Here is a 270,660-nt window from a genome sequence, read left to right on the forward strand (position 1 = left end):
ATACCTTATTTCATGCAGGCATATTGAAGGACAAAAGCTTATATTGTTCCCGCGGGAGTTGTGTATTGTGAAAAAAAGCTATAACTCTCTAGGGAGTTATAGCTTTTTTAAATTATTTATTTATTTATTTAAACCTTTGGGAAACAAACAGGCAAAAACAACACATATAGTAAATCAGATAGCACATTCACAAGCCACACAGTTTCCACTAATGAATAATAACAGTTATGTTGCTCAGAATCTAACGTTAAAACAATTCAAACTTAAACCTACTTTAACATTAATATAATTTTCTCAAACATGCAATGAAATATTAATGTTATGTTCCTTATAATAGGCTGCGAAGTATGACGTTTCAGGTGCGGCTAGGACAAAAGGTAGTTAATGGAATTTCATACAAATCTTGCAGGCCTAGGCCGGCAAAGTCCTCTTTTTTAATTTTCATTTCACAGATAATTGTGACACAGCATCGTGGCATTCATCCATTTAAAAAAAACTAGAGGCAGTATTGGCTTTATGGTTCGTAATGACACTCTGCCACTACGCCTATAAAAAAAAACAAAAAACAATGTTTGCTATAATTTGCAGTTTTATTTGTATAAAATCAACATGAACTTAATAAATAATACATTATTAACCAAATTTTATAATCTTAAATTATAAATTTAACTACACAAATAAAAACATTTATAATATTTCATCTAAACGTTAGCGGTAAAAAGGTCTACTCAAACACGCGTAGTTATTTTTTTTAAATTGTTATGGAGGTAGAGTCTGGCTAGCCAAAAATTGTTGACAGATATTTCGTTGTTGTATCACCAATTGTCTATGATTTTAAAAAAAGCTAAAAGTCAGTTGTCAATTTATGTCATTCATTCAAATTGTTTGCTGGATTTAAGGGGTCTATTTTAAATAATATTAATAATTTCTATACTGAGTGAGGTTCGCAAACTATTATTTAAACACGTAAATAATTACGACAATGTGCGAAGTCGACGTGTAGCGTTGTATAACGAAAAACTGCAATGTTTACAACTCCTAACCAAATGTAAACAAATTATGAGGTTGGTGCTCTATAAATATTTTGATACTTTAAATACTAGTTCTAACATTTGCCTATTAAGTACGTGAATTTATTAATGCCTGAATCTCAGAAACAGGACAAGTGTATAAAGAAACGGATAAACTAAAAGTTCTGAAATATATCTATAAAATCTAAATATTGGAACGTAAACATATGTGTTTGTCATTGATTGTACTTTAAATGGTGGTAGAAATTATGTGAGCTGGCTTTGAGAGCACGTAAACGTTTATTTAACTTATTTCCTTAGGTACCTTACTTGTCAAAATATTGTCTAGTATCAAACCTATAATTCCTACTACACAAAGTATGACCAGCCCGAGATTTTTTGAATTTCCCGCCAATAACTTAGGTAAAATTTCAGTAGCCAGACTCTAACGTTGAAAAAATTTCATTCTGTTTTATTGGATTTATGGTGCGTTGTTGATTTTTTTACTTTAATATGAGTTCCGACGAAATAATGAAATTAATATTAATTGTAATTGTGTGTTGGAATTGGCAGCGTAAGCAGAATTGATTTTAAATAACTTGCTGCCTCTGCCGCCAAGTCAAAGACGAAGTATGTATATTGTTGCTTATGGCAATTTTATTATTTGAGAAACTAAGAAAAATGGCTTACAGTTTATTAGAAACAGTTTTGTGGCATATTTTAAATAAATGTAACTACAAATTCGTCAACACTGTGGAAATTATACTTATTTACTCCATGCATAAAGCAACGATGTATGTAAAACATGATATCAACATGAAAGGCTATGTAAACTTATGTGACGAAAACGACAGTCAGACGGATACAAGGCGAAAAAATCAAAGATACATGAAAATATACGACTCGTGTAAAACATACGCGTGATAATGATATAGGTACGTGTTGGTTATATTTTGGGTGTAGATTACTTTTAGTTTTTTCTATAAATATAACTTGGGTTTCGTGGATTTTTTATTTTATTTATTTCATTGCATGTTCGAGAAAAGCACTATACATACCTCGGCGGGAAATGGGGTTGCCCGCGCTCAGACCTATCCGACCTCGCTTCGCTCGGCCGTCTATATTTCTTCGGCCGGCAACCCCTTTCGTCCCGGCCTCTGTAGTAATGTACTATTATTTACAACATGCATAACTCGAATACCTAACTTGAATTGATGTAATAACACACATTAAAACAACATGCGAACATTGGAAAGTATGATGTAATATAATTACTAATGGATATTATTTTTACCATTAACTGTACTTTTTATTGCAGAAACAAACTGTTGTAATGATAAATGAAATATATCAATATCAGAAAATTTTTCATTATAAGTTCTACACGCTCTAGCTAAAAAGCTATTTCTTGCATATGTAGTGCGCCCAAAGTCAATTGCAAAAATGTTTGTGGAGCGAGTTCGCCGATTAGGACAGCGAATCGAAATTTTAGATAAAAGATTAGGTGAATCAATAAGGCCATGTAAGATTTTGAACAAAAAAAATTGATCTCGAATTTCTCTACGTGTTTGAAGAGACTCTAAATTGTCAGTGCTAAAAGATTTAAATGTATATTTCATTGTTCTAATAAATTTGTTCTGAATTTTTTCAATTGTGTGGATGTGAACATTGAAATGAGGATTCCAGACTGTAGTCGCGTATTCTAAGTTTGACCTAACAAATGCGTTAAATAGAAGTTGCAGAGTCTTAGGGTTTGTAAAATCCTTGCTTTGGCGGAAAATGAATCCCATCATTCTGTATGCTTTCGCTGAAATTTTGTCAATATGTGAAATAAATTGTAGTTCACTGTCGAAATTTAAACCCAGATCCTTCACTTCAGAGACAACTCTTAACGTTTTGTTGTTTATATTATGTCACGAATTCATACGAAGTATGTGGGTTATAGGTAAAATACTTTTCTCAAAAATGGACGGCAAAGTCGACTTTGCCGTCTAAAAAATAGGTCGCGAAGCGCGTAGTTTATGGTCAGACCAAAATTAAAAAGTTAAAAACATTGCAGTCTCGATTTTGGGGCTGCATGTTGCATACAATAGTACATTGTAGGAGAGGACGGAAAACCGCCAAAAGATGGACGAGTGAGTTCGAATAATACGAGTCCATCTTTAGCGTTTCCGGCCGAGGCATTACATAGTGCTTTTCACGACTACTGCGAGGAAATAAGAAAACATTTGCATAACTATAAGTACTAGCCCGCGATTTCTCTGGTAGCAAATTACTAGCCACTGCCTGTACTGTCTCTTGAATTTCAGTAGGCGTCAGCGTAAGAATATCATTTTCTTCACTAGAAGAACTCATTTTTATAGCGAGCGCGTTTCTTATATTTTTTAGTCAAACACAATTTACACTATCCAATTCAGTAAGTATTTTCAGATCCCGCCTTTTTTACTTTTTTTACCACTTTTAAGAGGCGTTTTTCTGTTATTTGCTTCAAACCGACTCTAAAATTAGAAGCGATTTGCTAAAAAAAACACAAACAGCTATAAAAGTAAAAAACGCCTTAAGCGTGAACTGAATGGATAATTGTTAAAAAAAAATTAAGTGAATGGTTTTGACATTTCTTTTTTTTTAAACAAGAAATTGGTTCTATAAATAACCTAATTTTATTTTTGAAGGAAAAAGTTGCGCAAAAAAAGACCTTTTATTGTTTTTTATGTTTTAAATTATACTCATTGCTGTAGCGAACTGTCACCAATGACAGATGATGATAACAATGAAACATTGTAGTAGTGGTAGTTCAGGTGCTACAGCTATTGCCTACTTTCCAGCTTGGTTTTAGACCATCTATTGCCACATTTCCGAACAGTGGCGTGAAAATTCCATTATTTGTCGAGTTCCAAAATTTTTAAAAGTTGAAATGACCATATCAAATGAAGGCACAGGCCCATTAAACAGCCAAACAGATGATTAGTACCGCGACTATTTAGATGTCTCAAATAGGTTGGGGTATTTTTGGCAGAAAAATACACTTCTACTTTTTTATTAAAAAAAAGGCGGCAAGGGCTTTTTTCTGTCAAAATATATATGTAAGAACGTTGCTTTTGTAAAATATTTCTATGATATTTATATTTCTTGCACCATTTTTGAGAAAAGCACTATATATGACTCGGCTGGAAGGCTACTTGCTGGCTTCGGATTCAATTAAACGGACTCCCAACCCAAGTAGCACAGATTAGCTGTATAGCAGCCGCATAATGAAGTACGAATACGCTTGAAGCTGGAATATAAAAGCTGCATAAGAGCTGTATAAGCGTCTTTTCAGCTTTTATAACTCTTAAATGGGCACAAATTATGCAGCCTTAAGTTCACATAGCTGCTTAAGAGCATTGTAGCAGCAATTTAATGGAATTATAAGGGGTAACAGGAATTATAAAAGGTGTATATTGACTGAGTAAGAGACCACCAGTTACCCTTTATTCAGTTAATATGTCACATGTGCGCTCTAATACCGGGAAATATTGACGTTGGGCTGAATAAAAGATAATGGAACATACGTGGCGCATGATACAGCTTATCGCTGAACATGCTTACCGCTAAGCAGCTTTTATTACGCTGACTTTTAAGGGAGCACGAGTGAACTAATATGAAGCCAATAGACGTATAAGTGAAACACATGGGGCGCATAATACTGCTTATCACTGAACATGTTTCCCGCTAAAGCAGCTTTTATTTCGCTGACTTATTATAAGGGAGAACGAGTGAACTATTATGAAACCAATAGACGTATAATCGAACACATGTGGCGCATAATACGGCTTAGCGCTGAACATGTTTACCGCTAAGCAGCCTATTATACTACCATTGAGACTGTTGTGTATAGCGGTTGTTTAAACGTTAACGTTCACAAGATGCCTTATAACTGTTTAGAGGTTCACTAGAGTATCGAAAGAACGACTTGGACTTTATAGTGGTTCACTTAAGTATCTTTATCAGATATATAACAGTCGTATGCTGCATATTAGAATTTTAACGGTTCATGTTGCTTTTTAACATTGACCGCCATTTTATTGTATATAACCCACAAAATTGAAATTACTTTTCCAACTTTTAAGGGTAACAATAAGGTTTTGTGCATGAGTTCTTAACCTAAATCATTAGTTTAGTACTTCCTATAACGTATATTAACTTTTTATCTCATAATTCTGTCCAAACCACTGAAATAGTTTTTACACATAGCTTATTTATATCATTAATTTAAATAAATCCTGATTATTTTCGTGGCGCACTGAAATTTTCTTAGATAATGTATATATATAATGTCAATAAACTTGCATTCCCAAACATCTTTCTCGCATTAATATATAAAAGATCATGTATTTAACTAAACACTTTAACAAAATGACTTATGGTGTCGTTGCGCTAAACGTTTTTGCTTCAATATAAATATGTTCACCTCTGCGTTCGTCGTCACTAAACTAAATAATATCTGTTTTTAAGGCAGAGGTGTAAAAGTATATTAATAATTATACGTCTATTAGCTTCATAATAGTTCATTCGTGCTTCCTTAAAAAGTCAGCGTAATAAAAGCTGCTTAGTGGTAAACACGTTCAGCGATAAGCTGTATTATGCGCCACAGGTGTTCCATTATGCGTCTATTGGCTTCATATTAGTTCACTCGTGCTCCCTTAAAAGTCAGCGTAATAAAAGCTGCTTAGCGGTAAACATGTTATGCGACAAGCTGTATTATGTGCCACATGTGTTTCATTATACGTCTATTAGCATCATAATAGTTCACTTGTGCTCCCTTAATAAGTCAACGTAATAAAAGTCCACAATTACCGCCTTATACAGCACTTGGCGTAATTTTATCCACTAAACAGACCTTATAACGGTTAAAGCATTTGATAGCCCTTAAAGCTGTATAGGGTCATAGCAAATATACCTTTATATCACTCTTTGCGTATTAATGGTAGTTTTCAGAGCCGTAATGCAGCTTTTAATCAGCCCTAAGGTATATAAATATCACTGAGATCTATTATACAGCTGTAGGACCACGAGTGTGCTCTTATAAGTGTCTTAATACGCACAGAGCGTTGGACAGAACTAAAAGTGAGTAGTTATAGAGCTATCTGTGCTACTTGGGAAGGTCGTCCGTTTAAAACGAATCCTCAGCCTGCAAGTAGCTACTTCCGAGCCTCGACAATAATTTACTATTGTTTAAAGTCAAGGTACCTATATAGGAGTTTTACTTTTAAAATATTGATGTTTAAAATATAATATTTTTGTTTATGCTTGAAAATATTTAAATTGATTTACACATTGGACAACTACCCTTAACCACTCATAAGTCACTTTATGCTTCCTCCGGCTGTAGAATATTGCAGTACTATTTCATATTAAATCGTACTACGATGTTTTTGACGACAGCGTGCACGGTGTAACCGTTCCCTACTATCCCTTTGAATAATCCTTCGGTCCCCCTCATCTCGAACTGTCCAGAATGCATTTTAAAGCATAGTTTCCCCGCCAGCACCGAGAGCCCCGGCGGCTTCCAGATGGCGCCCGGCGGCGAGCGGCGCCGCTCCCACCCCGCGCCGCCCTCCCCCCCCGCCCCCGCCGGCTGGCCGCGCGCGCCCCGCGAGCCCGAGGAGGACGTGGCCGACATCGAGCGCCGCCTGCGCAACCTCCGCGGCTTCCACTTATAATGCGAGGACTAGTGCCGCCCCGACAGGTAGGCTGGACAGTGATGTAGCTTTAAGGTATACGGTGTACAGAATAGACGCTTCCTACAGACCCGAAGTTTGGCAGCGAATCATACTATCCCATCCTTAAAGGGGCCCACTGATTAACAGTCTGCCAAACGGTATCGGCCTGTCAGGTAGAACAAAATTTTGACAGTTCCGAACAACTGACAGGCGGATACCGTCCGGCGGATTGTTAATCAGTGGACCTCTTTCGGCCCGTGTACACCGGCTGCGTATCCGTGACGTGCGTATGCTGCGTTGTAATATACGGATCCTTATGAGAGACGGCACACCGCTTGCGTGACGTGTGCGGCTCCAACATTTTAGCGCACGCACACACAAGCCGGTGTGCCTTTCGGCTATTTATCGTTGTCAAAATTTAAGTCATTATCTTATCTATGGTCGTGCATGCAAAGGGACGTCAAGTGGTGCCAACCCTAATAATTGCTCGGAGCATTGCTAAGCCGAACGGAGCCGAGTTTGCACGAAGTAAGGAGTGTCTCCCCACTGCATCTAGTTTAAATATGTTAACATAGCTGTAAATTTGTATACATATTAATAATGTAAAGTGACATGTCCTGGTGACATTATAGGATACTCAATTTTAATGTATTGTTTTCTTTGTGTATTATTATAACTTTGAAACACATACATAGACTATTATAATAATAAACAAAGTAAAATCGACCTTATATCGTGTATAATAAGTTTGAAATTCATAAACCGTGCCGGTTAGCTATAAATATGCTATAGGTAAATATTATAGTAGCCGTTTGTGTGTCGAATATAATTTTTGGTTAAATATTGGGTAATACTATTATGTGTGTCTGTGAGATAACCTTTCCACCCGGCTTTCCTTGGTTGTTATGTTATATTACGATTACGATACTGTAGGTTTTTTAAATAGTTTTTTTAATGTCGAGCGATTTAAAAAAACTTCCTTTAATGTTGGTACAGACGTAGTGCATAATTGTTTTCCATCGTATTTCCTCGGAAACGTTCGTATTTGTCGTGCTACTTCAGTCAACTTCAGTACTTTTTGTACCGAGACTGACTGAAATAGCGAGACACGTTCGTACGTTTCCGTGAAAATACGATGGAAAGTAATTATGCTCTACATCTGTACCTCATAGTTGATATACTTACTTACTTACTTGGTTGGCGCGATGACCCAAAATGAGTCTTGGCCTCCAACACAAGAGCACGCCACTTTGATCGGTCAGGAGCGGTATCCCGCCAGCTTTCGCCGACTCCGAGCTCACGGAGATCTGCCTCCACTCTATCTGCCCAACGGTATTTAGGACGACCAACAGGACGGCGTCCATTTGGTCCACTAACACTCAAGGAGGAGAACAGCCTTTTAGTCACAGAACGTAAGGTGTTAAGGAAGATTCTGGGACCCGTTAAAAGAGACGATGGCAGTTGGACGATCCGAAAGAATGCCGAGATAGAACATCTGATAGCCGAGCCGAACATAATAGGTGAAACCAAAGCGCATCGTCTCCGCTGGCTTGGCCATCTCGAAAGGATGGGTGAAGATCGGGCAGCCAAAAAGGCCTACTTGGGTACTTGGGTCATAGTTGATATACTTATTTTTTATAGTTATGAGTTTAAAGGTCTTTTAACCTGATAAGAACCATATTTCGTTCATATTAATGTTTTTGTAGTTTAACAAATATGAATATGTTTCGCGAAATGATTAGACTATTTTAGTTATACATATATTTAGATTTTTTTTTATAAATCCGAGGGAAGCCTCTGGGAAAGGTAAAGTAATATTTGACTGATGAAGTAATAACTAAGGTTTTATAATCGAGATGTGATGTAATTAGGTTATTAATATAAAATAATAGTGTGATGTATAATTTAATATTGTATTTGTTCTTCCGAATACAGTTGAAGTTAATGTATTTAGTTTATCAATTTAGCCAAATAACAAGTTATATTAAATAAATATGTATGGCTGGTTGCGATGCCTAATATAATTGGCGAGATCAAAGCCACACGACTCCGCTGGCTTGGTCACCTGGAGATGATGGGGGAGGATCGTGCTGTGAGAAGAGCGTATGTGGGGCACCCGGGCGGAAAACGTCCGTCTGGGCGTCCCAGGTACCGCTGGAGTGACGAAGCCCAAAAAGACCTGTCCGCCCTCGGAATACCCAACTGGCGTGAAGTGGCGCAAAATAGGGCAGAATGGCGCTCTCTTGTGTCAGAGGCCAAGATCCTCTTCTCTAAGGGTCACTGAGCCAGTGATGTATGTATGTATGTATTAAATAAATATTTCGTTGGTTAAGAGTGTAAACCGGATAAATCCATTTTTAAAATAAATTTATTATAACTTTAATATCTTTCAAAGTAGGTACAAATTTTCAAAAATGGATTTAGCATGTTACACTCTTAGAAGACTCTTAGTTTCTTAGAGTTGGGTTGGAAGGTCAGATGGCAGTGGCTTCCGTAAAAACTAGTGCCTACGCCAATTCTCGGGATTAGTTGCCAAGCGGACCCCAGGCTCCCATGAGCCGTGGCACAATGCCGGGATAACGTGAGGAAGATGATAAGGGTTACGCTCTTATCTAACTATTTGAAAAATATATAACTGAAAAGGATGTTAAGTTTGCTTTACCAACCTTTTCAGCACATATTTTTACAAGCTTTTATTTAGTTTCACCTGACTGTTGTCTGTCTGTCTGTCTATGTGTAATCAAATCTTGCAAGTTAAATTTGATCCACTCCCCGATTTCCGATTGAGCTGAAATTTTGCATGCATGTATAAATCGGATGACAATGCAATATTATGTATGGTACCATCGAGCTGATCTGATGATGGAGACAGGAGGTGGCCATAGGAACCCTGTGATGAAACAATGTAACCTAATTGTCTTAGGTGTTTTTAGAATTGTCTCGATGAGTATTAGTTGTCTGTCGTAAGAAAAGTACAGTCAGCGATAAAAGCTTGTACCAAAAATGATTTTTTTGCCAAAAACTTAAATTCGATTTTGTCTTCAGCAGGTATAATAGGGATGTCGACTGTATTTGAAATACATTATTTCATTTACATTATTAATAACGAGAAAATTATTATAGTCTGTCTAAGCTATCTCTGCACGGACTTGAACGAAGTGAGGCAGTGTCGTATACACGTCACATTTTCATAGAAATTTGACATTAGTGATGACATGGCCAGCTTGTCATTACAATACCTCAACAAATTATACACCTAAACCTTCCTCAAGAATCAATCCGTGAAAATCCGTTCAGTAGTTTTTGAGTTTATCGCGAACATACATACACACAAACAGACAGACGCGGCAGGGGACTTTGTTTATAAGGTGTAGTGATATTAATCATTCATTCATTAATAAATTGTAAGTGGTTAGATTTGCCTTTTTGCTAGCTGGAGACAATTCAATTTTCGTTAACGTTTTCGCTTTACTTTGATATAACGATCTAGTTTTTTTTTTATAATATGTTTTTTTTTAATTGTATTTCTTTAAATAACTCTTTTGTTTAAATACCTCAATATTCCCATATCAATGTTGTCGGTTGTTATAAAATATTTAATTTTGAAGTTTCGATGTGAAGTACAGTAGAATCCGCTTATAATGACATCGAAGGGAAGTGACAAACACGTCATACTAAGCGGATGTCATATAAAACATACCTGTAAAACTTCTTATTTTTGTTATTTTCCAAATTAATCTCAAATTCCTTTATGAGAAACGAGTTTAATTAAACTTGTAACGAATATCAATTTGTCAAAACTAAAATACCTTACACGACACGAACGCACCAAACGTCCTCGAAGGGAAAGATGTTATGACGGCCACGAAAATCAGCGAATGTGTCAGTATAACCGGACATAATTTCATGGAAATAGGATTTTTAGGTCATAGTAAGCGGTTTGTCACTATAAGCGAAGTCATGTTATCCGAATTTGTTACAAAGAATTTTATATGAAAACCAAACTTCGCACAGTAATTACGTCATATTAAGCGGTTGGTCAGTATAAGCGGAGTCATAATAAACGGATTCTACTGTATGTAATGTAATGTATTGTATAGTAATACACCTAACTCTAGTTGTGCCTGTGCCTATATTAGCTTAGTTCTCGTAGTAGACATTTTTTTCAATTTGCACAGTTTTATGTTATATCTTCTCAAAATCATGTGCTTTTTCGATCCTAATGGGTTATTCCCACTAGTTACCACCAAGTTTTTACCAGTGGTAACTACTGGGAATTTTTCTCCCACCTTTTACGTCTGGTAAAGCTACTGGGAAAAATAATTCCTGGTAAAAGGTGGGAAAAAAATTCCCAATAGTTGCCACCGGTAACTACTTGGTGGTAATTAGTTGGAATAACCCTTTTCTAGTTATGCCAATGTAATGTAGGTCACAAGTTCTCGTTGTAAATGCACTAGGAATACTAGGGTGGCTAATGCGAGTAAAAAGGGATCTTAATAGGGCAATTATTGTAAAACTTATAAATACTGTAAAAAGGGTCCTTAAAGTCGTAAACGATGAAATCCTAAAAACGAATCAATGCTTAAAAGTAGCAAGCGCCTATGCGCTACAGTGACCGCTTACGCTTATAAAAAAATTACTCTTACGGTACTAAGGTCCCTTTATCCTGAGGACTACACGTAGGTATATTCGCATGTAACACTCAAAAATTATCACAACCATAAGGTGTATTCGGGTGATTTCGAAAAATGGACTCTAATATGATAGAGTTATGAGTGATTTTCGGAATTAGCCGAATACAACTTAGGTACACATAGAATTTGTATGAATGACCTATCAATATTATGTAAAAAGATGTAAATAATAACAGCGGCTGGTCCGTGCATGGAACTTTTGTAATCAACAATAAGCAAAAAATGAGAAAAAAAATCATTTAAACATTGTAAAGTACTTTAAGTAGGTTATCAAATTCAAATTATCGTTAGATAGGGAAAAAAAAGAAAATGTGAAAAAAAAACTTTTGTACCTCGTTGGTGTATGGAAATTTTTGAGTTTATTTTTTTTATTGTGACTTGGATTAACATGTGTTGTAATATTTTTTTTTTGTGAACGATGATTTTTCTACCATTTGTACATTACTTTCAAATTTTACCTAGTCTATGACGTAATTTGGGACCTAAAATGGGTCTAACTAAATGGGTTATTCCCACTAGTTACCACCAAGTTGTTACCAGTGGTAACTACTGGGAATTTTTTTTCCACCTTTTACAGTAGTTACCACCAACTACTGGGAATTATGTTTCCCATTTATGGTAAAAGGTGGGTGCATACATCTTACTCATAAATATGTCCCATAGTTCTTTATTAGCTGACATAAGAGCTATGGGACATATTTTTTGAGTATGAGTGCACCCATATGTGACGTCCAACGGGTAAAGGTACCTTATCGCGGTTGGCGCTTACGATATTTTAACGCCGCTCCAAAATTATTGCGGCGCTATGCGACGTAAGCGCCAGCCGCCATAAGGTACCTTTTGCCGAGGAAAGTCACATATTTACACTTGACTGTACTAGGATGACAGATGTAACCCGATGGTAGAAAAATCATTGTTAGTAGTCACGGAATAACATGTATAATGCTCTCGGACGACTGAAAGATCATAGAATAATTTTACTTACAGTAAAAAATTACAGAAATACAGTAATTATTCATTGTGAGTATTTCTTTGTTTCATTTTCTTATCCTCCTGGGTTACGGTGGTATTCCGTCTGCCCAATATCTTTGTCCAATGTGTATTGCGTCTCACAATTTTGCTTAATTAGAGAGTGAGACGCAATGACATTGGACAGGTTGAATACCACCCGTATTAAAATTAGGAATAAAGGGTTATTCCCACTAGTTGCCACTAGTTCCCACTAGTTTTTTTCAATTTGCACAGTTTTATGTTATATCTTCTCAGAATCATGTGCTTTTTCGATCCTAACGGGTTATTCCCACTAGTTACCACCAAGTTGTTACCAGTCGTAACTACTGGGATTTTTTTTCCCAGTAGTTACCAGTGGTAAAAGGTGGGAAAAAAAATCCCAGTAGTTACCACTGGTAATAACTTGGTGGTAACTAGTGGGAATAACCCGGAATAAGGTACTTTGATGGAATTGAGGGATAATGAAGGTGTAAATGAAACAAACATATTAACTTATTTTATCCGTAAAGGCCTATATTTATTTATTTATATCTGTTGACAATAATCCATGTGTGCCCGCGTTTCGTAAGTCAAAAAATTACAATGTACCAGGGGCTCATAAACAGTCTGGAGCACTGACGCCTTACAGGACGCGTACCGGGCTTGTGGTCGATTCGAAAACACTCTCCCTTTCACTCATTCAGTCACAGCTGCAGTCAGACAGGGATAGGCGATATTCCACCGCTTTTCGAGACAAGACCCACAGCGCGTTTCACATCTCTTGCCATAGATTCGAGCGCATCGGAAACATCTATTGAATGTTTTTCTTTTTAGATTTCTATTCTTAATCTATTGTGAACTGAAGGTAGTCATAAATTAAATATTACCCTGAATTGAAACTGTTATCCAGGAGATGTTTCCGTGCGATTTTAGCTATACTCCGTATCTTTAGGTATTTAAATAAAATTAAACAAAATATTACATGATCTAATATTGTAGGTTAAAGTCAGGTCGTTCAGTGACAGATCCAGGCGATTTTGTATTTGGTCGGTTAACCAATAATACTACTCGAAAATTTACAAATTGTTTGTTTACTTTTTTATTAAATACCTAAAGATACAGACTACTTATAGTGATATGTCAAAATTTATAACTTCTGAGCGTATACTGGGCATTACTGGGTCAAGCAGATCTTGCCAGTAGAAAAAGGCGGCAAATTTGAAAAATGTAGGCGCGAAAGGATATCGTCCCATAGAAAATTTGAATTTCGCGCCTTTTTCTACTGACAAGATTTGCTTGACCAGCTATAGTAAAGATGTAGTGCATAATTATTTTCCATCGTATTTTCACGGAAACGTACGAACGTGTCTTGCTATTTCAGTCAGTCTCGTAAAAAGTACTGACTTGAGGTTGACTGAAGTAGCATGACAAATACGAACGTTTCCGAGGAAATACGATGGAAAACAATTATGCACTATCTGTAGTAAGTTTTATAAATGTGGTCGGTAGCAACTCAATGCACTTAAAAACCAGTTTTTTTTTTAATTATTTGTTCTTACCCAACTAGTTAACTTTTAGAAAGTTTCTACTTTATTTGTTCTGTGTTACCATCTTGAAGTTAACCAATTGGACGCTGGTCACGTGATATCACGTCCTTGACGTTAAATGGTATAGAAATTAGACAAAGAGAAGTCTGCAGCCATTTTGATAAGCTACGCAGTGCAAGTGTTATTTATACGTCAAAATTTCATAGAAGTTTGACGTTTTTTAAAACAAAACTTGCACTACGTGTGTTATCGAAATTGTTGCATATTTATTTTGGTCAAACTCTATATAGATCAGTTTATATGTATATATATATAGTTTGTCGAGGGATTGTCTCAAAAGAAAAGGATGCGTATAGTTTTCCTGGTTCTTACCGACTGACAAATTGGTTTGACCAATTATAGTAGGGCGATCATTTTAAAAAGACACAAAATTATTAAATAAATTAAATTTGGCTACTTTCCTACTAGTCAAATCAGCTTCTTTTTTAGAACTGTCAAAACGATTTGCTAATATGGAATTTATATGAAAACGCGTGTAGTGACGTCGGTCAACTCACCTACTTTTTATATTTTAATATTTTTAATCCGATTTAATAAATAGACTTTATGGTTAAAAATTATTAATGTTTTCTAATAATTATCTGGTGTTTTATTTCGTGCACAGTGTGAAAAAAAATATTTTAAGTAGAGGAAAGTACCCAATTCAATAGATTCGATTTCTGGTCGTCAACAATATGTTTTTTAAGTGCTTCTAGTGACACCGGACCATCGTTAATAACAGCAAAGTTGGTAAATTTTGACATGTCGTGGCAACGTCGCTCGCAACCCCCTCTAGCTTGGTTGCCCTGGTCAGTGGTTGCCCTCGTGCGGGCGCGGCGGTTGCCCCGGTCAGTGGTTGCCGGGCGGCGTCTTGGCGGGCTCGTTGGGCGGCGGCGCGCTCCACTCGGCGTCGCCCTCGTACTGCGTGTTCTCGAGCCGCGTGATGAGGCGCTCGTCCTCGTCGCCGAACTCGCCGCCCATCAGCGACGGCTCGCCCACCACCATCACATCCTGGGAACATACGTTCACAATTAGAACACTATAAATAATGTATGTATAGCTGGTCAAGCAAATCTTGTCAATAAATAAGTTTTTGACAGAAATTTCATTTTTGGTACAAGCTTTTATCGCTGACAACAACTAATACTCATCGAGACAATCCAAAAACCCCTAACACAATTAGGTTGAGTTGTTTCATCACAGAGTTCCCACGGCCACCTCCTGTCTCCATCATCAGATCAGTTCGACAGTACCATATTATTGTATTGTCATCTGAACTACATACAGTCAACGGTAAAAATATGGGTGTACAAATCATCTCAAAAATATGTCCCATAATTCTTATGTCAGTGAATTAAGAACTATGGGACATATTTTTGAGTAAGTTGTCTACACCCATATTTTTACCGTTGACTGTACAGCTCCCAATTTTGAATGACGCTACGATCCTTGGAAGATGGTTAAATTAGTTACCTTAGATTCCACACTGTTAACTGTACATCAGTGGACCTTATGCCTTTTGTAATAAGGTATTTGTTGTTTTATAGGTTTTCAGGACAGCGGATTTAGAAAATCATGACTGTTTTGGAATCCAAGATGTCGACCGTGCACTTTGTAAAGTCATCATGGGTATCGATTTATAGGTTTCAGGGGGTGCAGAATTCGAAAATGATGACCATTTTGGAATCCAAAATGTCTGCCGCGCACTTCGACATAAAAGTCGTCATGGGTGTCGTTTTATGGGTTTCAGGGAGTGCAGAATTGGAAAATGATGACAGTTTTGGAATCCGAAATGTCTGCCGTGCACTCTGACAAGTGTGGACATTGTATAGTGAGTGTAGTGTGTGTGTATACACGCACCTGCGAGGCGAGGCTGAAGTTGGGTCCGGGGGAGCGCTTCTTGGCGGGCGCGGGGGGCGCGGCGTTGGCGCCCGCGCTGCCCTTGCGCTTGCGCCGCTTGCTCGCCGGCCGCGACGACTCTGCGGGGGGGAGAGAGACGGCATATTAGTTTTTATAACGTAACTTCGACACACTCATCGAGATTCGAACCCGGGACCCCCAGCTTCGTAGGTAGGGTCTACCGACTAGGCTAGTAGATCGTTCTATATACCAGGAGTACATGACTCACCGAGGACCATCCGCTGCCACTTCTGGAAGAGCGTGGTCTGAGGCAGTCCCGCGGCGACAGCGCGTGCTACATCACCAGGGGTGCATGACTCACCGGGGGGTGCGACCATCCGCTGCCTCTTCTGGAAGAGCGTGGTCTTGAGGCAGTCCCGCGGCGACAGCGCGTACTACATCACCAGGGGTGCATGACTCACCAGGGGGTGCGACCATCCGCTGCCACTTCTGGAAGAGCGTGGTCTTGAGGCAGTTCCGCGGCGACAGCGCGTACTACGACACCAGGGGTACATGACTCACCAGGGGGTGCGACCATCCGCTGCCACTTCTGGAAGAGCGTGGTCTTGAGGCAATCCCGCGGCGACAGCGCGTACGCCTTGTGCCGCGACATCAGCTCCTGCATCGGCTCCAATATCACGCATAACTGGAATCATAGACAATTTCATTAATTGACGGCACCATTTCATGTTTGTAGTTAGGGGATACGAAGCTAGATGGCGCTGAAAAATGCAGTTTGCCGCGAAACGTAGGACTGTGTGGTCTACTTTAATTTGCAAAGCTTAATAGTACCTATATAATGAACAGTTTTTATATTTATTTGTACCTCTTTGGTCGAAAGTAGTCGGTTGGGTTATAGATACTAACGTCTATATTGCCCCTCAAGTAGTTGAGGGTGTAGGTGATGCCCTAGTAATATTCTTTGGTCGAAGGTGGAGTGACAGGCGATGGAGACTACTGTCTATACTGACCCTCAAGTAGTTGAGCGTGGAGTTGGTGATGCCCTGGCGTGTGATGTTCTTGGAGAGCTGGTCTAGGGCGGCATGGTCCGGCGGATGGACGGCCTGCCGCGGGATGAGCTCCCGATGTGCCCGGACCGCCATGTGCCAGGACTTGATGCGCATTAGGTCGTCGAACGTGAACTCGAGGATCAGCCGCCCTTCTGTGCACACCTGGAAGTCACGGGTAAAATATTAATATCATGAAAGTAATAAAGCGTGACCATGTCAAAGGCCTCTTAAGAGTCGCTTAGTGTCTTGGAAGTATTTTATGGAGTACCGCAGGGTACAGTTCTAGGACAAACTAACCTTAGTGAACATGGGTTTGCCGTGGTGCGTGACCATCGTAAAGTGGTCACAGTCCAGCGTGATGCTGGTGTTGTCAAAGGCCTTTTAAGAGTCGCTTAATGTTTTGCTAGCACTTTATGGGGTACCGCAGGGTACAGTTCTAGGACCAACTAACCTTAGTGAACGTAGGTTTTCCATAAAGCGTAACCATATCAAAGGCCTTTTAAGAGTCGCTTAATGTTTTGAAAGCGTTTTATGGGGTACCACAGGGTACAGCTCTAGGCCCAACTAACCTTAGTGAACATGGGTTTGCCGTGGTGCGTGACCATCGTACAGTGGTCGCAGTCCAGCGTGATGCTGGTGTTGTCAAAGGCCTTTTAAGAGTCGCGGATTTTATGGAGTGCCGCAGGGTACAGTTCTAGGACCAACCAATCTTAGTGAACGTAGGTTTTCCATAAAGCGTGACCATATCAAAGGCCTTTTAAGAGTCGCTTAGTGTCTTGGAAGTATTTTATGGGGTACCGCAGGGTACAGCTCTAGGCCCAACTAACCTTAGTGAACATGGGTTTGCCGTGGTGCGTGACCATCGTACAGTGGTCGCAGTCCAGCGTGATGCTGGTGTTGTGGAAGGACTCCTTGGGTTGCCGCATCGTGTAGTACAACTCTGAGACTCCGCCCTCGTATATACTGCGGAAGTAGCGCGGTATCAGCGTCCTTCCTATTGCTGGAATTTGAGAAGGGAATGTATTAGTGATTGTTTTTGCTTTGAGAATGATATTTGATGTTAAGGTGCGGTGTGTTAGTTAGCAGAGCTTTTGCAACCTTAAAGATTTCTCTAGTAACTTAATCGATTCCAAACCAGATTAAACAATTTTACTCTAGAGAAAAAAAATCACGAAGATTAGGTTTAAAACACACCATCCATTTGTTACTATTTTTGCACAAACATGAAAATTATTTCTTAAAATGCATAGGTACTTAATCTTATTTTTCAGCGAACCCATCGATTACTTTTTTTTGTTAAAAATAACGATTCAATACGGTCGTCCGCTCAGTGCTCAGCGATCGGCGTTCGGAGAAGGACCTGGGCGCGTAGCCAGCGTGCCTATCGTTAACACTCCGTAGCGAACGAAACGCAACTGTCACTGTCGCACTAATACGGGAGAGTGAAAGAGAGATAACAACGTTACGCAGATTGGCAGTATTGGCACGATTGGGTATGCGCCAGTGAACGAATATACAAGGAAACATTCTGTCCGCTCAATTATGACCCAACGTAAACTACCCCGCGATAGGCGGTACTTACAAACTGCTCGATTGGCAACCTCAGTTCGACCGAGTTGACAGTCAGTGACAAATGGCTAAATTGGTTTATAAAAACAACGTTTTTTTATAACTAAAAATGGATTAATGTGTCTGGAAGTGGTGCAGAAGTTACTCTGCTCATACCAAGGCCACTGGAATCACTTTTCACATGTAAGTAAACAGATAAATCCACTAAAATTTGGAATAAATATGATGACATTTTTTCAATATTACCGTGCTAAGCTAAAACGTAACACCTGCATACTACTTTCATAATAACATACGACTTTTTAAATTACGAGGATAATAGGGATGATGTTATGCTAAATGAAGTAGACAATTTTATTAACTTAGTTTGATTTAGGTATCCTACATATTGTAATAAATTCCTTCTTACATATTTACTTATATCATTCTTTTTTCTTTCATGGGATGGAGGTATAAAAACTACCGAGTTATTTCAAATTACCTAATTATCAAATTTCGTATTATAAACTGAAATAATATATAGTAGTGTTTCTACTTGATAAAAACAAATTAAAATATTTCCTGGAAAATAATTTAATTTGTTCAAATACTTCATAGTAAATTTCGTATTGTTATTCTAGTATTTGTTATGTTACTTTCCATTTAGATTCCCTTAAGATCCTATTCGCAGAGAACTATGGACAAAAGCTGTCCAATTAGAAAGACATGAAATTGATTGGATGCCTGACACGATCTAGAATATGATCTATTTATTTCAAAGATGAAGATTTATTCCACTTGTCAGAAAAAGGGTTCACGACTTTACGCAGCTTAATAAAACTGCTTTACCGATTTGTACCCATGAGATAACCATACCCGGTCTCCTATATGTAAATATGTTTTTTCTGTCACTCTTTCAATGAATTAGTTTATCAAATACACACATTATGAATATGTTGATCATTTGAAGCCACCCTCTGCTGTCACGACTATATGCTACGACCAGGTACTCTCTCAAGCCATTTCCGTCAGCAGAAAAGAGCGCCAAATTTAGAAAATGTAAGCGCGCGACGGTTATGGTCCCATACAAAATTTTAATTTTGCGCCTTTTTCTACTGACAATCTTGCTTGACCGGTTATATATATATATAAAATATTTCCATTGGAACTGAAAGTGGGGATGAGCCTTTATCGTGTCTCCGCCTGTTCAAAATTTTTTGACCCGATTCGTGTACCCATGTAAATTTTGCAGGCTGAATAGCCTGTCCGATTTCTAAGATCAAGCTCGCCATACATTTACTATACTTGATCTTGATCTTAGAAAAACTGACAGACTATACCTGAACGTGACTTCGCTCTGCCATACAGATTGCTAATAAAACATAGATTTATAAGGCATAGATTCCTAGTTCGTACACCCCCAGTGAAGCCATTTCAAGTGCGACGTCACGTCACACTCGTATCATCGTATTCGAACGGCCCTCGCAGTACTCAAAGTCAAATCGGTTTGTGTACACCTCCCGTTTAAAAATCAAAAACTACAGGAAAGATGGTTGTTTGTACAGTGAATGGGTGTCACAACACATCATCATATAATAAAAACAAACCGCCTGATACTACATTTCACGCGTAAGTATCGAGATTAATGTGATACTTTTACATAATCGTAAATACAAAAATCCAAATTTTCGTCAGCCGCCATTTCTTCTAAATGTTGCCAGTTTAGTGAGTATTTTTTCCTCCAAATGGGACATGACGTTTACATTTTAAAATAAATACGCTCAATTAAATTTCTTTGTATAATTATAGAAAATTATAATTAAGTTAATTATTTAGGTAAGTATTTACTTTTTTCTTATTTTTATTTTGTGTCATGTTCGTTTCAGTTTTCTGACTGATCGGAATGACGCAATATGGAAACATTGGAAACGGACTAAACACAGTCGAATATGCTCTGTCCTATTTAAATTTATTCTTATTATTTTATGCACATTTGTTAAATAAATAAAAATAGTAAAAACTTATCAGCTATTTATTTAATCCTTATTTCACAAAGTACAGAAATGCAACAAATCCCAAAATAAACCAAAAGCTTTTGCTTCAAAATCGAATCTACACACTTCCAAATTATTAATAACCAAGTGTGGATGTTGTTAAAATTCCTCTACTTTGAGAGAAGTAAATGAATACTGGCAACATATTTTGTATATATGTGTGTGTTTGCTGAGCGTAAAACACGAGCGTTCCACGCACACATCCATCGTGTTTCGGCTTCACTTTTGGCAGGTTAGCCGTATAGGGACTATCTGTCTATGCGTTATTAGTTTAAGTAATAAAATATACCAAGCTGTAAAAAATACTTATAATAGCGGAATACATTTATACAACAATGAATATTTTACTTATGTTGAGTTAGTCTGTTATTTTTTTAAATTTTAACTAGTTATCTTTTAATTGCATTAAATTATTATACGTGAATTATTTGACTAGTTCTTCAATTTATTGCATAAACCTATTCCTGTCCAAGTCATATTCTAATCAAATATGAACCGCGGACTCTCAGCGGCCAGTACGTACAGCAAGAAGGTTATTAGCGGATTAATGTTGCTGATTGGTAGTTATTGACGTTATATGCATTTCATCTACACTTAGCTATGTACATTTGTGTAATAGAGATGACTATTATTCCGTTTACCAGCTTCGATTACAGGCTCTGTAAACGTATCGTCTTATTTAAATGTAGGCGTAATTGTGTATGTGTGCTAATTTGTGCCGAGAATTTGAATGGCAATGTTCCCAAAGGCGGTTTCCTTGTATATGCCTTCGCTGGTATGCGCACAGAAATCACTGCACCATAAGAGTCTTAGGCCTTTAGTTTATAACCTGAAAATAAATGAAGTCTATTTCTAAAAGCAGTGAGCACACTTACTGTATCTCTTAGGTCCATCTTCTAAACAGAAGGTTAGCGTTAGCGTCGCGTCGTCCTCGAAGAACTCCGTCGCGAACGCGTCCCACCAGAGGTTGTCTGAGTCCTGGAACGTAAGAGTTTCGCGTTACTTATGGGCTCCTGGTACTAAACACTACAATATGTCAAGTTTTTAAGCAAAAGATAATTTATCGCTAACTATACGGACGGAATTGCTTGTATCTTTATCTAATAACTTGTCAGAGCGTCCTTATGGCAGGGTAAAACATTAATTTCCCAATCAAACATTATTAATCCAGTAAATTTGTCGAATTTTGTAACCTGGCTCTTTTGCGTCAAATCCGGTAGTTCTGATTTTTTGCAGGCTTGTTTATGATGTTGGCCCAATGAATAATCCAAGTTTGTGACCTCGAGCGCCGAACGCAACTTTGTCAAAACGCGAATAAACCGCAATTTTTTTAGATTTGGGCGATTATAACCCTAAAGTACTAGTTTTTGGTAGTAACTTCCTAGGGCGTTTTTAAAGTAGACTAAATTTGCTACAATAAGACACTAGAATTGTCTCTGAACATCTAATATTTTCCGAGATAAAGCCTTTCAAAATTTTATAATTTTACATCATTTCTTAGCTATAATATAAGGGTTAGGTAGGTAATTTATATGGAATTCATCACCGCCACGTTCTACAAAATATTTATTTTCAATAAAAAAGTTTTTTTTTCAAAATAGGCACTCATACGTTTTTTTATGGAATATAAATATTTTGTAGAACGTGGCGGTGATGAATTCCATATAAATTACCTACCTAACCCTTATATTACAGCTAAGAACTGATGTAAAATTATAAAATTATGAAAGGCTTTATCTCGGAAAATATTAGATGTACAGAGACAATTCTAGTGTCTTATTGTAGTAAATTTAGTCTACTTTAAAAACGCCCTAGGAAGTTACTATCAAAAACTAGTACTTTAGGGTTATAATCACCCAAATCTAAAAAAAAATGCGGTTTAAACGATTTTTGACAAAGTTGCGTTCGGCGCTCGAGGTCACAAACTTGGATTATTCATTGGGCCAACATCATAAACAAGCCTGCAAAAAATCAGAACTACCGGATTTGACGCAAACGCAAAATGTATAATTTTACTGTATTATTATGGCAGGGTAAAACATTCATTTCCCAATCAAACATTATATGTAGTATAAATAAAATTGGCTGAGAAATGATTTTGCGATTTTTTTTCACCGAATTGGCAATCTCCGTACCTAATGTAACCTAAACCACAGAATAAATAATAGTACTACTTAGGTACAGAAGACTCACTCTCTAACAAAACGCGTCTGTTACGATCAGCACAGATATGGCCGCTAGATGGCGACAGCGCCACGCGCGGCTTATGGCTTTCCCCAAAATTGGGGTGGAACGGATGTACTTTTAGCTACAGCAAAGCGACGAAATCGCGGAGTGAGCCACGCGTGCCTAAACCTAACATAAAAAATACATAGTACCAATCGTGACTTAGGTACCTACATACAAGTTGCACTAGTTATCAAGATTGTAAATGTCCATAAAAACAGCATTCCTAGGAAATCGCAAATTTTATGCTTTTGTCGTGTAAAGTTTGTAAACTTGATGATTTTACCAATTAAGGCCCACTTGCACCATTCCGCTAACCCGGGATTAATCAGTTAAACCGTAGACCTAATGTCAAATTGTACTGGTAACCATGGTAATGCCAGCCTTAACCGATTAACCCCGGGTTAGTGGAATTGTGCAAGTGGGCCTAACTAGTTTAATTATTAAGTATTAAATTATCTTCTTTAATGAAACACGTTTATAAATATCAACTTCCCATTTTACTAAATGGTCTAGAAAATATTGAAAATACAAAACAGTCACAGCGAAATCGTTGAATTTCCAGAGTTAGACCAAGATAACTATGCAACGATTTTGACAGCAAAGACTGTGCAAGCGTTATTTGGATGGTGTTTAGCAAAAATGTGTCAACCCACATTAATTTTGCAATAAGATGTTAACTCATAAAAGTGACTCTTAAAGTTGAGATTTTATTGAAAAATTAATGGGGATTGAGACATTTTTGCTTAACACCATCCATTTACACGTCATATATTCATAGAAGTTTAAATAACACCTGCACAGTCTGGGCTAGCAAATCGCTGTAAACTTATTTTGGTCTTATAGTACCGTTTTTTAGTACCTAAAACAGTGACAGTGACCTTCAATTTCCATTTTTTAATTTCATAAAATAAATAAACATTATCGAAAAAGCTTGTTAAAACCATAGACTTAATAATATATAAAGACGGTGTCTCAGCGAGCTGTCACTGTTGCCACTTTTGTTTAGTGTACGATTAACAATGAGGCCCACGTTGCTGTAGCCATGTCGATAAAGTCATATCGATAAACTATCGATATTTCTTGCAATTTTAATTTTACTTCAAAGGCTTAACGATACCTAAAATGACCAAAAACGCTTTTATTCTTTATTGTGGTTATCAGATTACAATTTTATAGTCACGCCCCAGCAGGGAACCAAGGGAAAGTTCAGATATTTAATTAAAATACATAAATACCTCCTAAAATAGGTGTTCCGCAATAATTGAATTATACTATTATATTATAATATATTCATTATCCATTAGCATTTCAATTATGTTTATGTTTAACGAAGATATTGAAGCTTCAATTAATCGCTATTTCGTTCCGCTGTGTAGCGTTTATCGATATATAACATGATTAAAATCGACTTTTCACATCCCTAAAAGAGCACACATATACGCTTTTACGCACACATATACAGACTGGGCGCATCAAGAAAAGCAACACTTGATTTGAAGTCCACCTTGTCAACAGTATGGTTGTCCTTTTTTGATAAACGGCATTTTTAACGAGCGAGGAGAGAGAAATGATACTAGTTGCTGCGCCTTGAAAGAGAACAGAAAACTTTGGACCCTTGGTTAAAACTAACCAGATGTTTACGAACACAGATGGCGCTAATATCAAAGTTGTTTGTCCGCCGCTGCCGTAATAGATGTCGCTAGTAGTATCACAAAACTATTGCTTTTTAATATTGTTGTCTTTAAAAATAATATCTTCTAACTATTATCACTGATGTGGGTTTCACTTGTATGTTTATTTTTAATTTACTTATAGTGCTTTTTACCAATATTTCATCCATTTTCATTCCTCAAAAACAAATGTTTGTATAGTCAGAGGCTAGTAAATAGAGAAGACTGACAACTCACATATAACGCTGTTGTAGATGGCCCTAAACACTATTTTTATGGCTCCTCTACACGATGGGCCAACGCCGGCCACTACAAGGGACGCAACCATGCGGTAGAATGAGATAGTAATATCACTTGCTCCCTCTTACGCATAAATGCGTCCCTTGGAGTGGCCGGCGTTGGCCCATCGTGTAGAGGAGCCATTACATTTTAGGTGTAGCAAACAGTGTTGCCAACTTGGCATAATTGATGCCAGATCTGGCATATTTTCACTTGCTTTGGCACCAACATTTTCCATTTAGCATCTGGCATATTTTTTAGCATAATTTAGTCTAAGCCAAGTTTGCACCAACTTGGCAGCAACAATATGCGCCATCGCCTTATGTGGTTCATATTTTCATATGAATTTTGACTTTTTTGGACGGATGGACGTCGACGGACTATATAAAGTTGGTCAAGCAGATCTTGTCAGTAGAAAAAGGCGGCAAATTTGAAAAATGTATGTGTTTTAAGTATCTAATTTCAAGTTGACATTTTTTTAGCATATTTCAAAAAACTTTAGCATAATGTTGGCATAATCTAGACATTAGTCTAGAATTTTTTCAAAATCCGAGTTGGCAACACTGGTAGCAAAGAGAATAGAGTGTATAGAGAGTTATTGTCATAGTCAATTTTGTAGTCACAGTAAATTTTCTGCCATCTTTCGACAAAAGATAAAAACTGTTAGAACGCCATTTGACTTTGATCTTTATTCTTTCACTGATATGTATTAATTTGTTAAATATCAGAAAAAGGCGTTCAAACAGTCTTACCCTTCTGTCGAAAGATTACAGTAAATGTACTGAAGCTACATAATTTACCATGACAGTAACTCTCTATATGAAATTATCTTTGGGTGTAGTAATATTGTGCCAAAAGGACTAAGCGTAGCATGTCTACTATACAGATGGTCGGGATTTGGCGGGATTCTCCCGATTTTTAGCATGTGTTCTCGATTCCCGACAAAGTGTAAACTGTCCCGAAAAACAGCTTCACGTTATAAAACAATAATTTCAAGTTCCGAACTGTCGTCGAGCGAGCGAGCTGACGTAGTGCCAATAATGTAAAATAACGTTGTTTTTAATACAATTACTTTAATTTGAATGTATTTTTTTCCCGACTTAAGTCCCAAAATCCCGAAGAAATTATATTGTTTCCCGATAATAGCGCCTTTCGATCTGGCAACCCTAACTATGAACTCACCTCTGTCCTCTGTTGTAACCGCTTGTTGAGTTCGTAAACTCTGTAATCCGGTTGTCCGAAATATGGAGTGTGCCGCCTGAAAGCAAGAGAAAACACAGTTTAATACGTGCAGGTAAGAGAATATGGAATATTACGCGAAACGGCGAAACTCTGCATAGGGGGCGCTACTATCATAATCCATCACAATTTGGGAAACAAGAAAGTCGAAATTTCGTTAGAGTCTGACCAGCGAGTCGTGTCACGAAAAAAACGCGGGAATTTCAATAAAGATCGCACCTGGCAACAAAATTACTATGAAATTAAATGACAGCTTGAAACTGACAGCTTATTTGATAGGAAAAAAGTTGCCATATATAGTAGATTGTTAACCAAGGGTGGAAAGTGAACCATTTCACCCGAGATATTTTGGCGCTCGAACCAAGAGAGAGCGCCAATAGTTCGAGGGTGAGATGGTTACTTTTACCCGAGTTAAACACTACTTTTCATTTCGACTATGAGGAAAGTCAAACACGAGAAATGTAGTTTTATTATTGGTAAGTATAATTCTTTAGAACAAATTATTAACAGATATATAGGTAATCCACATAACTATAAGTCACTCGAATCACTTGAAAATGTAAACGGCGCCAATTTCAGTCATGCGGAAGCTGATATGAGACCTTATAATATAATATGGCATACATTGCTGTTAGCCGTTGCTCGAAGTAAAAATAAAAATAAAAATTACTTTCCACCCTAGGATGGGAAATGCAATTTTCCACCCGGTTATCAGCTTATGAAAGGTAAACTTTCCGAACAGGAGAGAAGAAAAAGAATTTTAAAAAATAGCTTGTGACACGACTGGCTGGTCAGACTCTATCTATTCTCTCTATCACTCTTGCATATTCGAGCAAGAGTTAGCTTGCTCTGACTATGGACAAGTATCAGTCTGATTTTAATGAAATCTTATTTTCATTAAAGACGTGTTCCACATTTTTAATCGTCAAGGAAGCCATAGCTTCAAGCCTGTGGTCTTCATTTGATTGTCGACTTGATTTGTTTTGGAAAAGGAAGACTTTATGAGTGAATTAAATGAAGTGCGACATAAAATAGTAGAAATTAAATAAAATGGAACTAAAAAACCCATACTAAATTGTTGCCAAGTTTAAGCATTTCACGTCAAAATTGTGACAGATATAGACGAGTCTATCGCGAATTTATTCAATTACCTTTATTTACCGACGTTCCGACACAAGTTACACTGGTCTTGGTCGCGGCTAACTGATGTCCCAGCAAAATGTCAAAACAGAGAGTTGTGCAACTACGCGACGAAAAGTGTATGAAAAAGTTTGGGCTAGACATCACATTTTAAACTTGTGAAACCTGTGTCGAAACGTCGGTAAATAAAGGTAAATCTGGGAGACCGAGCTTTGCTCGGAAAACAGAAAATCTCAAAAATGAGCGTTTTCCCAGAGATAAGACCTAGCTAGATCGAATCTGCAAAATATCAAACAAAAACAGCACAAATCGATTCAAAATGTACAAAGACTTGTCGGCGCGCTTAATAGAGGCTTCTGGTGACCAGAGGGCTGGCCACTATTTCGCCCAGCGTATTAGCATCGCTATACAGCGGGGAAATACGGCCAGCCTTCTGAGCACCTTGCCCGTTGACGGCGACCTGGGGCAAATTTTTTATCTATAGTTTTGTAAGTTTTATTATGTTTGTTTATTCCTTTACTTTTTAACAATAAAATAATTCAAAATGAATGTCATTAAATATTGATAATTCAAAATCATCATTTAAAAGTCAATTCTACCAGCAAACATAAGAAATAAACTCAAAATTTATTATACTATCTATCTATCTATATATGAAAATCGTACTTCAAGACGAAAAAAGTAAGACAATGTTGCCACTGCAATAATTTGTTTGTAAAATAGTAAAGTAAATTCCTTTTTATAAACAAACACGCTAAGATAATTTATTTATTGGTAATTTTACTCCTATACGATTTAAAAAAGTACTTTTATTTACTTATTTTTACATAAATACAAGACGCGCTAGTAAAGTGGCAACATTGTCTTACTTTTTTTGGTCTTAAATTACGATTTTCAGTATAGACTACGATTAAATAATAGGGTTAAATCTAATCTTAATCTTGATAATAGTTATCTCCAGTTGGTTTGTGTTTACATACATTTAAATCCATCGCTGCTAAATTGGGAACACCGGTTTTGAGAATAGTAGCCCAAGGCTAGGCTTTATCTAAATAAGCCCATGTATCTAGAAAACCAGTGTCTAGATTTCCAGGTTTCGGAACCGGTTTTTTTGTATAACCCGAAATAGCCCGATATTTTTGATTATTTTATGCTCTTTACGTAGGACCGAATCATGTATTTAGTTAACAGTCCCATTAAAAAATAAATAATAAACCAAAGAACGAAAAAGAACGTAATAATAGTAATAATACCGGTATTTTTTGTATGGCGGTTTCGAGCCTTGTAGATTTCATATACATAATTCCGGTTTTAAAGACGTCGGCTAAATAAAAAAACCAGACAAGTGCGAGCCGGACTCGCCCACCGAGGCTTCCGTACCATTACGCAATAAACGGCAAGAAAAACACGTTTGTTGTATGGGAGCCCCACTTAAATATTTATTTTAATTTGTTTTAAGTATTTGTTGTTATAGCGGCAACAGAAATATACATCATCTGTGAAAATTTCAACTGTCTACAGCAATGCTGCACAGCAACGCTGCAATAGTAACGCAGGTGCAGTCTGAATCCGAACGTCACCTTTAAGGTAATGCACTATTACCGTACGTAATCAGAGGGGCTACCGCGAACAACGTTCGACGTGTTGCCTCTCTGCCGCACATGTTAATTAGTACGTAAGTAGTGATGGGTAGGACATCAATTTAAAATGAGTTTGTATGAGTACCTCATTTTCAAAAATGAGGTGTTACAATGTCTTACTTCAAATGAGGTGAGGTACTGGCATATTTTCAGTATCGGCTATTATATTCTCTGAACTCCATCGGCAAATAAAAACTAGATACAATGGATTTATAGTCAAACGCAACTTGTCAGTCAGTAAGAACCAGGAAAGTTATACTCATCCTATTCTTTTGGGTGTATATAATGAATTTCTCTATGTTTGGTATGAGACAGTCCTGGGCCAAACCATATAATATAATTATACTTCTATTCTAACATCCTTTACACATAAAAATGTTTAATTTGAATGCAATTCTCGAGGTGAAGAAAAGAAGTTGAACAACAGAAGACAGATAAAGTTAAGAAATAAGAATCAAACGAAGGACCTAGCCCCCACATCCTACATAGAAACTTTGATGCTTTTATGAAACTGGTTCTAATTTAGCTGTAAATTATTTTTATTGTTTGTTCAATTTTAATCCTTGCCACTTGATATTATTTACAGTTTAATAATAATATATTTCAATTAGAATAGTAACCTTAAAACTGTACGACTGTTTTTTAACAAACTAAGGAGAACAAATTCCATAATTTCTTCTAATTAGATATCATTATATATAAAAATAACTAACTTACCACTTCAGGTGATTTAACAGCAAAGTGATAGTAAATAAAAGCACACTAACATTCGCGCCGCCGGTAACGCAGGCGGCAATATTTTTCACTACATTTTTGCATGCAAAAGACACCAAGGTAGAGCCACGGGTATATTTAAACGTGTAAACAATGTCCCTGTTTAGATATTTCGGTATATATATTAGTATTACCACTATAAGACAAAACTAAATTATCTGAACCTCACGATGAACTCGTTGCAAACTTTTGTTATTTGTTCCGTCACTGTCAGCTGTCAGAGGGCCTACCGCGAACCACGTTCGACGTATTGCCTCTCTGTCGCACTTGTAAATTCGTACGTAAGTGTGACATGGAGGCAACACGTCGAACGTGGTTCCCGGTAGGCCCTCAGCTCACAGCACATCAGCCGCCTATGATTTGCGTTTCGTTTCGCACTATTTCCTGTGAATTCAGTCTTACTTTTAACATGATGAGATTGTTGAGTGAAGAAATAGAATAATTAGGTCTATAAATAAACATGTCAATTAATAATCACTATATTTTTGAATTACAGGCAGGCCCTAACGCAAAAACGACAATCGAAATTGCTTTATCTGCCTCTATTATATTAATATATTAGCTCGATAGTGTGCGGAAGCGATATAGAGGCATATATGCCTCTCTATCGCTCTTGCATATTCGAGCTGTAGAATAGAGGTTAACGAAAAAAACGCGATAAACAGAAATTAAATTTTTTTTATCCCAAAATCTAGATTTTCGTTTATCGCGGTAGGCCCTCTGACATTAAAACGAAGCGGCAAATTTGAAAATAGTCAGCTCAAACAGAATTAATTTACACTTTTCGGCCTTTTTTTATGTCGGATAATGGTTTACAAAATGCAACATAAAATCTGTCAACCCATTTCCGTCAGTAGAATAAAGCGGCAAATTTAAAAAATGTAGGCGCGAACGGTTATCGTCCCATAGAAAATTTTAATTTCGCGCCTTTTTCTACGGATATTTTTTTTTGACCGGTCCTATCTAGGAATATATAAACTGAGAAATAAAGTACACACAAAAAATATTTATTCCAAAATTAAAACAAGTTTTTATTTAAAAATAAAAGTTGATTTACTTTTTTCCCGCTAAGTCGGTTCCGTCTTTCGGTCAGAATTTGCCCAGCCTTGGAAAAGACTCGTTCAGACGGAACCGACGTAGCGGGAATACAAAGCAATCTAGATGCCACTTGCCACAAACGTGGATATACATTTTTTTTTACTGACCACCACTTAAGTGGGTTGTGGGTTCTGGGAAGTGGCGGCTCCTCAAAATAATTATTGACTTCCCTTTGAACGCCTGTCATTGTATTGGTAGTTCTTGATATTTGGCATAATTTCAGATCGAAATTATGCCAAATATTGCAGCTTCTTTTTGCCGGAGGGCCTGAACATGGGTCGACATCTGAGGCTGCTGGCTGTTCCAGCTCCTGGACTTCCCCGACGGACGCAGCGGACGCGTTCAAGTGAGAGCACGCTCTTTCACACACAGCGTCTTTATGAAACCCATGTTTTTTCAATCTGGGGTCTAAGAGCGTGCTCTCGAGCATTACGCTATCAGCCTCCGTATATGAAAATCGGCTTTCCAGGTCATCGTGGAGGCTTTGGATTAAGCCACGAACAGCCATGGGTAAAGCCTCAATGGCCAAGTGCTCTATGCACTGGTCTTTGAGTTCGTTTGTTATAAATATTATCTAGAACAAAAAAGTACCTGAATTAGTTTGTTAAACGTAGTAAAAGTAGTAAACAGACTAGTATGTAACTATATATACTTTAATGACCGTTAAATCATATGTGTATTACCTCCGAAATTGTGACACTCCTCTCCGAACTCATCTCCTCCGTAACGGCCTTGAAGTATGCGAGGATTCCTGTTGCCCCTTTTAAGACTTCCAGGTCGTCACCCGTCAGACCATCCACGTCCGGGTAATGTATGTTGAGCGTCGTCTGCAGACTGTTTTTAATTGCTAAGACGCGCTCAAACATATCGAACGTGGAGTTCCACCGGGTGACGACATCTTGTTTAACTTTTAGTTGAGGCTCTCCCAAGTTTTGCTGCATAGTTCTTAGCCTTTCGCACGCCAAAGGGCTGCGTTTAAATAGCTCCACTATACGCTTCACCTTTTGGTGAGTGGGCTTTATATCGTCTATAGCTGTTTGTACAACAAGGTTGAGTGTGTGGGCAAAACATGAGACCTGTTTCCACTTGTTAAGCCTTATGGCAGCTTTGACGTTGTTGGCGTTATCAGTCGAAACGGAAACAATTTTATGCGAAATCTCCCAGTCATCGCAAATTTTTTTTAATTGTTGCGCCAAATTTTCAGCTGTGTGTCGGTCGGAATACTGGGCACATTCTAATGCGTATGCCTTTAAATCGGCTTCCTGGTTGATAAAATGTGCGGTTACACTTATGTAATTATCATTGGGATCTGAAGACCACCCATCTGTAGTCAATGCGACATGATCGGATTCAGCCAACTCAGCCTTGATTTTTTCTTTGGTTATATTATAATATTTCTCAACCAGTACATTCGACAGGGTCTTTCGCGACGGCAGTTGATAGTTAGGATTCAGTTCTCTGACAAAATCTTTAAATTCCGGGGACTCGACAAGAGAAAACGGCAGGTAATTTTTTGCAAATAATTTTACTAAGTGTTTATTTACTGTCTCAGTTTTCTTGCTTGTAAGGGGTTTCGGTAAGTAGTCGGTTATTTTTTGAGCTGGAAGGCGACTGTTGGTAGCTGGTACGTGGCTGTGCTGAGACTGCTGAGTATGCTGAAATATGGCGGATGAAGGACCTGGCGTTGGCTCAGTTGACTCAGGCTGGCTCGCTGACACGGCTGACGTGCTCACTGAGTTGCTTATAGGAGCTGAAAAGGGTGCAGCTGTAGAAGTGGAAGGCGGGTTTGTCGCGGTCTCGTTTCTCTCCGTGATTGCGGTGAATACCAGAGGGTGCTGACTTTTGGTATGCCGAATAAGGTTATATGGGCCACCGCCTTTGTACGAGATAATCTTGTTGCAAAAATTACATTTCGCTTTATTATTCTTCAAGTCCACAAAATACTGCCAAGCCAGAGATTTTCTTTCTCCGGAACCCGACATCGTGCTAAATAAACAAAACACAAACACCAACATGCTTAATTTTCACAAACCATGCTAAAACAGCTAAAAACGTTAATACTGCATGAATTAATAAAACATTACTTTAAAAACAAACCAAACCAAAATCCAAAACCAAAATCCAAAAACCAAACCAAAAAAGTAGACAAGATTATTTTATTTATAAATTTTTAATTGCCAATATGTTATTTTGTTAGTAGTATAGCAGTAAAATATGTGCATTGAATTGAGCAAGCGACTCATCTCATGATTGATCTCTACGTAGAAATATATACAAGATTTTTATTTATGAGAGAGTTTCTTCAAACGTTATCGTCATCAATTCAAATCAATCATAAGACTAGTCACTTACTCACTTATACTATAACGCCTAGAGTAAACATAACATAACTACAAGACTAGAGTAAATGGAATTATAGTTGTTACACTTGTTGCCCAACTCCAAGCCAAGTCATAAACCCAATTAAACCTAAAAAAAAACATTTTTCATTACTTACGTACACACTTGTAGTTTGTAAACTTTGTAATCAAACGGCTGAGTCACTAAAACTCTAATTTTCACCAAAGATATCCTTATATCCTTAATATCCACTTTCCAATATTTGCAAACTTTCAATTTGTCTGATATGTCAGGAAAGAAAAAAAACGGCTAAAACGAAATACAAATTTGGTTTTTATTTCGACGTTGTTTACGAAGAACGGTAACAAAATGTAAAAGTAACAAGTTCAAATCATTACGTAAAGTACATGTTTATTACACTTAAGTAAATTATACTTACTATTTAATGATTACACTAATGTAAATGATTACATTTTGTATACACCAGCACCACATTATGGACCGTATTATATTTCAATAATTTAAATAATATTTTGGTCAGTATTAAAGCATGCTTCGTAAATGCTTACATGCTCAGTCAGAGGCCTACCGCGAACCACGTTCGACTTGTTGCCGCCCTGTCACACTTACCTACGAATTTACAAGTGCGACAGAGAAGCAACAGCCATTCGGCCATTTTGACAAGTAAGTCAGGATCAAAAAGGCGTAAGATCTATGAAAGCTTGCAGCGCTTACGCTTGTTGTCTTTCGTGTTTAATTTTTAACGTATTTTCGTGGTGACGCGAGGCGATATTGAAGTACGGCGCGTGTCTGTCTCACTCCCTCTTTGGGTATTTCTAATTCATTGTTTCATTTTGAAAGCATTTTTGAGGTATTCATGTCACAAGGTCACAGAGAGGCAGTGGTACAGTTGAGTGGTACAAACTCAACGCATTTCTCGGTGGACCTTTTGTCGTTGCAATAAGGTTTGTAGTTCGGCAGTTGACAGTATGGACCATTACTCGTTTCTTCATTTGAGACATTTTGAGTTTTGAATGTCGTGCCATCTAGGAACTCTTTTGCAAGTTGTGAAGAGTGTATGAGTTTTTGAGGTTCGCGAGTGAATTTGAAAGGATAAGAGTTTTTTGAAATTTGAAGTGTGTGAATGATTAGTGTGGCAAGAGGTGTTTGTGATGCGCGCGAGTAAATGAGTAAAATGAATAGAGGAGTGAAGTAAGACATTTTTGCCGTATGAAGTACTGCGACAAATTAACAAAATGAGTGGTACAAATGAAGTGCCTCGCGAGTGAGCGACTCAACACTATACGTAAGTGTGACATGGAAGCATCACTTCGAACGTGCACGCAAAGGGACGTCAAGTGGTGCCAACCCGAATAATTGCTCGGAGCTGAGCCGAACGGAGCCGAGAATGCCCGAAAGGAGTGTCGCCCTATTACTAGCAGTAACGCTATAGTGCAGTCTCGATTAGAATGCGACCTTTAGCACATTCATTGCCACTAAGTGCTACGGGTTACGCTCGTAGCGTGTAGCCACGGTTTCGCCGTATGGAGCGTGTAGTCGCTACGAACAGTGTACCCGACAGTCGGGTTCTTGGCCCTGAATGTGTTAGGCTGTTGCTACGCCAATAAAGACAAGCGCCAAAACGAGGTTAAGTCAGCCGACTGAGTGACCTGCTTAATGCTGCCAAAGAGAATTTTAAATAGAGAGTTACTGTCATGGTAAATTATGCAGCTACAGTACATTTACTGTCATCTTTCGACAGACGATTAAAACTGTTAGAACGCCATTTGACTTTGATCATTATTCTTTCACTGATATGTGTTATGGCTCTTCTACACGATGGGCCAACGCCGGCCACTCCAAGGGACGCATTTATGCGTTAGAGGGAGCAAGTGATATTTCTATCTCATTCTACCGCATGGCTGCGTCCCTTGGAGTGGCCGGCGTTGGCCCATCGTGTAGAGGAGCCATTAACTTGTAAAAATATTAATATTAACGCCATCAGTGAAAGAATAAGGATCAAAGTCAAATGGCGTTCTAACAGTGTTATGTTTTGTCGAAAGATGGCAGTAAATTTACAGTGGCTACATAATTTACTTTGACAATCCGTCTATACACTCTATTCTCTTTTATACTGCCAAAGACTAGTAAATATTGAAGACTGACAATTCTATAGGTACAGTAATCGTATAGTATTGACACTTTTTTTGCTGATCATATTTGCCCGGTCCTAAAGAGATGATCTAAGTAAGGTGCTAGCTATTAAAAAAGACAAAACGATCGGTGGTTAGAAGGTTATCAATTAATTTCTGGGCACCCTGTATTATTATAGAGTGTATAGTATACTAATAGGAACGAGATGCATAGAAAGTAAACTACGCAGACGCTAGCTAATAAACTCGTGGTAAGGTTACAGTTGTATTCTGTTCTGACTGACGGAACAAAATAGGAAAAAAATGTTGAAAACACTACAATAGTAAATCTATAAAAACCAGGAAATGTAAATAGCGTACGCGGAAACTCGATAGAGTACCAGGAACACATAATTAGAAACGATATACTGCCCTATACGAACTTTAAGATACGTCAGCTAATAGATCTTGAAACGATATGGATTAGATGTGTCAGTGTGAAAAGTGACATTTTTCTTTGAAGAAACGTCACATTTGATACTGACATATCGTTAACCAGAGCAATGATTTAAAATCTACTTTTCTTGTTACATGCGACACGAAAATAGGCCCCTTGCATGAACTATAGGGGGCAGCATAGGAGCCGTCAGATTTTTGGCGCGAGGCTTATGCGTTTATGCTTGCGATGTAGCCCACAAGATGGCAGAACCTACTATCTTCTTTCTCCGGCCTTATCCCATGTTCAATTGGGGTCGGCTCTCCTAATCGCTTTTCGCCAGCCATTTCTGTTCTGGGTCGTCATTGGGTCTAATTCTAGAGCTTGGAGGTCACTATTTACCGTGTGAGTCGCATGGCAGAACCTACTATGAACAAGGAAACGTACCGACGAGAACGGTAGATGGTAGCACTTGCTTTGGCAATGTACATTGTGCACATATGTTTCCGATTCAGGCCACAAGATGGCAGATCCTCCAACGCGCACGGTCCCTATGACTCTTGTTGCTACGTTCGCTTCGATAGAAAGTCAAATGCAAGTAATGTTCATTTTTAGGGTTCCGTACCTCAAAAGGAAAAAACGGAACCCTTATAGAATCACTCGTGCGTCTGTCTGTCTGTCTGTCTGTCCGTCCGTCTGTCACAGCCTATTTTCTCCGAAACTACTGGACCAATTAAGTTGAAATTTGGTACACATATGTAAGATTGTGACCCAAAGACGAACATGTAACGTAAACAAATGAATTTTAAACATTGGTTCCACTTTTGGGGGGTAAATGAGAAAATTAAAAAAAAAAGTGTTTCAAACTATATCGTGTTATAAACTGAAATAAATGTCATATACTAAGAAAAAGTGACCAAGGCCTCCAGTGCCTGTATTTCCTGGAAATAATTTAATTTGTTCAAATACTTCATAGTAGCCTCATAGTAGTAGTAGTAGTAGTAAGGGGGAGGCCTATGTTCAGCAGTGGACGTCTTATGGCTGAGATGATGATGATGATGATGATGATGACTTCATAGTATATCGTGTTACATATCAAAAGAAAGAGCTCAATGTGAGAATATCAAATATATTTTTTTATAATTTTAGAATAAACAGTTTAGAAGTAATTCAAGAAAATAGGCAAAAAATTACCATTCCCCCCCCCCCCCCCTTTATCTCCGAAACTACTGGGTCTAAAATTTTGAAAAAAATACATAAAATAGGTCTTTATCTATAGATGACAGGAAAACCTATTAGAAATATGTAGTCAAGCGTGAGTCGGACTAATTACTTATTCTTTGATCAGACCCCTACGGGTTTTTAATGGCGTGGCGATTCACTCGCGTTTCACATATAAAAAATACATTGTTAAAAATTGAGTAATATACGGAACCCTTGGAACGCGAGTCCGACTCGCACTTGGCCGGCTTTTTAAGTAGATGGACATTTGACTTATCCCTATTTTATATCCAAATTATCCAATTGATTGAATTGACATTTTAGTACAACACCTAACAGCTAAGCTAAAACACCCGTCACATTTAAGTAGGTACTTAAAAATAGGATAATGAAATAAAATATTAAAAGTTATATAAATAGAGTTAAATAAATGGATGAGGATAGCATTTTGGTCATTCCGGATCTTAGACAATGGGGTTGGCAACTGTCAAAGGTTTGCATAGATGGCGCCGCCATAGCTTGCCCCTTTTTCTATGAGATTTGGCTTAAAGGGCTGGCATCCAGGGTATAAAAAAAAACAAAAATTTGATTTAATTCTAAGGGTTGACGGGGCAAGCTATGATGGCGCCATCTGCTAAAAACTTCCACCGGCCAACCCCATTCCGAGTTCAACTTATAATAGTGATGTGAACGTATTAGAATTACCGGTTATTTTAAAAATGTTTTTTTAATCAATGAAGTTGAATTAAATTTAGTGCCTTTGTATTGTAGTACCTCTGTATATTTAATTATGTAAATAAATGGTTTAAAAAAATATAAAGTACTTCTGGTAATATAATTATGTTTAGTAGGTACTACCGCGGCGTCACGATACGATTTCACCGAACTCACCATAACCAGCCACACTTTTCCAAAAGATGCTGAAATGGTATAAAATGGTGTCTATTTACCTAAAACTAAGTAGTTGGCGTTGGTTATGTCAACTATTTGGTATAGAAATATTTGAAACGGGTCACTCAGGCAATGGAAACATGCCGAGCGACGTTCGACCTAAATTATGTGAGTGACCTGTTTAAAATGTTCAGGAGTTTTTATATCACAGATACAAAAAAAACCGGACAAGTGCGAGTCGGACTCGCCCACTGAGGGTTCCGTTTTAGTATTTGTTGTCATAGCGGCAACAGAAATACATCATATCTATCATGGATCATGAGATACAGCCTGGCGACATACAGAATTACAGACAGACAGACGGACGAACTGCGAAGTCTTAGTAATAGGGTCCCGTTTTTACCCTTTAGGTACGGAACCCTAAAAATAACAGTTCGATTGCTCGAATTTGTACGACTTTTAAAAATGGCACAAAATTAGGATTGAGTAGTAACTGACCAAAAGAACTATCACTTTGGTATCTGGGATCTAAAACTAGGTACCTATTAATTAAGTAATTACTGCCCGCGGCTTCGTCTGCGTAGAATTAGTACCCACTACCTACTTTATTGTACCTATTGGCACCGCCACACTATGTCACTATAAAACTTTTATTCTATTAAAGGATATGCGAAGAACCGTGAGCTAGTTGTCTATACGTACCTATTATGTATGCATGTATACGTTATGACTTATGTCAGTCGCAATCTGTCATTCGCGTTGATTGTCGTATGGAAAAACGCCTGCGCCTAAATATTAATAAATCGTTACAAATAGTGTTCAAAACTAGTGTTTTCTTTTATGCCCTAATATATTCATAAGAATTGGAGGTTTCTGGTGACACCTCAACTCTATCACTATAAATAAATTGCACGAGTGACCTTGTACAGCGGCCATCATATATATGTGAGCGGCCAAGGTGCTCACAAATATCTGAACACGCCTCTATTGTCAAGGCGTTAGAGTGCTTGCTCAGATATTGTGAACACCTTGGCCGCTCCGATATATCTGATTCTTAACGCTTCACTTTGAATTTAGAACTATAGAGACGGAACTGTTTTTTAAATACCGGTTTTTCGTTTTTTTTCTAATTTTTTTTCTAATTGGAAGTTTCTGATGACACCTCAACTCTGTCCCTATAAATAAATTGCACGAGTGACCTTGTAGACCAGCGGTGGAACAAAAATGGGTTTTGATAACATTAAAGTTTTTTCTTTTTTGATATGTTATTGTAAGCATGTTAAATAACATTCATGTAAAAAGTTAGAAAATTCTAGGTGGAGCGTTCGGCCATATTTAAATATTTCAATTTTTGCTAAATAACTATGTAAATATAAAATTAAAGTTACAAAAAACTTTAACATATTCAATAACACTTTAATTTATTCACAATATTCGGTTTTTAGAAATCTGGAACAGCTGCTTTCTGGTGAACGTAAAAACACGAATTATTATGTAAATACAGAATTAGAGTAGCTGATATTGCAAAATTACGATATTACCTATCAACTTAGTATACATGTAAAAAGTTAGAAATGTAGACAATGTGCTTGTCTAGATATTGATTTCTGGTTAAGCAGTATAGCCAATATTGAATTAAAGTTTGTAGAGTTAATACTACACGGTCATAATAAAGATCTTACTTCTCACACAAAAGATTAGAAATATAAAATCACGGCGACACTAAATACTGATACGTAAGTATGCATTCCGAGCTTATATTAAGTTACATTTCAAACGCGCGGCGTTTTCGCGCGCCGCGCTGTGCGCCGGGGCAGGAGGCAGCGATCGACGGTCGCGGGCTAGCGGTTAGCGCGGTGACCTTAAAAATACGCAAAGCGTTTATAAAATTATTATCAATGGTAAACAGTTATTTTACACAGTACACTAATGGAAACTTACCTTTCCTTATTTATTTCTATATGTACTAGGGATTGCCCGCGGTTTCGTTTACGTAGAATTCGTTATCGTGTTAAGTATAGAAATAATAGATACATTTGAAAATTATTTTAGGTGCATTGTCATACAGATAACTACCCTTGTTAAAGTATTCTTCAAATTCAATACACAGGTGTCATTTCAATATAATTTTGCGTAATTTGGCGCTTTTAGGTTATAAATGACTAGCGACATATATTTTTAAGAGCGATCATCTCCGATAATATTTACTTTATCATAAAATCAATTTCAAACTAACGATATTTATCATTTTAAAGTCAATATTACCAACCAACTGATCCAATTTACCTACGGAAACAACTCAAAATTTGCATCAAATTAAATGCCACTTTTCTTATCCGTTTGGAACAATCAAGAGGGCCTTTACGAGCTGATGTGATGAAAATTTTATTTAACCTTCGTCCCTCGAAACCTTCACTACGCTCAAGGTTCAATTTTACGAACCACTCGCTACGCTCGTGCTTCAATTTTAGAATGTTTGAATTTGTGAATGAACTTCCTGCCTCGCACAGCCAAACTGTGGAATGAACTGTCCGATACGACCTTCAAACCTTAAAAGACCCCCATCTTAAACGCGCGTCGGCAACGCGCTTGCAACCTTGCAATGATTAAATGAAATGAAATGAAATGAAATGAAACCCTTCTGGTGTTGCGGGTGTCCATGGGCGGCGGTAATCGCTAACCACCAGGTGATCCGTCTGCTCGTTTGCCTTCTATTTAATCAAAAAAAATGTTTCGCTTGTTTGGGTATCAATATTAGCACGAGCGGTTAATCAACAACTTTTCCCCTTGTAAAACAAATAAGGTAGGTGAAGTGCAGGCATATGAGGCCCCGCGGGTAACAAGGCCCAGCATTCAAAAATAACAGTTGCTCCCTATTATTCCCAATTATTCTGAATTTGTACTTGTTGCTAAGAAGGCCCACTGTCAGTGCAGGTAAAAAGGTCCAGTCCCGGGCCTTATTGAACGTATGAGATGAAATATTAGATTAAAATATTTTAAGATAATTTTGAATATTTTTAATCTCTTATTAATAAGGTCGATTTGAAGAAACTTCTATAAAATTATGACTTATAAATAACACTTGCACTGCGTGGGCTGTCAAAATTGCTGCAGACTTTTCTTGGTCTAACTCTAATAATTTATCACTTGCTTTATTGACCTAAAGACGTTTATAGAATCAAAAAGTCTAATAACATTGAGGCACTTATACTTTTTAAAGGCAGTAACTATTTACAAGTGACTTTTTTTGTTAATACATAGGTAGGTATTTACGATAGAAGTGCGAAAAATAGATATTTTGCAACGAGTGACAAATTTTAACACACGGCCAAAGGGAGTGTTTTAATGTGCTTATTATAGCACCGGTGTCGTAATGTAGCACCAGATGTACTGTCAAAATTATGTTAAAAGATAATACTTATTTGTTACGAATAAATATTTATACTGTAAAAAATTATCCCACCAAACACATTTTCATGTAAATTGTTGCTAAGACGAAACCATAAGACTCGCACTGTCAAAAAGTTGTCAGATCTCTTGTCGAGCCAAGCTTCAAACTCTACAAGCCCTAACTTCACTAACTCTACACCTTAGTCAAAATATGTGGCTTGGCTGTTTCGCTACCGCCACATGGGCATAAGGTGAAAAATTTATTAAATTCATTATTTTTAGGGTTCCGTACCTCAAAAGGAAAAATACTGAACCCTTATAGGATCACTCGTGTGTCTGGCTGTCCGTCTGTCACAGCCTATTTGCTCCGTAACTACTGCACCAATAAGTTGAAATTTGGTATACACATGTAAGTCTATAACCCAAGCACATACATGTAAAGTAAATAATAGAAATTCAAATAAAGGGGTCACTTTTGAGATGAATGATAAATAGAAGAAAAAAACACTATATCTTGATATATATCAAATTAAGGGGCTCATTGTGAGAACCTCAGATATTTTTTTTAATAATTTTAAAATAAATAGTTTAGAAGTTATTTAAGAAAATACGCAAAAAATGACCATTCCCCCCCCTTATCTCCGAAACTACTGGGTCTAAAATTATGAAAAAAATACACATATTAGCTCTTTTCCCATAGATGCCAGAAAAACCTATTAGAAATGTGCAGTCAAGCGTGAGTCGGACTTAAGTACCTAGTTTTCCGATCCCTACGGGTTTTTTAAAGACATTTTACTCACTTTTCTCTAAAAAAAATATATATATTGTTAAAATTGTGTAATGTACGGAACCCTTGGAACGCGAGTCCGACTCGCATTTGGGCGGTTTTTGTATTATACTTACAATAGTTCTTGTAGAAACGAAACGACCAAGCCACATACTTTTGGTGTAGAGCTAGTAAAGTTAGAGGGCTTGTAGAGTTAGAAGCTTGGCAAGAGATCTGATAACTTTTTGACAGTGGTTTCGTTTGGGCAACATTTTACATCAAAAAGTTTTTAGTGGGATTTCACTTCTTTTTGTAAGATGCTTGTGACAATCTTCCATGCCCTAATTTAAAGGGTTGGGGGTGATTTACTATTAAAAATCCTGAAATAAGTATCTGGGGGCATCTGTTACACAATGTACTTCTTACTGATTCCCTATATAAACCCTTCACCCCATAAGGGTAAACTTTGGGGTTGAAATCTGCCTTCACCCCGTAAGGGTAAACTTTGAGGTTGAAATCTATTCTATATCCTTCCCCATAACAATACCTATCTACATACCAAATTTCAACTAAATCGGTTCAGCGATTATTGATTCCCCATACAAAATTAAACCCCCTCTTCATCCCCTTAGGGATAAAAAATTAATTTCAAGTTTTTGAATTTATTTGTTGTTTGTGTACTAAAACTATCTTACATACCAAATTTCAGCTTCTTAGAGGACTTCAGGAAGTACCCGGTATTGATGATCATCAAGTGAGTGAGTCAGTGACGAAATCGAAGTTTTTAGATATGAATAAAATCTAAAGTATAAGAGCTATGCAATTGATATGCTTAATAAGTCCGAGAACTTTGTTTATCTGGTATAATCCAACCCCAAGTTATGAGGGTTCCAAAACACGACGAAGCGCTTCGAGAAAAGGTAGATAGTGCCCTTATGCTTTGCTCGTCTTGGCAGGGGCACTGCCGTGCCCCCAGATGTTAAAAGATGATACTACTGTAACTAATAAAGATTTATGTTTAGTTACCTACTATTTTCGCGTAAACTAGACAATTTTTATATCTTTAGTTATTAAGGCCCAAAATAATTATTTTCACTTATTATAAATAAATCCTCCTGTTATGAAGTATCAAATATTGTTATTTGTATATGTATAACTCTTAAGTTAAAAACAATAAAATCTGTTATTACCTACTGTCGAAATGATTATTTTTTGCGGGATTAAGTAATACACTGCTAGTGTTCAATAAGGCCCATAATAGGACTTTTAAGGTATATTTTCCAAGAGTATCGTAATATTTTTATAACTATTTTGGTATAATGAAGAAACTTAAATAAATGAGAAACCTATTTGAGTGAGTTTTTCATACTTCATATCCTGTTTATTAAAAAAAACCATTTTAATTTAATGTGGGCTCTATCTATATAGGCATATACGGCCCACACGGAATGTACAATAAGGTAAGTGGCCTCACTTACCTTATTGTATATTCAGGATGTATACCGTGTAATATTGAGCAGTTGGTTTATAATATACATATTATGATATTGACCTTGAATAGGACAGGACATGGCAATAGGAACCAGAAATAGGTATAGTTGGTCAAACCATTTGTCAGTAAATAAAAACAAAAAACATTATTCATCCTTTTCTTTTGGGTGCTAGTACTAGTGTAAGTCAAAGATAGTATGATGATTCTCTCTGTCTATGTTTGAAATGAGACATTCCTTTGACAAACTATGTATAGTAAAAAATTGTTGTGAATATCTTGTACATTTTTATTACAATATTAGTCAAGATAATGAAATATAGCTGGTCAAGCAAATCTTGTCACAAAAAAAAGGCGCGAAACACAAATTTTCTATGGGACGATATCCCTTCGCGCCTACATTTTTCAAATTTGCCGCCTCTTTCTACTGCCAAGATCTGATTGACCAGCTGTAGGTATTTTTACGTAATAAGATATTTTAATTTCACGTAATGTCCGCATCTAATTTATATATGTGCACGGTAAACAAACAAATCAATGATAAGAAAAGACAGACAGTGTTACTGAGCGGGAGGTGGGGCGAGGGGCGAAGTATAGGTAGGCTATGATAGGCTCTCGAGCGCCGCGCCGGCGACTGACGGACCAGCGCGGCGTATGTATGAATTTCGCGCCTTTTTAACTAGATTTTACTATTACAATGCAAGCTACACGCAGAAATTTCTTACTTTCCATAATATGGCTGCGTATATTATTTTATAGTAATAGACTTATTTTTACAGACTCTAATTCAATATTGGATCTTATAGGACAAAAAACGCATATTAATTCTAGAGCATACATCTTATTCTTCTAGCTTTTTAGCGTGCCTATTAACTTAAAAAATGAGATATGTTGTTGTGCATTTATTAAACTTTAATTCAATATCGACAAAATAATAAGCTAATTTGTAGTTTGACAAAGAAGCACATTAAAAAAATTTCTAATAATTTTACATTATAAAGCGTCATACATATTATAAACAATGGAACTTAAACATTGCACTTTAATTCAATATTAAAAAATCATTACTAAAAATATATAAATACCTAATTTATATCTAACGCTCGTTCTAACTTTTCATCATATATTGCAAATATGCTTAAAAATATGTCCCATATCAGATAAGTATCACTTTTTCAACTTTAGAATTATCAAAACTTATAGTGCAAAAATCCGGTCCCACTATTGAGCTATTGTAGGATGTTTACCTGTAGTAAGGGTCCGGCACGGGATGGTATATCGGCGGCGCATACTCGTGGTACTGCAGCGGGTGCGGCGAGAGGTGGTGGTACTCGCGGTACTCGCCCTCGCCGCCGAGCGAGCCCAGCGCCACCGGCATGTAGGCCACTTTGTCAACTTGTCGCCATCTTTCTTAACGCTTCACTTTGAATTTAGAACTATAGAGACGGAACTGTTTTTTAAATACCGGTTTTTCGGTTTTTTATTCTAATTTAATTTGATTAAAATAAATAAATAAATTTGTAAATAAATAATCTTCCTTAATAAATAACTTTGGGCACTTTGGTTTGTTAATCACAAATTCACTCGGTTTCACGTCATGTCACAATCTGCAAAACAGGTGGAATTACGCCCGACGCGTACTGGCGACTGATAAAAAGCATTTCGAATTTTTCGCGCCGGGAAGTGCCAGTGTAGCGTGGAGAACGTCACAAGTTCCTTATGTACTTAGCCGTGATACACGATTGTGGTCTGTAGCGCGCGGGAATAAAGGCGATAAGCTTGTAGATGCTAGTCGCGAGCGGCGGCGGGCTGGCAACGTCGCTCGTCAGCTGGCCGCACTAGAAACGAGGAGCGTTCGGAAAGGTCAACATCGGTTACTATTTTTTTTATTACACGAGCTATTTTTGTGAAATTGTTTGTTTTTACTATCACCCACATATGGATACATATTCTAAATACACATCCATTAAGCATGTCTTTAGGCACGAAACAGCCAATTAAAAAATATAAAATTTAAATTTCTAACTAAAGTAAAAGTATGTAATTAATTTCCGTAAAACTTTAAAATTATAATCTATCATTAGCGAGACCCGTTAAGTGAGCTGTCATCACGCGCCGTTCGAAAAGTAATTATCGCAATATGCATAATGTATTATTCAAAAAATAATAAAAAGGCTATTGTTTTCACCGCGGCAAGGCCTCCGAACGCACGCGACGTTGCCGCTCCGGGCGTTCGCGCCATACTTTTTACTGTTTCTTAGCACATAGAACGCTCATTACGCTGGCACGCACACACTGGCAACGACGCTGATATTGTTATATCCGTTGTACATACACTCTACATAGTGCAAGATGTACATACATTCCGCGAGCTACGACCGTAGATTATGTAGGTAAGCTACGACGCCACGCGGTATACAAATCAAACAGTACGTCTATAAATAACAGAGACGTGTCCATGAAAATTTCTTGCCTCAATTTGTCTGCAATGATTTTCAGTTCTAATATTTCATTCATTTATCTTAGACGATAGATGACAAGCTGTCTGACTACGTCATAATGACGTGCGAATGTGAGCGCGTCAACGCGACGATCAATTAAGTAAAAAAAGGAATTTGTTGAGCGGCAATTATTTCGTTATATTATCTTGTTAGTATTGTAGGCAATTAACTATAACAAGCGGTAATTATGAATTAAGTTGCACAAAGCTGACGATATAATTAGTGATTTCAAAAACCGGTAATTTTAGTCACGAAAAAATTCATTATTGCATTTTAAATTGAATGAAAATTTATAAAATAAAAAGTTAACAATGAACGAGAATAAACAAGGACAGATTGAGATAAGACTATTGACATAAAGTCCGACGGCCCTGAGTTACGCGAAGCACGAACACAAGTAAATAAACCGCACTATTGTTGTTACTATCATTGTCGAAACTATCCCACAGTTCACGGGCCGAGCGCTATCACAGATACATTGATAACCGGACGATAAAACACTACGGACACCACCCAAATAAATGATAAGGCAGTAAAACTATTTTAGACAAAACACTCGCGCAAAAAATCTGCGAGAAACCGCGGACGTGTTAACGTTCCGTCAGTCAGCGCGGAATGTGTGTCACGCCGGCGTGTCAATGACTCGCGGCAGCACGTAAACAGCCGCACGTGCGTCACCGGGCCCGTACCGGAGTCCGGGCCTCCGGCGCCGGACCTGGAACTTGTGTACATAACGTCCGCTGCACCGCACGCCCGCCGCGGAATAACCACGTAAAAATATCGGTTATACCGCGAATCGATTGGAAAAAATCACGCGTCCGCTCACGCCTATCGACAGCTCGATCATCGACCGAATTTTGAAACTGCAGTGTAAATAGTTTGAAAAGAGAACGCTAGAGTTACCGGCGCGGCGGCGCGTATACTGCGCCTATGTAATTCAATACATAAGAGAAGTGTGCCGCGCTGTGACGGACAAGTGACGAACTGTCAGCCGATCGGCGCGCCTCGGGCGCGCTCGGGCGCGCTCGCCGCGGCAAGTTCGGATATGTTACCCGATTAGATTATGTCATGATTTATAGAAAACCGGTTGTTGTCGCAGGTCAATCACTTCACAAGCCACAATAGACGAAAATCTAGTTTGACGGGCAAAGTGGCTTCTGAGTCTGTTGTTGGCCATTAGAGCGTAATAAATCTAAGCTTGTTAAATTGCTAATATTTTAAGCGAGCTGCACTAATAACTTACGCTACTAAATACAATAAATTAAAAATGTTATCTCACAGCGGTTGTTATTTATGTTTTTACAAGTATGTGTATGATTTCTGCTAATATATGGTTGCCTTTCCAGATGCGGAGATGAGAGACATGAGGGAATCAACTAATAGCATTGGTTATAATCCAGCGAAATGGAGAAGAGATGGGGATTACCATCAATGGTTGCTTTCCTTCCTCACGACTCTTCTTATATCTTCTCCTCAGCGGAAAACCGGCCAAAATGCCAGCATCTAAAACGCCCTATTTTATTTAAAAAAAACTTCGTAAGACTTCATTTTTTTAGAAAGAACATATCCCATCAGAACGCTCCTAACGATTGTCAAAGAGAAAGTAAGTGAAAGGAAGCTGTCTTCTGGCACTCGTTTGACGGTTCGACTGCGCGGGACACGCGCTATTTATTTATATACCGAGCGGCTAATGCACCTGTCTGATTAGAAACAAATCATTAGCCGTTGGCAACTAGCGCCAGACCAAAGTAACTCTGCAACGATGTATGACAGCACAGACTGCAAGTTTTATTTATACGGATTCATAACTTCATAGAAGTTTGACGTTTAACACTTGCATAATCTGGGCTATAAAAATCGCTGCTGACTTAAAGCATCTTCTATTATATTCTACTTATCTTGGTCTAACTCTAATAAGGATAATTTAATAAAGGGCGAATCTTAATACCGACACTTTTCACGTCTCTGGCGTTACCAAATATGTCTCTGGAGTTACCAAGAACTCGCATTTCCTATTTAATATTTGTCAAAATTTTAGCTCTATCAGAAAGCGAATGGCTTGCTTTAACGTATAACATAAAATGATATAAAACTAAGTTTTAAATGGCGTGGACGAATTAGTGTCGGTCACACTAAAAGATGATTCGCCCAGAAGACAGAAGTTTAAGTTAAGATGTTCTGTGGACCCTTTTAAAAACCGGTAAAATTACGGCACATCACTAGCAAATGTCATAAATTTCAACTAGGTACTTTTTAGGTACAGAAGTTTAAGTTAAGAAGAGTGTAAGTATGTATGTATGTTAAGAAGGGTGTAGAAGGCAAACTTAACAAATATCTTCATGAAGATGACGCATGTTGTTTGCTGTATCATCATCATTATCAGTAGCCTAAATACGTCCCACCGCTAAGTACAGCCTCTAAACGGGAACAAGCTTATAGCACCTGTCGGAAATAAGCCCAGTACCATCACCCACACTGTTAACTGTCCATCGGTGGACCTTATGCCTTTTGTAACAAGGTCCACCGATGTACATTTAGGAGTGTTGCTGTTTGTACGGATTTGGAGACTTAACACTAAGCTTAACTCAGAACTGACTTTGATAGCACAAAGTGTAAGACAGTCATTATAAACATCAAATGTTTAAAGAAGTTTCATGTATATGATGACACTTCCACACTTTTTGCAAAATCTGCGCAGGTAAACTCTATGAATATATTTGTCAGAGACACGGCCGATTTTCTGACAGCTGGATCAAATCATTCAGGTATAGTTAGGGTTCCGTACCCAAAGGGTAAAACGGGACCCTATTACTAAGACTTCGCTGTCCGTCCGTCCGTCCGTCCGTCTGTCACCAGGCTGTATCTCACGAACCATGATAGCTAGACAGTTGAAATTTTCACAGATGATGTATTTCTGTTGCCGCTATAACAACAAATACTAAAAACAGAATAAAATAAAGATTTAAATGGGGCTCCCATACAACAAACGTGATTTTTGACCAAAGTTAAGCAACGTCGGGAGGGGTCAGTACTTGGATGGGTGACCGTTTTTTTTTGCTTTTTTTTGTTTTTGTTTTTTTGCATTATGGTACGGAACCCTTCGTGCGCGAGTCCGACTCGCACTTGCCCGGTTTTTTCAAAACAGTTTTTTATGATCTCATACGAAGATACGAATACAAGCACTAAATTATTTTCATATAGAACTAGTTTTTTGGTTTACGTAAATTAAAAAAGCCTATAAAATATTGTTGTCACTAAAAAAACCATGATTTCCATGAAAAAACGCGTATAAATCGCTAATGACTGGTATTCTACACGTATCACTTAATTGCCCAAAACAATTAACAATCAGTAACCTTTGACGTTATTAATAACCAACCACAACATGGTTAGCCACAAACATGTAAGTTACTAAGTTATAATATAAATGTGTTTTCAGTGTTGCCAACTCGGATTTTGAAAAAATGCTAGACTAATGTCTAGATTATGCCAAAATTATGCCAAAGATTTTTTGAAACACCTATGCTAAAAAAATGCTAAAATATCACTTGAAATTAGACACTTAAAACACATACTTTTTTCAAATTTACCGCCTTTTTCTACTGAGAAGATCTGCTTGACCAACTTTATATAGTCCGTTGACGTCCATCCGTCCACAAAAGTCAAAATTCATATGAAAATATGAACCACATAAGGCGATGGCGCATATTGTTGCTGCCAAGTTGGCGCAAACTTGGCTTAGACTAAATTATGCTAAAAAATATGCTAATTGGAAAATTTTGGTGCCAAAGCGAGTGAAAATATGCCAGATCTGGCATCATTTTTGCCAAGTTGGCAACACTGTGTGTTTTACAGCTAGCCGCCATTGCATTATCGTAAACTTAGGTACATAGCGGTGTTTACCGTTAAGCAACCGTAGTATGGGCTATTGCTTTCGTACTGACGGTCGGAATGAGGCCTAATTTTTCAGCACGATAGAATATGCCAGATAAATAATCTTAATACAGTTAGACCGAGCTAAGTTGGCAGCGATTTTGACTGTGCAAGTGTTATTTATACGTAATATTTTTTAAGTTTGAGGTTTAAAATAAACAAAAATACTTGCACAGTCTGGGTTATCAAAATAGCTGCTAACTTAGCTTGGTGTAACTCTAACAAAACTTCCGTGAGAGACAGAAACGAGGAATCGTGCGATAACGAGGAGCTTCCCCGTTATGGAGCTAAACATGACGAGCAATCTTAAAGTACGCTAGTGACCTAAGGATAAAACTATATTTTTTTTTGTAAATTATTGTCAGTAGAAAAGGGCGCGAAAATTAAAATATGTATGGGAGTATGGGACATTTTTTCAAACTTGTTGTTTTATTTTACTGATAAATAAATTAGAAGGGCAAACTTGACTGCGTAAGATGCGCCTTCAAAATAAAGTAGATTAATAAACTAAATAAATTAGTACTTTTTCTTAATGACAGACGCCTTAACCTTAAAGTACCCAAGAAAAAATAAAAAATAAAATCAATAATGTTCTGTAATGATCATTTCAATAAAGAAACAAAATTCAAAACTTCGTTTATTCAATAAACGCTTGTAAACATCGAAATGTAAAAAAAAAATCTACGGACCCTTTTAAAAACCGGTAAAATGATGTCACATCACTAGCAAATGTCATAAATTTCAATTAGGTACTTTTTATTTTTTAATAATTAAATAAACCATTTTAGGAGCAACAAAAAAAATATTAATTACAATAATAAAAGAAAAGAAACCTACTACTCCTACAAGAAATACCAATTTCAAATTTAAATATCTTAAAATTTAAGTAATGCCAAAGTAACAAGACTCCAATGCAAGGACTCAAAAATCGAATTTCTATTTTCAAATATTCAAATAAGAACTGATCATCTCATCGAGAGGGAGCAAGCGAGAGGTCGTTAATTCAATTCATTAGAGCGACGAGGACGGCGCTACCGGCGTGTGACAAGGACGGCGCTATCGAGATGCACTTTGTGTGAATGAGTGAAAGGTACCGGCGTGTGAGGGTGACGGCGTGAGGCGCGTGCCGGTAGTCGGACAAAGACGGAGTAAGTCTGTTGACGTAGTAGTAGATGAGATAAGGGGCTATCAGTTGGAGGAGTGTTTGGATCGGTTTAGTACTTGAATGAGGTTTAGGTAATTTTATTATCTAAGATTTAAGTACATGCCTAAAGGGACCTAATGCTCCACGTGCATAAGGACCCTTCTCTAATGGAAAGCCACATATGATTTTGTTTTGTTAGTAGAGCGAAGTTTTTATATGGCACATGTTTCTTGTATGGGAAAATCTAGTTTTTTTTTCTAATACATATTTAATTGGAGATTTTTCTATGAAAATCGGTTTACATGTAGTACTAATGAATCATATTTTCGGCAAAATACTATTAACATTTTTAAATACCTAGTGATTTCAACCATCGGTTCGAATTTTCATATTTTAAAAAACTAAGTAGGTATTTTGGTAAAGATAAATGCAGCTTATATTAGAAAAAAAAAACAAGAGTATTTCAGTGCACCGCCGTGCAGCAAATTTCACTATTGCACGATTTAGGGTGGTGCCTGGAGGGCCCAATCGATTATTTTACATCGTGTACAATTTGTTCGTATTTTTCAAATACATATGTAATTGGCAAAACTGATAGAATCTGTGCGGAAAGAGGAGAGTAGAAGAGTCTAGATAGAGTATAAGGTAAGGGAACCAATACATGACCCTTCTCTTTCCACACAGACTGCGTGAAAATCTTCTTTTCTCACTACAATCACAAATATTTGTTCCTAAGTTATGGATGTTTTCTATGTATACAGGGTGGCCAGTAATTAATGGACAACCTTCTAACCATCGACAGGGCACCTTAGGCTGGTCCAGAAAATGCACTTATAAGGTCTAGTAAAAGTTTCGTGGTTTTCGAGATAATCGCACTTTTATGTCTTTTTTACTAGTTAGCACCATGCTTTACTTTAATCACCATCTAGGCCATATCTTTGTTTGTAGAAATGTAAATAGCATGTGTAATAGCATACCATTTTAGAATCAGTATTAGATAAACTATTTTTAAGAAAGTTGGCCACTCTGTTCTCCATACTTTTTTTTTTTCATCACAAGCGACCAGACTTCTTGAAAATGTTAGAGTACAAAAAACAATGTTTGCTATAAAAATATTCTCAAATAGGCCTACTAACCGATAGGCAATACAGTTTTTCCATAGCCAAGGTGTATTTTTAGAAGACCTTAATCCAAAAAATTACATTGTACTCTAACATTTTCAAGAAGTCTGGCCGATACCGTCCTGTTAATCAGTGGACCTCTTTATTGAGCTTACTGTAGGACTAGGTCGATCTGTGTAAAATTGTCCTATAATATTTATTTAATCATCACTCGCATATTCAAGTAACTCGCCCATCTCAGCTGATCCAAACGAGGCACACCCACACACAGTCGCCGAGTTGACTCACGCACACAGACGCATTTTATTATTATTACGGCGCGGGATAGCGGCAGAGTGCCGTAGCTGAACATTCCATTCCGAGTGATTATTAATTTAATTTAATTTAGCTTTATTTGCTACCAGTTTTTAATATTCTAGGCTAGCAGAGTACGACTGTAGAGTGTAGATGACCTTCCAACTCAGAGCGCAATCTAGCGACTTTAAAGGTATTAGTCTGGTTTCTTTACAATGTTTGCGTTCATAGAAGACCAAATGTCTAGTTTGTAAACCGTACATTTTAAACTTAAAAAAAACTGAAACCCTGAGATTTTATTTTTAATTGAAAGTGACTACACCACACTATACAGATTCTGAAGTGGAGATACGCTGATTTGTAGAAAAGGTGTGAAATGTAAGAAAAAACCGGAAAAGTGCGAGTCGGACTCGCCCACCGAGCTTTCCGTACTTTTTAGTATTTGTTGTTATAGCGGCAACAGAAATACATCATCTGTGAAAATTTCAACTGTTTAGCTATCACGGTTTTTGAGATACAGCCTGGTGACAGACGGACGGACAGCGGAGTCTTAGTAATAGGGTCCCGTTTTACCCTTTGGGTACGGAACCCTAAAAATTGTGCTCCCGATTTAAATGCCAAACGATGGTATAGATAGGTCTATAGGTGCCATGTTTTGTGATAGGCAACAGAATGATCAAACCTCAACTTTTGACAGAGCTACTTACGGGGGATATATTACGGGCGATGTGTACAGTCGAAGTCAAAAATATGTTTACATATTTGCATCTTACTCCTTTGTAATAAGGCGAAAAATGTAAACATATCTTTGACGTCGACCGTACAAGCAGTGGGGCGACACTCCTCCTTTCGGCCATTCTCGGCTCCGTTCGGCTCAGCATTGCTCCGATTAGGGTTGGCACAACTTGACGTCCCTTTGCGTTCACAACCACAGATAAGATAATGACTTGAATTTAGACAACCCTAAATAGCCGAAAGGGATAGTGCCATACATTACAAAGGAACAGCATGTCGCTGTCAAACTTCGGTTTTGTATAAAGTTTTGTCGAAGTTTTGACGACCGGTCTGGCCTAGTGGGTAGTGACCCTGCCTGCGCAGCCGATGGTCCTGGGTTCGAATCCCAGTAAGGGTATTTATTTGTATGATGATACAGATATTTCTTCCTGAGTCATGGGTGTTTTCTATGTATTTAAGTATTTGTATATTATATATATCGTTGTCTGAGTACCCACAACACAAGCCTTCTTGAGCTTACTGTGGGACTTAGTCAATCTGTGTAAGAATGTCCTATAATAATAATATTAATTAATTAATATAAAGTGTGTTTTCTGTACCTATATAGCGCCAGGGTGCGCTTTCCTGCTCAATCTTCTACACTGCTCGGTTTGTCGGTCTTCGGTCGGTTTGTCTTTTCTGTACGGTAGTACTATTATTTATTCTGTGGTACAAGTAGGTGCTTTGCATGATGGGGGGTGAATGCCATAATCGCACCGCTTGGCAGGCGGGTTGGCGATCGCAGTCGAGTACACCGAATTTGAGGAAGGCGCGTGATCGAATCAGAAATGAGGAGATCCGTAGGCGAACTAAAGTCACCGACATAGCCCACCGGATTAGCAGGCTGAAGTGGCAATGGGCAGGCCACATTGCGCGCAGAGAAGATGGCCGATGGGGTCGAAAAGTGCTCGAGTGGAGACCACGGACTAGCAAGCGCAGCGTAGGACGTCCACCCACAAGATGGACGGACGACCTTGTTAAAACCGCCGGAAGACGCTGGATGCGGGTGGCTTCCAACCGGTACGAATGGAGGTCCAAGGGGGAGGCCTATGTTCAGCAGTGGACGTCTTGTGGCTGAGATGATGATGATGATGACAAGTAGGTAAATTATACAACTGTTCAATTCGAGGCACGAAAGTTTTCTTAGACTCTACACCTTTAATGTTAATAACTCTTTGAGCTGTATTACTAGACAGGTTGTCTGCTATGCTAGTAAAAATATGCGACCGTATTTGGCGTTGAACATGAATGCATATGGAAACTGAGTTGCACCATACACATCAATTAAGGTATAGAATGGCGCGACTGGCTATCAACGCGTAAAGTATTTTCATTTATATGTATTTATACATATTAGACTAGTGTTTATATATTCATAATGTACAAACCCTACCAAATCCTACACCGGAACATGCGACACAACTGAAAACCGCCGTGTCGCCGAAAAATTTTTTTAGCTCGTAAGATTTTACTATTGTATGTATGTTAGTTTGTACGGTATGTATCTATAGGCCTTAGTTGCCTGATAATAAATGATATTTGATTTGATTTGATTGATATATTTTGTACTTGTATTGCACTAGTAATCCATTAATTACGTCACACGTTTAGGGGGAGGGAGGGGATCAAGAAAATACACATATTGTGACATGGGGGAGGGGGGAGACACAAACTTTGTGACGTCACCTTAACTTCATCAGTAACCGAAAATTTATTTAAATTATTTTATTTGCTATACATTTAAATAACAAGTTTTTAAAACGATAATCGTTTTTATTCGTTTAATTTTCTTTCCTAAGCAGTTTTGGGTTATAAAATTACTAATATTTATATCGTCAAAAATATTTTGATAAAATACTTAGGTATTTACTTAATTCGATTTGGCAATTTCGTAGAAAAAATGTGACGTCACACTAGGGGGGAGGGGTTTGCCAAATGTGACCAAGTGTGACAAGGAGGGGGGGAGGGGTCAAAAAACCTAGAAAATCGTGTGACGTAATTAATGGATGACCCCTAGTAATTATTATACATATTAACTGTAATGATATGTAATAGATACATATAATGTGGTGACATGTAAAATACTTATATTTTATCAATAAAAGTTTGATTGATTGATTGATAATGTCGTTTATACTTCTCGTGAAATTTTCATTTACAATCTGGTCAACCATATCCGTCACTAGACAAGGTGCGTAATTCAAAATGTATAGGTTATAAAAATGTACATGTTGTCACTACACCTTATAAAAATAAAACAAAGTCTCTTGCTGCGTCTGTTTGTATGTTTGTTCTCGATAAACTCAAAAACTACTGAACGGATTTTCATGCGGTTTCCACCTAATATCAATAGAGTGGTTCTTGAGGAAGGTTTAGGTGTATAATTTGTTACCCCGTGAGTGAATAAAGTTACCGTATTAAAATTTAAATACAACTACTAAATTCATAAATGTCCTAAGTTACTTGTAATTATAGTATGTTTCAAACTTGGGTACAATGACATATGTCATCTACATATAAATTATAACCTTAAGGGCCACCCCACATTTAGCGTCTTTCGAGCGTCGGCGTCTGGTCAACGCTATGGAAAATGACGTCGCTGCGCAGCTGTGTCGACGTTGCGTCGAGCAGCGGCCATAGAGTTATAGACGCCGACGCTCGAAAGACGCTAAATGTGGGGTGGCCCTTAAACGCAAAATCTAACAAAATTGTTTTCTGTCGACATCTGTCATCGTAACCAAGCTGGTTAAGAAAAACTATAACAAAATGAATAATTATTCTAAAATAATATTTCAATAAAAAAAATGAGAAAATTCAGCTGCGGCCGTCTGCCGTGGCGCCAGCATTTTGAACTCACGCACACAAAGGCAGTTTACGTGCTGTGTGCGGAGACAATAAACGCGCGCCTGTGTGCGTGCGTATAGTGGGATCGAGAGGTTATGATGCTTTTCGACAGGTACTGACGAGTACTTGCGGTTCTAATTTTTACAAACAATCACATAAATTAAATAGGCTTTCTCTTCTAAAAATAAAGTCTTCTAAATATCTCTTCTATTTAGACATAAAATCTAAAATAACTTTGGTAATCATTAGCGCGCCATTTTTCTCATACATTTTTTAGCTGTTTTATTTCGTCTTAGTGACTTTTATGGAATTATTTCTTGTTAAGTACCTAAATCAAAACTAACAATTGGACAATAAATGATAACACGAAGTTATTTATATGTGACATGCATATTGCATATACAGATATGTTGTAAGTCGACGTTTCTTATGGCAGTCTTTCTCGCATTGGCATAAGGTTCATTTTCACCTGAAGGTTTATTTTTAGGGCTCCGTACCTCAAAAGGAAAAAACGGAACCCTTATAGGATCACTCGTGCGTCTGTCTGTCTGTTCGTCTGTCACAGCCTATTTTCTCGGAAACTACTGGACCAATTAAGTTGAAATTTGGTATTACACATGTGTAAATTAGTGATCCAAAGATGGAAGATGTTTTTTTTTATAATTTTAAAATACATAGGTTCGAATTATTTAAGAAAATAGCCATAAAATGACCATTCCCCTTTATCTCCGAAACTATACTGGGTCTGTGTCTAAAATTTTGAAAAAAAATCTTTACCTATAGATGACAGGAAAACCTATTAGAAATGTGCAGTCAAGCGTGAGTCGGACTAATGTACAGAACCCTAGAAACGCGAGTCCGACTCGCACTTGGCCGGTTTCTTTCACTTCACGAGACTATTCTTATACCCTTACAACCTTTGTTAGTTTTTGTCTCTTTCTAACAATCAGAAATGTCAAAATGACGGACAAACTATTATCATGTTATCAACCGTTTGTTAGATTGGACAAACGTTTATGGATAACGCAATTAAAATTACTGTAACCCTATCACTGCGATTGCCACTGTATGTACCTATGCTAAAGAATAAAAAAAAAATAGTATGCGATAATTTTACCCAAATTAACCTAGTCCCAAAGTAAGCTAAAAAAAGGACGATATATGTAGGTATTTAACTCAGGACATAAAAGTTATAACTCAGGAACCAAATATTAGTGCTCACCATACAAATAAATGCCTTTACCGGGTTTTGAACTCAGGATTTCTATCTTCGTAGGAAGAGCCTAGCATTATACATACATCATAGGTGCTTTGGTGTAATACAATTTTTAACTTATGTGTAAAATGTAAATAAAATAAAAACTACCGGTTGAACCAGTTCTATATCGATGACTGTTTATCATACGGGGACGGTATATACAGGATGGCAATATTATTAAAAAAAATATTTCAAATTATAGTTTTCTAATATACTCGGTCAAGCAAATCTTGTCAGTAGCAAAAGGCGGCAAATTTGAATAATCGCGGGTCAGTAACAGTTTTCGAATAATTCCAAAATCGCGTGACATCTGTGTTTTATTTGTGAAATGCGGATCGTGAATGACAGCCATCTTGTTTGTTTACATTCTGAATCTATGCTATTTCAAGAGAAATTTCTGCTGTCACCATTAAATACCAATACATTAAATAAGATTGTGCATGAACTTAAGTTTGCAAGGTGCCCGTTGATCGTAAATATTTGTAAAATTTGAGGGTATGTTAATTACATGTTTTGGTTCGATATACATTGCTGCTTTTCTTAACGCAATACTGCTCTTTGAGTGTTTCCCTACTTCGCTTTGCTGTACATTGCTACTGACATACTTTGCTTGACTATATTATCAACAATAAGTCGCAGTGAAATAAATGTCAACGTATTTTTAGGCCATCCTGTACAAACAGCAACACTAACTGTCCATCGGTGGACCTTATGCCTTTTGTAATAAGGTTTAAGAACTGTCAGTCAACAGTGTGAGAGATGGTACGATCTAGTTTTATGCTTTTGGGCTGGGCGGTGCAGTGAGTATCTTAGGTAACTATACTCGCATACCACCCACGAAGTTATTACAGTACCTCGCCCATGGGCCAATAAAAAGGCCTTCTATTCTACAGGATAAAAAATAAGTGCATTCCCGTTGCCAGGGAGGTTTTGGGATTATACTGAGCAACTTTTACTATGGGACCATCCCCGAAATCGAACAAAAAAAATTTACCCTCCCATAGAAAATAGACCAGCCAAAATGTATGTAACAGCCAAATTTTTTTTCGCGATTTCGAGTTTAGTCAAAATTGCTCAGTATTATCCCAAAACCTCCATGGCTTTTATATACCTTTTATAAACATTCTTATAAAAGTTCCGTTTATCTAAAAAAAAAAGATTTTCTATAAGGCTACATTTGCTTAATCTGTCAGCTGTTCTATAAGCCCTTTAAGTCTTGGCGTTGGTTTGGAAGGGACACCCCGTATATCCAAATATACAGACAAACATAACAAACATTTGAACAACATAAGACGTCACGTTAAAGTTAAGCCCAGCCATTACGGAGGCGCAGACGTTTTGATTGATTAGGGAAAATAGGTCATAGTCCACAGAGGGGTCTACCACGACGTCCGACGTGTCGCCTCCCTGTCACACTTACGTACGAATTCACAAGTGCGACAGAGCGGCAACACGTCGAACGTGGTTCGCGGTAGGCCCTTAGCGCGGCGCCCGCTGTGTGTACCTTTAGTAATTGATGTCTGTTTTATACTCTTAAGCTGATCCCGAGTGTTGGTAGGAACTCGAGTCTTTTGAGTCTAAAGAACAACTCGACTCGTTTCTACGAGGCTCAGTGCTTAAAAAACTTACAAGTCTTTTAAGTCCTAAGTCGTGTCATATATTGAGACTCAAAAATATTAAGTTACGACAAGTGGCGGGGAAGAGGGGAGGCCTTTGCCCAGCAGTAGGATACACTAATAGGCTAAAAAAAAAAGATTAAGTTGGTTCTGAATAGAGACTCCATTCAGAACCAACTTTATAGGGTTTACCAAGTTTTACAGTACATGTGGTGCTCCATTACGACCCCCCTATGCTATAATAAGCACATTAGGTAACTATCTACGTCGAAAATTTTTAGGACCATATGTATCTACTGTAAAACTTTGTAGGATACATGTGCGTATAGGTAATTTCGCACTTGTCTCGTAAAATAACTGTTATCTATACAGGATGTTTCTGACCATGGGGCTTTAAATCCAGGGCTCGATTCTACTTGCTAAACTGAGCTACTTTTATTATGGCACCAACCCCGAAATTCTATGGAAAAGCCAAAAAAAATTCCCCGATTTTAGGGTTGGTCCCATAGTAAAAGTAGCTCAGTTTACCGAGTAAAATCATGCCAATAGGCGTTATTGTATGATTTGTGTATATTACACATCCACTTTACATGAAGTAACTCAGCTGTAAGATTGGCCATCGCAATTCAGCGTGGGAATGCCGCCTGCGGGATGAGCACCTTGCCTTGCCTAAAGGGGCCCACTGATTAACAGTCCGCCAGACGGTATCGGCCTGTCAGTTGTTCGGAACTGCCAAAATTTTGTTCTAACTGACAGGCCGATACCGTCCGGCGGACTGTTAATCAGTGGGCCCCTTAAGGTGCGCGAGGCTTTCAGCGGTAGTCTCCACGCTAGCCATTAAATCTTAAGTACCTAATGTACATATATAATTAATATACAATTTATTAACAATATGAAATAGGTGCTTCAGGTTTGTAACACATATTATTTAGGTAGCGGGGTTGAGCCTCTGCCTCCCTGATCTGTGTAAGATTGTCCCCAAAATATTAATAATTTTTCATCACACTCGCTCAGTAAATGTGGAATTCCACGCAGGTTTAGCGGGAGTTATAGAAAGAGCGTTCTCCCTAGGAAGTTATGAAGTTTCTAGTGCCATAATTAACAGTTTTTTGGTCTTTATACTTAATTTTTGTATCGCAAGTGTGATGAAAAACATTGTTTGTAACTCGGGGCGTAATAATATTGCAAACTCGAGTCTATAAATCGCTCCGGCAAGCCGTCGCGATTTAACTTACTCTCGTTTGCAATATTCAACTTACGCCCCATGTTGCATAATGTACTATAATACACCTTGCTAAATCAGTGGTAAGCACGGCAATAAGACCGTTGTTTTTTATCGGACACAGGTTAACAAAGCTCACGTGTCCGCCCCACGCCGGCGCGTCACGTTTTCCGTTACGAGTTAAAAAACGTTACAAGTGATCGATTTTAAGCAACGCTTTAAAATCTTGCTCGTTGAAGTTTTTTTTACTCGGTGGCTAACATTCATAAGGCCCGCGTGATGGTAAGCGATTATCGTAGCCTAAGAATGTGTACAACGTAACGTATGTAAGGGCAGGCGTGACTCACTCCGCGATTTCGTCGCTTTGCTACAGGTAGCTAAAAGTACATCCGTTCGACCCCAATTTAGGGGTTTGCCATAAGCCGCGTGTGGCGCTGTCGCCACCTAGCGGCCATACCTATCTGTGCTGATCGTGACAGACGCGTTTTGTTAGAGAGTGAGTCTTCTGTACTATTATTTATTCTGTGGTAAGGGTATAATATAGTGCGCGTTGCTGACGTCCGTGAGAGGAATGACTTGTCATTAAATAAATCAAATACACTCGTAACTCAATAAAATTAATTACACAAAATAGTTCTTTACCTGTAGATGACAGGATGACAGTCAAGCGTGAGTAAGTTAAGTAAGTTAGTTTTTGATCCGACCCCCACGGGCTTTTTAAAGACATTCGGCCCAATTCGAACTTGAAGATACGTCAGTTAATAGATCTAGAAAAGATATGGATTAGATATCTCAGTGTCAAAAGTGACGTTTTTGTTTGAAGAAATGTCAGTTTTGACACTGACATAATCCATATCTTTTCTAGATATATTAACTGACGTATCTTAACGTTCGAATAGGGCCGATTGGCAATATCGAGACAGTTATTGACATCGACTCCGACTCGCACTTGACCGGTTTTTGAATTCATCGCTTTGATTACGATTACTTAAAATTTCTGAAACATCGTGGTTCGTTCGTTCGAAATATTAACTCAATAAATAAAGGATGTATGTATTTTTACATTTATAAATCACTATTTGCTATAGGTATATAATAACATTAATAACTCCTAACGCCATCTGTCTATTAAAAGTTAAATCTAACATGATTTCAAATTTCACATACCCGAAAACTTGAAATAAGGGCACTCAAAATACATCTCTATTTACTTTACCTTAGAGCTCAATTTAAACTGCAATTCATACAGTAAAGGGTTCAGTAATTTTGTAGGTAGCTATCTATATACACATTAAGTATCAATATATTTCGAGCAGAGTACCTAAGCTTACTCAAACACAGACAGTTTGTACGGTGTAATAGCATTTGACAATTACCTGTACGTGCGAGTGTGTGTGTCTGTGTGTGTGTTCTCGGTTACGTTCAAAATAATATTTTTTATCGGCAAAATGTACTCTCGTCCTTCTCTAGAAGTATTTGGTTAAATTTAGAATCAAATATCTTGAGCTTTGTGTTTTAATATGAGTAAGTTAGTGCCACTTGCACCATACTGTTAACCTGGGGTTAACCGGTTAAACCGTTAACGCGGTGTCAAATTGCACTGGTAACCATGGCAACTCCAGGTTTCACCGGTTAACCCCGGGTTAGTGGAATGGTGCAAATGGCGCTTAAAAATAATATAAATGGTTAACCCATTTTTTTTTCGAAAATGTATTCGTATACCTACAATAATAATATTTAAATAGGTACAGCCAGCATTAAATAAATAGCGACGCTAAAGTAACCAAATACATAAATAAGTATGTGTACAGATATTTTTGGCTACTTTGGCCGTCACTATCTATTTGATGCTGACTGTACTTGGGTAAAGTCAGACCAAGCTAACTCGGCAGCGATTCTGATAGCACAGGCTGTGCAAGTGTTATCTTAAAAATCATAATTTAATTGAAGTTTGACGTTTGAAATAACACTTGCACATTGCACAGTCTGTGCTATCAAAATCGCTGCAGAGTTAGCTTGGTCCGACTCTAAGCGTTTAATTCTAAAGCAGGCCACTGACGAGCCTTCCAAATGGATGCCGTTACAATGGATTCATCCAAATGGACGGCATCCTAATATTAAACGTTATACGTTTTTGACATTCACGGACCGATTTTGGATTGCAGCCACGCTATTCGGACTGTTGGAAGGCTCGTCAGTGGCCACCTTAAGAGTCAAAAAGTTTCATCAAAAATTTGAGACGAAATTCAGATGTTCGTTGTTCATTGGTTTTTAATAATAATAATTAATAATTAATATCTGCATCTAATTAAATAATATCTTAGTACTCTTCGTATGACTAAGTATATCTACCTTAAACTATGTATAATTTTATTATAGTCGTGTACAATGCGCGCAGCGACATAGACGCATGTGTAATTAAATTATAATTTAATTGCGAAATTAGCGCGGCTCGGCCGCCGCTGGTAGATCGACGCGATGAGTGGCTCCGAACAGAATCAACCCATCGTGAATGAGTTCCTCGCCTTTCTGCAGCTAAAAAATAAGCTGGTGCAGGAAGGAGCGATGGATGCGGTGACTGCTGTCCAGATGAATTCACGTGCGTCGAGTTTCACCGTGGAAGACATCTATGAAGCGAAGAAAGTGCTGTGCCAGTCCCTCGGCATCGTCGGCACCTATGTACCTCACCGGAGAGGAGATGAAGCCGGGAAGAAGTCCCTTGAGGATATAATGAAAATCCTAAGGGAAAACGACGATCGAATTCCGGAGTTTGTGGCGACGGATGCCCCAATCCTGCCGTCGTGTGCCCCGGACAATATCGACGTTCGTCTCTTGTTTAAGGAAATCGCGGCCCTTAATACAAGATTAGGCGAAGTTATTATGAAGTTTGAAGCTAGCCTAGTCACTATCGCCGAGTTACGCGACGAAATCACATGTTTGCGGAATGCTCCAACTCGGTCGGCGGTTTCAAATTTCAAGAGCGATTATCGACCTGACACTGGAGTCGAGTCGGTTAGTTTACGTGTTGCTGACACTGTAAAATGTGCCGCACGCGCCGCTGCATCGCCCGCGCACCCCCCGCGCGCGCGACCGCCTCCTGTCCCCTCGAAGTCACGTCAGCGTGCATATGCTGACGTCGCCGGTCAGCCTGTCGCAGCTAACCGGGTCAATGCGCCTTCTAAGGCGTGTGAATCACGGGCTCCCCTTTTGGAAAAGTCCTCCCGCACCAATGTGGAGAAGGAGGGATTCACACTGGTGGAAAGGAAGAGCAAGGCGCGCAGGGCGCCCCGTAAGACTCTGTGTGGCAGTGCGGAACCGGTTAATTCTGGTTTACGAATTGCGACCCCGAGTAAGGCGCTCTACGTGTCTCGCCTGCATTACTCCGCCGGGGCCGACGAGGTGGTGGAGTACGTCCGCCGGAAGACTGGCTACACGCTGAGGGTGCACCAGCTACAGTCGCGTCACTATGTGCACTTCAGTTCATTTGTGGTGCGCGTACCGCGGCCGCTGCAGGACACCATCGCAAGCGCAGACTTCTGGCCGAAGGGTGTGGTGTTTCGGCGGTACCGGGGCAACCTGCCGAATCCTACACCAAGTCAAACGACGCAACGGAGCCACGCTGTTACGTCGTCGCCCAAATCTAATGTTTAATTTGTCTTTGGTTTTTATTTGTAGTTTCTTTGTACTTATTGTATTTTATTTTGTAGTTTCACAGTGCCTTGGTTTTACTGTAATGCTGTGTTACTTATTTGACTAATAAATAAATAAATAAATTATTTTATGTCTAAAAACAGTTTTCAAAGGCGAAACTAAAATTTATTTTAGCGCCCTCTATGACTGGGCGGAGACAACTCGATGTCAACAAAAAGTTACCACAGTATTTTGGGGTTGCGATTGCAGATTTTATAGTCTCCCCATTAATAATCGTCCGTCCCGCTCGCTCTCGCGTCGAACCGTCGCGCCGTCCCTGTCTCCATGCAAATGAAAAATCAATGGACACTCAGTCGCACAAGTGAGTTTAATAAAATATAATTTTGAGTAATTGTTTTGATGATGAATTTTGTTAAAGAAATGTTATATTTAATTTGTTTTGTGTATGTATTTAAGTTTCGCAAAACTTATTTACATTAAGTGTTTTTGTTTACATACATTATTCAATATAAATATAAAAATTTGCATAATAATAATTCGACAGTAACTGGCCACTGGCCAATAACTAGCCACCATACACTAAAATGAATTCTGTTTATAGGTGAATAGAATTCATTTTTAGTTTAGGGTGGCCAGTTACTGGCGAATTACCCTATAGTTCGTTTTTTTTTAGCATTAGAAATAAGGTAAACAATCTTGATGTGTCTTTTAATTGAAAAACACATTTTAAAAATAAGTTACGCAAATATGTAACAATTATGAATCTAACCGATCATTTATATTCTTCTCTTTCATAAGTAATAGTTATTGACTTTTAAAAAGCGTTTTTCAATTAAAAGACATGTCAAGATCGCTTACCTTCTTGCAAGTTCTTTATAATGCTAAAAAATACGAACTATAGTTTGACAAATTGACACCCAGAAGGGCTAAGATGGCCGGCTCTTTATCATTTGTCACCATCCATGTCACGTTCTAACAAGTATATAAGTGCGAAAGTGACGCATAACATGACAGGTGATAAAAACACGCCCATGATACCGCTGCAGGCCATAATTATTCGACAAATGACAATTTATCACTGATATTGACATGATTCAATCGCAATATTGTGGTGTATTTAATCTTAAGGAAAACAATAATACCTGATTGTGAACCTTGTTGGAACGATATAAGGACTATGGGGCTGTCCATAAATTACGTCATCGATTTTTGTCGATTTTTGACCCCCCCGCCCCTAAAATCATCCAAAAATCATGCTTCGAATGACCCCGTTTCCTCCTACGTCATACCATCTTCCGATGTCCAAACCCCCCCCCCCCCTAATTTGAAATGACGTTATTTATGAATAGCCCCTATTATTGTTCAGCAAAAGTGTATTATTGTTAGTACGCGAACTGGCACTACACAAAATACTACTTGACCTACATTTTAAGCAAAATTCGCGTAAAACCTCCAAATGACCTGTTAATTTTGATTATACAACGACTATAATGACATTAATGACACGTAGAACGGCACTCGTGACATTTGACCTACATTTTAAGCTAAATTTGCACAAAAAGTTTGTGCTGGGCTAGCACGCTCGCGGGATGCATATTTTCCACACCAACTGGTAAAAGGCTCTCTTGATTGTTAATAGTAGAACTGATAGCAAAGTTGCATTTTAGTCACATGTGAGGTAAAGTAATGAAATGCAGATTTTGAGTTGTTTCTTTATGTTTGCTTTTAGAATAAATATTTAATAACATCCATTTGGATTTGATTTTGTTTGATATCTTGTAAAATAAATAACTATTTTTCTGTCAACGTTGGTTTTTGCTGACCTTACTTCCGACAACTTTGTTTCTGGACAGTAAGTTGCGAGCACCCTAGTTTTTTTATACCAAGTAGGTGGCAAATAAGAGCACGGTCCACCTGATACATCTGGACCTTCGTTCAAATTCGTCTCCGCTCGGCTCAGCATTGCTCCGGCCAATTAGGATTGGCACCACTTGAACACTTGACGTCCCTTTGAGTGCAAGACCTCAGATAAAAAATGCCTTGAATTTTGACAACCCTAAATAGCCGAAAGGGATAGTGCCATTCGTTAGAAAAGGGCAGAATGATTCGTCCCTGAATCGCGGTCAAACTTCGGTTTTGTAGGAAGTTTCCTTTCTGTACTATTATTTATTTGTGTCTGTGTTTGTTGTGTCTGGCCGATGGGGTCGAAAAGTGCTCGAGCGGAGACCACGGACTAGCAAGCGCAGCGTAGGACAAGATGGACGGACGACCTTGTTAAGGCCGCCGGAAGACGCTGGATGCGGGTCGCTTCCAACCGGCACGTATGGAGATCCAAGGGGGAGGCCTATGTTCACTGTTCAGCAGTGGACGTCTTATGGCTAATTATTTTTTTTATTTTTTTATTTATTTATTGGAGAAACAACAGAAGTATGCGACAGGATAATAGGTTACATTGATAGGTACATATATTATTGAAATGAATACTTACTTCCTTAAACGCTCTCACTAAAACATACTTAAAATATACTTAAAATACTTAAAATATACTTAAAATACTTAAAATATATTTAAAATGATGATGATGATGATTTATTCTGTGCTACGTAAGAAATAGAACTGCACATTTAAAGTTAATGCATTTATTTAATGACAATAAACACAATGGGAAGTTATCGAATGGGTCATAAAGTAAATTTATTTCATTTACTAGCGAAGCGTAAGGAAATAGGAATCTTGATAATATTTATTCTAAAGGCTCCTCTACACGATGGGCCAACGCCGGCCACTCCAATGGACGCATTTATGCGTTAGAGGGAGCAAGTGAGATTGCTATCTCATTCTACCGCATGGCTGCGTCCCTTAGAGTGGCCGGCGTTGGCCCATCGTGGAGAGGAGCCATGAAGGTGGCCACTGACGAGCCTTCCAACAGTCCAAATAGCGTGGCTGCAATCGAAAATCGGTCCGTGAATGTCGAAAACGTACAATGTTTAATATTAGGATGCCGTCCATTTGGATGAATCCATGGACTCCATGGTAACGGCATCCATTTGGAAGGCTCGTCAGTGGTCTGTTTAATGTAGTTAAATTACGTAACATACATTAAACTATTTAATTTATTACGTAAATTAAGTTTTTTTACACCATTTTTTCATTGCAAATGGCATGCAAAATTAGCTTAGTTTGACTCTATGGCTTTTCGGTCAGTAATATGGATCTCATGGTCTGATATAAGCAAATTTTATTTTATTTTATTGTTTATTTTATTATTTTATTTTTTACAGTTAGAGTTAGAGAGAGACCAAGCTAAGTTGGCAGCGATTTTGATAAAAGTTGTGCAAGTGTTAGTTTTAACGTCAAACTTCTATGAAACTATTTATTTTATTCATTAAGATCTCTAAATAAGTTTTTGTGATTCCGGGAATTGGTTCCATAGTAAAAGTTACTCACTATCCTAAACCTCCCTGGCAACGGGAATGAACTTATGTTTTGGCCACCCTGTATATCCTTAAACCTCACATCAGAGTGTAAGCCGAAAACGTAATACTTCTGGCGCCATTCATTTATTACGTAAGACAATTTTTGCTACTTTTTGAACCCCTCCCACCCCTTTGTAAGAAAACATAAGATATGTCCGAACCCCCCCCCCCCTAAATCGTCTTACGTAATAAATGAACGGCGCCTCTACCCTCTACAATTATATCGTTGTTATACAGTCAAGGGGTGAGCCACGTGCCGCCCTCCTAGCATGGCGCGACCACAGTCATTTACTTGCGGTAAGCTCAGGCCTACTGTCCACGAGGCGTAGCTGCATAGACGCTGCACGCATCGCCGTGCAGCATTCATGCAGCCCGGCGTACTGACACTGTCCACGAAGCGTAGCGTAAGCGTATCGTAGCCTGCATTTTCTTTCATTCGTGATGATGTCGTCCAGTGATGAAGAAGTTATTTTGGCCTTTTATTATCTTCGAAGTCGGCGACGACGCCGTTTATATTGGATACATCCATATATAGAAAAAACATACATTGTATACTGTTCGTAGCTGCAAGAGAACTATCAGCAAATGACAACGTATTTCATTCATTTTATAGAATGAGTAAAAGGACATTTCCACTATTTGCACAAACTTTGCAGCCGTTACCGCCATTTTTTCTCACAAATACTCAACGTGCTGTCCGTGCGATGCAGCCCGGCGTATAACACGCAGTACGCCTGGCGGCATGAAGCTTGCATGCAGCGTCGCTGACGCGACGTTGCCGCTCCATGGACAGAGTTGTGCGGTTTTGTATGTAGGCTGCAAGCAAGCGTACACCAAGCGTACAATGACGAATACGCGTCTATGCAGCTACGCTTCCGTGGACAGTAGGCCTCACTGGTTAAGTCACGATTTTTGGTAGTTTCTGACCCCCTCCCACCCCCATCCAAGAAAAAAAAGATATGCCCCCCTCACTCCCTCTTAATCGTCTTACGTAATAAATGAATGGCGCCTCTACCCTCTATAGTTCGTTTTTTTTAGCATAAGAAAGAACTTGCAAGAAGGTAAGCGATCTTGAAATGCCTTTTAATTGAAAAACGCTTTTTAAAAATCAAAAACCATTACTTTACTTATGAAAGCAGAAGAATATAAATGATCGTATTAGCTTCATAATTGTTACATATTTGCCATACCTTATTTTTTTAAATGTGTTTTTCAATTAAAAAACACAAGATTGTTTACCTTATTTCTAATGCTAAAAAAAACGAAGTTTACAATTATATCGTTGTTATGCAGTCAAGGGGTGAGCCGCGTGCCGCCCTCCTAGCATGGCGCGACCGCAGTCATTTACTTGCGGTAAGCTCACTGGTTTAAAGGTTTTCGTTTATACATTATTAGTGCTGACAGCCTGGTGTTTTAAAAAATGTACTGTAGGAAACTTAAAAAAATATACAAAAAAACACTTTGGTTTTGAAATTGTCCATTTCCAAAATGAAAGTTCCTTTTGTTTTCGTGTTATGTTTTTTTTCCGAAAATTCCGAGCTTATGGAAACTTTCCACGAGTAGCACTTCTAAAAAAATGTTTTCAAAGTTTAAACCGTGTTAGAGTCTATACATTTTCAAAAAATATTGAAGTATTTACGGGCGTTATTAAAAAGAGCTTGATTTTATTTTTTATGGGTTTAACAAAAAAATAAAAGAAACTTTCATTTTGGGAATGGAATATTACAAATTAAAATAATTTTTCAAGAAAAGAGTCCTACAATTTTTTGTAGCTAGTAAAACACTTTTTCTCAAAAATGGACGGCAAAGTCGTCTTTGCCGTCTAAAAAATAGGTCGCGAAGCGCGTAGTTTATGGTCAGTCAAAAATTAAAAAGTTAAAAACATTGCAGTCTCGATTTTAGGACTGCAATGTTGGATACAAATTCCATTATTTGTCGAGTTCCAAACTTTTTAAAAGTTGAAATGGCCATATCAAATGAAGGCACAGGTCCATCAAACAGCCAAACAGATGATTAGTACCGCGACTATTTAGTTGTCTCAAATAGGTTGGCGTATTTTCGGCAGAAAAATACACTTCTATTTTTTTATTAAAAAAATAAAAAGGCGGCAAGGGCGTTTTTCTGTGAAAATATATACGTAAGAACGTTGCTTTTGTAAAATATTTCTATGATATTTATATTTCTTGCACCATTTTTGAGAAAAGCACTATATATGACTCGGCTGGAAGGCTACTTGCTGGCTTCGGATTCAATTAAACGGACTCCCAAGGTCGTCCGTTTAAAACGAATCCTCAGCCTGCAAGTAGCTACTTCCGAGCCTCGACAATAATGTACTATAGTCATACACTTTATAAATGACCTATAACATAATTTCCCCTAAACTAATAGTTTATAGATATAGTGTTTTCGTAATGCATGAAATGTAAATTTTAACTAATTACGATAAAAAATGTCGACATTAGACTACAGTTGTAGTGCATAATTATTTTCCATCGTATTTTCACGGAAACGTACGAACGCGTCTTTGCTATTTCAGGTCTCCGTACAAAAAGTACAGGGGACCGATTTTTGAATTTCGACCGCTCGATTTCGTGTATTTCGTTCAATAATATCTCCAGTACCCGCCATTTAAATTCTATTAAAAGAATTGATAACGAGTGGTCAATACCACTCGATTCCCAATTTATATCGCTCGTATTTCAAAAACAAGACCGAAGTGATCCCATAAGTGTTCCGTAAACAAAGTTTTGTACGGAACACTAAAAATTAGCATTTCGCTATTTTCCACCGATTATCGAGTGACGGAATCGAACGCTCGAAATTCAAAAATCGGCCCCCAGGTGTTGATTGAAGTGGTATGACAAATACGAACGTTTCCGAGAAAATACGATGGAAAATAATTACTTATGCACTAACATCTGCATTGTCAGCCAGATATATGTATGTATAACGTCTTGCTATTTCATTCAGTCTCCGTACAAAAAGTACAGATGTTGATTGAAGTGGTATGACAAATACGAACGTTTCCGAGAAAATACGATGGAAAACAATTATGTACTACATATGTCTGATATTCATATAGGCCAGCGGTCGGCAACCTTTTAGCAACCAAGGGCCACATAGCAGTTAACGAAGTGGACCGCGGGCCGCACTTTGTTAATATTTATGACTTTATCAGACATTATCATTTGTCAATATTACATACAAAATAGCCAGGGAGGCTCGCGGGCCGCAAGTGAGAGGTTCGCGGGCCGCATGTGGCCCGCGGGCCGCTGGTTGCCAACCGCTGATATAGGCCATACGTGCGACTATTATAAAGTGTGCCAGTAGGCACAACTAATTGAACACGTCTAGGCATGTTATTAATTGCGTATTTCTATTCAAATTAGACAAGTGGCACATGTCGAGAATATAATTGTTTAAGGACAAGTGTAAGCTAGACGTTTAAAGGAGCCCACTGATTAACAGTCCGCCGGACGGTATCGGCCTGTCAGTTAGAACAAAAATTTTACAGTTCCGAACAACTGACAGGCCGATACCGTCCGGCGGACTGTTAATCAGTGGGCCTCTTTAGAGTTACACGGACTTAGCCGCCACCATACAATCGCAGACACGCTCTTATTAAGCTTTTCTAAATATTTTGCTGCCAAATCAAGTTTCAGTCCTTCGTCACCAATCCCAGCTGTGGGCACGGTGGGATTACTGATAACTTGATAGTTAACTATCATAGATGAGTCCCCAGTCCCCACGCTCTGGGCCCTGTGGGGAGTTGGGGACTACAGACCATTCTCTTTTGCCTGTGCGATGAAGCCTTTGCCCAAAAATGTAGCAGGAAGCAGGATGTTCAAAATCTGTTGCCCTTGGTTTAAGAAGGACCAATTTTTGTATTTCAACGTGTCAATTTTGATTTATCTTGCAAATCATACAAAATATTCGTTTTCTAAAAAAAGTTATATTACAATAATTTATTGTATTGTAGGTACCACGTTGTCGCGTGCCAAAAGGGTGCCCTTACAGGTTATTTATATAAAGGTACAAGCAAATGTCGTGCTTATGGTAAGCTACAATGTGGTACCTTTTGCATATAAACGCCACATATAATAATTATAATAAATTAAGATCCAAAATTAAATGCTTGCTACCGAACTGATTTGTTTCAGTAAGTTCAGCTATTTTGTTACAATACAATTTTGGAATTTTCTTATTAACCCTTAAATGCATGATTTTTTCTTTTTGCCCGAAATTTATATATGTATCACATAATTGTTTGCCGATTCTAGGAAAAATAGTAAATAAAATATAACTTCGATTTTCACTGCGAAATCAGTATTAGAAGTTGAATTGGCTAATTCATATTTATGTAAATATGTAATTTTCAGTAATATATATATTTTTTTTTACTACCATTAGAAAGGTACACCATTTGTGATATACCTATGATAAAGTTTTTATTTATTTATTATTTATTTACATACTAAAAATTATCAACTTGTGGATTTTTCCAAGTTTGCCGACTTGTCGTCTTAAAACGAATGTAATTATTATAAATTAAAAATATTGCGTAAATTTAACCCTTAAATCATCTCCCTATTACTTGACGTTTGGTATAAAGGTGCGTATTAAGCTTTTTTATTTTAAAACTGTGAGCTGTCTAATGGTTTGTAGACATTTGGCAAAACTATGCATTTAAGGGTTAAAAAAAACATAGTTATACAAAAATATAATATCTCTGCGGAAAAAATAATTAAGTACAAGGTCTAATTTCCCATCACCCCTCAAATCCAACGGAAAAATATAAAAACGTCAAAATTCCATTTTGAATTTGGAACGATTTTGATCGGGGAGCACGGCAGACGACACTCGAGGCCCGTGCCGTCTCACTCCACAGTCTTACTTATGTACATACCGCGACCAGCGCCACCTGACCCCTGTAACACCGTACAAATACCCTTTTATTACTAGCGGGGGCATACGACGAGGGGGGAGGCGCGGGTCAACTAAGAATGGGCGCAGCGGTACCAGGGATCCATAGATATAGGTAGATAGAGAGGTTGTACTCGGGGTGGGCGAGTACAGTCGTCGGCAGCGTTAGAAAATTATCGCTCGGTTTTGTTTTATACGGTATAGCTATTTATTTTAATTACGCTGATAATAATTGTATTTTCTGAAAATTTTAATTTTATATATGTATACCCTTGAATGATCTAACAAACAAGAAATTAGTCCTATATTTTTTTTATAAGTAAAGGTTTTTTCTGAATATCTAAAATGATATGTGATAAGCTAAAATATTTTTTTTTCATTAAATGTATGTTAAACAGGTACAAGTTCCTACCTATATACAGTGCGTGAGATCTTAGAAGAACCTTCGTAATTTAGAAAAAGTCTTCGGTTATCGGCGGTAACGTACGAAGGTGATACTGCTGTTCTGCTTTCTTAATAGCTGATAAAACTTTATGAAGTTATCGTAAAAAGTTAAGTGGACAATTAGCATCAACATAAAATAAACCCTAATCTAAAGGCACTTAAATTAAATTTCGCTAGATAACTATATTGTGATTAGACTTATTGTCATAATTTAAATAAAATGGAATCAGAATTTGAATTTCGACCGGAGGTAAATTTGAAAACAGAATGTCATCTCACCATGTATCGCTTCTGGAAGAAATTATATAGAGCTGAGAATACCTATCGCATTAGATCGCATATTGGATTTTCTTCGATCATACAATCAGACGTGGCACGCACACGCATTAAAAGACGTGCTTGGAATGTCGATGGACGAATGAGTAGAGGGCGTGCACCCAGAAGATGGACAGATGTGGTCCAAGACGTTACCAGGACTTCACTCCAGGCAACTATACAAATGGCTGAAGATCGAACGGCCTGGAGAGAAGTGACAGAAAGAATAGCCCAATAAAGTCACGTCCCTCAGTCATGAGGTCACGACCAAGAAGAAGGAGAAGTAGATTTGAATTTATAATATAAAAGTAAAACTTCAAGATTAGAAAATTGCGTTAATATTACCATTTTTAATGCTATGGTGTGACCCTATCATCATCACTATCGGAGTCATGTGTATCAATTATAAATTGGTCACTGTAGTTATCAATTCTATTTTCGTATTTACGGAAATTTTCTTCGCATTTAACTGCGTGCTGACAAACTTTTCGCCAGTCTTCCGGACCGATCATATTAACCTTTTCTTGGAGAAGATTCCTGATGCTTGTCATGTTCATATCAACATTACGCTGGGCTACATATTGTTTTATTTGAGCCCATATATTTTCGATAGGGTTAAAATCTGGGTGATACGGAGGTAACCGCAGAACAGAATGACCATGTTCAGCCATTATTTTATCTATTGAATATTGAATATGTTCTGGTTTGTGTTTTGAGATAATTTCGTAAATATCGGGTTTGTTTAGTCGGGTGTTTACTGGAATGTTGCGAGTTTTCAACCAATCTATCATATCTTGCTTCCGGGTATTAGAATTTGGCATCTTTTCGGTATGTTTGTTGTGATATGGGGCATTATCAACTACTAGCACGGAGTTTTGCGGCAAATTTGGAATGAGCTGATTTTCAAGCCATTTCTCGTAGTTTTCGCTGTTCATCTCCTTATGATAATCTCCCGTTGTGTCCGTAGATTTGTACATAAACAACGCTCCAGGTATAAAACCATTTTCACTGCCGGCATGAGCTATAATAAGACGTTGCCCGTTGGAAATTGGTTTTTTAATCCCTGCGTTGCTAGAGTCTGACCAGCCTTTGCCATTAACGTGCGAGGTGTGTATGTACGATTCATCCATATACACTATTTCTGTTTCTTCTTCTCTACATTTTTTTATTTTAGATAAAAATTGTGTCCTTTTAAGTCGCACATCATGTTTTTCCATTAAAGTTTTTCGGTTATCTTTGGTTTTGCAATACCGAAATCCCAATTTTCGTAAAATTTTTCGTAGCGTGAACGTAGAACCCTTGAAATTTATCGCTTCTATTAATTTCAATCGCAAATTTTTCAAATTAGGGAGTTCTTTGAATCTATACATAATGAAAGTCATATACCATTCTCCTGATTACGTCGTAATCAAAACTATCTAAATTTAATAAATAATCTTTTTTCGGTCTCTTTCTCTGTGGCGTTTCAAAAGGCATAGATGGAGATTTTTGGTTGGCTTCGTTTAAAATTCTTTTTAAAGTACTTTTGGAAATGCCTGTTGCTTCTATCACCCGGTCTTGAAGTTTATTAAAATATTTACAATTATCGCTCTTCTTAAAAGTTGCCGCTTCCTTCGCAAAATATTTATATACATTATATACAATTTCCCGCGATTGACTATTTACAGATATACCCTTTTTGAAACGTGTCTCCATTAAAATCATTTTTTTTAAATATCTAATGAAATAATAACGAATATATTACGGTGGTATTAACTGCTCTATATAGTTCAAGACGAGAAAAACGACTGCACTCTTTGGGTGTTCGACTGCCACTAATTCGTCAACCAAAGTAATTGAAACTGTCATTTCCTATTACACGATTACGTCCGATTATAGCCGAGACCCGAAGGTTCTTCTAAGATCTCACGGACTGTAAATGGTTTACTAAGAGACTCCTCATATCATAAGCATCTATACATTTGCCTTTATACAGCTTCAATCAAAAGATGAGTCATACACCCACATTATTAATGAATTCCATTTATAAAGTGGGTATGCACTTTTGCTTCTATGTGTATGTACATTGTATTTATTTTTTTACGATTGTCATTTTATTATTAAATTTAACATTACAATTTATATTTATTAAACTGATAACTCCTCATTTGAAAGTAACTTAACTTCGGTATGTATTGTAAAACTGTAATTTTTATTGAGTGAGATTTGAATGTAATGTCATTTTGTATTTTAAAAAATCAATTTGAATAAAATTTAAATCGGTAAAATAGGTACTAATAAAAAACGGTTAAACTTCAGGCAAATCACTCTTACTTTGAAAAGTATTATATTTAAACCAAATAACAACAAAAAATTAATAAAAATTATTAGCGACCACATAAATCAATAACAAGTACCAGCACAAATTAACCACAAAAACACATCATTAGCACACCATTTCACATAATCGCTTCACGCCTCAAAATTAATTAAAAACATAATTGATAACTTTTCCGCGCGACTGTACCACGCTTCACAAAATATATACGTACTGCTCACCTACATTTATTTGTGCACTCACACAGACGCGTTTTATGGGAGCACACATAGACAGACACGGACGAGCTTTGCGCACACATACGTAGTTTATTTTACTATGAGGATAATTTTGCGATTTTTATACGAATGCTTTTATTTTATTCAGAGGAATAAAATATGGATGGTTAAATTAATGATTAAATTTTAAATTTAAGGGTTAATAAAGAATTTTTATAAAGTGATTGACAATCATGTAATATACCGTCTTAAAATAGAAATTTCTAAAAATTGTTAACTCACCAGGGGGCCTAGCCAATATGGCAATCATTATCATCATCGTCATTTCAGCCTATATACGTCCCACTGCTGAGCACAGGCCTCCCCTCATGTGCGAGAGGGCAACATGGCAATCGTTGATAGAAAATGCCAATCGAAACTCAAATAATGTATGAATATTAGCAGCCTCCTAGTCTAATCGGTTCGGCAGTGACCCTGCCTACGAAGCAGGAGGTCCCGGGTTCGAATCCTGGTAAGGGCATTTATTTGTGTGTTCATCACAATTTGTTCCTGAGCTATGGATGTTTTCTATGTATACTTATGTGTATATTATATATATCGTCGTCAAGAACCCACGAGCGCTTGTGGCCTAGCGGTAAGAGCGTGCGACTTGCAATCCGGAGGTCGCTGGTTCAAACCCGGCTCGTACCAATGAGTTATTCGGAACTTATGTACGAAATATCATTTGACATTTACCAGTCGCTTTTCGGAGAAGAAAAACATCGTGAGGAAACCTGACTAATCCTAATAAGGGCTAGTTTCCCCTCTGGGTTGGAAGGTCAGATGGCAGTCGCTTTCGTAAAAACTATTGCCTACGTCAAATCATGGGATTAGCTACCAAGCGGATCCCAGGCTCCCATGAGCCGTGGTAAAATGCCGGGATAACGCGAGGAAGAGTCGTCTAGAACCCACGCCGCAAGTCCCTTATTGGGACTGTTAAAAATTGTCCTATTAAAAAAAAGATAGATCTCTCTCTACTAAGTTAACTTCGCACCAACTTGATCAGGACAAAATGAGGAAGTGTCATTATAAACGTCTTGCACGATAAGTGCAGGGAAAAATCTAAAAATTATAAAAAAGTTAAAAAAAAATAGTTATTTTGTACTGAACCCTCGGTGGGCGAGTACGACTCGCACTTGTCCGGTTTTCTTTATGTGCACCGATCATTCCGATACCTGTGGACCCTGTGGTCCGATTTGAGTAATTCCGTTTTGTTTGAAAAGGTGTTACAATTACAATACAATAGGTATTACAAACTGTAAAATGGTCCCATATTCATTTAGGTCTAATCTGATGACTTGGGATCCATGAGGAATTGAGGGAACGCGCGAACGCATCAAATTTCAAAAGCACATCATAAGTAATTCTCTTGCCCTTGTCCCATTCACTTGGGGTCGGCGCAGCATGTCTTTTCTTCCACACCTCTGTCGCCCGTCATTCACTTGCGTTCGTTTCAGGTCATCTCTCACACAGTCCATCCACCTTTTCCTCGGTTTTCCTCTCCTCGTACTTCCCTCCACATTCATTCGTAACACCTTTCTCGTCACATGACTTTCATCCCTCCGCGTCACATGCCCGCCGCGTAATTTTGAAAAACACATATGTATTCTAAATAAACATACATGTTCAACTAGTTTTTTTACTTATTGCAAATTACGCGCAATTATGTTCTCACTACTATTACTGATAACGGTCTAGAACAAGTCTGGTCGCGGTTATCTCACGGCGGTCAGAGGTCAAACGATTAATACAATACGAATACAAGGATCTACAATCTATCAAGTCAATCATGCAGATTTGGAGTCGGTCAGGTGCTTCAAAGTCATTTTAAACAGTGGCTGATCTCACGGCGGTCAGAGGCCAACGATTAATGCAATACGAATACAAGGATCTACAATCTATCAAGTCAATCATGCAGATTTGGAGTCGGTCAGGTGGTTCAAAGTCATTTTAAACAGTGGCTGATCTCATGGCGGTCAGAGGCCAACGATTAATGCAATACGAATACAAGGATCTACAATCTATCAAGTCAATCATGCAGATTTGGAGTCGGTCAGGTGGTTCAAAGTCATTTTAAACAGTGGCTGATCTCACGGCGGTCAGAGGTCAAACGATTAATACAATACGCATACAAGGATCTACAATCTATCAAGTCAATCACGCAGATTTGGAGTCGGTCTGGTGGTTCAAAGTCATTTTAAACAGTGGCTGATCTCACGGCGGTCAGAGGTCAAACGATTAATACAATACGAATACAAGGATCTACAATCTATCAAGTTAATTATGCAGATTTGGAATCGATCTGGTGGTTCAAAGTCATTTTAAACAGTGGCTGATCTCACGGCGGTCAGAGGTCAAACGATTAATACAATATGAATACAAGGATCTACAATCTATCAAGTCAATTATGCAGATTTGGAGTCGGTCTGGTGGTTCAAAGTCATTTTAAACAGTGGCTGATCTCATGGCGGTCAGAGGCCAACGATTAATGCAATACGAATACAAGGATCTACAATCTATCAAGTCAATCATGCAGATTTGGAGTCGGTCAGGTGGTTCAAAGTCATTTTAAACAGTGGCTGATCTCATGGCGGTCAGAGGCCAACGATTAATGCAATACGAATACAAGGATCTACAATCTATCAAGTCAATCATGCAGATTTGGAGTCGGTCAGGTGGTTCAAAGTCATTTTAAACAGTGGCTGATCTCACGGCGGTCAGAGGTCAAACGATTAATACAATACGCATACAAGGATCTACAATCTATCAAGTCAATCACGCAGATTTGGAGTCGGTCTGGTGGTTCAAAGTCATTTTAAACAGTGGCTGATCTCACGGCGGTCAGAGGTCAAACGATTAATACAATACGAATACAAGGATCTACAATCTATCAAGTTAATTATGCAGATTTGGAATCGATCTGGTGGTTCAAAGTCATTTTAAACAGTGGCTGATCTCACGGCGGTCAGAGGTCAAACGATTAATACAATATGAATACAAGGATCTACAATCTATCAAGTCAATTATGCAGATTTGGAGTCGGTCTGGTGGTTCAAAGTCATTTTAAACAGTGGCTGATCTCATGGCGGTCAGAGGTTAGGTAGGTAGTTGAAAACTAATTGCATATTTGGTAGAATTGGTCAGGTGCTTCAATCGAAGTCTGTTTTCGGCAGTCACATATCTCCTCAGGACGGTCATAAGTCACACTACATTGACTAGATACGTATGCAATACGGGCAAATCAGCAATTTCTGCCATTACAATGTCAAAAAAAAATCGGATTTAGGTAGAATCGGTCACTCAGGTCCGAAGTCCGTTTTGTGACTAATCTCACGGCAGTCAGAGTTTAGATTAGGAATGTGTTCAGATAATTTAAATGCCTTATCCGGATATTTTCTGCTGATAATGACTATTATTTTTAAATCTATCCATTAAAGTTAAAAGTTTAATGTCAACTAGCCAATATCTCCATAATTCAGTGGTGGGCAAAGTACGGCCCGCGGGCCAGCTCCGGCCCGCGAATGGATTTCATCCGGCCCACCGCCGGTCGTATGAAATAATTAGAATATGGGCCATATGGCATTGGCCCACGATTATCACAAATCAAAATAAATTTTGGCTACAATTCTGGCTGTCCACTTAAATTTACTAAACTTTTTGGCCCCCCATGAAGAAAGTTTGCCCACCACTGCTCCATATCTTAAGCATGGGCAGGGGTGCGAAACTCCTGACAGTCCTAACTTCGGGCAAACTCGATTTCGTTCGGCTCAGCATTGCTCCGAGCAATTATTTGGGTTGACACAACTTGACGTACTGTTGACTTGACTACGTGTACGACCACAGATAACATAATGGCTTGAATTTTGACAACCCTAAATAGCTGAAAGGGATATTGCCATATATTAGAAAGAGACAGCATGATTCGACCCTGAGCCGCTGTCAAACTTCGGTTTTGTAGGAAGTTTCCTTTCTGTACGGTAGTACCATTACTTATTGTGTGGCATGGGTTAAGTTAGTTCTCGATCTTCGCATTGGCCCCAACTTAGAGCACGACATTTTAGTACCAGGGTATCAGAAATCACAAGGAACTCACCTGTCAACAGGCGGCGGTAGCGGCGCCATCATGTGCGGATGCGGAGGCATCGGATGCGGCGGGTGCGGGTGGAACGGGGACCCGGGCGGCGCGAAGTTGGGCCCCGGGAAGTGCCCCTGCTGGGGCGGCGGGCCCGGCGGGAAGCCCCCGCCGCCGCTCCCGGGCCGGGCCGAGGGGCTCCCGAACGGAGCCGCGTAAGGCGGGCCGGCGAAGCCCGGGCCGGGGGTGGAGGGCGCGGGGGAGGCGGCGAAGGCCGGGCCGGCCGGGGAGCCCGCGGGCGGCGCGAAGGACGAGAACGGCGGCTCCGGGTTGCCGCTCTTCCAGGCCGCCGGGACGCCCGGCGCGTCGTCCAGCGGCGGCACGCGCCGTTGCAGGCCCACCGACATCTGTGGGAGAACACCGTTAGATGGTTGACACTAATAGACGCAACGGACAGTTAATAGGCCGGATACCGGATATTCGGCCAGCCCGAATGGGCACCTGCCACAGACTAGGAATCCTCTAGACGGAGTTTAGAACAATTATTTCATGCAACCGATGCTGCCAAAAATGCGGGGGTGCGCGGGACGAGGTGAGCGAAGTCCCGTGCCGTGATTGGTCCGTTCAAACGACGAACGAGTTCACGGACGTTACACAAAGACACTTTCGACTCGAACATGGAGTAAAATTACCGTATGCGTGGCAGCGGGGGTAGCGCGACTATGCTCAGTCTAGAGGATGTTTTGACTGTGGCACCTGCCGACTTATTTGAACTAGAAACTTGGACAAAAACTGCATCCCCAAAAGTAGCCAAAGTTTAGGTAAGTTGGCAAGCCTGGTATTTAAAATACCGAGTTAACAGATACTAATAATCAGTTCCCATGCTTTCTTGAGTTTCCCAACCTTGGAAAGTCACCTGTAGGTTTGTCATACCTCGGTGAGTACGGAAACACATAAATGAATAGAAAAATTTTGGGACGTCGGACATATCTTAGGGTGGTATTCTACCTGTCCAATTTCTTTGTCCAATGTGTATTTTGTCTCACATTTTGCTCAATGAGAGAGTGAGACGCAATGACATTGGACCAAGATATTGGACAGGTGGAATACCACCCTTAGAACAAAGTGAAGGTCTTACATGTAAAGTATTTTTAGTTGTAACATGAGCAGAAGCAGGATCGATTGTGAGCTTATGGAGTTAGGATGCCTCAAAGAGGTTTGTTTACTATTTGTGCTAGTGGCGCCCCCTATGCAGAGTTTTGCGTAATATTCCCTATTACAAACTAGAAGTCATTTGCGAAATCTTAAATCAAAGCAAAATAATCTAGAGCGTAGCAAGGGACTCAAAAGCGCACGAGATGTAAATAACTTTTGATCTTGTGTAGTAAGTAGGTAAGTACACCAGACAAGACCCTTAGGTAAGTAAGTACCTATACCTACACCTCACCAAGTCAAAAAGAACAATGATATTATTAGGAAGGTAAAACTAAAATACAACCTGAATAAATGTATTCCTTCTAGAGATGCCACGAATATTCGGCAACTATTCGGCATTCGGCCTATTCGGCCATTTTGCCGAATATTCGGTATTCGGCCGAATGTTGCCTACTATTCGGCCGAATACCGAATACCTGTTACACCTACCTAAAAAGAAAAATTATACAAAAAAATTACAAAAAACCAGGTATATTTAATATTTAAAATGTATTCTTGGAAAGTAGTTAAATACGAAGCCACGTTTTTGAGCATTAGTTGATTACAAAATATTTTATTTTTATCATGGTCTGATTTGATTGACTCTAATCACATTCATTAATTCTGTTCAAATAAAAAAAATATTTTAGCAAACGTTGTGCTTTGATGGCGAACCTTACGAACAGTTTTCATAATAATTGTGACTCAAAATTTTCGCATGTCATGCCGAATATTCGGTCGCCGAATATTCGGTATTCGGCCGAGAGGGGGGCCGAATATTCGGTATTCGGCCAAATTCACTATTCGGGGCATCTCTAATTCCTTCTTCATCACTTTTTCACTCATGTTTTCTCAAGGTAATCTAACAATTAATTTAATTACCGCAATAAAACACAATCATAACCCTCCTTTTGCGTTGCCGTAGTCGGGTAAAAATAACCGAAAGAAATTTCAGTGAAATAATATGGAAACAACGACTATTTGACATTGACATTGACAGTTCATGGTTCAATCGACAACTTTTTTTGTAAAAAAACCTATAACTGTCCGAATTGCGGAAAGTTAGAACCTTTTGTCAACTGTCTAGTAGAGATTGTAAAAAAAAAAATTTAAGCAGTTTTTATATAAGTTCTTTATTGCAAGTATACAATAAAATACGTGAAATATAGTGATTTAATGAAATTGTAAATATAAATACTCGTAGGTGGTTTGGAACGAAGCGTTCTGACTTCGGGGGTCTATTGTAGTTAAGCCCCCATTCGCACGGGAGCTTTTTCAACGCGCGTTAAAAAAGCGTTTGAATGACACAAGTGGATAACCATTCACACGACAGCGGTGGCGCTTTTTATCAAGCGTTGTTGGATTTTCGACTTTAAGCCTTGGTCGTTAAATCGAATTTAGAGTGCGGACAGATTCAAGCGCTTTTTTAACGCGCGTTGAAAAAGCTGTCGTGCGAATGGGGCCTTAATAACCGTCAATATACCGTTGGACTTTGCTTGTCTCTTTCTCTTTGCTTGACGTGAAATGGATTAGAATATTTAGAATCCAAGTATTTCGAATTTAGTTTATACTTAATATAAATTGAATAACATATTTAATAAAATACAAACAAATCAATATTTCGAACGTCTATTTTTCTAATTCCTAATATTCTATTAAAAAAAATAATTTCATAAATCGTTGTCTCGATCTCCATCTACAATGGAGCGGGTTGGCAATTGACGAAAGTTTGTAAAGCAGCATAACTCCATTTTTCACATTTTTGCGTGTTGTGATTTTATAGTCGTAGCGACATCTATCGGTAAAAAATTGTGCTAGGTGATTTATTTTATAATGTTCACATGTTTTCAGCTTATTCTTGTTAGACATATTAGACTGAGAATGCTATAATATTGAATTTTACTTCTCTCCAGTTCCTATGCAGTGATATTATTATAATTTTATTTTATAGTAGTATTGAACTCCGTAAAATAAACTAGAATTATTTTTGTAAGCATTTCTTTAATGTGGACATAATTTAGTACTGTAAACTCTTTGTATTTTGTAGTGTTCGAAAAGTTCCATTGTTCCCCTGGGTACAATAACCACCTATTTTAGTCTTTCTGCTGTTTATCAGGTAATTTACAGACCTGAATTTCTAATTTACAGAATCATTTATTTTACGAACCAAAGGGCTATATTGGTAGTCACATTTTTAGTGTTCCGTACAAAACTTTGTTTACGGAACACTTATGGGATCACTTCGGTCTTGCAAATCAGTTAAATACGTTTTTCTCAGAGACCGTTTGACATAGATACCTAAAATTTGGAACAGTTATAGCAATTACCACCACTCATATTGTAAATAAGTCAAAACTGCTTATTTCTTATTAAAGGGGGAAATTTAGGGGGTTGAGAGGGGTAGGCTGAAACTTTTTTCATTTGTAAGAATCGTGTGGGGTACCATTAGAAAGCTTGCAAAAAATTGAGTCGATGGACTGATTTTGACTTCATTTTAGACTGCAATAGTTTCGTCAAAAAATACATTTAAAGTTGCAAGTTTTCATACAAAAAATTTCACCTCTGTCCTGGCGATTTTCGCGAAAACTATAGCTAACAGGCAGCTGACCAGTCAATACCCAACTTAAAGAAGCATGGAGACGGCGGGAAAATTATCAGCTTAACTTTATCTTTATTAGTTTTTCAACTGCAGCTTGACCTTTGGTTGCTTAAGGCTAGCTAACTGATGCTTACACTGGTCAATTCATATTAGGCGAGAAACATCCTTAGTTAAAACTTTGGCATTGAAATTTATGACTTATGTCTTTGACACAAAGTTTAATTCTGCTTGCTTATTTTTGTGGGATATTGTGATAGATAAACACTTAGCCAAACACATACAACTAAATGACGCTCAGTTCGGGTTTAGACCTGGACTTTCCACAGAGACGGCTATAGTATGTTTGAAATCAACTGTCCAGTACTATACGAGTAGGGATACACCGGTGACCGCCTGCTTCTTGGACCTATCCAAAGCCTTCGACCTGGTCTCGTATGACATTTTGTGGGACAAATTGGCAAATGAGACCAGTGTACCGGAGGAACTGATTGAGATGCTAAAATATTGGTATGGTAACCAAACTAACACAGTCCGATGGGCAGGCGGGCACTCAAATGAATATAAGTTGGAATGTGGTGTCAGGCAGGGCGGATTGACCTCCCCTAGATTATTCAACTTGTATGTAAACAGCCTGATGGATGAGCTCAACAAAGCATATGTCGGATGTTCTATTGATGGTAAGTCAGTCAATAACATCAGCTATGCTGATGACATGGCTTTGTTGAGTCCATCCATCAGTGCATTACAGGAACTGTTGGATATCTGTGAAAGGTACGCGGTGAAACATGGGCTGAGGTATAATGAAAAGAAAAGCGAGGTGCTAGTCTTCAAAGCAGGGAGAAAATCATATAATACAGTGCCTCCAGTGACGTTGGGTGGTGTACAACTCAACGTCACTAAAACTTTCAAGTACCTTGGCCATTGGGTCACCGAGGACCTAAAGGATGACCTCGATATAGAGAGGGAGCGCAGAGCGTTAGCAGTGAGGGGGAACATGCTGGCTCGCAGGTTTGCTAGGTGTAACAAAGATGTTAAGAAGACATTATTCAAAGCGTTCTGTCAATCGTTCTACACCTGCAGCCTGTGGGCCAGTTACACCCACAGGTCATATAACGCTCTGCGAATACAATACAATAATGTTTTTAGGATACTATTGGGCTACCCACGGTTCTGTAGCGCGTCTGGAATGTTTGCGGGGGAACGTACAGATGATTTTTACGCTATCATACGCAACAGGACAGCGTCGATCATGCGAAGGATAAGTAGCAGTGACAATGGTATCCTAAAGATATTTGCTGTAAAGTTGGATACTCCGTTAGCGAGACATTGGAACAGTCTACATTGTACTGGATCCTTTGACGACTGACGGGGTATCCAACTTTATATATAATTATAATAACTCATTTTGTATTTTATTTTTAAAATTACTATGTTACTAACCATAGTTTTGATAAGTCTTAATAGATAAGTGTAAATATGTAATCACTAACAATTTTATGGATATGTATGTCTGAAGTAAATAAATAAATAAATAAAAAAAATAAAAAATTTAATTTTATCTCAATAGCCTACTATAAGTATGAGAGAGATCTACAAAATACGACCTTATTATATTGCAAATAAGTTTCAATTTCGAACGGGCTTTCCAACCAATGGACTAGCCATCTCAAAAATCTGATAAATTCAAATTAAGAATTCCGTTCTTGACTGTCGTTGTGTTTTTTTTTCCACAATAGGACACATAGAGTTAGTAAGGCGTATAGAGATAATAAAGTCATTTAATATTTATGAACAGCTTTGGCCTCATGTATAGATTTTATTGAGAGTATCTGATTCGTCGAAACAATGTACACAATATTCCTTTTCATTAAGTACCATTACATTTCTGTATTAATTGTATAATTATAATATCTATTAATTATATTAAGTACTTATGTATATTTTTGAACGGATCGGTGAGCAACAAGATTCAGGGCTATAACCGCGAAAATAGAAGTTCGCAAATTGCGAGCATTTTTCTCTGTCACTCTAATTACGCCTTCATTGGAGTAAAAGAGAAAGATCCCCGCAAATTGCGAATTTCGGTTTTCGCGGTAGCCCCTCAGTCCTGTTACGAGAAAATAATTTTGGAAGACATTAATAGTATATGACAGTTAAATATCACAGTTTTTCGAAACAAAGGTAAAATTGACGAAATATTTAAAGTAAGCCGATCTTGTTTTTTAGCAGTTCTAAATAATATTAAAGTCTATATATATGGCATAGAACTAGAAACAAAATCAAATAAAAAAAAAATAATAAGTTCTAAATTCAAATTGAAGGAGTATACATTTAAGGTATTATAGGCCAAGCGCGCACCACGATTTTAATATTTGCGTCACGATTTTAGAATCGCGCTCTAATATATCGCAGAAAATTCACTGCGCGCACTGCGATGAAAAAGTCGACGAATTTGTTCATTCTCAACATGGATTTCGTACCAGTCGCTTGTCATGAAACGTGTCTTTAATATGCGATTGCTGTATGACTTTGAGCATTTATAACACAAAGGTGATCCCCGTCTATTTCCATAATTAAATGGTCAACATCTAGCGTCTCATTTTGAGACTCCATTGGAGATGCAGGTGCCGAGATGTTGGGGTTTGGAGAGCGAAATGCCGACTGAGGTCCGGCCGGGGTGCGATTTTATTATCATAGTGCGCGCGGGGCCATACAACTCCGCATGCTGCAATTCACTTTGCGACAATCGCGTCGCGAACAATCGCGGAAAAATGTGACAAATCACAATTTTAAAATCGCTGCGATTTTTTTGTCGCATATGCGCGCACTAACATATAAACACATACGTTGCATTTCTGCGACAAAATTATCGCAGGACAAAAAATCGTGGTGCGCGCTTGGCCTTACTCTAAATTATTATAATACATCAAGCATTCGCGAGATGCTCGACTTCGGTATTCAAACACAAAGCAATAGTACAAGAATCTAACTAAATGCAAAGGCCGAAGGAGCGATTCGAAGATCCGAAGCGTCCGGCAGACGCGCGCCTCCCGTAACTTTTCCAAGTATTTTTAAGTACAAGTGTCTAAGTCGCAAGATCCAAAGGCTGAAGTCGCATTGGGCCGAAAGCCCGAAGCAGGGTGCGCCAAAGTTCATATAAAATTGCAAATTCGATTATTGAAACTCCGAAAATGTATCTCATACAATTTTACATCCTAATGATCATTATACATTTTCATTTTAAACAATACTCATTGGAACTTCGAATTTATTATATTCATAATGTCATTCTACATAAATATCTCTATTACTAAAATTTATGTATATATTATTACTCGACATATCGATTGCAATAGTAAATTCTAAATAAGAAAAAAAAAAGACAAAAATAAACAGAAAAATAGGTCAAGTCAGGTTAAAATCCTGCCAGAAAGGTGGGTTAGGTTAGGTTAGAACTGCGCCCCTCACAGAACCGAAATGCTGCCAGAAAGGTGGGTTAGGTTAGGTTAGAACTGCGACCCTCACAGAACCGAAATACTGCCAGAAAGGTGGGTTAGGTTAGGTTAGAACTGCGACCCTCACAGAACCGAAATGCTGCCAGAAAAGTGGGTTAGGTTAGGTTAGAACTGTGACCCTCACAGAAACGAAATGCTGCCAGACAGGTGGGTTAGGTTAGGTTAGAACTGCGACCCTCACAAAACCGAAATGCTGCCAGAATAGTGGGTTAGGTTAGGTTAGAACTGCGACCTTCACAGAACCGAAATGCTGCCAGAATGGTGGGTTAGGTTAGGTTAGAACTGCGAACCTCACAGAACCGAAATGCTGCCAGAAAGTTGGGTTAGGTTAGGTTAGAACTGTGACCCTCACAGAACCGAAATGCTGCCAAACAGGTGGGTTAGGTTAGGTTAGAACTGCGACCCTCACAGAACCGAAATGCTGTGATCCTCACAGTGAGCGAGTGTAGCGAGAGCAAATGCTCCCGCCTTAGTCTTCGAGAAATTCTTACAAATAACATTATGGGCACAGATACATTCTCAGTGACAACATTATGAGTAAAAAAAAACGGAATATATATCGTTATGAATAATGTAGGTAGTAGTACAAAAAACTATAAAAAAAATATATGAGTAACAATTTTCGGAGAAACGATGATTATGACTACAAATCGGTATTATTAGAAATATTCGATTAATAAATTGTATATGAGCCAATATGGACCCCCCGAAGCATCCAGGAGGTCAGTTCTAAACACAGGTAATTAATACAAGTATCTAAATGCGAAGGCCGGAGGCCGAGCTCCGCGTAGGGCCGAAGGCCCGAAGCCTGCAAGATGTCAGTGGTTAAACACAGAACTGACAGCCTGGACGCTTCGGGCCTTCGGCCCTACGCGGAGCTCGGCCTTCGGCCTTCGCATTTAGATACTTATACTATTGTTCTGTGTTTAAGTACTAACATCCTGGACGCTTCGGGCCTTCGGCCCTATGCGGAGCTCGGCCTTCGGCTTTCGCATTTAGACATTTGTACTATTGTTATGTGTTAAAGCACTGACATCCTGGACGCTTCGGGCCTTCGGGCTACGCGGAGGTCGGCCTTTGACCTTCACATTTAGACACTTGTACTATTGCTCTGTGCTAAAGCGATGACATTTTGCTAAAGCTCGGCCTTCGGCCTTCGCACTTAGGCACTTTGTACTATTGTTCTGTGTGTGTAGTTGAATACGGTATCCTAAAAACAGGCAAACAACCTCTGTAAAATGTAACGATGCGAGCGGTACGGCTACCATCAGTTTGGCATTGACATAAACGCTACCGTGGGCGTGAACGTAATTTACTTTCTATGCATCTCGCTCGTACTGACATATTAGTGCGAAAGAGATATACCTATAGGAAGTAAATTACGTTCACGATATCGTTTATGTCAATGCCAAACTGATGGTTATGGAGTGTAGAAGTATCTCTACCTTCCATACTGATGGTAGCCGTACGGAACACTAAATGCCTCGAGCTATCTCGGGCTTGGCCAAATTATTTGTAATAGTATAGGTACCTATTACTATACAAGTGCGAAAAATAAGAAATTTGTAACGAGTGGAATGGAACTAAAGCACGACGACGAGGGGAGTGTTTTAAATGGACACGAGTTGCGAATCACCGTTTCGCACGTGTATTGTACGTTTTACAGTAAATATGTGACGTTCCACGGCATAAGGTACCTTATGGCGGCTGGCGCTTACGTCGCATAGCGCCACCATAATATTGGAGCGCGGCGTTAATTATAGCGTAAGCGCCAACCGCCACAAGGTACCTTTTCCCGTGGGACGTCACATATGGCCCTTTGAATTTTCAACATATCTAGAGTTAGCATTAACTGATTTTAACTCTGTATGCTATGAGAACAGTGATGAGCTAGGCCAAAATGATCGTTTCATTTCAATAGAGCTCGCCGTCCTAAACGATGTGTAATAAAATTTGAAAGTTCCGCCGCTAACGGCCATTTTTCCCACGATACGCTATGCATATACAATATGCAACATCATACATAGTCCGTCTAAGCTATGTCTGCACCGACTTTGACAGAAAATGTTGAAGCGCTGCAATAAATGTCATATTCTCAAAATTCTCATAGATATTGACGACCGGTCTGGCCTAGTGGGTAGTGACCCTGCCTATGAAGCCGATGGTCCCGGGTTCGAATCCTGGTAAGGGCATTTATTTGTATGATGATACAGATATTTGTTCCTGAGTCATGGTTGTTTTCTATGTATTTAAGTATTTATATATTACATATATCGTTGTCTGGGTACCCACAGCACAAGCCTTCTTGAGCTTACCGTGGGGCTTAGTCAATCTGTGTAAGAATGTCCTATAATATTTATTTATTTATTTATTATTTATTTATTTATACATAGTCCGTCTAAGCTATGTCTGCACCGACTTTGACAGAAAACGTTGAAGCGCTGCAATAAATGTCATATTCTCATAGATATTTGATGATTATGGTTATATTTCCAAACTTTGCCATTTAAAGCCTGTGCAATTAGCTTACTTTAGTAAATGTTTATTGGATCCAATAGTGGATGTATAAGTTAAGATTGACGAAATGTAAAGTGAGCCATTCTCTAGAATAAATTTGAACAAGATCGGTTCACTTTATATTTCGTCAGCTTTACAACCTGGGTCGCATTTTATAAAAGATCTGTAATAACGTGTAATGGAATCGATGCTGGTATTTCTATATGATAAACGTAACCACAGAATAAATAATAGTACTAGGTACAGTACAGAAGACTCACCCTCTACCAAAACGCGTCTGTTACGATCACCATAGATATGGCCGTTAGGTGGCGACAGCGTCACGCGCGGCTTATGGCTAGCCACCAAAATTGGTGTGGAACGGGTGTACTTTTAGCTACCTGTAGCAAAGCGACGAAATGGCGGAGTGAGCCACGCCTGACGTAACGTAAAAATACAAGTGTCAGGCCTTTTTATAAACCACAACCCCCGGATGTAACTTTTTCCTTATAATCTTTTGAAGATTAAGTCTCAAAGCCTTATTTAAGGAAATGTCCCAGCGTCTCATCGACACCACAGGTGACCAGAGGGCTGGCAGCTACCTCGGCCAGAGAATAAGCCTGGCCATCCAAAAAGGAAACGCTGCCAGCCTCCTGGGCAAGTGGGCACCATAACAAACGAAGGTGACCTGGGAAGCATTTTTTACCTATAGTTAATTTAAGTTATGTTAAATTTTAGTTTTATTTTAATGTTGTTTTTATTATCATTTTGTTGGTATTATAATAAAGAATATAGTCTCAATTTGAACGTAACTAAGTGCAATTTTTCATACTTATTGTATTTACAAACTTAAGGCGTGCGCGGGGGTCAAAGTCAACACGTCATTTTGTAAGCTTTTGACAATGAAGGGGTAACGTAACCCACAGGGACAAAACCGGTCACATGAGGGAACTATTGGTGTTAGGGTGGGTCATTCGTAGCCATTTGTTTGTTGATAATAATAATAATTCATTCTCATAGAGTTCATAGATATGTGCCAATCTATTTTTTATAAGATACCTACTTTATATGCAATCATACATTTTATAATTTTATTTGGCATATTTTTTGTATCGCAGTTCGTGCGTTATTTTGGCCGTAGGTAAATTTCTCACATACGATTTGTAAAAGTATATTTGTTATTTTCTGCCTACCCCTCCGTAAAAAAGGCGTGATTATATGTATGTATGTATGTAAATATGATAGTAGTAGTAGTAAAACACTTTATTGTACAAAAATCAAAACAAAACAGGAAAATAATATTCGTCATTAGTACAAAGGCGAACTTATCCCTTTAAGGGATCTCTCCCAGTTAACCTTCGAGCAATTGAGCGATACTATCCAGTTAACTTACCATTGTTCATTCTTTGGTTTATATAATAATTATTAAATTACATAGCATTATTACTTAAAAAATGTGATATACCCGATAGGTAGACGTGCCTACTGCCCGTGCCTAAACAAAGATTAAAAAAAAAAAACAAAAATGTAAGGATACGGATATATTGATACGGATGTCTATACGAGTAAACCATTAGCAACACATGAAAGCCATTTTGATCTGTTAAAGGTCGATGCAACTGCACCACGCGCATACTATTTACCATCAAAATAAATATAGCATCAGCAGCTGTCATCCTAGAAAGAACTGTCAAACTTTTTATACAAGTAAATCTCAACGAATAGGCTACTGACAACGTGACAAGTCATCTCAGCTTCTTTTTAGGGTTCCGTATCCAAAGGGTAAAACGGGACCCTATTACTAAGACTTCGCTGTCCGTCCGTCCGTCTGTCACCAGGCTGTATCCCACGAACCGTGATAGCTAGACAGTTGAAATTTTCACAGATGATGTATTTCTGTTGCCGCTATAACAACAAATACTAAAAAAAGAATAAAATAAAGATTTAAGTGGGGCTCCCATACAACAAACGTGATTTTTGACCAAAGTTAAGCAACGTCGGGCGTGGTCAGTACTTGGATGGGTGACCGTTTTTTTTTGCATTTTTTTTGTTTTTTCTTTTTTTGCATTATGGTACGGAACCCTTCGTGCGCGAGTCCGACTCGCACTTGCCCGGTTTTTTCAAATAGAGCACTTGACTCACTAGTTCAATCAATTAATTTTTTCGATAGGGCATAGAATAGGGTATACTGACTACTCAAATCAGTTTATTTAACGATTATGGAATTTATATGAAATACAGAACAAGTTACGTCACGGTCAAGTTACCTACTCTTTATAGTTCTTTTGTTTCCGATTTACGAAATTTAGATTAAAGATTACTTTTGTATGATTATTTATATACCATTAACCTTTTGTATAATAAATAAATATATTCTTTCATATTTACAAAATAGAATTAAGTAAAAAATAATAATTTCCACTTTAAGCAAAAATTTTAGTGCTTTCTTTCATGTATGGCGTCAAATAACCTAAACAGTCGACAATTGTGAGGGCCTATCGCGAACCTCGTTCGAAGTGTTGCTTTCCTGTCACACTTACGTATGAATTTACAAGTGCGACAGAGAGGTAAGACGTCGAACGTAGTTCGCGGTAGGCCCTCTGATACGATGACGTTGATAAAGGTATGGTGCAACCGGCCCGCGACACAGAATAATTAATAGTACTACCGTACAGAAAGGAAACTTCCTACAAAACCGAAGTTTGGCAGCGGTTCAGGGTCGAATCATGCTGTCTCTTTCTAATATATGGCACTATCCCTTACGGCTATTTAGGGTTGTCAAAAATCAAGTGATTATCTTATCTGTGCTCGTGCACGCAAAAGGAAGTGATGTGGTGCCAACCCTGATAATTGCTCGGAGCAATGCTGAGCCGAGCGGAGCCGAGTTTGACCGAAGCCAGGAGTTTTGCACCCCTGCCCACGGCCCAAGACAATCATCGGGGCGGCGCAACTCGCGTGCTCGCGTGTCCTTGGGGCCGTGAACTCCGCACCTGCATCTTTACTTGCATTCAACCAGAGGGCTACCGCGAACCACTTTCGACATGTTGCTTCTCTGTCGCACCTGTAAATTAGTACGTAAGTGTGACAGGGAGGTAACACGTCGTCGTCGGTATGCTCTCTGTTTTTGGCCTAAAATTTTAAATTGTATAACCAACGTGTGTTTTAAACACCATTGCATGGTATAATAATATATTCCGACTGGTACTCTCTTCCCGTCTTTTCTAGGTCACCTGACTGACACAAGCCTACGTCATCATGCGACAGCGCCATATGATAATATGCGATAGCGCTATATATAGCGGCCGTGTTATTGTGACGTAGGCTTGTGTCACTCTGGGAAGAGAAGACCGTGTTTTATTAGACTATGCACCGTTGTTTATGGAAGATAGGTCATTTGAGTCTCACCGAGACATTAATTATTTTTAGCGGCTAAAAAACCATCGTCAATCATATCACAATATATTATTATATATTTAAATTATAGTTGCTCCAAACAAAGTCTACAGCGGATTTGATAGCCCATGCAGTGTAAGTGTTATGTATATGTACGTCATAATTTCATATGTACGTTTGACGTTTAAAATTATACTTGTACTGCGTGGGCTATCAAAATCGCAACAAATTTCAACAGTTGAAATTTTCACAGATGATGTATTCCTGTTGCCGCTATAACAACAAATACTAAAAAGTACGGAACCCTCGGTGGGCGAGTCCGATTCGCACTTAGCCGGTTTTTTTAAATAAAGCCTAGCATAAAGACAACTCGCGTGTCCGCGCGTCCTTGAGGCCGTGAACTCCTGGCCCCGCACCTGCATGCACTCAACCTGTTTCGGCCTTTAACTTTTTCAATACAATAACCGACTTACTCGACTTGACCTAATTTTGTGTAGACTTTTGACTGAATTATTATTCTGCCATGCTAAGATAAAAAGCAGTGAAAATTGAAAACAAAAATGATATTTAAAATCTTAATCTAAAAGTTCAATTTTGAAATTAATTTGTTTTTCAGATACCGCCTTTTAGCTTAGGACGGCAGTGTATGTAAAATTATATTTTTATCAATAAAGAATTGAATTGAATTGTCACTAATCTTTTTCATTTTTAGGGTTCCGTACCCAAAGGGTAAAACGGGACCCTATTACTAAGACTTCGCTGTCCGTCCGTCCGTCCGTCCGTCCGTCTGTCACCAGGCTGTATCTCACGAACCGTGATAGCTAGACAGTTGAAATTTTCACAGATGATGTATTTCTGTTGCCGCTATAACAACAAATACTAAAAACAGAATAAAATAAAGATTTAAATGGGGCTCCCATACAACAAACGTGATTTTTGACCAAAGTTAAGCAACGTCGGGAGGGGTCAGTACTTGGATGGGTGACCGTTTTTTTTTGCATTATGGTACGGAACCCTTCGTGCGCGAGTCCGACTCGCACTTGCCCAGTTTTTTAAATAACTCATGTTTCTACATTAAAGCGCATCCTTCAGACATTTGAGTGAGACAGAATGTCTCAAGGCAAAAGTACCTAAGTAATTTTTTTACAAAAAATCAAATATCGTATCGAAACGTGTTGCTAATACATACATACATTTTAGAATTATCTAGTCAAATTCTGATTTACAATATTTTTTTACTGATATTTTTATTTTTGTAAGTTCTTTATTTAACATAATTACAAGGTAATTACTAAATCTAGTGTACATTTGCAGGTCTACTGATATTGTAAGCAAGCATCAATATGCACGCATTTCTATTCTAATCTAACCTCATATATCAAAATAAATACTTATTACGTAGCAACGTCTCAAGGCAAAAGTACCTAAGTAAATATTTGACGAAAAACATTATATGTAGTTTCTTATCGAAATGTTTTACTAATACATGCTTGAAACAGTTTTCAATAAAAAATTATAATAATTTCTACTTAATATTATTGTAAACAAGCAACAATAGCACTCAGCATTTCTAATCCAACCTGGGGGCCTACCGTGAATCACGTGTTGCCTCTCTGTCGCACTTGTAAATTCGTACTTAAGTGTGACAGCGAGGCAACACGTCGAATATGGTTCGCGGTAGGCCCTGGATATTTAATACATATTAATGCACGTATTACGGAGCTACGTATTCGTATTAACTTCCGAAATAACCCGCCGCATCTGCATCCTATCGACTATAGCCATTGTTGCGTACATTTAAAGGAAGTATCGGCTATTTGTGTCCAAATATTTGTTCTTTTGTGCCGAAGGTAGCAGGTAATAAAACGATCTTGAGCCCCGAGTGACCGTAATGTCGCTCGTGACGATTGAGTCAGTTTTAAAAGGTTTGCTTTTGGGTTTAATGTGGGATAAGATAATCCTTGTGTAACGTGTTTATGGGAATAATTTAAAAACTGTTTTTTAACATAACAAGGCATGTTATATTATAGAGTCTGTTCGGAAAGGGAAGAGTCGTGGAATGTATAAGTTATGTAAAAAAAACATATTTTTTATATGATGAAAGTCTTAGACAATTTATAATGTCTACAGAAGACATGCCAATTTTATATGACGTTTTTGACCCTTACCAGGCTCTTGCCTAGTAATTTTAATGAGTTAAAGTTTTATCCAGTGAGACAAAAACGACCGCACTGTTTAATATATAAGTAAATATATGGTCCAATTTGCGTATTTCAAACACTTGTTACACCTTATTTGATCGGATGGTGGTTGCTTTTGGTTCAAAAACCTGTTTTAAAATCACTGTATGTGATGTAGGGAGTTTGCTAGTTTTAAAACATATCTTTGTTTTCTTCATAAGGGCTGTCCATAAATTACGTCATCGATTTTTGACGATTTTTGACCCCCCCCCCCCCCTAAAATCATCAAAAAGTCATGCTTTGAATGACTCTGTTTCCTCCTACGGCATGCTACCATCATCCGATGTCCAGACACCCCCCCTCCCTAATTTGAAATGACGTAATTTATGAATAGCCCCATAGCATCAAACAATTCAAACATAAGTATATGTATAAGTATGATCCAGGAGTTGTAAATGTTATAGTAATAATATTTATACTTGTTTGCTTCTTTTCCGCCGATTAACCGCAATAAAATGAAAACAACCACAAATGCAATCGTGTTGCACATCTATGCTTCGTACAGTAATTGATAAGTAATGTAATTTAAACCAACAACAATACATTATCTAATGCTACTAATTAAAATTTTCCATCAGTTGTGTCAGTCACCGATGTGTGGAAGACCATTACAACGTTACCATGACAGCACGTCGTGTAAACATAAAAAAATGCAATAATATAGGTATGCAAGGATAAGAACACATTAATTATAGTTCGTTTTTTTAGCATTACAAAGAACTTGCAAGAAGGTAAGCGGTCTTGACATGTCTTTTAATTGAAAAACGCTTTTTAATAATCAGTAACTATTACTTATGAAAGCAGAAGAATATAAATGATCGTATTAGATTCATAATTGGACGTAGTTTAGTGTAAAAGATCCATCCTCTAAAATTTGTCATTTAAATGAATGACTTTTCCCTTTGACAGAAAGTTCAAATTTTACTAACAGATTTTTGTGGATTGGATCTTTTACCCTAAACTACGTCCAATTGTTATATATTTGCCGTAACTGATTTTTAAAATGTGTTTTTCAATTAAAAGACACATCAAGATTGTTTACCTAATTTCTAATGCTAAAAAAAACGAAGCATAAGGTAAGTTTTACCTCACCTCTTAACATATCGGCCACCCATAAATCCATACAGTAAGTAATATTTAGATATTGTATTTTTTTTCTAATGAATGTGGAGCGAATTAACGGGAGAGGAAAACCGAGGAAAAGGTGGATGGACTGTGTGAGAGACGAAATAAAACGAACGTAAGTGAATGATGAGAATATGAGATGAAGGGCGAGAGAGAAGTGTGGGAGAAAAAGTCATGCTGCGCCGACCCCAAGTGAATGGGATAAAGGCAAGCGAGTGATTATTGTATTTTGTTTCTAGTTGGACAATGGTCATGTTTAGTAGCTTTTGGACCGATGATTTGGGCATTACTATCCTGGGAGCCTTGCCAAGATGACAAGCTTACATCGATAAACGTCAAACGAAAAGATGCAATGTATCGGAATGGCAGAGGGCCTACCGCGAACCATGGTCGACGTGTTGCCTCTCTGTTGTAGTTGTAAATTCGTATGTAAGTGTGATAGGGAGGCAACACAGTAGCCACTTGTTACCATACATTATTTAAGTTTCGATTGGCGTTTTCTATCAACGATTGTCATCTTTGGCTAAGCCTCCTTAGACATAATATGTCTTTTATGTCGTTAAGAGATCTTCAGACAAAGTTCTTTCTTGATTAATTCTCTCCAGTTTCTAGTGTAATAAATCAATATCATAGGACAATTTTACACAGATCGACCTAGTTCCACAGTAAGTTCAATAAGTGAATACGTGAGGTTTTGTATGCCCATCATTTCTTTATATATTTTATATGACCCTGTAGCTTGATAGCGTTTATGACATTATGGGTGACAAAAAACACTCATTTCTTTCGAACTTACTGGCATTTTTCTATGATATCCATCTACCTAAAGTTGATTGTTATTGATCACAGTGATACCTATTTAGTATTTACCTTTAATTTTGTTGCACATGCATTTCATTATTGTAATTTTAATCTATGAAAATATTTAAAACGAAATATAATGCATTCTGATTATAAATCAGTAAATAATGCCATTGAACGCGACAGACGGTTGACTTTGGGAAAGTGCAGTGAAAACGCGTGACGTAGCACGCAGCGATGTTGATCTTCATTACGTATTGTTATGCCTTTGTATTTTATTTTAAATTTATTTAGTTTAGAGATAATTTATATTATTATTTTTAGGCTAATTTAATGTTTTGTATTTATTTAATAGTGTTGTAATAAATATTGTTTTCTCCCGTTGAAGTCAGTTCGTTCAGTGACAGATCCAGGCGCTTTTGGATTTGGTTGGTTAACCATTAAATCTCATATCTTTGTATTTGGGATGTTTGTACATACTTTGAGACTATTGACGACAAGCGAGACACAATATGTAGTGAAATCGCTTGAATCATATTTCATGATTTTTGTCAACAAGGTATGGATATTCATACATTCCTATAACTTTGTTGAAAGTTTTCACACAAACAGATAGGATTTTAGGTGTCTACGTTTATTGTATGTGGCCTTCCATCGTAGAAGGGTCATTATGCTTCAAGTGCAATAAGGATCATTTTTTTTAATTCCAAGAGAAATTCCATAGAAATTTTGATAGAGTTTTCTTTATTGCACATGTGACATGAAGCATAAGGAAAGGATAATTCTCTGATGGAAATAAGCCACATATATTCAATGTTTTAGATAATTTATAAATACTGAATCAAGACGATTAATCTTTAGAGAAACTTTAACTTTTATTTTGTTCATAACATTATTTGGCGGGAATCACGGGATAGCCTAATGTAACTATGTCCAACATTCTGAACCCAAAGCTTTGACAGGGATCCCTCGTTAATTAAGATCTGTGTTTGAACGTGACCTCACCGTGGAGATCAACTACTAAGCTTTCTCTGATCGAAGTGACAGGCGAAGGTAAAGACGGATTCTTAAAGTTTTCATTGCCAGCGCTGGTAGCCTAGCGGTAAGAGCGTGCGACTTTCATTCCGGAGGTCGCGGGTTCAAACCCCGGCTCTTACCAAGGAGTTTTTCGGAACTTATGTACGAAATATCATTTGATATTTGCCAGTCGCTTTTCGATGAAGGAAAACATCGTGAGGAAACCGGACTAATCCCAATAAGGCCTAGTTTCACCTCTGGGTTGGAAGGTCAGATGGCTTTCGTAAAAACTAGTGCCTACGTCAAATCATGGGATTAGTTGTCAAGACTCCAGGCTCTCATGAGCCATGGCAAAATGCCGGGATAACGCGATGAAGAAGAGTTTTCATTGCCACAGACCTCACGCTGGAATACCATTGAAAAAATTAGATCTATAATTAAACAAATTACATATCTTCAAATCAGGTACGAAAATAAATGCATTTAGCGTGGCATCGCTATTTCTTGTGTCGCGCTGTGCCACGCCGTGCCAAGAAGTTATCGTGGCCAATAAACAGTCCAATATGACATATGTACTAGTTTGGCATGGGAAATATAGTGTACCTTAAGGCGATGTTTAGCACTCTGTGTACAAAACACCACCCGTTTGCCTTTGCAAAATTGTTAGTTGTAAGATAGAATATTTCCAAATCTGTAAAAGTATGCTCGTATCAGAGGGCCTACCGCCTCTCGCTGTCGTACTTTTGAATTCGCACGTATGTACGACCTGTACGGTTACCATCAGTTTGTCACTGACATAAACGCCGTCGAGAACGTAATTTACTTTCTATACATCCCGTTTGCACTAATATGCGAGTGCGAGCGGGATGTATAGAAAGTAAATTACGTTCTCGACGGCGTTTATGTCAGTGACAAACTGATGGTAACCGTAAAGGAGGCAACACGTCGAACGTGGTAGGCCCTCAGAAAAGTTACCTTCCTAGGTTACAATACCTATATCACCACAACACTGTGTAACACATGCAGAATGTGTATATGTGTATGCGCTGTTGAACTTATCTTATGTATGTAGTTTGTTAGGATTTGTAGCCCGAGTAAGTCACTAACTAACATCATTGAAATTATTGGACAATAAACCGTGTTACAAGTGTAATAAAGTGCATTGTTACTTTAATTTTTTGATAGTACTTAGTGAGTTTTGCTTGTCACCCGACGATCTATCCTAACACTCCCGACGCAGGTACGTGCCCGATGTAGGTATAACTTTGGCTTCTTGGTTAAAGCACACCCCGGACACTGGCGATCAAATGTATGAAACAAACGCGTTCCTACGCACACGTCTAAGCTCGTGTAGGTGAACGCGTACCATGCTTGTGTGAGTGAGATAAGACGTGCGAGGGTTCTCGCCAGTTTGTTGTCAAGTTCGATGACCTCAATTACTCAAAACTCATTGCGCGAATTAGGAAGAAATAAGAATCTCATTATGTTATAAGGTGGGTATCTAAGCTCAATTTATATAATAGTATCCTATTTTAAATCAGTATAAACAAAGTAACGAAAATTTTGTAAGGAAATTCAGGCCACCAACATATTACGTAAGTTTAAAACATGATTTTTTGTTCATATAGGTATTGTATTGGTTTCAGTGTGATCTGATAGGTTTTGTAAATATTTGTTTAATATTTGAATATTTTACGTGGCCTCCGCTCTGCGCACCGCGTCGTCGCGTCCTTGCCAGCCGGTAACTGTGAGGTAACCGAGAGCGGGTGGGCGGAACTTTCAACGGGAGGCAGGGAGTGTCCATACTGTACGTTAGTACTCTTTATTATACTGTGGTTAAAGCTAATCTGTCAAAAATGCTCGAATTGAGTAAAATCATCTTGATCAGCCTTATTTCGATGTAGCCTTACTGTTCGAGTTATCTCTACCCGACAGTAACATAAGATTCTATCATACATTTATTAAAAAATGAGCATTTACATTACAAAAATTCTAATTTTATAATACATCATTCCCATTAGATTTCGATGCCGCTTATAAACTGTTGCAATATAAGCCACGGTTCATTTGCTTCTAGGTACATGATCTGTAACACTTATATTGTAACATCCCCATACTGTATCAATGCAAATAAATAAATTCTGATTCTCAATTTCAATGTTTCTACATTTTGGTCTATACACTCATTCCCACCGCTGTTCGTTTTTGGGGATGAATTATATTACGTCGAAACTATCGAACCCTTATAGTTACTCCAATCCTTGTCGCAGTCATTGATTGTGATTCCCCTGCACTGTACAGTTTCAAAGATATGTATACACTTTTGCACCTTACTCCTTTGTAATAAGGCGAAAAGTGTAAACATATCTTTGACGTCGATTGTACATATTAACAATGCTGACTGATTTGGCTTTGGATGCTTATCACTTTTGTCAACATATTCGGATTAATTTGTAGATGATTTTAGTACTTTTAAAATCACATTAGTAGGTCCTTAAGTCCTGTGAAGGTTCTTGAAATTATAATTATGTATAGAAAATGAATGTAACATAATTAGTTACGTCTAGTTAAAGTGTAGGTACATCTATTTAATTTAATATATTACATAATATTAAGTGTTCAGACGAAAATTCGATTTCTAAACAGACAATTGATCTTTATACATCTAATGCATTTTGATCGAATCAAATGATATTGATACAAATGACAATTGCATTAGTAAATCGTCAATTGGTTCTTGTTACGGTTGCAACATGAGTTGTTGCTATTGTTATGGTTTGTAGTTTTGTTTGTTTGTTGTGGTTACCAATGTTTCCTTTTAGATTAATTAAATTATGACTTTTTATTTTGTGTTAACCACACAATGAAATTATTTATCTTTAATTGGGGAATTCGCGATGGAACATAAATAATTTATTTAAATTTTTCTTTACGATAGGACAAAATTTTAGTTCAAAATCTGTAAAATTCAACAAAATATTGTAAGATTTGTAAGGTTGTGTTTATCGGGCGAGTTTAATTATATGCGTATTTATATTTTTCCTTTATTTGCTAAGCATGATTTCGAGTTCACATTAAATTAAATATATTCTTTGTTATCGTTTATTTGTAGATTAGTATATACAAATTTGCTTTCGACTTGTTTTTTATTTACATATGACATAACAATAACATTGTATGACACTTGCCCAAATATTGACATTGTGCGGGCATTTCAGTAATGTCTTTAACGTATTTTAATAATAAAACTTTACTATACGTTGGTGTTTCATCATTTGATCACGGGAGGCTCAGTCAAACAAGTTTTGAGGTTACCTAAACACCGTATACAGCGTTCCAGTTTTTTTGGACAGCGCGGCAAATTATTGATTTTGGAGTTACTACACTTTGTTATCGTGGGTGTCTACTAAATTTTCATTAATCGTGCTGCCCATGCAAGAAAGTGTTACGATTATGTTATTATTGATTTGAAATTGGGTGTGTTTTGATTGTAAGCAAAGCTCTTTTATTACGGAGATGGGTTTTTGTCCCGATATTTATCAACTTAAGTTTACTTTCACAATCGAGCGCAACATAATCTCAAAGCGATAACGCTAAAATGCAAGCTACGGATACTAGAGTATCATAACCTACAAGATATCGATTCGTAAACATTCCCTCCAAAAAATACGCCGCACAAAAAACGGGGTTCGGAAAGAGACCTGCTCGGGATAAAAAACATTGAGTGAGTATACGAGGGATAGACCTCCGTACCTCCGTAGTGCGCTCAGCGGCCTCCCCACTCGTATGTTAAAACCTCCGGGTACAGGGGCGAGCTACCCCGCATTTCTGCTCTGACACAACAGAATTAACACTGAGAGCGAACTCTCCACTTACGATGTTCCGGTTGCCTTTCTTCCTCATACGAACATTGCACGCCGTTTATCCATTTAACTATTTTAAAACTACACTACACTGACACTAGAGTCCTCACGCTCACTGACATCGAAATTTTAGTTTTTTTTTTATTGGAAGCGTAGTCGCGTGCAGCGTCCGCCGGCCGGCGGGAGGACAACGGAGCGGGCACGCAGGTGACGCCGCGGCGGCTTGTAGTTACTTTTTGACGAACGTTTTACATTATTTCACTGATTATTTGAGGAAAATAGTCGCGTTCGCCTCATAATCGCGTAGTGTGACGCATTGTACGGTCGTTGGTAGCAGGTACGCCCGGCCCGTCTCGCTCGATCGTACTGGGGTTCGGTCCGCGTCGGGCGCGGGGCGAGGGCCGCGGAGGACGGGGGCGCGCCCTAGCTGCTTTACCGACCGCGCTGCGACTCTGCTCCATCCAGCGAGCAGACAGGTGGCGCGGCCATTTGCAAATATGCGTTTGTATCGATGCTACCTGCATTTTGTTTGTTTTCATGTTTTTTATTTGTTTTGACATCTTTTTGTACTCGCATACAGAAACATAATTTAGATATCTTAATTTCCAAAGTTAATACTTATTTTGAAAAGAATTCTATACTTAATCTATTAAAATACGAAATCATTTTCAACCAACTATAATCTCCATATAAACAGGACGCTGTATTCCCTAGTTTCACAATAAGACAGCTAGCGCCATCTCCCGATAGGACATGACACCACATGCTTGTATTGTACCCATATTGTACCGTAGTCAAATCAAATAATAAAAATCATTATTTTCAAGTTACATGTTTTCACAATCTGGCCGTAGTAAAATAAGTGAAACTGAAAACATCCAAAATGCATCTATACTATGTAAATAAACGTTTAATACATTTATTTCTTTAAGACAAACAGCAATATATTTGCAATAAATAAGTGAGCGAAAATCGAAAAGGTTAACATAAAAACAAATAGTTAAGTATTTCGATTAGGTATATAATAGTATAGTGTAGCAACTGAAGCAATTTTTGTAGAACAACGCAGTTAAAAACACTTCATAAGCTTACGAATACAACATCAGCGAATTCAAATTATTTGTTTAATAAATAATTTCTTCATTTACCTTCATAGTTAAAATGAGAGTCCATTATCACCTGTTACTGGTTGATTTTGTACAAACAAAATGCCATTACAGCCATTTGCGCAAAATTATGAAGAAATATTTTTATTTTATATTTCTTTTCCAGTTTTTATGGCATTGATAAACGTTTAGGTTGCCAGTTGCAAAATTACAAAAATTCATGAAAAGCTTCTACAGGCTTAATTTTATTTATACATTCATGTATTGTTTCAAAAAATTTGTTATAATTTATTGTGATATTTATTTTATAATTAAACCTATCAAATATTTAATAACCTTCTATAACGTTATTGTTCTAAGTATTCATTTTGGAACGACAGAAATCTGTCAGCTCAGTTTGCTGTCAAAACGTCGCACGTATTGACGTTTGCTGCATTGACCATACAAACGCCGACAGGTCAAACACAAAAAACCTATAGACAACTCAAGAAACCACGTCAATTAAGCACATATGTAACTAGTTAAAGCTTATTTAAGTGTAAAACGATGGTTCGGAATAGGAAAACCGTTCATATACAGCATACACATCGTGGTAACGGGACTAGTAGTAGTTCCGCAAGCAGTGACAATGGTACTGGCAGCCGCACACTAAAAGTTCTCTCAGGATGGAAAACTGTGATAGGATCCGTGTGTTTAACTGTTGCTGTGTACGTTGGGACCTTAGGGTACTTGGAAACCAGGGTGAACACCCCTTTCAGCGATGAAAAGGTATGTTGTTATGTGGTAACATTTTTTCTTGTTTTACGACTGTGTTCTCTACAAACAGTGGTTTAGGAGTGTTGACAGAGTATTAGCCGGCCGGTGACATCATCTGGTGGTAATCTTAAATAGGTTTTAAGTCAGAAATACGTTTTTATGAATGTGTTGATTAGGATAAACATATTTGCACCTAATAGCGTAATTGTATTTACGTTTTCACCATATTCAATAAATAAATACTGTATACTCATGGTCAAATTTAGAGGAACGCAAAAAAAGGCTAATAACTGGATTGCAGCACTATTTCAATAGTACATTATTGTAGAGGCCGGGAAAAGTCAATTCCTGGATGAGTTTCGATTTTGTTGGACAACACGAAGCAGAGCTAGTTTGGTAACTTAATAGTTACTAACTAAACTAGGTAGGTAGTGGTTGTGTGAAAATTAACACCAGAACCCTTTCACAGATCATATGTAAAATGCCAGTAATTCTTTCAATTCCAGATAGTATCAGAGACAGGTCTGGCTGTCCCGAGCCGGTATTGGGGCACGTACCGGCCTGGAGTGTACCTGGGTATGAAGAGCCGAGAGCCCCGCTCCCCCGTCTTTGGGCTCATGTGGTATGACTTGACCAGCGTGGCGCAGAAGGGCATCAGGTGATAATAATAATAATTAAGCCTATATACGTCCAAACCAAAATAGAAATAGACCAGCAGAAGTGGAGATGGGCAGGCCACATGCTGAGAGACAGGCGGGAAAAATGGTGTAAGATTGTAACGGATTGGTACCCAAGAGGCTGTACACGGAGCCAGAGGAGACTTCGAATTTCTTCGAAGCTGTATGCAGGTTTTCTCACGATGTTTTCCTTCACTGAAAAGCTAGTGGTAAATATCAAATGATATTGGGTACATAAGTAATAATTTATTAAATATCACATGGATGTAACACGGAAAAACATTCAGATGAGGTTCATAAAATATATTTTACAGTACATATGGTGCCACTTTACCACACTATGGCGGTATTAAGGGCAATACATGCCTATGTCAAAAATTTAAAGGGCCATATGTACTGTAAACATTGTACAATACATGTGCGAAAAGGTAATTCGCAACTTGTGTCGATTTAAAACACTCCCTTCGGTCGTGTTTCAATTTAACGCCACTCATTGCGAATTTCCTACTTTTCGCACTTGTATCGTAATATGCTATTTTATCATCCCTTATCCTCTTGCCGCCGAGAGACCTATAAAAAGTTCTCCTGTTCCATTCTAATTTGAACTTTGTGTTGACTATATCAAAGTTTCATTTTGCTTGGCAAGGTTTGACGTATGGGCGGCTAGAGGTTAAAAAGATCCTTCAACCTACATAGCAGATTGCTGTTTTGCTGTACATTTTCCCCCCTATTCATAAAAGTTTACGGGCCTGATTTAATTAAATTATTTCTTATCCCTTTCGTACAAATACATGAGTCAAAATGACAGATAAGGACAAACGATTATTAGCTAATTAAGTTTTGTAGCGCGTTTATGAAGTATTTTTCTGCTGATAAATAAAAAAATATATAGTACCCATCCTAAAATATAGTTTTAAATATGTTTTAGACATTGGTGCGACCAGGGCGATAACCTCCCCTCCTACGGCTGGCTGCAGCATGACGGGGAACAGTGGGGGGAGCAACGCATCCTGGATCCCCCCCACGAGATCTACACATCCTTCATCAAGACACCGGGGGGCGAGCATGGCGGACATTGGACTGTCCGCATCAACGTCACTGCTAAGGTAAGTTACACATTATAAACATGACGGGGGGCAGTGGGGGGAGCAACGCATCCTGGATCCCCACCACGAGATCTACACCTCCTGCATCAAGACACCAGGGGGCGAGCATGGCGGACATTGGACTGTCCGCATCAACGTCACTGCTAAGGTAAGTTACACATTATAAACATGACGGGGGGCAGTGGGGGGGCCACGCATCCTGGATCCCCCCACGAGGACACCTTCTTCATCAAGACACCAGGGGGCGAACATGGCAGACATTGGACTGTCCGCCTCAACGACACTGCTAAGGTAAGTTACACATTATAAACATGACGGGGGGCAGTGGGGGGAGCGACGCATCCTTGATCTCCCCCCACGAGATCTACACCTCCTTCATCAAGACACCGGGGGGCGAGCATGGCGGACATTGGACTGTCCGCATCAACGTCACTGCTAAGGTAAGTTACACATTATAAACATGACGGGGGCAGTGGGGGGAGCAACGCATCCAGGATCCCCCCTACGAGGACACCTCCTTCATCAAGACACCAGGGGGCGAGCATGGCGGACATTGGACTGTCCGCATCAACGTCACGGCTAAGGTAAGTTACACATTATAAACATGACGGGGGGCAGTGGGGGGAGCAACGCATCCTGGATCCCCCCCACGATATCTACACCTCCTTCATCAAGACACCAGGGGGCGAGCATGGCGGACATTGGACTGTCCGCATCAACGTCACGGCTAAGGTAAGTTACACATTATAAACATGACGGGGGTAGTGGGGGGAGCAACGCATCCTGGATCCCCCCCATGAGATCTACACCTCCTTCATCAAGACACCGGGGGGCGAGCATGGCGGACATTGGACTGTTCGCATTAATGTCACGGCTAAGGTAAATTACACATTATAAACGTGACGGGGGGCAGTGGGGGGAGCAACGCATCCTGGATCCCCCCCCACGAGGTCTACACCTCCTTCATCAAGACACCAGGGGGCGAGCATGGCGGACATTGGACTGTCCGCATCAACGTCACTGCTAAGGTAAGTTACACATTATAAACATGACGAGGGCAGTGGGGGGAGCAACGCATCCAGGATCCCCCCTACGAGATGTACACCTCCTTCATCAAGACACCAGGGGGCGGCGAGCATGGCGGACATTGGACTGTCCGCATCAATGTCACTGCTAAGGTAAGTTACACATTATAAACATGACAGGGGCAGTGGGGGGAGCAGCGCATCCTGGATCCCCCCCACGAGATTTACACCTCCTTCATCAAGACACCAGGGGGCGAGCATGGCGGACATTGGACTGTCCGCATTAATGTCACTGCTAAGGCAAGTTACACATTATAAACATGACAGGGGCAGTGGGGGGAGCAACGCATCCTGGATCCCCCCACGAGATCTACACCTCCTTCATCAAGACACCAGGGGGCGAGCATGGCGGACATTGGACTGTCCGCATCAACGTCACTGCTAAGGTAAGTTACACATTATAAACATGACGGGGGGCAGTGGGGGGAGCAACGCATCCTGGATCCCCCCACGAGATCTACACCTCCTTCATCAAGACACCAGGGGGCGAGCATGGCGGACATTGGACTGTCCGCATCAACGTCACTGCTAAGGTAAGTTACACATTATAAACATGACGGGGGGCAGTGGGGGGAGCAACGCATCCTGGATCCCCCCCACGAGATCTACACCTCCTTCATCAAGACTCCAGGGGGCGAGCATTGCGGACATTGGACTGTCCGCATTAATGTCACTGCTAAAGGGGCCCACAGATTACCAGTTCGCCAGTCGATATCAGCCTGTCAGCTGTTCGAAGCTGTCAAAGTTTGCGTTTAACTGACAGGCTGACGTCCGGCTAACTGGTAATCTGTGGGCCCCTTTAGGTAAGTGACAGATGTCATATACTAAAGAAAAAGTGACCACGCCCTCTGGTTGCCGAGGCCGGAATCGAACCGGCCTCTTCAGTTTACGCGGTCAACGGAGTTAAATATCAAAATGGAAAAAATATATGTACTAAATCCATTTAGAACTGAGTTTTCATTGCTTTTCGTTAAAAAAAAATACATGGAAAATCAAACGCCCTAGGGCAGAAAAGTATAACTTTCAGCCCGCTTCATGGATAAATTATAAGCCACTTTCAGAGCATAAGCAAATAATTAGATTTGCTCCCTATATGACATAAATTGTTCCAGAACAACGTGTACGCCCCGTACGTGCTGGTGTGGTACGGAGCCCTGGACGAGGCGCTGGGGGCGCCGCTCTCCCGCCTCTGGCTGGAGGGCGGCGCCCTGCACGGCCACACGCCGCAGCTGCACAACTTCCGGGTCACCCTGGTGCCGCTGACGGGTGAGGGTCTCTATTGTAGAACAGTACGTGCTGGTGTGGTACGGAGCCCTGGACGAGGCGCTGGGGGCGCCGCTCTCCCGCCTCTGGCTGGAGGGCGGCGCCCTGCACGGCCAGACGCCGCAGCTGCACAACTTCCGGGTCACCCTGGTGCCGCTGACGGGTGAGGGTCTCTATTGTAGAACAGTACGTGCTGGTGTGGTACGGAGCCCTGGACGAGGCGCTGGGGGCGCCGCTCTCCCGCCTCTGGCTGGAGGGCGGCGCCCTGCACGGCCACACGCCGCAGCTGCACAACTTCCGGGTCACCCTGGTGCCGCTGACGGGTGAGGGGCTCTATTGTAGAACAGTACGTGCTGGTGTGGTACGGAGCCCTGGACGAGGCGCTGGGGGCGCCGCTCTCCCGCCTCTGGCTGGAGGGCGGCGCCCTGCACGGCCACACGCCGCAGCTGCACAACTTCCGGGTCACCCTGGTGCCGCTGACGGGTGAGGGTCTCTATTGTAGAACAGTACGTGCTGGTGTGGTACGGAGCCCTGGACGAGGCGCTGGGGGCGCCGCTCTCCCGCCTCTGGCTGGAGGGCGGCGCCCTGCACGGCCACACGCCGCAGCTGCACAACTTCCGGGTCACCCTGGTGCCGCTGACGGGTGAGTGTCTCTATTGTAGAACAGTACGTGCTGGTGTGGTACGGAGCCCTGGACGAGGCGCTGGGGGCGCCGCTCTCCCGCCTCTGGCTGGAGGGCGGCGCCCTGCACGGCCACACGCCGCAGCTGCACAACTTACGGGTCACCCTGGTGCCGCTGACGGGTGAGTATACACCTTCCTAATCGCCATACTTTACATACTTTTGGGATTAAAAAAAACCGTCGACCGGGACATAGTTAATATATTTCATACTAAAAGGAGATTGCGGCTGGGGGAGGGGTTGGGACGCTAGTGTGCGTAAAGCACCATACTCAAAGGCTGGCTATAATTTGTTTTTCAAAAAACACAATTTGACCGAATCAGATAGGCCCTTTTAAACAAACCGCCTTCATATATCAATGTCATATTTGATTGTCTGTGAAAACTTGTCTAAAACAGTTTAAGTAGACCAGCGGTGGAACAAAAATGGGTTTTGATAACATTAAAGTTTTTTCTTTTTTGATATGTTATTGTAAGCATGTTAAATAACATTCATGTAAAAAGTTAGAAAATTTTAGGTGGAGCGTTCGGCCATATTTAAATTTTCAATTTTTGCTAAATAACTATCTAAATATAAAATTAAAGTTACAAAAAACTTTAACATATTCAATAACACTTTAATTTATTCACAATATTCGGTTTTTAGAAATCTGGAACAGCTGCTTTCTGGTGAACGTAAAAACAGGAATTATTATGTAAATACAGAATTAGAGTAGCTGATATTGCAAAATTACGATATTATCTATCAACTTAGTATACATGTAAAAAGTTAGAAATGTAGACAATGTGCTTGTCTAGATATTGATTTCTCGTTAAGCAGTATAGCCAATATTGAATTAAAGTTTGTAGAGTTAATATTACACGGTCATAATAAAGATCTTACTTCTCACACAAAAGATTAGAAATATAAAATCACGGCGACACTAAATACTGATACGTAAGTATGCATTCCGAGCTTATATTAAGTTACATTTCAAACGCGCGGCGTTTGCGCGCGCCGCGCTGTGCGCCGTGGCAGGAGGCAGCGATCGACGGTCGCGGGCTAGCGGTTAGCGCGGTACCCTTAAAAATACGCAAAGCGTTTATAAAATTATTATCAATGGTAAATAGTTATTTTACACAGTACACTAATGGAAACTTACCTTCCCTTATTTATTTCTATATGTACTAGGGATTGCCCGCGGTTTCGTTTACGTAGAATTCGTTATCGTGTTAAGTATAGAAATAATAGATACATTTGAAAATTATTTTAGGTGCATTGTCATACAGATAACTACCCTTGTTAAAGTATTCTTCAAATTCAATACACAGGTGTCATGTCAATATAATTTTGCGTAATTTGGCGCTTTTAGGTTATAAATGACTAGCGACATATATTTTTTAAGAGCGATCTCCGATAATATTTACTTAATCATAAAATCAATTTCAAACTAACGTTATTCAATATTTATCATTTTAAAGTCAATATTACCAACCAACTGATCCAATTTACCTACGGTAATAACTCAAAATTTGCATCAAATTAAATGCCACTTTTCTTATCCGTTTCGAACAATCAAGAGGGCCTTTACGAGCTGATGTGGTGAAAATTTTATTTAACCTTCGTTCCTTGAAACCTTCACTACGCTCAAGGTTTAACTTTACGAACCACTCGCTACGCTCGTGGTTAAATTTTAGAATGTTTGAATTTGTTAATGTGCTTCCTGCCTCGCACAGCCAAACTGTGGAACGAACTGTCCGATACGACCTTCAAACCTTCAAAGACCCCCATCTTAAAGGTCGGCAACGCGCTTGCAACCCTTCTGGTGTTGCGGGTGTCCATGGGCGGCGGTAATCGCTAACCACCAGGTGATCCGTCTGCTCGTTTGCCTCCTATTTAATAAAAAAAAATGTTTCGCTTGTTTGGGTATTAATATTAGCACGAGCGGTTAATCAACAACTTTTCCCCTTGTAAAACAAATAAATAAGGTAGGTGAGGTGCAGGCATATGAGGCCCGGCGGGTAACAAGGCCCAGCATTCAAAAATAGCAGTTGCTCCCTATTATTCCCAATTATTCTGAATTTGTACTTGTTGCTAAGAAGGCCCACTGTCAGTGCAGGTAAAAAGGTCTAGTCCCGGGCCTTATTGAACGTATGAGATGAAATATTAGATTAAAATATTTTAAGATAATTTTCAATATTTTTAATCTCTTATTAATAAGGTCGATTTGAAGAAACTTCTATGAAATTATGACTTATAAATAATACTTGCACTGCGTGGGCTGTCAAAATTGCTGCAGACTTTTCTTGGTCTAACTCTAATAATTTTTCACTTGCTTTATTGACCTAAAGACGTTTTAAAGAATCAAAAAGTCTAATAACATTGAGGCACTTATACTTTTTAAAGGCAGTAACTAATTACAAGTGACTTTTTTTTGTTAATACATAGGTAGGTATTTACGATCATCATCATATATTTAAGAGTATGACTCTTGTCGGTGGAGCAATTTCCATGTTTGGCGGTCCTCCACCTTCTCTTTGACAGCCCGATACGACACGACGTTGATCTTTTTAACCGACTTCCAAATCTCAAAGAAGGAGGTTATCAATTCGGTTGTATGTTTTTTTTTATTTTTTTTATTTTTTTTTATGTTTGTTACTCCATATCTCCGTCATTACTAGACCGATTTTGAAAATTCTTTTTTTGATTGAATGTATATGCATACAGATTGGTCCCGTTTTTATCAAAACCCAGTTCTGATGATGGGATCCATGAGGAATCGAGGGAACTCCTCAAATCTTAAAGGCATACATATAGTGATTTTTGGGTTTTTATCAACAAATCAAGCATATACATCCAAAAAAGTGACATTTGATGAAGTGGAACTGCTGATGATGATCAGAACGGAACTCTTCAACGACGCATAGTTCACGGTTGGCGATTTGTCCTCTTCGTTACGTTTGTTAAGCAAGTTAAGTTTTTAAGCCACATTTTTGTCAAGCTCGAGTTCTGATGATGGGATCCATGAGGAATCAAGGGAACTCCTCAAATCTTAAAGGCATGCGTATAGAGATTTTTGCATTTACATCAGAAAATCAAGCATTTTCATTAAAAACTGTTGCATTTGATGAAGTGGAACTGCTGATGATGATCAGAACAGAACTCTTCAACGACGCATAGTTTACGTTTGTCGATTTTTCCTTTTCGTTATGTTTGTTAAACAAGTTAAGTTTTTAAGCCACATTTTTGTCAAGCTCGAGTTCTGATGATGGGATCCATAAGGAATCGAGGGAACTCCTCAAATATTAATGGCATACGTATAGATTTTTTTGTATTTTCATCATAAAAACAAGCATTTATATTAAAAACTGTCGCATTTGATGAAGTGGAACTGCTGATGATGACCAGAACAGAACTCTTCAACGACGCATGGTACACGTTTGGTGATTACGAATTTCGGTTTTGACTTGGACTGGGACCCGGACTCGGGCTCATACCCGGATCCGGTTCGGACCCGGACCTTGACCCGGAAAACCACTATGATACCTTAACTAAATAAATCACTAAATAAAGTATGATGATGCCAATCTTACTAGCCCTTCTCGCTTAAACCCCCGTACACCGCACCGCATGCGCCATTAAGTGGGTAAGGTTAGGTTTGAACTGCGATCCTCACAGAACCGAACTGCTATCTGAGAAGTGGGTTAGGTTAGGCTAGAACTACGACCCTTATGGCTCCTCTACACGATGGGCCAACGCCGACCACTCCAAGGGACGCATTTATGCGTTAGAGGGAGCAAGTGATATTGCTATCTCATTCTACCGCATGGCTGCGTCCCTTGGAGTGGCTGGCGTTGGCCCATCCTGTAGAGGAGCCATTACAGAAGCGAAATGCTAGTAGAAAAGTGGGTGGTTTTACCTCCTTTTCTACGTAGTGTACCAACTACAATAATCTTTCACCGGCCCCCATGGAAGTCGGTTTTTTTTCTTAAAAATTATCCTTTATTTGATCCATGTACGCTCTCCTTGGTCTTCCCCTCTTCCTGTTTGCTTCAACTTTCCCTTCTATGATATTTTTGATAAATTCGTCGTGTCGTATCAGGTGCCCAAGCATCCTTCCTCTTCTATTGTCTATAGTTCTTAACAAACTCCTCCTCTCTCCTACTACATAGGCCACACTGAATGTTTTGCACTACTGGCCACTGGTAAACATTTAAATTATGAATTGTATATTTAAAAAAAATACAGGCTTTTGATTATGGAATGTGACAAATGTTGGCGACAAATCGATCGTCTTTTGTTTTTAATGGCTTGTCAAAGTAAGGCAGTGCGTTGAACGTGGCTTTAACGCGAAAATATTTTTAGAGCTATGATTTTGTTATGATTTTAAAAGTCCGCTTACTCCGCAAGAGTGTAGTGCTTGCCTTCAAAATGCTTTTGGGATTGAAGCACCACATCTGAGCATCGTGAGGCGTTGGTGTGGTGAATTTAGTAGAGACAGTATTATTCTAGATAATGATTTTCGTGAAGCTCGACCGTCCACGGCGATCATTCAAGGAAACGTGGCTACTGTGAGACGACTCATTGAAGAAAACCCACGAATCACCTATGACGAAATTTGAGGACAATTAGGGATAGGTATGAGACAAATACAAAAGATTTTACAAGAATATTTAAAAGTCGGGAAGCCTTGTTGTCTTTGGATTCCTCACGAATTAACTTCAGTCAAAAAACAGGTACTTTTTGACTGGTGCCGAGAAATGCTGCGTAAGTATAAGCAAGGAAGTTCAAATCCTGTATATAACATCGTTAGAGGAGATGAAACCTGGATTTACTGCTACGATCCGGAAAAAAGGCATTAGTCCAGTCAATGGGTCTTTCGAAGGTGACAGGAGGCCCATAGAAGTTCAACAAGCCAAAAGCGTTGCCAAACATTTTGATCGTCTGTTTTTTTTAAACGCGACATTTTTGTACCGTACTTTTAAATAATAAAAGAACGTTAAATACTGAGTAGTACACTACCATTTGTGTGCCCGCAGTCATTGAAAAAGACCGCGAGAGACGACCGAGAAGCTGCATCCTCCTGCGTCATAATAATGCGTCCACCGATACCGCAATAAAGGCAAAAATATTTTTTAATTACGAAAACGTGGAAAATGTCTCTTATACGGATTATAATCCAGACATTGCACCCTGTGACTTCTATCTATTTCCCAAAATTAAGGATTTAATTTGGGGTTTGACATTTAAGACCCCGGATAAGGCAGTTACTACGTTTCATCACCACGTCGAAATCATGCAGTCAAGTGATTGGGCCTCATGCTTCCAAAAATGGTCCGAGCGAGTGAATATGTGCATAGAATGTAAAGGGAAACATTTTGAGAAGCAATAAATGTCTTATTATGGTTATAAATGGTTTTATTCAAAAGTTACGCAAAACTTTCAGTGTGGCCCTCGTATGCGTAAAACCTCTTCGTTAGTTTTCTTTTCTTTTACGATAGAATTGCGAAAAATAGATATTTTGCAACGAGTGACGAATTTCAAAACACGGTCAAAGCCGTCAAAGGGAGTGAATAAATATTTATACTGTAAAAAAATATCCCACCAAACACATTTTCATGTAAATTTTGTTGCTAAGACGAAACCATAAGACTCGCACTGTCAAAAAGTTGTCAGATCTCTTGTCGAGCCAAGCTTCAAACTCTACAAGCCCTAACTTCACTAACTCTACACCTTAGTCAAAATATGTGGCTTGGCTGTTTCGCTACCGCCACATGGGCATAAGGTGAAAAATTTATTAAATTCATTATTTTTAGGGTTCCGTACCTCAAAAGGAAAAATACTGAACCCTTATAGGATCACTCGTGTGTCTGGCTGTCCGTCTGTTGCAGCCTATTTGCTCCGCAACTACTGCACCAATAAGTTGAAATTTGGTATACACATAAATAATAGAAATTCAAATAAAGGGGTCACTTTTGAGATGAATGATAAATAGAAGAAAAATAAACTATATCTTGTTATAATTAATATAAGAGAATTAGAATAAGAATTAATATAAGAGAATTTTGTTAGAATTTTAATTAGTATAAGATAGATATGTATATTGTCATGTTATTTTCTCGAACTCCCCATCGGCATACAAACCTCCTCAAGGTTTTGCCCACGATGGGTCTTGTAATAATAATGTACTTTATTTGGCTTATTGTTCAATAAATTAAAAAATATATATATATACATATATATATCAAATGAAGGGGCTCATTTTAAGAATCTCAGATATATTTTTTCATAATTTTAAAATAAATAGTTTAGAAGTTATTTAAGAAAATACGCAAAAAATGACCATCCCCCCCCCCTTATCTTTGAAACTACTGGGTCTAAAATTATGAAAAAAATACACATATTAGCTCTTTTCCTATAGATGACAGGAAAACCTATTAGAAATGTGCAGTCAAGCGTGAGTCGGACTTAAGTACCTAGTTTTCCGATCCCTACGGGTTTTTTAAAGACATTTTACTCACTTTTCTCTAAAAAAATATATTGTTAAAAATTGTGTAATGTACAGAACCCTTGGAACGCGAGTGCGACTCGCATTTGAGCGGTTTTTGTATTATACTTACATACAATAGTTCTTGTAGAAACGAAACGGCCAAGCCACACACTTTTGGTGTAGAGCTAGTAAAGTTAGAGGGCTTGTAGAGTTAGAAGCTTGGCAAGAGATCTGATAACTTTTTGACAGTGCGAGCCTTATGGTTTCGTTTGGGTAACATTTTACATCAAAATGTTTTTGATGGGATTTCACTTCTTTTTGTAAGTTGTTTATGACAATCTTCCATCCCCTAATTTAAAGGGTTGGGGGTGATTTACTATTAAAAATCCTGAAATAAGTATCTGGGGGCATCTATTACACAATGTACTTCTTACTGATTCCCCATATAAACCCTTCACCCCGTAAGGGTAAACTTTGGGGTTGAAATCTGCCTTCACCCCGTAAGGGTAAACTTTGAGGTTGAAATCTATTCTATATCCTTCCCCATAACAATACCTATCTACATACCAAATTTCAACTAAATCGGTTCAGCGATTATTGATTTCCCATACAAAATTAAACCCCATCTTCATCCCCTTAGGGATAAATTTTTTTTGAATTTATTTGTTGTTTATGTACTAAAACTATCTTACATACCAAATGTCAGCTTCTTAGAGGACTTCAGGAAGTACCCGGTATTGATGATCATCAAGTGAGTGAGTCAGTGACGAAATCGAAGTTTTTAGATATGAATAAAATCTAAAGTATAAGAGCTATGCAATTGATATGCTTAATAAGTCCGAGAACTTTGTTTATCTGGTATAATCCAACCCCAATTTATGAGGGTTCCAAAAAACGACGAAGCGCTTCGAGAAAAGGTAGATAGTGCCCTTGCGCTTTTCTCGTCTTGGCGGGGGCACTGCCGTGCCCCCAGATGTTAAAAGATGAGACTACTGTAACTAATAAAGATTTATGTTTAGTACCTACTATTTTCGCGTAAACTAGACAATTTTTATATCTTTAGTTATTAAGACCCAAAATAATTATTTTCACTTATTATAAATAAATCCTCCTGTTATGAAGTATCAAATATTGTTATTTGTATATGTATAACCCTTAAGTTAAAAACAATAAAATCTGTTATTACCTACTGTCAACATGATTATTTTTTGCGAGATTAAGTAATACACTGGTAGTGTTCAATAAGGCCCATAATAGGACTTTTATAAAAGGTATATTTTCCAAGAGTATCGTAATATTTTTATAACTATTTTGGTATAATGAAGAAACTTAAATAAATGAGAAACCTATTTGAGTGAGTTTTTCATACTTCATATCCTGTTTATTAAAAAAAAACCATTTTAATTTAAGGTGGGCTGTATATAGGCATATACGGCCCACACGGAATATACAATAAGGTAAGTGAGGCCACTTACCTTATTGTATATTCAGGATGTATACCGTGTAATATTGAGCAGTTGGTTTATAATATACTTACATATTATGATATTGACATTGAATAGGACAGGACATGACAATAGGAACCAGAAATAGGTATAGTTGGTCAAACCAATTTGTCAGTAAATAAAAACAAAAAACTATATTCATTCTTTTCTTTTGGGTGCTAGTACTAGTGTAAGTCAAAGATAGTATGATGATTCTCCCTGTCTATGTTTGAAATGAGACAGTCCTTTGACAAACTATGTATAGTAAAAAATAGTTGTGAATATCTTGTACATTTTTATTGCAATATTAGTCAAGATAATGAAATATACAATGAAATAACACTTGCACTGCGTGGGGTATCAAAATCGCTGCAGACTGTTCTTGGTCTAACTCTACAGTCCTACAGTGTGACTACCACCAGTTTGGCACTGACATAAACGTTATTGAGAACGTAACTTACTTTCTATGCATCTCGCTCGTACTCGCATATTATTGTGAGCGAGATGTCTAGAAAGTAAATTACGTAGACGTTAGCGTAGGTATATAAAGATGGTCAAGCAAATCTTGTCACTAAAAAAAGGCGCGATATTCAAATTTTCTATGGAACGATATCAAATTTGCCGCCTCTTTCTACTGACAAGATCTAATTGACCAGCTGTAGGTATTTTTACTTAATAAGATATTTTAATTTCACGTAATGTCCGCATCTAATTTATATATGTGCACGGTAAACAAACAAATGAATGATAAGAAAAGACAGACAGTGTTACTGAGCGGGAGGTGTGGCGAGGGGCGAGGTATAGGTAGGCTATGATAGGCTCTCGAGCGCCGCGCCGGCGACTGACGGACCAGCGCGGCGTATGTATGAATTTCGCGCCTTTTTAACTAGATTTTACGATTACAATGCAAGCTACACACAGAAATTTCTTACTTTCCATAATATGGCTGCGTATATTATTTTATAGTAATAGACTTATTTTTACAGACTCTAATTCAATATTAGATCTTATAGGACAAAAAACGCATATTAATTCTAAAGCATATATCTTATTCTTCTAGCTTTTTAGCTTGCCTATTAACTTATAAATTTAGATATGTTGTTGTGGATTTATTAAACTTTAATTCAATATCGACAAAATAATAAGCTAATTGTAGTTTGACAAAGAAGCACGTTAAAAAAATTTCTAATAATTTTACATTATAAAGCGTCACACATATTATAAACAATGGAACTTAAACATTGCACTTTAATTCAATATTAAAAAATCATTACTAAAAATATATAAATACCTAATTTATATCTAACGCTCGTTCTAACTTTTCATCATATATAGCATATATGCTTAAAAATATGTCCTATATCAGATAAGTATCACTTTTTCAACTTTAGAATTATCAAAACTTTTAGTGCAAAAATCCGGTCCCACTATTGAGCTAAAGGTACAGTATGTGTAAGTTAGTCTATGGTTTACTAAAGGCGCTAGTGCTGCACTCTGGCGGCAAAACATTGCAGTAATACTCCCTATTGTGTTTGGGGTTTTTAGAATTGTCTCGATAAGTATTAGTTGCCTGTGGAAAGAAAAATGCAGTCAGCGATAAAAAAATGAAAATTTTACCAGAAACTTATTTACAAAAAAACTGTCAACAATTTGAATGTCATCCTTTTTTGACAGGGAAGGTCCTCCACACATCGTTCTCCGAAGGCCACGCACCAGGGCTGCATCTTCTGAAGGAGAAGTTCTATTCCCTTCTCAAAGCTGAGCCACACCCTACTTTCGGTAGAATAGCCGTACTTAGCCCTGACGAGGAATTGAGAAACAAGGTAATTTGGACTTTATTACTCTTCAATAGAGTTTATTTCTGAAGGAGAGACCTACTCGGTGCTTGGACTGCTTGGGTTTACCACGAAACAAGGTAATTTCGACTTTATTACTAGCGAATAGAGTTCACTTTTGAAAGTGAAATTCTAATCGGTACTCGGCCGTGATTAATTGCTTAAGAACAAGGTAATTTAGATTCTATATCTACTCAATAGAGTTAACTTTTGTAGGTGAAATTTTATTCCCTTCTTAAAGCTTGACCACATCATGACGCATGACGATGAATAGAGGAATAGGCAATTTGGACTTTATTACTAGTACGTAGAGTTGAGTTTTGAAAGCATGCTTGATAGCACAGATTGTGGAAGTGTTATTTTAACTGTCATAATTTCATAGACATTTGACGTTTATGGTAACACTTACACTAGAGATGCGCAAAACGCTTCACTGAGCTGAAAATATTGATTCATATCTTTCGCTCGCGGTGATATATATCACTCATTTCGCTTAATGGATCTGTAGACTATATTGTTCAAGAGTGAGTAGAGGGAAATGTCAATCAATCAGATACACAGCCATAAGTGCGACCAAGATGGCGAATCACGCGATACGATCCCGCCATGTTTTCCCGACACCCTCCGAATTCTTCCGAACCGCTCCAAAACCTATTCGCATCGTCACACTCGCTCCTCGCTCATCACGCTCGGCCGGCTCATTCGAAACATGAGTGGGAAAGAGCGCGCAAGGAACACTGACATAGATGAGCGACTGAGCGAGTTAAATCATCAGTGAGTTGAATAGTGAGAGAGTTCAATTCAATCAAAAGTTTATATTACATTTAAATCACTCACTCGTGAACGACAGATGTCTAACTTATACGCTCTGTGCTATCAAATACAAAATATACATAAAGTAGCTAATTTTAGTTAGCCTGTTGTGGTGTCCCACTGCTGGGCAAAGGCCTCTCCCCCTGATTTCCATGACTCCCGTTGTAGTGCCTTCTCCGGCCAGCCACTGATGAAGGCGTCCAAGTCATCCCGCCATCTCCGTCTGGGCCTGCCACGTCCGCGCTTCTTTTGCGGCATCCACTTGGTGGCTATACTTGTCCACCTATCCGGATGCATGCGGCAGACGTGACCCGCCCAGTCCCACTTCAGCCTGGCGGTCTTCTCCCCCACGTCAGCTATGCGTGTTTTGGAGCGCAATGTGGTGTTTCGGATGCGATCCGTCCTTTTGACACCTAGAATACTGCGCTCCATTGCTCGCTGGCAAACCTTCAATTTGGACTTCTGACCCTCAGTGAGCGACCATGTTTGGGCACCGTAGGTTAAGACAGGCAGAATACACATGTCAACGAGTTTACGCTTCAGTGACATAGGAAGGTCGCCCTTCATTAGCTCCTTCATGGACCAGTAGCTCTTCCAGGCATTTTGAACACGGCGCTCAACTTCCTTGTCTTGCCGGTCACTGAAAGAGACTAACTGGCCCAAGTATATATATAGTAGCTAATAGCCTGTTTTTTTTATTCCCAGGAGGCAGAAGTAAACTTCGTACCGATCCAGATGATAGTGGAGCCCCCGTTCGTGATGGATGTGGTGTTCACTATAGAGGACCTTCCCACCCCGCCTCTGAAGGGGGAGGAATATACCAGGGTGTTAGAAGATAAGAGGAGGCTCTTCAACGACGAGTTTGAGAGGAAGTTCGGATTGAGGCAGAAAAAGTAAGTCATATAGGTGACGGTCTACTCAGTCAGTAGAAAACTTCGCCTACATTTTTTAGCCGTCATTTTTACAAGCTTTTATTTAGTTTCTTGAAATCTTGCAAGTTAAATTTGATCCACTTCCCGGTTTCCATTGAGCTGAAATTTTGCATACATACGTAAGTCGGGTGACAATGCAATATTATTGTGTCATCGAGCTGATCTGATGATGGAGGCCGGAGGTGGCCATAGGAACTCTGTGATAAAACAACGAAACCTAATTGTGTTTGGGGTTCTTAGAATTGTCTCGATGAGCATTAGTTGCCTGTGGAAAGAAAAGTATAGTCAGCGATAAAAGCTTGTACCAAAAATGAAATGTGCCAGAGTATAGTTTTAGAGCTGTTCCGTACCCAAAGGGTAAAAACCGGGCAAGTGCGAGTCGGACTCGCGCACGAAGGGTTCCGTACCATAATGCAAAAAAAAAAAAACAAAAGCAAAAAAAAACGGTCACCCATCCAAGTACGGCAAGTACTGACCACTCCCGACGTTCCTTAACTTTGGTCAAAAATCACGTTTGTTGTATGGGAGCCCCATTTAAATCTTTATTTTATTCTGTTTTTAGTATTTGTTGTTATAGCGGCAACAGAAATACATCATCTGTGAAAATTTCAACTGTCTAGCTATCACGGTTCGTGAGATACAGCCTGGTGACAGACAGACGGACGGACGGACGGACGGATGGACGGACGGACAGACGGACGGACGGACGGACGGACGGACAGCGAAGTCTTAGTAATAGGGTCCCGTTTTACCCTTTGGGTACGGAACCCTAAAAACGGGACCGTATTACTAAGACTCCACTGTCCGTCTGTCCACTATTATAATCACGATTCTATGAAGTACTACTATTTTATTTATTCCTAGCGTCCCGCCTCGGCTTCGCACGGACCACAAAACATTAACAAATTATACACCTAAAACCTTTCTCAAGAATCACTCTATTGATAGGTGAAGTCGCATGAAAATCCGTTCAGTAGTTTTTGAGTTTATCGCGGACATACATACACACAAACAGACAGACGCGGCAGGGGACTTAGTATTATAAGGTGCAGTGATATTATGGTCTTATTAAACACCGTTCCAGCTATTCGGACCAGGATATCAGCATAGCACAGGCGGCTCTGTCGAACATGATCGGTGGCATCGGGTACTTCTACGGCGCGGGCCGCGTCCGATCACAATATACTAGAGAACCGGTGCCTTATTGGAGGGCGCCACTATATACCGCTGTACCTAGCAGGTAACTTTCCTATCTGTATGATTTCAGCCTTCTAACTCCCAGAGTCATTATCGCAGTTTTGAACTTGGAACCGTCTGTTATTCCAGTAAAGTTCAAAATTCGATTTGATTTTGTACTTTTAAAAGGACATTGGGACTCAGAAGGTTAAACCAACAAGTCGACGCCTTGGAGTCCCTTAAACTTACTACGGATGCTTATATTAAACCTATGTAATACGTCGGCGACACGCATGTGACACCCTTTTTGGCAGCAATATTTTGTAGACTGTAGTGTCCGCTTATTAATAGACATCGTGTATGCTTGTTTACCACCACCTTAGTATCAAAATTTGATACCCAACGTAGCGCTTTTGAGACGATGCTACCAGGAGCACATAACTTACCAAGAGACTTGATGAAACAGGTCGGTACCGTTGCATCTGTGACGCTATCTCCAGACGGAGCGACAGAGATAGATATCGCTGGTTAACGCTCGTGTGACAGAGATAGATATGTCGCTGTAAGCACAGTCATTTTTGCAGTTATGAATTAGGAACCTTTTTTATAGCACGTCAGTGGCAAACAAGAATATACGGCCCGCTGATGGTAAGCAGCCACCGTAGCTTATGGACGCCAAATCCTCTGTTCAACTCCAAGGGTGTTACATGCTCGTTGCCGATCGTAAACTCACCTCTGATCCTTATTTATGAACATTGTCAACAGATCTTTCTTCCCCCGCGGGTTCCTCTGGGACGAGGGTTTCCACGGGCTCCTCATCCAGCGCTGGTCTCCAGAGATCCAGATGGACATAGCGGCCCACTGGCTGGACCTCATCAACGTTGAGGGCTGGATCCCCAGGGAACAGATACTTGGTGAGCCATCAGATGATTCTTCCCCCGAGGTTACTTTTGGACGAAGGTTTCCACGGGCTCCTCATCCAGCGCTGGTCTCCAGAGATCCAGATGGGCATAGCAGCCCACTGGCTGGACCTCAACAACGTTGAGGGCTGGAACCCCAGGGAATAGATACTTGGTAAGTCATTAAAAAAGTTAGAAAGGAATATCATTATTCGACCCATCACTGTCAAAATTCGGTTTTGTAGGAAGTGTCCTTTCTGTACAGTAGTACTATTACTTATTTTCTGGTAACGCCTTGTGTACTTTCTAAAACGGCACAATATGAAATGACATCCTTAAGTTTATAATTATACCAGGCCGCGTAGCCAAGATGCCGATCGCTTACGCTCCGTAGCGATCGAAACGCAACTGTCACTGTCGCACTAATATGGAAGTGTGATAGAGAGACATAATGGTTTTCGTTGTCGAAGCGATAGCGATTGTAACCTTGGCTAGGCCGGCAGTTATCACATATGGGGCATTATCTATGAAAAGGGACCTTATTGTCGATGGCGCATACGCCGCACAGCGTCCCGCGGCATTGTATTTATATCAGAGCATCGTTAATAATGGCGTAAGCGCCATCGACAATAAGGTCCCTTTTCATAGATAACGTCACATATGTTATGTTCACAGGAACGGAGGCCCTAGCGAGGGTCCCTAAAGAGTTCGTTGTGCAAAGTAACGCGGCAGCCAACCCCCCCATGCTACTCTTAACTATAGCCCATCTCGTCAAAACGCAACCCCAACTCTTCCAACCACACTGGCCTTTGAGAAGGACGTTGGATCGAATGTTCACGAGACTACAGGTGAGTTATGATCGCCTGGTACTTTACTTTGATTTTCAAACATAGCTTTCTTTAGCAACCTACGGCATAATTACCTCTAGACAAATCTAGAACATGAGCTAGCAGTCAAACAACCAATAGCTCATCTTGTCAAAACACAACCTCAACTCTTCCAACAACACTGGCCTTTGAGAAGAACGTTGGATCGAATGTTTACAAGGCTACAGGTGAGTTATGATCGCCTGGTACTTTGATTATCAAACACTATAACATACTGCTTCTAGACAAATCTAGAATAATCTAGAACATAAGCAATAGCAGTCAACCATTATAACGGCTCGGCCACGACATTGAGCGCTTTGCGACGGCGGCAGCGACAGCCATTGTTGGGAATGAAAGGTCCGATCGCTGTGTCTCACTCTAACCTATGGTTATCGCTGCCGCCGTCGCAAGACACTCAATGCCGTGGCCAAGCCGTAACAAAAGCTCATCTAGTCAAAACATAACCTCAAGTGTTCCAACCACAGTGGCTTTTGAGAAGGATGTTGGATCGAATATTCACGAGACTACAGGTGAGTTATGGCTGCCTGGTACTTTGACTATCAAAGACTCGCTTTAATAGGGGGTACTTCGGTTTTGTAGGAAGTTTCCTATACGGTAAAATACATAATTTATTCTGTGACCCGGGGTTTACCGGTTAAACCGGTAACCCAGTGTCAAATTATACTGGTAACAATGGTAACTCCAGGTTTAGCGAATGGTGCAAGTGGCCCTGAGTATATTTAAACAATTTCTCTTTCAACCTGCAGTCATGTTTTTAGGGTTCCGTACCCAAAGGATAAAACGGGGCCCTATTACTAAGACTCTGCTTTCCGTCCGTCTGTCACCAGGCTGTATCTCACGAACCGTGATAGCTAAACAGTTGAAATTTTCACAGATGATGTATTTCTGTTGCCGCTACAACAACAAATACTAAAAACAGAATAAAATAAAGATTTTAGTGGGGCTCCCATACAACAAACGTGATTTTTAACCGAAGTTAAGCAACGTCGGGCTGGGTCAGTACTTGGATGGGTGACCGTTTCTTTTTTGCCTTTTTTTGCATTATGGTACGGGATCCGTGCGCGAGTCCGACTCGCACTTGCTCGGTTTTTTTATTTTAATCCTGAGTGGCGAATAATCATACAGCCAGAAGAAACCCTCAAGTGAAGGTATATTTCAGAGCTGGTACCAGTGGTTCCAGTCGTCGCAGAAAGGAGAAGAACCCACCACCTATCGCTGGCGAGGCCGGGAGGACGACGGGCTGCAACTCAACCCGAAGACATTGACTTCGGGCTTGGATGACTATCCGAGGTAAACTCCCGACGCCTAAAGAAGGGTGTAAGAGCACAGAATACATAATATAGTCGCAATAAAAGTCTGCAGCGGATTTGATAGCCCACGCAGTGTAAGTGTTATGTATACGTCATAATTTCATAGTAGTTTGACGTTTAAAATGACTTGCACTGCGTGGGCTATCAAATCCGCTGCAGACTTTTTACGGCCTGACTTTAGTACTAGGTACAGGAGACTCACTCTCTAACAAAACACGTCTTCGATCAGGACAGATATGGCCGCTAGGTGGCGACAGCGCCACGCGCGGCTTATGGCTAGTCACCAAAATTGGTGTGGAACGGATGTACTTTTAGCTACCTGTAGGAAAGTGACAAAATCGCGGAGTGAGCCACGCCTGGTAAGAGAGCAAGAAAAGTCTGCAACGATTTTGATAGCACACGCAGTGCAAGTGTTATTTCAAACATCATACTTCCATGAAATTATGATTATAAATAACACTTGCGCTGCGTAAATGCTATCCAAATCGTTGCAGACTTTTCGTAGTTAAACTCTAGCTTAGCTATGTTTGTGAGAAATCGATCGAGCAGTTTGAAGAGTATCTTTTCCAAAATGATATAACTGATATAAGGCAGTTTTGGCATATAGCGTACATGATTTTTTTTATTTTATTTAATAGTTATTGACGAGATGATATACTAATACACTTAACTGGCATTTTTTCAGAGCGTCACACCCGTCAAGTATAGAGCGTCACGTAGACCTGCGCTGCTGGATGTACGCGGCCGCCGACGCTATGGCGACCATAGCTGACGTGCTACAGAGAGATACCACCAGGTAACCATAGACAACGTCAAGTATAGAGCGTCACGTAGACCTGCGCTGCTGGATGTACGCGGCCGCCGACGCTATGGCGACCATAGCTGACGTGCTACAGAGAGATACCACCAGGTAACCATAGACAACGTCAAGTATAGAGCGTCACGTAGACCTGCGCTGCTGGATGTACGCGGCCGCCGACGCTATGGCGACCATAGCTGACGTGCTACAGAGAGATACCACCAGGTAACCATAGACAACGTCAAGTATAGAGCGTCACGTAGACCTGCGCTGCTGGATGTACGCGGCCGCCGACGCTATGGCGACCATAGCTGACGTACTACAGAGAGATACCACCAGGTAACCATAGACAACGTCAAGTATAGAGCGTCACGTAGACCTGCGCTGCTGGATTTACGCTGCCACCGACGCTATGGCGACCATAGCTGACGTACTACAGAGAGATACCACCAGGTAACCATAGACAACGTCAAGTATAGAGCGTCACGTAGACCTGCGCTGCTGGATGTACGCGGCCGCCGACGCTATGGCGACCATAGCTGACGTGCTACAGAGAGATACCACCAGGTAACCATAGACAACGTCAAGTATAGAGCGTCACGTAGACCTGCGCTGCTGGATGTACGCGGCCGCCGACGCTATGGCGACCATAGCTGACGTACTACAGAGAGATACCACCAGGTAACCATAGACAACGTCAAGTATAGAGCGTCACGTAGACCTGCGCTGCTGGATGTACGCGGCCGCCGACGCTATGGCGACCATAGCTGACGTACTACAGAGAGATACCACCAGGTAACCATAGACAACGTCAAGTATAGAGCGTCACGTAGACCTGCGCTGCTGGATGTACGCGGCCGCCGACGCTATGGCGACCATAGCTGACGTACTACAGAGAGATACCACCAGGTAACCATAGACAACGTCAAGTATAGAGCGTCACGTAGACCTGCGCTGCTGGATGTACGCGGCCGCTGACGCTATGGCGACCATAGCTGACGTGCTACAGAGAGATACCACCAGGTAACCATAGACAACGTCAAGTATAGAGCGTCACGTAGACCTGCGCTGCTGGATGTACGCGGCCGCCGACGCTATGGCGACCATAGCTGACGTACTACAGAGAGATACCACCAGGTAACCATAGACAACGTCAAGTATAGAGCGTCACGTAGACCTGCGCTGCTGGATGTACGCGGCCGCCGACGCTATGGCGACCATAGCTGACGTACTACAGAGAGATACCACCAGGTAACCATAGACAACGTCAAGTATAGAGCGTCACGTAGACCTGCGCTGCTGGATGTACGCGGCCGCCGACGCTATGGCGATCATAGCTGACGTGCTACAGAGAGATACCACCAGGTAACCATAGACAACGTCAAGTATAGAGCGTCACGTAGACCTGCGCTGCTGGATGTACGCGGCCGCCGACGCTATGGCGACCATAGCTGACGTACTACAGAGAGATACCACCAGGTAACCATAGACAACGTCAAGTATAGAGCGTCACGTAGACCTGCGCTGCTGGATGTACGCGGCCGCCGACGCTATGGCGACCATAGCTGACGTACTACAGAGAGATACCACCAGGTAACCATAGACAACGTCAAGTATAGAGCGTCACGTAGACCTGCGCTGCTGGATGTACGCGGCCGCCGACGCTATGGCGACCATAGCTGACGTGCTACAGAGAGATACCACCAGGTAACCATAGACAACGTCAAGTATAGAGCGTCACGTAGACCTGCGCTGCTGGATGTACGCGGCCGCCGACGCTATGGCGACCATAGCTGACGTACTACAGAGAGATACCACCAGGTAACCATAGACAACGTCAAGTATAGAGCGTCACGTAGACCTGCGCTGCTGGATGTACGCGGCCGCCGACGCTATGGCGATCATAGCTGACGTGCTACAGAGAGATACCACCAGGTAACCATAGACAACGTCAAGTATAGAGCGTCACGTAGACCTGCGCTGCTGGATGTACGCGGCCGCCGACGCTATGGCGACCATAGCTGACGTACTACAGAGAGATACCACCAGGTAACCATAGACAACGTCAAGTATAGAGCGTCACGTAGACCTGCGCTGCTGGATGTACGCGGCCGCCGACGCTATGGCGACCATAGCTGACGTACTACAGAGAGATACCACCAGGTAACCATAGACAACGTCAAGTATAGAGCGTCACGTAGACCTAGCGCTGCTGGATGTACGCGGCCGCCGACGCTATGGCGACCATAGCTGACGTGCTACAGAGAGATACCACCAGGTAACCATAGACAACGTCAAGTATAGAGCGTCACGTAGACCTGCGCTGCTGGATGTACGCGGCCGCCGACGCTATGGCGACCATAGCTGACGTACTACAGAGATATACCACCAGGTAACCATAGACAACGTCAAGTATAGAGCGTCACGTAGACCTGCGCTGTTGGATGTACGCGGCCGCCGACGCTATGGCGACCATAGCTGACGTACTACAGAGAGATACCACCAGGTAACCATAGACAACGTCAAGTATAGAGCGTCACGTAGACCTGCGCTGCTGGATGTACGCGGCCGCCGACGCTATGGCGACCATAGCTGACGTACTACAGAGAGATACTACCAGGTAACCATAGACAACGTCAAGTATAGAGCGTCACGTAGACCTGCGCTGCTGGATGTACGCGGCCGCCGACGCTATGGCGACCATAGCTGACGTGCTACAGAGAGATACCACCAGGTAACCATAGACAACGTCAAGTATAGAGCGTCACGTAGACCTGCGCTGCTGGATGTACGCGGCCGCCGACGCTATGGCGACCATAGCTGACGTGCTACAGAGAGATACCACCAGGTAACCATAGACAACGTCAAGTATAGAGCGTCACGTAGACCTGCGCTGCTGGATGTACGCGGCCGCCGACGCTATGGCGACCATAGCTGACGTGCTACAGAGAGATACCACCAGGTAACCATAGACAACGTCAAGTATAGAGCGTCACGTAGACCTGCGCGGCTGGATGTACGCGGCCGCCGACGCTATGGCGACCATAGCTGACGTGCTACAGAGAGATACCACCAGGTAACCATAGACAACGTCAAGTATAGAGCGTCACGTAGACCTGCGCTGCTGGATGTACGCGGCCGCCGACGCTATGGCGACCATAGCTGACGTGCTACAGAGAGATACCACCAGGTAACCATAGACAACGTCAAGTATAGAGCGTCACGTAGACCTGCGCTGCTGGATGTACGCGGCCGCCGACGCTATGGCGACCATAGCTGACGTACTACAGAGAGATACCACCAGGTAACCATAGACAACGTCAAGTATAGAGCGTCACGTAGACCTGCGCTGCTTATAGTATAATTATATGTATAATAGCTCAGATATATAATTAAGATAAATGAGATATAAATAATTCGATGGTTTTACGAGATGAAGTCATTTTTAGGGTTCCGTACCCAAAGGTAGTGAGTGAACTCTCGGTAGGTGAGTCCCACCCTACTTGTCCGGTTTTTGATCGTAAAATTAAAGCGAGCGCAGCAGCGTCCGTCCGTCAACGCGTGTGGCAACCGACTGACTGATATTGATATTTAAATTTGATTTCTAATGATCAAATTTTGTTTAACGAGGCCTTGTAACCCTCGCAACGCTCACATTTCGCCTTTTCAATGTTGTAATCTTATGTGTATTTTTTTTTGTCTTTTCTTTTATCTTGTAGTTTCACAATGAATGGTTTTATACTGTAATGCTGTGTTACTTATTTGATAACTAAATAAATTAGCAGGAGAGGTTAACCAACTACTTTGACCCCTTGTAAAACAAATATTGTTTATTTATTTATTTTTAGATTTGAAGCGACCCGCGACCAGTTGGGCGACGAAGAGTTGCTGAACCAGCTGCACTGGTCGCCGCACACACACACTTATGCTGACTACGGTAAGAATGTCACAGTCTTCTCCTCACACGCACGCACACAAACACACACACAACACACACGCACACGCAGACGCACGCCCACGCGCACGCACTACACACACACACACACACACACACACGATGTTTTCCTTCACCGAAAAGCAACTGGTAAATATCAAACGATATTACGTACATAAGTTCCGGTAAACTCATTGGTACGTAAGAATGTCACAGTCTTCTCCTCACACGCACGCACACACACACACAAACACAACACACACGCACACGCAGACGCACGATGTTTTCCTTCACCGAAATCAACTGGTAAATATCAAACGATATTTCGTACATAAGTTCCGGTAAACTCATTGGTACGAGCCGGGGTTTGAATTTTGAACCCGCGACCACCGGATTTAGTCTCACGTTCTTAGCGCTATAGTTCGTTTTTTTTAGCATTAGAAAGAACTTGCAAGAAGGTAAGCGATCTTGACATGTCTTTTAATTGAAAAACACTTTTTAAAAACCAAAAACTATTACTTATGAAAGCAGAAGAATATAAATGATCGTATTAAATTAATAATTGTTACATATTTGCTGTAACTTATTTTTAAAATGTGTTTTTCAATTAAAAGACACATCAAGATTGTTTACCTTTTTTCTAATGCTAAAAAAAACGAGGTATAGGCCACCAGCGCTTCTAATGCTCTAGTTTCCTAGTCTAGCGGTGCCGTCATATAGCGGCCGTCTCCATACAAATACTGCGACATCCATATTTAGCCGTATTATTTAGTATGGAGTCGGCCGCTATATGACGGCACCGCTATCCCAGGAAAACCGATCTTAAGCGGTAAGAATGTACAACTGACTTAAGGAGCCATTTGAGCGTAGATTTTGTTTACTTTTATTTAAATACCTAAAGATACAGACTATAGGAACTAGATTTCAAATTTTGCAGCTTTCATAGAGACTTGAATAAAATAAAACACTCAGTGTTGCCAACTTGGCATAAATGATGCCAGATCGGGCATATTTTCACTCGCTTTGGCATCATAATTTGCCATTTAGTATCTGGCATATTTTTTAGCACAATTTAGTCTAAGCCAAGTTTGCACCAATTTGGCAGCAACAATATGCGCCATCGCCCTATGTGGTTCATATTTTCATATGAATTTTGACTTTAGTGGACGGATGGACGTCGACGGACTTTATAAAGTTGGTCAAGCAGATCTTGTCAGTAGAAGAAGGCGGCAAATTTGAAAAATGTATGTGTTTTAAGTGTCTAATTTCAAGTGAATTTTTAGCATTTTTTTTTGCATAGGGATTTCAAAAAACTTTGGCATAATCTAGACATTAGTCTAGCATTTTTTCAAAATCTGAGTTGGCATCACTGAAAACGCTTCCGATGCGTTTTTGGAGCAAGTGCAGGAATTCAAAGAGCTGGCACAAGATAGGGAAAGCTGGAAGATACTCCACCGAAAAGAGAATAACTGTTAAGTTAATGATGATTGATAAAGTCTATTTCAATAGAACTTGCTAACTATGTAAACAAACCGCCATATTGCAATTCTCTCTGAATGATCAATTTACTAGTGATGGGCAAGACTCCTACTTACTACTTTACTAATGTCAAACCATATCGAATAATAAAATACCAAAATTAAAAAACAAGTAGTTACTTATTTTTAATTTGTTTAATCACGATGAGAAGACAAATTTGTACTAAAGAATGATGTATTGATGTATTTTATAACCGTGGCGGTAGGTACAGAGCGTGGGTTGGGTAGTGTGTAGGGGTTTATATTACAAACTTTAGTCACAACACTACCCATCATAGACAATTGGGTAGGTAAAGTTTTTTGAAGATAAGCAAATTATATTTTTTCCCGATAGTATTCATTATAGCGATCACGGAAATGCAGCTCTTTTATTTTTATATCATTTTATTGATTAAATATAATTTTTTAAATGATCGATATGACGTTTGTGAGGTGAAATGGCAGATTCGAGTAATTAATTCCTTTGTGCGTAGTAAATGGGACGAGATAGAAAAAAAATCGATGTCAACTGTCAGTGTCATTCTTGGAAAATAACTTGCAAATAATTGGAAAATAATGGTCGGACGAAACATTTGTGTTTTCTTGTAATTGGATGTCGGTGTGATTTCTAGAATAAGTATTTTTAACGTCCCTAGCACGATCAACACGGATATTTTGATAATGATAACGATTGCTTTCGACTACTTGGCACTGCTTCTTGGAGAACATTTTCATTAACGCCTCCACCACGACTCTTGGACTGCTACACGAGTCATTTTGGATCTCAGTATCAACACAATAGATGGAGACGATCCCGGAAACGTTCGAATGGAAATAGAATATTACAGAGATGAACTCAAAGTGCGTCGTACCGTCTTGTAGGAAGTACAGACGTTACTTTCCAAATTCAGCGTATTTGAGCACACCTAAGTCTTTAACAGCGATTCGGTGCCAAGCTTTGAAGATATATTGGCCAAAATGGTAACTTATACGTTTGTGAGGACTATATGTATAAACGTGATTGTTGTATTATACATACATAATGATTAAGATTGTAATAGTCTTATAACTAGGTCGTTATTGGCTATTATATATGGGCTCGGCAAGGTGTTCACAATATCTGAACACGCACGCCCTGATAATAGAGGCGTGTTCAGATATTTATGAGCACCCTAGCTGCACCAATATATCTGATGGCGACTGTACTTTAGAAAACTTATAATATAAATCCAAAATAATATAATATAAATCCAGTAAATTTCGTTTCGTTTTATTTTATAAATCCACAAATTATTATCCTTAAGCATTAACATTACAACAGTATATAGAATCACGCTGTGTGGCGTGCCCTTGAAGAGAGTTGAGAGGTTCAAATATGGTCAATATGGATAAGTATGTCTGTAGGGTAAATGTGCTTCACGTTGGGGCCTGTTTACATATTGATTAGTGTTGATTGCGGGTTTAATACATTTGCCACTATACACAAGTAGCAAGTGTATCAACTCGCAAAAATACTACATTTTTGCATCCATTGAGGTATACATAGTAAGCACTATTCTCAAATTATGTGAGGAAATAAAACAAATTCAATTTAGTAAAGCGTATTTAATAGGGGTAAAGTGACGCGAATACAATTAAAAAAACAACGCATATTCTTAGTTTATATTAAATGTAGATGGCTTTTTAGTTTTCACTTGGTCACAGAAATACGCTAAAAACCACTTTCAGAGTAGGTGTTTCTTGCGTTTTGGCTGTCCTTCTTGTGTCCTTCCACAGCATGAGCATGTCGTAAGTCCTGTTGTATTTGTCCCAGGACTTAGCAGGAAGCTAGTTATTCATTATTAAGTTTGCTTCTGCTTTCAAATGAGGCGGTGTGCCGTCTATTCCAGGTCGTTTTCGTCACTTGAACTCATTTTGTTTATTACGAGTATTAAAATAACAAGCGGTAACTTATTTGCATATTTTTTAAAATTATATTACCATAGATACAAAGCATACGGTACGCGCATGCGTCAATCCGCGCGCACCGCGCAGCGCCCTTTCGCGGTGCTAAAGCGGTATCCAGACGGGACTGATCAAATCGGTCGATTTGATCAGAAATGAAATTGGCGTCAATCTCCAATTTTAGATTTATGGTGATATTAGACCCATTTAAATTGAAAAAATGCCCCATAACGAAAATACTAGCCTCACAAATTGGTGTTCTTGTGTCCGCACCTCATTTTATTGGTCATTATCGGCGGTTGAATTCGGCGAGCCAAATTGGCGTTTGCGTCCGTACGTCCCGATTCGATCGGGCAATTTAATCAGATTGGCGAAAAATTGACTAATCTGGATACGCCTTAAGCAACATCGAGTTCACGATAATTTGACATATAATAATAATAGATTTTTAGCATAAGTTGCATTTCATAAAACTTAACCCAAATCATTTGTACATTTTCAAGTCAAAGATAAAGACATGTTGGTTTTAAAATTTTAATAAGTATAGACCATAACATTGTCATGATCTTGTAACATTGTTAAAATAAGAGAGTCTCCCATTTTCATTTTATTGCATTTTTTTATAAAATGTCTTTAGATTCTCGGGATATCTTGGTCCTAATTCGATTGCTCTTTTTTATGGAAATAATTATATCCTTCAGATTCACAGGATGCTCGAGGCTTAGCCGAATAACACTGCAAGGAAGTATGTCATGGCTCAATGGTTCTAATTAGCCATCAGTATAATACCGCCAATGAATGTTTACATCCACCTGAAAATAAGAACAACATTCATAAAATGAGGATAACCACACAAAACTAACAGATGGTTGAAATTGTTAGAAAAAATTAGACCGATTTCTTGTTTACGAACTTAACAGCTCATGGCAATTTAATAATAAAAATCAAAACACAAGTGAAGAAAGTTTTATGTACCTATGTATTTCACGGATACGCACTCCTGTACGGCCATTGCTCCTCTAATTTAACGGCATTGTGCTTATCACTGTTATGATAATAATTTCAAATTTGTAGAATCTGCTCGCAATCTCGTATGAACTCGCTTATTTTTCTTGCAAAACTCTGTCCAAGGGTCAGCGTAGGGGCCGTCGTGTAGGGGTGGGGAAGAAAACGTTGTCCAATAATTATGCAGTGCCAAGTTATCGAAAGTAAATTCAATCTTTGTCCACATACGCGCAGATGTCGTGGGGAATCAGAAGTCCGTGGGTCGTGCTGAGGTCGTCGAAAATCTCAATGATAACATTAATAGCAATTCGCAAGGTAACATGAGGCTTGTCCGTTATTTTTCGGGAATGAGAGCTAAGTGACACTGACAGTTGACATCGTTTTTTTTTCTATCCCGTCCCATTTACTACGTGCAAAGGAATTACTCGGATCTGCCATTCCATCTCACAAACGTCATATCGATCATTTAAAAAATTATATTTAATCAATAAAATGAAATAAAAATAAAAGAGCTGCATTTCCGTGATCGCTATAATAAATACTATCGGAAAAAAATATAATTTGCCTATCTTCAAAAAACTTTACCTACCCAATTGTAGAATTTAAAAGAAACAAAACCGCCATTCCATCAGGTCCTAATAACCTAACTTATGAAACCATTATAAACTTTGAATTAAATATCCAAGATACAGTTACATATTTATGTATTTTACGGGACGGACCGTTTCAATAGTGTATATGTGTATGGTTTCAATGGTATTTGATGAGGTGGTGTGAAAATTCAAAGAGAAACAGTGGTTAAACAAAATTACGTTGTTTGTTTACATAGTTAGCAAGTTCTATTGGAATAGACTTTAGATTGTCGTAGACTTTTAGAATTTGGAGGAAATACGGAGAATCCGGGAACTGGAGCCGACTGCGGTGCGGATCTAAACAAAATTTATACTCGCAGGTGACTTACCAGTTCGTCCGTCGTCCTTGTCCATGATATCCAAAAGCGGTTTAGTAACTGTAGCGGGCGGAGCGGAGCGATATTTATATATTAACTCGTAAAAATATTAAGCTTATAATCACACGATGAAATCCGTAGTTGATGCGGCAATTATTTTACAAGAGTGAAATCTGTCAGTAAGTCGGTATGTCAACGTCATGTCTAGGTGGCTAGCAGTCACCGTAGAGTATTTAATTTAAAATAGGTCGAAAGGGAATTAAGCGCAGTAGCGCCACCAATGATGATGATAATGTACATTGTTTTCAGGTTTGCACACGGACGGCGTCCGGCTGGTCCGGCAGCCGGCCAAGCGTCCGGGGGAGACCGCTAAAGTGGTCCGGAGCGTCACCGTACCGGCGGAGCCTAAACTGGTCACTTCCGCTTTTGGTAAGTACAGTTGCCATACCATCGGATATATCGGAGCGGCCGAGCTGGCCAAAAATATCTGAACACGCACTCTAACGCCCTGACAATAGAGGCGTGTTCTGATATTTGTGAGCAATTGTATTACAATTTCTAGTACGAAAACTAGTACCAGACATAGAGTTAAGACCAGGATAAGTTTGCAACGATTTTGATAGCACACGCAGTGCAAGTGTTATTTTAAACGAACTTCTATGAAATTATGATTATCATGGTCTATAGTTCGTTTTTTTTAGCATTAGAAAGAACTTGCAAGAAGGTAAGCGATCTTGACATATCTTTTAATTGAAAAACGATTTTTAAAATTCAAGAACTATCATTTATGAAAGCAGAAGAATATAAATGACCATATTAGATTCATAAATGTTACATATTTGCCGTAACTTATTTTTAAAATGTATTTTTCCATTAAAAGACACATCAAGATTGTTTACCTTATTTCTAATGCTTGATTTTACCCATTATCGACTATGGTGATGTGTGTTATCCGGACTTAAACGAGGAACTTCTTAACAAGTTGGACCGTCTCCTTAATAATTGTATCCGCTTCATTTTCTGTCTTCGGAAATATGATCACGTGTCCTCATTTCGCACACAGCTCGGCTGGCTCCCTATTCGTCAACGGCGTAATATTCGCATGCTCTGTACTCTCTACTCTATTATCAATGACCCACACTCCCCTGAATATCTCAAATCCTTCTTTCACTTTTTGGGTGACTCTCGTGACCGTAAGCTTCGCTCTACCGGCAACAGAGCTCTGTCTATCCCTCTTCATCGGACGGGTTTTATGTCCGATTCATTCTCCATTCAGGTGGCCCGCCTCTGGAATGGTCTTCCCCCTAACATTAGGAAAGCACCTAACAAGTATGCTTTTAAAAAATCTGTGCGTGATTTCTTTGCTGGCAGTTCAAAGAAGAATTAAGTATCTGTCTGACAAGTCGTATAATATCTATATATTTTATATGTATGTATATATATGTATGTATTATTAATCTATATTTATGTATTAATGCCATATTTATTAAAGAATCGGTGATATATGTATGTATGTACTTTGTATATATTTTGTTTCTAGATAAGTTCTCTTCTGGTTTTCTAATGCACCGCCTACAATATTTTCTGCTTGGCCTTAAGGCTGACTGGTAGAGAATGCCTCAAGGCATTAAGTTCGCCTTTTGTACATTAAGTTATTCTTTTGTGCAATAAAGTTTTAAATAAATAAATAAATAAATAATGCTAAAATAAACGAACTATAGACATATTGTTAATTTAATTTTCAATATCATTTTCCTGTTATTTCAAAATGTCGTTTTAAAATAAGAACGTAACTTGGCGTGACTCCTAAATCTCTTATTCTTTTGTCCATAGGCTACGTGTCCCTCTTCCCCATGCTGCTAAAAGTACTGAAACCCGACAGCGAGAATCTAGGCAAGATACTTCGAGACCTCGACAAACCGGACCTGCTGTGGTCCAAATATGGACTCAGGTATTTTTGACTTGTTAGGGTTCCGTACCCAAAGGGTAAAACGGGACCCTATTACTAAGACTCTGATTTCCGTCCGTCTGTCTGTCACCAGGCTGTATCTCACGAACCGTGATAGCTAGACAGTTGAAATTTTCACAGATGATGTATTTCTGTTGCCGCTATAACAACAAATACTAAAAACAGAATAAAATAATGATTTGTGTGGGGCTCCCATACAACAAACGTGATTTTTGACCGAAGTTAAGCAACGTCGGGCGGGGTCAGTACTTGGATGGGTGACCGTTTTTTTTTTTTTTGCATTATGGTACGGAACCCTTCGTGCGCGAGTCCGACTCGCACTTGCCCGGTTTTTAGTGTTCCGCGACCTCCGAATTGCGAGATTTGTACGCTCTTATTACCGCTATCAGGCGTGGCTCACTCCGCGATTTCGCTTTGCTACAAGTACATCCGTTCCACACCAGTTTTGGGGAAAGCCATAAGCCGCGCGTGGCGCTGTCGCCACCTAGCGGCCATATCTGTGCTGATCGTAACAGACGCGTTTTGTTAGAGAGTGAGTCTTCTGTACCTAGTACTATTTTTTATTCTGTGGCCTGGGGTCCGTTTCACAACTAATCCCAGGAAATGGCGTGGCCACTAGCTTTTACGAAAGCGACTGCCATCTGACCTTCCAACCCAGAGGGGAAACTAAGCCTTATTGGGATTAGTCCGGTTTCCTCACGATGTTTTCCTTCACCTAGTTTCCTTCAGCGACTGGTAAATATCAAATGATATTTCGTACATAAGTTCCGAAAAACTCATTGGTACGAGCCGGGGTTTGAACCCGCGACCTCCGGATTACAAGTCGCACGCTCTTACCGCTAGGCCACCAGCGCTCAGTGCTAGTTGTACAGTCAGCCAAGAAAGTGGTTTAAAGTGGTAAACCACTTTCTTGGCTGACTGTACCTTTATTTAATTACTCGTATATTCTGATTTCAGATCACTTTCAAAATCATCACCACTTTACATGAAACGGAACACAGAACATGATCCGCCATATTGGCGCGGTCAGGTGTGGATCAACGTCAACTATCTCGCTCTGGCGGCCTTGAAGCACTACTCTAGAGAGGGACCGCACGCTGTGCGAGCGGGACAGCTGCACGACAGACTGAGAGAGAACATCGTTCGTAAGTAGCTAACCTCACGACCCGCCATACTGGCGCGGTCAAGTATGGATCAACGTCAACTATCTCGCTCTGGCGGCCTTGAAGCACTACTCTAGAGAGGGACCGCACGCTGTGCGAGCGGGACAGCTGCACGACAGACTGAGAGAGAACATCGTTCGTAAGTAGCTAACCTCACGACCCGCCACACTGGCGCGGTCAAGTATGGATCAACGTCAACTATCTCGCTCTGGCGGCCTTGAAGCACTACTCTAGAGAGGGACCGCACGCTGTGCGAGCGGGACAGCTGCACGACAGACTGAGAGAGAACATCGTTCGTAAGTAGCTAACCTCACGACCCGCCATACTGGCGCGGTCAAGTATGGATCAACGTCAACTATCTCGCTCTGGCGGCCTTGAAGCACTACTCTAGAGAGGGACCGCACGCTGTGCGAGCGGGACAGCTGCACGGCAGACTGAGAGAGAACATCGTTCGTAAGTAACTAACCTCACGACTCGCCATACTGGCGCGGTCAAGTATGGATCAACGTCAATTATCTCGCTCTGGCGGCCTTGAAGCACTACTCTAGAGAGGGACCGCACGCTGTGCGAGCGGGACAGCTGCACGACAGACTGAGAGAGAACATCGTTCGTAAGTAACTAACCTCACGACCCGCCATACTGGCGCGGTCAAGTATGGATCAACGTCAACTATCTCGCTCTGGCGGCACTGAAGCACTACTCTAGAGAGGGACCGCACGCTGTGCGAGCGGGACAGCTGCACGACAGACTGAGAGAGAACATCGTTCGTAAGTAACTAACCTCACGACCCGCCATACTGGCGCGGTCAAGTATGGATCAACGTCAACTATCTCGCTCTGGCGGCACTGAAGCACTACTCTAGAGAGGGACCGCACGCTGTGCGAGCGGGACAGCTGCACGACAGACTGAGAGAGAACATCGTTCGTAAGTAACTAACCTCACGACCCGCCATACTGGCGCGGTCAAGTATGGATCAACGTCAACTATCTCGCTCTGGCGGCACTGAAGCACTACTCTAGAGAGGGACCATACGCTGTGCGAGCGGGACAGCTGCACGACAAACTGAGAGAGAACATCGTTCGTAAGTAACTAACCTCACGACCCGCCATACTGGCGCGGTCAAGTATGGATCAACGTCAACTATCTCGCTCTGGCGGCACTGAAGCACTACTCTAGAGAGGGACCATACGCTGTGCGAGCGGGACAGCTGCACGACAAACTGAGAGAGAACATCGTTCGTAAGTAACTAACCTCACGACCCGCCATACTGGCGCGGTCAAGTATGGATCAACGTCAACTATCTCGCTCTGGCGGCACTGAAGCACTACTCTAGAGAGGGACCATACGCTGTGCGAGCGGGACAGCTGCACGACAGACTGAGAGAGAATATCGTTCGTAAGTATCTTTCAGGTTTTTAATGGGGTTGGCAACTGTCAAAGGTTTGCATAGATGGCGCCATCATAGCTTGCCCCTTTTTCTGAGATTTGGCTTAAAGGGCTGGCATCCAGGATATTAAAAAACAAAAACAAAAATGTGACACAATTCTATGGAATGACAGGGCAAGCTATGATGGCGCCATCTTCTAAAACTTCCACCGGCCAACCCTATTCAGAGACAAACTAGAGTCGGCCCCAATTATCATATCGTTCGATATCTTACTTACGTGCGACATTTGTCAAATTTGTTTGCAAATTAACAATTCATTTCGAACTAAACGTCATCTCGACTGATATTAGAATAGAGGTCAAATCAAATTTTTTTGTTTTTCAAAGATGTTCGAAATTTGAATGCATATATCGAAATCGATGTTATTATTTAGCAATATAGTCGCACCAAACTCGGAGTAATTAACAATGGAGCCGCCATTAACAGGCGTTCCCCTCTGTCGAAAATAGGCGGCCAATGGTCAACCTCATGTCAACCATATGTATGGACTGACGTTTATCTGACATGACGTACCTATACATTTGATGTGCCCCTCCCCCGCAAAAAACGGCAGACTATTTTGTACCGAAAATTTTAGACATGGCGTCTCCGTTGTTAATTACTCCGAGGCACCAAACAAAGTCTGCAGCGGATTTGACAGCCCACGCAGTGTAAGTGTTATGTATACGTCATAATTTCATAGAAGTTTGACGTTTAAAATGACACTTGCACTGCGTGGGCTATCAAAATCACTGCAGACCTTTTTCTGCTGACTTTAATAACATTTTCACAGATAAGAAATTTGTTCTAACAAAACAGAGTATTTTTATGGTGGTCATAATGTGTGGTTATGCATCATGGAGGCTTTATGATATTTGGGTAGATAAAATATTTAAAGTAACAATATCCCATATGTAGTTTAATAAAAAACGGTCTTCTCTTCCCAGAGTGACACAAGCCTACGTCACAATAACATGGCCGCTATATATAGCGCTATCGCATATTATCATATAGCGCTGTCGCATGATGACGTAGGCTTGTGTCAGTCACGTGACCTAGAAAAGACGGGAAGAGAGTACCAGGCGGAGTATATTATTAGACCATGCAGTATCCTAAGCCCAAAATACTTTTTCACCTCAGCAGCTCGAACAAGGGTACTTTGCTTCTTAAAAACAGTGAGCAAAATCGCATTTTGCTCACTGAGTCATTTTGTCTCACTCAGTGAGCAAAATCGCATTTTGCTCACTTAGTGAGACAGAATGAGTGAGCAAAATCGCATTTTGCTCACTGAGTGAGACAAAATGTCATTCAAGTGACTTTTATAGTCAAATGTCATTTCAACATGCGGGGTCTAATACAGTTTGATATACTTGGGTTCTATTATCTCTGTCCCTCTAGGTATGTTCTCACTGCTTAGGGTGAAAAATTTTGTGTACTACACGAGATCAAAGTTATTTACATCTCGTGCGCTTTTGAATCCCTTACTACGCTCAAGATTCTAAATTAGATTTTGATCTATTATAAAATCTTTCGCTTACACGGGACTCAAAATAAGCACTCGAAGAAATATCAAACTTTGATCTCTTGTTGTACAAATAACTTTTTTTTAGGAAACATTCTGGGCGAGTACCGGCGCACGGGGTACTTCTGGGAGCACTACTCGGATGTGGACGGCGCCGGCGCCGGCTGCCGGCCCTTCACCGGCTGGACCGCCCTACTACCGCTCATCATGGCCGGAGAATATTAACCTCTAGCCGCCCAGACACCTATAAAAAGGTCTCCTGTTCCATTCTAATTTGAACTATGTGTTGACAAAATAAAATTTCATTTTGCTTGGCAAGGTTTGACGCATGGGCTAGTGGTTAAATATAACATACAAATTGATTTATTGACCCAGAAAAAAACCAACGTAACAATAACAGCATAGGTACCTTTACATCCACAGCGCAGGCTTCGTCATACAGATAGCCCATCCACCTCAGGTTTCGTCAAATAAAATATTAAATATTGTTTTCACCACACCAGCTCGGAAAGGCTTACTTTGCACTTCGAAAACGAATAGCAAAGTTGCATTTTATCCACATGTGAGGCAAAGTAATCAAATGCAAATTTTGAGTTGTTTTCTTATGTTTTTTGGTAGAATTGACTTTTAAGTGATGATTTTGGAAGATAAATATTTAATAACATTCATTTGGATTTGATTTGGTTTGATTTTGTTTGATATTTTACATTTAATATTTGCTTCGGGTTGGTGTGGTGAAAAATTGTGTGTTTCACTCGGGGGCAAATTTTGTTTAACCCTCGTGCTTTGAAACCCTCGCAACGCTCAAGATTCCATTTTTCGAACCACTCGCTACGCTCGTGGTTCAATTTTGGAATCTTTCGCTTGGTCGGGTATCAATATTAGCACGAGCGGTTAAACAACAACTTTGCCCCCGAGTGAAACAAATAACTATTAAATCCTCCTGCTAGTCGTAATTTGTTGAGTAATACACTTTCCGTTAGTCGCGACATGCGTGACATCTAGTGTCGAGTATAGTGTAAATCTTTTGAACTGAGCTAGTTTACTCAAAGAGTCTCAAGAATACAATACCATTGAGAGGTAAACCACAAATCAAAATAACTACCTCGTAGTAAAAGCAGATTATAACCGCTTTGAAATGTAGTATAGATTAACGACTCTATTTCTTTAACAATAGACTACAAAATACACTAACTAAAAATTGTATATGATAGTATCTTTTTAGACCATTTTAACCCCATTCAACAAGGAATAAGGTTAAAAATTCAATGTACATGCAATGTACTTCTAACTTATTTTGAAAGTAAACTGGTTGGCGCCTACGAGAACAAAAACAGATAATAGGATTGTAATTTTTTTTTTTTATTATTATTAATGGGCTTACTCATGGCCACAGACTAGCCGAGGCAATAAAACAATGCTATTGTTAGTCAGGTAAGTGAACAAGCTCAGTTCAAAAAATGTTTACTATAGCAGTACTGATAATTCCGTTACTTGACGCTAGATGTCGCGTCGACTACGAAAATAATAGTCGTTTTGGTAACAATACTAACGTAATAGTAGAGATGCAACGGATAGTTGTTTGGCCGGATACCGGATAGTAACCGGATATCCGGTGCATCTCTAGTATATACTATAGATGATCCGGTGCATCTCTATAGTGCTCACTCCGTACATCAGATTCCTTACTTAATAAATAATAAGTTGCATGGGAGGTATAGTAAACGCCTGCGGCTGTCGTGAATTAACACCCCCGTTTCCAATATTTCACTTACCGTCGTTGCACAATGTACTATAATTTTCGACTGCTTTTAAATATATCGGTATCAAGCATTTACAAGTCACGAACACTACGCCAAAAAGCCGCTCCCATACAATTTTAAAATGAAATTCGTTTGTGTGGCGGCGGCTAAGTTCGTTTGACTCTGGACAAATATACAGGGTGTTTGCCAAATTAAAACGGCAGAAAGGTTTTCCTATCTGCTCATGTCTACAAAAAAAAATTGGCCATGTTTTTTTTACTACTGCTCAAGTAGAAATTTGAAATTTACGAAAAACTGCCATAGAACTGAAAAAAAAATGTGCGCAAAATTAAAAATTTCTACGCCTGGGAAAATAGCAAAAGACTCAACCTATTTGCCGTTTTAATTTGGCAAACGATGTACCAAACACCCTGTATTACAGAAATAATGTAATCTTTTTTTAAGCCGACAATGTTTTTAGCTTGTAAGTATTTAGTGATATCTGTATATATAGTGACGGTGAAAATAATGACACTAGAAGGATCTGAGGGCCTACCACGAACCACGTTCACCGTGTTACCTCCCTGTCACACTTACGTACGAATTTACAAGTGTGACAGAGAAGCAACACGTTGAACGTATTTCGCGGTAGGCCCTCTGTAGCAAGGGCATCCAATATCGGACGATATTCAGCGCCTCTACCGCGAAAACCGAAATTCGCAAATTGCGGGGATCTTTCTCTTTTACTCTCATGAATACGTAATTAGAGTGACAGAGCAAAACCGGGCAAGTGCGAGTCGGACTCGCGCACGAAGGGTTCCGTACCATAAAGCAAAAAAAAAACGGAAAAAAATGCAAAAAGAAAACGGTTACCCATCCAAGTACTGACCACGCTCGACGTTGCTTAACTTTGGTCAAAAATCACGTTTGCTGTATGGGAGCCCCACTTAAGGTGGTTCGCCTAGGTTACTCAAAACTTAACTCTCGCTAGATGGTACCACTTTTGCAAAATTTCAGATTATATTTTTTTGTGAATTGGTCTTGGTATTTGTAGACTTAAAAGTATGTTTCGCGCACTCTTTAAGTAAATATTGAACTATTAAACTAAACATTGAATACTTCATTGTGCAAAAACCACCTTTTTAATTCGACGGAGTGTTGCTGTCACGCTTGTTCCTACTATAACTCACACATGCAAACAGTGTTTTCGTGATCCTTGTAGTAGACAATTTCACACAACGTAAGTATGTTGCAATAGCGTAACGGTATGTTCGTGGAAATACGTGCAAGAGGATTGGGGTTCAAGACTGGTGCGAGTAGGTAATTTCTTTTTGTTTCTCCTTTGTGTTATCTTACCTTTAAACGAGCAATTATTAGATATATAATTATTTATTTGTATATTTGGATGGTATCAGAAACGGCTCTAACGATTTCGATGAAATTTGCTATAAGGGGTCCCATACAACCATTTCTAGTCGCCGTTACGACGCGGTGTTGACACATCTTGTGTCGACACCGTCTGTTTCGGTCACAATTCCAGTCGCAGAGTCGTCGCCGTGTCGACACAGTTACCAGAAATGGGGAAGGGTCGACACATGACACAAAGTGACATAAAGTGTGGTCGCCGTGTGCACACATTGTTTCGGGTTTGCGACTACTTTATGCCAAAATCATTCGTTCATTCGTTCATTTCGTTCCTGTCAAATGGAAACTGTCAGATGGAAAAATGCTTAAATAAAAATAAGTGACATTAATACGCCATCTCTAAAACGGATTACAAGACTTAATTATATATTGTTTGCATTTATATTACAATAGGACTTAAATTATTATGGGGAATTAAACTGCTCGAGTGATTTGATAAACTAAGTGTAATATAATCAACGCGCCACCACATTGTTTTAGTTTAGCCGGAAATGAAATTGTTTACTTCTCAGTGCCTGTGTTCATAACTATATTATTTGATGCATTTTTAGTACTTCGATGCGTATACTATACTTAAATAACAGAAATAACGCTTTACATACTACGAAACTTGTTAATTATGATGTATAAATATGGTTTAAGGCTGAGAAATATTGCAGTCACAAAGTAGTCGCAAATGTTTCGACTTTGTGTCGACTCTGTGTTGACACATGACACGCGCTGTCAAAAGTAATAACAAAGTTACTGGATTTGCAAAATGGCTCCTTGTGTTCATTCGTTTTCAGATATTCTCAAAGTGTAAGAGCCATGCCGTGGAATAAAAAAAAGTTAATCCTCATATTTTAATCGCGATTAATTTAGTCGACCTAACATAGATTGAAATTGCATTAATCTGAATATTAATCGAATAAATTATCGATTAAATCTCGATTGAAAGTTGACAGGGGGACATTTTTGTACGTAAATGGAATAGGATTTGCATGTAAATATTTCCCACCTTTTCGGGGCGGGGACAAATGGAAACACACAATTTTTGGATGTATTCCCATTTATTCCCGCAGGGAACAGATGGAATAGGATTTGAAAGTAAATATTTCCCATTTTTTCCCCCCTTATCGGGCTGGGGACAAATAGGAACAAACAATTTTCGGATGTAATCCCATTTATCATTTATCCTCGCAGGAAACAGATGGAATAAGATTTGCATGTAAATATTTCCCATTTATTCCACCTTATCGGGGTGGGGACAAATGGGAACACACAATTTTCAGATGTATTCCCATTTATCCCCGTAGGGAACAGATGGAATAGGATTTGCATGTAAATATTTCCCAATTTTCCCACCTTTTCGGGGTGGGGACAAATGGGAACATACAATTTTCAGATGTAATCCCATTTATCCACACAGGGAACACTTGGAATAGTATTTGCATGTAAATATTTCCCATTTTTTCCCACCTTATCGGGGTGGGCACAAATGGGAACACACAATTTTCGGACGTAATCCCATTTATCCTCCCAGGGAACAGATGGAATAAGATTTGCATGTAAATATTTCCCATTTATTCCACCTTATCGGGGTGGGGACAAATGGGAACACACAATTTTCAGATGTATTCCCATTTATCCCCGTAGGGAACAGACGGAATAGGATTTGCATGTAAATATTTCCCAATTTTCCCACCTTTTCGGGGTGGGGACAAATGGGAACACACAATTTTCGGACGTAATCCCATTTATCCTCCCAGGAAACAGATGGAATAGGATTTGCATGTAAATATTTCCCATTTTTTCCACCTTATCGGAGTGGGGACAAATCACACAATTTTCGGATGTAATCCCATTTATCCACACAGGGAACAAATGGAATAGTATTTGCATGTAAATATTTCCCATTTTTTCCCACCTTATCGGGGTGGGGACAAATGGGAACACACAATTTTCGGATGTATTCCCATTTATCTCCGTAGGGAACAGATGGAATAGGATTTGCATGTAAATATTTCCCATTTTTTCCACCTTATCGGAGTGGGGACAAATCACACAATTTTCGGATGTATTCCCATTTATCTCCGTAGGGAACAGATGGAATAGGATTTGCATGTAAATATTTCCCATTTTTTCCACCTTATCGGAGTGGGGACAAATGGGAACACACAATTTTCGGATGTATTCCCATTTATCCCCGTAGGGAACAGATGGAATAGGCTTTGCATGTAAATATTTCCCAATTTTCCCACCTTTTCGGGGTGGGGACAAATGGGAACATACAATTTTCAGATGTAATCCCATTTATCCACACAGGGAACAAATGGAATAGTATTTGCATGTAAATATTTCCCATTTTTTCGCACCTTATCGGGGTGGGGACAAATGGGAACACACAATTTTCGGATGTATTCCCATTTATCTCCGTAGGGAACAGATGGAATAGGATTTGCATGTAAATATTTCCCATTTTTTCCACCTTATCGGGGTGGGGACAAATGGGAACACACAATTTTCGGATGTATTCCCATTTATCCCCGTAGGGAACAGATGGAATAGGCTTTGCATGTAAATATTTCCCAATTTTCCCACCTTTTCGGGGTGGGGACAAATGGGAACACACAATTTTCAGATGTAATCCCATTTATCCCCGCAGGGAACAGATGGAATAGTATTTGCATGTAGATATTTCCCATTTTTTCCCACCTTATCGGGGTGGGGACAAATGGGAACACACAATTTTCGGATGTAATCCCATTTATCATCGCAGGGAACAGATGGAATAGGATTTGCATGTAAATATTTCCCATTTTTTCCACCTTATCGGGGTGGGGACAAATGGGAACACATAATTTTCAGATGTACTCCCTGGCGTGACAATGTGACGTAACGTGACAGGTGCGACATTTCGACAAGTCTCATTGTTGCTGACGTCACAGGCATCCATGGGCTACGGTTATCGCTTACCATCGGGCGGGCCGTATTCCTGTTTGTCACCATCATTGTATTATTTTTAAAAACTTTATTATATCGGCAAAAACATGTATTTCTTTTGCGATGTTTATGATGATAATGATGGAAATTGTCACAAGATTTCAAAGAACTTTCGGTAATTCTTGAGTTCTGTGTCGGAATTTCGTGACAATTGTCGTATTTCTTGTGACAAATGTCATTAGCTTCGCAAAATAAGTACTTATTAACTGGCGATATGGTGGAGTTTTTTTTTAATTAACAATTTGGTGGCAAACAACCACACCGCCCGTCTGATGGTAAGCGTTTACCGTAGTCCATGGAGGCCTGTGACTTCAATTACAGTGATGTAGACAATAGGGAATATTAGGCAAAGCTCTGCGTAGGTGGCACTAGTAGTACACATACAGTAAACAAACATGCGTCACTACGTCACTCACATATCGCCTATCGTGAAACACGACAATCGAGGGCTCGGTTTCTGCCTCTCTATCACTCTCGCATATTCGAGCGATAAAGAGGCGGATAACTAAATTTCGATTTTCGCGTTTACCGGTAGGCACTTGTTAACAAACCGCCTTGATGCATCAATGTCATATTTTATTGTCTTTGAAAACTTGTCAAAAAACAGTTTAAGGCACAGTATGTATAAGTTAGTCTATGAATTTACTGAGTCGGTAGTGCTGCACTCTGGCGGCAGAACATTGCAGTAATATACCCTATTGTTGGACCTGTCACGTCCTAAAACCTATAAAACAATATTCATGACGACTTTTATGACAACATGCGTAGCCGCCATCTTGGATTATAAAATGGTCATCATTTTCGAATTCTGCACTCCCTAAAACCTATAAATCGACATCCGTGACGACGCAAGTTATCTTTATTTTCAGATCTAACCAATTGCTACAGAATACAAAGGACAAAAAAAGAAGCAAGGAGGTAATGAAACAAGCAAAAATACTGATGATTCCTCGACGCAATTGGATGATTCTTAAATTGTGTCCAGATTTTCTTGTCATAAAAGTTTTTATTTTTCACATATAACTCACACAAGCTCCGTGACATTTCGACCTTGTAATTTTTTTAATGTTTTTGTTTATATGTGCGTATCTCACTAGAATAATATAATCAAGGTATGTTTATGTTTGATGGTTGAAATAGTAATTCTAAAAATTATATTTGTGTCTTATATTCCTGCCGAAGACTTTTATTTTTCCTTTTCCTTCTACACAAGTTAGGCCAAGTAATAAGAATTTAGGGCTCTCAATTTTATCTTGACTTCTACATCAGTAAAGCTACGAGGCCATGTTTGGTATCGTTTTCGTATAAATTCACAGTACCAAATTTAGTTACGGTATCACATTGACACCATTCCGAAGTAAAAACATATAAACTTATTAAAATACTTTCTTTTAAACTCCTCTTCACGCTTAAACTGCTGAACAGTTTTAATTTAAAGGTACACATATATTTTGAGTCCCGAGACAGGACATGATAAGTTATGTCAAAAATCATCCTTTAAAGGTGTGAAATGTGGTGCAGGGCGGAATTCAGAATTGAATTCTTCAAGTTAATACTTACTGTTTAAGTTTAGGTTTGTAGTCATGTTTTTTATCACTTTCAACTAAATCAAAGATGTAGAATTGTAGACCATCCCAAATTTCATATAAATCGGTTCAGCGGTTATTGATTGTCCGTACAAATTTTCACGCCACTTTTCACACCTTCAAAAGATGATTTTGGTTATAAGATCTATCCTATGTCCTGTTCCGGGACGCAAACTATTTCTATACCAAATTTCAACGAAATCGGTTCAGCGGTTAAGCGTCAAGAGGAGTTTAAAAAATACCGGCCAAGTGCGAGCCGGACTCGCGTATTAAGGGTTCCGTACATTAAGTCCGCCTCGCGCTTGGCTGCACATTTCTAATAGGTTTTCCTGTCATCTTAATAATCGTGATAGGCAAAGGACTATTTTGTGTATTTTTTTCAAAATTTATGACCTAGTAGTTTCGGAGATAAAGGGGGGGGGGGGGGGCAATGGTCATTTTTGGGTATAAAATCAATTTGTTTACGTTATATGTCCGTCTTTGGGTCTCTAATTTACATATATGTACCAAATTTCAACTTAATTGGTCCAGTAGTTTCCGAGAAAATAGGCTGTGACAGACGGACAGACATACAGACGCACGAGTGATCCTATAAGGGTTCAATTTTTTCCTTTTGAGGTACGGAACCCTAAAAAAATTGTTTTTAAATTTTGTGGAACACGGCCTAGCACCTTCACTGATGTAGAGATCAAGATAAAATTGAGAGCCCTAAATAAAGTTTCAAGAGCGGATATCTCAAAAACTATTCAATATATGGAAAAAATTGACTAAATAAACTTGTAACAAATTAAATTAACTTTCATTTTCTATAAGTGGCCATGTCGCTACGATGCATAGTTTCCGAGATATAATCGAAAAACCGGAAAATGGGACCTTCAAAGCCCCCTCTCTCCCCCCCGCTCAAAGGCTACGGCCGAGGACTTTTGATATGTTCACCTCTTAACTTGTCCAAACCAAGTTAAGGAGCCAAAAATTGTGTTCTGAGCATTTCCCTCTACAACTTTATTGAGCATTCGTTGCCTGACCTAGTAGCGTATTGCATTTCTTTAAAAACTTTTCTGTAAAAGGTTGACGGGTGTTGGGTGTTTATATGGTTTTGGTCGATTTTTATCATTCGCATCGCCCATGATGACTTACTAGAATTACGAGCACACGAGACACTAATAGTAGTTTGACAAACCTTGGTTTTCAAGAGGTATTTTATATTGACATTTGCTGTCACAAATTTGCTGTCAGATTTAGTCGCAAACCGCACGCAAAGTGCACACAAATGTGTCGACACCTTGTTACGGAAAAGTGTACACACGGCGACGACACTTTGTTTCGAAATAATTCTAGACACATTGTGTGGACTCTGTTACGACACATCTGACATTTAGTTACCACTTTGATGATTCTGCGACTGGAATGGTTATATGGGGTTTGATATCTTAGCTAGGTCTATGGGAAAACGCGCATTTTTGAGTTTTTATGTTTTGTAAGCTTTGGTCGGTCTCCCAGATATTCAATCTCCGCTTGGCAACTAATCCCAGAATTGGCATGCGCACTAGTTTTTACGAAAGCGACTGCCCTGACCTTCCAACCCAGAGAGTAAACTTATTTGGATTAGTCCGGTTTCCTCACATTGTTTTCTTTCACCGAAAAATAGGTATCGGTGTATAAATAGGTAGGTATCAAATGCTATTTCGTACAAAAGTTCGAAAAATCATTGGTACGAGCCGGGGTTAGAACCCGCGACCTCCGAATTGCTTTCCGCTAGACCAGCAGCGCTTCCCCCACATACTCAGTGTTATCAGGTTTTTTAAAAATCAAAAACGATTACTTATGAAAGCAGAAGAATATAAATGATCGTATTAGATTTATAATTGTTACATATTTGCCGTAACTTATTTTTAAAATATGTTTTTCAATTAAAAGACACGTCAAGATTGTTTACTTTATTTCTAATGCTAAAAAAAAACAAACTATAGTAATAATTGTGTTTTTCATTCATAGACAAAATCCATTATTTTTAACCACAGGAAATTTTATACACTTCTTTTTAGGGTTCCGTACCCAAAGGGTAAAACGGGACCCTATTACTAAGACTTCGATGTCCGTCCGTCCGTCCGTCCGTCCGTCCGTCTGTCAGTTGAAATTTTCACAGATGATATATTTCTGTTGCCGTATAACAACAAATACTAAAAACAGAATAAAATAAAGATTTGAATGGGGCTCCCATACAACAAACGTGATTTTTGACCAAAGTTAAGCAACGTCGGGAGTGGTCAGTACTTGGATGGGTGACCGTTTTTTTTTTGCTTTTTTTGTTTTTTTTTTTTGCATTATGGCACGGAGTCCGGCTTCGTGCGCGAGTCCGACTCGCACTTGCCCGGTTTTTATTGCAGTGAGGATGTCCTGATTGTAAAAATCAGAGAGATTAGGAAGAGTATAATTTCTAATTATCTTGGTAAAAATAAAAGAATACGTGTATCCCATACTTAATAATCGATTTATGATAATAAGAAAAATTTAAAAAAAATAAAAAACAATACGAAATTTAGGTGTAACAAAAATACAAAAAGTTATGTTCCAGTATACAATGACTGGGGATCGAACCGGGAATCTTCCGTTTGCAAGCAAAAAAGCGACTGTTTGCATAACACGCCATGATAGTTCTTAGCTAAGCTGACGAACTTCTCGCTTAGGTCAATTAACTACCTGTCAAATATCAGTGTCAACAAAATTGCACTAAACATGACGGCACTCCAAATTCGAGCCGTGGTCAGCCCGGCAACGTCGGAAATGGTATGGCAACGTCGCAAATGTATCTGTACACGACATTTGTGACACACACATACGTAAAATTGATGAAAAGTTAACTATGATTTTTGCATGATTTCTGTATGAAACATTGTATTCCTGTTAATTTCGCGCAAACGAATATTCGAAAGAAGATAAATGCGGAAATATTTGTGTACTAATAGTGTGTAGTTACTTAATGATCTTTGATTGAATTTTGTATGAAAAGCGAACCACCTTTTGTTATAGCGGCAACAGAAATACATCATCTGTGAAAATTTCAACTGTCTTGCTATCACGGTTCGTGAGATACAGCCTGGTGACAGACGGACGGACGGACGGACGGACAGCGAAGTCTTAGTAATAGGGTCCCGTTTTACCCTTTGGGTACGGAACCCTAAAAATGCCCGCAATTGACGAACTTCAATTTTCGCGGTGATAGGCCAGTACCGGTATAGAAATTAGATCCTGGCCCTAGATACCGTAATTCCGGAAAATAATACCGGCATTAAAGCCGACCATTCAAAAATCTACACTTATCTACTTAACACATTCAACACCAAGAACCCGACTGTCAGGTACACTGTTCGTAGCGACTACGCGCTACATACGACGAAACCGTGGCTACGCGCTACGAGCGTAACCCGTAGCACTTAGTGGTATTGAATGTGGAGTGAAATATAGTCTGTCAAACAACTTTGTTAGTAGAAAAAGGCGTGAAATTCAAATTTTCTATGGGAAGATAACCATTCGCGCCTACATTTTTTAAATTTGGCCCTTTTTTCTACTGACGAAAATGGCTTGACAGACTATACTTTTTATATATTCAGCGCAAAATCTTCTCAATTAGTAAAATTACTTTAAGTGCCCTAGTTCAAAGTTGTAAAGTAGGATAGATCTTTAAAACGAATAGTGTGTTCATACTACTTAATTTAAAAAAAAATTCGTAGGAAAAAACCTAGTTAACCACGCCTAAAACTCTTAAGTGTCATATCGCACGCTGTAAAAGTAACCTTCTTAGCTTAAGAGTAACACGAAACTTGAATGTAAAACTTCGAAAATGAAAACTAGTACCGCACCAGACATAGAATTAGACCAAGATAACTCTGCAGTCATTTTGACAGCAAAAAAATCTGCAAGAGTTATTTATACGGTCATAATTTCATTGAAGTTTGACGTTTAAAATAACACTTGCAGTCTGGGCTATCAAAATCGCTGCAGCAGACTTATCTTGGTCTAATTCTATGACTGTTTTATCTTTGACCAATTTTTTTCTAGGCACTAGGTAACTTAAAGACACAGACAAAACATCCTCCAGACTGAGCATAGTCGCGCTACCCCCTCTGCCACGCATACGGTAATTTTACTTCATGTTCGAGTCGAAAGTGTCTTTGTGTGACGTCCGTGTCTTTGAACGGACCAATCACGGCACGGGACTTCGCTCACCTCGTCCCGCGCACTCCCGCATTTTTGGCATCATCGGTTGCATGGAATAATTGCTCTAAACTCGGTCTAGAGGATTTTTAGTCTATGCTTAAAGATTCCATTTTCCCTGTATATGTTACTTGAATGTCAAATTTCATGTTATGTCGATTGTATGGTGGCGTCCAGGTTCTTGTGACTCTTAAGTAAGGTTTATATTGGTTCTCTTGTACCTAATGCGTGTGGTGTTCAAAAGGCTAATCAAAATAACTTATCTTACAAGGCAAAGTTATCTTAAGACATTAGCATACATCAGTTGTAGTGCATATATAGTTATTTTCCATCGTATTTTCACGGAAACGTACGAACGCTATTTCAGTCAGTTTCGATATAAAAAATACCGAGGTTGACTGAAGTAGCATGACAAATACGAACGATTCCGAGAATGTACGATGGAAAACAATTATGCACTACCTATACATCAATCACTATGCCGTATTTGCTGAAATCTAGATATTGTATGAGTGTCCAGACGGGGACAATTTTTCGCCAATCTGATTAAATTGTCCGATCTTATCAGGCCGTGCGGACGCAAACGCCAATTTGGCTCGCCGAATTCAACCGCTGATTATGACCGATATTACCGATAAAATGGGGTGCGGACGCAAACGCCAATTTGTGACGCTTGTACCTATTCGCGTTTGGGGGCATTTTTTTATTTAGAGCGCACAAATATCACCATAAATTTCAAATTGAGGAAAGTGGCCAAATTGGCGTCTGCGTCCGCACCACCTGATTTGATCGGGCAATTTAATCAGATCGCGAAAATTTGTTTTCGTCTGGAGATGCCTTAAATTGCATTCCTTTTTTTAGCGCAGAAAAAACAGATCATTCTTATTTGAGCATATACGGTGAAGTGTGTAGGGCCATAAGACTTTCGTTCATTTGTAACGTAAAGTAGGAAAACGTTTGTTATTTTAATTTTGTGTAGGTATATTGTTTGATTATAAAATAAATTGTTACTACAAACTCACCTTGGATTTATTTATGTTGTCTGTATGTTCCATTAAAGTCGTAACAGACTACCGCACCGCGACCTTGGTGCGGTGCAGTGCGGAAGTTGCAGAATACTTGCGTCCGCACCTCTATTTGATCGGTCATAATGTCACAATTGGATCAAGTGGGATCGGCGAGGGCGAGCCAATTTTGGTTTTGCGTCCACACCGTATTATATTCTTTGGCCCACACCCAATGATCAGCCAATTTAATCAAATTGCGCGAAAATATGTCCCGTCTGGACTGGCTTTAAAGACTGTCAATATTTTCAAAGCTCGGGTGGAGTATCTGGAAGTCTCTATCGTATTGGCACGCTATAATTAATTTCTCATGGTATTTTTTTATAAATAGCATACTTTCATAATGTAATTTTGTAGATGATGATGATGACACATTTATGTTGACAAAAAATATAAGTATTATATATTTGTTGCTAATATCGATTTATCGAACGCAGCCATAAAGATATGGCGTTTTGGCCAACGTCATCGGTGATGTTTTAGGTTACGTTCAGAATACAAATTACTATACAACGGTAGTAAAACTAAATTTAATGTTTACAAAAATAACCAGTGATAAAATCATTACTATTTAGTAGGAACTGTAGCGCAATTAGTTAATTAATATTTTTTGTAGCTTTTTAATCTATCTATTAACTAAGTAGAAAGGAAATTTTAATAATATGACAAATGAACTTTCTCTTTCTGACGTTATGTTCGGAACGCTTCAATACGTGGACGACATTCATCAAAATCGGGAGACGTCGAACGGTTTCCCATTAGATTTTATTTAGTTTAAGACATAAAGGTCACAAAGAAGTTAGCAAAATGGTCACAAAATACGTTATTGCCCTTTTCGCCCTCTGCTCTATGAGCGGAGCTTTAGCCCAAAGCTGCCAAAACCCTCAAGTCGAAGCAGCTTCGTTCACAAGTTTAGATGCGACCGTGGTGACACAAATAGCGTATATCACGGAGTTTACGCTGAAGTGTGACAATCCTCTGCCTCCGAACTACGCTCTGTATGCTGAGGTTGAGGGGAAACCGCTGACTGCTGCCCGTATTGGAGAGAACAAATATCAGGTTAGTAACCTCAAAATATTCTATTTCGCCGAATACTTTTTTGTAAACTCTCTCTGTAATGTAGAATAACAGCCAAGAATCGCAAGAACTGTACTAAAATTCGTTTAAATTGTTTTAAGTCATACTATTTGTATCAGACGAAATAAAAAATATCGCTGGTCAAAACTGGATGCAAATAGCTCAAGATAGAGATGAGTGGAAAACTCTGGAGGAGGCCTTCACCTGCGAAGTTTTTAAAGTTAATATTTAGCAAGAACCCCGTTGCTAAATATTAACTTTAAAAACTATTCTAAAATGTCATAATTGCAAGAAATAAAAGGCTATTTTATTTTATTTTTATTTTATTTATTATTTGTATCAGAAAGAGTTAAAGATTATAAAACTTCTCTGATCTGTGCAGAGTGAAATTAGAAAGGATCCTAATTGTTGTATCTTACAATAAATAAAACTGACATACAGTTAGATCTGTCTTCTGCCCGCATCCCTCTATAGCATACTAGCTAAGTGCCAATAGCTTGTGATGAAATTTAAGTGTACATAATCAAAATCGGACTACTCTGTAAAAAGTTATGCACGAGCATACATTAAAGAAATACGCGTAGACTTGAGAACTTCCTCCGTTTATAATTAAAAAAATACTAAGAAAAGACTTTCTCTAAGGACAAACATTCATCAAGTTTGATTCTGTTTATACTAGAGTTTAGAACAAAAATAAAAGCTACCGTAATGATCCATTTGCTGTCTGCGTCTATCTTTAAGTTACACAAACTCGCTGCCAAAAGCCACTCCCATACAATTTACATTCTCATTTTAAAATTTCATGTGAGTATGAAATTTGGCATAAATATTTACAATACATATGTGTATATCTATGTCTATTATTAAAAACTTTTTCTAATAAGTTTTGTATGTAAAACTTTGATCACCCTAATTTCTTTGTACATGTTATCATTCCTAGCGACGAAAACCAGACATAGATATATGTTACTTAAAAATGTTTGATGTAAAATTTCTTGTTATTAGAGAAAGTTTTTTTTTAAAGAACATATCTTTGATTGTACGTATAGGAGACCCTAGCATACGTGACACTTAATGAATTGTTTTACCTGAAGCTATTCAATCTAATTAATTTCTACTGATGTCTTCAGGTCTCGTGGACTGAGGAGCCCGCTCGCGCCCGCTCTGGCACGCACGAGGTCCGAGTGTTGGACGAGGAAGGCTGGGCCTCCCTGCGCCGCGCCCGCCGCGCCGACCCCGCCGCTACCGTGCCCCCGCTACTGGCTGTACAGTTGACCCACCCCGGCAGTGAGTACCACCAGCCTTTATTATTTATTTTTAAACTTTATTACTGGTTGAGCTGGAGCGAGGCCAGAAGGGTCGCTGAAGATAGGAAGGAGTGGCGCGAGCTTGTGAAGGCCCTTTGCACCTCTGGGGTGCCGTAGGACAACAAGCTTTATTGCACATACAAAAAGTACAACAGGCGGACATAATGCCGCTACAGCCATTCTCTATCAGTCAGTCATTAGGGCGAAACAGAAAAGCGTCCATGTGGGTAGTGAGAAATAAACAGAAAAAAAACGTAACTTTTAAGCGGAAATTCGCAACGAGTGGTGATAAATTGAAACACGACCAAAGGGAGCGTTTAAATTGATACGAGTTGCGAATTACCTTTTCGCACGTGTATTGTACGTTTTACAGTGCATATGTGACGTTCCACGGGTAAAGGTACCTTATGGCGGTTAGCACTTTATACGCTATTATTAACGACGCTCCAATAATAATGCTTTGCTACGTGTCGTAAGAGCCGACCGTCTTTAGGTACCTTTTCCGTGGAACGTCACATATGGCCCTTTAAATTTTCGACATATACACGTACTGTGCCAATTATCGCACTAGGGCGGTAAAGTAGCACCATATGTACTGTAATAGTTATTTACGATACAAGTGCGAAAAAGAGGAAATTCGACACGAGTGGCGATAAATTAAAGCACGACCGAAGGGAGTGTATTAATGTGTCAAACACAAAAGCTGGCCGTGTCAAACACAACACACCGACATTGGCAAATTCACCCTGTGCAAAATTGCAGGGAGTAAGCCAGAAAAAAAAAAACACAAAAGCTGTCACGCGGACGCCACGTCACCGAAGTGTCAAACCTGAATATGAACTTTATGCATATGCACGTTGGTCTATGTTGCTCTGTGGTCTGTGACCGATTAACCAGTCTTTGGTGTTAAACCTGTGGTGCGGTGCTCCAAAAGGTTAAGGTCTCTCATAATGTATCAGTTGCATAAAGCAGTATTTGTTGTCCGGCAGGTTACTCCGGCCCCTGGGTGAACTCCGAAGTGCTCGCTACAGCTCTGTCGGTGCTGACGGCCTACACAGCTCTCCGCAACAAGAGCAGAATCCTCGCTTAAATGTTATATTATATTTAATAAATCTTTTCTAATTTAAGCTGTTTCTTTCTTTTCTTTTCTATTATTTAAATAAATAAATAAGTTTATTTCCTGTAAAATCCTCTATACCAAAGTAAGATATTTTCATTGGTGTTGGTTGATTTGTTTGTGTTCGCAAATAAGTTACTTATCTTACTTTTTTTGGTAAAGATTAAATTAAAGCGTGTCAGAAAAGACTCTCAGTCTAGAAGGAAAGATTTTTACTTAAATATTGTCATACAAAAACTACAAAACTTACTAACTACATATTTTTATTTCAAAAATAACAATATTTTAAAGATATTAATATAACAGACATTTCAACATTGCTACATGCAATGTTACACGTAATTGGGAAAGCAAACATAAGAATTACCGCTTGGCAAAAAAAGAGTAGAAATTAAAAAGTGGCAACACTGTAGTGTCGTCCCTTTCAAATCAATCTATATAAGAAAACGGGACGACACTACAGTGTTGCCACTTTTTAATTTCTACTCTTTTTTTACCAAGCTGTAAGACTGTCTTAAGACGCGAGTGATAGTGCTAAATATTGAAGCTGTCATTTAAACAGCTGAAGTAGATGGCTCATTAACACATTCAGTGCCGAAGACACGACTATCGGGTATTTTATGATTTCGTTCCCAGGCCGGACGACCCGATAGTCGGGATCGTGGTACTACTGCTTTTGTATGAAATTGTTGTGGCCTGGCGCGGACGTCTTGATTGGCTGGGTGGCAATGAATGTGTTAAAATTATAATATTCGTTAAGATCTGCATACAGGCATTATCAGTTATTGCAACTGCCTGCAGGGCCTGCTTGACAAATGATAATGATATTATGTGATAACAAGGTTTGTTATCAGAGCTGTATCTCCAATATTTTGCACTATGTAGATTATTTACAAAAATTCCACTAAAGTTCCTAATAAAATCTTATTCATCTTAGGGTGATATTCCATCTTTCCAATGTGTATTGCGTCTCACAATTTTGCTCAATGAGAGAGTGAGACGCAATGACATTGGACAGATGGAATACCACCCTTAGGCACAGTATCAGTCATGCAAGCGGATATTTTTAGAGACATCAGAGCATGAGTTATTTTTAATTTATACTTTGGTAATAATTTATCAACAAAGTTATTACACAAAATCATTGTTAATGTGCCTAAGCCAATTCTTCATATTTTCATAAAATATAAATTTTTCGTTAGTACACATAGTACAAGCTATGCTTAGTATGGGGCTAGGTCGATCTGTGTAAGATGTCCCCAATATTTATTTATTTATTTACAGAAATTTGATGTTTACGGTGCCGTGCTGCACCTCAGAGTTAGTTCTTGGCTTTGGCTATTTCCTCCTGCTTGTGCTTGCCGATACAAGTGCGGAACTCCTCGACTTCTGTTTGGCATTTTCTCCAATCCTTCGTGGTGGCTATGCACTCCTGGTGGATAAGATACAAAAAATAGTTTATATGTGTAGAACATAATGTAAGATCGTCTCCAATTAGTATTAGCACTCGAGTCTTTTGAGTTCTCTGGTTTAAGAGTTGATTTTTTTTACTTGTTGAGATAGAATTAATAAGTAAAATTAACGAGTTAGGCATACAAACCATACAATAACACTGCTTTACTTGTTACACAATTGTGACTTTTAACTAAAACCTACAAAATTGCCAGTCTTTATTCAGAGGCCTGAGTCCTTTTGAATTGAAATTATAAAAGACTCAACAAATGATTTGACTTGGGACTTAAGACTGAGAATTTTAAGCGTGGAGCCTCGTTAAAACGTGTCGATTACTTCAAATACAGCTGAAGACTCCAGAGGGGCTACCCCGAAAACCGAAATTCGCATATGCGGGGATTTTTCCCTGTCATTCTAATAATTACGCCGTCATTGGAGTAAAAGAGAAAGATCCCCGCAATTTGCGAACTTCGATTTTCGAGGTTATAGCCCAGTTCCTACTAAACCCTATCTACAAGCTGTTTGCGTTGCTTCAAACTCTTGTTTGAACACATAATTAACAGAAGTTTGGTAGAACAAAGCAAAGTACTGCCCTATTTAATGTATCTAATCGACGTACATATACGAATACGAGTGTTCTTGCCTTATGTCGACTGTGTCCCTAACAAATTTTAGATAAGATGTATTCGGATAATACCGAATGTCGGATAATTCCGAAAATCAGATGAAAATCACCCTAAATTCCATCATAATAAAAGTCTCTTTTCGGAATTATCCGACAGTTTTCGACATTGGGAATTACCCGAGTAAACCTTATACCGGTTTTCCCCATACCTTAGATTTTTTATTATGTTTATTAGTCTATATGCGTCTTTGATATACCACTGATATGTAAAAAGACGAACGAACGAAGTGGTTTACATAGGACATCAGTGTAGAAGCAAAATAAATGATACATAAACTTATAAATCTATGAAATGACAATTACCTGCACTTTGTAATGTAATTCAAGGCATCCGGTTTTCTTCAGCATGTTTTCGACGGGGTCATCGTCATTTTCCGGTACGTCTCGCGGTTTCACCGTCATGTTGAGGGTTTATTTCATTAATTAGCAAATTCTATTTTTATTTTATTATTTGTAACGAAATAAAGGCCCGATATACGCTGAGAGCAAGTTGAGATTTGATTATTTGATTTTGATTTGACATTGATTTGATTTCAAGTGTCAATGTCATAGTGACAAGTCCATTTAATACACAGCCAAATAATGCGCAACCCAAGGGCCCAACCAAGGCCCCCCCGTTTATTGTTCTATTTCACGGCGCAGCAACTAGTATCATTTCTCTCTCCTCGCTCTTTTAAAATGCCATTTGTCAAAAAAGGACAACCATACTGTTGACAAGGGGGACTTCAAATCAAGTGTTGCCTTTCTTGATGCATCCAGGCTGTGTATGTGTGCGTAAAAGCGTGTATGTGTGCTCTTTTAGGGATGTAAAAAGTCGATTTTAATCATGTTATATATCGATAAACGCTACTCAGCGGAACGAAATAGCTATTAATTGAAGCTTCAATATCTTAGTTAAACATATACATAATTGAAATGCTAATGAATAGTAAATATAATAGAATATAATAAAATATATCAGTTATTGCGGAACACTTATCTTAGTAGGTATTTATGTATTTTAATTAAATATCTGAACTTTCCCTTGGTTGCCTGCTGGGGCGTGACGATAAAATTGTGATCTGATAACCACAATAAAGAATAAAAGCGTTTTTGTTCATTTTAGATATCGTCAAACCTTTGAAGTAAAATTAAAATTGTAAGAAATGTCGATAGTTTATCGATATGACTTTATCGACATGGCTACAGCAAGGTGGTGTTAAATTGTTAATCGTACACTAAACAAAAGTGGCAACAGTGACAGCTCGCTGAGACAACGTCTATATATATATTATGTCTATGGGCCCAACCTTTTCTGTTCTCTTTCACGACGCAGCTAGTATCATTTCTCTCTCCTCGCTCTTTTAAAATGCCGTTTGTCAAAAAAGGACAACCATACTGTTGACAAGGTGGACTTCAAATCAAGTGTTGCCTTTCTTGATGTGCCCAGGCTGTGTATGTGTGCGTAAAAGCGTATATGTGTGCTCTTTTAGGGATGTGAAAAGTCGATTTTAATCATGTTATATATCGATAAACGCTACACAGCGGAACGAAATAGCGATTAATTGAAGCTTCAATATCTTCGTTAAACATAAACATAATTGAAATGCTAATGGATAATGAATATATTATAATATAATAATATAATTCAATTATTGCGGAACACCTATTTTAGGAGGTATTTATGTATTTTAATTAAATATCTGAACTTTCCCTTGGTTCCCTGCTGGGGCGTGACTATAAAATTGTGATCTGATAACCACAATAAAGAATAAAAGCGTTTTTGGTCATTTTAGGTATCGTTAAGCCTTTGAAGTAAAATTAAAATTGCAAGAAATGTCGATAGTTTATCGATATGACTTTATCGACATGGCTACAGCAACGTGGGCCGCATTGTTAATCGTACACTAAACAAAAGTGGCAACAGTGACAGCTCGCTGAGACACCGTCTATATATATATTATGTCTATGGCGCAACCAAATAAGTACTGAGGGCTACTGCTAACACCGGATTTCGCAATTTTCCGGTATTTCTCACTTTTACTCTAAGAGCCGTAACACACTACCGCACCGCACCAAGGTCATTGTGGGATGCACCCATAAGTAAGAGGGAGAAAGAGATATCGCTTTCTCCCTTTTACTTATGGGTGCGTCCCACAATGACCTTGGTGCGGTGCGATAGTGTGTTAGCTACTTAATAAAGGCGTATGAGTGATAAGCCCGCTCCACACTCGTGCGCGAATCGCGGCGCGAAGCCGCGAACGCGAGTCTGGAGTCGATTTCGCATATCAGCGAACTAGACTCCACACTCGCGTTCGCGGCTTCGCCCGCGATTCACGCGCATAGTCTGGAGGGCGCTATAGAGATATTCTCTCATGTCGATATGTTTTGAATTTCTGAAAAAAAAAATAGGTCACGTCGCGTGTGACGGGAGTCGGCACTTATAGTCGGGACCACGGGGGAAATACCGGTAGGATGGCCACCCTATATTGAGGGTTTTACTTTTTTTAGATGGGTTTTACCATAGACATAATATATATATAGACGGTGTCTCAGCGAGCTGTCACTGTTGCCACTTTTGTTTAGTGTACGATTAACAATTTAACACCACCTTGCTGTAGCCATGTCGATAAAGTCATATCGATAAACTATCGACATTTCTTACAATTTTAATTTTACTTCAAAGGTTTGACGATATCTAAAATGAACAAAAACGCTTTTATTCTTTATTGTGGTTATCAGATCACAATTTTATCGTCACGCCCCAGCAGGGAACCAAGGGAAAGTTCAGATATTTAATTAAAATACATAAATACCTACTAAGATATGTGTTCCGCAATAATTGAAATATTTTATTATATTCTAATATATTTATTATTCATTAGCATTTCAATTATGTATATGTTTAACGAAGATATTGAAGCTTCAATTAATAGCTATTTCGTTCCGCTGTGTAGCGTTTATCGATATATAACATGATTAAAATCGACTTTTCACATCCGTAAAAGAGCACACATACACGTTTTTACGCACGCATACACAGCCTGGATGCATCAAAAAAGGCAACACTTGATTTGAAGTTCACCTTGTCAGCAGTATGGTTGTCCTTTTTTGACAAATGGCATATTAAAAGAGCGAGGAGAGAGAAATGATACTAGTTGCTGCGCCGTCAAATAGAACAATAAACGTAGGGGGGTGGATTTCAAAATCCAGCGAAAACTTATGGTTCGGTCTTTATAAAAAAAACTAGTAGGTTGTGCGAGTTGCAACTTTTTTATATGTTTTTAAGAACTATTATCTTCATGTTCCTTCAATTACCATCTCCAATAACTTAATCGTTTTTTTTATATAAAATGTTTTATGTGTCTAAAATCATCACCGTCGACCGGAAAAATCTGAACCTTTTTGTTTGCAGTGAAAATTATAGCATACCTATCGTACGATTGCGATTTTTCTTTTACTTATATCTTTTCCATGTTGTTGTTTAACACATGAAAAAATATGCAATAATTCCTTCACCGAGAAAGTACATTTAAAAATATTTAAAATTTTGTCACGAATATTCGTCAACACCGTCATGGTAATGTCAATGTGAGCTTATCTCGGTGTATGAACAACGAAATACCGCTAAAGGTCCTTGCCCTATTTTTCACTTTAGTATAGAATGCCAAAAATGATTTCACTATAAAGTCACATCACTGAATCGTGAGAAATATTACGAACTGTAAAACGTAGTTTGTCACAACAGAGCATCATCACCGTTACGCTACGTCTTACGCTACGTCTTACGTAGGCGAACAACGCGCGAACGCGGCGCGGCGCGGCGCGGCGAAATCAATCCTTTGATGCCCATAGAAGTGTCCTACGTAAGCGATCTCGTTGCGAACGCGGTGCGGCGCGATTTGCACGCGAATGTCAGGCGGCGCGGCGCGGCGCGGCGCGGCGGCGGCCGCTTTTGCCGCGCCGCGCCGCGCCGCGTTCGCGCGTTGTTCGCCTACGTAAGACGTAGCGTTACGTAGGCGAACAACGCGCGAACGCGGCGCGGCGCGGCGCGGCGAAATCAATCCTTTGATGCCCATAGAAGTGTCCTACGTAAGCGATCTCGTTGCGAACGCGGTGCGGCGCGATTTGCACGCGAATGTCAGGCGGCGCGGCGCGGCGGCGGCCGCTTTCGCCGCGCCGCGTTCGCGCGTTGTTCGCCTACGTAAGACGTAGCGTTATGCTTTGGTTTAAAAAAGTTACAAATGATATATTAGAAATAATTACTGAAATGAATGGTAAACTACATGAAGTTTATTGTGTAGCATAGACATTAACTACTATTATTCGTATTCTAGAAATAAAAACAAGAAACTCTCAAATCGTCAACACCATACCCATCATCACCGGGAAAAAATGACGACCGGTGATGATTTCATGTGTATGGTGATGACGGTTCTCAGAAACTTTTCTAGTTATTTTGCTATAATTCATTATGAAATTAAGCTGTATGTTTGAAAAACGTTCTCTATGTCTTCTAACACTATATAATGTCTACCTTATAAATGTAGAATAAATGTAGAAGAAGATATAACTATTTCTTTCACACTAGAGGATGCTTCGTTTTTAATTAACATTTTGACTGAAGTAGGCAAAATTTAGGTCATTTAGAACTTAGAACATACAAATGTTTTTTTTTATAATCTAATAATGTAAATCGTGCAACTTAGAGTCTGTAATTGCATGTTAGTCGTGTTAAAACAAAGTATTTAAACAAGCAACATATATTAAGTTTTAAGCGACCATAGGATACGGTACTGGCTCACTATCGTGATGGCTTTATGTTTTTTGATAATATTATATTAATTGATGTATATAATTACAGGAATTAATAATTATACCATTGGGTAGTCACCGGACCCAATACCTAACATTTTGTGACTTATGACATGCATAACAAGTAGGGGTCTTGCAACTTGTAAAATACTGATTATATATTAATGTTTAGCTAGAGTCTGTGCGGAAAGAGAAGAGTCGTGGGATTTGAGGGCGCGCCAGTGCTATTTTATGGTTTTTGCTATGCTGACAACACTGGTCACGTGATTATAGTACGACACTATAGGTCATGATACTTGAATCCCTTTTGTTCCGGTTTTTTACCACGGCTTACTAAACGGAGCCTGGTGGTGGTGTCCGCTCGTCAACTCAATCCTCTGATTTAGCGCAGGCACTAGTGTTCTTTTTAAAACACACTTGTTTTTATATCTCAGATACTAAAAAGTGACTGCGATTGACAAAACTGCTAAAACTATTTAAGAATCTGCCCAATACAACTGTAATTTTAGTACCAAACAAGATACGAGTCTCATTTATGTACTGCCTAATCTGTGCAGTCCAACAGTTATTAAAACCGGGTAGATCGGGTAGAAATTGGGCAATAGAACTGTCATTTTATCTCGGATATATTTCACCCATTGTAAACTTGACTTGTAATGTATGTGTACATTATTAATAATAAATATGAATATGAATAAAAATAGTGCATAAGTAGGAAGGCATTATTGGGATATGTCTGGTTCTCTCATCTCACGATATTTCACTTCGCCGAAAAGTCACTGCTAAATATGAAATATAATCAGGAATGCCAACTTAGTGGTTTTACCACTAAATTTAGGGGGAAATTAAACCAGCTAGGGGTTTTTTTGGTGGCTAAATATTTTTAGTGGTTTTTTTAGGGGTTTTTTTAGAGTAGAAAAGTGCGGCAAATTTGAAAAAATGTAGGCGCGGAGGGATATCGTCTCATAGAAAATTTGAACTTCGCGCCTTTTTCTACTGACAAGATTTTCTTGACCATCTATGTATAACGTTCATATGTATGATCATTAAAATGTCGAACCGGTTGAAAATCATAATAATGTTCTAAATTTGGAAAATCTATAATAATTTCTTTTATTTTTTATTTAATGGGTTTTCCAAAATAATAGTACAGTTTTAGGGGTTTTTAAGTTGAGCTCAGGGGTAAAAAAAAATTGGAGTTGGCAACCCTGAATATAATTTCGTAACTAACAGAACCTACAAATAAAAAAATATTTTATTAGAAAAAGTTTTATTCTTTGTAATCGAAGTCTGAATTAAAATATTCAATGTCACTTATGTTTGAACTAGCTTCAAAACAACCAGGGACACTCATAGAACTATCTTCATCTGAACTGGATGTGCTTGAATCCGGCACGTAGATTACGAATTGCATATCACCTTCTTAGCGGTCTCTTACGCTACGTCTTACGTAGGCGAAAAACGCGCGAACGCGGCGCGGCGCGGCGAAATCAATCCTTTGATGCCCATAGAAGTGTCCTACGTAAGCGATCTCGTTGCGAACGCGGTGCGGCGCGATTTGCACGCGAATGTCAGGCGGCGCGGCGCGGTGCGGCGCGGCGGCGGCCGCTTTCGCCGCGCCGCGCCGCGCCGCGTACGCGCGTTGTTCGCCTACGTAAGACGTAGCGTTATTCGAGATACCGTAGGTACTTTTACACAATCCTGAAAAAGAAATTACATATAAATATGCATAAAATGGCAAGTATCAAGACTATTTGTCAGTTATTTTAAAGATCATGAATGACCTGCAGATTTATGAAAATTAATATATTTTGAATGAATATACTTACCGATTATGTACCGGAGACAAGTTACTTAGGGGGCTTATTAAATAGGTAAGTATTTAATATTAAATACAACATCAATACCCGTGAATAGCGGAAACACGTTCCGCGACTTTTTGTAAGTTGATAGTCGGCTTTTAGCCGTTTTCTTCCCGCTGACAAAACCGAACAATGTTAAATATAATTTTCTTTGTGGTTTTATGTACGGTTTTATCGTGTTTTGAAAATATTTTATACATAAAACTTGCGGTTTTTGTTAATAAAAATATACATTGACAGAAGTTTGTTTACTTTTTACAAGACAGGTGTCAAAGGTTTGATTGCCATATAAAATTTAAAATGTTAGTTCCCGTTTCTGCCACGACTCTTCTCTTTCCGCACAGACTCTATTAAACAACATATATATGAATTTAAATCATTATAGCAATTTTTTAAGTTAATTAATAAAACAACAAAAATACAAACTTGTGCAATGAATCAAACTATCAAAAAAAAGTAATATATCATAAAAATTAAGCTCATTGGTAAGCCAGTAATTTTATAATATGACATAAATACCAAGTTATGCAGTAGATAAAAGAAGATGCGGGTTTAAACTGATAATAAGAGTACAATATTGTTAATATGATTTAACATTGAAAAAATCCAAAAAAATAAATGAATACGTAAATTGCCTATTTCGGAACATAAATTATTTAAAATTATACAATAATAATACTTGTTATATATTTATTTATATGAAAAAAATGTATTTTTTATAATTTTCTAAAAATAATTTATGTAGCTTGTCTTATGTTCAAAAACATGTTATTTGTAATGTGTTTAAAGTTCTAAAGTATGACAATTAAAAAAAGTTTTTGTTTTTTTAACACGTTTTTAATACATATGTAAATTAGTTCCCAAATCGTCATTACCGTACATGCAATGTCATCACCGTCCATAAAAGAGTCATTACCATACCATGGTTGTCATCACCATCTTGCGTTTTTATTTTCCGTAAGCGATAACTTCAAATATAAGCCACAAATGATTGTATAAATACCATACATATCCTCAATATGCAGCCCCCCATTATTTTACCCAGCTAGAATCGTGTTAAATTAAACATTTAAAAATAATAATTTTTTGTATGGTGAAATTATTTGTGCTGAAATCCACCCAGGGGCCTTGGGTTTTACCCTCCCCCTTGATGATACCATGATAACATATTTTACAATCGTAATTCAACGCGGTAACGCAGCGAGTGTGATGGGCACCTTTGCGCCGGGGGTAGCGCGGGGAGGCCTCTTTGAGTAGTTTTTATATTCTTTATTTTATTTTAGATATATTTAGGGTTGTTAGTTTTAATTTAGTATTATTTATAGATGTATTTAGTTCATAAGTTATTTATTTGTTTTTCTACTGTCTTTTTCCTATGAAATAAATTATCTTTTACAACAGACAACACCACAATGTGCGTCAATTTGACAGTACAAAACAATAACACGCTAAAGTTAGGTTATAAGCGTAACAAAATGTTTAGAAAATTAAGAATAACTCGTTTCTCATCGCTTTACTCCAACTATTCAGTTAAAGTAGAGATAGACACCAGTTTGAAAGATAAGTTTGAAAGCAAAGAGTACAAGCCGCGCAAGCACCCGGGAACAACCAGAGTGAAAATAGCAGCGCTACCTCCAGATATAGTCAAGGCTATAAAAATTGTTTTAGACGATTCCGGCGCCCGTTCTATGCACCAGGACAGCATCAAGCTCAGCAACTATCTTCGTTCACGCTTACTTCCACCAGAAGAAGGAGATATTGACCACAAAGCAGCAAAAATACACGACAAAATTTCTAAGAAAGCATATTCGAAGATTGGGGATAATTTGACAGAAGACGAACTGAATCAGTTGAATAATCAGGTGCAATCGAAAGTTTTTAACATTTTAAAGGCAAATGTTTATCGTTGGGGTAACATTTCATATGACAAAGCGACATGCTTACAGTATTTGATGTGTAGATCTGCCCCCGAGTATGCCGTCCTAGTACGTGTATTAGATGAAATAAGAATGAAATATCCGGATTACAAGCCTAGAAGCTTCTTTGACTTTGGCTCAGGAGTAGGGACGGGCACATGGGCCGTCAACAACTATTGGAACGGGGACATATTTGAATATTTCTGCGTAGACACTTCCCCACACATGCATGATTTGGCCCGATTACTCTTATGTCAAGGGAAAGACAATGTAACTATGCCTTTGAAAGGCTATTTCCAACGTCAGTTCCTACCGGCATCAACAGATCTCAAATACAACATAGTTTTATCAGCATTTTCATTATTTGAACTACCAAGTATGAGAGCAAGATTGGAAACCATTCAAAAACTATGGAAGAAAACTGAAGATTTCCTGATAATAGTTGAGCAAGGCTCTAATGCTGGCTTCCAAATTGTGAATGAAGCTAGGGAATTTGTTTTAAATTTACCCAAAGGCAAAAATAATGGTTACGCATTCTCACCATGTCCAAATGACAATGTCTGCCCAAGGTATTTAGAATTGAAAACACCATGTAACTTCATTATGAAGTATGAATCGCTGCCATACCCTACGAAATCAGATGTGTTTGCAGAACTATTCTCATATGTAATATTAAAGAAAGGTGTGCGTCCGTCCGATGATCCTCAGTGGCCTAGGATAGTGCGAGCCCCCATCGTCCGCTCCGGGCACACCATTTGTAGGTTGTGTACGAAACAGGGGGAGCTGCAAGAGATCATATTTTCCAAATCCAAGTTTGACCAGACCACATACAGGTGCGCTAGGTCCAGTAATTGGGGAGACTTGTTGCCCGTAAAATAAATAATTTAAAATTTCATCGTTTTTTATTTATTACAATACAATAAATAACTTTTTATTGCACATACAGAAAACAATACAATTAAAACAGCAACAATACAATAAATAATATTAAAAACTTAATGAAGATTACATAACACGAAACTTTACACTATAGATACACTAGTTCACGATCACAATTTTTCAAGTTCATTTGTTTTTGAGATGCCATCTTTTGTAGCTTAGGAGGCAGGGGGCAGTACAGCTAATCGGTAGACCTATAAAATGATTAATATAGGTAATGAATATATGATAGAATGGATACTTAATTAATTGAATATTAAAAGTCATTAACAAATCCACTTTCAGAACATAAAGTTCGTACAGATGTAGTGTATAATGATTTTCCTTTGTATTTTCACGGAGACGTACGAACGTGTCTTGCTATTTCAGTCAGTCTCGATACTAAAGGTACTGAGGTTGACTGACGTAGCATGACAAATACGAACGTTACCGCGAAAATACCCTTATAAGCAGACATCGTACATTACGATGACGAATGTTGATGATGATTGATGATGATGATGACGTCGTAGAGTACTCTGCTGCACCAAAAATGCTGGAAACCACGTACGTGGTATTAACGGAATTGGTACTTATAGATAAATTCAATTGAAATGGTAAATTAAGATCAATATTAACGGAATTAACGCTAATTAATCATTGGGGTTGAAATTATTTATATCAATTCCGTTAACTCCACTCCGCTGCACCAAAATTGCTGGAAAATGTACGATGTCTGCTTATAAGAATTTATCCCTGAGATTTATCAGTAGGTAAAGTCGATTTTAATCATGTCATATATGGCAATCAATTTTAACTCTTGTAATGCTTTATATGAAGTCGTTAGTTGCATGACAGTCCTTCATGGAATTTAAACTTGATGGAAAATGTATACGTCATAGCATTGTTTATACTGTGAGTAACATCGTCCGCTTTGTTAACTGCCTATTTATGAATCTTATTGCAATGATATTAAGGTCCACCGATGACTGGTTACATAGGCATAAGAGCAGTGCTGTTACATCTATGACTCGGCACCCTACCATTGATTTGAAAGTGATTTATTCTAAATCAGTGGTAAAAACTTGTCATCGTCATCTTCCTCGCCTTGTCCCGGCATTTAGCCACATGCCAGCCTAAGGTCTGCTAGGCAACTAATGCCAAGAATTGGCGTAGGCACTAGTTTTTACGAAAGTGACTGCCATCTGACCTTCCAATCCGGTAAACTAGGCCTTATTGGGATTAGTCCGATTTCGTCATGATGTTTTCCTTCACCGAAAAGCGCGCGCGCTAAATTGGTCGCAACCAGTTGCGTTAGACTGCACGATTGGCTGGAATTCGTGAGTAACACCGCTGAACTAGTACCATTTTAGTGCCCGTAAGGATATTACATTTTCTGCTATTCTCTCAAAATGAAATTAAGTAGGTACTTAGTTAATTGTATGACAAATCGTCTACAAAATATATCTATTACACTTAATTGTTAAAAACCCCATAAAATCTAAAAGTTAATTAACCTAATTAATTAATTAGTTAATATATTTGGAGCGATTAACACGTGAGTTTTCCGATAACGGTCCGATGGTAGTAGCGGCGCGCGCAGCCCATTTACCGCATTTACGGTAAATCGTCAGTGTGTGTTCTTATTTCAACGAAATAAGTAACTGTTAGATCTAGTAACACGGAAGTTAGGTCTACCTAATATCAAGGTGAAGTGTTACAGCTATATCAGTGAATTAAAAAATATCATCATACTTCATTTTAATCGATTTCATTGTGTTTTTAAGTATGTTCAATTGAAGTTTAGAACACAATATGATATAATTATATTATCATTTTATATAATGATTAATTGATCTTATAACATTTAGCATTAACATTCTTGGTGTATACCTAATGCATATTTCCTATACCGAATTTATGATATAAAGTTATTTGATCTAAAATTTTATTATGTTGCCGTAAGCTAGAAACTTAGGTATTTATGTATTAATATAAATAAAATAAATATAAGTAAAAGTAACTTTTGGTAATACAGATAGACGTATAAATTTATTACGTATATATACACAAACTATAAACTATTGTCCACAGGAGTGATAATTGTTTTGTTGTGTATTGCACATGTGTTTGGACAGAATGAAGTCTCTCAGCTGTTTTCTTGTGTTATTGATTGTGTTGAAAGTTGATCGGATCGGTGGTGGTGAGTTGTTATTTTTATCATTTTGATGTTTTGGTGATAATGATAAGCAGAAATCGTAAATTTTATAGCTATTTCGGTGCAGCGGAGTGGTGTTAACGGAATTGGTATAAACAATTTCAACCCTAATGATTAATTAGCGTTAATTACGTTAATATTAACCTTAACTTACCATTTCAGTTGGAATTATCTATACCAATTCCGTTAACACCACTCCGTTGCACCAAAAATGCTGTAACATTTACGATGTGAACGATGTCTGGTGATAAGCATGTTTTGTTTTTGTTAGCCTTTTAACTTTAATTGTATAATTTATGTGTATTGTTTAGTGATTTTGATTTAAAAAAAATGCTGAAGGTATATTTTACCTACATACTTTGAAGTAAGTAAAGTTTAAATTATAATTTTTACTTCTTTGAAACTAAATATATGTTTCTTTATATTTTTTTAAATACATACATACATATATATATATATATATATATATATATATATATATATATATATATATATATATATGTCCGCATATAAGATAGAGTATGATGCATTTCGGATTATTAAAATAACTTTCCGTATTTAAAATAGCGTGGTAATTATTTTCTTATCAATCCCGGTATTCCAACAAATAATTATATGAATTACGAATCTACATACCTACCTACTAGGGTTGCCAAGTATTTTTTGGTGGAATATAGTATTTTCCAGAATAAGGCATCAAAAATACAGTACATTTAAAAAAAATATAGTGCTTTTAGATGAAACACTAAACATGAGTGTAATATACGTTTAATCGGAAATATAGTATTTTAGCGTACCTACTATATATTTTTCCAAAAGTAGAGAGCCAAAATATAGTACAATACTATATAATATAGTACGGCTGGCAACCCTACTACCTACCTACACTGCACCGAAACCACAGAATAAATTTTGGGTTTTCAGACCATAAGGGAGTAAATGTCACAGTGCCTGTTGCGAATGAACAGATAAATAAAAAACATGAGAGTCATACATACTACAAACGATCGTTTACAGAAAGAAATGTACAATTATTTAAAACTGCACTACAAACTATTCATTGGTTTTCCATCCTATCTCCGCAAAATACTATAAATGAAAATTTCAACGAATTCAGTAATATATTAAAAATGTTACTTAACTACTGCATACCTAAGAAACGAAAGAAATCTAAAGCAACCCCAAAAAGAGCGTGGTTAACACCTGGAATAAAAAAATCCTGTCTACATAAACGATTATTAAAAAACCTTGTTGACCAGTCAGCCGAGCCTATATTAATTCAATATTTGGAAACCTATACAAAAATATTAAAGAAAAGTGTTACTATAGCAAAGAAAATGTACAATAATAAAAGGATAAATAGTTCGAACAACAAAATAAAAACACTATGGAAAATAATAGGAGAGCAGACAAAAAAACCTCATTTAAAAAATAAACCTAAGAAAAATATATCTCTTAAAATAAACGACACAATGACAGATCAACCTCAATTGATTGCAAATACTTTTAATACGTACTTTTCTTCAGTTGGAATTAATACAAATGATAATCAACCAAGCGGACGTCCAGTTCTTAGTTCCACCCACAATACGATGTTTCTATCTCCGGCAAACCACATAGAAGTTGAAAAGACTATAAGGAACTTAAAAAACAAACACAGTTACGGAATTGACGAAATACCCCCCTCACTAGTGAAAACATGTTCAAATGAGCTGATTCTTCCGTTAACATTTTTAATAAACCAATCGTTCACAACAGGTACATTTCCAAATGCTTTAAAAGTAGCCGTTATCAAACCTATGCCTAAAACAAAAAACCCAACCGACCCAGACCAATATCGCCCCATTGCAATGTTGCCAACTTTCTCTAAAATCTTTGAATCGATTATGGTCAAACGCTTAACAGACTTTTGTGAAAAATATAGCATATTTGATGACAGCCAATTTGGTTTTAGAAAGCAGAGAGGTACAGTACTCACTGTTTACAAATTCATTCAGGAAGTCATAAATATTATAGACAGTAACCATTCTGCTTTTGGACTAATGCTCGATATGAGTAAAGCGTATGATCGTGTCAAACACGACATTTTACTAAATAAATTATATGGAATAGGGATACGTGGAGATGCCCACAACTGGTTCAAGTCCTATCTGAAGAACAGAATCCAATTAGTTGAAGTAGAACATTATGACATTAAAAGGAAAACCTTGACGAAAATATATTCAGAAACTAAACAAATTACATGCTCCATCCCGCAAGGTAGTGTCCTAGGTTGTATCCTATTTTTGATTTACATTAACGACCTGCCAAAGATAATAAACTCCATCAATATCAAATGTTTTTTATATGCCGATGACATTTCCATAGTATTCTCAAGTCAAAATAATGAGGAAGTAAACCAAAAAATGAACAGTATCCTAAACGTAATTGTTAAGTGGTTTGATGACCATAATTTACTATTAAATCTTAAAAAAACTAACCTTATACAGTTTAGACCCCATCAAAGATCCCCCATAGATATAAATTACACATACCTGAATAATACTCTCCAACAAATTAGTAATTGCAGTCTTCTTGGTATAAATATCGACGAAAATATCAATTGGAAATCTCATGTTGACAAAATTAGTACAAAACTTTCTCGATTTACCTATGTCTTAAGAAATATTAAAAAAAGCACAGATTTTAAAACGGCCGTTGCTGCATATTATGCATTTACTCAAACCTGCCTCCAATATGGAATCATTTTGTGGGGCAATAGCACAGATATACTACAACTATTCATACTGCAGAAAAGGTGCATAAGAATTCTTACAAATATTAAAAATCTTGAAACCTGTAGACCTCACTTTAAAAACTTAAAAATTTTAACTTTACCTTGTCTATATATTCTAGAAGCCAGTAAATTTGTCCGCAAGAATCCAAGTTTATATACAAAAGCAACAGACCGCCACACGTGTGCCATAAATATAAGAAATAAAGATAAAATAGCCATACCATCAAGTAACTTACAAATTAGTAACAAGAGCCCTCACGTTATGACTATAAGAATTTATAATTACCTTCCAAAAGAAATAACCAACGAAAAAACATACACAAAATTTGTTACCAAGTTAAAAACCTACCTAATAGACCATAGTTTTTACTCCCTGCAAGAATTTTTCAATGAAAATAAGTATAATTCTAAGATACTAAAATAATATTTTTGTTATATATTATAGGCATAGAAATAGATAAATTATAGTGTAAGTACCTTTCTTATGTGTAATACATATTTTATATGCACGTGTATTTGCAATGCCCTTGTAGGGTAACATATTGTAATCTTATTGTACTTTTAGAGTAAGATCAATATGTGAGCAATAAACTATTCTTATTCTTATTCTTATTCTTATTCTTAAATAATAGTACTACCGTACAGAAAGGAAGCTTCCTACAAAACCGAAGTTTGACAGCGGTTCAGGGTCGAATCATGCTATCCCTTTCTAATACATGGCACTATCCCTTTCGGCTAATTAGGGTTGTCAAAATTCAAGTGATTATCTTATCTGTGGTCGTGCACGCAAAAGGAAGTCAAGTGGTGCCAACCCTAATAATTGCTCGGAGCAATGCTGAGCCGAGCGGAGCCGAGTTTGGCCGAAGTCAGGAGCTTCGCACCCCTGCCGAAACTAGATTAAGGTCGACTTCACTGATAAAACAATTAGGTAAATATGTTAAATTAGGCAAATAGATACACACCATAACAGAGGACCTAGCCAAGATAACGATCGTACGTCGACCAACACCACAGAATAAATAATAGTACTAATTACAGTAAGATTTTTTTGATAACACTTTTATTACGTTAAATAATACAATTTTAAGCTTATTTCAATACAGTTGTGCGGTAGAAAGAAGAGAAATCTAATCTTCAAGGATGGGTATTTCACAGCCGTCTTCAGATCCAAATCTTTCTATCTTTCTTCTCGTTCCTCTAATTCTTAGAGAGACAGCTCTGATGATTGATATTTGTATTTTGACTTTGATCCAGTTGATTATTTGGTACAGTAGATTCACTTTAACAAAACGCGTCTGTTACTATTAGGAAAGATATGGTCGCTAGGTGCGCAAGCGCCACGCGCGGTTTACGGCTACGGCTAGCCACCAAAATTTGTATGGGACGTATGTACTTGTAGCTACTTGTTGCGACGCGACGAAATCGCGGAGTGAGCCACGCCTGCTTACACTAGTTTCTACTGTTTCAGACTGCATTCTTTCATTGAAAAGCGACTTCGGTTCCCCATCGCCCGTGTATTTACTGGGCGGAGTCTACCTCACCCCCAATACAGCGAGCGGCGCTATTTCAGTGCGTCGCGGCGCTGTCCTGACGGTCGCTTGTCCACAGAGGACGGTCACCATCGCCGGGCAGGCTACTAGGAAAGAAGTAGTGGTAAGTTTACCAAAGGTTTTAACCAAATAGTTTTCATATACAGTCACTATCGCTGGGCAGGCTACTAGGAAAGAAGTAGTGGTAAGTTTTAACCAGAGGTTTTAAACTGTGAGTGGTGCTATAATATTTGAGTGCGTCGCGGCGCTGTCCTGATGGTCGCTTGTCCACAGAGGACGGTCACCATCGCCGGGCAGCCTACTAGAAAAGAAGTAGTGGTAAGTTTTAACCAGAGGTTTTAACCAAATAGTTATAGAGTCGGTTCCACGTCCAACACTGCGAGCGGCGCTATTTTAGTGCGTCGCGGCGATATCCTGACGGTCCCTTGTCCACAGAGGACGGTTACCATCGCTGGGCAGGCTACTAGGAAAGAAGTAGTGGTAAGTTTAGCCAGAGGTTTTAACCAAATAGTTATAGAGTCAGTTCCGCGTTAACACTGTGAGTGGTAACGTGCTATTTCAGTGCGTCGCGGCGCTGTCCTGACGGTCGCTTGTCCACAGAGGACGGTCACCATCGCTGGGCAGGCTACTAGGAAAGAAGTAGTGGTTAGTTTTAACCAGAGGTTTTAACCAAATAGCTTACTTATATAGAGTCAGTTCCACGTCTTTCCATTTCTTCTCATGGCATATTAACAGTTAAAAATTAAGTCTCAGTCGTTATTTTCTTCCCCAGGACGCGAAATGCGTGGCAACGTCCACCTTCTCCGTGGGACGCTGGAGCGGGGAGCTGAACCAGCTGAACTGCAGTTCAGCACCAGTCTTCACCGTCAAGGAGACCAGCAAGGCATGCTACCGAGGCGGGCAGACGGTCAAGTTAGTAGTACCAGCAAGGCATGCTACCGAGGCGGGCAGACGGTCAAGTTAGTAGTACCAGCAAGGCATGCTACCGAGGCGGGCAGACGGTCAAGTTAGTAGTACCAGCAGGGCATGCTACCGAGGCGGGCAGACGGTCAAGTTAGTAGTACCAGCAAGGCATGCTACCGAGGCGGGCAGACGGTCAAGTTAGTAGTACCAGCAAGGCATGCTACCGAGGCGGGCAGACGGTCAAGTTAGTAGTACCAGCAAGGCATGCTACCGAGGCGGGCAGACGGTCAAGTTAGTAGTACCAGCAAGGCATGCTACCGAGGCGGGCAGACGGTCAAGTTAGTAGTAGACTATTGTAGCAGTATAGCTGAACTGCAGCTCGGTACGGCACCAGTCTTCTCCTTCAAGGAGACAAGCAAGGCGTGCTACCCAGGCCAAGTCAGTATCTATACTTGTCGTTCTCGCATGACTATAGATCTAGAATGACGCTTACGTGCCATCTGTGCTCGTGACTGTTTACCGTGACCACAGCACAGCCCACAGGCTAATAGACATCACATTATGAAGTGTATTAAGAGTACAGGTCACCACACATAGGAGAAATTTTATTCGTAAGATACTCGTACCACACTGTGATGCTATGCCATTTTATCCTGCGATAGTCCATGTTCATTCTTAGGGAGCCGATTCGAATCGGAAAAGAAGAAGTTCACAGGTTGATCTCATTGTCATTAAGTCAGGATCTAATGATGTGTAAGTAGTTGGAGGAATCTAGAGAATTCTTTATGGTGTAGAGTCTGTGCGGAAAGACTAGTCGTGGAATGTATTGGGCCCCATACATTCCACGACTCTTCTCTTTCCGCACAGACTCTATTTGTAGACACATCCATACCATAAAATAAATATGCGTTTTTTTACCAACGCGTTTATTTTCTGTTGAAAAAGTGACATTTGCTACAGCTAACTAAAACCCTAAAATGGTTTCCAGTTGTATTAAGCTAGTAAAGTTGTTCTTTGTATTCAGGGTGGGCTACACAATCCGCGACAAGCTGCACGAGCTGTACTCGGCGTGCTTCGACCGCGGCACGCTGAACACGCTCTTCGTCAAGCACGAGCTGTCCCCGAGCAGCGTGAACACACAGTCCGGGCACAACCGCCCGCAGTTCACAGGTTTTTAGGGTTCCGTACCCAAAGGGTAAAGACGGGACCCTATTACTAAGACTCCACTGTCCGTCTGTCTGTCTGTCACCAGCTTAGAGCATTTAATTACCGGAGTCGCCTTTAAGAGCTTATCCCTCTGCCAAAAACCTTGCACAATTGTGCAAACTTTTGTATGGACTGACGTTTATCTGACATGGCTATTTGTAAGTACGTTACGTACTAAATTATGTACAAATGACGTGCCTCTCCTCTGCAAAAATCGGCAGACTGTTTTGTATAGAAAATGACCGGCAAGGCGTCTCCAGTTACTAAATGCTCTAAGGTTGAAAATTTCACATATGATATATTTCTGTTGCCGCTATAACAACAAATACTAAAAAGTACGGAAGCCTCGGTGGGCGAGTACGACTTGTCCAATTTTTTAACCGACTTCCAAATCCCAAAGGAGGAGGTTATCAATTCGGTTGTATGTTTTTTTTTATTTTTTATGTTTGTTACTCCATATCTCCGTCATTACTGGACCGATTCTGAAAATTCTTTTTAAGATATAAGGAGACAGACGACCATTGAATCGCCTGTTGGTAAGCGAAAACTGTCGCCCAGGTAATTTGTGTTTCATTCGGATTGTAAGTGCGTTGCTGGCCTTCAAGATGGGAGGGAGTACATACACTCTTTTATCGAAGGCTTGGATTTCCTATGACATGACGGTAAACGATAAAAACGTGACCATTTTTTTTACAGGTGGCGACCTCTTCCCAACCAAAGTCCACATCGAGAAACTCTACAAGACTCAGTATGAAAAGGACAGGTTCGACCAGTTACTTGGACCTAATATGGCCGACAAGTATTTTAGCAAGAATCAGGTGGGTTATCCCGGCTTTTTTGCCACGGCTCATAGGAGCCTGGCGTCCGCTTGGCAACTAATCCCGAGAATTGGCGTAGGCACTAGTTTTTACGAAAGCGACTGCCATCTGATTTTCCAGCCCGGAGGAGAAACTAGGCCTTATTGGGATTAGTCCGGTTTCCTTCACCGAAAAGCGACTGGTTAATATGAAATGATATTTCGTACATAAGTTCCGAAAAACACATTGGTATGTGCCGGAGTTTGAACCCGCGACATCCGGATTGAAAGTAGCACGCTCTTACCGCTAGGCCACCAGCGCTTTGGGTAATTTAGAGTTATTTATTGGATTGTTTAAAATCTTTAAAAGCAAGTTTTTCCATAAACAAAGTTTTGCACGGAACACTAAAAATGGACAATGAAAGAAACATGATCACAATTATTTTATTACAAGCTTTTATTTATTTTCACCTGTCCCGTTGTCTGTCAGTCTGTAATCAAATCTTGCAAGTTAAATTTGATCCACTTCCCGGTTTCAGATTGTGCTGAAATTTTGCATGCACGTATATATCGGATGACAATGCAATATTATGGTACCGTTGAGCTGATCTGATGATGGAGACAGGAGGTGGCCATAGGAACTCTGTGATGAAACAACGCAACCTAATTGTGTTTGGAGTTTTTAGAGTATTACTTGTCTGTCGTAAGAAAAGTACAGTCAGCGATAAAAGCTTGTAACAAAAATGATTTTTTTGCCAAAAACTTATTTGTTATGTTTTATTCTCCCAGTTCCTGACGCGTGGGCACTTGGCCCCTAGAGCGGACTTCTCCTTCGCAGCACTGCAGCGGGCTACGTTCCACTTCGTCAACGTAGCGCCGCAATGGATGAAGGGCAACCGGGGCGATTGGGGCGCTCTCGAGGAGGTAAAGGCATATCCAGATTAGTCAATTTTTCGCCAATCTGATTCAATTGCCTGATCGAATCAGGAGGTGCGGATGCAAATACCATTCATTTCTGGTCAAATCAACCGATTTGATCAATCCCGTCTGGATACCACTTAAGTTGTCAGTAGCGCTCGAGCGGACTGAGCGATACGGTCCACTTCGTCAACGTGGCGCCGCAGTGGATGAAGGGCAACCGGGGCGATTGGGGCCCTCTGGAGGAGGTAAGTTGTCAGTAGCGTTCGAGCGGACTAAGTAGCGCTGTGGAGTGCTACGTTCCACTTCGTCAACGTGGCGCCGCAGTGGATGAAGGGCAACCGGGGCGATTGGGGCGCTCTTGAGGAGGTAAGTTCGCAGTAGCGCTCGAGCGGACTAAGTAGCGCTGCGGAGTGCTAAGTTCCACTTCGTCAACGTGGCGCCGCAGTGGATGAAGGGAAACCGGGGCGATTGGGGCGCTCTTGAGGAGGTAAGTTCGCAGTAGCGCTCGAGCGGACTAAGTAGCGCTGCGGAATGCTAAGTTCCACTTCGTCAACGTGGCGCCGCAGTGGATGAAGGGCAACCGGGGTAATTGGGGCTCTCTTGACTCCTCAAGAGCGCCCCAATCAGCAACAGTAAGTTGGCAGTAGCGCTGCGGAGTGCTATGTTCCACTACGTCAAATTAAAAATCGCATCGTTCACAAAAATCGTATTAATATTTTAAACCTTAGGCTGATTTAGACGGCGCGCGAACTCGCATGCGATTTTAGTTACATTGCGGACTGTTGGTTACGTCCAATTCAACCGACCGATCAAAACCCGCAATGTAATGAAACTCGCATTGTCTATATGAGACCTTTAATAAGTATGAAGACTTGCAGACACAATTAGATTCATAGAAATGTCCGTGTACACGACTTGGTCTTTTGTTTGTATTTGTAAGTCACTCGTGACTGAACATAATGTTAATATTGTGAATAATATTCGATTTAAGCCACGAGTCAATTTTCCTTTGAATGAAGACTAGTCTAAGCGGGATAATATACAAACAAGGTTTAGCGGGCCCGACCGGTGTTAAGGATGACTCACGCTAGACCGGGCCGTGTTCGACCCGGAGCTTCCGGCGCTTCGTTTTCTATGGAAAGCACCACGTGATCACCGCGATCTGCCGTCGTAGAACGCCTCGCCTCGCCTCGCCTCGCCTCGCCTCGACTACGCCTCGGCTAGTCTGTGGCCATGAGTAAGCCCATTCATAATAAAAAAGAAAAAAAAAGAAAATGACATGTCGGACGCCTCGACCCGGACCCGGCCCGGTCTAGCGTGTCATAATTTATGAGACTGTTGGTTCAACAAGTAAAAGTTAGTGTTCGACCAAAAGCGTTTTTTTTTCAAAACTGTATGGCTATGATGGTTATGTCACCATATCATTAATCATTTAATGCATGATATGACGACTATCTGATAAATGATATAATTCGGTAAAAAGTCGCGAGGATAACGTATAAGTGGCTAATGATAGCGTGATATGTTTTGAGGTTTATAAAAATCAATTTTAAACTCGATGACTTAAGGTGTATATTAAAGAAAAGATGGTTAAATCACATTCTACCACTTATCCACATATGTCATTGAGAGTTAAAACTTATCCGTGATTTGAGCTTTTGAAAAATCAATTCTAAACAAGTTTACTTAAAGCGTATTTTAATTAATAGTTCGCGAGGATAACGTATATGTGACTAATGATAGCGTGACATGTTGTGAGGTTTTGAAAAATCATATTTATACTCGATGACTTAAGGTGTATTTTAAAAAAAAGATGGTTAAACCACATTCTACCACTTATCTAGATATGTCATTGACAGTTAAATTTATCCATAGTATGAGCTTTTGAAAAATCAATTCTAAACAAGTTTACTTAAAGCGTATTTTAATGAATAGTTGGCTGAATGACATGCCGCACACACCACTTATGCACATGTGGCATTGATAGTTAAATGTTATTGGACGGTTTAAGATTTTGAAATATAGATTCTAATTAGAGTTTATATAAGGTTTTTTTTTAAGTGAATCTCTTATTCCACCGCCTCAAATTTAACCGTCTTTATCATGTCGCAAAATCTACTTTATTTCTAGTACTTAGAATTCAGTCTTTGAAATAAGCTAATACATTATCGGACTAAAGTAGACTCGGCTACAATACTTAATTCACGATTGCTGATATTTGCTTGTAATGTCATACAAAATTTTAAGGACAGTAGTCGACCTTATTAACCTAAAATACGGTAATCTATCAAAATCAAATAAATAATTCTGCCGAGCTTATTAAGAGCAGTAACTCATTTTGAAATCTCTTTCAATTGTAGAACATATTGTACAAGTACAAAGTATCCAATTGAATGACACTTCAAAATGAGTTAGAGTCGGACCAAGAAAAGTGTGCAGCGGATTTGATAGCCCACGCAGTGCAAGTGTTATTTATACGTCATAATTTCATAGAAGTTTGACGTTTAAAATAACACTTGCACTGCGTGGGCTATCAAATCCGCTGCCGACTTTTCTTGGTCTGACTCTATTGCTCTTATTATAAGCACGGCCGAATTGTACAATCACACACACTGTTAACTGCACATCGGTGGACTTTATGCCTTTTGAAATAAGGTCCACCGATGTACCTACAGTTAGGAATGTTGCAGTTTAGAAAAATAAATCGTTTATTTGAAAATAAAACATAACCTATTCGCTGGGTGCGATATGACAGCGGACTTTGAAGTGTCACATGGCTGGCTGTCATTACGAAGAGAACAAATAATTTCAATGAAATATTGTAATTTACATATATTCTATTCGAACATGTAAATCTTCATTTCCCCTCTAAAATGGCATAAATGGCACAATCAATAAATTTCAGGTAGTACACACACACGGACTTTCTCATGGCTGACTTTACGAGAAGTAAAGAAATAAAAATCGAATAACGCATTTCATATAGGTAACTAAATATCTGGAAGACCGAGCTATGCTCGGAAAACATATAAAAACCTAGCTAGATCAATTTTTCGCCCCCGAAAACCCCCATATAGCAATTTTCATCGAAATCGTTAGAGCAGCCGTTTCCGAGATCCCCGAAATATATATACATATAAATAAATATCCAAAAATTGCTCGTTTAAAGACTAGATAGATATGACTGTAGTGCAACTGTAGTGTCGTTAATAATGCAGACTTTTCGTGTTTTTCCAAAAGGATAATAATAAGTTTAGGCTTAACATGTGCAAGATGTACCTAAAAGAAATCAAATACGAAGATCATAAGAGCCACACCATTGAAGCTCGTGTACCTAATTCGTCAAGCTTCAGTGACAAACGTCCTTGAATGTAAGCTGTTTTTTTCTGTTTTTGCAATCTTTGACGTAGTACATACATAATATTATGATCCATTAATGTAATAGAAAGTAAAGAAATAATTTATTTTTTACAGATTGATTCTAGTCGTTATGTTACGAGTGGAAAATGTGATTGTGTGTACGTTAGGAGTAAACATATCGCGGCTCTGATGTACTACATCAACTACTAAGAAAACTTCCCAAAAACCAGTGAAGAGCAGCAATTGGGCAGACCTAGTGCCAGACAGTTCGCCAAAGAAAATAACTCAAAAGGGAAATACCTACTTTGATGAAATGTATGCACCTGCAAAGAAAATTAGGTGTAATCCTAGCTTTGCCGTTACATGTTGGAATTGAAGGGAGAGTCAGCATTAAAGTTAATAATGGAAGCTGGTGCTTTATTTATTATTATTACTTTAAATACACAGATACGTAGGTAAACCTCGTTAGTAAAAAGTGACAGTTGGTCTGCCGAAAGTTTCTTTTTGGGCCACGGTGCGCGTTGCGATCGATTCGTGGTTCTCCGACCCAGCGAATAATATGTACATCTTCTAGTAATAAGTAAAACTAAATGACTTAACAAATATTTACAATATTACCCCCCACTCTGATTATACCCCGGACGTAATGTGCTAAAAATACTGGCGGCATTACCTCGCTAAATGGCCAGTGATATTTGTTGGACAAGGAAAGAACCAGAGCGAGGGTCACAGCCCCTTTCCCGTAAGCGTCACCTTAATACTTAACTAGTCCTATATGTTGCGGCAGGAGCAAATATCGTCAGTCATCGCCTCCCGCTTAATACTTTGTCTGAGATGATAGTTTCTTAGATGCTATCGTGAATTTATAAATTGTCAGCCGGTTGTATCGCTGTGGAAAGACCGTCAGTTGATCACATGAACATGTAATAATTTTTTTTTTAATCATTGCCTCCTGATACTTTGCCAGATGATAGTTTAGGTGCTATTATAAATAAAAAAAAAACCGTCAGCCGGTTGTATAGAGGTGGAAAGACCGTCAGTTACTTGCATAAACATGTAAAAAATACGGGCCTACCATTTCATGCCTTAAAGGGGTGGAATTTTGTATGGGGACTTAACAACAACTGCACAACAAACATTGTCAATAGGAACTGTCCCGCCCGCGCGGTGTAGTACCGGCGCTGGTGCAGAATTTAGTCAAAATTTGGTACGGAGATAGTTTGAGTCCCGGGGAAGGACAAAGGGTAGTTTTCATTCAAGAAATCACTCTTTAAGGGGGTGAAAAGGGGGGTTGAAGTTTGTATGGGGAATCAACAAAACGCAAATTGAATAAAATAATAGCTACTTACCTAAATTAATAATTCCACGCTGACGAAGTCGCGGGCTAAAGCTATTATTATAAAGGCGAAAGTTTGTGTGTCTGTCTGTCTGTTACCTCTTCACGCTTAAGCCGCTGAATCGATTTAGTTGAAATTTGGTATAGAGATAGTTTGAGTCCCGGGGAAGGACATAGATTAGGATAGTTTTTATGTCGGAAATTATCAAAGGAAGGAAGGAAAAAATCAAAGGGGGGTGGGTCTCTTTCAATTAAAGAGTTAATGAATTACCTAATAATTGAAGTAAGCAATGCGCGAATTAAATAATTGCTATTAGCATTATCCAGGCGCTATACCTACTTTAGCTGCTGTCACTAATTCCACGCCGACGAAGTCGCGGGCAAAAGCTAGTATTATAAATGCGAAAGTGTGTCTGTCTGTCTGTCTGCCTGTTACCTCTTCACGCTTAAACCGCTGAACCGATTTAGATGAAATTTGGTATAGGGGTAGTTTGACTCCCAGGGAAGGACATAGGATACTTTTTATCTCAGAACTCACCCCTTAAGGGGGCGAAAAGGGGGATGGAAGTTTGTATGGGCAATCAATAACCGCTGAGCCGATTTAAATGAAATTTGGTATGGTGATAGTTTGAGTTGTGAGGAAGGATATAGAATAGTTTTTATCCCCGAAATCATCCCTTAAGGGTGTAAACAAGGGGTGGAAATTTGTATAGGGGTTCAATAATTTCTTGAAATGGGACTTGCCTTTTATCATTTAAAAGTTCGTAAGAGATAAAGAATGTTTATGTATTTGTGACCAATTTTATTAGCCATACCTGCTACCTTTAAGGGTGAAAAAGAGATGACATGGGGGTGGAAATTTGTATGGAGAATAAATAAAAAGCAACTTTTAACTTCTCCAACTTCTTTATCTTCCTAGCCTTCAACAACTTCTCCAACATCTTCATCTTGTTGATCTTCAACTTCTTCAACTTAAACTTCTCCAACTTATTTAACTTCTTCAACTTCAAATTCTCCAACTTTTTCAAGTTTTTCAACTTCGACTTCTCCAACTTCTTCAACTTCAACTTCTCTAACTTCTTCAACTTCAACTATTCCTACTTCTTCTCCATGGTCTTCCAGTCCAGTTCCTCTCAGGTCTCCATGGTCCAGTTCCTCTTTGGTAACTACCGTCAGCCAGTAGATGCACTGATGTTAGAACCTAAAACAAAGAGTTGTAAGTTGGTATGTCGTTATTAATAAGGTGACAATAATGATTTGAGGAATAGTATCTTTACTTTAAAATGTGCCGGCAATCCATCGCCATGTTGAGGCTTGAGGTCAGCGTCGAGTTTGGCACACAAATAGAGTTCCAATTCTTTGCGCACTCTATATATGTGCCGAAACTCCTCGCTGGGCATATCAAATGGGTTGCATGTAGCCCTTAATGGCCCGTCGTTGGAGTTCTCTTTGCTATTTTTCTTCGATAGCAGCAGCTGCCAAGAAGAAATGATATTATTATCTTGCCATCCCTACAAATAATGTACGTATTGATAATGTTATATGTAAATTCAAATTTAATTCAAAGTTCAAATTGTATATATTATATTTAAGAAAAAAAACAGATACTTACCTACTGATATTTTAACTTCAAGAAATTGCATTTTCACCACTTATATACCACTAGAGCACTAATGACTTATGAGTGAAGTGCAAAAAATTTGTACATAGTTAAGCACCTGTAATTAGTCCAAAGTTAATTGATTCCATTGTGTTACCACAGTTAAGCCATTTCTATTTAAGTTAGATGCATGAAAGTGCGTTAGCGAATGCTATAGACTTATATGTGTACGATTTAAGTACAATAAAATACAAACAATACAATTTACATAGTTAATTTTCGTAACACAAATGAATCAATTAAGTTAACACTAATCACAGCTTCTTAACTGCGCTTATCGTGACCCAGTGAGCACTACGATAAATTAATCAAAGGCTAGCCGTCAAAAATCGACTATATGTCTAATTATCCAACAATCGTAGCCATTTACCGTGTATTGTTGTCCAAGTGGACAAAACGGTATGAATGTTATAAAACTGTATAAATCTAGACAAGTGGCATTTATATCATTTAACTTATCCACTTATCCACTAAGTTTAAGTTGGAAATGTAGACTAATGACATATTATCCAACGACCATGTTATGCAGTTAATCATTTAACGACTATCGCTGTCAAAAGTGGAAAAGACGACAAATCAATAAAAACTGGATAAAATGTCAGTTTTATCATCATTTATACAGCCATATCATTTATCCAGTCGACCATCATAGCCTTACTGGAGTTATTTTCTTTTTGATTTCGTTTTCCTTGTTTTTAAGATGATTTTGACCTCATTTTATCACCAGGCCCTCCGTCGGCGAGTGAAGACCACCAACTCCTCAGTAACAGTCTACACGGGGACCCACGGGGTGCTAGCGCTACCCGGGACCCAGGGAGAGAAGGAACTCTATCTATACTCGGACGAAAACAACAATATGGCTGTGCCTGTACCGCTATACTTTTATAAGGTAAGCAAAGGGAATGTTAGGGCGTTCGCCAGCGTGGGCTAGTGTTCCAAGCGGGCACGTGAGTAACGTGTCATTGTTGTAGGTAAAATCTGTCGTACGAGTCCGCGCCAGTTAGCGTCGCTCATAACTTAAGTCATACAAGTTTTCGTTAACACACTCACCCGCTCCGTGCAAGCGCGCTAGCTAGCGGACGCCCAGTAACAAGGACTCAGAGAAAATAAACTATATTCTAGCGTACCTAGTTCGTAAATGTATTTAATTTCTTATTTAATTGTAACTTTTTTGTAAATGGGTCAACAGAAAACTGTGTTCGCGTCTTTCCTGTAGACATACACAAGAGTTAAGGGCTATAAAGGTTAATTTTCTTATTTAACCCTTATCCACGTGAAAGTTTGTGGGCATGTAAGTCATGATTTTATCATAGTTCTCTAAATAAAAGGAGGACTGTGAATCTGTACAAAACCCCATTTAGACGGGAACTGTCTAAATGAGGCTTACTGTATATATTGTAGAGCGGAGGTCGTATCGTATCTTAATGCGAGATTCCACCAGTATGCGGCACTGTGCGGCACAAGGCATATTCCGTACAAAAATTCTTGTGTACACAGCTACACATACACACTGGTGGAATCCTGCTATTAGCACAGAATAAATAATAATACTAAGTACAGAAGACTCACTCTCTAACAAAACGCGTATGTTACGATCAGCACAGATATGGTCGCTAGGTGGCGACAGCGCCACGCGCGGCTTATGGCTCTCCCCAAAATTGGGGCCGAGATGTACTTTTAGCTACCTGTAGCAAAGCGACGAAATCGCGGAGTGAGACACGCCTGCCATTAGAGTGTAGAATTCGATTATTCCTTAGGCAGATTTTTCTTCTTTTTCTCAAACTGCCAATTTTAAATTCCAGCTAGTCCACGACCCAGCCCGCCGCGCAGCCACTGCCTTCATCACAATCAACTCCTCCTTCTTCAACGCGTCGACAGAGAACGCGCTGACGTTCTGCGACGACGCGTGCGCGTCCTGGCTGACGTGGCGCGACGACGCGACGCATAGCTTCTGCTGTAGCTACGACGCGTTTAATCGCGTTATAGAACATATACCTCAGCTGGAGGTCAACGAACTCTATTAGAACTATCAACACATTCACTGTAAGAACACGTGTGTGTTCATTTTGTACTGGAAAAGGGGCGTCCGGCACCGAAAGAAGTGGGGCGATTCTCCTGAGAGCGCTTTCCCATACGTCCGATCCGTACCCGTGAAAATATGGTCCGTAGTAGCCGTAGAACTATTTTCATGGTAAGTTACTCACTAGATCCGATCTCCGTCATCCGATTTCTTTCCATCATTCAACGTGTGCGTTGCGTAACTTACCATAGAAATAGTTCTACGGCTACTACGGACCATATTTTTACTGGTCCGGATCTGATTCGGATCGGGCGTAATACGAAACTGCTCTGACGGCTATTCTCGGCTCCGTTCGTCTCAGCATTGCTTCATCACCATCAACTCCTCCTTCTTCAACGCGTCGACAGAGAACGCGTTGACGTTCTGCGACGACGCGTGCGCGTCCTGGCTGACGTGGCGTGACGACGCGACGCATAGCTTCTGCTGTAGCTACGACGCGTTTAATCGCGTAATAGACCATGTGCGTCTGGAGGTCAACGAACTCTATTAGAACTTCTATCATTAATTCAATTTTAATTTTTGTTTATATTTAGTAGTATTCATTAATAGGAATTTTTAAATTATTATTTTTGACATTTGTACACTATTTTTATTAACACATTCACTGTAAGAACACGTATGTGTGTTCATTTTGTACTGGGAACGGGTCGTCCGGTACCGAAAGTGTTAAAGTGATGAGCGAAGTGATTTTATTCTCATCAGATACGAGACCAAGCCGTGTCGGTGGGACAAAACAGCCTACCTAATACTTAGGGCATACTTACTGAAAATTCCTGGACTGGCCACTTAGAAAAAATAAGTGGTCTCACATAAGTATCAGAATCCAGAAATTTTCAGTATGGCCCACGTAAAAACATCATAATTATATTTAACATTTATTTTAGTATCAATTTTAATTTATTTGTAGTTTTAGTTTATTTAAATGAGTTAGTTTATATTTATGTTAGAATTACCTTTTAATATAAATAAAGTTTAACATTTAATTCATTTAAAAATTTCCATGTTTAAATTACATTATTAACCAACCCCGAAGTATTTGTTTTCGTCTGGACAGTCCTCAAGGCCAGAAGGCCTACCGCGAACCACGTTCGACGTGTTGCCTCTTTGTCGCACGTGTAAATTCGTACGTAAGTGTGACAGGGAAGGCAGCACGTCGAAAGTGGTTCGCGGTAGGCCTTATGATCCCATATTTCGATCGCCGATCATTACCGATAAAATCGAGGTGCGGACTATTACTGACCAACTTTTGTTCAGCGACTTTTAAAAATAACTTGTGGTTTGATTTTTAATACACTTTAAAGTTTATTCTAAGACGCAATGTATTGCGAATTTTGTTATGTTTAAAGGCGTGACAAGCAACGTCAATCTAATGATAATGATATGGCGTGGCGATGGCGTCCATTGAAGAGAATACATATATATTTTGTATGAAAAATAGGGAGTCTAAATACTTCATATTTTTTAAAAGTTGTTGAATAGTTTGAGGAGTACAATCTATGTTTTAATTATTTTCTCGTGTTACAAGTAGATTGCCACACCCGGTATAAGATTATACTGTATGACATATATGAAGGTAGGTTTTCTTTATTTATTTTTCATCTAAATAGATACGTTGGGTAATAAAGTATATATTGAGGAAATAAATAACATGAATGTAATAATTTTACTAAAAGTATGTACTGAGATTAACAAAGTTGAACGGCGAATAAGTACAATTTCGACCACTACAGATACGACGGTTATTGTTATGTCTACTGTGTCCATACTGTGTCTGAACGCTGACTCTATTTTACCAAGAAATAGTCATTTGCTGCTTCCTGCTTGAGCTGTGTTTGAGCATACATTGTATGGATCTAAAACAATATACTCTTTGAGAAAAGGTGCTACCTCTGTTAACGTTGGGCTAAAGAATAATCGAGACGAGTTTTTAGTTCGCGATGCGATGGAGTCGTTACAGGACGCAGATTGCGTGATGGCTGATCCCTGTGAGGAAGTGTGTACCGACGAGCCCACGTTCGGAGAAGTGTCTGTGAAAGCTGCGACTTTCCTGGATGATGTGCCTGTGAAGGACGAGTCTTCGTCCTCGGATGTGTATGTTAAAAACGAGTCGGTCGGCGTGAGCGCGGCGGCCGCGGCGGCTTTGCTGTATACCGACCACGTCGTAAAAGATGACCTCGTGCTCGGCCCCGAGGTTGTGGAGCGGCGCTTGCGGCACGCACCAACAGGTCAGTTTGTGGTATCTAACTCTTACCATGAATTGCATGAAGTTGTTAGAGAGCTCGTCTACCCCAACGGTTATCGGTTCTACGGCTAATATGACCGGCCCACTGCCACTTCAGCTTGCTAATCCAGTGGGTTGACGAGTTTAGTTTAGTTGTCGACCACAGTTGTGTTCTCAAGTGGAGACCGCGCATCGGCAAACGTAGCGTAGGACTAGGACGCCCTCAGACTAGATGGAGCGATGACCTTCGCAAGGCGGCTGGCAAGAGCTGGATCAGGGTTGTCGCAAATCGTGCTCAATGGCGTGCAATAGGAGAGGCCTATGTCCAGCACTGGACGAGAGTAGGCTGATGATGATGATGATGTTAGAGAGCTTATGAAATAGAGTTGGTTCCCAAACTTTTTTTACTTTTCCAAACAAATTTGAGTTACACTTCTTCTTGTTATTCCTCGCGTTAAGGATGACTCAAGTTAGACCGGGCCGACCGGGACGTGTCCGGGCCGGAGCTTCCGGCGCTTACTTTTCTATGACAGATGACAGGTGATCACGTGATGATTTCCATAGAAAACGAAGCTCCGGAAGCTCCGGCCCGAACACGGCCCGGTCTAACGTGAGTCATTCTTTATCCCGGCATTTTTGCCACGGCTCATTGAAGTTGAATTACACTATTAGAACAGTGTTTTTGAATAAATTTTAATTTTAATTTTTGCCATTCAACAATGTGGTGCCTTTTGTTTGAAAATACCACAAATATGTATTATTTAACATTTTATTTATTTTTTATTTTCAGCTCCCAACTTAGATGCGAAGCATCCATGTGAGATTGTCCCGGGGAAACCCTTTCTGACTGACTGCTGTGGGAGGCTGGAGCACCTTGTTGTGGACACTCCGCTCACCGGTACCCGAAGCACAGATCGGGACAGCCCCAGACATGTTCATGGAGCTGGTGTAGAGTGTGGAATCGGGAACACCACAGTTGTGATTGTTGAAGGGCATATCCAAGGTGAGTTATCTGTGTGGTATTATCCTTCCTTGGTTGGGATTTTTCATTAAATTTATTTGTGGTGTTAGTGTTACCATTATGACCTATAGCTTTTTAGGTGAGACATTTTTTGCCCTGTTATTAGTATGTATGTTAGTTTGTGTGGGTCAAATCTTAGAAGCTAAATTTTACGTGATTCCCGATTTTCGATTGAGCTGTAATTTTGCATACATTTGTAAATTGGATGACAATGCAATATTATTGTGTTTAAATCGTCAGGTGACAAGCAAAAGTCACTAATTACAAAAAAAAAAAAATTAAACATAAATCGACATTCTTTTATTACTAATATGGTTCACTATGGCTATGAACTTGTGGTGGTAATTAGTGAGTTTTGCTTGTCACCCGACGAAATAAACATGAGTAAGTAAATATTGTTTTAATCTGACATTGGTTTCAGCGTCCAACTTGGCGTTAGTGATTGTCCCCGGGAGACCCTTTCTGACTGACTGCTGTGGGAGGCTGGAGCGCCTTGTTGTGGACACGCCTCCCACCGGTACCCGGAGCACAGACCGGGACAGCCTTAGACAAGTTCATGGAGCTGGTGTAGAGTGTGAACTCGGGAACACCACAGTTGGGAATGTTGAAGGAAATAATCAAGGTGAGGGTTCCGTGTGTGTAGATGTGTGGTATTTTGTCCCAGATATGTTTTTTAATCATTAAATTTTTTGTGGGGTGATAGGTTGATAACCTTTTAGGTGCCAACCAAATATTGTTATCTGTTTATGGGTGTTATTAATACACTCTCTCTTCTTCCTGGCGTTATCCCGGCATTTTGCCACGGCTCATGGGAGCCTGGGGTCCGCTTGACAACTAATCCCATGATTTGATTTGTGTTATTAATACACTCATGGACAAATTTAGAGGAACGCAAAAATCTAATCTGACAGTGGTTTCAGCTTCCAACTCGGCGATAGATGCGGCATGTGAGATTGTCCCCAGGAGACCTTTTCTGACTGACTGCTGTGGGAGGCTGGAGCGCCTTGTTGTGGACACTCCGCTCACCGGCACTCGGAGAACAGACCGGGACAGCCCCAGACAAGTTCATGGACCTGGTGTAGAGTGTGAACTCGGGAACACCACAGTTGGGAATGTTGAAGGGAATAGCCAAGGTGAGGTATCTGTGTAGATGTGTGGTATTTTTCTCTGGGTTTTTTAATTAAATTTGTTTCTGGTGTGATAACCTTTTAGTTGACATACAACATTTTGGAGTAGTTCGTTTTACGATTGTAAAATGTTAAAGAAACTCATGGCCAAATTTTGAGGAGTTCAAAAATCTAATCTGACAGTGGTTTCAGCTTCCAACGTGGCGAGAGACGTGAAGCAGACGTGTGGGATTGTCCCTGGGACACCCCTTCTGAGGGACTGCTATGTGAGGCTGGAGCACCTTGATGTGGACACGCTGCTCACCGGTAATCGGAGCTCAGACAGGGACAGCCCCAGACAAGGTCATGGAGCTGGTGTAGAACACATGACACTTGGGAAAAGAAACAAACGAGGTGAGTGATCTATAAATATCTGTGGTATATATTCCTCTGTTGGTTTTTGTTTTCAATAAATTTGCTTGTGGTGTTAGAAAAACTTTTTGACAAAAATACGAAACCACTGATAGCAAGAAATTATAAACATTTTTTATTTAACCTTAATATCTAAGTAAAACTAAACTACATGGAATATAGAACTTAAAATAATCATATAAATAGACTTATAAATAAAAAATGCTCCCTAGGTCACTGTCATGAGTTATGGTGCCCAGTAGGCTGGCAGCGTTACCTCGTTGGATGGCCAGACTTAGTCTCTGGCCGAAGTAGCTGCCAGGCCTCTGGTCAAGTCAGTCTATAACTAAGTTCTTAAACTAATGTAAGTATACCTAAGTAACCAATCAAGTTCTTCATTTTCCGGCGAAGGGGCGCATTTATTAATTAATTTTCTTATTTGCTTGTTTGGCGCCGACGCAAAAAGACTTAGGTTTACTTACATTAGTTTAAGAAGTTAGTCATTAAGGTTAAATAAAAAAGGTTTATTATTTTTTGCTTTTCTTTTCAGTTTTTTCGTTGGTTTTTTTAGGGTTCCGTACCCAAAGGGTAAAACGGGACCCTATTACTAAGACTCTGCTGTCCGTCCGTCCGTCCGTCCGTGCGTCACTAGGCTGTATCTCACGAACCGTGATAGCTAGACAATTGAAATTTTCACAAATGATGTATTTCTGTTGCCGCTATAACAACAAATACTAAAAACAGAATAAAATTAAGAGTTAGGTGGGGCTCCCATATAACAAACGTGATTTTTGACCGAAGTTAAGCAACGTCGGGCGGGGTCAATACTTGGATGGGTGACCGTTTTTTTTTGCCTTTGCATTATGGTACGGAACCCTTCGTGCGCGAGTCCGACTCGCACTTGCCCGGTTTTTTATATTTTTTTGTGGCTGTTGTCTTCTCCCCCAATTAAATTACCCCTATTTTCCCACCCTTAGGGTAGGAATTTATTTCCAAATTTATATAGGACCAACTTCGAGGAGAAACTAGCCTTAGCCCATTAAAAAGGGAATTATCAAAATCGGTACTCTGCAAAAAGTTATGCTGGTCATACATTACAATCAGTGAGTGAACCATCAATCATCCCCTGATTTTCTACCCTTAAGGTTGGATTTTTTTTCCAAATTTATGTGGGACCAACTTTGGTGTATACCTTTTCCAATACAAGTAAAAAAGAATTTACAAAATCGGACTACTCTGTAAAAAGTAATGCGTATTGCGTGGTCATACATAAAAAAACCGGGCAAGTGCGAGTCGGACTCGCGCACGAAGGGTTCCGTACCATAATGCAAAAGAAAAACTAAAAAACGGTCACCCATCCAAGTACTGACCACTTCCGACGTTGCTTAACTTTGGCACGTTTGTTGTATGGGATCCCCATTTAAATCTTTATTTTATTCTGTTTTTAGTATTTGTTGTTATAGCGGCAACAGAAATACATCATCTGTGAAAATTTCAACTGTCTAGCTATCATGGTTCGTGAGATACAGCCTGGTGACAGACGGACGGACGGACGGACTGCGAAGTCTTAGTAATAGGGTCCCGTTTTACCCTTTGGGTACGGAACCCTAAAAATCTACTATATACACGTGAAACTGTTGGTAAAAAAAACCGGCCAAGTGCGAGTTGGACTCGCGTTCCAAGGGTTCCGTATAATACACAATTTTTAACAATGTATTTTTTATGTGAAACGTGAGTGAAATCTCTTTAAAAACCGAGCAAGTGCGAGTCGGACTCGCGCACGAAGGGTTCCGTACCATAATGCAAAAAAAAAACAAAAAAAAAACGGTCACCCATCCAAGTACTGACCCCTCCCGACATTGCTTAACTTTGGTCAAAAATCACGTTTGTTGTATGGGAGCCCCATTTAAATCTTTATTTTATTCTGTTTTTAGTATTTGTTGTTATAGCGGCAACAGAAATACATCATCTGTGAAAATTTCAACTGTGTGTATCACGGTTCGTGAGATACAGCCTGGTGACAGACGGACGGACGGACGGACGGACAGCGAAGTCTTAGTAATAGGGTCCCGTTTTACCCTTTGGGTACGGAACCCTAAAAATCCGTAGGGGTCGGAACAAAAACTGTAATTAAGTCCGACTCACGCTTGACTGTACATTTCTAATAGGTTTTCCTGTCATCTATAGGGATAGACCTATTTTATGTAATTTTTTCAAAATTTTAGACCTAGTAGTTTCGGAGATAAAGGGGGGGAATGGTCATTTTTTGCCTATTTACTTGAATAACTTCTAAACTGTTTATTCGAAAATTATAAAAAAAAAAAATTTGAGATCCTTACAACAAGTTCTTTCATTTGATATGTAACATGATATAGTTTGAAAATTTTTATTTTTTAATTTTTTCATTTATAGGGGGTAAATGGCCCCCATGTTTAAAATTCATTTGTTTACGTTACATGTCCGTATTTGGGTCACAAACTTACATATGTGTACCAAATTTCAACTTGATTGGTCCAGTAGTTCCGGAGAAAATCGGCTGTGACAGACGGACAGACAGACAGACAGACGCACGAGTGATCCTATAAGGGTTCCGTTTTTTCCTTTTGAGGTACGGAACCCTAAAAACTAATGTCACGAAACCAATTTTGTAATGTAAATCCGGTTTTAGCAACCTACACCTACTATTTTGAATGTAAAAACTTAATTGTCAGCTGCAGAGAAAAGTGACCCACTGCATAGGGCTTGTGCACAAATCACGCGAGGTTCGATGGGGGGAGGGGGGGTCACGAAAAACTCACGATAGATGGGGGAGGGGGGTATAAGGAAACCTCACGTGTATTTTTCTACAGTGAATGATACTAAAAAAAAACGAACCACATGAGTAAAATACCTTTTCTCGGTTTCGTTAAACATAAATCTTCACTCTGCACTTCAAAATAGCGAGTGTATTTAACGAATAAACAATATTTTCTAAATACAACACTATTTATCTTAAAATTAGGTCAAATGAAAAAAAACATAAAAATACACGTGAGGTTGCGTGGGGGGAGGCGGGGTAGCCAAAAACCTCACTAAATATCACCAAGGGGGAGGGGGGGTCAAAAAGTAGCCGAAAATACCTCGCGTGATTTGTGCACAATCCCATATTAGTTTGTATGCAAAAGTGCTAAGCAAATAGTATTGCTGACTGTACATGAAACAGTGGAAATCGCAATACAAATACACACAAAAATACACACGAACTTATCCCTGTAAGGGATCTCTTCTAGTTAACAGTGAGTTCTTTGATTGTTTTACATACGATTTAATGAATAACACGTTTTTGTTGCAGAGATAATTCCACAGAAGAGACCAAGCAGTCGACCCCAGCCTTCCCAACGTGCTCACTCTGAATATGCGACAGCCAGAAAGTCCTCTTTAGCATGTCATGTCAGGTCACATTCTAAGAGAAAACTTTACCAATGTGACTACTGCAGTTATGCTAATAATCACAGAACTCATTTTATAATCCATATAAGAAGACACACTGGAGAAAAGCCTTATAGTTGTGATCAGTGTCATTATGCTAGTGCCCGCAAATTCGCTTTGCAACGTCATGTAAGGGCACACAATAACAAGAAACCATACCAGTGCGACCAGTGTAGTTATGCTAGTGCCCGCAAAAGTCATTTGCAACGTCATGCAATTACTCATACAAATCACAAACCTTACCGCTGTCACCAGCGTAGGTATGCTAGTCGTATAAATACTAATGACAAACTTTACCACTGTGACCAGTGCAGTTATGCTGGCATAACAATACATAATTTGAAATCTCATATAAGGGTACACAGTGGTGAAAAACCCTACAAATGCGAGCAATGTAGTTATGCTAGTAGATACAAACATAATTTGCAACGTCATGTAAGCAGGATACATAAAAATGAAAAACCTTACCACTGTGATCAGTATAGGCATGCTAGCAGCACAAAACAGAGTTTAAAAATTCATATAAGGAAACACATTAACGAAAAGCCCTATAAATGCGAACAATGTAGTTTTGCTAGTGCCCGCAAATTCGATTTGCAACGTCATAATGTATGGACACACACTAACAAGAAACCATACCAGTGCGACCAGTGTAGCTATGCCAGTGCCCGCAAATTTAATTTTCAACGTCATGTAAAAACACATAATGCGAATGAGAAACCTTACCACTGTGATCAGTATAGGCATGCTAGCAGCACAAAACATAGTTTGGAAACTCATATAAGTAAACATATTGGTAGCAACCAGAAAGGGAGTTTGATAGTTCATACAAGAAAACACACTGCTTCTGCTAGCAGGCGTAAATAGTTATTTGTTTTACAAGGGGGCAAAGTTGTTGTTTAACCGCTCGTGCTAATATTGATACCCGAGCAAGCGAAGGATTCCAAAATTCAAAGATTCGAAAAATGGAATCTTGAGCGTTGCGAGGGTTTCAAAGCACGAGGGTTAAACAAAATTTGCCCCGAGTGAAACACAAAATTTTTCACCACACCAACCCGAAGCAAATATTAAATAATCAAATGAATGTTATTAAATACTTATCATCCAAAATCATCATTTAAAAGTCAATTCTACCAGCAAGCATAAGAAACCAACTCAAAATTTGCATTTGATTACTTTACCTCACATGTGAATAAAATGCATCTTTGCTATCAGTTTTTGAAGTGCAAAGTAAGCCTTTCCGAGCTGGTGTGGTGAAAAACCTTTTGCAAGCACATGACACATTCTAAACCTTAGTACAGTCACCTGCAATAATATGTTACTCTTCGAAGGCCGCAAAAATATGTGACACGCTCTTATGGCTCTACAAATAAGATCATGTCAGATATTTTTGCGGCCTTCGTTGTGGAACATATTATTGCAGGTGACTGTACTAGTTACTAGTGTAGTTATCCTCCTGAGATCCAGAAGCAATTGTTTTGTTTTTGAAATTGGAACCCTTATAGTTACACAATAAAAGTTCAAAATAGATTTTGGAATATGTGCAAAAAACTGTACGGAGGGACTTAGGAGGTTTTAGTAGAAGCCGAAAAGGTCATTTGCGACGTCATGTAAGGAAACACGAAGGGGGTTGTTATGTGAACAAAGGACATACTTAAATACTATTTACCTAAATTTTATTTTGTATTATATTGTATGTTGTATTTCGTTATTTCAGTTTAAATAAACTTGTTGTTGCTCTAAAAAAAAAACCGGCCAAGTGCGAGTAGGACTCGCGTTTCGAGGGTTCCGTACATAAGTCCGACTCACGCTTCACTGCACATTTCTAATAGGTTTTCCTGTCATCTGTAGGTAAAGAACTATTTTGAGTATTTTTTTCAAAATTAGACCCATTCGTTTCGGAAATAAGGGGGGGAATGGTCATTTTTTTGGCTTTTTTCTTAAATAACTTCGAACCTATGTATTTTAAAATTATAAAAAAAACATGTCCATCTTTGGATCACTAATTTACACATGTGTAATACCAAATTTCAACTCAATTGGTCCAGTAGTTTCCGAGAAAATAGGCTGTGACAGACGGACAGACAGACAGACACACGAGTGATCCTATAAGGGTTCCGTTTTTTCCTTTTGAGGTACGGAACCCTAAAAATGAAAGTTCAAGCCCTAAAACAGTCTGCCCATTTTTGCGGGGGAGGGGCACGTCAAATGTATGGGTTTTTATACGTAACGTACAAATAGTCATGTCAGATAAACGTGAGTCCATACAAAAGTTTGCACAATGTGCAAGGTTTTCGGCAGAGGGGTAAGCTCTTAAAGGTGACTCGTTATTAATAATAAATAAATAATAATTAGGGATGTACCGAAGCCGACTATCCGGCCACATTTGTAGTCGGCGATTAGTCGGCGACTAGTTGGCAAAAATGGCCGATTAGTCGGCACTTTATAAGTGACAGAAAAACAGGGCGAAGAGAAATAAACAGCAAATAATTTACTATAAGCTTTTCACCTATTTTACCCAAATTCCTATTTAGGGTGCCAGCGAAAACTTTTGTTCGATTTATCGACAGTGTGATTGCTTTCTTATGTCCGGTTGTCGTATGAAATATAGCCTAAGGATTTTGTAATTTATTTTATTTTATAGCGTTACTATAATATAATGAATCGCGCGCCGAGAGAGGTATAACGATTGTTTTTATATAAGTGCATCTGAATGCTCCTGGTACTGAGTTTGTATTGGCGAGAACCGGGAGTTCCCGGTTCCGGTACCGTATTTGTATAGAAAACCAGTACCGGGAGCACTCCCTAATCTGGACCGAGCTTAGACGAAACTAATGATCTGGCCGACTAGCCGACTAATCGGCCGACTAATCTGCAATCCGAGAGCCGATTAGTCGACTAGTCGGCTAGTCGGCCAAATCAATAGTCGGTACATCACTAATAATAATAAAGCCATTTATTCCATATTTCACATAAAAGGATAATTACAATTCTAATGTGTTGTTGTTTTAGTTGTTAGTTTTTTCCATATAGTTTATGTTAGTGTGGTTAGTTTATAAGTTCATTTGAAATATGGACCCCTTATTAAATCTAAAGCGCCCTCCAGACTATGCGCGTGAATCGCGGGCGAAGCCGCGAACGCGAGTGTGGAGTCTAGTTCGCTGATATGCGAAATCGACTCCAGACTCGCGTTCGCGGCTTCGCGCCGCGATTCGCGCACGAGTGTGGAGCGGGCTTAAGAATGTAGCATAGTTAACAGAGCCGGCACTGTTACGACACTACACAGTACACACTGTTTACTATATTCACATTTTATGCAGGCAACGTAGTATATATTAATATATTATGAGGGTTTTCGGGGGAGAAAAATCGATCTAGCTAGGTATTATCTCTGGGAAAACGCGCAATTTTGAGTTTATATATGTTTTCCGTGCAAAGCTCGGTTTCTCAGATATTCATTTGTAATACAGTCAAGAAAGTTTAAAACGACTTGGCTTATAACGACGATCCGGGTACAACGACGAAATCAGGCGTGTCTCACTCCGCGATTTCGTCGCTTTGCTACAGGTAGCTAAAAGTACATCCGTTCGGCCCCAATTTTGGGGTTTGCCATAAGCCGCGCGTGGCGCTGTCGCCACCTAGCGGCCATATCTGTGCTGATCGTAACAGACGCGTTTTGTTAGAGAGTGAGTCTTCTGTACTTAGTACTATTATTTATTCTGTGACGAAATTTTGAAGTCCCGTCTGCCATATTGTCGATTCTAGTTTTCGCGATAATCGCACCATTAGTAAATCGCCAAAAATAGTTATTTGTTTTACAAGGGGGCAAAGTTGTTGTTTAACCGCTCGTGCTAATATTGATGCCCGAGTAAGCGAAAGATTCCAAAATTGAACCACGAGCGTAGCGAGTGGTTCGAAAAATGGAATCTTGAGCGTTGCGAGGGTTTCAAAGCACGAGGGTTAAACAAAATTTGCCCCCGAGTGAAACACAAAATTTTTCACCACACCAACCTGAAGAAAATATCAAATGCAAAATATCAAACAAAATCAAACCAAATCAAATCCAAATTATGAATGTTATTAAATATTTATCATCCAAACTCATCATTTAAAAGTCAATTGAACCAGCAAACATAAGAAAACAACTCAAAATTTGCATTTGATTACTTTGCCTCACATGTGAATAAAATGCAACTTTGCTATCACTTTTTGAAGTGCAAAGTGAGCCTTTCCGAGTTGGTGTGGTGAAAAAAACATTTTATCTTTTTTTAATCCAAATATTTGGGGTTGGCAGAGACACATTGTTTGACGACTTCATTATAGGATAAAGGCCTATACTCACGAGGAGCTCCGTTCATTAAAAAAAACTGTGTTTAGATATAATTTAAGATTAATTACTGTAAGCGCCACTTGCACATTTCCGCTAGCCCGGGTTAACCGGTTAAACCTGGAGATACTATGGTTACTAGAGATGCAACGGATAGTTGTTTGGCCGGATACCGGATACCGGATATCCGGCCTGGGCACTGGCCGAATATCCGGTATCCGGCCGCCGGATATTCGGCCGGCGGAACTATACCTACATTTCGGTTTTTCAGGTGCGCATTCTGCAGGCTTGACCTGTTTCCTAGTAAATGTTCGCGCGGACTCATTTCTAGGTTCGAAATGAGTGCGGGTGCAAATCAGTGGAATGATTAAATTGTTTTAAAATAATAAACAAGTACGATTATGACCATGTCTCTTTCTTAAATCCAATTTGTTTACTCCAAAATCAAGCAATGTTACTATCCGGTATCCGGCCGGATAGTAAAATAATGGCCGGATAGGCCGGATACCGGATAGTAACCGGATATCCGGTGCATCTCTAATGGTTACCAGTAAAATTGACACTGGGTTAACGGTTTAACCGCTTAACCCCGGGTTAGTGGGTACAAGTGCCCCTAAGTTAAATTTAACCTTGGATTGTAATCTTTAGGTATGAGTCGGAATAAAAGGCAATTTTATATTTTTATTTTTATTTATTCTGCTTCTTCTTCCTCGCGTTATCCCGGCATTTTGCCACGGCTTATGAGAGCTTGGGGTCCGCTTGACAGCTAATCCCAAGTATTGACGTAGGCACTAGTTTTTACGAAAGCGACTGACATCTGACCTTCCAACCCAGAGGGGAAACTAGGCCTTATTGGGATTAAGTAGTCCAGTTTCCTCACGATGTTTTCCTTCACCGAAAAAAATAATAATCAAAAAAAAAGAAAAAAAAATATTTCAGACGTAAGTCCAGACGTAAGAAAAGCGACTGTAAATATCAAATGATATTTCGTACATAAGTTCCGAAAAACTCAAATAAAAATTTCAGTGCCACAAAATATGCTAAAATTAAATAACCTTACACTTAAATTCTATTTTTGTAACGAGTAAACCCCCTTCCACCTTTCTTACTAATTTACTCAACTATATATAGGTATACTATATCATTTAAAGTTTAAATAAATAAAAAATAATAATTAAAAAAAAAAAAATTTCAAAATCGGTCCAGACATGCTGGAGTTATGGAACAAAAATATAAAAAATACAACCGAAATAAAAAACTCCTCGTTTTGAAATTAAAATCCTTGGTTAAAAGTGACGAAGCCCTCCAGTGGTTTTCATTATGTCTTTCCGTATCTCGGGACCATGGGGTCCCGGACCTTTGAGAGGCATGCGTGGGTTCGAACCCAACAGCACAGAGACCCTTTAAAACAAGTTTGATGTTATGTAATACGCCAGCTATAACCCATTCACGGGTACAAATAGATACCCGTAAATCGGTCCCAGTTGGCATAGGAGCTATGTAATTATTATTAAGTTGTTAAAAATAATCCACACTAAAGATAAGAGCGATGACACATACATACATATAGTTAATTATCACAATTGTTATGCTAAATAAAAAAACCGAACCGGTCAACATTAACAGGAAAACGATCAAGAAACTGGTATCGCTCAGTCGCCTTAGGACTTCCCAGCGAGATGGTTTTCTGACCGTGACGTGTTTGTTTCTACTAGTGAACTAATAATAGTGTCTTTGATATAAATTTAATGACATATGCATGTTCATTTGTCGAAGTGTGGTTGTGATATGTGATATAGAAAGTGTGTTGTGAATAAAATGTTCCGTTATTTCATTGTTTTGGCGTTTTTTGGTGAGTTGATGTTTAGTTATTATATTTGAAGCCTTGAGCTTTATTGTTTAATCGATTTTTAATTGAGTACGCTGGTTTTTGTATCCTAGATTGTACAAAAAAGATCGATTGCCCCAATTCGTGCAAAAGATCTTTCATTTTTGTACAACATTTGTATGAATACCTCACACATAAAAAGAGTATGTAATTTGTGATATGTTTATGTGATTGTGTGTGACTATGTTTATGTGATTTATTTATCACATTTGAAAATTAGAACTTTTGATTGTTATATAATCGTTTCTTAATTGAATGTTAAATCCCAGATACTTAAAAGCCAATTAGATCACCTCAATCTATTCAAGATATCTGTAGTGTGTACAAAAATCGTATCAAATCATGACTGGATAGTAAATTGACCAAAAGAACTACCATTTTATTATCTGGGGTAACAAAAAGCTTGAGAATAGATTATACTTTCAAGTGTACAATGTAAACAAGTCATAAGTAGGGACCTACTTACCTACTTATTAATACGGATGGTATTCCATCCGTCCAATATCTTGGTCCAATGTCATTGCGTCTCACTCTCTCATTAAGTAGAATGTGAGACAAAATACATATTGGACAAATAAATTGGACAGGTGGAATACCATAGATAGACAAAACTATAAACAAACATAACCTAAAAATTCAATGAAAAGCTTATTTAGTATATTATTTTTTTATCACAACAAATTGAATTGAGCGTTTCTTTTATTTTTTTCCATTTTTATATATTGTGACCTTTTTTGCCACTTGAGTTATTTCTATAGTCCGTTTTTTTAGCATTAGAATTAGAAAGAAGTTCGCAGAAGTTCGCTTGTGGTTCTAAATCTGGCACTTTTAACGGTAACAATTTGAAGTAAATTATATGTATTTACCATGCTACATTAGATAATTCAATAATTATTAATAATTAACGAGCCTGATAAAAACTGCACGCTTGCTTCTGCGGAGTTCTTTCTAATGCTAAAAAAAAAAGAAACTATAGTCAGGATCGCGAGCCCTTTTCATCCTTATAGGAGAAAAGAGTGTCTTAACCCTTAACATGGCAAGACATGAAATAATGTAGCCACCTATCACGTGGAATGTTTTTGGGGATAGTAATGAGTAAAAAAGTACTAAATTCAAGAAAAAAAAATTAAAAGCATTCTGAAAGTAGGGTTTTCAGGACGTCCGTTAAAACGGACATTGCCACGAACCTTATATATTGATTGCTACCAAGGTTGTCCTAAAAAACGGACAATGCCGTTATACAGTTTAAGAAAATAAAAATTATTAAAGAATAAGAGGGCAAGAAAATTTAAAATTATTTCAATAACACACTAATGAATGTTTGGAAAAAATGTTTATTTATATTAATAAGAAGAAAAATCTTATGGGACACATAATAATACTATATTTTCTTCTAGTGTTGATGTGTAAAACGACCCACGTACAGATATATTAAACAAAAATATACATTTTAAAGCTACGTATACATGCAAAATAGTCTCATAAAGCTAGTTACAGATTACAATTATTGTAAGTAATATTACTTTACTTAAATGACCACACCATTTATCACTATCGTCTCACTGTTCTATGTTTTGCTTGTTTTCTTACTACCCGGACTATCTGAAACGTAAGCTGGTGGTAGATAATAGCTGTAGTTTCTGTAAAAGTTAAGATATTTTTCAGTCTCAATGGCCTCTGGCAACATTCTGGGAATATATAGCTCCTCCTTTGCGAGAACCAGAGTCTTATTCATGTCATGCTCCCAGACCGCAAGCTTTAGTTGGCGGTGCTTGATAATTAGCTATAATAATATGTTCTTGTACCCTAGTAGAAATGCTTTGCTTCGTCTGCCCGACATATATATGAAAGACTAGATTCGAAATTAGCTATTTACTCTCCTGAATTTTGTAAATATTACATTTTACAGGCCTCATGAACAGTAGCATCTTCATCATCGACTTGAAATAGGTTTTAACCGTAGGACATCTCAAGACGTGCCAATAATTTGAATACTGAAGCGAGTTATGCATTTAATGGCGAGGAATTAAGTTTTGTAGATGGAGTACTAGCGGACAGGTCGTGTTTAGGTCATCAGGTCGAGTATTATGAACAACTTTATTCCCACAAGGACTATTTAGTTCGAAATTATATTTAAATACAGATAGTGCCATTCACAATGAGGCGCACTAAACTTTAATAGCACGACAATAAGAATAAAAGCACGCGTGTTCGTAAATAAACATAATATTTGTCCATCATATTTGACATACTCTAAGAAAGTCACCTGGCTGATAAAGAGTCAGATTAGGGCAAGGCAGATGTACAATCTGCCTCTAGTAAAATTTCGTCATCGTCGTCTTTTTTGTCATCTCACTCTTCTGAGTCAGATTGTGGAACCACCTGAGACTAAAATATAAAAAAATGTATACATATACTTATGTATAACATAACCCCAACGCAACCATAGCCTATAAAACGACGATAAATGAAAAAAATATATATACCCTAAGTATGGCAATGTCCGTTTTCTGTCACAATCTTGTCTCCGCACAAGCCGGCACTGTCCGTTTTTTAGGACGTGCTAAATGGTACTTTGTTACCAGTACTATCGACAATGTCATAAAAATGGGACATGATTTATTTCGCAATTTTTGACTTAGAATTAATCTATGATTTAATGAGCTTTATATTAAATAACAATGTCTAACTCATCTAGTAATAATATCAACGCAAAGAAAACACTTTGGCTATTTACTTTATATTCTATGGTGTCAGGAACACACTCCGTCGCAAATTCAGCGAATTTCAAATTTCAACTGCCGCCTGCACATAAACCGAATTTTGTCTGATATTGTCTTAAACTAGGAAAAAAAGTACAATTCTTGCACTTTCTTTAACGTACTTCCTTTTCTAGCCTGTACTTAGTGTTTAAACTTGGTGTCACATTTAGTACCTGTACTAAAAAAGTGACACAAACGCTTTAAGGGTTAAAAGTTTCCATAGATTTTTCTAAATTTCCTTTTTGTTACCGCCATACAAAGTATATGGGGAAATGGTAACACAATAGGAAAAAAACTCTGAGACATTTTTTTATCCCATTAGGATCGAAAGAGCTCGTGATTCTGAGTAGAAATAACACAAAAGTGGCAAAAAAGGTCACAATATATAAAATAGGCAAAAAATAAAAAAAACGCTCACTTATAATGGTAGCTATAAGTTAAATTGACATTATCGTGACAACCAATGATAAAAAGCGTTCAAGGGTTAGTCTCAAGGGCAAATCTAAATTATAGCCTACTTATGGACCTAGTCTGAAAACAAGATTTGTCAGCACAATAGAATCTCGATTAACTTGACTAATTGGAACTGAGACAAGTTCGGATCAAAATGTCGATTTTTTGGGACATGATAAACTTGCTATCACGGTTCATGAGATACAGCCTGGCGACAGACAGACGGACGGACAGTGGAGACTAGGTAGGTTCCCGTTGTCTTGTTGCCGCTATAATAACAAATCTCGATGGAAAACCCTCGGTGGGCGAGTCCGACTCGCACTTGTCCGGTTTTTTTGGATTAACTATTAGTGATATAAATATTCCGCGCATCATTTTCGTATGAAACCTGTTTGGCTGGAGGTCAATTGAACTTCGAGCTCAATTTTATATCTGTCGGCGGCCGATCGTAAGATCAGGCAGATCGTAATGTTCCGTAATGTTTTGACGATAGTCACATTAAACCGATATATAGGTAGGATAGGTTCGTTAGGTTGCTTCAGAATCTTCAGATGCCCGAAGGGAAAACTGCCCAGAAATAGGAGCCCCGAGTAGCGGGGCTCCGTCGACTTAGGGAACGAGTCAAAGATTTTTACGTTTCACGATATGCCTAGGAATTTCACGATATGTCTGATCTTACGATCGGCCGCTGACATATCGACAATTGTTATTTATCTGCAACTTATATAGCAGTTTAGTTAAGAGGATAAGTTGGTGATTAAATTGGAGATTCACGCCAATTACATTTCTGATCAAATCGGTCGATTTGATCATCCCGTCTGGATACCGCTTAAACTCCCATTCGCACGACAGCTTTTTCAACGCGCGTTAAAAAAGCGCTTGAATCTGTCCGCACTCTAAATTCGATTTAACGACCAAGGCTTAAAGTCGAAAATCCATCAACGCTTGATAAAAAGCGCCACCGCTGTCGTGTGAATAGATATATAGGTACATGGTTAGCCATTTGTGTGATTCAGACGCTTTTTTAACGCGCGTTGAAAAAGCTGTGGTGCGAATGGGGGCTTAAAACGAAACAGGACCTGAGTTTTAAATATTTTAGGTAAATATACCCGTCTCGCTAACGGAAGCGGCTCCTAAAACTAGTGCGATAAGGACAAGGCGAAAAATCCTGCGTAAAAATCTCAAAAATCGAGGTTTCGTACTCGACTGTTTCCTCCTCCAAAAGTTAATCAATCGTAACCCAATTTGGAAACCTAAATGATTATGAAATTATCTGTGTTGGACCGTTTTGCTTTTTTGGCTAATTGATATCGGTTTTGAATAATTAGCCTCTCATTGCGGCATATTTTTGAAGGGCTCTGACGCCTTAAAAAACAAATATATCTAAAAAAAACAAAACGGTCCGACACAGATATTGACAATATTAATCTGTGTTGAAAAAATCATTGCTCAAAACCCACGGAGGAAACAGTCGAGTACGTTTGTATGGAGAAATGACCACTCCTGTTGGCTCTTAAGTCTATAATCTAGTAACGGCGTGATTTAGGCACGGTGACTCATGCCCCCGATTGCAAGGCAAAGGGCGCTTTCTTCAGAACAATGGCTGCCGCACGCCATCTGTAAGGTCTCTTTGTCGGACAAGGCCAGCCGATTTAGCTGTAAACTGATTTAATAAGACTAATTAAGTATATTTAAATACGTAAAACAAGAAAAAGAACAACAAGAATGAGCGAATTAACTTTTTACCAACATTAATCCTTACTACGCGATTTAAACATTTTAATATGTATTTCGCTTATAAATATTAATAGGTATTACTTTTATATAATTTCATGTTATCTCTTAGGCATTTAAACAAGCGTTTTGCTCTCACATGCACCTAAAATTTAGACAAATTGTATTTTGTCAACTTCAGAGATATTTTTGGTAACGCCAGATACGTGAAAAGTGTCGGTCTAAAAGTTATTTTGTCCAAATAACGAAATAACCTTAACGTCATCGTACCACAGAATAAGTAATAGTACCTACTGCCGTACAGAAAAGACACTTTATGAATGAAGTCCATTCATGTATGGTGTATGTTCCGTGTCCTTGACCACAGAAAAAGTAATAGTATCCGTGATCTCAGAACAAGATTAATTTTAAGGGAAATCCTCACCCGGGGATTCTCAGTAGGTTAAGTAGGTATGCCTTTTGTCTGGCAATCGGTGCCGTAACGGTATCGTACAAACAGCACCACTCCTAACTGTATATCGGTGGACCTTATTACAAATGGCATAAGGTTCACCGATATACAGTTAAAAGTGTGTGCGATGGTACAGGCCAATATTACCTCTAGCGGCCCACCATATAAGGAAAATTGACAATCAAATCTGAATCAATGGTATTAGAAAATAGAGTTGAATTTGTTTTGTTTTACATTTTTACGGAATAAAACAAAAACATCTCTGTTCTATTTAATTAAGATTTAAATTTCATTGAAGGTAATTTGTACTAGTATTAGGACATTGAACCCCAAGAGGGTAAAGTAAATTTACCATCTTATCTGTATTTCTTAAATTTATACATGGTAGGTAGGTTAATATTCTATCCATAATATGGTTACATACTTATCTACATATAGATGGCCAAGCAAATCTTGTCAGTAGAAAAAGGCGCAATAAGTATTCAAATTTTCTATGAGACTATATCCCTTCGCGCCTACATTTTTCAAATTACTACTTTTCTACTGACAAGATCTGCTAGACCAAATTTAATTTAAATATTAGTGAGAGACTGTAAACTTTCTTTTTACTCCAGTTTTTTTTTGCATAAAATGTAGAAAGAAAAGAACTAAACATAAATCACATCTTTCCTATGGCTAAGCTACTATACATTGTCGATCACTTTAAAATGGTATATATATTTATTAAAATTCAATTATTTTGTTTGACTTTAGCCTCACCACCGGTTTGGACAGCGGTCTACCCCGACCGGATAAACTTTTGCAGGTAAACAAGTTTTCGGCATCATTTTGATACCTACCTTACACGCACATTCGAAATGTTTTGTTTCTTTAATTTGGCAACAAATGAAATATCACGTGACGTCTGGGTCTGGCAAACGTAAAGGGTCCACTGATAAACAGTCAGAACAGGCCTGTCAGAACAAAATTTTGACGGTTCCAGATACCATCCGCACTGAGAGAAAAGTACAACAAAAACACACTTAGAATTACAAAAATAAAATTAATCCGGGGACAAGGAGAGTCAACTAATAGGAACAAATTGACTTTTGCAATTTCTATTAGTTCTTGCAATTTCTATTATCTGTTTGTTGAAATTATATTTGGGATTACTGAGCTGTTTGTAGAAATAAATAAACTTTACAAAAATAGTGAAACGTCCATAATTATTACTAAAACTTCATTTTTCCCCCCAGTACAGAACTGTTTCTTAATTCCTGGTGATGATTTTTCTCTCAGTGCGGCGGACTGTTAATCAGTGGGCCCCTTTAAGGTTGTAAGGTAGGTTGACATAAAAACCGAGGGCCTACACCGAGAGACGAAACTTCGTTATCTTCCTCTCTATCGTTCGAAATTTCGAATTTGGTTTTTCGCGATAGGGCCTCTGTTCTGTTTTGTCAAAGAAAAACGACGTTAATTAGTTTATCATTACTAATTAATTCATTGTATTTTAATTAGGTAGTTCCTATTTTCTAGGTAATCATTATCTTTGAGGCTAACAGCTGGTCTTGCTCGTTGAATTAGAAGTCTTAAACAAACGCCAAACTTTTATGAATTTATGACGTATAAATAACACTTGCACTGCGTTTTCTTGGCCTAACCTTCATCATCATCATAATTTAAGAGCATGGCTCTTGTCGGTGGAGTATGCGCCAGTTTTCTCGGTCCTCGGCCAGGTTCTTTAGGTCCCTGTAAGACACGACATTTGCTTTTGCTTTTAGTTGTTGTATATAGCTTGCTCGTGGTTTTCCTCTTCCTCTCCTAGCTTCGATTTTGCCTTCTAATATAGTTTTAAAGAAAGTGTCGTGTCTTATCAAGTGAACTATCATTTTGCCTCGTCTATTTTCTATGGTCCTCAGTAGGTTTCTTTAGGTAGGTCTAACCTTAGAAATTAAATATTGTTTTTATTGATTAAACTTGGAATGGGAACCCCTGCTTTTATTAAACCCTTTTGTTCTGACCCTCCATCAATAAATACATTCTGTGTAATTTAATATATTTCAGTAAGAATGAATTTTCGTGCACGGACGGCGCATGCGTGAGTCTGGACCGGCGCTGCGACGGCGCGCGCGACTGCGCTGACGGCAGCGATGAATACACGTGCGGAATCAGTTCGTGAGTACAATAATCTATAATTACAGAGTTTGCAGTAGTATGGTTTCCTGCTAGGACTATTGTAGACGCCAAAGGATCGTTCCGATGAGGCCATAAATCTTTAGGCCGGCCCCGCCCCTTTTACTACCTGCTTGTAGCGATGCGTGTCGCAACCTTCGTAGATTATCTATGGTGGTATGTATAATAATAATTGGTTAATGTTAGTTTTGAACTCATTGTATTAAAAAAAAATGCTAATAATAAGGATCAACCGGCCTAGTCAAGGTGACAATCGCTATCGCTTCGACAAGGAAACGCTTTGCGTCTCTCTATCACTCTTTCATATAAGTGCTACGAAGCGTAAGCGATTGGAATGCCAACTACGCGGCCAGATTTTGAGTACAATAACTACAGAACTTGCAGTAGTATGGTTTCCTGCTAGGACTATTTAAACAACGCGCATATCTATGTTACAGTCAGTGTTGCCTGTTGTGATTATTTTTTTATTTATTTATTATATTTTAGAAACATACAGTCGTTTACAAACAGTACTTATACAATATTGCTAAAGTTTAGACCTAGAGTTTCATTTGTTACTTACATAAAATCACAGTCTGTTTTTTTGAAAAGTTAGCCAAAACTAAACATTTGAGAGCGTAAAGAAAGGAAAAGATGAATTAATACCTAAAGAAAAGCACGTTTTAAAGTATTAATGGAACAAGTAAATATATCTGTGTTAGAGAGCTTGTCATTTTCGTTAAATAGTTTGCAGGCACGTCTTATGAATATATTTTGTGCGTAACACGTTCTACTGTTGGGAATCGAGAATAACCTTTTCTTCTGACAGTGGCGCTGACGTCTACGAGGAACTCTGAGCTGTATTTGGTGTAGTAGTGAAGGGACATCTAATATATTGCGCATAATTTTATAGAGTAAGACGGAATCTGCGATATCTCGACGGTTACTGAGTGTTTGAAGTTTATGGTGGATCAGTGATTCGCTATAACTAACATGTGTGTGACCAGTTCTAAAATCGAGAGTTTTAAGGAACTTTCTTTGTATCCTTTCCACTCGTTCAATATGGATATTGTGATAAGGTTTCCAAACTGTACTAGCAAACTCGAGATGGCTGCGAACAAAGCTGTTAAAAAGGATTTTGTAGGTGGTACTATTTTTAAATGGTTTACCAACTCTTAGAATGAAGCCCAGTTGTTTGTACGCCTTTTTTATGACAGAATCTAAATGAGGTATGAACGACAGTTTAGAATCCATTAGAACTCCAAGATCACGGATTTGTGTTACTCTACGCAGGTCATTATTACATAATGTGAAGTTATATTGTGCATTATTTTTTTTCCGTGTGAAGTTTATTACAGAACATTTATTTATATTTAAAAATAAATCATTATCTTTACAGAATGTCTCAAAACTTATTAAATCATCCTGCAGCAAATAATAATCTTCTATCGTATTTATGACTTTATAAATTTTCGTGTCATCTGCGTAGAGCAAAACCTTTGAGTGTTTGATATATTTATCTAGATCGTTAATAAATAGCGTGAAAAGCAACGGGCCTAAATGAGATCCCTGGGGTACACCGGAACTAATTGTTTTCCATTGAGAAGTGTAACCCGATAATACTACACACTGGCTTCGATTTTCAATGTAAGATTTAATCCAACGGAAAAGGTCTCCGTGTATCCCGAGGTGCCAGAGCTTGAGAAGAAGCTTATTGTGACAAATTTTGTCAAAGGCCTTGGCAAAATCAGTGTACACAGCCTCTACACATGAGCCTCCATCCATTGCGACTAAAATATCATTGGCAAAAGTTAAGAGATTAGTGTCTACCGACCGACCTTTGAAAAAGCCATGTTGATTGGGGCTGATATGGTTTTTAACTACTTGAGAAAGCTGACTAGTGACAATTTTTTCAAAAATTTTGTTGAATTGACATAATTTTGATATAGGCCTAAATTCTTCAATATTGTTACTAACTTGACCCTTGGGGATCGGCGTCACGAATGCTCTTTTCCAGATTTCGGGAACACAGCCAGATTTAATACACTTTATTATAAGTTACATTTCGTTTACTGAAGTCACAATAATTATTGCTAGTCACATTTTTGTTCTTGCATTGTAGTAAAAAGTAAACCGGCCAAGTGCGACCAAATCACAAGTCATAAGTCACTCACAATGTCGCATATGTCACAGATGAGGGCCACAAGTCACAAAATGTGTGACTTTTCTGTTTGCAGTAGTATGGTTTTCGTGAATAGCACTCGTGAGCCTCGGTTGGCGCCTTAGAGCTCTTAAGGGGCCCACTGATTAACAGTCCGCCGGACGGTATCGGCCTGTCAGTTGTTCAGAACTGTCAAAATTTTGTTCTAACTGACAGGCCGATACCGTCCGGCGGACTGTTAATAAGTGGGCCCCCTTCGATCATTTAGTAACTGGAGATGTCATCGCTGTCATTTTCTTTACGAAACAGTCTGTCGATTTTTGCGGGGGAGGGGACGTTAGATGTATTGCTATTACTACATGATTTGTATGTAACGTACAAATAGCCATGTCAGTCCATACAAAAGTTTGCACAATTGTAAGTTTTACGGTAGTGGGGTAAGCTCTTAATGGCCACTCCAGCTATTAAATGCTCTAAGGTCGGCGCACCTCTTCGACTTACATAAGTCGCAGACATTGCAGTTGTATGGTTTTTTTATGGTTTGGACGTCGCCTGTCGCTGGCATTTATTTAATAAAAATAATAAAATTACCATTTACCGTGCTGCCGTAATATTCGTAATACGTCTTAATGACTTTCTGTTATTTACCTTCTCAATCATATTTTTTATAAAATATATAAGTAGTATAAGTACCTATATACCTATAATAAGTAGGTACGCTTGCTTAAAATAACCTTAAAAAAATCGTCCCGTTTTTTTTTCAGAAATCAATTAGATCTTCAGGATCTGGTGCTACATCGGCACAGGCGGCAGTCCGGGTGTCGGTAAGTTAATGATAATTGTTTTCTTACATAAATTGGCAGGATCAGGTAAAAGAGTCTATATTCTGGGCCCCTATTCACAAGAACCTAAAGTCTACTTAAGTACTTGCGTAAATTAATTGCATATAAATACGCAAGTAAGTATAAGGGGTTAGCACTTAGTACTGATTGACTAGCACTTTATTTTTTCGCGGAGTAGCGTAGTAATATTTTGGTATTAATCAAAATGGGTATTGATTAGTATGAAGATAGAGTACAGTGGAGAAGGTTGGAGGAGGCATATGCCAAGAGGCACACCGAACTGCGGCACATTTAATGTAGTTTACCAAAATATCATTTTAAAAACTGTTGAACCAGAGGATCGGAAATCTTCTTCCTCGCGTTATCCCGGCATTCTGCCACGGCTCATGGGAGCCTGGGGTCCGCTTGACAACTAATCCCATGATTTGACGTAGGCACCAGTTTTACGAAAGCGACTGCCATCTGACCTTCCAACCCAGAGGGTAAACTAGGCCTTATTGGGATTAGTCCGGTTTCCTCACGATGTTTTCCTTCACCGAAAAGCGACTGGTAAATATCAAATGATATTTCGTACATAAGTTCCGAAAAACTCATTGGTACGAGCCGGGGTTTGAACCCGCGACCTCCGGATTACAAGTCGCACGCTCTTACCGCTAGGCCACCAGCGCTTAGGATCGGAAATAAATGGCTATAAGTAGATATATGTAGATTGATTAATATGGATTTCCGCGAAGTAACGCCTAATTCTATTGATTATTATAATAAGCAACGTTTTGTATTGCAGAAAGAACCAGTGGCGTTGTCGCGACGGAACCTGCATCCCCTTCGACGGCAAATGCGACGGCGTGGTCGACTGTCCCGACGCGAGCGACGAGACGCACGCCCTCTGTCGGAATATGCGGTAAGACATATTGTGATTTATTGTATAACTCTTCTTCAGCGCGTGCTCGCCCACCGTTGGGCATACGCCTCTTCAATCTCTCTCCATTTTGAGCGGTTGTTGGTCACCCTTATCCAGACTGGTCCCGCAGTCTCCCTTATGTCATCGGAACAACGGGCGGGTGGTCTGCCTACACTTCTTTTGCCTAGCCGGGGTCTCCACTCCAAAACGCACTTGCTCCACCGTTCGTCGTGAAGTCGGCACAATATGTATAATAAGTGTTATAAAATGAATCTAAAACTAAAATTAACTACAGTTAAGATAGCTAAAGATAAAAAAATAAAAATACCTATTAAAATTTTGTGCCCTTGGTAAGGTCCCCGTCATGCAGGCAGCGTTCCCGCGCTGGAGTGCTATGGCCAATCTTTGCGCGAGAAAGCTGCCTGCGCGAGGGTCACCTGTGGCCTGCCTTAGGCGTTTGCTGAGCGCCTTGTGGAGCCCCCGAGCCCCTCTACCCCACGGACCTAGTGTGATACCCCTTCTTTCTTCTTCTTCTTCTTCTTTCCCCTGCCCTTATCCCACGTCATGTGAGGTCGGCACAACATGTTTTTCTCTTCCATTCTCTTCTGTCTTTCGTGTCCTCAGCACTCACTCCTTTCTTTCTCATATCCTCTTTCACACAATCCATCCATCGTTTTTTGTACAATTATAATATGATGTCGCTGTATATGTGTATGACATACAATTAACCTTTTGGACACCAATGCACGCACCGTAGGTTCAAAGCCAAAGACCGATTAATCCGTCACATACCACAGAGCAACACAGACCTACGTGCATATGCATAAAGTTCAATTTCAGTTTTGATACTTCGGTGACGTGGCGTCCGCGTAACAGCTTTTGTGTTTGACACGGCGTCGAAACGTCAATGTCAGGCTTTAAAAGTTTTGCAAACGTTTAGCTTCTTGGACTATAATATCTATAAAGCCCCCCATTCACACTCCTACTTTGTAGTTCGTCTCGCAGGACTACGGAGCAAGAAATAGCTCACACACGGTACTGGCCTATGCGGGCATTTTTCTCTGTCACTCTAATTACGCCTTCATTAGAGTGAAAGAGAAAGATCCCCGCAATTTGCGAATTTCGGTTTTCGCGGTAGCCCCTCTGTTTTGCCGTCCATCATCAGTACTGCTTCGTTTCTCACAAGTGTCGGTCTACTTACTCTTGAAAAAGTTACGTAAGTACAATTAAAAAAAAGGAAAATAGCTCTTCTGCTATGTATTTTCTTGTTATTGGATAAAAATAAAAAAGAGCGTGGGAAAAGGAACTGCTTAAAAATTCGACAGAGAGCGTCATATTTCTTAAGTATTGGTAATAATTGTTGCAATGCCTATTCCTCCATTGTTTGTTGGAGTGATTGGGTGATTTCTGGTCCCACAAACAGCGATTTCTTTATAAATTTAAAAAAAATGGCGTGCACTGTTGTCATGCGTCAAACACGGCAGTCCGCAACGTAGGACGACAACCGACACACAATCCTGCGCGGCGCGGACTACAGCGGTGGGCGGGGCTTGTAGGATTTGTAGGACCCAAGAGGCATCCTACTTGGGTGTTGTAGGACGGCACGTAGTCCGCGACCCCCATACACAATCATACCCAATGAGGCGGACTACGAGGCGGACTACAAGGTAGGAGTGTGAATGGGGGGCTTACGGTGCTGGAAGCCCCGCCTTTACTGCAGGCGTACGGCCCGGGGGGGACCGACTTAGTCGTCCTACCCCGTCCCCCGTACCGCGCAAGTGAGGACTCATTTAAGCGGTCGGTCTATAGTACTAACTTATACTATATCTATACGTCGGCGGCCGATCGTAAGATCAGGCAGATCGTAATGTTCCTGTGTATTGTTTTGAGGATAGTCACATTAAACCAATATATAGGTAAGATAGGTTCGTTAGGTTGCTTCAGATGCCCGAAGGGCAAACTGCCCAAAAATATGAGCCCCGCGTAGCGGGGCTCCGTCGACTCAGGGAACGAGTCAAAGATTTTCACGCTTCACGATATGCCTAGGAATTTCACGATATGCCTGATCTTACGATCGGCCGCCGACATATATATTAACTATATTTTATTTATTTATACAGGGCGTCCCACGGCGATGCCACATGGAGGGAAAGTACCTTAAATATCATAGATAGCATATTTTGCTGAAAGAAGACTTCATTTTATTTTTAAAACTTAGTAAAGTTGCATTCATACTTTTTTAATTTTTTTTGAAAAAAAATGTAGTATGGAAAAAAATTATCGCGTCATTGGAGGAAAAGTACCTTAATTATTGTAAATGAACATCTTACTGAAAGAAGACATTATTTCGATTTAAAAAAACAAGTTGAATTGCATTTTAAATAATTTCATGGTTAAACCGGGAATCGAACCCGCTACACGAGAAAAATTTGGCAAAAAAATAATTCTCACATTGAAGCCTTTCGATCGGTATGACAAAGCTACAAGGTATTTTTTTTTCTCGTGTAGCGGGTTCGATTCCCGGTTTAACCATGAAATTATTTAAAATGCAATTCAACTTGTTTTTTTAAATCGAAATAATGTCTTCTTTCAGTAAGATGTTCATTTACAATAATTAAGGTACTTTTCCTCCAATGACGCGATAATTTTTTTCCATACATTTTTTTTCAAAAAAAAATTTAAAAAGTATGAATGCAACTTTACTAAGTTTAAAAAATAAAATGAAGTCTTCTTTCAGCAAAATATGCTATCTATGATATTTAAGGTACTTTCCCTCCATGTGGCATCGCCGTGGGACGCCCTGTATAATAGGATAAAAAATTACTTCTTGAACTATAATATATAAAACTGATTAATCGTTCCAGATGCCAGTCCAACCTGTTCCGGTGTTCGTACGGCGCATGCGTGGACGGCACGGCGCCGTGCAGCGGTGCGCAGGAGTGCGCGGACGGTTCCGACGAGCTGCTGCCTCGCTGCAGGAACGAGACGCAAGTTGTCAAGTGAGACACGTATATATGTATATATATATCAATATATATGTATACAGTATGTAAACTTACTAAAACCTCAAGCCCGTTAATGAATGGATCACACTGAGCAACTTTTACTATGGCACCGACGCTATTTCGCGAAAAAAAATTTGGTTGTTTCATACATTTTGCTGGTCTTAGCATTGAAATTCACCGCATATGTCACCGTAGAATTGTAAACTCTTCTCTCTTTGGTCGGTCCCTCATGTCTGAGGATCGTGGTCAGTATCAGGGTTGCATCTGGAGCGGATGATCTGTCTCCATCGGTTTCTTTCCAACGCGTCTCTGACGACCGTGTAGAAAGCAGAGGATGACGAGTCTTTAACCTGATCGGTCCTTCTTATTGGTAAACGACCGCGTGATCTCCTGCCTTCGGTGTGTCCAATCACATCTTTTTGTATAAAGTGATGTAAACTTAAATATATTATAGTAAAGCTGAAGTAATAAAAATATTGATTGATTCACAAAAACGTGCTGAGCGGAGGATTGGAGAGTACTAGCACAGTATAATAAAGAGTACTAACGTACAGTATGGACACTCCCTGCCTCCCGTTGAAAGTGCCGCCCACCCGCTCTCGGTTACCTCACAGTTACCGGCTGGCAAGGACGCGACGACGCGGTGCGCAGAGCGGGGGCCACGTAAAATATTCAAATATTTACAAAACCTATCAGATCACACTGAAAACAACACAATATCTATATGAACAAAAAATCATGTTTTCAACTTACGTAATATTTTGGTGGCCTGATTTCCTTACAAAAATTTTGTTACTTCGTTTATACCGATTCAAAATAGGAAACTATTGTATAAATCGAGCTTAGATACCCACCTTACAGCATAATACGATTCTTATTTATTCCTAATTCGTGCAATAAGTTTTGAGTCACTGAGGTCATCGAACTTGACAACAAAATGGCGAGAACCCTCGCACGTCTTATCTCACTCACACAAGCATACTACGCGTTCACCTACACGAGCTTAGCTGTCCGCGTAGGAACGCGTTTGTTTCATAGATTTGATCGCCAGTGTCCGGGGTGTGGTACTAGTGAGCTAGCAGTTTGGTTGTTGGATTCCTAATGCTATTTGGCATTAAGTTCGCCATTTGTACACAGGGCTGCAAAAGTGCATACCCACTGGCAAGTGGATTCTATTTATGAGGGCTCGCTGTACATTATTCGATTGAGCTGAAACTTCAGATACCTAAGTAGTAGGTATTAACTACGTATCTAAGCTAGTGACATTGCAATATTATGGTACCATCGAGTTGATCTGATGATGAACTCAGGAGGAGGCTATATGATATATGATAAAACAACGCAACCTACTTGTATTTGGGTTTGTTACAATGGTCTCGATGAGTATTAGTTGCCTGTTGAAAAACAAGTACAGTCAGCGATAAAAGCTTAGGTATGTCAAAATTTTGACAGAAACGTTATTTTCGTTTCTTATGCTCTGAAAGAGCATTAAACTTTTGCTTAAATTGGTAATTGAAAGTAGGTACCGTCAAGAAATACTATGAAAACTACTTAGTCATGTTTAAAAAACACATCCGTTTTATTTTCGTCATATTCGAAATGAAAAGTAGTGTTTAACTCGGGTGAAATCATTTTAACCTCGGACCACGGACCTCGGAAACTACCTCAGCAGAAATGGATGCCTTTCATCCCTTGTTTAACAATCTAACTACTATTAATGTTTCAGAGGCAAGTTCAATTGCAAGAACGGTGAGAAGATATCGTCGACAGACCTGTGCGACGGCGTGAAGAACTGCGCAGACGGCTCGGATGAGACGCTGGAGTCGTGCGCGGGGCGACGCTGCGCGCCGTATCTGTTCCAGTGCGCGTACGGCGCATGCGTCGACGCTGACGCTGAATGTAATGAGGTAATTATTGCTTTTTCTCAAGTATGTGAGGTGATGATGATGAGGTGATTGCTGATTAGATGAGCTAGATTTAATTTAAGCCTGGTAAATTTTATTTTTTATTAGCTTGCTTTGGTGTACCACTGCTGGGCAAAGACCTTCCCTCGTTTTCTCCCCCTAAATATGGCATCCTAAAAGGTTGTTCAATCCTCGATTGACACTTAGGGCCGATACAAAAGGACTGCTACCCGACTGCAATTTATATGGGAACTGCACGCCGACCGCACACCAACTGCAACGTCGGCGTGTAGTTCTAATACAAGTTGAAGTCCGTCTGTACCGGTCCTTGCGTCGACTGACGTCAAATTGTCTGGTGGACTAATGTGTTATAATTCATTATTAACCTTCAATTGATGTATTTAATCAAAGATCGATGGTGTAATGTGAAAACATCGTAATATTCATAAGCCCCCTCCAGACTATGCGCGTGAATCGCGGGCGAAGCCGCGAACGCGAGTGTGGAGTCGATTTCGCTGTCTGCGAAAATCGACGCCACACTCGCGTTCGCGGCTTCGCGCCGCGATTCGCGGACGAGTGTGGAGGAGGCTTTAGATACATGGACGTCTTTCGAAGACAGATCGCCTAATTGACGTTTCGTATGGTGGAACCTGGTTTCATGCAGACCTACTACGCGGAACTAACGCGTTTGGGGCACTGATCTGGCTACTCCTGAATTAATAATTAATTTAGAGTTTATTAAAGTAGAGTAATTTAAAGTCTGCAACGATTTTGATAGCCCACGCAGTGGAAGTGTTAATTATACGTCATAATTTCATAAAAGTTTGACGTTTGAAACAACACTTGCACTGCGTGGGCCATCAAAATCTCTGCAGACTTTTCTTGGTCTAGCTCTACCTACCTACAAACGTGGATTCAGATTCCAGCATATATAGAGTTAAGATTTGCTGACCTATAAACTCGAATTTGAAACAGTTGTGATACGATATTGTGATCCCTGATGACGTAGCTTTGAATCAAATTCACGCATCACTAGGACAGAATATACAGCGTGTATTTTTAATATTACCTCAAACCGTAACCTAACGTAGGTTTTAGTATTATGAACCGATATTACAAGGTAATTTTAAGTTAGTCTTAACCACTAAAGCGTAATGAATTTTTGAAAAATTATCGAGCAGCAATGTATTGCGTACACTTATTTGACACATGGAAGAAAAGGGTCTAGTATTGTTTAGTTATTAATTATTATCGTTACGTATTTCCTACATGAGACTGCTTGGCAGCCAAAACCGAATCCTTATTGCGTTTAAACATTTCTTTAAGTTAATAATACTAACTAGCCAAATTAAAGGCAAAGTATTCTTATCATGAAAAGACTTACCATTTTATTACAACGTTGTCTTGCAACGAACAAATCACATAAAGTTTCATCTCAACTACAGTTTTTTTTATTCTTGTGAAATTGCAACCAATGATTCTACTCTTAAATTAGCATTATTTTAAATTACTAGGCACTGTAAAGAAGATAGTAAATAATCAACAGGCGGTTGACAAGTCAACGTCAATGCCGCACTTCAACCCGAAACCTACCACAGAAATCTCGGAGTAATTAACAATGGATCCGCCATTAACAGGCGTTCCCCTCTGTCGAAAATAGGCGGCCAATGGTCAACCACATGTCAACCATATGTATGGACTGACGTTTATCTGACATGACGTACCTATACATTTGATGTGCCCCTCCCCCGCAAAAAACGGCAGACTATTTTGTACCGAAAATTTTAGACATGGCGTCTCCATTGGTGATAAAATAAAAAGTCCAATAAAAAGTTTGTTCAAGGAGTATTCACTTCATTCAAAATTAAAGTAAAGTACGAGTATTAATACAAACTACCAACCTAAAGATACCTAACTAATTTTAGCAAACTCGACAGACTACGCATTACTGTTTACTGGCTGGTAAGATATGATGCTATTAAGCACAAAAAAGAAAATAATTTGTTTTGACTAAAGCCCCCTCCAGACTATGTGCGTGAATCGCGGGCGAAGCCGCGAACGCGAGTGTGGAGTCGATTTCGCTGTCTGCGAAAATCGACGCCACACTTGCGTCCGCGGCTTCGCGCCGCGATTCGCGCACGAGTGTGGAGGGGGCTTTAGATTGTCTCGTAAATCGGTGTCAAAAACTTCCGCACACAATTCCAAGACCATACCAGTTCTCAGGAACGAGCCGAAATGATTTTAATTTATGGCGAAACTGGACGAAGTGGGCGGAGAGCCATAGCTTTACAGGCAGCGATTTCCAGATCGTAGGGTACGTTTACAAAGTTATACCAAACTCAACTCGGCTATTATTGACAGCAGTTAAAAGTTCTGTTATCAGTTGTGACGTCACGCCAGTAAGGTAAAGTAGCGATACATTGCGTGCTGAATTATTTTGTATGGGAAAAAAATACAGAATTAATGAGTTTTTTTCTTGCAATATCGGTTCATAGCATTAACGCCTACGTCTGGTTTAAATTTGAGGTAATATTAAAAATACACGCTGTATTAAGTTGAAGATTACTCGACATGTGACCAGTTGCGTTGTGCGTGTGTGAGTGACCCGCTTTAATATATTGATATACATATATGTGTGTCTGTGTGTCAAGGAAGTTTTGTTTGTCCCACGGATCTTTGTTATTAAAATTACTAGCAGCAGTATCATGATCGTATTTTTATCAACTGTCATTCCATGCGTCACTTTCGCACTTAAGTCCATAGGTATTTGTTAGAACGTGACAGGCATTGTGACAAATGATAAAGAGCCGACTTAGGGCTAATACCAATCAATATAATAGTTTATTTCGAACAAAAAGTCCATATGTGTTAGTAACATACTAATGCTTAAATCTAGGGTTAGTACAAACAAAACCTTGACATTAAAACAGATAATAATATCCCTAGTGGTTTGAAAGTTTAATTCTAATTGTATGTTGACAGGACGGCACTCTGCATTGTGCTGACGGCTCGGACGAGGCAGACGAGCTCTGCAACAGGACGACCACACCCACAAATACGTTAGTTCACCTTACTTAAGAACCAACAGGAGTGGTCATTTCTCCATACAAACGTACTCGACTGTTTCCTCAGTTGATTTTGATGCTAGAGCAATGATTTTTTTGGAAATCTAAATAATTATGAAATTATCTGTGTTGGACCGTTTTGCTTTTATTGATATTTTTGTTTTTTAATGCGCTAGAGCCCTTCAAAAATGGCCAAAATGGCCTCATTGACTATGCCGCAATGAGAGGCGTAGTATTCAAAACTGATATCAATTAGCCAAAAAATCAAACGGTTCGACACAGATAATTTCATAATTATTTAGATTTCCAAATTTGGTTACGATTGTTTAAGTTTTGGAGGAGGAAACAGTCGAGATTTTTACGCAGGATTTTTCGCCTTGTCCTTTTCGCACTAGTTTTAGGAGCCGCTTCCGTTAGCGAGACGGGTATATTTACCTAAAGCATTTTATCTACAAGAGTAAAAAAGTATCTAATTAGATGTTTTGTGTGCAACACGCTAGGCTCATGGGTCAATTTTGTAATCCATATCTGCTTTATAGCACGAGGAGTTAAACTACAACTTTGCCCCTTGGTAAAATAAATAACTATTAAAGCTTTTGTTTTTTTTCCATAGGGCATCCAAATGCGTGCTACCCGAGTACCCGGAGCACGGCTCGTACACAGTGGCGGGGCTTGCGGCGCGCCCGAATCTGGTGCTGGACTCGGTGACGCTGACCGTAGCGTGCGAGCCGCCCTACCGCCCCGACGGCCCGGCGCAGGCGCACTGTGCCAACGGACAGTGGTACGCTCCCGTACCGGAATGCAAACGTAAGTATCATTCATTCATATACTTACAGCACAGAATAAGTAATAGTACTACCGTACAGAAAGGAAACTTCCTACAAAACCGAAGTTTGACAGCGATTCAGGCCCGCCGACACCTAAAGCGAGTGCCCACTTCCGGCCCGCGGGAGCCAGGCTCCAGGGGTTCAGTCCTAACAGCAGCAACCAGGCCTGCGCGAAGGTTTTGAGGCGCAATATGGCCCACAGGTAAACAAGTTTGGAGACCTCTGGTACATATGTACCGATAGTCGGGGGAGTACTACAAATGATGTTTTGCCATAACCAGTGGCGTAACTAGGCCTTCTAATAATTGTTCGTGGTATTTGCACTGATAACATGAAATAGCGACGGGGAAGTGACCCCATAAAATAATTATATTTCTACTAATTTAAAAACAAAAGAGAATTTTTTAATGAATTACTAATTTGGAAGCTTTCCACCTCAGTTCCTTTGACCGGCGTCTCTGACAAATTATGACTTATTAATTATCTATAATAGTTATTATTAAGTATCACTTTTTTGACCTTTTAAAAAACTTAGGGTCTAGCAGTTTCTAAAATAACCAAAAGTCTTTGAAATTGCTTGTATTTTTCATTTATTTAGGTAAGGGCAACATCTAAGCTTGACATGCTTAAACGTAAGAGTTTGTCTTTTTTTTCCCAACTCAGCCAAGTGAGGATACTGATTTTGTTTAGCGACTGCGCCGTTTGTCAAGGATTATGTTACAAAAAGAAACATTTAAAAAAGTTCAATAGTTTTTTTAAATAAATTAATTGCTTCACTCCGGAATTTCTTAACAAAAGTTTAAAGTAATAAAAATCATAACTCGAAAACTACGAAAATTCGGCTCACATACATACCTATTCTAATAGCCCACAGCGTGAGCAATGTAAAAATAGGGGGGGGGGGGGCGCAAATTTGGTGTCTGCCCCGGGCGCCATATCCTCTAGTTACGCCACTGGCCATAACGGACTAAAATGCTTTCAAATTTGAAAGATTTTTGGGAAAAGTATCAAAATCTATACGAAACGCGATGGTAACAATATTGTTCACCCTGTGTTAATAGTAATATTTCTCCTTTTCCAAGGCTTCTGCAAGCTTACTCAACATCCCAGCGTCACCTACTCCTGCAAAATAACCGACGCTAACATCCTCAGCGGCGACAGAATATGCAACGAATATGAGCCAAGCGGCACCGAAGTCCATCCGCGTTGTAACGACAACTATTACCACAATGGCGTCCTCAGCTATATGTACTGCATTGACGGATCCTGGGACCACGTGGCGACCTGCGAACCAGGTACATTAACCAACGTTACACTTAACACTAACGTCTCTGTATATGTTAACGGTCATCTTGTCATACATGTAACTGGTCCTAAATATACTGTATCAGTGTTTAATACATCTGATACTGTTAATACTGTGCTAGCTGTTGATGTTCCTGGTAATGGGAGTAAAATAGTAGTTCCTGGTGTAGTCGCTGGAAATGAAAGTAAAGTTATAGTTCCTGTAGTCACTGGAAATGAAAGTAAAGTGATATTTCCCGGAGTAATCGCTGGAAATGAAAGTAAAGTAATATTTCCTGGTGTGACTACGCCTCCAGTTGATGATGATTATGATATAGATCAGGATTTGTGGAGAAATGGAGATGGGGATAGTGTAAGCAATGAAACATTATTACAGAGATTTGCCGATATAAAGAATAGCTATTACGATAACGATAATCATATCAAAGAGGTTGAAAATCAATAAGATTCGTGTTAGTAATCTATTCGTATGTAGGTAGGTAACAATAGTGCAATTTATACTGGGCCCTAATTTTAATTCCTAGTAGATTTATATAGATGTAAGGTACTAGGTCTCTGTTTTTATAGGTTAATTTATGCTTTAATTATTAAAGTACCGTAAAATGGGGTGAGTTGGGTGAAATTTGACTTTCAAACTTCGATAAAATTTTATTTTTACATGAGAACTGAATAGTGTATATAATAAGTGGTTCGGACGTTTGTATTTTAGTTTGTATTTTATTTTGGGTAGTTCCATTTCATAACTTTGACGATAAAGAGGAAACTCCACCTCACCCCGTAGTGCCTCGTATTTGGGGTGAGAGGGTTTTTCATACAAAGGATTTTGGAAGATTGTTGGATCGATTTTTTTTTTAATATGCGTATTACTACAGGGTGTCCCAGAATTCGACGTCAAGCCGTAAACGGATGATAGACTAAGTCATAACAGTTATCATAAAAATACAAAAAAAAATCCAACTCATGTTCTTTAAAAATTATGGTCACTTTAAAAATTCACTTAAAAATCCACACCCTGTAATTATTCAAGATTACACAATAATAAAAAAATTAGAATAAATTATGGAATTTGTAGTAACAAGAGTTAAAGAACCATTACAGGGTGTGGATTTTTTAGTGAATTTTTAAAGTGACCATAATTTAAAAAAACATGAGTTGGATTTTTTTTTGTATTTTTATGATAACTGTTATGACTTGGTCTATTATCCGTTTACGGCTTGACGTCGATTTATGGGACACCCTGTATAGCCCCATTTAAAATTGGAATACATTATTTTTGTAGCAGTAGCCTTAAAATCCCTTCTCACCCCCCTCTCAAACCTTCTCTCCCCATTCATAACCCAACTCTCCCCACGAAACCTACTCACCCCGTTTTACGGTATCTATGCTTTAGGAATTTCACAGGGATCACCAAAAGATTAGGTACTGTAGGCATATAAATGCACACGTAAGTGTATGGAATGTTTTGACAAGAGCTTTTGTTAATGTATGTATATTCAAAATTTGACTGCTGACTATCCATTTGTCCAGACTTGTCAAACAAGTAGACATGGATAGATGTATTAGCATGCGGAATATCCCCATGATAAAAGTCTATTTCTTTTTGATAGAACAACTTGTACTGTATACAGTGCTTAAGTACATACCAAAGATATTGGGTATTTTCATTTCTAGCTTTACTTTAAGTTTTCATAATTTTACTTGGTTCCTAAAACTTTACGAATTTATTTATTTTTCATAAATGCTACACACATATTGTTAGTATACATTGGGATTGAATAAGATCAGGCGTCAGGCTAATATTATAAAGCAGTTGGTCTTTTAGACTGGGTGTGGTTGTGTATTCTAATAATTACCTAAGGTAAGGTGGAGTAAGACTATCATCGGGGCATGATAAACACTTTTATGGAATCCTCATACTGATTGTATTGCCCAGAGCAAAATAAACTATGTTCGTGTTACCCCACCTTACCTTATGTTAATGTTCATAGGTTTTGGGTCTCGTAAAACCATTAAACTAAATATAGTTCAATATTACAAAGAACTCTATGGTTCACATGTTCATTATTACGTAATTAAGTAAGTATAAATATTCTTTATTGCACCAATAATTATACATTTTACAGACATGTAAAACTACAAAGAAATTAATTAAGTATATAAGTACCCATGGTATTTACCCATGTTTTTTAGGTTTTGTCTGAGTTTTTTCTCCCATTTATAAACATATTTTTCCATAGAACAACGACATTCAAATAATAGTCACATCTGAACAAAAGATTTTCGAGTTAATTTTGGACCATAGTTAGGTGATTTTACGGCAGTATTTTTTACACGACTGCCCAAACAAAAAGAGTGTATTGTTTTTTACCTGATACACACGCATTTTTCAAAACTTATTTAACACATTTCCATCACCAGTGTCACACATGTAACCTAACTCTATAATTAATAATATATGTACGTACCTTATTTTTATGAATTTTGTTAATAGGATGGATTTTTATACTTTTTAATAAAACTTTTACCCATGAGTACTTGGTTTAATTTTCCCTGATCCATCCTTTTAACATCCTTATCTATTTACTTATTTAACATTTGCAACAGTTGAGAATTTCAAATTGTTTATACGACAACGGTTTCACTCAGTTGAATTTTTAGTCGCTATTGGCGACATGTCAAACACATCACAACATAACACATAACATGTCGCCAATAGCGACTAAAATTCTAGTGAGTGTAACCGTTGTCGTATTAACAATTTAAAATATGTCTCATGAAAGTTTAATATCGGGTTAAGAATTTAGTCACATTTAAAGTTTTGGTAGGTATTAAAATACAATAAAAGTAACGAAAAACAAAATAAAAAATAAAGACCACGACTATAACATTATAAGAGCTGATGATCTTCAAACGGCTGAACAGATTTTCATGAAACATGGCTAAGAACACTCGGGATAAAATTATTTATGACACAAAAAAAATATTTCTGTAAATATTATGTTAACCTGTGTAGTGTACAATAAAGTGATTACTACTACTACTACTACAAAAAAACTAAACGAAAATCGGTTCATCCGTTTGGGAGCTACGATACCACAGACAGATACATAGATACACAGACAGACACGTTAAACTTATAACACCCCTCTCTTTTTGCGTCGAGGGTTAAAAATAATCTCGTCGAGTGAGCAGAAAAACGAAATTGTTAATACACTTTGAAAATATACTTTTACAGTACATATGGTCCTACTTTCTCGCACTAGTGCGTAAAACAGCACTTTTTGTGCGTACCTATGTCAAAAGTTTAAAGGCCCATATGTACTGCATAACGTTGTAGGTACGATACACGTGCAAATACGTAATTCGCAACTCGTGTCGAAAAACATTCCCCTCGGTCGTGTTTTAATTTATCGCCACTCGTTACGAATTTCCTCTTTTCGCACTTGTATCATAAATAACTTATTATAAAACGCTCGGAAAAACGTCTGTCATTTTGAAAACATTATCCTATTCCGGACAACACAGACTTCTTTATACCAATGTCAGCTATTAAATATGCCCCAGACATCCGTAGACCGTGAACCAACATTTTCGTCTCTTAAATGGATCCAAAATTTTGATTTGTGTATAAATAAATAAATAAATAAATAAATTAATATTATAGGGACATTCTTACACAAATTGACTAAGTCTCACGGTAAGTTCAGAAGGCTTGTGTTGTGGGTAGGTATTCAGACAGCGATATATCTAATATCTTCTTCTTCTTCTTCTTTCCCCTGCCCTTATCCCACGTCATGTGGGGTCGGCACAACATGTTTTTCTCTTCCATTCTCCTCTGTCTTTCTGGTCCTCAGCACTCACTCCTTTCTTTCTCATATCCTCTTTCACACAATCCATCCATCGTTTTTTGGGTCTACCATACGCTCTCCGTCCATCAACATTCATCCCTAACATTCTTTTGCCTATATGGCATTCATCCCTCCTCATTACATGCCCATACCACGACAACCTAGCACTCCTCATTTTCTCCGTTACTGGAGCTACTTTCAAACTTCCTCTTATATACTCATTCCTAATCCGATCCTTTCTCGTCACTCCACACATCCATCTCAGCATTCTCATTTCCGCTGCATGCACTCTTCTTTCATCCGCTACTTTCGTCGCCCAGCATTCTGATCCATACATTACAACAGGTCTCACGATCGTTTTGTATATTTTCCCCTTAAGTTTAAGGGGCATTCGTGGATCGCAAGTTGTTCCAGAGACCTGTCGCCATTTCATCCATCTATCATCATCCAGCGATATATCTAATATAATATACAAATACTTAAATACATACAAAACATCCATGACTCAGGAACAAATATCTGTGCTCATCACACAAATAAATGCCCTTACCGGGATTCGAACCCGGGACCATCGGCTTCGCAGGCAGGGTTTTACCAAGCGTTTTTTTTAAATAAACGCTAACGAAATATTGTGTGTTGAGATTCGTCTCTGTTTCACGTAGGTACTATGTGTTAGAATCATATTCTGTTTGTTATTTAAAGTTCACTTCTGTCGGCAGTATTTAACAACGTGTGTGCATGTAAGTAATAATTTCATGACAGCTTAATACGAGTAGAAAAGGAGTATCTACTTCTATATTATTGTTTGTTCTTCAAAAGAAAGCGTTAATACGAGTAATGCAAAAAAGACTTTACAGTACATATGGTCCTATTTTTCCGCACTAGTGCGTAAAATAGCACTTTTCGTGCGATGTCAAAAGTTTAAAGGGCCATATGTACTGTAAAACGTTGTACGATACACGTGCGAATAGATAATTCGCAACTCGTGTCGATTTAAAAGACTCCCTTCGGTCGTGTTTTAATTTATCGCCACTCGTTTCGAATTTTCTCTTTTACGCACTTGTATCGTAAATAACTATTACAATACATGTGGTGCTACTTTCCCGAACTAGTGCGGGAAAGAGCACTTTCCGTGCGTAGGTATGTCGAAAGTTGAAAGTGCCATATATACTGTAAAACGTTGTACGATACACGTGCGAATAGGTAATTCGCAACTCGTGTCGATATAAAACACTCCCTTCGGTCGTGTTTTAATTTATCGCCACTCTTTTCAAATTTCCTCTTTTCCGTACTTGTATCGAAAATTATGAGTAATGCTAACATCATCAAGACTGTACTAATCCTACCCATGAACTACAGAATGTGGAACACTCACGCCGAAAGGCGAGCAGCTGGTGATCAACGGCGTGAACGCCGAGCGTGGCGAACTGCCGTGGCACGCGGGTATATATGACAAGAGGTTCACGCCCTACATGCAGATCTGCGGGGGATCCCTGGCTTCAACCACAGTCATTATATCAGGCGAGTATTCTTTATTAAAGACAAGATTCTATTTGGCACTGAGATAGTGTCGCCACAAGCAGCAGATAAACCTACATTTTAGTCCACAAAGTTCCAGTAATATATGTATAAGTATTTTTTCAAATTATGTTGAGTACCTACATTAACGTATATCTCAGAACTGGCCTGCATGAATGGGTCCAATATAGTGATGTTCCACCGCTACAATGCGGTTGGTCGCAACTAGTTGCGTTAGACTCCACGATTGGCTCGAATGCGTGAATGACACCGCTGAGCTAGTACCATTTTTAGTGCTCGTAAGGCCGGTCCTGAGATATACGTCAATGGTTGAGTATCTAACATAAAAAAGCATTAGTATATCTAAGCTCCAAAATAAATGTAACGAATCTAAATTAAAACGGCTCGTTGATAATCAACGTTTAAAACTGGACCACAGTTGTATCGTAGGGACTGTAGTTACCTGAGTCCATCGTACTCGTACGGATATGGATAGTCAAACTCGTATGGATAGTCAAATAAAATATTAGCACCGGTCGTGTCAACAAGTAACGAAACCGCTTTTTCCAACAGCTGCGCATTGCTTCTGGAACGACGTGGAACGCGTGCTGCCAGCGAAGTACTTCGCGGTGGGGGTCGGCAAGCTGTACCGCCCGTGGAACATTGAGGAGGGCGGCCAGAAATCCGACGTGAGTGTCTTGACGAAACCGGAGGACCCGCTTGAAATCGCCTTTTCACACAAACGTAGTTCTCATTTTCCTTTCTGGATATTAACATTATTACGTGTTATGTACAAATTTTTAACCAGGCCACTGACGAACCTTCCAAATGGATGCCGTTACAATGGATTCATCCAAATGGACGGCATCCTAATATTAAACATTGTAGGTTTTTGACATTAACGGACCGATTTTGGATTGCAGCCACGCTATTTGGACAGTTGGAAGGCTCGTCAGTGGCCACCTTTAACTAGTCTATCGCGATATAAATTCATTATTTATACCGAATCAGTCTTTTCTGTTTTTTATCACCAATTATGCATAATTGCATAATCCATGGTCACGGAAAACTGACGTCGCACCAAATCTAGGCAAATCACTTAATTCTAGCCCAAAATAGAGTAATTCTAGTAAATGAATATAATTCAGCCTAAGTATATTGTACATGTACTATACAGCCTATGTATGTCCCACTGCTGGGCACAGGCCTTCTCTTGTGCGCGAAATAATTTGGGCTATAGTCCCAACGCTGGACCAATGCGGGTTGGGGACTTCACCTTTGAATTTCTTCGCGGATGTATGCAGGTTTCCTCACGATATTTTCCTTCACCGAAAAGCTAGCGGTACACATCAACTGATATTTCGTACATAAGTTCCGAAAAACTCATTGCGAGTTGGTACGAGCCAGGATGAACCCACGACCTCCGGATTGAAAGTCGGATCCACTCGGCCACCACCGCTTCAATACTCGACCCAAGTTAAAAAACCGGACAAGTGCGAGTCGGACTCGCCCATCGAGGGTTCCGTACTTTTTAGTATTTGTTGTTATAGCGGAAGAAATACATCATATGTGAAAATTTCAACTGTCTAGCTATCACGGTTCGTGAGATACAGTCAGACAGACGGACGGACGGATGGACGGACGGACGGACAGCGGAGTCTTAGTAATAGGGTCCCGTTTTACCCTTTGAGTACGGAACCCTAAAAATAATGGCGTTTTCACCACCTCCTAATTATTTTCGCAGGTGAGCGACATAAAGGTGCCGCCTCGGTTTTCTGGTGCGGCCAGCAACTTCCAAGATGACATAGCGCTGATCATTCTGGTGACACCAGTCGTGCTGGCCAACTACATACGCCCCGTCTGCGTCGACTTCAGCGTGCTGTTTGATGAGCGGCAGCTTAGACCTGGGAATATTGGCAAGGTAGGTCAGAGCGATCAGTAGAGATGTCGGCGGCCGATCGTAAGATGAGGCATATCGAGAAAATCCTAGGCATATCGTGAAACGTGAAAATCTTTGACTCGTCCCCTGAGTCGACGGAGCCCCGCTACGCGGGGCTCCTATTTCTGGGCAGTTTGCCCTTCGGGCATCTGAAGCAACCTAACGAACCTATCTTACCTATATATTGGTTTAATGTGACTATCCTCAAAACAATACACAGGAACATTACGATCTGCCTGATCTTACGATCGGCCGCCGACAGAGACATAGAGAAATATGTAAGAATAGAGTACTCACTCCATAAACTCAACAAACGAATTGTTGCCTGCGGTATTTCCGGACCGATACGACCTTCAAACCTTCAAGAAAAGAGCGTACTCCCATCTTGAATGCCGGCAACGCGCTTGCAACCCTTCTGGTGTTGCGGGTGTCCATGGGTGGCGGTAATCGCTTACCACCAGGTGATCCGTCTGCTCGTTTGCCTCCTATATCATATACATATAAATAAAAACCGGGCAAGTGCGAGTCGGACTCGCGCACGAAGGGTTCCGTAGCATAAAGCAAAAAAAAAAACGGAAAAAAATGCAAAAAGAAAACGGTCACCCATCCAAGTACTGACCACGCCCGACGTTGCTTAACTTTGGTCAAAAATCACGTTTGCTGTATGGGAGCCCCACTTAAATCTTAATTTTATTCTGTTTTTAGTATTTGTTGTTATAGCGGCAACAGAAATACATCATCTGTGAAAATTTCAACTGTCTAGCTATCACGGTTCGTGAGATACAGCCTGGTGACAGACAGACGGACAGACGGACGGACAGCGAAGTCTTAGTAATAGGGTCCCGTTTTACCCTTTGGGTACGGAACCCTAAAAACCAGGTTTGGTACCAAATGAACTATTATTTTCACATCTAGCATCGAGTAGCCGAATTATCAGTACCGCTACTTGATACTAGATGTCAAGTGAGTCGGCTCACGAAAATTGTACTGAACAACATTTTACAACTAATATATTAAAGCAGATGGAGTTGAAAATATAGTTCCGGCTAATCTGGTTATATTATTAGCTGAAAATGGTTGAGCGTTAGACTTTTGGGTTGGTGCAACATCTATTATCAAGTAGCAGTACTGATAATTCCGCTACTCGATGCTAGATTTTTTTTATTTTTTTATTTTTTTATTTTTTATTTATTCAGAACACATACAGTCATATAAGATACATATGTTAGAGGTGCGTAATACACACATAAATCTTAATACTAAAAAGACCTGGAGGTTCATAAAATATACATGTAACTGAAAATTGGTATACAATAGGTACAAGCATAAGCCCAAGGTAGGATACATACAACAAGAAGCAAGAATAACTCATTAATACTTACAGCAAAAAGTCGGAATAATAATAATAATTACAGCGGGGGTCAAGAAAAGAAATATAGAATTCTGAAAATAGGAAGCGTAGTACAGAAAAATAGATAAAAATCAAGGAACAATAGCTATCAAAATAAAATCTCAGAGAGTAGGTAGTTACAGCAATAATATTTTTTCCTTTAACATGATTTTAAGTGTAGTAAGTGATTTGTGAACGGGATCAATCCTGCCTAGATGTCTATTACAATAGTTGGGCACTCGTCTGAAAAACGTATGCTGCGCCTATTTCTTGCGAGCAAAAGTAACGTGAAAAAGGGGCCTAGAACGTAAGGGGCGGTGCGGAACACTAAAAAGCACTTTTTGTAAAAGATTAGGGCATTGGATTGCATTTTTACAAATTTTGTAGAAAAACATAACATCCAAATACATCCTACGATTACTGAGGGAAGGGATATTGAAGTACTTCGCAGCCGTCGAGGTGTCATTGAAGTGAAAACCTGTCCTATAACTAAGAGATTTTATAAAAATGTTTTGAATCCGCTCCAGTCGATCAATATGTACCTGATACTGCGGTGACCATATAACACTACCGAACTCGAGGACGCTACGGACAAAACAGAAAAACAATAACTTATAAGTTCTAGGTCGCTTAAAAGGCTGCCCTACCCGAAGCAACATGCCCAAATTTTTATATGCCCGCTTACAAATGTTATCTATGTGGGTATTAAAATTTAATTGCGAGTCTAATGTAACTCCTAAATCTCTAATGAAGGAAACTCTTGAAATATTTGAATGGGATAATTTATAATTATATATTATAGGGTCTTGCTTACGATTGAAGCTGATAACAAAACATTTGTCGGGGTTAAGGAAAAGATTATTATTTGAACAATATTGGGAAAAACGATCTAGGTCTTCTTGCAATGCATGGCAATCCGGTTCCGAAGTAACAGATTTGTATATTTTCGTGTCATCAGCATAAATTAGGTGATCAGAGTTTAGAAAACAATTAGCTATGTCGTTGACATACAAGACAAAAAGAAGCGGGCCAAGGTGTGACCCTTGTGGTACTCCGGATGGCACGGGAAGAAAACGCGATGTATATCCCTTCAATGCAACAGCCTGACTTCGGTTCGAAAGATATGATTTTACCCATCTCAAGAGATCGCCATGTATACCGCCATGTAGACAGCGGCGCCGACCATCTACTTCAGCGGAATGACGTCATCAAAATGACTCCCGTTTCGTTGCGAATATTGCATATTGTACCCAAACTATGCATGGCACATAATTGTGTGTGGTATTGAATGAAAGCCAGTTAAATATGCTATATTTCATTTATACAGTGTGTACCAAAATATTTATAATGAAAATAATAGTCTTTTTGGTACCAAAATTGATGTATAGAGTGATCGCTCTATGTATTTTTTTCTGTATGGTAGAGATTATGATTATGAGATAAAATTTTCATACATATGTAAGTCGGGTGACAATGCAATGTAATGGTACCGTCGAGCTGATCTGATGATGGAGACAGGAGGTGGCCATAGGAACTCTGCGTTAAGACAACGAAATCTAATTGTGTATGGGGTTTTTAGAATTGTCTCGATGAGTATTAGTTGCACGCTGAAAGTAAAGTACAGTCAGTGATAAAAGCTGGTACCAAAAATTTAATTTCTGGTGTGCAAATTTCTACTTTCTATATCTTTTGTAGTTTCGGCTGTGCGTTGATGAATCAGTCAGTCAGTCAGTCAGGGCACTTGCATTTATATATAATATCTTGTAGACCGAGCTTTGCTCGGAAAACATATAAAAACTCAAAAATGTGCCTTTTCCGAGAGATAAGACCTAGCTAGATCGACTTTCCGCCCCCGAAAACCCCCATATAGAAAATTTCATCGAAATCGTTAGAGCCGTTTCCGAGATCGCCGAAATATATATACATATAAATAAATATACAAGAATTGCTCGTTTGAAGGTATTATAGATAGATAGATTAACTACCGCGATAATAGATAGGAAGATTGTTGAGTGCTACCGTTCGCCAACAAACTGTCATGCAGTTTGGCGAAAAAGTATGTGTAATGGATTACTGTGTATTTTTTATTGAGAAAATAAATTAACAAAAAAAAAAATAGAAAACAACTGGTTGTGTTCAAACTATTTTGAACATATATATGTAATCTTTAAACCGTTTTTGAGCTTTTTATTTTATTTCAGGTGGCCGGCTGGGGCTTGACGGCAGAAGACGGCAACGCGTCACAAGTCCTCAAGGTGACGAACTTACCATATGTGGACGTCGAGCAGTGCATCGCGGACCTGCCTTTCGACTTCCGTAGCTACATTACCAGCGACAAAATATGCGCTGGCACCACGAATGGTGGGTTTCTTTACTTGCCTCATTTTAACCTTTAGCCCTCGGGGCTATTCATAAATTAAGTCATTTCAAATTAGGGGATGGGGGTCTGGACATCGGATGACGGTAGCATGAAGTAGGAGGAAATGGGGTCATTTGAAGCATGATTTTTGGATGATTATAAGGGGGGGGGGGGGGGGGGTCAAAAATCGATGACGTAATTTATGGACAGCCCCCTCTCCACACATGTGGAGGGGGTTTTACTTGGCTCACTCCGCTATTTCGTCGCGTCGCTACAAGTACATGAGGCCCACACCAATTTTGGCATCTAGCCATAGTAGTTACCGCGCACTGCTATGAAACGGACGCTTGCTCGCGCTTGCGTCACCTAGCGGCCATATTTGTCGTAATAGATGCGTCTTATTAGAGAGTAAACCTTCTGTACCTATAGTTCTTTTTTTTAGCATTAGAAAGAACTCCACAGAAGCAAGCGTGCAGTTTTTATCAGGCTCTTTAATTGTTAATAATTATTGAATTATCTAATGTAGCATGGTCAATACATAGAATTTACTTCAAATGAATACCGCTAAAAGTGCCGGATTTGGAACCACAAGCTTACTTCTGCGAAGTTCTTTCTAATGCTAAAAAAACGAACTATAGTACTATTATTTATTCTGTGATTTCGGTGAAACGTCTGCGAACGATGCTATTAAGCTGAGAATAAATTTAAAAGTGGAGAAATTACTCTCTTTGGTGAGACTTGAACACGGAGTCTCTTGAGAGATACTTGTACTATTTGTTCTTTATTTAAGCTAACAATCAGGATATTTATCCCATTGTCATATATCTCAGGACGGGCCTTACGGGCACTAAAATGGTACTAGTTCAGCGGTGTCACTCACGAATTTGAGCCAATCGTGCAGTCTAACGCATCTAGTTGCGACCAATCGCGCCCGTGATTCAAACTCATCAACCAATCGCGTTGTAGCGGTGTTACACCGCTGTACTGGCCCCATTCTTATTGCCCGTAAGGCCAGTCCTGAGATATATATTTCGGCGGCCGATCGTAAGATCAGACATATCGTGAAATTCTTAGGCATATCGTGAAACGTGAAAATCTTTGACCCGTTCTCTGAGTCGACGGAGCCCCGCTATGCGGGGCTCCTATTTCTGGGCAGTTTGCCCTCCGGGCATAAGAAGCAACCTAACTAACCTATCCTACATATATGGGTCAATTTTTGAAGAGGGTGTTTTTTCGACATTTGTATGGCAATTTTTTATTTTTGAAATATCTGATCTATAATCATCGTTTTAGGAAGGGTTCTTAACAACAAAAAATATACTGTAGGAGGCACCTCTGTACTTTTTAAAGTTAGCTAGATATGGACGTTTAAAGATCGACATTTGTATGACACTATTTAGCCATTTGTAAGGCGCTTTTGACATGTATAAGGCATTTTTTCGATATTATATGGCAGTATCAACATGTATATGCCACTATTTATTATTTTTGTTGCATTTATAAGACCCTGACGACATTTGTATAACACCTTCTCGACATCTGTATGGCACTATGTCGACATTTGTATGCCACAATCGACATTTATATGGTCAAAATAGCCGTATAAATGTAGCCATACAAATGTCGCGACATGTCGCCAATAATATTTTTTTGCGATATTTCCTACACAATACAACCGATTCACTTATTTATTTTACTATATATTTTAACACTATATTTGCAACTATTATTATAAAATAAACATTTTTATTCCAACTATGTACCAACGCATTAAGCGTCCATACAAATGTCATTGTAGTCGTACCAAAATATATCGAAAGAGATTTTTATCTGTTTTTAAATAAATTAAACTGTTTCCGGGTCTACATTTGATGTCAATCGATGCCCAACTAACCGAACTATTGCGTTGTAAATTTAATCTAACCGTTATTCAATAGACAAAGAAGATTATAGGGGGGTATATTTAAGTCATAACAAAATAGGTGCCGCGCGGGGCAGCGATAAAAAGGCTTCCCTTGTTTTATTAAATAACGCATTAATTTATTAATATGATTAAATCAATTCTCTAGAAAATGCTCTTTATAGAAATACAAAGTTGTTTATAGTACGTTGCCTACATCCGAAGTTATGATTTTTTTTATTGCGCGATGCCGCTACTGGGACACGAGAAAAACGGCAAATTTCGCCGTTTTTGGAACTTCAAATGCGATTTTGTCAGGAACAAATAATATTTTAGGTACAGTTGTGCATGATTTTTAAAGCTTATAATACACTGAATGAAAATATATACATACCCAGTCTTTTAGTCCTATGGACTTCGAGTTTTAGCCGTGGGACAGCAAAAAATGCCTATTTGAAAATTGACCCATATATTGGTTTAATGTGACTATCGTCAAAACACACAGGAACATTACCATCTGCGTGATCTTACGATCGGCCGCCGACGTATACATCAATGATATTTCCATGTTCACAGGCACGGCCCTCTGCAAGGGCGACAGCGGAGGCGGTCTAGTATTCCCCGAGGTGGAGCGCAACGTCCAGCGCTGGTATCTCCGGGGAGTGGTCTCTACTGCCCCTAGCAACGGACACAAGTGCAATGCCAACTCTTATACCAGCTTCACGCAGCTGCTCAAGCATGACGACTTTGTTAGGAAGCATCTTAATAACAGGAGCTGATAATTGGTACCGACGCATACCAAACTGAGGGGCTACCGCGAAAACCGAAATTCGCGGAGGATCTTTCTCTTTCACTCCAATGACGGCGTAATTAGAGTGACGGAGAAGGATGCCCGCAATTTGTGAACTTAGATTTTCGCGGTTATAGCACTGTTGCCTAAACTAGGTAGGGTTGCCATATGGAAGTATTAAATGTCCTGATAAAAATCTGGATATCACCCTAAAAATCCGGACATTTCTTGTAACAGAGATTTGGCTGCTCTCTGCGGTGTACTGTATCGTGGATCTAACTTTCCCTTTCCCCCCGCCCAACCCCATAGCCCCCTCGCGCCCGCGCCGCATCGCATTCGTTACGCAGTATATAACGTAAACATTTTTTTTATAAGGCCATTCCTAAAAATCCGGAGACTTGCCAAGTCCGGCCGCAATCCGGACAAAGGGCCAAAAATCCTGACATGTCCAGACAAATCCCGACGTATGGCAACCCTAAGCCTAGGTGACAATCGCTTACGCTTCGCCATCGAATCGGTTTGTGTCTCTCTATCACTCTTCTAGATTAGTGTGACAGTGACAGTTGCGGTTCGTTCGCTACGGAACGTTAGCGGTTGGCATGTTGTCTATGTGGCCTGGGCCGTCATAACTCAAATCCATAGAGAAATAAGGATAGAGTGCTAACTTCATACAGTTTTCATACCAAAACGCTGGTTATTTCGTAGCGGGTTTTTAGCGTCAAGTAGTGGATTTATCAATACCAGATATAACCAACGGAAACGCCATGTCTATAATTTTCGGTACAAAATAGTCTGCCGTTTTTTGCGGGGGACAAATGAATACGTAACGTAAACATAGCCATGTCAGATAAACGTCAGTCCATACCTCCATACATGTGGTTGACGTGTGGTTGACCATTGGCCGCCTATTTACGACAGAGGGGAACGGCTGACCACTCCGTTATTGACCACTCTGTTGGTTATATTATCTAAGGTACCACTATTTGACACCAGATGCCACGAGTGTCGCGGCTGACGAGAAATGTACCTATTGCTAAAACAATTTACCACTAATATTATAAGCAGGAGTTGAAAATAGAGTTCCAGTTAATCCGGTTATAATATTAGCTGAAAATTGTCGAGCATTAAAGTGACATTCCATTTCCAACTACAGCAGCAATACTGTTCATTTTACTATGGAAACTGACAATGACAGCGACGCGTTTCCATAGTAAAATGAACAGTATTGCAGCTGCAGTTGGAAATGGAATGTCACTCTTAGACTTTTCGTTCGTCGCGACATCTATTGTTGAGTAGTCAAAAATAACCCGCGTTTTGGGTAAGAGAACTGATATTATGGAGTTAGCACTCTGTCCTTATTTATTTGTATTGTGCTCAAAACACTCCATGAGTTTGTTAAATGTAAAAGATTGATATTATATACATCTCTATCTCATTGTATTTTCGTTGATCTTGAGTGTAGTATGGGGTCATCCATTAATTACATCACACATTTAGGGGTGGGGGGGGGGGGTCAATTGAATGTGACATGTTGTGGGGTTGGTGGAGGGGGGAGTCACAAACTTTGTGACGTCACTTTAACTTCATCAATAAACGAAAATTTATTTAAACTATTTTATTCGCCGCACAGTTAAATAACTAGTTTTTGGAACGATAATCGTTTACTAGTTTAGTTTTCTTTCATAATCAGTTTTGGGTTATAAAATTAAAAATATTTTAAAAATATTTTGAGTAAAAATTAATAATACTTAATTCGATTTGTCGATTTCGTTGAAAAACTGTGAGGTCACACCAGGGGAGAGAGGATTGCCAAATGGGACCAAGTGTGACAAGCAGGGAGAGGGGTCAAAAAACCTTGGAATTCGTGTGATGTAATTAATGGATGACCCCGACTGGTAAAAGGAAGTCCTCACCTCTAAGACTTGATGTATTTTTTTACTTTTGTATTTTTATCTTAGCTTGAACTGTAGCAAAATTTAAAGAATTGAGCCCTCTAACGAACTATATCGTTTTTTTTAGCATTAGAAATAAGGTAAACAATCTTGATGTGTCTTTTAATTGAAAAACACATTTCAAAAATAAATTACGGCAAATATGTAACAATTATGAATCTAATACGATCATTTATATTCTTCTGCTTTCATAAGTAATAGTTTTTGATTTAAAAAAAGCGTTTTTCAATTAACAGACTTGTCAAGATCGCTTATACCTTCTTGCAAGTTCTTTCTAATGCTAAAAAAAACGTTAAAGAATTATTACAAGAATATTCAAAACACGTTGAGTTGTTTAATGTAAAAGTCCCAATGGTTGACGGCCTAATACCAATAGTTAACAGTCCATTTTTGACCATTATTGGCCTGCGGCAAGCAGCCAGCCAGCAAATAAGATTGAAAATGATAACTATTACAAGTATTGGGACAGTGTCAAGCACTGGAACATTTTCGTTACGTGATCAGAGCCAATTTAGCTGACGAGTAACGTCAAGCTCTATTTAGCAAATTTTATGACATTTATTTCTATTTTTTATTATTTTAACTAAACAATAAACATAAAATCATGTTTTTTCCAATTATTTACAAATTAAGGTGTTTTTTCCTTCTCTCCTAATATTTTGTTTGTACAGGGCTTAATATAAAAAATATCAGTTAAATATTATCATATTCAAGGCTCGCTAATGATAAGCGCTAGCGGCTCAACTTACGTAAATTCTAATAAAATAAAACCAAATCATAAAGTTTTAAATCGTTTTATTACATAAGTGTGAACAATTTGCTTGTATTGTTAGAAAAATAGTTCTCTATCGCTCTTACATATTCGAGTGACCCCTACAAAAGTATAATCAAAGAAAAAAAGAGAAAAGAAAATAAAGAACAAAGATTTTTTTCTTTGTTGGAAAGGATAAATGACATTAAAAACAAAGAAAGAGGAAAGGAAAATTAAAGGAAGGTGGGAAGGATAAAAGGGGAAACTCCTGAAAGATTTAGCCCCAATAGTCATAGTTAGGTATCTTGGGTTTAGGTTGAGGCATAGTTTCATTTATAAAATTTACAGAATTTATATCCACTGCCAAAGAATACTCAGACCCTGACAAATACAAGTATATTTTGTCACCTAAACGCACAGTAATATTATTACCGTCTAGCGAAACATTGTAATCTATATCGCACGTTTCCACAAAATTCCAATTTCCGTTGTTACACGTCATGCGTTCCCTCATTCCAGTGGTACTATAATAAAAGTCGTTACATTTTGGGTAAACTGTGGTATCAGTTATAACGAAATCGTCGCATTTTACGTTATGTCTGTCTCGGTCCCCGCAGAAGTAGGTGACGCTGGGTTGACGTGGCACTTCGCAGAAATCTGGAAAAAGGTAAACAAAACTTGTTTAACTTTTAAGTGAAACCATATCGTCGGGTGACAAGCAAAAGTCACTAATTAACTCTTCTTCCTCGCGCTATCCCGGCATTCTGCCACGGCTCATTGGAGCCTGGGATCCGCTTGACAACTAATCCCATGATTTGACGTAGGCACCAGTTTTTACGAAAGCGATTGCCATCTGACCTTCCAACCCAGAGGGTAAACTAGGCCTTATTGGGATTAGTCCGGTTTCCTTACGATGTTTTCCTTCACCGAAAAGCGACTGGTAAATATCAAATGATATTTCGTACATAAGTTCCGAAAAACTCATTGGTACGAGCCGGGGTTTGAACCTGCGACCTCCAGATTGCAAGTCGCACGCTCTTACCGCTAAGCCACCAGCGCTTCTCTAAAAAACAAGTGCGAGTCGGACTCGCGCACGAAGGGTTCCGCACCACAATGCAAAAAAAAAAACGAAAAAAGCAAAAAAAAAACGGTCACCCATCCAAGTACTGACCCCGCCCGACGTTGCTTAACTTTGGTCAAAAATCACGTTTGTTGTATGGGAGCCCCATTTAAATCTTTATTTTATTCTGTTTTTAGTATTTGTTGTTATAGCGACAACAGAAATACATAATATGTGAAAATTTCAACTGTCTAGCTATCACGGTTCGCGAGATACAGCCTGGTGACAGACGGACGGACGGACGGACGGACAGCGAAGTCTTAGTAATAGGGTCCCGTTTTACCCTTTGGGTACGGAACCCTAAAAAATAAAGTCACTAATTAACATCATTGAAATTATAGGAAATTGTAACTTTATTTTTTTGATAGTACTTAGTGAGTTTTGCTTGTCACCCGACGATAGGGTCATTGCGTCAGTTTACCGTCCAGTATCTGTTTCCGTCTACTTGGCGTAGTTGCGTATAATTTGAATATATGCCTATATATTCAAGAAATGCGTATAATTTGAATATAAACCTACCGGTATGTTAAAAAAATGATACGCAATTCTTTGTAGCAACTACGCCTACGCCAAGTGGACGGAGGACTATAACCGCAAAAATCGAAGTTCGCAAATTGCGGGGATTTTTCTCTGTCACTCTAATTACGCCTTCATTGGAGTAAAAGAAAAAGATCCCCGCAATTGGCGAATTTCGGTTTTCGCTTTCGCAGTAGCCGCTCAGGCACTGGACGGTGAACTAACGCAATGATATTTATTTGGATTTGATTTGGTTTGTTTTTATTTGATATCGTACAGTTAAGTAATATTTTACTCGGGTTGGTGTGGTGAAAAATTTTCACTCGGGAACAAATTTTGTTTAACCCTCGTGCTTTGAAACCCTTGCAACGCTCAAGATTCAATTTTTCGAACCATTCGCTACGCTCGTGGTTTAATTTTGAAAATCTTTTGCTTGCTCGTGTATCAATATTAGCATGAGCGATTAAACAACAACTTTGCCCCTTAAGAGTAGGTTAAGGTTAGTTAAGTGTAGCATATTTCTATTATACCGGGTGTGGCCTGTAATATGAGCAAAAAATTAAACTGTAGACTGTACTCCTCATACTGACTAACATTTGTTCAGTGACTTTTAAAAATAACTTGTGGTTTGATTTTTAATACACTTTAAAGTTTATTCTAAGACGCAATGTATTGCGAATATTGTGTTGTTTAAGGCGTGACAAGCAACGTCAATCACAGGCCACACCCGGTATATGTTTTAGTAAGGGCTGTTAAGCACATAAGTGAATGTCCTTAGTGTGTCTTTGTAAACTTATCTCCTGCTCACATATTTCTATTTGCTTTCCAAATAAATAAAATAAAAATAAGATAAATTAACAACTTACGCTCACAGGAGGTAAACTCGTCCATAGACCACTCGCCATCAGAGCAACGCATCTCCACCGGACCGTTAGGACGTAACGGCGCGTCACACGACACGACCATCGTGATATTGTCAAACGCCATCCAAGGTTGTGCGTCCGGCCTTCCTGACACTGAGTACGTCCCGAAGTCTGGGTTTTCGGGCACCACGCAGAGGTTTCTCGGTGTTGTAGATCTGATTGTTTTAAAAGACGAAATTTAAAATTTGGTTTTTATAGATGGCCAAGCAAATCTTGTCAGTAGAAAAAGGCGCGAAATTCAAATTTTCTATGAGACGATATCCCTTCGCGTCTACATTTTTCAAAATTGCAGCCTTTTTCTACTGACAAGATCTGCTTGACAACTATATTCGATATATTATACAATATTTTGGATTACGCGGGCCTTTAAATCCCGGTCTTTTTATAGGCTTGCGTTGGGATATAGATCCAACTCGTAGATGGCCATTGAAGAGTTTTCATATCGTGAAGAATATAATTAGTTTATACAAATATAGCCTCAATACATTACTTTTAAACAGAAAGTTGTCTTAAAGCATTTTAACTTGATCTCGCAGTGTCCTGGACACTGTCCCAATAGTTGTCACTTTCAATCGAGCTGTTCAACTATTGGAATTAGGCTTTTACATTTTCCTTACTTATCCTTGGCGGAAAAAAATATGGTAATTTGTTTAGTTATGTACAAAGTACTAAGTATAGATTTGCTGACGAAGAACTTTCATTTATTTTACTCCGGTGATTCTAATTTTGATTTGTCAAAATAAATACATATTTAAAATTGAATGGAATGAGAGATCGTTTTATATGCCTTTTTTCGGCTAGGGAACATTATTAGGTATTCTAAGGCCGACTTGCACCATTCCACGAATCCGGGGTAAAGCGGTTAAACCTGGAGTTATCATGGTTACCAGTACAATTTGACACTGGGTTAACAGTTTAACCGCTTAACCCTGGGTAGCGGAATGGTGCAAGTCGGCCTAAGTTAATGTTAATGTTGTTAAAAGAACTTACACATCTGGGACGGGAGTCGAGTTGGGGATAACAGTAGGTGTACTGCTGTCCATAGTATCGTCCTGTAAACGTAATCGTCTTAAATTATAACTAAAAGTTTTTTAAATGAATATAAAAAAGACTACCGACCAAAATCGATTCTTTTTGTAGTTATTAAGGACAAGTTTTTTAATTTCAAATATGTAATTACGTAGTGACGAAGTTCTAAAATTTAGCATTTTCGCATTGGGCTAGCGTGGGGACTATAGCCCAAGCCCTCTCGCGCTCGAGAGGAGGCCTGTGCCCAGCAGTGGGACGTATATAGGCTGAGATGATGATGATGATGTTCTAAAGTTTAGTAAAACGGAAAACTTGACTTCTAAAAAGTGCCTAGCGGCCGGATAAATGTAATAACCTCTTTTGAAACAGTGCTGTCAGGTTCCGCTATAACGACGTCGGGTTCGCAGGTCTGCAGAAATAACCAACCATTGTTGGAACATTTCACACTCTGAAGCTCTCTTGCTGAATGGTAATTGTCGTTGCATTTCGGTAGTGCACTGTCACCAATTGGCACTAAATCCCCGCATTCCTGGTCATAGTTGTCCCCGCAGTAATATGTGACGCTAGGGTGCCTTGGATTCTCGCAGAAATCTGGAAAACAAGAGTTTACCTTAGTGCTTTCCGTTTTTCCGGATCTTAAGAGTCAAACAAGTCTAGCCACCGCCATACAATTTGAATAACGATCTCATTTTTTAAAACAATATTCTGAAATATGATGTTCACAGAAAAAACGCATAGGTAACCTTAGCTCATCCTCAAAAAACAAAATGATACACTTTTTGATTAACCCAGAAGATAGTAGTTTTTTCGGTTACTTGTACTTCTCGAGATTGGACTAATAAGATTAGTTTTGATGAGCCAATTTTTTGCAGAAAAAAATCTTTACATAAGACCGAGCCGGAGCTTTCTATGAAAAGTACCACGTACCGATCAGCCGCCATAGTAAATGACATGTCGGACGCCTTGGCCCGGGCGCGACCCGGTCTAGCGTGAGTCATCCTTTATCAGTGAATAGTGTACTTACACGAGCAATAGCTACTCTCTGCGGACCAATGGCCGAAATAGCATTGCATCTCCTCGGGTCCAACCCGACTGTACGGCGCGTTACACGTCACGTTCACCCCCAACTAACATCAGGCGCTAAATTTAAGGGTTAGAAGAGATTTATATAAGCGCCTATTTACTCTTTAGGTGTTGTTTGTGCTCTAAAAATAGGAGTTATAGCCGGCTATAACCCCGTTTTAACCCCGGATTGGGCACAAATTTTATCACCATAAGATTTATAACAGTGCTACAGTAGGGTTAGCGGATAAAAAAAGAGACATAAGCGCGGTATAGTGGAGCTACAATAGTGTTAATTAATTCTTTAGGAGCTATATGGGTTGCATATAGGTGACTACAAACTGTTGTAGTAGAAGAGCGCTAAAGTAGTGCTGTAATAGCGTTGATTAACAACTTAGGATTTAAAAGGGTGCCAAATAAGCGACTACTAACTGTTTGAGTAGTAGTGTAGAGCTATATAGATGATACTTTCAGCTTTAGATGGTATATTAGCATTTAAAGTCAATATTTGTAACACTCAAGAAGGTAATTGCACATCTTTCCTTAGCCCTGCCTGCTTTGGTTGCAGATGTTTCCATTTTGTATTATTATTTGTAAGCTTGACAGCTTGAAGTGAAATGTAATGGCGGATAAATAAAAGCAAATAATTATTTTAGTTCACTGATGCCGGTGTTATCTGCGGATTTATGATGGCGAAATTAATTACACTGTCAATAACTATATGTATTACTAACAAAATTTTAAAGGGCCTCTGATCCTTTGCATATTTATCTGAATATAATATTTTTTAAATTGTGGTCCACCGTATTTAATTTTAGCAAAATTACACAATATACGTGAAGTCCGGTTTTAAATACAACAATACTAACATTATGTCTATATTGAGTAAAAGTATCGATTTTTATTAAGTATTTACGTTCTAATTATCAGTTTTTGTTTTGCTTACTGATTCATCGGTCATATTAACATGGCGCTATAGGCTTAGGTTGTAAGTAAGACTCTAATAACACTATAAGATGTACTAAGGTATTGAATAACGCCCGTCTGCGACTACATGATCTATAAAAGTGACTCATAACTTCTCTTTTCGACTGTAAGTGAGACAAGAGAGTTAAGAAGCGATTGCGAGTAACGGAGCTATAAAAGAGTTTTTATCGCCTGTTTAGAACCTTAAGTGAAATTTGCAGCTGCTTATTACTCATATAGATGTTAAGGTGGTAGAATTCACTTTGCTATAACACTAGCTGCTTAAGATCCATTATAGCGGCCAAAACGGCTACTGAGGATCTTAAAGCTATACATGGACCTCTTAAAGACCTTGATGTCACCAGAGCCTGTAAGCTTAGAGTATATAGCTATTCTACAGCCGTTATATGTCTTTAGGTGATAAAATAAGTGCTAAGTGTCGCCTAATTGTTTGTTGGGCCGTCACTTCGTCAAACGTCATTCCGGGGCGAGCGTCCGGCCTTCCTGACACAGAGTACGACCCTTCGGACGGGTAATCGGGTAATACGCACAGATTCGACCCGGCAAGTGGCACTAGAATTAAGATTGTATTATTAACGCACTTATATTGTCACTTGTAATTGATTTTTAATGATTCCAAACTTCAAACTACAACATTTATTCAGCAAATAGGCCACAAGGGCACTTTTACACGTCAACATTGAATTTTCTTTAGGTAGCTAAGTATTACCCTCCGATTTTATTATTAGTACCTACCTACTGAATAATGTACTCACACAAGCAGTAGCTAAATCTCTCTGCGGACCATTGGCCGAAATAGCATTGCAGCGCCTCGGGTCCAACCCGACTGTACGGCGCGTTACACGTCACGTTAACTATCACTTCGTCAAACGTCATTCCGGGGCGAGCGTCCGGCCTTTCTGACACAGAGTACGACCCTTCGGACGGGTAATCGGGTAATACGCACAGATTCCACGGTGGCACTAGAATTAAGATTGTATTATTAACGCACTTATGTTGTCACTTGTAATTGATTTTTAATGATTCCAAACTTCAAACTACAACATTTATTCAGCAAATAGGCCACAAGGGCACTTTTACACGTCAACATTGAATTTACATACAAGCAAAAATAATAATTCAGCGGGGAATAGAGGGGAATCAATGGTTGTAATCTCGTTGTAATACTTGTAATCCACATCTCTTCTCCGCTTCGTTAGATTACAATAGGTTGATTTCCCTCATCTCCACTCCTCAGTGCAAAGGCAAACTTCAAACTTCAAAATTTATTCAGCAAATAGGTCACAAGGGCACTTTTACAACATTGAATTTACATACAAGCAAAAATAATAACAATACATCAACAATGTTATAAAATACAATGGCCCAGGAGTTTATGGTGTCACTCTGTTTGTCATGCAGACTTGACATCGACGGACTATACTTACGTTTACACTCGGGTATGGGTGCGGACCATTGGCCGCGTTCACAGTGCATTTCCTCAGGGACCTCCAGGCGGTATGGTGGTTTGCATTCGACGATGACGGTCAAGCTTGAGCCAATGACCGTGTTCCATGGCCCTATCGTCAAGTGGACTGAACCATGCTGTGGCAAGAGGGGTGGAAAGCATGGCGTGTAGCTAAAAACAAAGAGAATAGAAAGTAAGAAAATACATTTATTTACGTCAAACAAAAATGGAAATAGGCTGTATCAGGGACACAGCCGCTATGGCTGACCTGAAACGTGGTGTGAACAGCTAATGCGAAGGCCGAAGGCCGAGCTCCATGATGTCAGTGCTTTAGCACAGAACAAAATAGTGCAAGTGTCTAAATGCGTCGGCCGAAGGCCGAGCTCAGCGTAGGGCCGAAGGCCCGAAGCGTCCAAGATGTCAGTACTTGAGGATTTTTTAGCTTAGGAATTAACTAGAATAGATAGTATCTCACCAAAAACATAAATGTAAAAAAAGAGACCCAAGTTCAATACAAAAATTATGCTTGGCTGTGGGCTTCGCCGCAAAAAGAATGGAGAGCTAAATGAGTGCCAAGTTCTATGCAGAATCCAAATATGTATTTATAGGAACAAAATAACGTTATGATACTTATAACAATTGTTGTTATTTAAAAAAATGTGAGATCTTAAAGTAGGTTAGATTTGACTTGGCCAGTTTTTATCAGAATTAAAAATTAAGTTAAAGTAAGTTATATCAATCTCACCTCTTCGGGATCACAGTCTGCGTTCTGTTGCAAAGAACATCATCTTCGTCCGACCCGTCAGCGCAATCTCGATAACCGTCCTGTCACATAACACATAATACAGCATATAAAATGTTTTATGGTTACGGTGTAGTACCGTAAAATGGGGTGAGTAGGGAGAAAAGTGACATTCAAACCTCGATAACATTTTATTTTTACATATGTAAACTGAATGGTATAATATAATAAATGTTCTGGACGTTTGTATTTAAGTTTTTTTTATGATTTTGGGTAGTTCTATTTCATAACCTTACCGATAAGCACAAAATCCCTCCTCACCCCGTAGTACCTCGTAGTTGGGGTGAGATGGGATTTCATACAAAGGTGATTTTGGAACATTGTTAGATCGTTTTTTTTTTCTTATGAATACTTTATTTAGGTAGCAGTAGCCTTTAAAAACCATCTCACCCCCCTGGCATCCCTTCTCTCCCCATTCAGAACCCAACTCTCCACGCAATCCCTACTCACCCTATTTTACGGTACGTAATTTACTAGCGATCCGCCCCGGATTCCACAAAACCTTAACAAATTATACACCTTAACCTTCTTTAAAAAATTACTCTATTTAAGGGTGAAATCCACATGAAAATCCGTTCAGTGGTTTTTGAGTTTATCGCGAACATACATACACACAAATAGACGGACGCGGCGGGGGACTTTGTCAAGCCAAGCGCGCACCACGATTTTTTGTCGCGCGATAATTTAGCCGCAGAAATGTAACGTATGGGTTTATATGGCGGTGCGCGCATATGCGACAAAAAAATCGCAGCGATTTTAAAATTGTGATTTGTTACATTCTTCCGCGACAGCGCGCGACGCGATTGTCGCAAAGTGAATTGCAGCATACGAAGCTGTATGGCCCCGCGCGCACTGCGATAATAAAATCGCAGCCGGGACCTCAGTCGGCATTTCGCTCTCCAAGCGTCAACATGTCGGAACCTGCTTCTCCAATGGAGTTACAAGATGAGACGCTAGATGTTGACCGTTTAATTATAGAAATAGAAGGAGGTCACCTTTGTGGCATAAATACTCAGTCATACAGCGATTGCATATTGTTTCACGACAAGCGACTGGTACGACATCCATGTCGAGAATGAACAAATCGTCGACTTTTTCATCGCAGTGCGCGCACTGAATTTTCTGCGATAAATTACAGCGCGATTCTAAAATCGTGTCGCAAAAATTAAAATCGTGGTGCGCGCTTGGCGTTAGGGTTCCGTGCCCAAAAGGTAAAAACGGGACCCTATTACTAAAGGTGTATCCAGATTAGTCCATTTTTCGCCAATCTGATTCAATTGCCCGATCGAATCAGGAGGTGTGGACACAAATACCAATTTGGGAAACTATAAGAACTATACTGTTGAAACTTGGTAAGTAGATGTATTCTGTGAACCGCATTAAGACAAAAAAAAAAACAATAAATTTTGGGTTTCAAACTCACTCAATTTTTTTTTTCATCAAACACATTCGTGTCTATGGATAGGTCTTCAAAAATGACATTGATGTTTCTAATATATTTTTTTTCTAAACTGAATTTTGCGCGAGAGATACTTCCAAAGTGGTAAAATCTGTGTCCCCCCCCCTGTAACTTCTAAAATAAGAGAATGAAAAAATATATGATGTACATTACCATACAAACTTCCACCGAAAATTGGTTTGAACGAGATCTAGTATAAGAGGTAGTTTTTTAGGGTTCCGTACCCAAAGGGTAAAACGGGACCCTATTACTAAGACTTCGCTGTCCGTCCGTCCGTCTGTCCGTCTGTCTGTCACCAGGCTGTATCTCACGAACCGTGATAGCTAGACAGTTGAAATTTTCACAGATGATGTATTTCTGTTGCCGCTATAACAACAAATACAAAAACAGAATAAAATAAAGATTTAAGTGGGGCTCCCATACAGCAAACGTGATTTTTGACCAAACGTTTTGAGCAACGTCGGGCGTGGTCAGTACTTTGATGGGTGACCGTTTTCTTTTTGCATTTTTCGGTTTTTTTTTTTGCTTTATGGTACGGAACCCTTCGTGCGCGAGTCCGACTCGCACTTGCCCGGTTTTTTTTTATTACGTCATTAATCGTAAACTGCAATTTTATTATGTTACTTGCTGTTACGGAACCCTTCATAGGCGAGTCCAACTCGCACTTGGCCGGTTTTTTTTTAATTTGGCTGTGTACAGTGTGTACTTAGTTACAAACTAGTGGCCCGTTTTTAGCTCTCGAGTGTACTAAAATATGGTATCGTCTTGGGTCGTCCCATTCGTTTTTCGTCAAGTTATTAAATTAGTTCTATTCTGCTTTCGTCACTCATAGTCATTCTACATTGAAAGCCACCGACGATTCTGATGAATGTAGAATGAGTGACGAAAGCAGACTAATTTAAGAACTTGACGAAAATCAAATGGGACGACCCAAGACGATACCGTAAAATGGGGTGAGTTGGGTGAAATTTGACTTTCAAACCTCGATAAAATTTTATTTTTACATGTGTAAACTGAATGGTGTAGGGTAAAGGCACCAGTGCTCAGACATGCACCAGTAGTCAGCCTTTCTTGCCTATTTTTGGCTGTAAATAATAAAGTTTTTCTAATGTTCATGTGAAAACTAGGTAATATTATAGATTGATAAGCTATTCATTGAAAAATACCTTAATTTTTTAACGAATACTCTACGATTATCCACAAATTTTTTTTAAAGTGGTGGTGTCTTCTGACATGAAAGGTTAAGAGATATGCGCCATTTTTTTTGGAATGTTACATGGTATTTTGATAAGACGATATAGATATGAGCGCCGCGCCGGCGCGCCGCCGCCGCCGACAAAATTTTCGCGCCGCCGCCGCCGACGTTGCGCTATCGGCGTGGCATCGGCGTGACCTTGTAGATACTTCTACTTTCAGAATCAGATGATATATATTTTATGTAGTTTAGATCTACACGGGGCTAGTCTCAATAGCTTATAGACATTCAAAAGGTATTTTAGATCCAAAAAATTCAAAAATATCGATCATCATCATCATCAGCCTACTCTCGTCCACTGTTGGACATAGGCCTCTCTTATTGCAAGCCATTGAGCACGATTTGCGGCAAATCTAATCCAGTTCTTGCCAGCCGCCTTGCGAAGGTCATCGCTCCATCTAGTCTGAGGGCGTCCTACGCTACGTTTGCCTGTTCACTCGAGAACTCGTCTACCCCAACGGTTATCGGTTCTACGACTAATATGACCGGCCAACTGCCACTTCAGCTTGCTAATCCGGTGGGCTATGTCGACGACTTTAGTTCTCTGACGGATTACTTCATTTCGTATACGATCCCTCAGAGAGACTCCGAGCATAGCCCTTTCCATAGCTCGCTGAGCGACTTTAAATTTATGGACCAGTCCTACCATGAGTGCCCACGTTTCGGCTCCGTATGTGACGCACTGATTGAAGACTTGTCTTCAGACTCTGTGGGATTGATGACGTGAAGACTCGACGAAGCTTCCCATATGCTGCCCAGCCCAGCTGTATCCTTCTATTCGACTCTTTCTCGAAGTTGTTCCTTCCTAGCTGCAGTATTTGCCCGAGGTAGACGTATTCCTGAACAACTTCGAGAACAGCCCCTTGTACTGCAATAGGTCCCGGAGCAACACGTCCGTTGAACATAACTTTTGTTTTGTCCAAATTCATCCGGAGACATTAGCGTTGAGAAGAATCAGCTAGACAGGTCAGCATATGCTCTAAATCCTGCAACGTCTCAGCCATGATGACGATGTCGTCCGCAAATCGCAAGTGTGAGATGTACTCGCCATTAATGTTGATACCATGTTCCTTCCAGTCGAGCGTTTTAAACATAATATATTCTCCAATGCATTTGTGAACAATTTGGGGGAATCACATCCCCTTGTCTCACACCACGATGCATGGGAATAGGCTTTGTCTGCTGGTTTTGGACTTGGACAGACATGGTAGCTGCGTTGTACAGACATCTCAACACTTGGATATATCGCCAGTCGACTTGGCATCGCTGCAGGGAATCCAGAACAGCCAAGATTTCAATGGAGTCAAAGGCTTTCTCATAGTCCACAAATGCTAAGCACAGGGGCCGATTATACTCCTCAGTCTTCTGTATAATCTGCCGCACTGTGAAGATGTGGTCTATGGTGCCGTATCCTCCTCGAAATCCGGCCTGCTCCGGTGGCTGAAATTCGTCGAGTCTTCGTGCTAGGCGGTTCGTGATGACCCTCGAAAACAGCTTGTAGATGTGGCTTAGGAGCTAAATGGGTCGATAGTTCTTCAATAGGGCCTTATTTCCCTTTTTGAAGAACAGCACGACAGCACTCCTCCTCCATACCACTGGAGTTCTCCCATCGAAAAGAACGGCGTTAAAGGTGTTCTGGAGCTCCTTCAGTGCAGGTTTGCCTCCCGCTTTCAGAAGCTCAGTTGTAACGGCGTCGAAGGTGTCGGAATCAGGTCTTCGGTGTTAGGTGGAGCTCGGCCTTGGCCATAAATCGGTTTATTGGGTCGATATTAGTTAATGACGGACCTTGATTTTCCTCACTTCGGCTCTTTGGACTGTCGACCAGACGTTTCCCTGATACAGTCAATCCGCTACTTCTTACTTAGCACAAAAGATAAGGGCCACGCAAAGATCTTCCGGCGAGGGCCTCGCCAAGATTAAGACCGCCTCTAATGCTGCGCGATATCGTTTATACTATATAAAACAATTTCGTACCTTTATTCAATAACTATTGCTTGAAATTGAAAAATCCACTTATTTTATAACTTTCTTACAGCAAAAATATGTATTTTCGGTAATATTTTGGTTCTTATTCTTTTTTCATTAATCAAAGGTGTTTCAAGGCCACGCCGCCGATTCGCCGCCGCCGCCGACCGATTTTGACCGGCGCGCCGCCGCCGGCTAAATGGCTATCGGCGCTCATATCTAAGACGATAGCAGCCGAATTGTGATTTATTTTTAAAAGAATATGGACTGCTAAACCTAATTAATACCTAAACTATCTGAAAAACGTAAAAGATATATTAATCCATGAGGAAGTAACATTATTATGGCGGCTGACTATTGGAAACTACTTTTTTATACAAAATGCAATAGTCAGCCTCCCCTGGCTGACCACTGGGTTTGAAGCAGTAATTTTAAAAAGGTCGTAAACCCAGAAGTCAGCCGGGGGAGGCTGACCATAGGATTTAGGATTTGTTATTATTTTAAAATGAAGTGTAAGTCGTTAAATCAAGCCCCTTTCAAAAAGTACGTTATTATGAATTTATTTGATTGAAATACATTAAATACCGAGTAGTCAGCCTGTGGCTGACCACTGGACAATAAGCTCACTCTATTCGAACCCACTAATCAGCCATTAGAATGGGATGGCTGGGCACTGGGTACCCAAAGGCTGTGTATTGGTATACAGGTGGCTGATTACTGGCAAAAATGCCCTTTTATTATATTTTATTAAATATTTCCAAAAGTTGAATTCAATTAAGTTTTATTCTTTACAAAAATTAAACTTTATTAAATTCTTAAACAGAAAAACGTTGATAATTGATAATACCTATTGGTTCATAAGTGTGCAAATTATACGATCTTGAACATAGAAATTTCGTTATAAGGCTGACTACTGGTGCTTTTACCCTATATAATAAGTGGTTTGGACGTTTGTATTTTATTTTGGGTAGTTCCATTTCATAACTTTGACGATAAAGAGGAAAACCCACCTCACCCCGTAGTGCCTCGTATTTGGGGTGAGAGAGTTTTTCATACAAAGGTGATTTTGGAAGATTGTTGGATCGGTTTTTTTTATTATGCGTATTACTATAGCCCCATTTTAAATTGGAATACATTATTTTTGTAGCAGTAGCCTTAAAATCCCTTCTCACCCCCCTCTCAAACCTTCTCTCCCCATTCATAACCCAACTCTCCCCGCGAAACCTACTCACCCCGTTTTACGGTACCTAAAATATACATACCGCATCGCACTTCACACGGGCAGGGACGCACCCGCCATACTTGCATTGGAACAGGCCCTGCCCGCAGCGGCGCCCCGCGCATGCGCGAACGGATTCATCTGTGCCGTCTGCGCAGTTCACCTCGCCGTTGCATATCTGCGATCCTGGTATCTTGTCGCCGTTTTCGCACTTGTATACGCCACTGAATTAAATAGGAGAATTTCCTGAGACCCCAAGGTGACAATCATACATCGACTAGTAAAAAAATGTTAAGAATAAGTTTTTGGCAAAAATTTCATTTTTGGTACAAGCTTTTATCACTGACTGTACTTTTCTTACGACAGACAACTAATACTCATCGAGACAATTCTAAAAACCCCTAACACAATTAGGTAGCGTTGTTTCATCACAGAGTTCCTATGGCCACCTCCTGTCTCCATCATCAGATCAGCTCGATGGTACCATAATATTGCATTGTCATCCGATTTATACATGCATGCAAAATTTCAGCTCAATCGGGAACCGGGAAAAGGATCAAATTTAACATGCAAGATTTGATTACACACAGACAGACAGGACAGCGGTCAGGTGAAGCTAGCAAAAATGTAGTGGGATGGTAGATGCTACGAAAATTCATGTGACTATTTCCATACATAATTTTAGTTATAATTGGCGTTTTCTATCAACGATTATCATATTGTAGGATTGTAGGTAGTAAAAATGCTTTGTAGAGGCAAAAAGACAACTCTAAATGGTTTAATAAAGTTTTTGTCGAAAATATGTTTTATGAAAGATTTTATTGCAATTAAAACTAAGTATGCTTTTTATTATAGATATCTAATCGTTACAACGATTGAGGTATGACCACAAACACGATTGAACTAAAGTACATTAATTAGTATAAGTAATTACCAGAGCCCGGAATTCTCGTAGCATTTTTATTTATTTTTATTTTTATTTATTTTATTGATTCATAAAATTTACACAGCATTACAGCGGACTAATACACTATGAAATTTATAATAGACAGTATTTATACAAACAAGGTACATGATACAGTCTACAAGGAAAAATAGAACAAAATGTCAGAAAGAAAAACTAATACAAGACAGATGATTCACGCTTATCCAACGCCTCACAGAACTTCATACATTCTTTACACAGATCCATCCAACTACTTGCAAATACATCACATTCTGGTGCTGATGCGAGGACCGCAATGTATTGCAGAGCGCGGACAAGTGGTGATTTGCTATGGGACACAGTTTGAGCTGTCATAGGGACTTCTCGTTTATCGACTTTCGATTATACATATGTATATCGATAAATACAGAATACATGTAAAATATGACTACGAGTAGAAGTAAACAACATGCACTCTTGTCGCGAATGAGCGATGTCTTCGAGATAACCTTTGGATGCCAACTTTTAGGAAATTATAAATATAAATTAAAATAATATTTTATTGTTTCTTATAAAGCCCCCTCCACACTCGTGCGCGAATCGCGGCGCGAAGCCGCGAACGCAAGTGTGGCGTCGATTTTCGCAGACAGCGAAATCGACTCCACACTCGCGTTCGCGGCTTCGCCCGCGATTAACGCACATAGTCTGGAGGGGGCTTATCTCTTGCTTCGGAACGTGCGCCTGATTAGAGTAAAGTTTTATCCAGACGAGACAATTTTTCGCCAATCTGATGAAATTCTCCGATCGAACAGGGCCGCGCGGGCGCAAATACCAATTTGATTCCCCGATCACATCAGCAGGTGCGGACGCAAAAATGGCAATTTTCATAGTAGAATGCAAATTGGTGATTTAATTTGTGTACGTGTGGATGCTAGATGAGATTGGCCAATTATTTTCCTGAACAAATCGGCTGAATTTCGGCAGTCCCGTCTGGATACCCCTTAACTCATGAATGACGCTATAAGTTAGAATAAATACTACTTACTACTCCATAACAACAGTTTTATTCCTGCACCTGAACAGCCTTTCGTCCGAGTTGTCGAAACATACCGCCCGGCCGTCGCACGGCGCTGCGCTGTCGACGCACCCGCCGTACGCGCAGCGGAACGAGTTAGGGTGACAGCTAGAAGGAAATGGGTGCTTTAAAAGCCAACAGGGCCCGTAGCCAAATTGCATTCGCTCCGTGTCGATTCGATCTCTACGTTCGCGAGCGACTGGTCGATAATGTTTATAATAACCTAGCCAAGAGGCAATCTTTTTAGTTAACGCTCAAGCTACGCGCCAAGTCGGTAAAAATTAATTTTTGTCTGTGGTTCTCGTTCAAAACCGTCAAGAAACGTCATCTGTCAGCTGTCAAGAGTGTCAAGTGAACAGCGAATCTAATTTTGGAGAAAATAATTGTTTTATCGGTAAGCAAATTAAATATTTTGGTATTTGTCTAACTTAGTTAATCACAATTTCGTGATAAAATAACTCTATATAGTGTAATATTTGAAAAGTGTGTTGTTAATTGCATATAATTTTGACCTAAAGTTTAACAATTTCAGACAGCCGTCGTCCCCGCAGCCCCAACCAAGGCGGCGGCGCAGCCAGAGCGGGCAAGAGCGGGCAAGAGCGGGCTCTTCTTCCACGCTGAGAAGTCCTCGCCAAGTTGGCAGTACAGTACAGTCAAAGCTGCCGCTGCAATCTTCATGACAGTTACCAGTGCTAAGGACATGCACTGCTGGCTTACTTGACCAGAAGAGACAATACTTTAAGCGTTAGTAATGATTCAAACCGTGAAGTGAAATTGTGGACAGGTTTGCCCGAATCAGTGTAACCTCAGTGAAATCATTTACTTCATAGACTTCAAACATTTTCGAAATTAACAAAAGTCAAGCGGACATTGAATACATAGATGTTATGCATTAGATAAGATAAAAGCTGCCTGTGAAACCAAAACTAATAAATCATATAGTTACTTAATATTATTGTTTTATTACCTACTGTCTTTGCTTTTTGTTCATATTTAACCTTTTGTATGCTCCTGTCAAAAATTTGTAATTTATATATCAATCATAATTAAATTAAATAACTTACACATACTTATATAGACAAATACATACTTATATACATAGAAAACACCCATGACTCAGGAACAAATATTAGTGTTCATCACACAAATAAATGCCCTTACTGGGATTCGAACCCAGGACCATCGGCTTAGCAGGCAGGGTCAATACCCACTAGGCCAGACCGGTCGTTTTTTAAAGACAACTTTTAAAAATTAATGCATTTTTTTAAAGTTGAATATAGGTAAGTATATACATGGGAGCAGATCTGCTCCTAAGCATACCAAAAGTTAAGGTGGTAACCACCATAAATAAATGAAACAATGATTGGGTTAAAAAGTTAATTTATTTTATTGAAAATCTGTTAATGAAATATGCAGCAGGTATTTTTTGCCGGCAGCATGAAATCAGTAGCCAAGCATTCTTGTTTGTACATATATTATGTACAGTGTTTTAAAACAGTAAAACAACACTCAATATATTTTTGTGGTTGTACATGTGACATAGTTTCTTCCCTTGACCCTGGCTTTGGAGCACCATAAAGTATTGGTTCATATGCCAAGGCTGCAATGAATATCCAAGTCACCTGAAACAAAATGAATGCTTAGTTTTTCAACAAACTTTGTAACATTTGGTTATAATACTTATTCTCTACCAGTCACATGACAAAAAAAACTAAATGTTTTGTGTAAGTATATGTTAAGATTATTTTTATATAGTGTGTAGGTACAGTCAGCTGCAGAGAAAAGTTACCACCGCTACATAGAAGTTTGTATGCAGGGTTGGTACCTTTTCTCTTCAGCTGACTGTACCTGTGCCTGCCAAAAGAAGTCATATACAATATGTTTCATAATATGAAAAAGTTTCAATACTATGGTTGATAATTGATATGTATGACAACAGCCCGTCTGGCCTAGTTGGTAGTGACTATAGTGACCCTGCCGGTTAAGCTGATAATCCTGAGTTTGAATCCCCGGTAAGGAAATTTGTGTAATGAGCACAGATATTTTGTACCTGAGTCATGGGTGTTGTCTATGTATTTAAGTATAGTTTGTCAAAGGACTGTCTCATTTCAAACAAAGACGGAGAGAATCATACTAGCTTTGTCATATACTAGTACTAGCACCCAAAAGATAACTATGAGTAGAGTTTTCCTGGTTCTTACTTACTGACAAATTGGTTTGACCATCTATATATAGTTATCTAAGTACCCTAAGTACCCACAACACAAGTCTTCTTGAGCTTACTGTACAGTCCGACAAGAAATTGTAGAAATTAAAAAGTAGCAACACTGTAGTCTCGTCCCTTTCAAATCAATTTAAGAAAATGGGATGACACTACAATATTGCTAGTTGTTAGTGACCTTGCCTATGAAGGTGATGGTTTTGCGTCCCGGGAAGGGCATTTATTTGTGTGAAGAACATTTGTTCCCGAGTCTTTATCTATATTTGTAAAGCCTTTACCTATATACCTTTGCCTTTACACATTCAATTCACTTTCCTATTGAAAAACAAGTGCTTGCCATTGTGCATATGGGTACCAAATTTAATCTACACCGTTCATCGGTTTATATTTGATGACGTAACAGGAACACATTTGTTATTTTAGCATTAATAACATATTTTATATACTTTTTAGTAGGTATAGTAGGGATAAGTTATTGACTGACTCTTACCTTTGTAGGGACGTTGTTACGTGTTGCATTTGTGGGTGCATAATCCATTTTTCCATGACACTGTCACTATAGATAGGTAGATATTCAGCGCCTCGGTCACATTGGATTCTTTGGGTGAAATGCTGCGTACGGCCCACAATCCTTTGATCGTAGCAGTCCTTTCCTAAGCAGTTTCAATAGAGGCGATTTTTCAGACGGCGCCTGCGTCTAAGCGACACTTCCGCGTTGTTCGCCGCCCACAATGATGTTGAAGTATGCTTTTTACTACAAATTCTAATTTACAAACACTATTATTCGGTATTTTCTTGTGCTTCGATAAGTTATCTGCAAGGGGATAGCTCGCGCTACGTAGCTACACCTAGGAGGCGATAACGATTTGATTTCGCTTGTCAAAAGTGTCACTTGGCTAGACAATGTATGACACATGGCGAATCCCGGTAACGAAAGTTTTGCGTTTCGTTACAACATTGCAACTTGGCTAACATTTTTGTATTCGTTAATATTTTTCGACAGACTCATCTACGGTACCTGTCATTCCCATACATTTTTTATCGATTCGTTAGCGATATCTTTTTTCGAAATGTGTTTTGGCTAGGCCCCCAGGAGTGGTCATTTCTCCATACAAACGTACTCGACCGTTTCCTCCGTGGGTTTTGATGCTAGAGCAATGTTTTTTTCGACACAGATTAATATTGTCAATATTTGTGTCGGACCGTTTTGCTTTTTTGATATTTTTGTTTTTTAAGGCGCTAGAGCCCTTCAAAAATTGCCAAAATAACCTAATTGTCTATGCCGCAATGAGAGAATATTCAAATATTCAAAACTGATATCAATTAGCCAAAAAAGCAAAACGGTCCGACACAGCTAATTTCATAATCACTTAGGTTTCCCAGTTTGGTTAGGATTGATTAAGTTTTGGAGGAGGAAACAGTCGAGTACGACACCTCAATTTTTGAGATTTTTACGCGGGATTTTTCGCCTTGTCCTTATCGCACTAGTTTTAGGAGCCGCTTCCGTTAGCGAGATGGGTATATTTACCTAAAATGTTAAACTTAGCTCCAGTTTCGTCTTAAAGGCTCACATCCGCGGATGCGGAAGCGGATACGGATGTCAAGATTAGGTAGGTACTTAACAGCGTCAAATATTACGTAGATCAAAAAGAAAATCAATAATCATGTCCAATTCAATAATGTTAATTCAGAGAGGAAAATGAGGACCACGTTTGATGAAAAGGCGATTTCGTGCGGGTCCTCCACTTTCATCTTAAAAATATAAATAGTTTTAAGCAACAGATCCTGCAAAAATTATGTTACTTCCCGGCGAGGATCATTTTATCACCGTCATGCACATTTTCTATACCCAGCAGTTATGGCAGAGAGCGTGCATTTCGTCACTCGCGCCGGGGCAGTCGGGCGTCCCGTTACACTTGGCGTTGAGGATGTGTCGGGACGTGTTCCGGCGAGTATCACCATACTTACTAGTGGTTATGGCAGAGTCCGTGAGTCTCGTCGCTTGCGTCGGGGCAGTCGGGCGTCCCTTTACACTTGGCATTGAGGACGACTTGGGACGTATCCCGGCGAGTAACACCTATTTTACTAGTGGTTATGGCAGAGAGCGTGAGTCTAGTCGCTCGTGTCGGGGCCGTCGGGTGTCCCGTTACACTTAGCGTCCAGGAAGTGTCGGGACGTGTCCCGGCGAGTATCATCGCACTTACTAGTTGTTATGGCAGTTGGGCGTCCTGTTACACTTGGCGTCCAGGACGTGTTGGGACGTGTCCCGGCGAGTATCATCGCACTTACTAGTGGTTATGGCAGAGACTGTGCGTTTTGTCGCTCGCGTCGGGGCAGTCGGGCGTCCTGTTACACTTGGCGTCCAGGACGAGTTGGGACGTGTCCCGGCGAGTATCATCCCACTTTCTAGTGGTTATGGCAGAGGGCGTGAGTCTCGTCGCTCGCGTCGGGGCAGTCGGGCGTCCTGTCACACTTGGCGTCCAGGACGAGTCGGGACGTGTCCCGGCGAGTATCACCGTACTTACTAGTGGTTATGGCAGAGAGCGTGCGTTTCTTCGCTCGCGTTGGGGCAGTCGGGCGTCCTGTCACACTTGGCGTCCAGGACTAGTCGGAACGTGTTCCGGCGAGTATCACCATACTTACTAGTGGTTATGGCAGAGAGCATGAGTCTAGTCGCTCGTGTCGGGGCAGTCGGGCGTCCCGTTACACTTGGCGTCCAGGACGAGTTGGGACGTGTCCCGGCGAGTATCACCGTACTTACTAGTGGTTATGGCAGAGAGCATGAGTCTAGTCGCTCGCGTTGGGACAGTCGGGCGTCCCGTTCCTCTTGGCGTTGAGGACGTGTCGGGACGTGTTCCGGCGAGTATCACCGTACTTACTAGTGGTTATGGCAGAGGGCGTGAGTCTCGTCGCTCGCGTCGGGGCAGTCAGGAATCCCGTTACACTTGGCGTCCACAGAGACACACGCTCCATTGGCACATTCGTATTCATCATCACTGAAACCGATATGGACATGTTTATACAACAGTCTCACTCACTTGAATTTTAGTCGCTATTGGCGGCATTGTGAGTGAAACCGTTGTCGTATATACATTTTAAAATATGTCTCACAAAAGTTTAATATCGACGATATGGACATGTTGAAAAAAAGTAAGGTAAAAATCGAGAAGGGTAGATAGATACATTCAAATGAGTAGGTAACAGTAGGATAACATTAAACAACAATTCAACGTACCGTAAAATGGGGTGAGTAGGGTCAAAACTGAAATTCAAACCTCGATAACATTTTATTTTTACATATGAAAACTGAATGGTGTATATAATAAGTGTTCCGGACGTTTGTATTTTAGTTTGTATTTTATTTTGGGTAGTTCCATTTCATAACTTTGTCAATAAAGAGGAAAACCCACCTCACCCCGTAGTGCCTCGTATTTGGGGTGAGAGGGTTTTTCATACAAAGGTGATTTTGGAAGATTGTTGGATCGATTTTTTTTTATTACTATAGCCCCATTTTAAATTGGAATACATTATTTTTGTAGCAGTAGCCTTAAAATCCCTTCTCAGCTCTCAAACCTTCTCTCCCCGTTCATAACCCAACTCTCCCCGCGAAACCTACTCACCCCGTTTTACGGTACCTATTCAAATTCTAACGTAGCAGGTTCAGATTGCAATGATTACTAGTCAAAAAACCTTCAAGGAATATCTGCTTTTACCTGCATAGTCTGGGCTTAGCGTACACCGAGACAGGCGCGGCGGCTGAAATTGAAATTTTACACTTTGTTTTGCAAATGTAAGGTGTATTTGTTGGTCATATCATGTCATCAGGGCCGGATTAAGCATGTCGGGCCCCTAGGCATTGCGAAGCTCGCTCGGGGCCCCCTACAGTCAATTCTGCACACAGCACATTCAGTACAGGGAAATAAAAGTTTGCGTTTTTAATTTCAATCTTCAGGCATCGCCCGAGGCGATCCAAATCGAACGATGTCTTTTTCGCTCTTATTGCGTGGACATAAAGCTTTATTCTTTCGGTTTTTGCCGATTCCGCGTCGCGTCAAGTGTGGGGAGAGCCCTTTAGGCTTAAGGCCGATTCCCGGTGGAATACCAAAGATGAGAGCTTCAGCGTCACTTTCTTATCTACCTTTAAAGGCCAATTTTAAGCGAGGCTAAAAGCTAAGCTCTAGTGCCGCAAAGTTGATTTTCTCAATCTATACATATAATAAAGCTGTAGAGGGTCAAAAGTCTGTACATGGAAGATATTTGAAAAAAAGTTGGCTGGGGATACTTAGAATCGATAACAGAACACGTTCCAACAGTTTTTAGAATTTTTGTCTGTTTATCTGTTTGTCTGTTTATTTGAACGCGCATCACGTGAAAACGGCTGAACGGATTCTGATGCAAACTTTACTAATCTGTCGAGAAAATCTCCGGCCAGGTTATAGGCTATAAAAATTCAACCCCTAAAAGGGGGGGTAGCCACAACACCCGCTTGATTTAAGTTTGCCCCTGAATCTTATGGCGCTACTTAGGAAGGAGGGGCAAACTTTTTTCAAATATGTGTACCACTATTGAGTATCCTGGAAAAGTAACAGATGGCGCTGAATTTAATACGTAATACGTAGTGACACGAATAAGCCACCGAGGAAGGATTTTGCCAAATTAACTTTATGTTTAGAAGACCGGGTATCAACAAATTTAATTGAATAATTATGTTGATTTAATAATACAACAAAATTAAACAAATTAATTGCCCCTAATTGCACAGTGCCGTCTTTTTACACTTCACGACTGCCCAAAAGAAAGACGAGTGTAGGTATTTATTCCGCCTTAACTTCTGAATGCCTTAATCGATTTAGACGTACGATACATCATAAGAGTACTTACGTCCGCCGTTACGCCTTCAGCGCCCTCATACTCGAAGCATCGGGCGTAACCCGACGCACGTGGCGCGCTGTACCAGTTCTAAAGCCGGGCGCCTTCGGCGCCCTCATACTCAAAGCATCGGGCGTAACCCGAAGCACGCGGCGCGCTGTGCCAGTTCCAAAGCCGGGCGCCTTCGGCGCCCTCATACTAAGAGAGTCGGGCGTAGACCGACGTACGTGCTACGCTATACGCTTACCTAATCCGGGCGCCTTCGGCGCCCTCATACTCAAACCATCGGGCGTAATCCGACGTACGTGGCTCGCTGTACGCGTTCCAAAGCCGGGCGCCTTCGGCGCCCTCATACTAAAAGAGTCGGGCGTAGACCGACGTACGTGCCACGCTGAACGTCTACCAAAGCCGGGCGCCTTCGGCGCCGTCATACTCAGAGCGTCGGGCGTAATCCGACGTACGTGGCTCCCTGTACGCTTTCCAAAGCCGGGCGCCTTCGGCGCCCTCATACTAAAAGAGTCGGGCGTAGACCGACGTACATGCCACGCTGAACGTCTACCAAAGTCGGGCGCCTTCGGCGCCCTCATACTCAAAGCGTCGGGCGTAATCCGACGTACGTGGCTCGCTGTACGCGTTCCAAAGCCGGGCGCCTTCGGCGCCCTCATACTAAAAGAGTCGGGCGTAGACGTGCCACGCTGAACGTCTATGAGGATACTCAAAGCGTCGGGCGTAATCCGACGTACGAAGCTCGCGGTACGTGTCCCAAAGCCGGGCGCCGAAGGCGCCCTCATACTCAAAGAGGCGGTCGTAGCCCGACGTACTTGGCGCGCTGTACGCGTCCCATAGCCGGGCGTTCGGCGCCCTCATACTCAAAGCGTCGGGCGCAATCCGACTTACGTGGCTCGCTGTACGCGTTCCAAAGCCGGGCGCCTTCGGCGCCCTCATATACTAAAAGAGTCGGGTATAGACCGACGTACGGTACGTGCCACGCTGTACGAGTGTACGCAGTGTACGCCTACCAAAGCCGCTTACTGACACAGACTGAATTCCACGCGGGCGGAGCCGCGGGCACAGCTAGTAGTTAATATTTTGAGAGGCTAAACAGCCATTGTCCGACCATAAGACCAAACGCCGAGCCACATGATTAGAATCAACGTAATAATAAAGAATTTCCATATATTAAAATTACTTAAATTACTAGAGTTAGACCAAGATAAGCCTGCAACAGTATTGATAGCACTCGCAGTGCAAGTGTTATTTTAAACGTCAAAACTTCTCTGAAATTATGACGTATAAATAACACTTGCACTGCGTATCAAAATCATTGCAAACTTTTCTTGGTCTAGGTACCTCTATTAATTCACCAGTCAAGCTAACATGTAGGCATAGGGCAATTAAAGAAGCAAAAATAAACGCGCGAAATTTTTTGACAATATCGCATATTGTGAAACCGTGTTAAAAGGCCGGGTATCGATCTTCATCTGGGCCTAAAAGTCCGAAGTGCCCCAGTGAGGCGAGCTTTCATGCGAAGTCAAAGCCGTGCTTCATCAGGCTTCAGGATAAATAGTTCACCACAGACACGAACCAATGTCCTTTGTATTAAAAAGGAGGACCGCAGGCCTAGAGCTTGGCGCAGCGACGCCAAAGGCTATGCTGAAGTAGAGGAGATGCGGAACACAATAAACCAATGGTAAATTGAGGCTGAAGGACGAGCATTCCTTTGAAAAACTGGGGACACTTTCGTATTCTTTTTTTTTCTTTGTTTTAATCAATCGAGTCCTCGTGATTGAACGAAAAAAAAACAATAACAAAGCATATTCATTAGTATAAGAATAAAAAATTTACTCATGAATTTTGAGCCTATGGAACAAAATTTTATTTGGTGCGCGATAAGCCGCCGGGGCCCCCTAGCCGAGGCGGGGCCCCTAGGCAGTTGCCTACTTTGACTTAGGGTTAATCCGGCCCTGCATGTCATACAAATATTTAAATAACTTTTGAGTCACATGAAATCACAGATTTTAAATCAAAAGTACACTCTTATAGGGTGCATTTTTAAGTAATGATAAGTATCCTAGCATCTTTTTATACCTTTAATGCGGGTTCAATAAAAAATACTTCATTACTCCTAGTCTAAATCTCATTCGATAGCTCGACGTGACGTAGTTTTGAGTTTACAAAACTTTCCGCTTGGTGCGCTGTTCAAAATCCCATACAAAATGAGACTTAACGCAAACATCGAATGAAATTTACACTGATATCTCTATTTTTAACCCTTTACCAGGCTAAGGGATATATTTTTCCCACATACGGCACTTCAAACGTGTGTTCTATTTTCGATGAGTAAGACTGACAATCGATTGTCATTTTTGAAATGTCAGCCTGGTAAAGGGTTAAATATTGGGTATGTAAAGGGTTAAATATTGGGATTTTTTCACAATTTTCGGGAAACATACTCGTAGTAAAGTAAGGTGGGGTAAGGCTATCACCGGGGTAAGGTAAGACTATCACTTGTATGGAATCCTCATACTGTTTTTCTTGCCCCGTGCAAAATAAACTATTACCGTAAAATGGGGCGAGTAGGCGCAAAACTGACATTCAAACCTCGACAACATTTTATTTTTACATATGCAAACTGAATGGTGTATATAATAAGACAGTGTTCCGGACGTTTGTATTTCAGTTTTTATTAGTGTTCCGTACAAAACTTTGTTTACGGAACACTTATGGGATCACTTCGGTCTTGCAAATCAGTTAAATACGTTTTTCTCAGAGACCGTTTGACATAGATACCTAAAATTTGGAACAGTTATAGCAATTACCACCACTCATATTGTAAATAAGTCAAAACTGCTTATTTCTTATTAAAGGGGGAAATTTAGGGGGTTGAGAGGGGTAGGCTGAAACTTTTTTCATTTGTAAGAATCGTGTGGGGTACCATTAGAAAGCTTGCAAAAAATTGAGTCGATGGACTGATTTTGACTTCATTTTAGACTGCAATAGTTTCGTCAAAAAATGCATTTAAAGTTGCAAGTTTTCATACAAAAATTTTCACCTCTGTCCTGGCGATTTTCGCGAAAACTATAGCTAAAGCCCCCTCCAGACTATGCGCGTGAATCGCGGGCGAAGCCGCGAACGCAAGTGTGGCGTCGATTTCGCAGATTGTTCACGCCTTCGCGCCTTGTTCTCCGTTTTTTGTCGGTATTTCGGCCCGCGTCAAAGGAGACGCGCAGCGCGAACTTGCAAGACTCCACATTACACAATATTTTGGCTCCTCTGTGGCAAGATAAATATGAATTATATTATGATTATATTATATTAAGCAGCTATATTTTACGGTTTTACAATAAAACAAAATGGAAAAAAAGCTAAATCACGTATGATGCCATATATAACTAACAGTTAAACTCGATCAGCTGATGCTTTTCCGCCATATTGCCGCAAACCAAGCTGCGAAATCGCCGTGAAGTGTGCGAGTGTGGAGTCTTACGTCAACTTCGCGAAATGTTCGCTCCGCGACGGCGCGCCGCGATTCACGCACATAGTCTGGAGGGGGCTTAACAGGCAGCTGACCAGTCAATACCCAACTTAAAGAAGCATGGAGACGGCGGGAAAATTATCAGCTTAACTTTATCTTTATTAGTTTTTCAACTGCAGCCTGGTCTTTGGTTGCTTAGGGCTAGCTAACTGATGCTTACACTGCTCAATTCATATTAAGCAGTAATTTTAGCGAGAAACATCCTTAGTTAAAACTTTGGCATTGAAATTTATGACTTATGTCTTTGACACAAAGTTTAATTCTGCTTGCTTATTTTTGTGGGATATTTAATTTTATCTCAATAGCCTACTATAAGTATGAGAGAGATCTACAAATTACGACCTTATTATATTGCAAATAAGTTTAAATTTCGAACGGGCTTTCCAGCCAATGGACTAGGCATCTAAAAATCTGAAAAATTCAAATTAAGAATTCCGTTCTTGACTGTTGTTGTGTTTTTTTTTCCACAATAGGACACATAGAGTTAGTAAGGCGTATAGAGATAATAAAGTCATTTAATATTTATGAACAGCTTTGGCCTCATGTATAGATTTTATTGAGAGTATCTGATTCGTCGAAACAATATACAGAATATTCCTTTTCATTAAGTACCATTACATTTCTATATTAATTGTATAATTATAATATCTATTAAATATATTCAGTACTTATGTATAGTTTTGAACGGATCTGTGAGCAACAAGATTCAGGGCTATAACCGCGAAAATAGAAGTTCGCAAATTGCGAGCATTTTTCTCTCTCACTCTAATTACGCCTTCATTGGAGTAAAAGAGAAAGATCCCCGCAAATTGCGAATTTCGGTTTTCGCGGTAGCCCCTCTGTCCTGTTCTGTTACGAGAAAATAATTTTGGAAGACATTAATAGTATATGACAGTTAAATATCACAGTTTTTAGAAACAAAGGTAAAATTGACGAAATATTTAAAGTAAGCCGATCTTGTTTTTTAGCAGTTCTAAATAATATTAAAGTCTATATATGGCATAGAACTAGAAACAAAATCAAATAAAAAATAATAATGAGTTCTAAATTCAAATTGAAGGAGTATACATTTAAGGTATTATAGGCCAAGCGCGCACCACGATTTTAATTTTTGCGACGCGACTTTAGAATCGCGCTAATATATCGCAGAAAATTCACTGCGCGCACTGCGATGAAAAAGTCGACGATTTGTTCATTCTCAACATGGATTTCGTACCAGTCGCTTGTCATGAAACGTGAGTTTAATATGCGATTGCTGTATGAATTTGAGCATTTATAACACAAAGGTGATCCCCGTCTAAGTATTTCCATAATTAAATGGTCAACATCTAGCGTCTCATTTTGAGACTCCATTAGAGATGCAGGTGCCGAGATGTAGGGGTTTGGAGAGCGAAATGCCGACTGAGGTCCGGCCGGGGTGCGATTTTATTATCATAGTGTGCGCGGGGCCATACAACTCGGCATGCTGCAATTCACTTTGCGACAATCACTTCGCGAACAATCGCGGAAAAATGTGACAAATCACAATTTTAAAATCGCTGCGATTTTTTTGTCGCATATGCGCGCACTAACATATAAACACATACGTTGCATTTCTGCGACAAAATTATCGCAGGACAAAAAATCGTGGTGCGCGCTTGGCCTTACTCTAAATTATTATAATACATCAAGCATTCGCGAGATGCTCGACTTCGGTATTCAAATACAAAGCAATAGTACAAGAATCTAACTAAATGCAAAGGCCGAAGGAGCGATTCGAAGATCCGAAGCGTCCGACAGACGCGCGCCTCCTGTAACTTTTCCAAGTATTTTTAAGTACAAGTGTCTAAGTCGCAAGATCCAAAGGCTGAAGTCGCATTGGGCCGAAAGCCCGAAGCATCCAGGAGGTCAGTTCTAAACACAGGTAATTAATACAAGTGTCTAAATGCGAAGGCCGGAGGCCGAGCTCCGCGTAGGGCCGAAGGCCCCAAGCCTGCAAGATGTCAGTGGTTAAACACAGAACTGACAGCCTGGACGCTTCGGGCCTTCGGCTCTACGCGGAGCTCGGCCTTCGGCTTTCGCATTTAGACACTTGTAATATTGTTCTGTGTTAAAGCACTGACATCCTGGACGCTTCGGGCCTTCGGGCTACGCGGAGGTCGGCCTTTGGCCTTCACATTTAGACACTTGTACTATTGCTCTGTGCTAAAGCGATGACATTTTGCTAAAGCTCGGCCTTCGGCCTTCGCACTTAGACACTTTGTACTATTGTTCTGTGAGTGTAGTTGAATACGGTATCCTAAAAACAGCAAACAACCTCAAAATGTAACGATGCGAGCGGTACGGCTACCATCAGTTTGGCATTGACATAAACACTACCGTGGGCGTGAACGTAATTTACTTTCTATGCATCTCGCTCGTAGTGACATATTAGTGCGAAAGAGATATAGGAACCTATAGGAAGTAAATTACGTTCACGATATCGTTTATGTCAATGCCAAACTGATGGTAGCCGTACGGAACCTAAATGCCTCGAGCTATCTCGGGCTTGGCCAAATTATTTTGGGTAGTTCCATTTCATATCTTTGATGATAAACAGAAAAACCCACCTCACCCCGTAGTCCCTCGTATTTGGGGTGAGTTGGGTTTTCATACAAAGGTGATTTTAGAAGATTTTTGGATCGATTTTTTTTATTATGAGTATTACTATAGCTCCATTTTAAATTGGAATTCATTATTTTTGTAGCAGTAGCCTTAAAATCCCATCTCATCCCCCTTTCATTCCTTCTCTCCCCATTCATAATCCAACTCTCCCCGCGAACCCTACTCACCCCATTTTACGGTACTGTTTCTGTTGCCCCGAGCAAAATAAACTATGTTAGTCTTACCCGACCTTACCTTACCTTTGTGGAGTTTGGTTTGACCTTCGTGCCTAGATGCACTTCGCAAAAACATCTTATCTACTTAAAATATGGTAAGTAGATCACAGGTCAGCCATTATCAATGCTGCGAATGGTTCCTATCTTTAATACTTATTCCTATTTAATTCGCAAATAAATAACAACTAGCGGCTTTTCACGGGTTAACAAATTAATAATTTGAAGTTATACATTTAAACTTTACATACACACAAACAGACAGGCGCGGGGGGGACTTTGTTTTATTATTTTTCACCACACCAGCTCGGAAAGGCTTACTTTGCACTTCAAAAACTGATACCAAAGTTGCATTTTATTCACATGTGAGACAAAGTAATCAAATGCTAATTTTGAGTTGGTTTCTTATGTTTGCTGGTAGAAATGACTTTTAAATGATGATTTTGGATGATAAATATTTAATAACATTCATTTCGATTTGATTTTGTTTGATATTTTACATTTAATATTTGCTTCAGGTTGGTGTGGTGAAAAATTATGTGTTTCACTCGGGGGCAAATTTTGTTTGACCCTCGTGCTTTGAAACCCTCGCAACGCTCAAGATTCCATTTTTCGAATGCAATTCAATTTTGGAATCTTTCGCTTGCTCGGGTATCAATATTAGCACGAAAACAACAACTTTGCCCCCTTGTAAAACTAATAACTAAGTATTATATTATATTATACTAGCGACCCGCCCCGGCTTCGCACGGGTTAACAAATTATACATTTAAACCTTCCTCAAGAATCCTCTATTGATAGGTGAAAAACGCATGAATATCCGTTCAGTAGTTTTTGAGTTTATCGCGAACATACAAACACACAAACAAACAGACGCGGCGGGGGACTTTGTTTTATAAGGTGTAGTGATAGTGATATTTCGAGTATTAATATTCATGCTCTACAATTGTTAATATAATTTATTTACATACAATATATATACAGTGGTACTACTAAACGAAAAAATCTAAAATATTTTATATAATATAAATAATGCTGGCGGTATTTCCCCGCTGTATCGCAATGCTGATACGTTGTGCGAGGTAGCCGCCAGCTCCTCGGTCACCAGTTACGTCAACCAGACGCTTCGCGATTTCTGCGAACAGCTTATGCGCGCTGGGACCTATTATATAATTCCTGCTAAATTGACTGTGAACATTTTGAATCTACGGCAAAATTTAGTCTAACCACGAGCTCTCACGTCTACATTTGTTAGATTCCCTAATAGTTTTCCCATTCAAAGGGTGTCATACGCTACATTAAAAGATGTACTCGCTGTATATCAGTCGGCGAGCTGTAGCTCTCATGAACCGTAAGAGGTAGGTACAGTCAACTGTAAAAATATGGGTGTAGCCAACTTATTCAAAAAAATGTCCCATAGTTCTTAATTCGCTGATATAAGAGCTATGGGACATATTTTTGAGATGATTTGTGCACCCATATTTTTACAGTTGACTGTACCTAAATTGTTAAAATGCTAAAGCATATAAAATAATTAAGGGCCTTTATTTTTTGTTAGTCTTAAATATTTATTTAAACAGCATAAAGAACTTACCGAAAAGCGCCCACAAAATTAATTTATACATACTATGTAAGACCTATTCGTACTTTTATGTAA

At 39.2% G+C, this 270,660-nt stretch overlaps 9 protein-coding genes across 13 annotated transcripts; 5 read left to right on the forward strand and 4 right to left on the reverse strand.

Moving 5' to 3' along the window:
- Window positions 1–12,904: 12,904 nt before the first annotated feature.
- LOC134676264 (LIM domain-binding protein 2) lies at window positions 12,905–102,021 on the reverse strand. 5 transcript variants are annotated; one of them, XM_063534622.1, is made up of 9 exons: window positions 101,646–102,021; window positions 79,411–79,796; window positions 25,854–25,929; window positions 21,369–21,471; window positions 17,719–17,891; window positions 16,853–17,053; window positions 16,404–16,527; window positions 15,843–15,961; window positions 12,905–14,993 (listed from the first exon to the last, which is right to left on the reverse strand). In XM_063534622.1, exons 1-9 carry the CDS (start codon window positions 101,670–101,672, stop codon window positions 14,832–14,834), a joined length of 1,371 nt encoding a protein of 456 aa, XP_063390692.1. In that variant the 5' UTR covers window positions 101,673–102,021; the 3' UTR covers window positions 12,905–14,831. The 5 variants fall into 5 exon arrangements, with proteins under 5 accessions (XP_063390692.1, XP_063390693.1, XP_063390695.1 ...); XM_063534623.1 differs by lacking the exons at window positions 79,411–79,796; window positions 101,646–102,021 and adding exons at window positions 44,475–44,834; window positions 46,632–46,717; XM_063534625.1 differs by lacking the exons at window positions 79,411–79,796; window positions 101,646–102,021 and adding exons at window positions 44,475–44,834; window positions 46,459–46,616.
- On the reverse strand, window positions 29,810–32,544 carry LOC134676553 (zinc finger BED domain-containing protein 4-like). Its single transcript, XM_063534944.1, has 4 exons — window positions 31,246–32,544; window positions 30,836–31,136; window positions 30,601–30,742; window positions 29,810–29,912 (listed from the first exon to the last, which is right to left on the reverse strand). The coding sequence occupies exons 1-4, from the start codon at window positions 32,542–32,544 to the stop codon at window positions 29,810–29,812; spliced, it is 1,845 nt and encodes a 614-aa protein (XP_063391014.1).
- Window positions 102,022–103,152: 1,131 nt separating the features above from the next.
- On the forward strand, window positions 103,153–143,524 carry LOC134676305 (mannosyl-oligosaccharide glucosidase). Its single transcript, XM_063534679.1, has 16 exons — window positions 103,153–103,506; window positions 104,001–104,152; window positions 105,100–105,277; window positions 107,475–107,628; window positions 117,934–118,082; window positions 119,613–119,800; window positions 120,924–121,079; window positions 121,781–121,929; window positions 122,590–122,762; window positions 123,964–124,094; window positions 124,800–124,910; window positions 128,762–128,850; window positions 134,572–134,691; window positions 136,096–136,213; window positions 137,189–137,376; window positions 140,430–143,524. The coding sequence occupies exons 1-16, from the start codon at window positions 103,285–103,287 to the stop codon at window positions 140,564–140,566; spliced, it is 2,415 nt and encodes an 804-aa protein (XP_063390749.1). The 5' UTR covers window positions 103,153–103,284; the 3' UTR covers window positions 140,567–143,524.
- Window positions 143,525–154,049: 10,525 nt separating this feature from the next.
- LOC134676287 (translocon-associated protein subunit delta) lies at window positions 154,050–156,866 on the forward strand. Its single transcript, XM_063534660.1, has 3 exons — window positions 154,050–154,414; window positions 155,563–155,719; window positions 156,729–156,866. The coding sequence occupies exons 1-3, from the start codon at window positions 154,163–154,165 to the stop codon at window positions 156,827–156,829; spliced, it is 510 nt and encodes a 169-aa protein (XP_063390730.1). The 5' UTR covers window positions 154,050–154,162; the 3' UTR covers window positions 156,830–156,866.
- An 817-nt stretch (window positions 156,867–157,683) lies between these two features.
- LOC134676297 (cytochrome c oxidase assembly factor 4 homolog, mitochondrial) lies at window positions 157,684–159,512 on the reverse strand. Its single transcript, XM_063534672.1, has 2 exons — window positions 159,297–159,512; window positions 157,684–158,288 (listed from the first exon to the last, which is right to left on the reverse strand). Exons 1-2 carry the CDS (start codon window positions 159,393–159,395, stop codon window positions 158,178–158,180), a joined length of 210 nt encoding a protein of 69 aa, XP_063390742.1. The 5' UTR covers window positions 159,396–159,512; the 3' UTR covers window positions 157,684–158,177.
- A 7,551-nt stretch (window positions 159,513–167,063) lies between these two features.
- LOC134676576 (methyltransferase-like protein 17, mitochondrial) lies at window positions 167,064–168,455 on the forward strand. Its single transcript, XM_063534966.1, has one exon. It carries the CDS (start codon window positions 167,125–167,127, stop codon window positions 168,442–168,444), a length of 1,320 nt encoding a protein of 439 aa, XP_063391036.1. The 5' UTR covers window positions 167,064–167,124; the 3' UTR covers window positions 168,445–168,455.
- Window positions 168,456–170,534: 2,079 nt separating this feature from the next.
- Window positions 170,535–188,315, forward strand: LOC134676598 (uncharacterized). The gene is made up of 9 exons (XM_063534992.1): window positions 170,535–170,686; window positions 174,946–175,130; window positions 175,586–175,672; window positions 175,800–175,939; window positions 176,955–177,100; window positions 177,833–177,954; window positions 178,722–178,856; window positions 185,937–186,098; window positions 187,012–188,315. The coding sequence occupies exons 1-9, from the start codon at window positions 170,608–170,610 to the stop codon at window positions 187,231–187,233; spliced, it is 1,278 nt and encodes a 425-aa protein (XP_063391062.1). The 5' UTR covers window positions 170,535–170,607; the 3' UTR covers window positions 187,234–188,315.
- Window positions 188,316–201,494: 13,179 nt separating this feature from the next.
- Window positions 201,495–237,196, forward strand: LOC134676310 (modular serine protease-like). The gene is made up of 15 exons (XM_063534685.1): window positions 201,495–201,695; window positions 207,885–207,936; window positions 209,175–209,285; window positions 212,208–212,267; window positions 213,070–213,186; window positions 216,051–216,185; window positions 217,918–218,098; window positions 221,078–221,154; window positions 221,774–221,967; window positions 223,070–223,282; window positions 228,500–228,661; window positions 229,232–229,347; window positions 230,403–230,579; window positions 234,189–234,348; window positions 236,823–237,196. The coding sequence occupies exons 1-15, from the start codon at window positions 201,662–201,664 to the stop codon at window positions 237,023–237,025; spliced, it is 1,992 nt and encodes a 663-aa protein (XP_063390755.1). The 5' UTR covers window positions 201,495–201,661; the 3' UTR covers window positions 237,026–237,196.
- Window positions 237,197–239,827: 2,631 nt separating this feature from the next.
- LOC134676273 (uncharacterized) lies at window positions 239,828–246,325 on the reverse strand. Its single transcript, XM_063534643.1, has 5 exons — window positions 246,132–246,325; window positions 243,683–243,918; window positions 243,289–243,350; window positions 242,242–242,453; window positions 239,828–240,396 (listed from the first exon to the last, which is right to left on the reverse strand). The coding sequence occupies exons 1-5, from the start codon at window positions 246,250–246,252 to the stop codon at window positions 240,017–240,019; spliced, it is 1,011 nt and encodes a 336-aa protein (XP_063390713.1). The 5' UTR covers window positions 246,253–246,325; the 3' UTR covers window positions 239,828–240,016.
- Window positions 246,326–270,660: the final 24,335 nt, after the last annotated feature.

Source organism: Cydia fagiglandana, chromosome 24 (assembly GCF_963556715.1).
Source record: "Cydia fagiglandana chromosome 24, ilCydFagi1.1, whole genome shotgun sequence".
Lineage (NCBI taxonomy): Eukaryota > Metazoa > Arthropoda > Insecta > Lepidoptera > Tortricidae > Cydia > Cydia fagiglandana.

Coding starts and splice junctions, on each gene's coding strand:
- LOC134676273 (XM_063534643.1), bottom strand. CDS start 246,252: ATGACGTTTGACGAAGTGATAGTTAACGTGACGTGTAACGCGCCGTAC. Junction 243,351..243,682: donor ACAGCACTGTTTCAAAAGAG/GTTATTACATTT, acceptor TTACGTTTACAG/GACGATACTATGGACAGCAG. Junction 242,454..243,288: donor TCGACTCCCGTCCCAGATGT/GTAAGTTCTTTT, acceptor TAAAACAATCAG/ATCTACAACACCGAGAAACC.
- LOC134676264 (XM_063534622.1), bottom strand. CDS start 101,672: ATGAGGAAGAAAGGCAACCGGAACATC. Junction 17,054..17,718: donor GCAAACCCATGTTCACTAAG/GTTAGTTGGGCC, acceptor CGTGACTTCCAG/GTGTGCACAGAAGGGCGGCT. Junction 16,528..16,852: donor CCACGCTCAACTACTTGAGG/GTCAGTATAGAC, acceptor CTATGATTCCAG/TTATGCGTGATATTGGAGCC.
- LOC134676310 (XM_063534685.1), top strand. CDS start 201,662: ATGTTCCGTTATTTCATTGTTTTGGCGTTTTTTG. Junction 201,696..207,884: donor CATTGTTTTGGCGTTTTTTG/GTGAGTTGATGT, acceptor GTTTGACTTTAG/CCTCACCACCGGTTTGGACA. Junction 212,268..213,069: donor AGGCGGCAGTCCGGGTGTCG/GTAAGTTAATGA, acceptor TTTGTATTGCAG/AAAGAACCAGTGGCGTTGTC.
- LOC134676297 (XM_063534672.1), bottom strand. CDS start 159,395: ATGACGGTGAAACCGCGAGACGTACCGGAAAATGACGATGACCCCGTC. Junction 158,289..159,296: donor AATTACATTACAAAGTGCAG/GTAATTGTCATT, acceptor CTTATCCACCAG/GAGTGCATAGCCACCACGAA.
- LOC134676576 (XM_063534966.1), top strand. CDS start 167,125: ATGTTTAGAAAATTAAGAATAACTCGTTTCTCATCGCTTTACTCCAAC.
- LOC134676598 (XM_063534992.1), top strand. CDS start 170,608: ATGTGTTTGGACAGAATGAAGTCTCTCAGCTGTTTTCTTGTGTTATTG. Junction 175,673..175,799: donor CTACTAGGAAAGAAGTAGTG/GTTAGTTTTAAC, acceptor TTTCTTCCCCAG/GACGCGAAATGCGTGGCAAC. Junction 177,101..177,832: donor CAACCGCCCGCAGTTCACAG/GTTTTTAGGGTT, acceptor TTTTTTTTACAG/GTGGCGACCTCTTCCCAACC.
- LOC134676287 (XM_063534660.1), top strand. CDS start 154,163: ATGGTCACAAAATACGTTATTGCCCTTTTCGCCCTCTGCTCTATGAGC. Junction 154,415..155,562: donor TTGGAGAGAACAAATATCAG/GTTAGTAACCTC, acceptor TGATGTCTTCAG/GTCTCGTGGACTGAGGAGCC. Junction 155,720..156,728: donor ACAGTTGACCCACCCCGGCA/GTGAGTACCACC, acceptor GTTGTCCGGCAG/GTTACTCCGGCCCCTGGGTG.
- LOC134676553 (XM_063534944.1), bottom strand. CDS start 32,544: ATGTCGGGTTCCGGAGAAAGAAAATCTCTGGCTTGGCAGTATTTTGTG. Junction 31,137..31,245: donor GGAGTGTCACAATTTCGGAG/GTAATACACATA, acceptor TTTTTGTTCTAG/ATAATATTTATAACAAACGA. Junction 29,913..30,600: donor TTGCTTTGTATTCCCGCTAC/GTCGGTTCCGTC, acceptor GTTTATTTATAG/ACCTAATTATTCTATTTCTT.
- LOC134676305 (XM_063534679.1), top strand. CDS start 103,285: ATGGTTCGGAATAGGAAAACCGTTCATATACAGCATACACATCGTGGT. Junction 121,080..121,780: donor TATACCGCTGTACCTAGCAG/GTAACTTTCCTA, acceptor CATTGTCAACAG/ATCTTTCTTCCCCCGCGGGT. Junction 121,930..122,589: donor CCCCAGGGAACAGATACTTG/GTGAGCCATCAG, acceptor TTATGTTCACAG/GAACGGAGGCCCTAGCGAGG.